Below are 282,746 nucleotides of genomic sequence, written 5' to 3' on the forward strand. Positions count from 1 at the left end.
TCTGTCGTTAACTGACAAGAACAAACAGCCGCTGAGACAGTTAGACCCAGAAACATTCAGCAAAATGGAAAATAGAGATTTGCATTCTTCCCTCCGGGCTCGACTGATCACTTAACTGAGGGGTGTGTGTTCTTTAAAAGAACCTGCCAAAAGCATTTAGCGTTTCATCCGACAGGTGAGTTTTCCAGCGCCGAGGTCTCACGCTGGCTCGCAGCTGTTGACTTTTAAAAGTGTCGATTTGCACAGTTGTCAGACGTTTCCTGCTGGCAGGACGGGCGCACACACATCCACTCTTGGCATCTACGAGCCAGTAAAAAGTCTGCTTCCTTCAGTAAAGGTCACCGTGAGCTGCGTTGACAGCTCCAGATTCGGCTCTGGACGTCCAACAACAATCACAAATTTACCTCCAACTCAGAGAAAACCGCTAAGACATTTCCACACGGCTTTGTCACATGACAGATATTCAGTCCGCTTTTAAATATTTTACTTATGAAAGCAAAACTTTTCATTATTTTTTAAAATTATTATTATTTGATGGAGATTTTATTCTGTTTCAAGGCGTCATTTCTACTGCAGGTTCTGATGGGTGCAGTTCAATTCATCACCTGAGTGGCAGTATTGAGCGTAGCAGGCTTTAATTAAACAGAAGAAGAGCGATCAAATGAAGAAAACCAAGAAATGCAGTGAAGCATTGACACAGACTGACTCATACTGAGCGCCCCCTTCAGGGGTCAAGCTCTTGCTTGAGCCAGTGTGAGATTCAATCCCTCTGGTTCTCTCTTATGATCAGGTGGTGAAGTGCGGTCTAAATGTTCTCAGAGGCCAAAGGTCAACACTTAATCCATCACAAAAAAAGAAGAAAACACACACAGCTCAGCTTTTGAGTGTTAAACTGCTCGAGTGTCATGAAGCATTTGTGAGTGACTCATGCTGCCTCTTCCTCCTCCTCCCAGGCTCAATCCCTCGATGAGAGTTCTGTTGCTTTTGACTCGATCCCTCTGGCAGAGAGCCGCCCGTAGCTCTGGCTCCTGCCCCGGCTTGCTCGCAGGAATGCACTATTGAGCAAGCGTTGCACCGCAAACCCTCCCAGCCATCCTAACCCCCTAATCAGATCCAGCTTGTCATCCCCCATCCCAGCTCTCGTTCCTCTCTTTCATTTCTCTCTCTGTTCAAATGCTTTCAGAATGCAAACATACAGACAGCCACTCGCAGAATCGCAGACACCAATTTGTAGACACGTTAGCTTGTTCAAACACACGTCCTGCTCTCGCACACGATCCAAGAAGACGACCTATAGATGCTTCAGGACAGATTCTAATGTGAAAAAAAATGACGTTTTCCCATTGAAACTTGCTGCGAATTTAAGTTCTATCAAGCCGCAGTGGTGACACAAGTTGCGTCATAAGTGGTGTTATTCAGTTTCTCTGTATAAAGACATGGTCGTAAACTAAAGTTGTTTTTGTCCAATGGTGTGTATGTTTTTTACCCGACTATTTGTTGTGTTCCACCAACAACTCTAGAGCTGCTCTACTCATCTGTCCCTGAGCCGACACATAGGAGCTGTACATCTTAGAAACAGCAGGTTTCTATGCCACGTATTTCTGCTGAAAATCAGAGAAACCTGTATGAATGTCATTTCTTTCATCTTGGCTTTTTATCTCTCCATCGCCAGACCTCTGCCTCGGCTTCCTTTCTTTTCGCCACACTCACGCTGGACGTGGAATATTTCCTCCTCCGTCAGGAAACTCTGACTGCAAGGTGGCTTTGCAGTACTTCAATAAACTCTTAGATGGCGGCGCTTCTTTGAAAAACCGCAGCTTCGATAGCAGAAGACGAAGCGGCGCACAACACTGGGCAGGGAGGAAGGTGTTTTCAATAATTACTTATTATGTGTGTTTCGCGAATCAAAGACATCTGCAGCGAATTTGACTGCGTGAGCCCCAAAAACATTCCTAAAATAGGAGTGACGCACGCAGACTCCGAGACTGTCTCACACGCCGGAGCGCCACACTGCACCATTGTCAGTCGGCCTCCATTTCAGGCTGTTTTTGTAGCTGGCCACGGCTGCGGAAATGAATATCAAATGTGCTTCTACCCCATAAATCAAAACCTTTTGCCGTGTTCTGATTCTTTTCCCTGTTTCAAGTCAATTCCACCAGGGCGGTGTGCATTTCACTTCCACCGCACGGCTCCACGATCCCCTCTGAAGCCGTCACAGAGCGTTGAAGAGGTTAAGAAGACACAGGGAAGTTTGTTTTCAATGTCCAGATTCTCTGATGTGGATCGTGTTTGACGGTGTTGAAGGCGAAATGTTCAGCTATGACACTTCATCGGTGACGGTTGTCAATGACTTTTCCTAGACTTCTCCTCTGCTCACGTCGTAACAACCTCAAACAATCCAATGTTTGATTTACGACTGAGTTCAAGCTGGTGTTATTTTCAATTATTACTTAATTATTTCAGTTTTTATTTGATCATTTTCTTCTTTTTCATAGCTTTTTGTATAACTATAACTAGTTCCTAACTGCAGCAACTGGTCCAACTCATTGTCACTCCCATTACGTCCTGACCGAGGTCACTATAGTTCACAAAAACAAATGAAAAAATGAAAACTGTAAATCATTTTCATGAGCTGAAATAAAATAAAAACGAAAGGACCGATAACTATCTGAAACATTGTCTGTTTACAAAACGAATAAAAAAGGAACTAAAATTATAGCGAAATTGAACTCTGTCTTCGTCTTTGTTTATTTCGTGAAGAAACATTTTGAGATGATTTAGAATCTATTTATCTTGGCTCGGCTGGTTTTACGTCAGCTGTCGGCAGATGTGGCATGTCGAGTCCGTGACATCACTTGTGTTGACAATCTGGTGACGCTGACTAGAGAAATGGTGGTTGTTGGGCAAAAGCCTCATCTTCCCAAACTTCATGCATTTTTTTATGTGGTGTCTTTGGTTGAGTTTTTATTACTGAATATTAGTGACCTATTTCAAACTTCAATCTTAATCCAATACCCCATAATGAAGGAAAAAACAAATACAAAGACTAAACTAACATTAAAACTAAGAAAAACTAAACTGAAACTGAGCAGGTCTCAAAAACTGAAAATAATTAAAACAATTGAAGAATTGACTAGTGTCCAGTGACAATGTGGCGATGACTGAAGAGATACAGTTCAACACCAGCAAGAGATTATTTGTCCGACTGAAGCTGTAGAGACGCTGCGTATGCACCACTGTGCGCCCGGTGGAAACGCTCTCATTGACTAGTGAACGCTGCGCTTGTACGCCTTCCAACGCCTCATATCAACCTCAACATCAACCCCACTCCTGACGCCTAGCATAACGGTTGTATAATTACCGTAATTTCCAGACTATAAGATGCTACTTTTTCTTGCAGTCGGAGCCTCATGGCTTATACAACGACACGGCTAATATATGGATATTTACAGGCTGAAATCATATTAAATCTGAGGCGATGAAATCAGAGGTCTTTTATTTACCTTTAAAGCACTCAACATGTGCTGTCTTCGCCCATGTGTCCGCAGCTCCGTCAACAGAGTCGATCTCCTGGAGGTCTGGAATGGAGAAGCAGAGACCGGAACTTTGGGCATGCGGGTGAAAACAGCACATTTTGAAGGCTTTAATGTGAATAAATGATGTGAGACTCTGTCCCAAGACAAAGCGCGTTCGCCTCAAAAGTCCGACGTGAACACAAGCGAGTCGGGTTTTGGACGCAGACTTGATCCTGGCTGGAGAGCTACACCTTGTCTATTATGAGAGCAGCGTATTACGCAGCTTGTTTCCACTATTTCCTCACTCTCGATGCTGGATCCCATTTTCAAAACTAGTTTTGAAAAGCGTTCTTAAGCCAGGGCACCACTGACCTGTCCACAGCGCTGACAGCATCACTTCACCTGCGGCTTATGTATGAACAAGATCTATTTTCCTTCTCAAATTTAGTGGGTGTGGCTAATATTACGATGCACTCTGTAGTCCGGAAATTACGGTATCTATCAGCTGGCCATTGTTCAAAAGTTCAATTACTAAATTTTGTGAGAAGGAAACTTCCTGCCACAGAATATTCCAATATTCCAGTCTTTTCTGAAGGGAACACATTTGGCAGGAAGTAGAAGGTGCCGCGCGTGAGAGTCCAATGTGTCCACAAATAACAGGACTCAATGCTCTTGTGTGTGAGTCTGCAGGTGAAGGAGGGCGACCAGTGGAAGCGCCGGAGGTCTTGGATGAGGCTTCACCCCTGCTTTTTGGGATTAAGGGGGATCCACCGCTGTCCAAACCTTAGCCTAACCTGGCGGCCGGGCCAAACCAACACACACACTCCAGATCAGACCGCGGGACAAAAGACCTGGCCGTCTGTTGACTTTAGAGGTCTGGCTGCTTGCTAAAGGGGGATTGGGAGAGCCTGCTCCAGCGTCCAAACCAAAGGGAGGGACAGGGAGGGAGTGAAGCATCACCAAAAGGGGAATGTGAGTGTGATTGTACTTGTGTGGCTGTTGAAGCTAGGCTGGGTGAAGGGCGGTCACATAAGGCCGTGCGCATGAGTGTGCCAGGCAGTGGAATGCAAGGGGACAAAACTGATGTGGACCAAAATGGAGTGGGAGATGGACAGATCTTTTGGTCCATACTGGTCTGGTAGTGAAAAGAGAGCTAAGCCAAAAGACACTCTCAACCGATTTTGAAGAACCCAGATGGTGTCTTGACAGAAAGAGAAGCTCAGTCATCCAGGAGAGACTCGCAGTAGAGCCAAGAGAAAACAGCTGAAGCGCATCTTGGGCCGTCCCGAAGACTAGGCCCTGCTCAGACCCTTTAGAGTCTCTCAGCTGACCTGGGAACATCACCACATTCCACCGCAAGAACTGGTGGTTTCTGCCGAGAGGAAAGTCTTAAATAATGGTCTTATGTGAGAACATAAAGGTAGCGGGAAACATTTCATCATTTGGACCTGTTGAATCAGGTGGTGACGCCGCTGAATGGAATCTTTGTCAGTTGTCTCTCCTGTTCAGACTCAGCTGTTAGCAGAGCCCGTAAAGTCCTGGCGGGAGGCCCGTTTGTTCTCGCTGTTGATGTAGTCTGAGTGCGCTGGGGCTGCATGTGGCGGTTCCGTCTGACATACCATGAGGGAAAAATGTGGCCAAGTCAGCCGCACACAGACCCAGGGGAGCGGATGAATGACCCAGTTACGGGAGGCCATCGTCTTTGTCACATGGAAGTTCATTACTCAACTCTCTCATTTCATTAACAAGTCAGATCACCTGCGGCCGAGGGAAGGGTCGGGAGGTTTCTGCTCTCATGTGTAGTTTCCCCAGAAACCTTTTTAATGCAAGGTGATGTCGGAGGAACAAATAAAGTCCAGATTGCACCTTTAAACTGCGTCCAGTGGAAACGCAGTGAGCTTTTCAGGCTTCAGAAGTTTCCCCTCTGAGCGTGTGCAGTCTGATGTGTTCAGTCCTGGAGTCTGGGCAACATGTGCGCGTCAGCGCGCCCCCACACACACACACACGTTAGCTTCACTGAGAGGGATAATGCAGTGAGTTCATTACATCATTTGTGTATCACTGATCAACAGTGTTGTCAATATTAGAAAGATGACTTGCCAATGAACGTGTGTTTTTGCACAGTGGTTGGTGTGGATGTTGGAATGCATGTGTTTTTAATGTGGAATCAGTCACCACATACTTGCGTGTTTGTTTGCGTGCTGATCTTTCAAATGATTTCTTATGACTTTTATTGTCTTTTTTGATCTCTAAATGAATAATAGTGTATGTGTGTGTTTATAGTTGGACCAATAAGAAGGAAGTATTTCCAGGATTTGGAGTTGTGTTCAGGCCAGATGAGATTCAAACGTCTTGTTTCGATGGAGACTTCCATACTTGTGTGTACCAAGTCTTGACAAGCCACCTTCTTGTGAGGACATTTTGCTTTTGCCAAGGTTCAGAGGGTTAAAACCTCAGTAAAGTAGTTTATTATAATGGGGTGCAAGTTTGGTTTAGGTCCTGGTTCAGTTTAGCCGTATGTTTTGGATGGTTAGGTTTAAGGTGAGAGGCTGGGGAAAGGGATATGGCAATGAGAAACCTCACCATGTCCCACACAAATAAAAACAAATCCTGTGTGTGCATATATGTGCGTATAACAAAGTGTGAATAGAAGTTCATCTTTGTTTGTGTGTTCGTGTCTGAGCGAGTGTGTGCGGGATGTGAAGTTCCACTAGAGTGTTTGTTGTGGGTCCAGCGCAGGCCCAGAGTCCTGGAAGGAATGATGTCACACTCTCCTGTCAAGCGCACCAAAATAACCGGCGCCCCCTGGATCGCTCACATCAGAGGCCTGAGAAACCCAGCGGTCTACGCTCACGAACCCGCACACTTTCCTCGCAGGGCGGCTCAATGCTGGCATTCATGGCCGTCCCCTGCCAAACATGAAACACTGCAGTATTAATAAAGCAAAAGGCTCCGCTGAGTGACACCTGGAGCGCCGCTGCCAACGTACACGTCTGTCCGCGCGGCCGCCGGTGTTATCGTAGCCGGCCTTCTGGAGGGAGCCGTGAAAACATCGGGTTGAAAACGTTGAGAAAATATAAGGAGAAACCCGGCTGCAGCGACGCACACAGGACTGTATGTGCAGCCAGATGTGAGCCGCGGGTCATAAACACCTCCAGATATTTAGGGCAGAGGAGAAGGCTGCCACATCATGAGCCAGTGGAATAATAACTGGATGTTATTTCTCTGCTGAGTCGTCGAGCGGGTGGAAAGTGAAGCGCTGCCATGTCAGTGATGTGGGCCAGAGTGGGGGGTGCAGGGGCGGGGGTCGGAGGTGTGACGCGCTTTTCATCTTCTGGAGTCAGATGTGGCACAGCCACCACCAGCACCACGACTGCCGCTGCTCTCATGTTAGGCTTTTCTAGACTTGTCGCACCATCTTTGTGAGGACCTCTCACTCTTTAAAAGGACCAGGACCAACTCAGGCTCTATTGGATCGATTTTTTTATTTGTATTTTTGTTTTTTTTACCAATGAACGTAGAGGTGGAGGATATTTTACAACTGTAACTTTTTACTATTTTTTAAAAATATTTAATCTTTTTTACAAAACATTTCAGCAAAACTTTGAAAATTAAATCACCAATCACAAAATGAAAGAGCGAAAAAATAAATAAATATTGTCAAATTATGTTTTGGTTCATTTATTCCACTTTTTTTTACTGTTTTGGTACATAAATAAAAACGTGTTTTAAAAGTACACGAATAACATATTTGGTTCTGTTCTGTTCTAAAATAAATAAATCAATAGAACATACACAAAAACAACATCGGAAGCAAATGCATTTTTTGGAGGATAAAACGATTTTATAAATTTTATTTCTTTAAGTCACAAGAAGACATAAACTATGAAACAGGGATGGGCAGTTGAATTTCCTCAGGGGCCACTTTGCATACTGATACTAATGTGAGGATGTTTTTTTTAAGATTTTTTTTTTTTGGCTATAACTCTTTGTTTATTTTTCAGGGACAAAATAGTCAGTATCGCCTACCAGAATACTCCAATTTAAATAGGGGGAAATGAGTAGACATCTGAATAGTAATAACCTGATTATAAATTTACTGTATATTTTGCAGTTTTGTTCATGAGGGCCACATAAATAAAGGCAAAGGGCCGTATGTGGCCCCCCGGGCTGTACTTTGCTCCAAGTTAAATTTTTACTGCGTCATTTGAAATAAATACTGGGCGTCTCCTTGTTTCACTGATGAGCAAGTAGAGGATAATAATAAAGTAGGGCCCCTTCATAGTAAGCTTAAGAGTGTGGAGAGGTCAACAAAGGTCAGTCTTCACCAGCACAACCAGCACTGGAGTGTGCGGCTGTTTTCATTTGCTCCACTGCGACAAACATCCATCACCAGCGGAGCTGTAACTCCGGATAACAGCTCACGTTTCCTGTGCATGTTTCAAATTAAAAGCCTCCCAGGAACAGCCAGGATTCTCATGCCAGCATTTCTTTACCTGAGAAGTCAGAGAGGAAAGTGGAAACAACTGGAAGCCATTAGGAGGGGTCCTTGGTTTGGCAGCAGGTGAGCAGGGAGGAAGTGGCGGCTGCTGACAGATGACACGATGAGTAAAGCCTCGCCTTGTTGAAGCGTAGGAGCGGAGAATAGAAGTTTACAGCTGTCAGCTCTCATTTCAAGCAAAGATCATTCCAAGCTGCATTAAATGTTGGGAAACTCTCAGAGATCAGGTGAGGCTCGGGGGCCACCAGGGGACATCTGAATGCAACTTCTGCGTCATTTTCATCTCTAAGTGGATTCAGGAAAGAGAGAATGTGAACAGCCTGACTCAGGCCTGAAATGTTGGCTCCACAGAACAGCCCAGCCCCAGAAGTTTTCCTCTCAGCAGCCCTTCAGAGGACATTTCCTCTTCTTCGACTTCACCCCTGCTGAGCAAACAAGCCGGCGTCCATGAGAGCAGGACTCCACCGTCTGCTCCATCCATCAGCGCTGGGCTCTCATTAAAACACGGGATATTGTGAGATCACAGATCCTGGCATATCGCAGAGGCCGAGCAGCACCTGTAAGTCCACTTGCCCGCCCGCCCGGCCTGAAACCGCAGGCGAGCTCGGGGGAGCTGTTGAGTTTTCCCAGGCTCCGGCTTCGGCAAACATAAAGAGCCGTTTGTTCGCTTGCTGCCTGCATCTCCTGCTGCATCTCTTTGAACCGGGCAGACATGTCAGCAGCTCTCTGCCCGCCCCCCCTCACCGAACCCTGACCACCAGGCCGCCCTTCATGTGCCCACGGGGGAGTGATAGGCCGGGCGCCGACAGATGCACACAACATCCAGGACTGTTGAGCCGCATGCACGCCACCTCAGCTGAAGCCAGTGTCCTTGTACCTGAGCGATCAGCAGTCGCACTGGACCACTGCGTCTAAACAGGTTTCACATCCAAATATTCCCAGGAATCATAGTGTCATCTGCTGTGAGTGAACACTGACCTTGATATTTTCATTAAAAAGTACATAAAATATTGGAAAGGACAAAGGATTTACCTCCCTCAGCTCGGCTTTTCACACTGCGGATTCTGTCCTGGGTGGCCTGAGTCCAATTCACCGCCACGCGATGTCCTTGTTTTACTCCTCAGCTGGGGGCGTTCTGCGCAAAGGAGCTGGATTGTGATCCACGATGCACCACGTCTCAATGAAGTCATCACTCGTCCACTCAAACACTACTTTTGCCTAAAGTTTTAAGTGTAGGTACCTTGTAAGCAGCACACTAGACAGTCAGTATATGGCATGAAAAACACACTCACGATTGCGATGGTGCAACTCGCACTAAACAGTGTAATGTACCTCTAAAAATACCCTGTTGTCATGTTTCGGTTTTTATGTGCTTTTATTTTGTTATTTCCTGTTTTCCTGTCTGTTGTTTCCGTTTCCCTTGTTCCCTCCAACTTCACAGCAGCGCAGCTGGAACTCATCCGCTGATCCAGCTCGCTGATTTCTATACCTTGGTTCCAGTCTGCGCTGCCAGATGGTTCTGTCACACTGGCTCAGGCGAACAGACCCAAGTGCTAAATTGCAGCTGGCTCACAGAAGACTCGAACACAAACAAGGTTAAGGTTTAACAAAATTTAATAAGCAACAAACAAGAAAATAACAGGGCACAGACAGGAAGCGAGGAACTAAAGACGTCGCCACCAAATCGCAGACCGAAGGAAACACCATCACTCGGGAGGGGGAACACCTGATCCAGTTGAAAGACCAACATGGCTGAAAATGATGATCGTAAATATATACGCCGTAGGCGAGAGATGGCGTTGACAGTGGTGGACTAACCAGAAAAACACTAGAAACCAAACTGTCACTGGAAAACAAGAATTTAATGTGCAATTCTGTGACTCATTGGTTGAATGCGCAGGACACACTAGTGAAATTCAAATAAATAATATACTTGATTCTCTCACTGGATCTTTGGTTCTTTGTTCCAGGCCAAAGCAGCCGGCTGCAGCTGTGCTGATAACAAGGAAGGACGGCTGACCGCAGACTCCGCCTACAACTATCTGACATCCAATTTTCAAGAATTTGTTTATGTAAACCTGAGCTTTCAGTCAGCCGTATTAGATGTGAGTATCTCTGGATCAGGTCAAATATTACCTCAACTTTAACTTGTCAAATGAGTCCAGCTCTGGACGTGAACCAGCTAAGAATCCCGCTTGGCTCCGCCAGGACCCTTTTTTTTTGAGGGATTCTGGCCAAACCAGTCGATCACATGCTCTTCTTCCAGCTAGCACATAAATCAGCGGACTCCCGAGGCTCGCCTCATCACTGGAGACATCTATCTGGAAGTGCTGGCCGGCTGAGGAGGATGTGGTCCTCAGCCTCTTGGATCCTGGGACAGCGATAAAATCTTTGGCTCTGATCACGACCGTCTCTGTTTTTGTTCCTCTCCAAATAAAAGCTGTGGAAAGTGAACTGGCCCTGGAACATGCAGGTAGTGGGAGTGATAATAATGAAACTATGGCGCTGTGCTGTTTCCTGGTTGGTTTTGAATTCACAATGTGTTAGTGCTTACGGTGGTGGTGGTGAGGCGAGAACTGCCAAGGACACTTGTCCGCTCTTAGTTCTCTTTAGGAGTTAGCGACAGTGTTACTAGTAATGCGAGACTATGAGAGTGAAACAGCTTTCTTCTCACACTCAACCTGCAGTCTGGACCAACCAGTTGTATCCGAGAAGAAGAATCTGTGGTGCATTTGTATGGAAGAACAGCACAAGCACAGAAGGAGCACAAGGGAAATTACACAGAGCCATTGGTGTGAAGCGACAATGAAGTCGGCCTGTTGTTACATCACACTTGACTGAAATGTTAATGAAAATTAGGACGATGTTTCATCAACCCTGCAACACTGTTTCAGGTTACATCATCTACACCAGGGGTTCTTAACCTTTTTGATCTCGGAGCCTGCTTTTCCCAGAACAAATGGACCCGGGGCCTGTTCAGTATGACTCTTGATTTCATTTGTGATCAACAACCATAGACTACTTACATGTAAACAAACCAAAACCTTGTGAAATGACATGAAACCATGTGATCATTGCAAAGATATTTATAAGTCCAACCAGTAGCAAAAACCAGATGCAAGTCACACTTATACTTACTAGAGATTTACGAGTGAAAAAAACAAACTAAAGCAAACTGCTGGAAAAACTGAATAACATTCTGAATAAAAGAAATATAATCAAACCATGTCTAAATATCATAAAATAAAAATAATATATTTTATTTCAACTCCAAAGAAAAAGTAAAGCGTAAATGAAAGTATTGCCATAAAATGTTTTTCAAAACTGCTTCAACAGACGCTTTCATGAACAGTGTTTACTGTTGGAGGGGTGGCATCACTTTCTTTAGCATGTTTTCTTCTCAAGAACTTCTCCATAGTTGATAACTACAGTATCAGAGATCTGCAGCTGTCAGTGACACACTACTGCCACCATATGTGGCTCATGCATTTAAACTGAGCGTCACACAGCCCTCACAGCCCACAGGTGTAAAACAAAAAACTTGAAGCGGCCCTCAAGGAGGCTATGGGCCCCGGCCCTATGGTTAAGAATCACTGATCCACACATCACTAACTTAGACTTCACCTGTGTTAAGAATGTTTCTTGGATCACACAGAGCTCAGTTGAGGTCAGCTTGACTGTTGTGACCATTGTGGTCAATGCACTTTTCTAAGTTGTTTACATACGATAAATGACCCGGAATGTCAACGGTAAAAATATTCAAAGAAAGAAAAGACATAAATCGTCCTTCACATGAAAAGATAATCAGATGCCGAAGAAACGTGATATTTGCGCCGAGTCTTTTCGCATTCTTTTGTCTGTAACCGAACGTGTGAACGCAGGAAAGCCTTCGGGCGCCAAGCACGTTCATAGATGATGCTACAAACTTTAATCGACACACTCTCGTCTCCGAGCCAAGGCCTGACACTCACGCTACCATGAAGCGCTGTAGCTAACGCCTTTCACCCTGCATCTGGGAGTGGGTTTCTGAGCAGCTCAGCATTATCTCATGTCCTCTGTAGGACTCCATCATGTTCTGGCAGTGGGTCACCGCTTTGACACGGTTCGGGGTGCAGCCGGGGGCGGTGACATCACTTCCTGTTGGCAGATTGACAGGCAGCTCATCAGAGAAGTTTCTTCAGGGCTCTGGAGGCCAGTGAATGAGAAAAGTGAAACAATAATGATAATAATTATTCCTTCACACGTAATGAGCTGCGCCCGCGGGCCACAATACAGAACAGCTGGTCCTGCGAGCTGTCAGAGCGCTGGATCCTCAGCGAACACTTGGGAGCTAACCAGAGGCAGATGTGAGTCAGAGCGCGCAGCACAGAGCCGTGCGGTGGAAACACGACGGGGGCCACTTTTTAATGGACTGTAGCAGCAGGAACCGATCAGAGAGACGTGTCAAATACTCGGGTCTGTTTGGTGTTTTGATGTTTTCAAATCACAAATTTCCTAAAAGCATTTTTTAAAAACCAAACACCGGGCAACACAAAGAGAATGGAAAGCCCCACAACATCTGACACACACGCCTCACACTGCAAGTCCTGCAAGTCTTCCCTTTGTTTTCACTTCAAATATATATATATTATGACATATACAAATATATATTAACATACATTAAAATGGTCTCAATTCTTCTTCCAGATAATTCAATCTACTTTGCTCCTGTTCGTCTGCTTTGGTCCGATTCTCCAAGGTCTTCTCTCCTTACATTACCCAAGCTGGTTTCTCAATGAGAAGCTACTTTGAGTCTCTCCTGGATGACAGAGCTCCTTCCTCTCTGACCAGACACCAGAATTATTGCTACTTACTGCACAACTCTGAGCGTGACTTTCTCAGCCAGATCTCCCATACAAAGTCCATCATTTTCCCGCCGGTATCTATATGTGCTCCAGTTATAAGGTCACACCACGGAGGTCTGGCTCTGGCCCTCCAGACTTCATATGTTAAACACAATAACACATCTCCTGAGGCACGTTGTTGTACAGATTTAGGGGAAGGGACATCGTATGGCAGCGCAGGGAGCAAAGACAACACAGGCAGACGGAGAAGACAAATGTTTGGACGAAGAAGAAATCACATTATGTGTTTATTACGTTAACAAGGACGCAGCAGTGGCTTGTGAGTTTAACCTCGTCCATGTTTACAGACAGTGTTCTCCAGACGTGCACACGCTCCAGTGCTCGACACACGCACACTCACCGTCATTTCACCATCCGCCTCATTAAACTCAGGATGAGCAAGTCAAAATGTCAGGTTCATGTGCTGTCCGACATGAAATAACAAGAAAAACTTTGCAGAATATATTTTGCATCTGCGTCATTCAAGTCCTGAGTGAATCACACACAGAACCAGTGTTTGTGCTGCCTGATACTTGGAATATGACGCATGATGGATCTTGCCAATGGCACTTGTAGAAAGACGTCTCAAGATTCGTCTGATTCAGCATCTGTGGAGAAATGTTTCATGGCCTGCAGCTACTTCTATTCAACACATGATGAGTTTGGGGCCGACGGCTGCAAGAGTGTCGCAGATGTGAGAGAACTCTGTCAACATCTTGTTCCTGCCATCATGATGGAAGTCAATGAACAAGGAATCGTAGGTGTGGTGGTGCGGAGTGAGGTTCAGATTCTCTTGACTGTAACTTCTGGACATGAAACTGACATGTTAGTAGTCCACCATTTTTAAAAATGAGCAGCCAGCTTCGCTCTATGCAGACACAACTTGAGATCGGGTTTGGAAGTAAGATTGTTCAAAATTCAGATCACATGACCAGTTTCACTCACATTGTGTCGCATTATAATTTCAACTTTTGCTGCGAGGCCCTCTGGTATTCAGAGATCCCCAGAATGAGCGTCTAATTTCCGGTGTTCTCATTTGTAATGAACCTCATCCAAGACAAAGTCATGTGCAGGTATAGTCCACAACAGGCTTCGAGGAGGTGCCTGGGTGCTGCTGAACATTTACTTCAGCGTTCACAAGTGGATGTGAAACTGGAGCAACGGTTTTCATTCAAACTGCCGAAACAGCCAATCCAGCTTCAGTGCTGACGTCACGGTGAGCTCAAGTGACGGACAAGAGTGACGCCTACAGGCAGAACAGCGAATTGCAGCGTCAGTAGAGTTCAGAAAAGAACATGTTGAGAAGATGAATTGAGTTTGAAGACGCTGGTGTAGCTTATGTTATGAGAAAGTCATGATATATCACTTTATATACGGCACACATGACTCCTCAGCAACCTCTGCACCAGCTTCTCATGACTTCCACATGCAGATACTTCCCCTCTCAGAACTCGTGACATACTTTCTGGAAATTACTAACAGTTTAGCGCCGCTGACAAATAAATGTATGGATAAACCCTGACCCCTACTGGCAGAATTATTTAACTACTACGAAGATCTATCGCGCAAACGTGAAATAAAATGTCCTGTCAATTTGAAATATATTTTAAAACAGGGGTAAATTCTTTGTCATAAATATATTTATTTTCTAAAGACAGCAAATGCATGAGATGAAACTCCGGTCAATACTCGGTTTCTTCTTTAATGCATTAATGAATTAAAATAAAGTCATAAAATATTACATACTGGTTTTCTGCGTGAATTATGGGTCGTCTGCTCATCTCGGAAAAAGCGCGACCTGATTACAAACATGGTCGTTTTATTGCATGTCATTGTCGCACATTTGATGAAGAACTGAAGGGGGAAATGGACGGAAAAGAAGAACGTACATGAACTACTTCAAAATACTGCTCCAGGTGAGGCTCGAACTCACAACCTCGGCATTGCTCTACAGTGTACTGACATATAAGTACCGCGCGCTAACCGATTGCGCCACTGGAGCTCACTGTGGAGCGGCTGCAGCTGGGTCTATAACCCTGAACACCGAGAGCGACCCTGACTTCAGCAGGATTTCAAGTCAAATTCATGTGGTGAAATATCGCCAACGATCACTCGTGTTACGACACAACGGAATATTACGACCACTATTCTCCGGCACTCAATGCACCGAGTTGTCGACTGTTGTAAAGTCTTCGAACTGAGGCCGCCATCTAAAGTGCTTTTGCTGTCGCTTTATCGCGCTGAAAGACACAGGTCGTGTTTAAGGGCGAAGCCAACACGATTTCGAAGCATCGTACTTTTGTTTATTTAGCCCAAGCTAACGGGCGCTGTGGCTTCACAGTAGGTGCAGTTGTTGTTGCTGTAGTTATAAACCAAGTGCGACAACTAAAATAATTCATCGATAGTTAACGTTTGACTAATGTTTCACAGTCCTAAATTGTAATTTAATAGTCTTTTATAGTTCTACGGTGACTGTCACTTTAAGCAAGGCGCATACTTATGACGACATCACTCAGTCGGGTATTTCACATGGAGTTTGTAGTTCGTTTTCATGTCAGACAATTCGGGCGCCATCGCTCATATTTGGAAAAAAAAAATAATGTCTACGCTGCGGCGAAAACAGTTTCAGCCACTTTACACGTAAAGTAAAGGATGAAATAATTTAATTTTATCATTTGGATTTGTGTGTCTATACTACAATAATAATTCTACTCTCTACTTAACTATGTCAGATCTTTTGTATATTCTTATTGACCGATGAAAATAACGAGTGAAATGCAACATGAACTTGTGTCTGTCATGTGTATCACTGCGCATTTAAATTGCATCTTCATTTCTGTCTTTCATTGTTTGTGGTACGTGTTCATTAACCTTTCTTAATTCATTCACATTAATATGAATCAATGTATGTGCATCTGCTCTAATAATAATAATAAATAATAATAATAATAATAAACCGTTTTCTGAAAAAATATTGTTTGTCTTTTCTGTTCTGTTCACAATTAAAAGAATTATTGGGAAAACAGAGTAGTATTTTCACAAACAAATAATTATGTGTATGTCCTGTATGGTGTGTGTGAACTTTGGGGTAGTGAAAGTGCGCTGTTAATTTTAAACCCCTCTCCCGGGCAGTGTATTTGCTTGAAACACTGGACTCTGATCTGGAGGTCCACCATTCATCTGACGGCTTTATTGGAGTACACACCAAACAAACAGAGCGCCGATCCTCCAACTGGCATCTGCTCAAAGACAATCACAACAATAATGTCAATGAAGCTGGGGAAGTATTCCTGAAATGGTGACCAATGAAAAGTTCGCCGGACCTCATTTCAGAGCTGGCCTCTCACATTAGTGTGAGTTATTTTTTATTAATTGATAATCAGCTTCCTGGAAGACAAGCACACGGACACACTGTTAACCAACGTCAATACCTGCTTGAAAGGGACTATTCACACACACACCTGTGGAATCAATATTGTTATCGTCCCCACACACTCAAACATAATATCAGGAGGGTCCATGAACCTCAATCTGTGACAGAGACATCGCAGTCGGAGCCTGGAGCAGCTTAATGTTTAGCTTGAGACACACACGCGGGTGTGTTGGGAAGCAGAGGGATTAGAAAGACACAGTGATCCACATGCTGCTTCAGGATGGACGCGGGGACAATCCCAACCCGGCGGAGACAGGATGACCATGACAAAGGTAAACTGACAACTCCTCATGAAGCCGGGGTTATATCATGGGATATTCCAAGAGCGATCAGTGCTGACAGGGCTGTGAGTCTGATGCCCACTTGTTTAAATTATCTCTTATTTTACGCTGTAGAATGAGCGATAGTTAGTCTGCGGAGGCTTTTTCCAAGTCTTTAATTGGCAAAGGAGATTAGCCGAGTAATCCAGAGAGGAAGGAGTGTAGCGCTAGGAAGAAGAGAGAGCAGCCAGTCGTATGAATATATCAAATATGAATTTAAATAAAGCTATTCGCCTCATAAAAATACGATTATTTTCCATGTCCCGTTGCAAGACATAAAAAAAACTACTATTTATAAAACTAACTATTCCTGACCACATCAACTGAACTAGTAGGAACTTTGACCGCATCAACGATCCCCGAAATATTAAAAAATATACATTATCTTTTTCCCTCATAATATTCAACTTGATAAGGATCGTGAATGAAAATAATTCTGTCTCATATAAGGCCTATAGCTTTGACTAGGAAGTTTTCAAACTGAGCGTTTTGGCACACAAAATCCAATATTTGAGAAGACACTACTTTAAGAGACCATTGCTGAAAGATTGCTGAAAGTGGAGGTTTAGACATCGGGATCAAGTCATTCAGATGAGTCAAGACTGTGATTCTAAAAAGAGTGGGCGGATTTTTGAACGTGTAAAAGCTGATGTCTCTTCAGAGAGTCACTGATAAACTGTTGATAAAAGGCTATGCCCAACATTATCTAAAATCTCTTGCAAAAAGTGGGTGAGAAAGGATTGTGGTTGGCGTCATATGGAAAGGTCATGACCTTTCATGTGCATTATAGATGTAGAATCGTCTGTTCTGCCTTCAGGTGAAACGTTCATTCTTGTCTATTTTATTCTCTCTTCTGACTCCAACTTACTCATAACTTCTAAGGTTTACTCAGAAATTATACTCTCCACTCTTACACTCTAGTTTCTATACTGTTTCTGAGTTCTACTTTGAATGAGGGTGAAGGTCTGAATGTGTCTTGGATGGTGTGTGTGTGTGTCTCTGCTAGGACCCAGTGAGGTGACTGTGGACAGGTGCAGCAGCAGCAGTCTGCCGGTCCTGGCCCGACTGTATGTCTACGCTCTCCACGGGTGTCTCTGTGAGCTGGTCTTCACGGCAGCGTGGGACTGGTGCAGCACCCGAGACCGGAGGATGGTGGGTCACAGCAGCCTGTGGGCGCTGCCAATGTACGCTGGTGCCATCTACATCATGGAGAGACTCCGGTGCTGGCTGCTGCTTCGCCGCCAGCTACTTCCTGTACGACTGCTGGCCTACACGGTCTTCATCTACTTTTGGGAGTTCAGCTGGGGGACGGGGCTCCGGCAGCTGGAGGCCTGTCCGTGGGACTACTCGGAATTTAAGTACAACCTGGGTGGACTGGTGACTCTGGAGTACGCGCTGCCGTGGACGGTGGCAGCATTTTTGGCGGAGCATCACGTGATCAGGAACACGCTGAGGATCAGACTGGACGGCTGAGCTGCAGGACTTTTCAGAGACAACAACGGGCAGTTTCACTTTTTATTGAGGACAATTTAAGTCTTGTTTAAAAAACATTTTGAGGTTACATGTAATACATGTCAGGAACAAAAATAAATAAATAGAAGTGATGAAAAACGCATCTGATGTTTGAACTAATCATTCCAGCTGTTCAAGTACAGAAGCTAAATTTGTTAAAAGCCTAGCATGAAGATGGAATTGCAGTTTAAATGGACGGTATCCTGGAGACAATTGACAATAACTATCTGATTTAGAAGGCTTCACTAAAAAAGAGCTTAGAATTATAAAGGAACATTTAGAAGGAAAAGTCTCATTTTTTATAATTGACTTTTATTTGTTTCATTTCCAGCCATGGTGCAGTCAGGGTCTTTTCCTCTCTGGGTCTTGAACCACGAACAGCGCAGCAGCTTCCTCGTCTCTTTGCCACTGATATCTAGAGGCGGGGAAGTGAGGTGTTGAAATTGTGACCAGTGTGACTCACATTTGTCAGACAACTCACTCCCTGTGCTCTGGTATTAGCAGACTGTCTCCAGCAGAGAGAGTGAAGTTCTGGCCATTCATGCTGACAGTCGATGATCCATCCTGGGAAGAGGAGATATGTTTGAGAAGGTGGTTCAGACCACGGTGCAGACCAGTGAGATCAAACCATTTGCCAGATCCACACGTCACTCTGGTGCACTGTTGGTTCTGTCTCGCCGGGTCCGAACAGTTTCACCTGTTGGAGATGGAAGAAGAGGAGGTCGGCCAATGAAGTTCATGATGAATGTGGACATGGAGGTGTGACAAGAGGAAGATAAAGACAGGTGAAGGTTGTTTTTTTGGGGTTTTTTTCTCTTGTGTGTTTCTTACTCATTTGCTGTGACACTATTTTCATTATTTTATTTTATCGTATTGTTATTCCTTCGTATAATAAGTTAATAAGTACATTTCGAAATATGCTTTTTCTGTCACCTTTGTAAAAGAAAGTCTTTTTGTCTGTTTTTTTTTTTTGGTACATGCTTGCTAACAGTTGGTATCACAGGACTGTAACAGGACAAACAACTTAACTTTGACCTTGAAAACATTTTTTACGACATTAACCAACGTGCCGTAACACTGATCTCCAGCAAACGTTCGTACCTCCGTCTCAAACTGAGCTCCAAACATGTCGATGGCTTTTCCTTTGGAGAGACACGGCCGCTGTTTCTCTAGCCAGTCTTTGAAGTTAAACGGTGACATCACGTTCATGGTGTTCAGTTGGAACGGCGGCTCTCGGAACGGCTCATCTGCTCCACAGGTGAATCCTCAAAAAGCTTGAATCGAGCCTTCAGATGAGTGAGGAACACACAAACTTACTCGGATCTGGCTTCCCGGTTCTGTGCTGCTGTGACGCCATGAACCTGAATCACAAGAGGAGCTTGTCTGTGTGAGGGGAACGTCAGTGAGGCCAACGTCACCTACTCTTTGATGATGGGCACCAGCTGCGTCCCCAGGTTCCCGCAGTAGAACCACCTCTCGAAAAGGATGTTGGTTGTGTTGTCCACATAGTACCTGGAGGAGAATGTCATGTTTTTAATAGTGGTGGGACTTTAACAAGTTAATAACGATTAATTAATCCCAACAAAAATATTTAATTTAATTTAATGTAACAGTTTGCTCTCCAGACAGCAGGGAACCTTTGTCAGTGCAGGAGTTCCAGATTTTGAGTGTGGAGTTTCTGTTTTCTGCCCCTCCCTTTCCTTGTATTTGATGGCAGTGAGGTAACCACTGTGGCCCCTGAGGTGAGGTCTTCTGCTAGATACTCATCTATCAATCAATCCATCCATCTGTCTTCTATGTCTTATCTGAGGAAGCATCTGAAGTTAAGATGAAGTTAAAGGCCCTAGAAACTTCCCCCAGTGGGGGAATACAGTGGTGTTTGCTGGTCAAAAGAAAGACGTCATCTCTCCAGAGTGTCCTCTCCAGGCGCTAACTCCCCCCCACCCGTGCCCTCCACCTTTGACTCAACATGTCCCTTTCAAGCAACAGACTTCCGAGTGCTTCAGTGTGTTAAGAACAGCTCGGCTGCTGCAATGTTTCATGAGGAAAGAGAAGTGTTCCACCTGAGGCAGTCGGTTTCAGTCAGCAGCCGCCTCCTCTCCACCACCAGTCCCACGGTGTCAGCCTGTCTCTGGGGCGAGTGGGGGATCCTGGCTGGAAGCAGGAACATCTAAACATAAACATTGCATGAAGAGTGAGGCATCTGAAATGTATCGACCACATATCAAAGTTTGTATCCCCTCACACAAAGTGTCTCTTGCAAAGTACAGTAGATCCCAAGTTACAGTGGTAAGGTCCTCTGTACTTGGAGGTTTTACAGGCCTTCAGCACTTTGTATTTTCAAAGGGACTTGTGCGGCCAGTTACCTCTCCTTCTTTGATGTGCACATCCTTGTGTCGACCATTTTCGATCACCTTCAGACACATGTCACCCTTGATCTGGTAGAAGAGCTGCAGGAGGGAGACACAGGTTCACGTCTAAATCCAAGAGCGGTAAATGTTGAAGCGACTGTCCGTCGAGATGCTTCAGACCGACAGAGGGCAGGCGTCATTAACTCTGTGACTGAACATTGCTACACAGGGCTGGAGTTTGACCCGACCTAGTTAGTGTGAAGAAGAGTGAGCTCATGTAACAAAGCAGCGGTTCTAGTCCACAGCGTGAAATTACCTCCTCTCCTTCCTCAATGTGATAATCCTTCCTCACGTTTGGACCCCCGACAAACATGATGTTGAGCTGCAGAAAGTGCCTGCAAAAGACAACTCAACAACTCAGTTGAAAGACACGGTGTCCTAGGCTTCAGTAAAAGACGGACTCACATGAGCTTGTTGCAGACTGGAGGCAGGAATGCATTCTTGTTTTTGGCAATCCAACTGTCCACGTTCACCTGGAGAGGATCGTCTGCCATTTCCGCAGTTTACAGCTCTGCTGCCCACTGAGCTGTGATAAGACTGGCGACAGAAAGTTTTGAGTGGATGTGAGGTGACGGAGGAGGAGTCTCTCCGAGGGGAAAGGTTGCTTGAACAGTGACTTCATGTTTGCTAAGTGACTTTGCAGAATCTATTTGCCTCACATAACCCCCCCAAAAATGTGTCTAACTGTTAAAATACTCCCTATATCATAAGAGACTTATCATTTAAGAACTTATTTAAATAAATAATTGTACTGGACCGCACCTTCGATGTCGATTGATAAGAATGAATTTGCTTTATGTACTGAAGACTATCGGCCTATGAGATCCCTAGTGACCCTTTTCCCGGCGTGAGAAAACCCCCGGGAGCTTTATATTGATTCTTCGTTCTTAAATTCTTGTGGGGGAGAAGATACTCTGTCATCAACTCTGCCCAAATGTATATTGATATCTGACGGGGCATTTATCTTATTTATTCCCACAAGCCCCTCCCACTCCTCCTATTGCCGCACAGAGTGGCGCCACATTGCACTCGTAAACACGGTCCCCAAACACACTAGACTGTCTTGTTGTTTAGTTGGATATTTCGGACTGGGTCACAGTAAAATGCACGAACCTGACGACCCACGCCGGGGTCACATGTAAGCGCTCTTGAGTTTGTACAGCACATATTTGTCAAAATAGACGCGTTAAAGTTGATTATTTCAGTGATGAAACGACTCAGAAACATCTAAAACTACATTATATCTGTAGTACAAGCAGACAATTCCTGAGTGATCTTGATCTCCGGGTGGATTGTCGGTGATGTTTCCAACCCAGTGTGCACGAGTTTAAAAGCGCGGAGTTGCACCTCTGTTGCCATATCGTTAGTCAACACTAGAGGGCGGTGTCCATCGATCAATACGCTCTCCCGTGTATAACTGGTGGTCAAGAGCGCAACATCACAGTTCAGGGCTCGTATCTAAGAAGTGTTCTCATCGAGACCATTTAACCTGGGTTTGTGTCAGGACAAATCAAAACCCGTTTTCCATGAGCGCATCTCCAATCGACCCCGAAAGTTTCAATGACATCCGTGTTAGAGTCGCTCTGTTTACAAATAGATGATGATCATGATACATAACCTCCATGATCAGCCGAGGTGTTGAGAGGTTAGAGCTGCCTTGACAAGAACAGTGGGAGCTGTCTCTCCTCATCTGACGGAAATAAGATTCATGAATAGGCACAAAGGTAGAATCCAGGTGTTTTATTTGCTCAGGAATTGAACTTGACAGCAGTCAATTCTGAGACAAAACCAAGACCACCAGGTGCTCAGAAATGTATATGTAGATTTATTTACATTAGATGTCCTTTATTTGTCTCAATTAATAAAAAAAAGGACAATTATATATTAAGAGGCTGTGAGAAATACGGAACATACCGTACAGTACAATTACTATTTTGTTTAAGGTGTGATCAGTTACAATTCGCAATGTGAGTTATTTTGGAATGATTTGAATCATCGTGTGTTCAGATAACTGGGCATATGTATCCAGTTCTGTGTGAAGGAGAGCCTGTACTCCTCATCATGCACTGACTGACCAGTTGACCTCAAGGTGGTGGTGGTTTTTGTAACAGCTGAAAAATAAAAGTTTTGTACGTTTCATTTTGGTTTAATATTAAATCAAATTAAGCCACAAACCCAAACGATCAGTCATTTGTAAGCAATTAATTCTGATAAATCATTGTGCATCTGCTTAAACGTCAGCATGACAAAACAAATGGCAAATAACCTTGCGCAGTGGAATAATATAAAAATAAATACGGCAATATAAATGGAAATGTGTTTAAATTGAAATAAATATGAGGTTATTTATTTCTCCTGTCGCAATTGAGACCAAAAGGCTTCACCATACATTTAAAAAAAATAAATAAATATATATAATATACACTTTGTACATATATATATACACAAAAATATACACTTTGATTTCTATATGTAAAATAAAAGATGAAAGCGGGCAATCTTTGTTCTGCGACTAAAGATGACATAAAGGGCAAAGTTTAATTTTAAATTGACATTTTAAAAGACTTAAACAGGGAAAGTTTGTCTTATATCTGCGCTTGAGTCCAAACGGGAGGGCTCCGCCATGACAGTAATGAATGAGCGCCGGGTAAAGGTTCTGTGTGCAGTCGGAAGGGTCCCAACGTCCCTCGGGTCGCGTGGTTTCAGGTAAAAGAGCGCCACGGAGCTGCGGCGGCGCCAGGCCTGCGGATCACGTGATCAACTGCCGGTGACGAGAGCACCGTGTTGCACCCACGAACGCGTGTCGACTTTTCTTTAAAATGCTCCCGACTAGACGCGCCTTCGGCTGATCTCATCGCCAGTACTCGATCCGGACCAGATCGTCGCATGCGCCTGTACCGTCTCCCAGGACTTTGAACGGAAATGTGAAGTGATTCCGGTTCAGTGGGGAGGTTTGAAGCGCTCCCGTGGAGAGTGACCATTGTTGTAACCAGGTCGAGGCTGCTGGGCTTCCACTGGCGGACCTTCACCGTTTTTTACGACTTTATAGCAAGGCAGACCACGCACATTTTCCAAGTGTCATGAAAGAAATGTCCAGGTAAGTGGTGCGTGAGGCGCTGCTTTTGCTTTAAAAGACGCTCCCGCGCGCTGGAGAGTGTCTTGGAGAATAGGCTAAAGGCTAACGTTAGCAATCTGTCACAACAACCGACCGAGGCCTGCTCCAGCTCCGACTCCTTTCTTTGTTATTTCAAACGTATAATACAAGTTATTGGTAACGGAACACCGAGTTTCCGTCACATCTCAGACTATGGATGTGGATAGTGGAGTTGGGAGTTTTGTGATTGCACTATCTAGGTCAAACGTCCACGTCCCAAATTAGCCAGTTTGTTAGCCACCAACCTGTTTGTAGCCTCTCGGCTAAACTCGAACCCCGCCAGCGGAAGTCTACTATCCGTTTATTGAACGCACTGGTGCACGGTTCGTTTGTTTCGCTGACGTTTGGAAAGTTACAAAACAACGCTTTAAGTGGATGTTTGGACACTCGTTGACGCTTTTGCGAAACTTGTGTGGGAGCTTTCTTGCGGCTCTGCGAATGGAGGCTCCCAACAATAACACTGGCGGTGTAGGAGTTACCTGCTGTAGCCACGCTCGCTCGCTTGGTTTTGGCTGGCGCTGAAGTCGTCAACCAAGCGACCTGGGGACTTCGCGTCCATCGCCAGGTCCGCAAATACCTGTGTTGTCAGAGGTCTGTTATACTATTAAAGGCATTGTCCAAAGTGTTTCCAGGCCTGATCGGCAAAGTAACTCCTTGTAACATGTCAGTTGTGCAGCAAAAGAAGTGACTGGCGACTTGAAACACGCGGAAATATAAAATTATATGTAGCCTATACATTTCTCTTAATAATTTGAAGACAAATGATTCATGTCATATTCACGTTTTCAGCATTGTTGCTGATGTTACTCTGTGGAAATGAAATTACAAACGTTGGCTTTCTGATGTGGATGGTATGATCAATTATTATTAATACTTTTTAAATTGCACTATGATTCAATTGGCTTTTGCAGTGTGATCAGTTGTTGTAATCAGCATTGCACATGCTACTTTCAAGTGACTCGAATAGTTGAGATCTAATTGGATACACATGTCCAGCTCCCTGTCAAACTTTCTTTTTTAGCAAGGAACCTTGGACGTAGATCCTGAATCTTGAATTCAACCCCTACTCTCACAGTGGCACCAGTGTGGCCTGGTGTGCCATAGCTCACCAGGCTTCACGGTCCCAGTGGCCATATCAGAGAGATGGCACTTGGAAAGAAAGTTGGTGTTGTGCCATCTGCAATGTGTCCTTAAAATTGCTTTAAAAGTGTTTTTGAAGTTTGACCGATAATAACGTGTGTTGCGCTGACCTGGTTATAGCCCAGACCTTTATCCTTGGCAGTGATGCTGACCTGCCTCCGCTCGGCTATGGGTCCATGATCATGTAACTTTTTAACTTTGTGTGTCTATCACTAAATGAGCATTTCCTCCAAACCTTACTGCTGTGTATGTATTAATCTACCACTGAACCGTCGATACTCGCAAGAGTTGGCTGAACACTGCAATGCAATGACTATAGAATGTGAATGTTTACGTCTACAATACATACAACAAGGTATTTCCAAAATGCATCATCCATTTATGATGACATTTCTTATCCACACCGTTTGATACATAAATTACTACTTTACCCTATTGGATAGTTCATTGGCACAATGTGAACATCAACTCAAACAGCAATGGTGAGGATTCAATATAAATTCATTGGTCTTGCTTTCAAAAAAGTAGTAGTCAGTCTTCAGAATGTCGTCCAATGGATTTCTGTTGTGTTTGTGTTTACAAACGTAAACCGATGTCATACATTGTCGTCAAATAAAATCAATGAAATAAAAAGCATCATCACTGTACCCATATTACATGTGAGAAGGGAATTCCGTGGTTAGCTCTTGTTCGTGGCTGTCTTGAAACAACAGTGCCAGGTCTCATTTGGTCCTCGAGCGATACAAAAGTTCGCTTCGTGTCCTGCCATGTTGGTGGTGATGCTGATTGGTCAAAAACTACACTTTCTAGTCCTTTTAAACAAGGGACCAAAGCTAAGTGGTGCAAAAATGTTGACGGCACAATGAATGGGTTGTGTCGAACAGAATAACGCGGTGAAACATGCTTTTGTTTTCTATGATGTTTTGGAAAAGAGCTCTTCATGGTCATTGTGGGTCTCCCTGCATTGTACAAGAAACAGTTTGAACTGCATTCTGTTATATTTGTTGATGATTGTGTTTCAGTAAAGACAGTCTTCTATGTGATGAATGACTGTTTTAATTCTCATTAATGCTTGTAGTCATCTAACAAATCTGTGGTCCAAAACAGATGAACTGAAGAGCTGCAGTGGGTGCTGGTTTTTAGTCCAACCAATGAAGAGCACACAATTTTACCACTGAGGAGTCTCAAGAGTGAATCAGTTTATAATCGGTATGGTGCTATTTGTTTGGTCGGAATAATAACCTGAACACACAGTGGCCCTCAAGTGATCATTCTGAGAAGCCTGATCTAAATAAGTGAGGTGTTCACGTTACAAACTCTGTCTCGGGACCAAAAAGCGGTGTGAACAAACAAAAAGTCTGCCTGTACGATTGCATTTTCTCCAGGACTGGTCAATGGGCAGGTGGGAATTTTGGCTCGAGATGGAGGAAGTGATATAACTGGCAGAGACAGTCAATTGGAGGGGAGAAACTTGACAAAGCCCCCGCGTACGGTGCAACAGCATTTGATGGAAAATAGTTTTCACTTGTCCTAAAACACTGCCTTGTTTTCTGTGAAATTCGTTGCTTGATACTTAACTGTGTTTATCTTATTTGCAGCACCATGCCTAGCGGGCCACAGCCTCCAAAACACTATGGTATCACCTCTGCTATTAGCCTTGCACCTCCTCGAGATATAGACCACCAATACACCAAGAAGCTCTGTGATGCTATGAAACCATTTGGGGTGTTTGAGGATGAAGAAGAACTAAACCACAGGTGAGCCACCCTACTGTGGTGATAATCTGAGAAAGAGTTCATGTCAGATTTGGTGTTGGCTCATTGGAAACCTGCTTTCCTTTCAGACTTGCTGTTCTTGGGAAGTTGAACAATTTTGTAAAAGAATGGATCGCAGAAATAAGTGAAGTGAAGGTCTGTTGTGTGAATTGTTACGGTTTTTCAATACAGGCCGACATCTGTAGTGGTAACATTCCTTTTTCATTCCAGAATCTCCCACCATCTGCAATTAGCTGTGTCGGGGGCAAGATATTTACATTTGGCTCCTATCGTCTTGGAGTGCACACGAAAGGCAAGTCTGGTTGACTTTTTTTTTAAAGCTTATCAAAGCAAAATGAAACGGCTTCAACTGTTTGTTTACAGTCTCGCAATCCATTGCACAGTTGGGGTTACAAAATATTTCAGATGCTGACACGTGTGCCAGTAACACCATTCTGTCCCCTCACCATTAATTCAACTGTCAACCTCTGTTTATATCAATGCACACTGTCCCTTCTAGCATAAGCTTTTGAGGTGAAATTAGATTTGTTGATATTGCAACGTTAATATCTTGAACATTTGCTTCTGTTCGCATCTCGATAGAGATACTTCTGATAATCCTTCAGAAATGTGACCAAACCTGGACACTTTTGTTTCAGTAACTATGACCCACTGAGCAGAACAGTTGAGCCATGATCTGTTTTACATGTTCTGAACCCAGTTTCCCCTGCTGTTGCTGCATTTTTATTGATGAATGAGTTTTCAGGTGGAGTCGTTCACAACCAGCAAAAATATTTAAATGCATGCAAAGGCATGTTCTGGCAAGCTGGAAACCATTTTTGGAAAAGAGATTCCGCTTCATTCAACTTTAATCTCTCCTTCACTTCAGCGTGTTTGGAAGTGTAAACGCACAGAGTCACAGCTGAGGCAAAGCATACAAGCAAAACACCGTAACTCATCCAAGTCTCCTTATTACAGGAGCCGATATTGACGCCTTGTGTGTGGCTCCACGCCACATTGAGAGAAGCGACTTTTTCCAGTCTTTTTTTGAGAAACTGAAGCAGCTTGAAGAAATCAAAGACCTGAGAGTGAGTCTGGCTTTCATTACATTGCTTCATGTGAAAGTGTTTGTTGATGGCGCCACATCATTTATCTCCCTTTGCTGTGTTGTATTTTAATCCAGCCTGTTGGCATTCCACTCATTTATCTCCCATCAGACTCAAACGTATCTTCAGCATGTCACGGCGACACTTTGAAGGACAATATGTTGTTCTAGACTGTGATGTGTTTAGTGCAAAGATCTTTTTTTTATTTGTGGAACAAAACTATGAGGGTTTGTACAGCCATGAAAACGAATCTACTGAACAGGAATCTACTGTCTTGATATAATGCTCATCAGAGAATCTTGATCCACTAGTCCCAAACTCCAGGCCATATCTTACAGGAGACCATGACGCTACTGTTTTCAGTGTGACTTGTCAACTGAAGCGTTGTTATAATGTGCTGTTAATTACTCTACTTTTTCTTCCCAAGGCTGTTGAGGATGCTTTTGTACCTGTGATCAAATTCAAATTTGATGGCATAGAGGTTTGTTGTCTACTCTTCTTAACATCATTCCGTCTTATCATTAGAGATTAGTGCTGACTCAAACAGTCCCTCATCGACGGTGTCCTTTCAGATCGATCTGCTTTTTGCCAGACTGGCCTTACAGTCCATTCCAGACAACCTGGACCTAAGAGGAGACTCCATCCTGAGGAACTTGGACATCCGCTGCATTCGGAGTCTCAATGGTAACATTTTGATTTTCTATCACCTCCTGAATATTACATGTATATGATCCAAATGGGCATTTGGGTTCTTTCTTTCCAGGCTGTCGAGTAACTGATGAAATTTTATACCTGGTGCCAAACAAGGAGAATTTCAGATTAACACTTAGAGCTATCAAACTTTGGGCAAAACGTAAGTGCTCCTGCTCATTACCTTGGTAATCATAGGTTGTGCATTTGCTTCAGTAACGCCCTACAAGTATTGATTGTTCATTTCTCTAATATACAACAGGTCGTGGGATCTACTCCAACATGTTGGGTTTTCTGGGTGGTGTTTCATGGGCCATGCTGGTGGCCCGGACCTGTCAGCTGTACCCCAACGCTGTAGCTGCCACGCTGGTCCATAAATTCTTTTTGGTTTTCTCCAAATGGTGAGATTTGCTCTTTTTTTTTTAGTATCATGTCCTAATAATATTTTATGTATGTTTAAAATTGTATTTCTTTGTTGTCTTTATGCGTTATATTTGGAATCAGCCATTTTTGCTCTTTTGTTGAGCATATTTAGTTTATTTTTTTGTATTGTGCTTTTTCATTTAATTGTATTGAAGAGGGCTTCTTTTTTGTTTGAGGTTAACTATGTATTGCAGATGTAAAATTATTTATTTTTATTCATTTTTCAAAATATCCTGTTAAATATCCTTTTTTTAACTACTCTGGATTTTTTTAATGGCAAATATTTTGCCTATTTGATGCTTTTCGTTTATCTAAATGGTCTGAATTTTGAATGTTGATGGGAACTTGCTTGTCCAGGGAGTGGCCGAATCCGGTGCTATTGAAACAGCCGGAGGACAGTAACCTAAACTTGCCTGTATGGGACCCCAGAGTGAGTAAAGTCTGGCAATGGGAAAGTTCTCTCCATGTCGTGATCCAGGTGGTAAAATGCGTGTGCGTCTCCTGTTAGGTGAACATGGCCGACAGATTCCACCTGATGCCGATCATCACTCCCGCCTACCCCCAGCAGAACTCCACCTACAACGTCTCCACTTCAACACGCACCATCATGAGCGAGGAGTTCAAATATGGTACCATACAGCTGTTGTATTTTAGTAGGATCTGCAAGTGTTGTTGATGTTGAAATGTTTTTCTTGAAGTCTGAGGTCAAACTTTGGACTTAGATTTAGCTCAACATCTACTTTAGTCAACTGATGGGATCTATTCTTTGTCGTGATCAGGTCTCAGTGTCACTGATGAGATCCTGCAGGGGAAAGCAGAATGGCCCAAACTGTTTGAACCTCCACACTTTTTCCAAAAATACAAGTAAGTGGGAAATTTCCAGTCGACTGACAATAAAAAAAAACTGTTTTGTGATACAAAACCTGGGACTCTTCAGTAATATTGCAACAGAATCTTGTAAGTTTTCTATGTAAATAAGGCAGAAAGAGTGGTGGAATATCATACAAGAATATCAGGAAATTAATATGCTTTTATTTTCAGTATGTGGACAGTTAAGTTTATCAAAAGGAACTTGTCACAATTTGACTCCTGATTTTTGCGCTCTCGAGCCACATGTTCAACGAATTAGACAGCATCCGTTGTTATTTTGCCAGGATATTGCTGATGTTGCCAGGTTGTTGCTGAATTTTGGAAATAAAGATAATAGATGACGCTGATTTGCGGGAGTAAATCAATAAAAGCCAGCTTAATCCCTTGCATTCATTAACTATGACCGATTCGTTGCTTGGAGCTTTTGGGGAGGTCTGTTACCTAGCATGCTGAAGAACTGTTCAGAACTGAGACATTGTTTTTTTTTAACTCTCACGGAGAAAGTGCACCAGATGCGGCATAGTGTTGTGTAAAGCACGATATTTTGGTCTGAAATGACAATGTTATTTTAAGGAGAGAGTGGGTAAGGGTCAGCGTGAGAGAGTGGTTGGTTTATAACAAAGTTAATTCTATAAGTGCATGACTTCAGCTGTAAACCGTTAAAGAATGGGTCTCCAATAAGAGGAATTCATTTATCTCTCCATATCATGCATTGTATTCAATTGCGTTGACTGAGTCAGAAATGAGAAGTTTGGTTGTGATAATTCAGCCTGCAATAAACAGCAGCTCCTTCCTAGAACATGCTTCTTTGGGTGTCTTGGCTCAGTGTGTGACTGGTGACTTGCTTTTTGTATTGCAGACATTACATCGTTCTGACGGCCAGTGCTTCGACAGAAGAAAACCATCTGGAGTGGTGAGTGATGGGGAGATAAAATGGTCCTTTATTGCATGTTTAGGAAAGAATGGTAGTTTGCAAGTGCACTTTTGTCACGTGAACACTTCACATACTGTATGGTGGATAATACAGTATTAAGGATTCTCTTAATCTTGAATCACCTTCTCTGCTTGACCAGTCACAATGAAGATTAGACCTGGATTAACCTGCATGACTCCGCATAAAGATGAGGCGGCGCAAAACTGCGACTTTGCAGCTGCAGTAGCTCTTATTTGCCACTAGATGGCATTAAAAGTTTTCTTTATGAGACTAGAAATGGCCCACATTAAATACACAGGTTCATGGAGGCAGAAACCATAGCTCAGTGTCAAATGTTGCGTTCCTTCAATCAGCTTTTGCAAACAGGGTCCAGGGTGGGAACCATCAGCAATGATGGTAACTTTTCCTCTGATTCCTCAGGATTGGTCTGGTGGAGTCAAAGATCCGTGTGTTGGTGGGAAACCTGGAGAGAAATGAGTACATTACATTGGCTCACGTCAACCCCCAGTCCTTCCCAGGGTCCAAAGAGAACCGCAATGAGTGAGTCTTGTTTTTTTTCCTTCAGTGTCACTCCATGAATGGTGACAAACCCTTTTTGTTATTGTGTCTGGAAACATTGGGTCAATCCCTTTCTTCTCTGGCTCCAGGAACGACTTTGTGTCCATGTGGTTCATCGGAATCATCTTCAAGAAAGTGGAGAACGCAGAGAGCGTGAACATTGACCTGACATACGACATCCAGTCCTTCACTGACACAGGTGAGTCTTGGTTTCTTGGTTAACGTGTTTTCAACTAGGTTGCTGTGTCTCTACTTATTTCTAAAAAGCTGATCGAAATGTGTTTGTTGAACATGTGCTCTGGTCTCTGCAGTGTACAGACAAGCCAACAACATCAACATGCTGAAGGACGGGATGAAGATCGAAGCCACGCACGTCAAGAAGAAGCAGCTCCATCAGTATCTTCCTGCTGAGCTGGTGCAGAAGAAGAAGCGGGTCAGTACTCCCAACATATCACACGTGGCCCGTCTGTCTTTCATGCTTCTGAGTCTCTGCCGTACTCCTCTGCAGAGCATCGCAGAGTTGAACCGCAGCTCCAACGGAGGCAGCTCCAAGAGGCTCTCCCTGGACAGCAGTCACCTGGACAGCTCCCGGGACACAGACTCGGGGACCCCCTTCAGTTCCCCAGCCTGCAAGCCGATCAAACCCGCGTCCGACACCGACGATGGGTACGAGCTCTTCATCTTTGACTCATTCTCTGACTCCAAACAGAACTCTAACACTTCCTCGTCCTGCAGCGTCAGTCCACCCAAGCAGCTGTTTGTGGAAAGCTCACCTGTGTCCAGCACTACTCCCCCACCAGCTGCTGACCAGGGCATGTCCATTCCTGTCATCGGTTCAAGTGAGTTTGTCCGCCATCATCTCTTGAACTTGTCAGACTCATGTTAAACTCTCGTGCTGTTCCTTTTCCCGCCACAGAACCAGCAGTCAAACCAAAGCCTGCCTCTCCTCCAGCCAGCAGCGCGGCCAGCATGGCGCTAGGTGCCGGCGCAAAGCCCAACGCGGCCAGCAGCCCGAAAGACGAGGCCAACGGCCTGGAGGAGTCCTCCAGCGAAACTCCAGTCAAGAGGCAACCCTCGCTGACAGAAGAGGACGCCGTGGCCAGCAGGCCGAGCGACACAGAGGTGGGACGAGTGTCCTCGTTCATGGCTCAGATCAAAGCCTTTGAGCTACTTTTAACATGTTCGTCCACTGGACGGCCGGAACCTTTACGGTTCATTCGAGTCTGCTAAGTTACTGTGACTGCACCGTCTGTCACCTGACCACAAGCACATGATTGTAAGCTGTGTAACCGCTAGATGGTGCTATGGAGCTGAGAAGTCTTGGACTCCGTTCTATTTATTTCATCACCGTTTTTATGATTAAAGATGATTTAAAGTGTCTGTTTCTTCTTTATAGAATGTCTGACTTTCCTGTGAAGCACTTTTCCTGTACACTTTGTTGCACTTTTTTTTTCCTGGCCGATTTAATTTAATTAAAATCTTGAAACCCGCTGACGTTTGACTTATTTTGGAGCTCAAGAGAATGTGTTGCTGTGTTTCTGTGCCAGTCAAGACGCGAGTGGCAGGCTGCTCTTGAGTGTAGCTGCCGGGATGTTTTTAAATAAACACTGTGCTTCTGCTGCAGATGGTGTCCAGCGACGAGGCCACGTTTAAGGAGCCGTTCCCACCGTGCTCGGACTCTCACCCGTACTCAGACGGTTCTGTACGTGTGGGTTCTTGATGCTCTGACTAATCTGATGTGTTTCAACAAAGTCACAACGTCTGTCTTCTCTGATTTCACCGTTAGACTCTCACCTCGGAATCAAAGGCCAAGCCCATTCCAACCATTGATACCTCAAGATCTCAGGTAGATTTCACTCTCTGGTCTGTGTGTGTGTGACTAAAGTTCCGGTGAACTCAGCCCTGCCTTGTCACCGCAGAGACTTCCCAGCATGGAGCTGCCAGACGCACCTTCGCCACTTCCCGCCAACAGCAGCTGCAGGGTGGTGAAGAATTCCATCAAACTCGCCCTCAACCGCCACAAGTGAGTGGAGAAGCTTGTCGTCCGTGCTGTTGAACTGAGGTTTGATTGAGTGCTTGCTTTACAGCGTCACACCTCCAAAGCCCCCAGTGTTTGAGGGCACCCTGACCACCGACGCTCCTCCTGCCAGTGAAGAGAAGGGCATGTCCATTCCGGTCATCGGCTCCAGTGAGTGCATTGACAAACTCTGGGCTTCTCCTTTGGTGCAGCAGAGATGTTAGCGCGTCTTCACCTTTGATCCGCAGAACACATAACATCCAAACACATGGCGCCCCCTGTCGGTAGCTCCATCCCGACCCTGGTGAGCCGAGGAGCCGACCCTTTGAACGGCGCAGCCACGAAGAGATCTCTGTCGCCCCCTGTGGAGGAGCAGGCCAAGCGGCTAAAGGAGACGGAAAAGGCCAGAATTCACATAGCTTGAGCCCCCGGCCCAGGACTGGACCCCGAAACATACTGAGGCGACGCCCCGGCGTCCTGAGAGAAGTTGTAATCCTGGTGTTGAGGTGGGTCAATGTGACGCAGCGGGCTGGACACCTCCAGCAGGTTTGTTAGAAAACGAGCCGTTTCAGTCGAGTCGCCCGCGCAGGCCCCGGTCGTCCGGGCAGCGCCAACACGAGCGTCACGGAGACCCCGGAACTAAGCAGCAGCAGCAGCAGCCGTTTGTTTTCTACTTCTTTCTCAGTGTTGCGAAACACACAAGACAGACTGAACGTCGTTCTCTTTCATTTAGAGTTTTAAAAAGAGCCCAGATTCTTTATTGTCCTGCTACACTCACTCGCCAGTTTTCTTTCTTCCTCGACACAGACCTGTACAGTAAATGTGGATGTACATAGTTTTGTTTCGTCTTTAAAAAAAAAGATCACTGTTAATTCTTTTGATCCTTCTATTGTAGTTTTATCTAAAAAGTATTAAAAAAAAAGCTTAAAAATGTAATTCTTTTTTCGCCATTGATTCGCTCCTTTGATGTTACAGCCCAGAACATGCTGTTCAAGCGGGTTGAAACTTCAAGGGGCGACCAACATTCGCGATGTTACGATTTGTCAGCCCAGTTTGAAACATCTGTATCAGTTTGTGGATTTAAAATGGTTTTATGGTCAGTTTTCTGTGGCAAGGCTCGACTCCCAACACTGCCTCTGGTGTCAGAGGGAGCCGTCACAAACTGTGAAGCAGGAACAGATCTGTGTGTGTGAGACGGTGGCGACGACCGAAGCAGAACCCTCACGCTCGTCTCGGTGCCTCCTGTGGAGGTTCCCCCGACGTCTGCGGGCGGAGAAACCGCTTCACCTCAGCGGCCGAGCATGCCTTCCAACATCAAAGACACGGCCACATCTTGGAAAACTAGAAAACAAAAAATCATCATACATCCTTTGGGGTTTTCTTATCACTTTATTTATATGCTTATTTGTACCATATGACCTTTTTTAAATTTCTAGCAGAAGTAGGTCTTTTTGCAAATCGGCACGGACTCAGTTTTTCTTTGCTGTTCACAAACATTTACCAGAAGATCGTCTAGATGTTTGTTTCTAAAATGTATCGAAAAGGGTATTTTTGTATGTGTTATCACTTCATTTAAACAGATCGGTTCATCCATTAAACCCCTCAAACTGACCTGGCGTCTGCTGTTTTTCATTCAACCGGATTCTTTCACATTCAAGTTTCAAAAACTTGATCTGGCTGTTTTTCTTGTTTACCTCATCTGAGGTTCGGGGCTTCTACTTAAGGTCTTATATCTTCCCTAAGTGTTTGATACTTTCACTTTCCATCTTCCTTGATGCTCTACAGATGGGCTGCTCATCCAAAAAGTCAGCCTCGGTGATCATGCGTTCAGGCGCCGAGATCATCGTGGGAAATGTGAGCGCTGACTTGTGCAGCTCAACAAGGCTTTTCTGAAGGGCTACAGGTGACTTCCAGGCCAACTCTGTGTTCACAACACAGCTGAGAGGAGAACTCCACCAGACTTTGTCTTCTGGCTCAGCTCTTTCTTCGCTGCAACACTGTCCTGCACAGGTCTGCCTGTAACCTCCACCCTTTCCTCTCCTGAGGAGAACACCTTGAGATGCTCCTCCTGTTACTAGCACATACAGAAGTGAACCTCGAGCAGACCAAACCTCTTTGGATTGGAAGATCAACAGGCTGAGACACGAGATGATTTTGCTCACCAACAGCCCTGATATATAAACTTGCTGTCTTGGACGTGACCGTTTCTCTGAGCTCAGATCTGCAGCACCTGTACTGGGTGAACACACAACTGTCTCGCTCCTTTTAAGAGCTGCAGACTCCTGGTTGAAACCTGCATCTCAGCTAGATTCTGTTGAGTGGTTGGATGGATAACTGAATGATGACGATGCAGGACGGAGGGAGAGTGAAAGCGCTGCTTCCAACAAGGCCATGTGGTTTGAAAGGATGACGAGAAAAGCAGACGGACAGGACACGCCAACTCTTCCGCACGCTGATGACGCGATCGTGCAGCCGGACGCACATGTCCAGTCACACCGCGCGCCCCGTGGTGGTCAGCTGCTCTCATCCGAGGCTCCGCCGCTCCTCGGCGCTACACGCTGAACTGAGCAGCACCGACGCCTCGCGGCACTTCCCTTTATGCGCGCGCGCGCCGCCGCGACTCTCGCGTCTGATTGGTCGGCCGCGTGGGGGAATTCCGCAGCGCCTCCTGTGGCTCTACTTCAGTGTCTCGCGCTGCCGCCCGTCAGTCACTCACTCGGAGAAGCTGCGACCGGCCGTGTGCGTGTGTGTGTGTGAGTGCGCGTGCATCATGAATGGTGAGTAGCTACAGCCTTTTGTCACCCTGGAACCAAGCGGAGTTACTGTAAAGAGCGCAGATTTGGAGCAGCTGTTGAACAACTTCCTCACTTGACTCGAGCCTTTAAACCAGACCCACCGGAGCTGCTTCTGACCGCTTGTCATCTTCTCCCCAGTTTTCATGGACCCCATGAGCGAGGACGACGGTCATCTCAGTAAGTCTGCCGTTGAATTCCACTTCCTTATTCTCGCGTTCCGTCCAGCGCGCGTCGGTCGGCACCGCCGTGCAGGTGTCGTGCGCCGCCCGCCACCGCCGCTATCGTGTTCACAGCCCGCGGAGTCGGATGGAAGTGGCGACAGCAGGGTTTTCAATCATGTCAGAAATGCGACGAGACTTGTTTCTCTGCGACACACACGTCGAAAGCGAGGACTCGAGCTCCTCGGTCCAGTTCCTCTTCGCGCAGCTTGTGAACTGGTCGGCGTGTTTACTCCTTCATGGTGTCCGAATCAGTGCTGCGACCTTGTTCATCGGTCCACTACAACTGACATCTAACGCACCCTTTATACCTGTTTCTTAAGTCTGAAACTTACCTGAAACACCGGTTTATCCTTCCACAAATCGTAACAGTTTATCACATTCGATGACTTAAAGTGCGACTGCATGAGTGAAATATGAAGAATATCAAGCACCTTTTGTGTCTATGACTCAAAACGAAAGGGACTAGTTGATGTAATAATTTAAAATATGACCAACTTAGTTTTGCACTGTTATTCCCCCAAAACTGATGAAATATAAACGAAACTTTCCAAACTTTTGCCTTTGACCCCAAGTCAACATTGTGTTTTGACTCGTGAAAGTTTCAGACCTTCAGGAGTTGTATATTAAACAGGTCTGTGACTGCACGTTATTCTTGTTAGTTTTCATTTCCACTTTTGTGTTTATTTATAAGGATGTTGGGCAAGACTTCAGTTTGGGGAACACATTTGTTCGGACAATAAACTGTTAATCCATAATTGTGCTGTTGTTTAGAGTAATGTAATGATGAATTACTTGGTAATATGCTGCTAATACACGCATGAATAAGTCGTTTATCTCGGGTAATAGATGTTCCTTTATTTAAAAGCCAGTCTGTGGATGCGTGTCCTCATCACTTGCTCTCCTCCAGTGGCCAAGCCGACCATCCGGATCTTCGAGCAGCCCAAGCAGAGAGGGATGCGCTTCAGGTACAGAGTGGAGGGTCGCTCTGCCGGCAGCATCCCGGGGGAGAGGAGCACCGACAACAACAGGACCTACCCCAGCATTGAGGTCAGTGTCAGAGTCTTGTCGCTGCTGGTGTCCCGTCGTGGTTGACATGTTGATGTTACATAATATTGTACAGTTATGATGCAAGGTCTTGGTTTGTACGGTGTCTATTTATGTTCATTGTAGTTATACTCATGCACCTCAGTAGTACTGTTATAAGACAGACGTAACACAGCGTTATATATTGGTGATATGGATGCAACTTGGTCTGTATACTAGTGATGGGTGGATGAGGTTTCGTGAAACAGTGTCCTGATTTTCAGTGGCCACCAGGTGCCGCTGTCTGCTGGAAAATGTTTGGACACATCATTCTAAACCAAGAGCGCCATCTAGCGGCCTCTGAAAATGAGGACACTGTTTCATCAACCGTGCAATACCGTTCCATAACATCTCATCTACCCATCACTACTGTATACTGTAGAAGATTGTGTAGCCTTGTGTGTGCCTTGGTAGTATTGGTTCATTTCAAAATTCATGGTATATCATGATGATATGTAAACTGTGGTCCCGCGGAGATGCCTTCAAATGTACCACAGGACACTCTGTGGAGTGCAGCATTGTAACAGTGAGGAAACTGTGTGAGTAACTTTCATCTACCTTTTTATGTTGTAATATAGAAGAGAATGTACCATGGATATCAGTGTTTACCATGTTATATTGGCTCGCCTCAGTGTGTACTGTTGGTTCAAATGGCATGATAAGTTGACACTCACAAGCATGAACCGCGATGAGGCGCATGTAGCTTTGTGTGTACCAGTGTGTCGCAGTAGCCTTGAGACATGGACGTGTCATGCTAACAGTGATGCTCGTGCACCCCCCATGTACCAGCCAAATAACTGATCCTGGGTCTCGCTCCGCAGATCCAGAACTACTATGGCAGGGGAAAGGTGCGAGTTCACCTGGTGACCAAGAACGAGCCCTTCCGTCCGCACCCTCACGACCTGGTGGGCAGGGACTGCAAGGACGGATACTACGAGGCTGACTTCGGCCCCGATCGCAAAGTGATCACGTGAGTTCTGGAGCCGGCAGCTGTGGCATCCATTATCAACAGACGTCACAAGCGCGCACACACATCATGTCCATGCTCGCTCACGTTCACTGCAGCTGTATATCAGTCCAGATATGTGTGACATCACACACGAACACACACACACACACACACACGCATCAGCTCAGTTGAAGGCTTCATGACAACTTCAATATTGACCCTTTAGATAGGCAGGTCCCCACATTGTACTGTGAGTAAATGTTGATGTGTTTCAATGCAGCGCACACACACGCGCACTCAGTTCTTCTCCAACACATATTTGTCGAGCTGTGTGTGTGATGAGGGTGGTGATATGGGAATTCCCCCAGTGACATCAGCCATATCTGCCAAGCTAAAGTGTGTGTTGGTGTACTCAAGTGTGTGTGAAAGAGTGTTGCGGCATGTCGTGATCTCTCTGCTCCAGCTGCAGTGCCGTAGTAAACTTGTGGCTTCCGAGTCAAAACATGATCCGACGGTCGTCACCTGACTCGCGGATGACCTGAAATATACCAAAACAGAGTCATGTCTAATGATGCCGTGTTACTTACAGTTTTCAGAATCTGGGGATTCAGTGCGTGAAGAAGAGAGAAGTGAAAGACGCCATTTTAAAAAGGATTCATTCTGGAATCAACCCCTTTAACGGTGAGTCAGAGTGTTGCCTGCAAGATTGAAGATGTGGTCTGTCTATTTTGCTTGTGTTTCTCCAACTCACACGAGTGTGATGAGTGACAGTGTTTGAAGCTTGAATCATGTGACTAAAGAGTCACTTCAGCACAGACTTACTGTATCTCTTCACCTTCCTCTGTTAAAATGACCTTTCATTCAGAGATGCTTCACTTACAAAAACGTCAACAGTAAAAAAATAAATAAGTTAATGTCTCCAAATTTCATGGTCGTCATAATGTGCCACAACTTTCCAGTCACATTACATGAAACAAGGACTGGAGTGAGCGTCATCGATGCGCCTCCACTCAGCCATGTGCAGTAGAGCAGGTGAAACTTGGGTGGGTTTCATGTTGTTGCTGTTGGAACTCTGAACATTTTTAGATGATTTGACTGTGATAACTGTTTACTCAAGTGCTTGGTGAGTCCTCCAGAGGATCAGTGGTTACCACGGCAATGACAACAGTTGTGTTATCTTGAGTTTTGCGACTCGACTCGGGAGCACCTGGCCCCGCCCCCTGCCATTCATCATCTCGCAGACCGACACCCGGTCATTACGAGCTGCAGCAGATGTTCAGTTACGTCCTTGAACGACTCCGTGGAACCTTTCTGAGGGTGGAGATGTTGAGGCGAGAAGCTGAGTTAAGAACCGCTGGGTGGAGTAGCTAACTCCAACAAGGTCCAGCAGGGTGGAGCCCGGGGTGGACTGGTCATGACTTCAGTTATCTCGAGCTTTGCCTTCTGGCTCAGCTCTTTCCTCCAAGATTCAGAGAACCTTGGTCTCAGACTTATATATTTTCATCTCAGCTGCTTCACTCTGCTGTTCTGAGAGGAGATTGCCACCAAACCGTCCTCTGTGTCCATAGAGATCACGATGGTTCCCCTGCCAGTGTGGAGGACTAGACCCCGCCCACAAGCTTGAACGTCCCGTCCCTTCGCAGCTGTTGCCCTACAATGCAAAAATCCCTCGTTCAGTATGAAGTTGGAGTCGGTCACAGTAAAGATTCACCTGTAATGTCGTATTTCTACGTGACATTCTGACGGACCTTTGTCGCAGATAGATGTTAGCTCCTTACAAACCACTGGTGTTGTACGGTCCAAATGGCGTTGAGATCCACCCGTGTCAGCTGAAATACTGAGCGAAGACATTGACAGGATCTTGGTGAGGCAAGACGTCTGCGGTCGATGGCTGCAGTTTGAAAGTCTCAAACTGAGCTGAGCCAGTCCGTCAGCTGGAGTGTAAAATCGATGAGGCGCTTGATTCACTTCTACTTCCTGTTTAATGGGCTGGGATGTGAAAGCGAGAAGGTCAGGAGTGGTGAGGAGCCCTCCTGACCGCCGCCTGTCTGAACGTCACTTTGAAGCACAAGTTTGTGAAGAGCATCATCTCTGGCAGTTATGTAACTCCACTCTTCCTGAAGACTGATTGACCCAGTTCTCAGAAGAGTCTCGCACCTAACCTGCCAGCTACGATCGACACGACACCATTACCCTCTGCTCTCAGTCGCTTCACTTCTCAAACAGGCGTTAGAACGACTTCCCCATTCTTGGTCACGGTTGCTCAATTGGGTCCGGCGCGCCGAGCCACGTGAGAGCTGGGAACTTAGGATTGATTAAAGAAGGGGGAGGCTTGACTGGAGGGGGCGGTGGGGGGGTTCCCCGACGCACCCGGCCTCTTTATGAGCTCCTCACCGGTCAGCTTTTCCTTTGTTTGTGATATCAGTTGCTTCAGTTTTCATCCAACAGAGCGTTTTAGCTGGAACTATTTCTGTCTCACACTGAGCCACATTCCTTGTACGAGCAGGAACATGTTCCTCCGTGTTTTATAGTTTATATTTTTTTAAATGAGACTGCTGTTACCCTCAAGCTAGTTTTCCATTCATTTTTTAGGCAGTACGCACCACCCTCTTTATTCCCTTTAGTGAGGCGAACTGTCAGGGACAGGGGACACCCTGGACGGGTCACCTGTCCATCCACAGTGGTGGACAGAGATGAGATTAGAATGCCTTGATAGAGATGAGGTGAACAAGAGAGTGCAGGCAGGGTGGAGAGGACTGCAATACAGTACTACAGGACTCTATACTATAGGACAGGAGAGGTCTTTTTCCATCATCTATGGCAGGGGTTGATGGTTGCCATTTGAAAGTGAGGGGTGATTTCATTTGTGGTCAATAACCATATTTAATCTACTTACACGTAAACAAGCCAAAACCTTGTGAAATGACATGAATCCATGTGATTATCGCAAAGATATTTATTTGTTATCGAAAAGTCCATCCAGCAGCAGAAGCAGGTGCAAGTCAAGTCAAGAAAAAAAGAAAACAAAATACACTTGATGTAAACTGTTGAAATTGGAAAAACTGAATAAAATTCTGAATAAAATAAATATAATAAAACAATGTCGAGATATTATTAAATATATATATATATATATATATATATATTTATGTAACTAAATGAAAGTATTGCCTCAAAATTGCTTCAACATTTATCATTTTTTCTTTTCAATAACTTTGAATTTGCAGATCTGCAGCTGTCAAGTCAATTCAGTGACTCACTACTGCCACCATACATGACTTACGTATTGAACTGAGCGGCTCACGGCCCAGAGATGTAAAACAAAAAAACTTTTAGCGGCCCTCTAGAAGGCGCTGGCGGCCCAACCGCGCTCCGGCCCTATGGTTAAGAACCACTGATCTAGGGGTTAGAGACTCAGGATGAGTTGGAAGAGTCAGAGACAAAAGTACCAGGGTTGGTGTTAGGGGCAACTTAGAGAGCTGACCTCCAGCCTGGACGCACAGCTTTCAGCTTGGTCGTGCAAACAGCTTGTCAGTCCATGAAAAGGTTTGAGCGCAAAAGCATCTTAAGTCTGAGGGAGCAGTTTTGTCCTCTGCAGGCATCGACTCACCCGCTACCCAAACTTACTTAACTTGACCTCCATTGTTCCTGTTTTGTGCCTGTCACAGAACTAACAGAGATGTCGATGTTGCGCCACAGGAAGCAGCTGAAGCAAGCGTGGTGGTGATGGCGCTCACCCATCATCGTGGTCAGACCACGTTCGCGTTCACACCTGAACTGGTCATGAGAGCTTTAGAAGGGCTGCACCTGTGCTGAGCCTCGCTGTGTCCACCTGTGACCAGACCGCCAGAGTGTTAGCTCTACGATCGCTAGAACCGCTCACCGCAACATCACCTGATCCTCTTTAACGCTCTGGCCTTCGCTTTCTGAGGCCGATCTGCAGCAGGTTCCTGTCTTTGTGGTGTCGGCCAACTTTGTTTACGCCAGACAGCTGCTGAGTGTTTGTGTGGTGTTTAAGGGTTTAAGTGGGCACTCTGACTTCATGTTTTCGAGCTTTTAGACATCGACTCCTCAAGTCAACATTTGTTTATCAGTAAGAACTCTGGTAGAAAGTGGTGCTACAATTCAAGTGATCATTCTGTGGCGTCCATTGGGCCTGACTTGCCTCACCCTGCAGGTGAACATGAGGACAGCGTGCAAGAGAACCTACATCTGTTGGAGTAAATCTTAGAAGTCAGATTTGCTTGAAGCCTTAATTCATCACAAGCTCTTTCTTCATCCTAGTGAGGCATTTACAAGCAGCACGAGCACAAGCGCCCACAAGAGCCGCCTGCTCTTTAACTGCTGCAACAGATCACTGCGACACACACACACACATTCATGGATCCAGCTCTCAGTCAGAGGAATGATTTTGATTTCATAGTCCCACTGCTTTCATACACGTCAGGAGCAGCTGTGGTTGAAGGTGTAGCGAGCCCGCCGTCACACACACTCATGAACATACATACTTGCAAACACACTTCTTTCCACCCCGAGGTGACGTCGACAAACGTCAGCGTGTGGGTGGGACGGCGGCGATGTGAGAGTGAAAGAGAGAAACCTGAGGTGAAGTAGGCAGATGTGAGAGCCTGATATGTGGGTCTGCTGCCGAAGCTGTCACTCTACCATGTGTGACGTTGTGGTGTGTGTAGTATGCAAATCAGCGTACAACCGCAGCTCAAGTGTTAGTGTGCATTTTGTCGTGGAATCACCCTTGTTCCTCTGGTCCCACTGTCCTCCTGAGGGGGCCCAAAGTGAAAAGTCATAGATGAAGTGTCAGTCATCCTGAGATGAGACCTCAGCCTGTCACAATGGCATCACATGACACACACACACACACACACACTTATCTGTGATGAAATGATGCTGAAATCAAATCATCAAATAGTGAAAATAGGACAAGTTGACTCCCCAAATTTGACAAGCGTCACGATAGGTGTCCCACAGGGATCGATCCTCGGCCCACGTCTCCACACAGCTAACTGGGACCATGCTTTTGCATGTGTTTGGCTTGTTGTTGAATGATGCATCCTGATAAAAGCTGACAGTGCCAATAAACTTTATACAAGAAAAGTATCTGTGATCCTAAAAAATTTTTTTTTTTTTTTTTTAAGTTAAGTTATTGAGGCTCACAATGTAGTTGAAACTTTATAAAAAGACTGTTAAAAGCAAACTACAATCGACCAATCGACCAATCGTGAATGAAGCAGACATGAATCTGAGCCTTGGAATTCAGGAAAAGCAGCTTGTGCTCCAAGTTGCGTGAGGCTGAGTCACTGGGCGTTCATTTATCCATTGATTCACGTATTTGTGTGTCCCAGTGCCCCAGGAGCAGCTGCTGCAGATCGAGGAGTACGACCTGAATGTGGTCCGTCTGTGCATCCAAGTGTTCCTGCAGGATGAGAGCGGACTCCTCTCCCGGACCATCAACCCCATCGTCAGCAACCCCATCTACGACAACAGTGAGTTGTTGCTGAAGTCTCTCTCTCACACACACACACACACACACACGCACAACTGCTGCTGCTGTGTCATGCTCAAGATTCTTTTGCAACATGTGAGAGAGTTCCCGCAAGTGTTTCTGACAACCGAGTCCGGTCAAACTTTGAGAAAGAAGAAGTTCTCAACGCAGACTGACCCTGTTGCCAGGAAACACTTCCTCTTCTGACTCCGGTCATGTGACGTGTGGTTCAACCTGCCGAGCGAATGGCTGCTGCGCCACTCAGAGCTGTTTGTGGTGACACATTTGGAGGACGTGAAAGTGCGCAGGTCACACCCCAACACCAGGGCTGTTGGAGTCCCAGCTGAAGGTTCTCCAGGCAAACCGACGCATGAATGCAACTGGAAGAAGCTGAATTCAGTTGTAGACATTGTTGGGCGAGTTACTTCACGGAACGGAATGCAGTATTTATTGCATACTTCAGAGTAATTGCTGACACCACAGTATTACTGGGTTAAATGACACTGCTTCTGCATGACTTCCACCAAAATGAGAGTCAGGATTAGGTGCTCCGTTTGCTTTTACGGCAGCACATTACATATTCATAACAATGGCTCATGGCACAGTACATTTTGTGACTGTAACTTTAGGCATGTAGCCTGTGAAATCAATGAGTTAGAGACTATACATATTTCAGTTTTTTATTTTCCATTTGTTAAAGAGGTCCTTTGGTTTCACACACAAAGTGCTCAGAGTGTTGATGTTCTTTGCATCCACTTCACTGAAAAGCATCAGAGTTTAGATTACTGTATGAAAAAAAACGTAACTTACGAGTTTATAAGTGTAAAACTCTTAAATTCTGACGGTGGTTCTGTGCCGCAGGAGCTCCGAACACAGCAGAGTTGAGGATCTGCCGCGTCAACAGGAACAGCGGCTGCGTGAAGGGAGACGACGAGATCTTCCTGCTGTGTGACAAAGTGCAGAAAGGTAACATTCCAACATCCACATGGCTGCTCCCTCTTGTCATGTCGCCTTAACGGAGTGATCCTGCTTCGCGCCGCTCGAGTCAAGGAGAGGGAAAGTGACATTTGTGAAGAAGGTAGATGAGAAAGCTCAATGTTAGAAGCACTTCCTGGTGGCTGTGCGTCATGTGACTGAATGTAGCTACCCTCCAGGTAGATGTGTCTCCTAAAGCCAGGTGAAATGAGCTGGAGTTTGTCTGAGCTCTTCAGTGCGAAGGAGAAAAGTTGATGATGCAGCACGCAGTACGATATTTTAGGAGTCGATATAAGGAAGTAAAAAAAACAGCCTGATTTAAATGCAAGAATATTGACATAAAAAAACATGTGCAGGGAAAATACCTCTATACTAACATGAAAGAAAGAAATTATACTTTCCAATGCTTCCAGATTAATAAGTATGAATACAAGAAAAATTTGCTTTTACAAAAACAGCTGAGTCGGCAAACTTAAGAAAAAGATTCCAATGTTCATTTCATGTGTGACACATTTGAGTCAATTTCTGCTGTGGAAGTGCCTTGGACTTTTGTTTTGTTGTCAAGCATCAGGTCCAACTACTGTTCTTGTATGAAGGTGAAGGCTTTGGGAAGTGATCGTGTTCATACGAGCTTCGTTTGAAGCTTTTGAGGTACATTTTTTGAGGTAGCGTCAACCTCCATCTTCCCCTCAGACGACATCGAGGTCCGATTCTTCTCCCCCGATGGATGGGAGGCCAAAGGCTCCTTCTCCCAAGCGGATGTGCACCGGCAGGTGGCCATCGTCTTCAAGACGCCGTCCTACTACGACACGTCGATCACCGAACCAGTCATGGTGCAGATGCAGCTGCGTCGGCTCTCCGACCAGGAAGTCAGCGAACCCCTGGACTTCCGATACCTGCCTGATGACAAGGGTGAGTTGGGCCGTCTCGACTCTTAACTGTTCGGATGTGTTCTGGATCGCCTCCCCTCATGAGGTTCTCTCGCTTCCTTCCAGACCCGTATGGATACAAAAGGAAAAGGCTCCAGAGAGACAGTGTGATGAATGGCTCAGGTAATGCAGCCTGCCCATCAACACGGTAACTGAAAATGCTAACTGTTCTTTTGCGTCCTCAGTGGGCCACCTGCGCGGCGCGCCCATGAACAGGCAGAAGCTGATGCCTCACAGGGTGATACAGAAAGGTAAGTGTCTGGCAAAAGCCTCCTGACCCCAACCAGAGCGTGACCTCATGGTGTTGCAGACCCCACCGCCACCTTCATGAGGCCGAGCCACACCCCCATCCAACAAGCCGCCGTGTTCAACCCCTCATACCAGCCTCCCAGTGTGTCGGGCAGCCAGGCGTGGCTCAACCCAAACTCCGCCCTGGACACGGTCACCGTCAGCCACGCCCCCCGGAAGCCCTTATCCCACAGCCCGGCGTACGCTGGCGGAGGCATGCTGCCCCAGCTCTCCGAGAGGGACCTGCAGTTCCTGGACATCGTCGCTCCGATGAGCCAGCCCGAGTCTCAGCAGATGTACCCGGTGCCGCAGCAGGTGGGCGACCTCAGCACTGATGTCCGGAGCCATTTAGCCAACCAGAACATGTGGCCTGGCTTCAGCACCCTCAGTGCTCAACAGAGCCCCTTTAACGGATCGGTCCCTGGCGGCGGAGGAGCTCAGGGCTCTCTGCTGCAGATGGATGGGATGGACAGCTCTGACTACCTGAAGGGGCTTGCAGGAGGAGGCGCTCACACCGGCTTCCAACTCAAACAAGAGCTCCCCACAGTCCTGGAGAGCAAAGCTTCTCCCATGCACTTCCAAAGAGAAAACCCCGGAAGCACGTACACCGTCTTGCACCCGTGCGCTGGAACCAACGGCACCAACCCGGACAGGAGCGGCAGCCAGCCTCACAAGAATCCTCAGAATCCGTACTTAAGCGACAGAAGTGAACCACACTTTGCGAACTTGGACGACTGGATGAAAGGCTACAAGGAATGACACTCCCGGGAGGATTGTCGCTCAATCTTTTCTGACCAGCGGGTGTGAGCCCGCGAGCGTGCATCAGATGCCTTCACCCTCAGCAGGTGGGCCACAGGCGGCAGCTTTCTGTCGGGATCCTTTCAAGAGTCACCTCTGGTCTGGTGTGAACTTAGAAGATCCTGTTGACCAATGGGCAGTGGGTTAACTCCTCCACACAGCGGACGTTAGAGAACTTCCTCTAGACGGCGGAATCATCTTTTGGACAGCGAGTGACGCTGGATGGGTTTGATTTTTTTTAAGTTCTTCTGTAAAAATTCTGTAAAAGGTGAATGATTGTCTGTTCTTAAAGTGTGCCTACGATTCTCTTCCGGTGTTTGATGCAAAGAGCGTGCACTTATTAGCCGTGGTTTGGAGCACATGCTTCCTGAACTGGCAGAGTACGGAAATTTCGATTAAGGAGTGAGAGGAAGCACACTGAGTGATGGCTTCCCATGTAATGACTATGTCATACAGTGAGAGTTCTCACAGCACTGCGACCAGAGGTTTCACAGCCATGTTGTTCATAGCCCCTCCCCCTCTGTATATCCTGTCTTCAGGTGCTGTCACCATGTCAATTTCCTGTTGATGTAAAATGATTTTTTTTATTAAAATTTTCTACGAAGTGTATCTATAGGTCTTTTTTATGTTGTGTTTTCCATGCACTAACCAGCAAACAAAGTGCACCAGCTATTCATGTACACAGTCTCAGCAGGCGAAGACACAGCTTGCCATCTCAACTGCAGCAGGGTCACTTGCTCCATGTGTCAGGAGCCAGGATCCAACCAGCAACCTCTTGGTCACGGGCATTTTGTCCGGTAAAAACAACTCAAAATCGCCTCCACTACTAGCTCTTTCTTTGTTTTTCCAACGCTGGTATTGTGCAACCCATGGCATCACTGATCCCTCTGCCACCCCTGAGACCTCTGACACCGGTACCATGCCTTGCCAGGTTCCAGTTCCGGAACATCATTTTGAACAAGAAACAGGGAAAAAAATGGTTTGGAACCTGAAAAGTTGGTTCTCAGCTGGACCCAACAAAAGCTGGTTTGAGCTTGTGAACCGTGCCATATTCAACAGTCACATCTGAAATATACGTCAGCAGACACTTGCTACATACCAGACGCCTTTAATGCAATCGTTCTCTTTGTCTCCTCTTCATCAAAAGGTGTCGCATGCTTGAATGCTGGATGAAACAAATTCATTGGGAAAAAAAAAAAAAAAAAAAAAAAAAAATATATATATATATATATATATATATATATATATATATATATATATATATATATATATATATATATATATATGTATTAGTGGTGGGACTTTAACAAGTTTATTATGATTAATTAATTACAACATTATTATGATTAATTAATTACAACAAAAATGAATTTAATTGAATTGAACAGTTTGCTCTCCAGACTACAGGGAACCTTTGTCAGTGCAGGAGTTCCTGGTCCACTGATCCCACTGATGCACAAGACACGTGGCAGCTAGGATGAGAACAACAACAACAAACATGGAGGAATCCCTGAACAAAAGCAAACAAAAGCATCTGTTTGCTTTTGTTCAGGGAGGTTTTTCACGACACAATGAATGTATTTCAATTTCTTATAAAATTTAAATTCTCGTGCAAATATTTTCACGACAAAAGATCCGCGTCCTAAAGCGAATGAACGGAAGAGTGGCGGCTGTGAACGTGGACACGCAGACAGAAGGTGCGCGTGGCTGAGTCGGGAGGACGATGCGGACAGGTGGAGGACTTGCTGACTTGGCACCTGACCAGTATTCTGGATGATATAATGCGCCATTCCTCACGCACCTCGCCCGCATGCACTCGTGCCTGTTATCTAAACTGTGATCTGGAAGAGGCGAGCCGGACCAGTTCGGCCGCCCAGTTCCCGGCAGCGTGCGCCTCGGCCCCCGCCCCTCCCCTCTCTCTCTCTCTCCCTCAGCCACTCCGCGACTCTCACCGCAACACAAACACAACACCTTCCCTCGTGAATGAGGGCGCGCGGCTGCTGCAGGTGCGTCACTCGCCCAGTTGCCCGGCAGAGGCGTGTGCCAGCTCTGCCCGTAAACTCCTTCCGTCCCATTAACCATTTGGGCTCTGATATTGCCAGCTCTTCCTCAGTCATGGAGTCATGAAGGAACCTGCGCTGAAAAACTGATATCATCGACAAACAAAGCAGCCTTGTAAGTTTAACTTCAAAACACCCAACAAGACCCACTTTCACTTGCAGCCTTTCCTACCGTTGTCAAGATATGTGTTTATTCAGCAGGAAAACACTTAGGATTATGAACAAGCGACATTTTCTTCACTTGGATTCTGAATTATTGTGACCCTGCGAAGTACATCCTTGTAGTTTACGAGGTAGTTATTGACTATTTCTGAATCATCATACCATTTTTCAATAGTTTTATTCTAAGTTTTACAGACACACTGTCAAGTCTGGATGTAGTGCATTAATAATAATATTCTTCTCATTTTTGTTTGCTGTAATATCTGTCTGACACACTCACACACATCACCTTTGTGGGGACCTCTCTTAGACACGACCCTTTCCCCAGCCTCTCACACTAAACCTCACTATCCAAAACACGTGGTTCACCAGGACTTTGAACCAAATTGAAACCCAGTTCTAATGACCCTGTTATTCTTCATCCTCACATTGAAGATTATTTAACTGGGGACACCAAACTTTGTCGCCAATCTACTGCATGTATTCCGGAAAATGTCCCAATGAAATTCGAGAAGTAAACGTGATTCCCTGCCCTTGAAAGCAGCGAACATGAAACCTGTTTAAGGTTTTAAACAGAAGCAAAGACAGACACCAAACAGGAAGGTCCCAGTGAGCAGTGGCTCCTGAGCCACCAGCTAGAGAGTTGAGCAACATACCATTGGGAATATAACAGAGTGGGAAGTGTGTAAACCACAGAGGCTTCGAAAGGTGGCAGGAACAATGGAGAAGCGCAAGAAAAGGAAAGTGAGGGAGAAGGAGGCGACTGAAACCGGAGCAACTTAGCAACATTCATGCTAACCATAATAAGTAAAGAGAGGCTGAACATGTCTGTCTTTTTTTTTTGTTGTTTTTGGGGTTTTTTTCAACTCATTTTTTGTATTTGACGCCAGAATAACAAAATTTCGGTTGAATCTCCACCTAAGTGTGAACATCAGAGTGGAAGGGCTCCAGTGATGTGCAAACTCTTTGTGTTTTCTGCCTCCATCCTGACTTTTTCAAACAGATTTTCCCATCTCTTGTCGCCTCCTTCGCCATGAAAGTTTGGGTTGAGACGTCACCCTGTAGCTGCACCTATGTTGGTGCACGGAAACAACACTTCACAAGTGACTTGTCGGTTATTTGGATCGCTTGTTTGGATTTAATAATGGCCTTTTACCACCTGACAACAGCTCATCTAACACGAGAAACTCACTCAGGACAACAGCGACCACTTTCAATCCTGAACAACCTTCCTAATCCTGCAATTTGCCGACTTCCTGCTGCTCAGGTAAATGACAGGTACTTCACCTGATGCAAGACTAGACTCATGTTTCTGGGTCGGGAAAATCCCTCCTCGAGAGCCTGACAGGGAAACTCTCTGCTGAGTTGAATAAACCTAAAGATGTTGGCTATTTTTTATGTTGTTGTTTGGTTATACACAAGCAGAGATCCTCTGCTCGGTCTATAGCACCTTCCTTGTTGCTACAGCGTCAACGTTACAACTGCGTTTGTGCCGTGTTTGCATCAGTGAGAGATGAGTCATTGTGTGCAGATTCACTTGTGAGGAAGAACTGCTTACACAGCACACACACACACACACACACACATATATAAAGGAGATTAGGGAACTCCCGTGTGTAAAGCAACAAACACTGAGGCCAAGCCCACGTGAAGTCCAGCAAAACTCTCCGCAACAATTCAGGAACGTTGGAATTTCAGACTAGAACTGAGGTGACGTGAATCGAAGATGAGAGAATGTTTGGTAGAGTTGAGGCTGTTTAGAGTACGATTGTTTTCTCAATGCTTTGCATATAAAACCATTGGCTCCTGAGGATCAGCTGCTCCAAGTCTGACACCGTGGTGATCAATTTACAGTCCAGGTTGGAGATGAGAGCCTTTTCCCGGGAGGAGGAGTGAAAGCTTTTGGAGCCTTGAAAGAGCTGAGCCAAAAGACAAAACTTTCTTTTTAGTGACCAAGGAGCAAGAGCTCTCCAGAGTGTCCCGACCCACTCTGTGTGTACGTTTGTGTTTGTGCAACTGTTACCTCTGAGGAAACCCAGGGCGCCATGATCCCACCCTCCTGGACCCGAGCTGCATCAGCGCACCGGACTCCTCCACCATGCCGCAGATACCTGGTGACTTCATTAACCTTCATGATCATTAACCAGAGTGTAAAGGTCACGGGTGTTCACCAGGACCATCATTAGCATCATCACTTCCTCCCACACTGTGACATCACAGACCAACAATCTGCATTCCCACCTTTAGCCCGGGATCACGCCAGCGTCGCACTCGCTCGACAGCTTCACTCACACGCACGCCCACGCCGCAGCGCTGCATACGCTGCTCTCCGATGCGCCACTTCTGTGAACACACACACACACGCCTCCGCCTTACACTCGCAGCTTGACATCACTTGACCTGCCTGTGAAACCACAACACCTCTTCTGTCAGAGCTGCTTCACGCTCACCGCCTCCTCGCAGCCCTCACCGGGGTCATGGTGGTTTAGATAGGTGGCCTCCTCGTCGGAGGGTCACGCTGAGGGCCGGACTGAGGAGGAGCGCGTCAGGATGGGCATCGCGCTGATCTTTGAAGGTTCATCTGGGGACACAGTCATGTAAATGTCTGGACCATGACTGGAAGGACGTGTGATGTAAAAGGCTCTCGCTCTGTTTAACTGACTTAACGTTGAATAAACGGTTGTTATGTTAAATAAACTTGCTTGGCAGCGTTACATTATTATTCTGGGCGTTGTTTAGTTGGTCTATTTATTTATTTATAAACGAACAGAAGCGTCAACAAATTGTGTAATTTTAAGGCCTCGAATGAATCCATTTCTGAAATCAGTGACTTCACAGTTGGAAGGTTTTCAAGCAGCGTGTTTCGTCAACGTGGGACTTCCCCTTCAAACGCGAGGGAACACACAGATGTGTTGCGTGCGCCCCCTCCTGGATCCTGAACAGCTCTCAAGGACTCAGAAGAATCAGCTTTATTGCCAGGGTCGGTGAGGATCCCACCAGTGCTTTGGAACAGCGTGCAACAAGACTGCAGTAACCAACAAAACGAAATAATAATAAATAAATAATAATACATAAATACAAATAGACAATAATAATAATAATAGAAGTAACTACTAAATAAATAAACCACACACAACAAGGACTGTTCATGAATTTGTCAGTCTGGCGGAGGGGACATCACGGGATTCTGTTTAACTAGTTTAACTCTTTAACTTCGAAATATTGTGAATATTCAATGAAGTGAGACAGTGATGCGTTCACGGCTCAAACGTCAGAAATGGTGAGTTTAATGCCCGATGGAAAAGTGTGTGGTCTTGTTTTTGTCTAAATAATTACATTATATTATTATTATTATTACTTTATTAGTATTTTGGTTATGAAAATAAGCTATTTATTGTTCTTTTTATATTTTGGAACGCGTCGTTAGTTGACAGTTCTGACGGTGACGACGGTCCGTGAACGCAGCGGAAGCAGCAGCAGCGGCTCCAGGCGGCTCCACCAACTTCAGTATTCCCGACGTCTCCAACTCAGAGCGGCTATGGACCATGGAGCTCCTCCGAAGCCGTGGGAGAGACGCATACCAGGAACAATGACGGCGCCCATGAACTACAGGTGCACGGGGCCGTCACGCCATTCTCGCTTGGGGTTAGCGTTAGCATGAAGCTAACGCACTCGTCTGCTCAAATTGTTATTTATGTCATTGTGTAATGAATTAAGCGACGAAACCGTTGTTAGAAAAAACAACCAGCAACCACAGGGTGTGTTTGTCGTTGTCTCCAGGTTGTTGGGTTGACTTTGGTTGCGATAACATGTAGAAAGTAGCTTCGCTAAACTAGGCCCTGCATGCCTGCCTGCTGTTGACGTCACACCAAGAAGAATAACACCGAGGGGATGTTGTTGTTATACCAACAGTTGTTGACAGGGAACCTACTGAACACGAATATGTGTTTTTAATCGGCCTCAGAGATGATGAGAACTACGTGGTTCCATCGCGCAGTAACCTGCTCGGTGTAACAGCTGTCAGCTCGAGAAAACCTCGAGAGCGAGACGGTGACGTTGGACGCGCATGTGGCGTCAGCTGGTTTTTGGGAACGAAACACGACCAGAGGAAAGTTGGCGCTGTGGACAGGGGAGGTGCAGGGATCCCCGCTGCCCAGCGGATAAAACCATCTCCTCAGTTATAACGCTGGAAACGTTGTAGATCAAACTGCAGCCTGGAAGTTCATCATGTCAGTGACCTTCACTCTGAGATAAGAGGTGTGTTTACTTCAGGTTGCAACACAAGTAAAAGCATGTGATTATTTCTTTCTCTGGTGTTTTAAAGAGGATACGACCCTCCAGACATTCTTTAATGCCACACACCTGATACAGTACACAGTACAGTACACCCATGTCTACTGTGTACTAATGGCTGCACTACGAAGTATTGCACTATAAACCACTGTTAATTGTTTCTTAAAAATAAAAACTAGCAACCTAATTAAAACTGAATTTGAAAAAAGATATGTTGTCAAAACAAAATAAAAGGAAAAAATCTATTATAAAAACTATTAAAATCTTGTTTGATACATGCTACTTTCAAGGAATTGTTGGTTGAAGGGTAGTGAGTTCAGGTGTTGAACATCAAACTAAATGTTGCAGTTAAATCTTACTTTCTTTTGGCAGCTTTTTGCATGAAACCATGTCATTTTAAGCCATTGTATTTTCAACCCCACACAGTTATGTCACATTCAGTACGGTTTATTATGATAATTCATGCAGCCACTCAGCATCTGCTTGTTTTGTATTTGTCGGTTTATTTATCATTTCAATTATTGTGTTTCTCCTGTTTTGACTTTGCGCTGTGCTTTTTCCTATCTAAGTAAATCTGTGCAACTATAATAGAGTTTTGGATCATACTGAGGGTTGAGCAAGTCACATGTATGTAGGGCTGCAACTAACGATTATTTTCTATTCATTATTTTTTTCAATTAGCTGACTAATGGCGATGACCTTTTTTCATTTAAAATATCTGATCAACATCCACATCTGAAGGTCTTATTTGAATAATAATCTGAAACAATGTGTTCAGTGTAGCTGCCTAGTTCAGTGTGGCGTCACAGACTCTTTCATCATTCTACCATGGTGTGGAAGGGGTTTGCTCATCCTTAAGACGCGTCATCTTCACAAACAAAACGAAGCCACACTTTTGAACACTGTGACCCGTCTCCGCTCGAACTCCTCCGTGACTGTGACTGAGGCGGTCAGTCGCAGGTGGTGAGGCAGAGCCTCGGCGGCCAGTTGGAGTTGGATCTCAGTCAGGAACCAAGTAAAGGAACAGAAATGAACATATCATATCACGGCTTCTCAATAACAAGTTCTTGATGCCCATCCTGTGTGTGTTTACACCAACAGCAACATGACGCACATATTTTGATGTCGACAAACTGTTGTTGTCGACGTTATCGCTGACGTCAACTAATGGTTGCAGCCCTACATGTATGTGACCGTAACAACATGATTGCTTTTATTGAGCTTCTGCTTCTTCACTGTCCTACAGGTCAGCTGATCTCAGTCATGCCCCTGGACCTGCTGTGTCCACTATTCCTCCAGTCCTCACCAGAGTCGCTCCTCCTGTCCCGCCTCGTCCCGTCCAACAGTCCTACCGTCCGTCTTACAGCTCCTTCAACTCCTCCTACAGCCCTTTTGGAGGGTCTATATATGGGGGCTACAGCCCCTACAGCTACGGCGGCGGCTATGGTGGTGCCTACGGCCTGGGAGGATACAACCGTTTCCCCCACTCGGAGGACGTAGCTCCCAGCAGGTTCGTGCAGCAGGCGGAGGAGAGCAGCCGAGGAGCTTTCCAGTCCATCGAAAGCATCGTGCAGGCATTCACCTCGGTCAGCATGATGCTGGACGCCACCTTCTCTGCAGTGTACAACAGCTTCCGCGCCGTCTTGGACGTGGCCAACCATCTCACACGGCTGCGTGCGCACCTCACCAGGGTGTTGTCGGCGTTCGCTCTGGTTCGCACCTTGAGGTATCTGTACCGACGGCTGCAGAGGCTGCTGGGACGGAGGCCCGAGGCCGAGGTGGAAGACTTGTGGGCCGACAGCGCCAGCGACGCCCTGGCGACAGGTGCGCGGAGGGGCCTTGGGGAAGGCTTGGACAATCACACGGTCAAGTCATGGCCCATCATCCTGTTCTTCGCCGTGGTGCTGGGGGGCCCGTACCTGATTTGGAAGCTGCTCAGCTCCACCTCTGGGTCTGAGGAGAGCGGTGAGCACTTGACTGTCACAAACCTTGAAATGCTACTGTTGAGCTGCTGCGCTCCTCCTCATTCTGTCGGCACAGTCTGGCCAAACATGGTCTTTCACACACACTGACATCGCAACAGTGACATCATTCATGGCACATCATTTGAGCCAAAAAAATCTTCATGTTGGAGAAATCATAAATGATGTAAGGGTAAATAAGAAGGGAGCGTCATGAATACAAAATAAAGCCGTGTAAAAACAACAAAAACATCCACTTTTAAGAGACTTGATAGTTCTATTTAGCACTGACTGAGTATTTAGTAACTGAGACAAACTGACGACAAGTTAAAGTGATAAAGTGGGTGATCTTTGATCTTGTCTTCACTGCGAGACAAGTCTAAGTTCTGGCCATTGAAGGAGCAAAGTGTCATTAAGATTGAATTATTGAGCTGCAAACAAAACGACAAACCTAAAGGAACAGCGCGTCACAAAAGTGAATTGTTTAAATTCATTTTCACAACCGTGTTTGTGTGTGCAGCCAGCAACTGGGCCAGTGGGGAGGACGATCATGTGGTGGCTCGAGCAGAATATGACTTCACTGCCTCATCTGAGGAGGAGATTTCTCTGCGGGCTGGAGACATGATGAACCTGGCTCTGAAAGGTGAGGCCTTTTTGAGTTAGTTCCTCAACGTAAAGGTCAAAACCGGGTGAAAAAAACATTCCCCATTGTGGGGGATCGAATCTGAACAATTTGCAGTTGCTAAAAAGCAGAATCTGTTCTGTGTAGAGATGCAAATGAAGCTGAGCTTCCATCATAACTTCAAATGGTCTGCTTGGTTCAGAGCATCAGCCCAGGGTTCGAGGCTGGCTGCTGGCCAGCGTGGACGGACAGACCACTGGACTTGTTCCGGCCAACTACGTCAAAGTCCTGGGGAAGAGGAGGGGGAGAAAGCACGCTGAGGTGGAGAGACTCGCTCAGGAACAAGCCGCTTCACAGAGTGCTCCGTTATCAAGAGGAAACCTGCCGAGTCCTGCCGCCACGTGCGCAGAAGAGGCTCTAGAATCTGTCTACAGAGAGGCTCCTGGTGTGGAACCTTCCAGCGCACACACAGTGGTGGCCATGCCGGAGAAGACTGACCTGTGATTCTGGACCTTGTGTGTGTGTGTGGAGGGGGTGGGGTTAGTCTTGGGTCATGGTAGACTTTCGGAAGCTGCAACAAGAGGGTGTTAGGTCAGTCATAACACGTGTGTGTGTGTGTGTGTTGATAGACAGGTATTAAATACTGATAACAATGAAAAAGGCCACGTCTTTCTCTGCCCTGTGTTTGTCTCTCAATCAAACTGGGCTAATCTTGCACACTGTTGTCGAGTCATTCGACACGCTGCAATTTTGTAGATATTTATTATAATTATTTTCAAAAATAAATTATAGAAGAAACAATGTTGCAATGGCTGCTCGTTTTTTCTGATCATTTTAATGTATGAGCCATAGAAAATGTTCATACAAAACATTATTTAGCAAATTAACATAACTGTCTTTAACAAATTGAAGGTTTTATTAAATCAAGCTCAGTCTTTCAACATTTCTTTTCCACATTTTCTGGGTTAAACAGTTGAGTCGTGACGTCAGCGTCCGTCGTCGCCTGGCAACGAGATGCCGCTTCACCGACTGGACGTCGGCAAGCAGAAGTTACGTACCGAATCTTGAGCTCTGCCTTCATTTTTTGTTTTTATTTTTTTGCAAATGTATGACAAGACGGACTGAAAACATCTATGGTGAGAACAGGTGTTGGTTTGTTGCGTGGCGCGTTCACGAGCCAGCGAACAACTTGATACGATTTTCACACAATTATATCAGACCAATTCTGAACCGTTATGTCGTCAGATGTACCGTCATTCCCTTTGTATGCGTTGTTTAGCTAGTTTGTCACGCACGCCTTTTTCATACACTGCTCAAAACACCGTGTCGATACTGGATCGGGGGACAGTGGTTTCAATTCCAGACCGTCCCTGAATGCGTCGCAGCCTGTCCCGCAAAGTGAGCTAACGCTAGCTGCAGCACTTTAGCCGGGAGGGAACCGCACTAACATGACACAAACGTCCGCTGTGAGCGGCTGTGAAGACAAGAGGGCGTCGCCGCTGAGCTAGACAAGCATGTGAGTTCGTCACGTTTCTCTTTATTCGCCAGCTGGCGTCGGTGCCGGTGCATGAATGAGGCGGAGGAGGAGGAGGAGGAGGCGGAGGCTCGGCCTCCGCTAGCATCGCTCCTCGGACCGGTGACTGTTCGGAGAAGGTCCATCATGACGGCGAATATCCACCGCAGCCGTTTAGATACATGTATCGTCTGTTAAAACACGGAACCACTGACCGTGACGTCTGACGCGGTGACGAATTGGCACGCGTCAACTTTCATCGTTTGGCTGGTGAACACTGTCACAACATAGCTGCACACACTCTCCACACTTATGTAACTGCACTCACTGTCACGCGCCTTTTCTGCTGCGAAAGCACACACGCTCAGATAGTGATGCTCACACACCTGAGCCAGTTCAAAAGCACACCACACCTGGTCACGTGCACACTCACATGTGCACAGGCAAGGTATGTGGTCCTTTATCCTGCGCCAGAACACATCAACACGACACAAACCTCAAACACAACCAGCTGAAGATGATATGGTTTTGCACTGGCATCTCGCTGGCCCGCGATCTACATATACCCGTCTCGCAAGCCCACGGGGGAAAAAACATGCGCGTCTATTTGTGCCGTTACGGTAGCGACGCCGTAAGCTCCAGTAAAGTGCGTTACTGAGATGACACATAGACGTTATGTGTTGTAAGAATGTGTCTTCAACGTTTTTTCTTAAAACAATAATACAGCTTATATACTGTAATAATATGGATATTATTTTAAAAAAAATAGTGAAATCCTTCACTGGATTCCTGTTCAGGGTGCTCTACTCTACTATCCCTGTGAGTTTGCAGTGTTTTTTCTGTAGCATCATGAAATAAATTGACTTTATGTACTGTGACAACATGGATATTATAAAAAAAATTGTATAAAAAACCATAAGAGGTTAGTGAAATCTTTCACTGGATTCCTGTTCAGGGTGCTCTACTCTACTATTCCTGTGAGTTTGGAGTGTTTTTACTGTAGTATTATGAAATAAATTGACTTTATGTACTGTAAGAACATGGATAATATTTAAAAAATTATATGCGTGTCAAACCTCTGTGTGTCTTCTATCCAGAGCCGAGATGAGTCGCTTCTGCTCGGACAACAACAACTTCCCCTACGACAACAATGTTCTGGTGCTGGACATGGTGCTGGGCTCCCTGTGGGGGGTTCCTCAGCCCATCAACTGGGACAACGTGGCCAAACTGGTGCCGGGCTTCACCGGGAAGGAGGTAACACAAGCAGCTCCATCACGCTTCAACACGTGTGGTGCCAACGACTCTGCCCTGTTCTAGTGTTCCCGACGCTTTGAGGAGCTGAAGTCTAGTGGCTCTTTCCCTCGTGTGGACAACCAGTGTAACGCGCTGCCCGGAGCTGCTGGCTCACCAGCTGATGGCACCACGCTGGACGCGGGTCAGCTCACGGAGACGGGGCGCGAGGAAGTGACAGGTAGGACGGGTGTCTCAACTCCTGAGCATGTTAGATGCAAACCTCTACTCAAAAGAGGTGATGGTCACTAGTTCTGCTCATGCGCATGATGAGCTCTAACCACAGGGATTTCATGTGCGTCTCTTGTAGTCACCAAGACGAAACCGTCGGGGAGTGTTGGTGCTGCAGAGAGTAAAGACAAAAAACTGTCCCCGAAAGAAAGTGAAAAACAGCAGAAACCAAAAGAGTGAGTCTTTCTTGTGATACATAAACATATTGCCATATGTGCCAACGTGTCAACAATATGTGCCAACATATTGTTGACACATATTGAGTCAAAGCTTGGACCGTTTCTCAGACTCAGCAGCGGGAATAGCTCCCTCGTCAACCATGTGTAGTTCACAGGATGACAGAAAACGGATGAGGCTGTGTCCTCCCTGACGTTGGTGTGATGGTCTCTCTGATCCCCGCTGCAGCCCCAACATGGTGATCCATGTGTGCGACGAGACCAAGAACCTAAAGCAGGACTTCACCTGTCCCCGAGATCTTTTAGTCAAAGAGATGCGCTACTTTGCTGAGTATCTGTCGGTGGAGCCTCAGAGGTGGGAGGAGGTGGACATCTCCGTCCACTGCGACGTCCAGATCTTTGACTGGCTCATGAACTACGTCAGACGGAACTCGGCCGGAGAGGGGGGTCGGGACAAACCTCGGCTCGGTAACACACACACTCCGACGGCAACGAGTCACCGGGCGTGATGTGGGTGAGCTTGCTGTCGTCCCTCACCTGCTGTTTGTCGCTTCCAGAGCCCAGCAACGTCATCTCAATCCTGATCTCCTCCGAGTTCTTGAAGATGGACACATTAGTGAGTGTTGTCGCAGAGCCTGGTTTGACTCAGTCATCCCAAAAGCATCTGACATTAGGCATTAGAAGTGACTCTGTGCAGACAGACGGAGCTGTCATCTCCTGTCTCAGGTGGACGAGTGTGTGCAGTACTGCCACAAACACATGAGCGCCGTGGTGGCCACGCCCTGCAACATGAACTGCATCAACAGCAACCTGGCCAGCAGGATCGCTGAGCTCTTCAGCCACAACGAGGCCGACGACATCAGAGACAAGAAGGACAAGTTCAAGAGGTGAGGAGGAGGAGACGTGGAAGTTGGCCCAGCCATCAATCTGGTGCTCTTCTTCTAGCAAACTCTTCCAGAAGAAGATTGAACGTCTCTTCGATCCCAACTTCAAGAGCCGCGATTCCCCCAGAAACGCTTCCACCCTCTACAGGTGAGTCTGCTGCTCTCACACTATTCACCAGCCTTTAGGGGCGCTGTTGCACTTTTTTTTCTTCGGCAGTCAACTCTCATGTGCTAATAGAAAAGCTTAGCATCAAAGTAAACATTTTCATGTTTGTATCTATCAGAAGTCAGAATCAGAAAAGGCTTTATTGCCACTGTCAGTGAGGAACCCACCAACTAGGAAAGTGCTTCGGTACATCCTGCATTAATGAACAAAATAACTATATATTAAATAAATAAGAATAGTTATGATAAAAATAAATCAAAATAAACACAAATAATCTTAGATAAATAAATAAACAACACGGCTGTTCTTGAATTGTCATCAGTCTGAGAGCAGAGGGGAAGAAGCTGAACTACTGTGACGGGAGCTTCTGGTCTGGATTGACAGAAGCCTCCTGCCAGAGGGACAAACAGTCCACGACCAGGGTGAGAAGGTTAAGGATTGCAAAATGGCCTCCCTGTCCAAAAACCTGTTTTATATTGAAGGAGCAGCAATGTGCACTGCACTGCATTCCAGTTTGAAGTGATCAAAAATCTCCGGCTGTAACGTTCAGCGCAGCTTACACAGCCTGTCTGTTCGTGAGGTGGGCACCAAACCGTGTGACGTCACTCTCCAGAGTGAGACACAGATTTGAAGACTGCTGTGTTTCTGCACGGATGTTCTCCTCCCTCTGTTTGTTCTTTGTCCTCATTCTTGTGGTGGACACTATAAAGGTCACTGATCCTGGGGGGGTTTATTTGTGTTGATTCACATCAGCCACAGCAGTGAAGAGAGTCACCGACTCTGACGGACATTAAATTCCAAGTCTTTGACTGGTTCCCCAATACGGGTCGCGGGTCATGCGTGTCATCTGAGTGGGTTACATAACCGTGCTTTCTTGAAAACCTGCAGTCGACCAAGGTAAATGTAGCGTATTTTTAAAACTTCTTCCTTCAGGTGCGGTCTGTGCTTGAAGTTGCTGACCAGAGACACAGAGAGGAAGATCGCTTGTGTCCCTGGGAAGATCAACATCGACGACCGGGGCGAGATCGTCTATACACACTCCAGGTTTCCCACGTCACACTCTAGTGTCCGCCGGTGCACAGCGGGCTTCACACCACACGTGTTCGCAGGCAGAAGGACTGGGACCCGCACGAGTTCCTCAGCAGTCTTCACGAGGAGCTCAAGTCCTGGGTGCTGGTCTACTGGAGGATCTGGGGGACCATCAACTACCTCACCTGCTCGCGATGTCAGCAGGTGGGAATGTGTCACGGGTGCGAGCTAGCGCCCGCCGATGCTGCCGTTCACACGTGTGTGTGTGTGTGTGTGTGTGTGTGCAGGAGTTTGTGTGTGCAGAGCTGACCCACTGCAAGTACCACCCCGACAGCGTTCTGTATCCCGGCATGGGGAGTGAAAAGGGCTGGCAGGGTGCTGGGATCTACCCGTGTTGCAACCAGAGGGTTCTCCGCTTTGACCCCACTGGCGTGCCCCAGGTAGGAGCTGGCTCTGACCCAGTCCACCTGGAGGGGAACTGGTCAAAACAGCAAAACTCCTCCTGCTGCGGTCAGTTCAGATGCCTGTGTTTCCAGGGCTGTAAGACGCGAGACCACATTGTGAACTTACCCGACGATGAGGACTGCGACGAGGCGACGGCCGCTCAGATACGAGTCCTCAACGACCTGCTGCTGCACCGAGATGCTGTGTGTGTGTCGAGTGCTGAGGCTGCAGAGAGGTGTGTGTGTGTCTGTCTTTGCTCTCCAGGGCTTGGTTTGATTGTTTACTTCCCTCCAGCGTCGAAGAAGCTCCCACCGACGCCGAGAAGGTCCAGGACCCGACCCTCCTCGGAGCCTTGAGAGCAGACAGCGGCACTGTGAGTCTCTCCCCAGTCTTTCTCTCCTCCTTCCTTCTTCTGACTCCCTTCACTTTGTCCCTCCGCCCAGTTTTCCCTCTTGAAAAACTGGAGTCTGCAGCTGGTAGGACTTCAGCCTTCATCTGCACGCGGTCCTCAGTAGAGCTCTCTCTCCGTCAGCCTTTATCACGTCCTGTCTTTTCAGAAGCAACAGTCGGAGGATGAGGAGTACACCACAGGGTCAGAGGTCACCGAGGACGAGGTGGGAGATGAAGAGGAGCAGTCGAAGAAGCAAGGTAGAGTCTCTCAGTCCTGTGGCACAGAAACATCCAAATATTAAATCAAAATGCAGAGGAAAATTGGCTCCTTTCTCTGACACTTGACCTCGATACTGAAACAGAGTCGCCCGTCTCTCTTCATCGGAATTGTTTTTTCGATATAACTGACCCATCTGCAGCTCAGAAAGACTCATTCAGTCGCATCTGCTGCTGCTGCTGCTGCTGGACTGCAGTGGATACACACGACCCCCGTGATCATGTTTAACTGCAGTGAGACTCTGCTACAGTTGCAAACAGCTTAGATTCAAGACAACGTCCTAGGTGTGCGGTCCTCTAACACCATGAAGATTGTATTACTTTGGGGAATTGTCATGTTGCATTACCAACCAGACAGAAGAGGTCTGTGCTCCTCTCGTACATCAGCAGTTATAGTATTTAATGCTGGTAAATTCACTGAACTCACTTATGCTGGATGTTTTGTGTGGTCACAGCAGCCAAAAAGGCCAAGAAAAGCCACCGACCTCTGAAAAAACAGGTTTCTTCCCCAAACCTCCAGCGCAGGGAGAAAACAGAGAAGGTGAGTTGCATCCTAGTTTGCCCGTCTGCTGCTCTCAGCAGGGCTGTGACCCTCAGTCTCCTCCCACAGCCGCGCTGCAGAGACAACACGCCCTTCACGTGAGTCGCCCGTCGCCCGTGTGTTGTGGCGCTCTGTGACCGGAGCTGTGTGTCGACCTCCAGGGTGAGTGTTCAGAAGAGCAAGTGGGACAGCGCTCGCTCCATGCGCTACAACCAGGACGCCCAGAGAGAAGAAGGTGAGTCCTCGCTCGGGCGCGTGATCCAGACCTTCATGCATGTGTTCCCTTAGACCAGCGCCGCATGGCGGAGCTCATCGGTCACCTGACCAAGATGAGGTTTGGAGACCAGGAGCAGAACAAGTCCAAGGAGACCGCAGAGGTGGGTGTTGTGCTGGCTGTCGTGACTCAAATATAACAGTGTGATGTTGCAGCCACCAGGAGGCATCTACTCCAGGCTGGAGACCCAGTTCAGGAGCTCCACTCAGAGCAAGGCCACGTCTGAGAAGACGGCGCGGTACACACCACTACACACAGACACGCTGGCTCTCTCATACCAACATGGACTTCCTCTCTGGCCACAGGTCCAAGGCGCGTTACGCTCAGATCCGCTCCAGTGACAGAAGTGAGAAGCAGCTCAACTGTTGAGCCTGTGGACTGGAACCTCCTGGGTCAGCGTGGCTGAGGCGGAGAGAAGATCCCCAACCAACACCACCAGCAGGAGGAGTTGCTGCCTTCTGGACCCGTGCTTCCCTGCCGTCATCACCAGTCACACTTCAATGCATGTGTAAGACGTGTGGGAGGAAACCAGAGTGCCAAGAACACGTCCACAGAGAGGAGCGGAGCTGGTTCACTCTGCAGTACTAACCAGTTCTCCATCGCATTCATCACGTTTTGCTCAACGGCACCTCAACAGTGACGCGACCGAGGATTCACCAATAAATATTTATCGCAATAAGTCAGGTGTGGAAGTCACATGACTAATGTGGAGCAAGAAAACAATCCACAGACCTGAGTCATACATGAAGGTGAAGGAAACACTTGAGGGTCATTGTTTATCACTGCAGATACAATGCAGGCCCCGGGGCCAAACACAAGCCGCTCTGTTGCTTCCTGTCACCCACAGAAGCTTTGAGGAAATGTAATAATTCAAATGGGAAAATGGAAAAAAAGACATGGTTATAGAGAAGGCAGATAAAGAAGGATGACCTCTGTACTTGGACAATAACCACTGAGATACAGTGCCTCCAGTTTTCAAAGCTTCTCACTTTTTCATGTCCCTCCCAATTCTACCCATGTAACCACAACAATACAAAGTCCAACGTTTCTTTCAAGGTTTCTGCTGACATATTAGAAACAATCCCCCAAATATGGGGAAGACGACAGAACCTGTCAGCTGCTTTGTGGAGCAAATGAACTCTTTTTGTCCTAATAACACACGCGCTGTGACGCATCAATGTATCCCGCAATAGTCAAAGACGCGACGGACGAGGCAGCTGTGTAAACAATGCTCTTGCGTTCATCAACTCGGTTAGAGGAAGAACCTCCTGCATTGTTGTTTGTCCACCAGGGGGCGCAAACTACCGCCGCCATTACAACACATAATTGTTTTATGTAATTGAGCATAAAATTAGTTTTTAATATTAGATCGAGGAAAACCTGATGTAGCGTCCAATAATAATAATGATAAATAATCCAGGAAAAAAAACAATTAAAATGCACATATTATAATTATATTTATTTTTTATTTTATTATTATTTATTATTATTTATTTTTTTGTCAGCACTTTATTCCAAAACACTTTCCTAGTTGGTGGGCTCCCCACTGACCATGGCAATAAATTTGATTCTGATTCTGAGATATATATATATATATATATATATATATATATATATATATATATATATATAAAACTGGGTCATTACAACTGAAGGTGACCCATGTGTTTGGGATGGTTGGGTTGAGGGTGCGAGGCTGAGGGAAGTCAATGAAATGTCCCCACAGAGTCGGCGGTACAAGCGTGTGCGCGTGCGTCCCAGCTGTCCCCTCTACTCCTCGACAGCAGGTGCCTTGAATGGCCGAGGAGCTGCGGATCTGGGTCAAAGTGCTGCTCGAGTTTCTTTGCGTAATAACTTGACGAAATTGAAAATTGTGGCGACGAATAACGACGAAAGGTTGGACGGTCATGTGACCGAGCTCAGCCCCCGAGCGTGACGTCACAGCCGCGTTCTTCGGTGACAGCTCAACATGCCGGACGGTGAACGTGGGGTTGAAAAAGCGTCATCACAAACCTTTAGTGAGAGTCCAGCGTGTTCGCAGGGATTAGCGGTCAGATCTGGTGTCACGGGGCGCGAGGTCACAGATGCCGCAGAGGAACTGACCTCGTCGCCTCAGCGACGGTCCTCCGGTCTGCTCGTCACGTTCCTCGGAGGCGCACGGTGACGTCACACGGCAGACCCTCGGCTGTGTCCCTGGGTAAACAAACCGTCACCTAGAATGTTGGCCTTCGTCATTGTTAGACATATTCCATGTCGATAACATTACGCTCCATGCAAGAAAAGAAGGTTTAAAAGTTCCCAACACTTTCTGTTACTCACTCACTCACTCGCAACAGTTCGTTGCCTTTGAACTTAGCGCCATTATTAGAAGACAAAAATACCGACTCATTTTAAGCGCCAGAGCCTGAACACAACAAGAACACCAAGATAGAACGCACGTCTCGGGAAAATAAGGAGACAATAAGTTACGCTCGTGCTCTCACCTGCACTGACGCGACGGAACAGCAGTCGGTGGAGAATCCCGGTGAATCTGTCAGCGACTCCAGGGCAATAAAGTGCAGCTCGAGAGCTCATAACTGAAGCTTACAATCAGAACTTGAGGGATTATTAAGACAAAAAAAGCAGTTCCAAACAGAGGCAGGGTTATAAAATTCTCACCTTTAATAAGTTCAAAAAGTTCACAACAACTGTAACACCTTGAGAAGGGAGGTTTGTCTTGAACCCCTCAGGCCCACAGACCAGGGTCGGGTCCAGCAGAGCGACCCGTCAGAACTACCTGGATACTTACCATCCTGGTGCATCTGAAGTCTGAACAGTTTGTGGAGCTTTCGGCCTTCACCAAACACATGATCAGTCCGCAAGACTTTTGAAGCGCAGCGCAGTGGTATATCGCATCACGATCAAAAAGACGATTCAGACGATCCACCCCAACGTAGTGGTCCAGATCACCTGCTCTAATCTGACTGATGTTTGTCTGGTTCCATCACCAACCCGTCACACAAACGCGCCGACATCCCAACAAGCCTGTGTCAGCAGAAATCCCCGCTCAGCACTGTGGGCTTAAGAGGTTTTCTGGATGATTTGGATTTTATACATTCTTTTCTAATTCAACTCATTTGATTTGCACGAAAAGCCTTTTGTTGTTTTGGACACAACTCAAGCAGATAAAAGAAAAGTTAAATGTAAACCGGTTTATTCTGGTTTTGCTCTAGGGTAGTGTCAGGAAGCACTGCTGCGGCGGCGAACCATCCATGAGTACAATCCAGAAACGTCTTGAGTTCAAACAGTATCAAAGATGCCACTGACCGAGAACCCATAAATACTTCTGCCTCTTCCTAAACCATCCCAGTAATGGAGGCTCACACGTGAGCAACAATCCTCTTAGAGGAAAACAAAACGCTGATGTCGACTCGGCGACAGCATACACGCGCGCACACACCCACAACAAAAACAAACAAAAGAAAGAAAAAATGTTCCCATGTTATTAAAGATGCTATACATTTGGGATGATATGCACATATTGGGTTTTGCCTTCCCTAAAAAACAAAAGTTCGCCTGGCACCAGCCCCACTGAAGCAGCTGTGGCGTCTCTCCAGCCTTCATAACTTCGGTCAGATTCACATTCTCCCACAATGCAGTGGGGCAGCAGCCTCACCGACAGCCCGCTCAGTCCGGCCGCGCTCTCTATTTATATATAAACAAGTGTGGGAATAGTCGAGAAAGCAAGTCGTCCTCAGAGACACAGCCACTTCATGCGAGTCTCGGATGGAACCAAACCAACGCAACACAAACTGGGATCAAAGTGTGGAAAGTTATTACACAAAAAAGTCTCCATAGAAAACTTGATTATTCAAAAGGGGCCACAGGGCGACGCAGTACTCATGTACACTGGCGTGGTGATGCAGTGAGCGAGGGGCCACGGGCTTCTGGACTGTACAATTGGGGCAGACGGCACCTCAGTCACACATCTCTTCTGGGATCTCGTGAGGGTTGAGGATTCCAGGGACGGACATCTGGATCTTGTGTTTCTCCTCCTGGGCCTGGCGCAGCGACGCCTCTCTCTCCTCCAGAAACAAGTCCGACGTGTCCTCACCAGCAAATTCCTGCAGGACAGACACAAGCTGGTGTTAGGAGGGAGAAGTCCGGAGCACAAGTGCAGACGCTGCCAGGCCAGAGGTCCACACAGATCCCACAGATCCAATGGCTCCCACCAAGCCAGTGGGTCACCTGATCTTCAACAGCAAGTCCAACTAGTGATCTGTAGAATGAACTGTCAGTGAGAGGAACTGACCTTGATCTGAACCAGGAAGTCCCTGAGGTGCTCCTTGAAGGCAGGAATGTCCTGGTTTAAGCTGAAGAGGCCCGTTACAAACACCTTCACCTGAGCACTGAAGTAGAGAGACACACTCAGTCTCAGGTGTGTGTGTGTGTGTGTGTGTGTGCTACTCACTCCTGCAGGTGTGGGAAGGCCGTCTTGAGCAGGTTGGCTACGTACTCCTGGATGAAGACCTGGTTGTTGGCTGGCGTGGAGGGGTTGAGCGTGGTGGTGATCTTGCCCTCCTCCACCAGGTTGAACATGTAGGCCAGGATGGAGGCGTGCATGGTCAGACCTGCATGTCGCGCGCACACACGCACACTCGTGAGCTGGAGACTCTCCTCCCAACCGACAGCCATGCGTGCGGCCACTCACCGGCTGTGTGAGACGTGTCGGTGACCACGGAGAAGATGTGCTGCAGGATGTCACAGAAGTAGGTCTGGTAGAAACTCTGGGCCGCTGCTTCCTCCTGAGCCACGTTCTGCAGCATGGTGTAGAGGATCTGGAGGCCTGAGGGACAGAGACACTCATCAGTGGTGGAGGGGCTGCAACGTTGTGATGAGATCTGAGGCCATCAGTGTAAGTAGAGTAAAAATAACCAGCATTCTAGTGTGAGGGAGGGACAATGAAGCGGTTCGGGTCCAGAATGGGCCTGAACGTACCAGTGTCAGCCACGTTCCTCATGGTGTGTTTGAAGGCCCAGATGATGGAGTCCAGTACCAGCTTGAACTGGGCTGGTGGGATGGCCAGGAATGCTGGGAAGCAGTGGGAGTTGACGGCTTGCAGAAGGTAGAAGAAGTGGGTGCGGTGCTCCGGGTACTCCTCAAAGTTCTAAGAGGAAAAAACACACCATCATGGTGGGTGACAGTAATGGTCCATCAGCACAGCGGAAACCCTCATTTTAAGAATAATTCATAACTCAGAATTCAACATGAAGAAATCAAACAGAAAGCACTGCACACAGGTTCGTGAATTCCTCAAATCGTAGGGTCACCACAGCTGCACCTGATTATCTGAATGACTGAGCAAAGCCTTGAAAGTCTGAAACCAAGTCGCACCTTGTTGATCATGTTTAGCGTGCATTCGAAGACGGCGTCGAATATCTGTGGGATCTCGCTGGTGATGTGGCCGCCCAGCTTGTTGACAATGGTGGCCATGGTGCTCAGGACTTCGGGCTCGCGGGCGGCGGGGACGTTGCGCTGGTAGTCAATAAGGACGGCGTCCAAGAGCGGCGGCACAAAGTTCTCTCCGACCTGCAAGGAGTCGTCCGGCGATGTTATTCAACAGATCTTCTTTTTTCCTTTGGTTCTCTCAACCCCGTTCATCATCCCACGCTGCCTCACCATCTGCGGGTCGTTGGATCGGCTGACCCAGCCGGAGATCAGCTTCAGAGTCTCGCGTTTCACCGTCCTCATGCTCCGGATCAGCGGCTGCTTCGTCACCATCTCTCCTGCAACACACCAGACGTCCGGTTTGAGTGGAGGCTTTTGTCCTCAAGCTTGCTGTGCTTGAGCACAAAATTCTGCAGCTAATCACTTGACGGTTCGATCACATATTAAACACACGACTGATGTACTCAACCCAAGTAATTCCCACACACACCTCCCATACCATTTGTCTGAATGGCAGCAGAAATATTCTCGCTCAGGCACTTGTAGACGTTGAGCATGTCCAGGTAAATCCGTCCCAGCTGGATTACAAACGGGTGTCCCACTGCTTTACACGCGCGCACGTTGGTCTTCAGGATGCTGCCCAGCTGCTTCACAGTCTCCGGGTCTTTCAAAATGTCCACGTTCTGACAGAAGAGCGAGGAAATGCATGTTTGAATGCCAAGACTTCCTCATGAGAAACTGGAAGTTCCTGCACGAGCGTGAGCTGAATCCTGAGCCTCACCTTGGTGGCCTGCTGGATGATGCTGTCCCACACCTGGTTTGGCAGCAGCATGTACTTCTCGATCAAGTGCTCTTGAACAGCCTGGTCCGTCTGCGCTCCGATCATATAACCAACCGCCTCGTAGAAGGTGTGCACCTGGACAGCACAGAGGTCGTGCGGTCAGTGGGTCACCAGGACACAAGTGTTGGGTAGAGCCTGACCTGCTGCGGTTGTAAGTCGCAGATGATGGTGTTGATGTTGTTGAGGATCTCATCGATGAAGGGCATCACCTCTCCCACCTGCACCTGGATGAAGTGGCGCCGGCACTTCTGGGCGATCTTGATGAAAGTGTCACACGCCATGTCCTGAACCCCATCGTGTGTTTCTGAGCCACAAGGACACAAACCTCAACATAAGCTTGTCAGGTATTGAGAACCAAATTTTAAGGAGGAGGTGGCCGGGTGACCACACTCACCGTGCATGAACTCAAAGAGCTTGTTGACCACAGTCTTGAGGAACTTCCAGTGGGCTCTGAGGAAGCGCGGGTACTGGCCGACGATGTACATGATGTTGGAAGCAATGATGGCCTTGTTGTCCTTCCCTCTCTTCTGCTCGCACAGACCCAGCAGATCCTGCAACAGCACATATGCTGCAGAGAACAGCACCGCAGACTGAACCAGTAGTGGCAGGACTGTTACAGTACCTTGATGACAGTGACCAGGAACCTCTTCTCATCCTCCTCGTGCATGGCTCCGCTGATGGACCCGATGGCCCAGCACAAGGTGTTAAGGTTCTTCCAGGACCACTCAGTGCCGTTTACTTGATTGTGGAGCTTCTCCGTCATGATACGCTCTGTGTCGGCGTAGTCCAAGTGGGTCAGGTACACTGCATGGAACATGGGGAAGGAAGAATTACTCTTATGCAGTGTGCTCTCATGTCAGGGTCAGATGCAGCTCTGCACAAACACAAACTACAGGAAATGTAAGGTTCTCTCTTTTAGATAAAAGCTCTCCAAAAACAGAGTTCAGGGAAAAGAGCAAATCTCCCTTCCAACTCGGTGAATATCCAATCGTTCCCTGGTTTTGTCTGTTCAAGCTGCCATTATATTATAATTATGTATAAGAACTGGAGGAGCCAACTACACTGACAGTGTATCAAGTGCAAGCAGCTACAGAGTCAACCTGAACAACCCAAGCGATGAGTTCACCCGTGGTGTGTGGACCTTTCTGAAAGGAGCATGACTAAATATGGAAGTGCTTTCCTTCACGATGTCATAAGTGCAAACTGCATACAAAAATGCACCCTTTAAGATTTTAGATAAACTTGATCAGCTGTGGGTTACAGGTAGAAAAGAAATGAGAGCTGATACTTTCTGGCTGCAATCCACCAAGTGCTGCAGCATCAAGCGCAACATCCCACGTCCTGAAGCTGATCAGCCAGATCAGATACACTTCAACTCTGACTTCTAAAACACACATTCTTACCCAGCGTTTCCCTCATGTTCTTGTAGAGGTTGATGGAATCGGTGTCCTTCATGAACTCCCTGACCACCTCCCCCTGGTCGTTCTCCACCACCAGCACTTCCTCCGGCTTGGCCATACGACTGACCATGAGCAGACGCACCTGTCGGAGGGGATAAACACCCGTCATCACCCGAAAGCATCAAATAAACCGCTGGCACATCAGCCACTCCCAGGGACGACACAATGGGGCACTTGTATACCTGCTATTTTTACACCTCAGGTCCTGACATATTCCACAGGTTTGCCAAGCAGATAAACATTTCTGGTTGCTTTTCAGGGGAATGGGTTATTTTGGCAACAGGTTGGCCACCACCTGTTGCTGCTCTGCTGCCAGCTCGATCTAAGATGTCGCAAGCGAGTGTATAATCGCTCCCAAGAGGAGGACAGGCCAGAGCTGGTGATGAAGGCAGCCGGTATTTTAATGCAGAGCGGAAGACCCCAGCGCCCCCCATGAAAATATGATACTGAGAATAAACATCACCTACAAATTAGAGCTGGTCAACTAGAAAGTCTGAAGTACACTCGTTGAAACCAGGAAGTCCAGAATAGAAAGTAAGCGGTAAAATAGGCAGTGTGAATTACACCCAGAACTAGGAGACTGAAATAAACTTGATAAACTCTGAGGTTACTTCTCCTTAGTCCAGAGAGGATTTGTCACTTAACCAACCGCTATGTTGTTCCATTCACACACTGTGTGCAACCGTGATTGCTCGGAGAGGAGGGGCTGTGATGATCAGTAAGCTCAAGTCACTACTTCCTGACCCCTCGATGTTCAATTAAGTTGAAAAAGTTCAATAGCAGTAAACTCTTGTATCAATGAATAATTAAACTGGTAGGAAAATGATCATTTGCATGTCAGTCACATATCACAGATTAACAAAAAACAACGTGACGACTTTTCTGTGAGTCAATGTGTTACCTTGGAGAGCACAGGCAGGTAGAGCTGTCTGCGTGGGGGCACGTCAAAGTGCTGGTTGCCAGACAACAGTGGGGATGTGGATGTGGAGAAGGGACTTTCTCTGTAGAGCTCAGCAGCTAAGTGGTTCCAGTATTCCAAACAGATTTTGAAGATCTCTGTCTCTTCCACTTCAGACACTAGTAGCATGTAGTGGAGCGCCTGAGGGGCAAAAAGTGGGTCAGGGAGGAGTTTCCCCAGCACAGCAGCAGCAGCTGTGAGGACATCAGCTCACCTCCATTAGCGTCTCCCTAATGTTGAGTCTTTTCTCAATGAGCTGCCCGTGCTCCTTCAAGAAGGTGCAGAGGAACAAGCTGAGGTTCTGAATGAAGTTCTGCTCGTCATCTTTCCCATTGGCGTAGGCCAGACGGATGTTCGTATTCAGAGGAAGCATCTGAGCAGACGGTGACAAGAATCAATCCTAGCCCTCTGGGTGACAGTGAGATGTAAGAATGTCCACCCACCTGTTTAAGCTGACACATGGTCAGTGTGAAGAGCGAGACAAATTGTTCCTCGTACTGGCTCACACTTACACCGGCAATCTCTGTCAAGCACTTGAGGGTCACGTTGCGGAACATGGGCACGTTTAAGAACTGAAACAGATTTGTCAACAGTGGATGAATGCGACAATCAAAACAATCTGAAGCTGGCGTTGGGTCTATTGAAGACTGCATCAATGACACATGGTGTGCTCTGTTGTAGTGAGTGCTGGACCGTCTGACGGTATTTCTATTTATACTGACGGGAGAGTAAATCAGCTCTTTCCATGACTACAATTGGAGATAAGGCATTTTCCTTTTCACATTGCAGCTGATTATAGCAGTGTTTAGTTCTTACACTGTCTGGAAAGTATTATCAAAAAAGCATTTTACCCAACTAAGACATGTTGGTTACTCATTGATTCCAAGCTGAAAACTAATTTTCAGTCACAAGATTCTTGTAAATTGATATTATGGGTTTGTATTAATGAGACAGATCAAGTCTTTTCCATCTTCATCTCATGCTAATGTTTCATGCTAACAGCTTAGCACAGAGATAAGAGTCTTGACATGTGGAACATTTAAACTTGTTTCAATAAAAAATTGTTTCAACTTGTTTTCATAAAAATAAAGACCTTGGAAAAAAAGAGTGCTGTACCAGTCTGCCCTGGGACAAAGCTAAACTGTCTTTAACTGAGGGCTTCTTTGTATCCCTTTGTCTCATATGATAGTCCCTCCTATCACCAGTCCTGGTACTGGACTTTTGAGGTCCATGAAAATTCCATTCACTTAAATAAGGGTGGCTACAGCTTTTTGGTGATTTGTGATGAGACCTCATCAAAGACAGATTCAGCAAATTACAGTAAATAGCAAAATCCACAAAAATATTATTGTCTGTGGGAAGATCGACGTTTATCATTTCTGCAACGTATCACCCTCTCTGTCCCAACAATGGACAGATCATGATTATTTTTGTGCGTTCATTTATTAACAAGTGCCACTGACCAATAGGAGCCAGTTATGTTTTTTACAGAACTGACAAAAGCCAAGATAAATGGCATTTGTCTCAGTTATGATACCCTTTAGTAATGGCCAGACACAACTGTTGGATCATAGATAACATCAAAATGAATGTGTATTTTAAATGGCTTAACAAGAGTGTTTTATCAGGACATCAAATAATGAGTCCATGTGGTGTCACACTATTAGGTGTATACTCATAACAGCCGACTGACCTTATACACAAGAGTGCTGATCAGTTTGGTTTCGAAGATGTAGCCCAGAGGAATCCAGTTGAGGAACCGTAAAAGCGTCTCCAGTGTTGCGTGGACGAGAGGGGCATTCTGGGAGTTTTCCTAGATGTAAAGAAATTATTCATAGACAGTGAAGGGGCTGAGGAGATACAGTTTAATAGACTGGGAATGATCACGTACCATCACAAACTGGCAGAGTTGGAATATCTGGGAGAATTCGTTGCACATGCTGCAAGAAACAAAGTAAGACATCAGACCATGTATTGTGCTGGAGACAGCACCAGTATCACCTTGACAAAAAGCCCTAAACTGCGGCAGGAAAGATGTATGAAACATCAGGACATTTAATGCAAAATACTAAATTACACTTAAAAGACAAAACACAATACAGGTGATGCCTTTTCTCTGTGTCAACTAACAACAACTCAGACAAGGCTGAGAGAGATGTCATTAAATGTCAGGTATCATTGATAACATCCGACAGCTGTCCTGAGACTTGGTGCTGATGAAGCACCAAAAGTGTTGAAAAATGGGTCACCGATACATCATGCATCACAATAACAACACCCAAGAGAGAGAGATTACAAATGTGGAGCAAAACATCCCCAAGAATGCATGCGTATAATTCAGCAAGCACCTGATTGCGCTTTGTTAGGATGATAAAACAGGGTTACCCACTGGCCATAGTCATTATGCCTGGATAAATTAGAGACGCTGAAGGAAACACACTGTACCAAACATACCCGGGATGACTCATACCTAATCCACAAAAACATTGTTTCCTCTTTTTGTTTCTCCTCTACAAATGAACTCAGGATTCTTCTGAACTTAAAGTGTTCCACTTTCAATGTTTATTTTATTCATCAAAACACAGCGATGAGCAATGGTTGACAAATGCACTAAAGATAACCCTAAAGATATATTGTATCCATACAAAACTTAAAGACTGGTGCGACAACTAAAAGGGAATGTCTAAATGAAATACAGTTTGAGGGTCTCTGCATATAAGCACGAGATGGCAGCAGTCAAAACCTCAGTCAGATGCGTCTTTCATCCTAATGTTTTATGTCAGATTCTCTACACATAAAGAGTGAGGTCAAGAGTGCTGACCTGTCTTTTAGATGCTTGGCTTTGACCTGGGTCATCTGACCGCTTGAGAAGTCAAAAACCTCCTCACTGAGCAGCTTCAGAATCACCATGTTGTTCTGGCAGAGGCTCTCACTTGTCCGACTGGCTCCCACGATGTCGCTGATGAAGGTGGGCCAGTGTTTGGGCCATTCCTGCTTCAAGATCTGCACAAGCACATATCAGTCTGAGATGATTCACCAGAGACATGTCTCTGCATAAATATTATTGTGGCAGCCGTGCTAAAAATAGACATTCCTTCTCACAATTCGAAGTCGGTCACTTTGCAAAAAAGAAGCAGTGTGTGAGTGTGTTTTGGAAGGAGGCCGACTCAGGTAGAGACGTGACAAACGTGAACAGACATTAAAAACGCAGCCTCTTGAGAACAAGCGTATAATCTGTAGCACTACAGCCTGAAGGCCACAGCAGTGTGAGCAGGGCTGACGTCAGCAGTGACTCATCCTCACTGGCATTAATGCAGAGTCATTGGTGGAGCTGCTGAGAGGTCCGCTCACTGAACCATCAATACACATGTAGCTAAAAGTGTGCACTCTTCAGTCTAGGATTTGATATGACTAGATCTGCAGAATTTATATTCACTGGCGGCATGACATTACACACATAAAAATGTGATTCTTCGCAGCCATTAAAGTGCAGCAGCATGTCTTCTCATTTGTTCATAAAAACCCTTTGAGCAATAATAGTGGATGCCAGGAACCCTCCTGTTCTAGTAACGACCAGTATCAAATTGTTCCACATTTTAATGTCAGCAGTGCAAAACCCCAGATACCTCAGCATGTTGACAAATGTACTTGTTCTCAAACACGTGTTTATGCTGGAAAACATTGGAACCCCCTCTTTGGTATGGTTACCCACTCTGACCCAAAACAGGCGATGTGTAATCTCCCATCACTTATGCAGTCCACTTAGGTTCCAGCACTAGGTTTACGCTTAGGCGCGAATTGTTGCAGCATATCATTGTTCTTCATTGCAACTGCATCTTAGCTACTTTTAAAAATGCATGAGGAATTAAAAGACAACAATGTGTGGGGTTGTATCTTCAGCGACAAACAAACATTAAAAAAGCCATGAGAAGATAACAAAACACGAGGTGTCAAGCATAAGCAATTTTATTTGTCATTCCTCCCTTCATTTTTTTTTCTCGAAAAATTCTTAACCCTAAGTTTGTTTTAAAATTGTTTTCTTTTATTTTATATCACAGTATAAACTGCATACAGTGCAAATGTATAAGCAGTTGACAAAAGTTCCATTTGGTTCTTACCTGAACAAGAATCATGTTCAGCTTTCCAATGTACACCTTCTCTTTCTGGAAAGGAGAACATAACAGTTAAAACAAAGCAGATATTGCTTATAGATATTATTTTACAAATGTAGCCAGAATTCTTGGTCAGCACAGACTGACAATGTTTAATGAGCTCAGGTTAGGACTTTTAATGATGCACCTGCAGCGAAGTTAGAAAACTGCTCTCTCAGCAGGATGTTGACAATAATCCTAAACTGATGTGAGGCTGTATATGAAAGAGCCAGCGAACACAGTAGGGAAAGTACTATGACTGAACATGAGTTTGGATAGTTCTGGAAAAAAAAACTGTGCTTATTTGTCCAGAACCTCCGGACAGAAACTAAACTACACATAGGTGGCAAAAAAATGGTGAGACATGCAGGCAATTTATTTTATATATATATATTTTTTTTTTAATTGGGTAAATTTATCTTCTACTTTTTAAGGACAGGATAACTAGACATGAAAATTAGATGTTGGAATAGATGTTGGAGATTTAATATTTAATATTTGTTATGCTAAAATATTTCAAGTGCATTCCACTCACCTCCACATTGGAAGCATCTGAAGATGTCTTGATAATCAGACCAACAACATACTTTTTAATACCTGAAGGAGACAAAAAACACGTCAACATGAAACTAAACGCACCCAAACATATTTGATCAAACCTAATGAATCAAGGTGATAAAGACACAATGGAACAAAACAGAACAGAGAACATGTCACGAAGGAAACATCAAAGGACGATATCTTTCACAACACAATTTGAACCAATTAAAATTCAAATATCAAGTTTCAAAACATAATTTTAAAGGGTTTACAACAATTAACATAGTTTTTTTTAATTACCCTAACCCGTACATGTTGGTACGTTCATGACCCGTACACATCAAATACCAATTAATCGATAGTCGATGACTAGTCAACTACCAAAACAGTCTTTAGTTGCAGCCGTAGTTGTTGTATAGTTCCATCATTCATTAAGAGTGGAGGTCTCTTGGTTGGGCATGGCCTAGCTAAAACAGTCAATATTCCCTGATGTATCGCAAACGCCAATAAAAGACAGAAGATCAAATGAAAGAGATGCTGAACAATCCACAACATGAAAATTGTCGAGAAGTCGATGAACATCACAGTAAACTGTCACGTGTTGAAAGCCATTTTAGCAGCAACAAACGGCACTTTTGGGCCTTAAAATAAAAACGGGCCTCAGTCGTTTACGCTCCAAAAACAATTGCTCCAGTCCAAGTTCTAACCATTTTGCAGCTGCCAGAACGAGCCAGTCGTGCAGAAAACAAACCAGCATGCTTAGTGGGGGAATACTGCTCGACTTGGCAACCGCACGTCACAACATTTCGCAACACTGACAAGAGGGACAGATTGCACGATGAAAGAAAATGATGCTACTTTACCTTCACACTGATTCCGGGGTAGAATCTTCCATCTTGTTTTAATAACTGTTTCCAGAATCTGAAGGGCATAGTACTGTAATGTGCAAGGAGACAGACGCATTAGAACAGCTGCTCCACACAAGCTCTGAGCAATAACAGCACAAATAATAAGAATGAGTGGACCGGCCTGATACAACTCATCGAATCAGCTCTTTGTTCATCATGCAGAATTGTTGGGATTTGTTTGTTAAATGTGTATGAGCGTCAAGCTGGAACACTGCAGTGGTCCTGCTGTTTCTCCCAGCATCACACCAGACCAGACAGCACAAAGAGAAAACAAGCCATTAACCAGCTTTGGCTCCAATTGCTCTGAGGGGAGGTGAATGCTCCCTGTGATATAACAAGCACTTCATCTTTACCTAAATCACAGAAACCATGGAGGGTTGGGCATCAACAGCTGCATCTGATATCACAGACTGGTACTTTAGTGTGAATTCTTGCTCAATTCTCTGATGGACTTACGACAGTGTCTGTGCTGAAGCATAAAGGAAGGCCTCATGAACATGAACAGGACTGTGGTCATGTAGTGAAGCAGCAAAACAAACTCAGATTCACACTCATCTAATAAGAAAGTTGATGACGCATCTGTTTAGGACAGAAGAATCCTATTGTGTTGGCTGCGCAGTGCAGGTCACTGGTGCAGGACTTGTACAGATAATATACAAACATGTACAGTATATAGAGCACACTTTAATATCTTGCATCGGCTCTCCAGCTCTTTAAGAATTATTTTATTGGTTTTAGATAGATATTCATGTTTATGCACCACTCCAACATGATAAGTAGAGGGAACTGGTGGTGATGTGAATTCTCATGTTCAGTTCTCATGTCGTTTAACTGATAAATATAATGTCCAATGAGCTGACATTAAGGATTTTTGAACTAGCCGCATAAAAATAAATTATTAAAGATACCCAACCCAGGACCATGTCACTCATTTAAAGTTAATAAATGGAATTGATAAAGGGTCTGTGTGCTTTGGGAAAAATCTATTTTGGTCTTGAACTGAAATACTTGAGAAATGAAACTTGCAAGGTCTCGCTAACGGGTTTACATGGCTGGTTATCTGTTTCGAGATAATTCATTTTCAAAGTAGATATAGCAGACAGCACTAGCAGGAGTTTTCTGCAGCACGACATCAGAACAAACAATGAGGGGAAAAAAACTTCCACCAGAAAAAAATACCTTCAGTACAGTGAGGACGCAAATTCGCCTTTCACTGACCCCATAACGCACAGACCCTCAGCAATCCATTTTACTGGTGTGCCATTAGGAACAGCAAGACCAGCCACAGGTTTGGTCGTTTTTCAGGGTGAGCTACGTGGACGCACGAAACCAAAAATCATTTGTGTCTAAATTAGACCTGTTCACCTGCAGGGATCATGGACAGACAAGTATTTTGGATATAAGTGAGTCCTTATCTGCATATCATCCATTCCCAGGCCACTGAGGTGAAAATTATTCTAGCATCCTGAGAACTTAATGGTCCACACAGGAGTCTCATTCTGGTCAGGGATGAGCCGTGCTCTCCGATTAAGATGTGGATGAGAAACATCCATACAGGGCCACATGCAAATGAGATGTGGAAAAGTATTAGCTCTACCTGCTAGTTTCTAGATCTGACAGAAAGTCCATTCACCTGGAATCTCTTAAGTTCCCGCTCACCATGCAGAATCCAGCACCATAGTTAATGACAAGAACTAGTCCTTTTCCCCGCCTCAAACAATGAGTTAACCGCATTTAATTACTAATTTAGACTCCTAATGAGATGAGATTGAATCAAAACACAGTCTCCCTGCAAGATCAACATCTTCAATAAACAATAAAAAAAAAAACATATTTGCTCATAGCTTTAGGGACCTGCAACGGTCTCTAAAAAGCCAGTGAATCACAGAGAATGGAAAACACTAATTCCTTCAAACCTGAAATAATCCCTAATCTAATCTGATGAAGTGTTAGAAAGAAGTAATTGAGATAGTGGCATGGTCCCTACAGGTGAAAACAAGTCACCGCCTCTGTATAATCAACCTGGTTCTGTCGCTGGCTCACTAATGAAACAGAAGCATTCAAACCAATGAACAGAATTGAGTCAAAGGGAATTTAAAAAAGGGTAGACCTTGTGGAGGCCTGCCGCCAAAGCCTAGCTGTGTCATGGTGCACACGATGACACACCCCTTTTGGTCCTAACACAAGCCATAAACATAATGGAACATCGTGGTTAATATCAAATAGTCACATCTTGAATTACATTTCTTTTCAATATGATGACTGGAATTATCACTGAAATTAAAGCCCAATCGTTTAAGTGCGTCTAGAAAGAAATGATGCACTTTTACAACAGATCAAAAGAAGCAGAAGTCAAGAGGTTTTTACCTTTCGTCTCCTCTTTTCCTCTACTGAGCCTAACTTGGCAGATAATGCATTTAAACTACAAAAAATGAAACGGGTTGATACATCAACTCAGACATTAGTAATAGATGTCAGTGTTAAAGGTCAATCTTACAGCCAAGCACAGATGAAACAGACAACTGTTACTTTCAGGAAGTTGATGATGTATCACTTCATGTATGTTGAAGTTCAATAATGCTTCATAAATTTACAATACATGGCTCAAGTTTATCACAAAGCTTCGCAGCGGGGTCTCTGGTCCAAAACGGTCACGTCCAAACGTGCACAGGTATTCATCAAATGTGACCTTTGTCCAAAGGATTAGCATTTTTTGCCACATCTAAACGAAAGTGGGTTGTAGGGCCGTTGAAGTTAATGCAGTCTTGTTTTATTCGGACAGCATTTTAGCATCACCCTGTTGCCTTTACTTCAGGACAATGCAGTTACCTCATGGCATCATTAAGCCTACACAGTTTATCCTAAACAAATTACCTCTGTCCACAATTTACGCATAGTGAATTAAGCATAGCAGTTAGTAGAGTTTCGAGGAATCACTTCATATTGGTCTTGCAAAGGTGCATTCCTAAATATTGGGCTAATCAGATTCTGAGTCCGCATCCTAGACGACAATATCATACAATAACATATTGCGTGAGTACAGCCTTTTTAACAGATTCTCCAACACGTATACTTTATTGATGGACATGAACCCATATAAATAGTGTTTCAATTGTTTTAGTCTCTGTGAATCAGTGAGAGCCAAGTGTGTTGGTGCACGACCCTTCAGGTTCTTTGGCAGACATAGTCGCTAAAGTAGTGTGCGTTACATTACAAGCCTGTGTGTGAGTACTAGTTCCACCAGAATAGCACAGACATGAGTGAGTGAACATGAGAGAATTGTATTCAGGATCGTGCATGTGAAATATTTGTAAGTCAAATGGAATGCGTTTCCAAATTTGGAACGCAGTTGACGTGTGTCTTTTCTTTACTCCTTTTTGCTTTTGATTTTATGCCCACATGACAATAATTTCAGGAAAATTACAAGGCCAATATCATTATGATGGCTACAGGTTGTATTGCACATGTTGGTACTCCAAGAACTCCTTCCTAAAAGCAACAGCAGATTTACTTTCCACCACCAGTGTTTCTGAGTCCATCTTACTTTGGTGTTCATGTTCTGGGAGAACTCCAGGATGGTGTCCACTCTTGTCCATGCATCAGGATGCTCCTTTAAATGAGTCAGCACTTCCTGTGCCATTCTCTGCTGTAATAGGAAACAAGGACACGTTAACTCCCAGGTAGCATTGCAGCCAAAAAATGGAGTAAAAATATGTAATGCTTTTGTTAGCGTTCATAAATGTGGAATAGTTAACAAAATCACCATCTCTCCACAGAGAGTGGAGGTCAAATAGTGCCAAACTATGCAAATGTCAATCCTAACCTGGAGTCAAAAAGGATTAGTGTAGTGAGTACCAGTGTGACTCACAGGGTTGTACAGGGTAACCCTTCAGCACTGTCTCCATCTCAGGTCCACCTCATCTCATTTATACTAAAGCAGCTTATGATCTGCATTTTCCATGTTTGGATCTATTTGAAGAACCTTCCATACTTGGTTCATTGAGACAACGCATCAGGAGGGCTCATGAGCCCCTGTTCTTACCGACCACTCATGATGACAGTTACAACTATAGACAAGCGTTGCAAATTCAGCCTGCGACTTTGGCATTTTAAAAGATAATGCTGCATCAACCATGGCATGACAAACAAAGATATTGCAATCTCAGAATGTGATGTCAAGATTGTGAAAATGAAATCGGTGGACCCTTCTAGATCCTGAATTTTTGTTCAGCCACTTCCCCTTCCATCGATGATTACATACTCCTTTCACCAGCACTTAATCACGTTGCATAATCATGGACTTCTGTCCACATGACTTCCTTAGATCGTGCCCTCCTGCAACCCAAACTCCATAAACTTCTTTTGTGTATCTACGAGTCAGACATGCAATTCATAATCCTTCTGATCGGACACAACGACAAGGATGCGTCTTCACTTGGGGTCACATTCTATTACTTCCTATATTGTGATTAATAAAAAGGTCCCAGGTTATGAATGGCAAAATGACAGGTCACGCAACCTCGCAAAAAGATAATTCACCTACATCTCTTTTCTCCAATTTTTTCTATTTCCTCAAGGATTTGAAACTATAATCAATCACCAGTCTAAATCTTCTTTTGTAGTGTTGGGAAGTAAACATTTACATTGTTTACACCTCATTAGGAGTACAAGTTGGAAACTAGACCAAGTTACAGTACAATCCCATTATGTGAAACATGTCATTTTACAGTTCACTATCTCTGATATTCTACATCAAGTATCAATGTTGCAAGCAAATAAACCTTAATAAAATCAGTTTTGAACTAGCAGCACACTTTGAGAGTGTAAAATGAGATAGACTCAGTACACTGTTCCTTGTATCTGCACATAATATATTAAGAATAGTCAGTGAAATCTGTTTTAATTGTACCAGTCATAAGGACAATCGTGGTGACTGTTTTTTGACAATATAGGCCATAGGTTATGTGCTATTTACGAATGCATTCTCTACCAATTTCACACATATTTTGCTGAGAACACAAGTGCGCGGTGTTATCTGTTGGATGACTTACCTGTGGTCCCACCCCATGATATAGACAGTTCACCACATTATCCAGCAGGTTGATATCCAGTTTCTGGTTGAAGTCCAGCAGCTGCTGTGCTGCATGGTCTGCTAACATTGTCATAATTGCTGGCATAGAGCTCTGAAACAAGGACAGCAGTGAGGGTGGAGGGGGTCATGAGCACATATTCAACAGGCAAAGTCATGAGCATCATGTTTTGAAACAATTCCAAACAGCTGACCATGTCACAAACATCTCTATTGCATCCCGCAGCGGTGGGCGAGTGGATGTTGCAACAAATTACAGAACATGGCAGTGACGAACAAGCACGTGACCAGGGCCCTGGCTAACAGTAAATACTGATCTCAATCTTAGGGCTGTGACATGTATAATAACATGATCATAAAGGCAACACCAGCCATAGTGAACTGAACAGCCAGCTCAATGTTATCACTGAGCCCAGCCTCGGATTGAACCTGATCAAGTCACGGTCAGGTGCGCAGACAAGAGTCTTTAAATACATTTAAGGTGATCCGAACCACGTGTGGGAGATACAGGTCTACGTCACAATGTTTACATCTGCAGGTGAGGCAGCTCACTCGCCACCTCGGTCCGACAAGACAGAGAATGAATAATGAATCAGGAAGTGTTGACCAACGACTTGAATGACTTGTAGCACGCATTATTGATGTGGCTGTATTTATAGCTGACATGCGGATCACCCGCGCAGACTACAACAACCACTCCCACTCGTGCCTGACTTCAGTAAGGGTCTGAATGGACTCACTAGAGCCAAAGGTGTGACGATTTTCAGTTTCGTTTCTCGGACATACATGGGTGAAGTTGGCGAGTGAGGAGCACCTAGCAACATCAACTTGACACCCGCTCATCACACACGCGCGCGCGCGCGCGCGCGAGGATGCTGTGGTGGGTGAGGCATCCATTCAATCATTCACTCCGTCAGTCGAACCTTCCACCGGTACGCGACCCGAACCTCAGCGTTATTACAACACTTTCTCGGCCGGACAGCTAATCCTCGCTAAGAGCTACACGCTAGTAGGCAGCAAAGCGAGCCTTTCCAAATAAACAATTCTGAATTAGAGCGCCATTACGCTAACATCGACACACAACTTATAGCTACTTAGATGCATTTAGCCGAATTGCTAACGTAGCACGGCAGCACTTCAGCGCAGTTACCTACCAAAAGTCCGAGGCTCTGACAGAAAAAAAGTGGCGTCTGCCCGGAAACCCTTCAAGAGTCAGTGTTTTCAAGCTCGAGGATGATTTAAAAGAAGATTTCTGCAGCGGTGACACAGCTCCGGGGATGACGGGCTGCTGCGGACCAATGACGGCGGAACGACTATCACGGCACGAATATGTCGCTCCGGTACATGTTTCCGAATCAAAGTAAACCTTAATTCACTTAATAATACGTTTTCCTGGTGATTTTCCAGCGGGGCGGCGTGGAGGTTGTGTGCCTGCGCCTCTTCTCCTCTCTCAAGCCACTAACTCGTAACCGGTTGAAACCGGTTCAGACTGGGAGATTCCATCTCGGTTTAGTTTTCAGCCGATGGCGCCGCGTAAAGTTTGGACTGAGATCACGCCCATGGAGCATGTTGATTGGATAAAAGCGGGACAGAGACTTCCCTAGTGCTTTGCCATTGGCTCGCCACCCCGTCAGTCTATTTCAATTCACTCCAGCGCCCACGCTGCCTCTCCGCCCGGAGAGAAAAGAGGGCAGACTCCCAACGAGCAGAGCGGACTCGTTCAGACGCCGTTACAACCCACGTTTCGACTTTATCGCCGTCGCAGAGCGTGATTGCTTTCCTCCAACTTAAACTTGTGTACTACTCCCAAAGCGAATGGACAGCTCTTAATTCCCTCCAAGACACTTGATCACGAAACACTCAAATCACTTATTTCGCACCGCTGTATTTGACCTTCGCCTCTGCTTTTGTCACTTTATGCCGTCATATCGTAAAGAGAGTGAATGAAACTGGACTCAAAACGGGTTTATATTCAACGTTTTGTCACCACAGTTCTGGTTTCACTTTAAAGCAGCACACTGATTTTATTCGTGTGTTGGAGTATAAATGACCCTGTTAAACGCAACTGGATCAAATACAGATAAATGGGATTCGGAGTTACACTTTAATGCGCCACAAACACGTTCGCACACAGATCCACGCAGGTAGATGGTCTGTGGAATGGGCTATTCACTTGCCTGTTGCTTGTAAGCTGGTAATTTTCCACCAGCCACGAGTGGGCGTGGTTACACGATCATGAACGCATGGGGTTAGAAGAGCGACCTAACGCGGCATCGGGTTCCTGACATGGGCACCGCTGCGATCCCTGGTCACTGTATGATTAAATGGTGGAGGAGAGGGGCAGCCGGGACTCGCACGGTGCTGTCAGAGGGGCACGGTGCGGCGGCCGGACCGCTTCAGTGTGCGAGCATGACAGCAGCGTCTCTGCCTGCGCGCTCACGTGGTGGAGCGCGCCGCTTGATGGAAAAATACTGGATATTGGTGGAGTGGAGACTGAACAACCCACGGAAGTCACTGCGAGGATTTTTTTTTTTTTGTCGAAGGGCGTTTAGAGTCTTTACCCAGCAACACCGTGCACCTCTCTGGCACACACGTGGTTTGCTGTGAAACATTATAAACATGCAGTTTTGTCTGCATTAGTTCACGTGAACCATTCAGAACATCGCCCAGTACTTTCTGTTCATGATCTTGTTTAATAAAATTGTTGAATGACTGGTTTTAAGTGCCCCCAGGCAATCTGACATCGGCTGGAGTTACTTCACAATCCATACATGCAGGATATGGTTATTCATTTTGAGCCACACAACAGCCACTTCAGGGACCTACACTTCACCTGCTTCGGCCATTTCACTCATAGGTTCTGTCAAGATGCACGCAACCATCATGACTTTCAAGTGGCAGCTTTAGTCTGAGTCTCAGCTGGATGACTGCTGCAAACCGTTCACGCTCTTAAAAACACTCTTTAAATCTGTGATCTTTTCTTTTGACTTTTGATTCGTTTCATGATGTGGTTCACCGTACAGCAATGCAAAAGTGGTAACCAGCGTCGGCTACACCAGCAGGCAGAAATCAAAGCTGTTCTTCTGTCATTTTCCATGTGTCTCCAAACTTGTGTCCCTCTGATACACTCACTTCTGATCTTGTCCTTTCTAGCCACGCCTACTCACATTAAGTGTGTCGTCATCCCTGACTATGACTGTGAGTCTCTAAACCAGACCTGGGCAAAGTGTGCGGCCCGATATTGCGGCCTGTATTTTCGTGGCCCATTCAGACATCAGACTAAAACTCTAACTAATATCTCCTCATTTTTCTACCTTTTTTGTTCTTCCTCTTTTAGTCACCACCAACACTTCAGCAGTAAATATAGCATGTTCTTGTTTTAAGACTAAAAATTTCTTCTTTTCATCGGCCATTTTAGTGCTTTTCTTGTTCCTCAAAATATAGTGAATACTGAAAGTATATTTTGAAATATATTGCCTTTTGATCTTGAACGTCTAGTCCATGGTTGATTTATGTTCAAATTAAGTGCATATAAATGAAATATTTCACTAAGTTTCCTGGCATATTTGCACTTCTGAATATCTTTAATTACATGTAATCATTTTTTCCTTGTTACTTAGGTGTGTATTTTGGATATTTTTCTATCATGTTTTGTAGTCATCGCTGTCTTTCTTTTGATGATGGCCCCTCACAACTGTTACAGTTTCTAATATGGCCCTTTAGGAAATAAAATTGCCCACCTTTGCTCTAAACCATACATCATGGCTTCATCTCCTCTGCTTCTCCTCCATCTCCTCTCGACAAATCACCTCATCAGAAGTTGTTAAATGTAAATATATGTACATTTTAATTTTTTTTATCAAGATACATTAACAATAAATGATATATTATGTAAGCACCTTGACTGGAGTGGCAGATCTGGAGATGGTCAACAACTTCAAATTGTGAATGTACATATTTTGTCCGATGTTGATTTTGGTCCCATTTTCAAATACCAAAGATTTTGTGCAACATGTAGAAAACTGGAATGTTCTTAATGTACACAATGCCCTGTCAATAACCGAATCATTAGTAATGTCCATTTGTTGCTATTCATGACCTTTCCAAATAATAGTGATCCAAAGTTAAGATCTATGGCAGCTCTGTGCTTCTCTCAGACCCAGAAAAAGGACCGACATTAGTAGAATTATTAGTTAGCACTGAACATGTGGTGCAGTTGGGGGTTGCCAGAGGAAGTGGGGTGGAGAATGACTTTGATCATACATGTCGATGTTTACCTTCCTAACTGCAGGTATTCCACATGACAACAGAGTAAATATTAGAGTAGGAGTGGCTTCCTTTCACAAGTTTGATTGACACCATTCTGGAAAGTGTTGTTGCCGCTTAAATCCACAATCACTCCAACGAAGAGCGTCTCAGGTTTTGTTTCTGCTGCTGAATATTTCACATGATCACACGGTGAAATCGATTTCTACTGAAGACGTCTGTCCTGGACCGGAGCTGTTCTTGGGTCAGACGCTTGGCCTACAGCTCTTGTTATTAACAAACAAGATGCTTAAGCCTATTATGTGTTGGTCCACACACTCTGTCCTTCAGACTGTCAAGCTGAGAGTCCTTGATGTGCATTCAAATGTTTATTGAAGGGTTACTAGATGTAGCCAATGTTATTTTATGTGACAAATTCTGAACCTGGTGGCGGGATGAACGTGGTACGCGGGGGTGGTTCAGTTCTTCTGCTGATAATGTGGTAGCTTGGCTGGTCTTCGGATGTGTAGGACAGTTGTAGATTGAACCATGCGTTGTTGAGTTTTTTCACGGTTGGTTAGGGGAACATGTGCTGGTTTATAGGTATGAAGTCAGAGTTGTTGACCAACAGGGAGGTTGGTTGGCCAATGTGTTGGCTGTTGTTTCTTCCACTTGGTGGGCCAGTTGGTCCGTCATCATCTCTGTGGAAGGTTGAATGGCACAAAGGTAGGAAGATATTAGAGTATGTTGGTCGATTGTTTCACATTTACTGGGTAAGGTAAGAGGTTAAAATAGGTAGTAGGTATGTCATGCGGTCTCCCATTTCGTTGGTTGTTTAGTCAGCAAAAAGTCAGAGAGAGCACATCTGGGTGGGAAGGGAGAAGATGAAGACAGGTCAGTTGGTTGTCGGTGGGTGGACGCGTCAGAAGAGTGGTTTGGTTGGGTGGGTCCATGAGTCCAGCCATCTTGATGAGAGGCGAGGGTCAGGGCTGTCAGGATCATAGAGAATCAGCGCTAGCCTGGAAAATACAACGTATAAGACATGCGCTAACCAAACAGGTAAGCTTACATTTTTACAGAAAGAATTTCCCCTGTCAACACTGATTCTCAGTTTGTGTAGAATGTAAGGAGGACTTTCATTATTGATTCATGAAGTTCTTTTGAAAAAAAAACCTGCACCACAGACCATAACATTATGACCATCTCAAAAGAGAGGTTGACTTACTGATCTTGTCCAACGTCTGCACAAAATCTAACCTAATCTTCAGTCCCTGACCTAGACTCCGTGAGAGAGGAGGTTATAATCGTTGCTTTTTGAAAATACAAATGAACTGACTCACCTAAAAATCATCTGTGGGGCTAACCACGCTCTTGTGGCGTGACATCTTAAAGCTGCCATGGTTTATCATTTACATGACAGCATGTGATTCAAGAGCTGTAGGCCTGAGAGCAAAGAGGAGCAGAGAGTGAAGAGGTTGCTTTGCTCGTAACCAAATGAACTGAAGTGAAATATTCTCTGGGTCAGTGAGATCAGAAGAAGTCGGCCGAGCTCCGCTCTCTGAGTCAAGTGCTGGAATTTATTGTTGCATACTCGTGAAGTTTGGAGGCCAGCACCCTGGCTCGGCCCGCAGCTGGTTAAATCTTGTTCTGTCTGGTTGGGACGTGGTAGTCCATTTACATATTTCATCACTGCACCACACCAGGGGCTGAGTTGCAGGCGGTGGTCAGGAGGGATTAGTCAAGGCCTGACCCCTGGCTCAGCCTGTCAGGAGACGTCAGAAGGTTCTCATACCGATACTACGTCTGTGCGACTCAGGTTCTTCATGATTTATGTATTTACATTTACAAACTTTTTTTCCTGCACATATTTCTGGAACAGTCACTTCTGCCCAAGAGAAACAGGAGTTCTGTCATCTGCCCTCGACTTGGACTATAGAGACTTTTTGACTTGTATCTGGGACAGGGCTTAATAAAACCGTGTCAGTAGATGGCGCTCTCTGGTCATCTTCACGCTGACCAAGATTATTGCCCAAAGAGCGCCGTTTGAAGCGTCATAAATCATGGTAGCTGATATTGTTTTGATGCATATTGAGGGTGACACGGCATGTTTCGCGCACACACTGCCGCATGCTTGTGGACTTTGAAGGTTTCAGTAGCACAGATTACGGCATCCACATAACGCCATACAATTGATTTAGGACCTTTTAATCAATTATTTATTTAAAAAAAAAAAAAATCACTGGTTCATGCTTTCTCGTAGAACATTTTATGCACAGAAAACAGCGACATCTACTGTGATGAGGTTCGTCTTTGTGATCCTGTAGCGACACCTGCTGGAAGGACTGGAAAACTTGCCACATGTAACGTAACTGCAACTCAAAACTCTCTGTTTTTAAAACTCTGCCAGCAAAGATTTTAGGCTGTAACGAAGAATCCGGTTGTGACTTTGGTAACTTGTTCGTAAAGACTGCACACATTAGGGAAACCCACTGACACTCTCACACTTTGTTCGACCTCTGACCCCTTGTATTGTCATTTCCTGATTAGTGACTTCGCCGTCATCTTGTGACAATAATCGAAGCTCAATTAAAAATGACGTCCAACTGTAAGTGTGGCGGTCCTTTAAGGCCGGTAGGGGGCGCATGTCCCGGAATCGCCTGTCACCCAAAACCAGGTCAAAGTTTACGGTGGAAAAGGGCTTAACAATTTGTGACATCTATTATCTATCTATTATTATAGTGTTTTAATGATCCTACCTATGATGGCCAGCTTCTCCTTCACGCCCATGGGGAGGTCATTCGAACTCAGCACAGGAAGGACGCAAGTTCCATCCAAAAACTCGCACGTCTGTTCACAATGTGGACGCCTAGGTGTTCAAGACTGACTGACTTGGTCTCACGGTTGTCATGGAAACACGACTGTATTCCCGCAGAAGAGCTTGGCCAGGTTTCTGCCGAGAGGAAAGCGTAGGGCTCTTAGTTCAGATCGCTGCCCCCACGACCTAAGCGCAACACTTCAATTAGTTCCTTTTGTAACCAACGATAAAAAAAAAGTGACGTTAGTGAGGGTAGACGATGCAACATTGAGATAAATGAGACGTGCAGATGCAAACAGACGGCAGTCCACATCGATGACATGCCTCATAATCTGCCATAACCTGCCATCTGCTCGCTGTTCTTCAATAATACTGGCTTGCAGCTGCATAGGGGGAAGGGGGGCGGGGCCAGAGGAAGAGAAGCCCTGAGGGGGCACGGGGTAACGGCAGGGCACGCGCGCGACGAGGGCGGAAGGAAGGAGGGGGCGGTGAAAGCGGAGCTGCGACCAGACAGCGAATCACATGAGCGCAGATCTGTTTACAAACTGAAGCAGGAGCAGCACACATCTGCAGGATGTGGACTCGCCCGCCGCACGAGGACTGAGGCGGCCAGCCTGGGTCTGCTGCCGTCCACATCCACATCGCCTTCACCTGCCATCGCGTGCTGCTTTCTTTCTCCACTTGGGCAGAGAGAACGGCGAGCTTCCTGGTCCAGGTCCGAGACGACAACAGAGCTCAGTCAGGGTTTGGATTCGAAGCAGCGAGTGTTTTTGTCTCGACCTCCAAAAGACTGGTTTGCTCAACGGATCACTGGACTTGACTGTTGCCATCACAGACTTGAAGGGGATCTGTGAATCGGCTCACTCTCAGACGAGGAGGACAAGGCTGGGCTTCACCTCTTGACTTCATCACCAGACGGTGAAGCGTTTTTCTGGATACTGCAGAGGTCACACCCGAACTTCCAGACCTGTGGTCTCAACTTCTACTCGCTTGATGTGTCATGTCCAGCGGTGCCTCAGTGAGTAGCAACTGATGATGGCTTCCCAAAATGTCTCCTGCGTTTTTTATGGATCCAGATGCAACTCGTTCACGTGTGACTCAGAGCTCCACTGGCACACAAATGTTCTCATCCCCTGCTGTTGTCTCTGTGTGGGATACCTGTGACTAATTTGAAATCCCAGCGAGACAATACAAAAAGAACAAGCACAGACTTATACTCTTGTAAGTCAGGATGGCGCATTACACGAGGATTTGAGTTTGTTTTTTTTGTTTCCAACCTTCTTAACTGCCTGTCAAGTTTGGGCCTGATTTCGCTCACACACCAGTAATCCATTCTTCTAGTTGCCACCGACAACATCCTGGTTGCTGGGTTAGTGAAGCCATCTGAACTGTGGTCGGGTCCGTTTGGTGGCTCAAGGACTTGAGGTGTCTTTAGTTGGAATGTGAAGTGTCACTCTCTTGGACTGTTTTGAGACTTTTTTTAAATTATAAATGGACAAGACTTGAATATTAACTTAAAGAACGTGTCAAGTTCAAGGCGTGTGGGGGCCAAATTGGGGCCCACTAGGTCATTTAATGTGGCCTACAAACGCAGTGGTCTCTGCTGTGATGTATTGTTTTGAGAATGAAGCTGAAGACACAGAGGTGACAGCTCAAGTGCAGGATTTGGGAGACAAAGTAATGTGTCGGACCAAAGAAGAAGGTAGCCAATGAGGTTGGTAGAAGGTGAAGGACATGAAGGTGTGACTCGAGGATCTGGGGAGGAAAAGGTGGAGGACATGAAGCTGTGACTAGGGCGAGGGGAAGGTGGAGGACATGTTGTGATCAGTGATACTGAATGTAATAAGAATATAAATAGCGCCAGACTTGGTTTTTAATTCCAGTTATTACACCAAAAAGTGTGTCAATTTAAACCTTGGGCCATTATTTGCGATCTGATTTCTGGTTCCTCTGTCAGCTGACTCAACAGTAGCTCCACTCATCTACTTGTTGTATCCAACATCTTTCACCTGCTGTCATGTAGAGTGCCGGCTGCCTTTTCGTGTTTCACTATCAATGATTTACAAACTCGCTGCTAAGATTACGCCGGGCTTCTCTTTTACCAAAACCACATTTGAAACCTTTTCTAAATCCGCCCACGGCACATGAGGAGGGCGCTTTCCTGATCTCACCCTTGACCTCGGGAGCGACATCTGAACCGCCAGATCATAAATTTGACCCCGACTCCCGGGGTGTGATTTGTGAGGAATGTAAAGTGTTCATGCTCCTCAGGTAAAATGTTGTTGTCCTTCACTCATGAGCCATGAGCAGGTCTTCTGACTGAGGTGAACACATTCCAGGGTGACGTCAGCGTCCGTGTAAAAGTCCACATGAAAAGTCGCAGCTCGCTTTCTTGTCCCGCCGTGAAATTAGTTAGTACGTGTGAGATGTTTTAAGGTGCTGTGCGTCAAAGTACTTTCCAGGTTTGAGCTTTAGAATGTAGTTCAGACATGAGATATGACAGATGGGCTGCCAATACAAGCGCAGATTTAAAGCCATATTGCATTTCAACGAAACAAGAGGCAGCCCAGTCGTAGTACGCAGCATCTGTGGGCCAGACCTTATAGGTTACACGGATACAGCACACACACCGGCTCCTAAAACCCAATCCCATATCCTCGAATCAGATGGCGGTGCAGGAATGTATCAGACCTCCCTAATGCTCTCATGAATTCTCTCTTTATGATACAGCTATTATGCTGCTCTGAGGCTTGAGGCAGATATGTGTCCACAAACCAAAGAGCTCTCTCATTCTTGAAGACCGTTTTTACCATGTTTTTTTTGTACGTTTTTTTGCACAATGACGGCTTATTTCACTTTAATAGTAGGAATAGTAGTAATACTAAATTAGATTCAAATAAATATTATACATGTCGACTTAGATTAAAACTCAAAATAAGATGGATGGTTTGGAATGGGAAATGACTGAGAATGAAGGAGGTCCTTTCTATAACTATTCATAACTTCATACATCATCGCCGAAGTAAACTCTCAAGTGTTCCGTCAGTTGTCAGGCATGTCTGAGTCAAATTCACATTGTCGTCTTTCTGCCTTTATCTCAGGGTGACCCCACTGAGGACACCCCGGTCGCCTGCTTCGACATGGCAAGTGAGGAGCTCTTCCATCTGCCGCTCAACGTCTACATCATCATCCTCGGCATCGGCCTCTTCATCCTCATGCTCAGCCTCATCTTCTGCTGCTACCTCTTCAGGTAAGAGCTCGACTGAGGAACGATGTTTTCATCACAAGACACTTGAGTTTACCTGCAGGCTTAAGTCTGATTTTATTTAAATGTCAAGCTCTTAAATTCGCTTTTGCTCATCTTTCATGAGTTGTTCCGCGTCAACACTGAAGTAAAGCAGAAGCCTTAAAATCGAATTTAAAAGCAGAAATATGGTTGAATTAAAATGAAATAATTTCTGCACATGTTCAGCAGTTGTTTGCCTTGTGCTGTCGGGTCACGGGATTCCAGGCGCAACCTGCTGAACGACTTCTGCGAGTTGTTTTTCATGATCAGAAAGAGATAATGGAAAGATGGTGATGGAAGGAAGACGTGCTGTTCACGCACCAGTTAAGATTCTTTTTTTTTTAAATGTCACGGATGAGCTTTAAAGCAGGTGACTTGCATGTTTCTGTTGCAATAGGAGGGACACGTGTGATCCAAACTTGTTCATTTGGGTCATGAAATTCGCTCCCCTCTTTGCTTTTTCTTTTTTCTTTACCGTTGAATTTGTCGTAGCGAGAGCCTGGGTGAGAAACCAAAGACGGTTGACTATTTTTATATCTGTCATCGAGAGAGGCAGCGGGAACAAGGTCACGAGGAACAGAAGTGGCTGTGAGCCGTGGATGAAACAATGCGGAGAAGCTCTGAAAAACGCACAAAAAGTCTCTTGAAAATCTGATATGACGATATTTTGGGTCATATCTCCAGCTGTGCAGCTGTTTTGTAACCAGATATGTCAGAGGTGTGCAGCTTGCAATCCGACTGCTTCCATTCAGCCTGGAGTCATCAACTTTTCACTGTGGTTTTTCCTGTTTTCAAGGTTTGAAGTTGAAGTTCATCTTTAACAATATTAGGGAAACAAACTATATTAATCCGTGACAGCAGCTCAGGGGAGTGTAGCTTGAGTGAATTGGTTTCTCTAAAGAACTGTAATAGCGTTGAGCTGGCGAATTGTAACTAAATAAATAAACCATTCTCCACATACCATTTATGGTTTTGATGCTGTTGCTTTGTCCATTTGTCTGTTGGTGTTTTAAAAAGTTATTGGTGGATTTTGATGACATTATTGGGGAATATGTGAATCTGGATCCAGGATTTAAAAAGAATTCTTTAACTGCAGCTCCAGTTGGGGCTGACTGGAGCTGCTTGGTCTGCGCTCTCTGAGTGCTTTTCCAAGAGTTATCCAGAGTATCTCAAAATCAATGGGGTGAAAAGTGGGTCATTTGAACTGCTGTTTCAAAATGTTTCGGTTATTTGTGTTGTTAACTAAAAGAAGGAATGAGTTTTGAGGAGGTTTTTGAGCAAGGTCACATGATACTTCGACAATGCTAACTGCTAGCTTCTCAAGCTAACAAATGTCTTAACTGTCAGACTCATGAATCTGAGTTAACAACGCAGAGTCCTAAATGTGTCATGCAGCTTGTGTCAATGTGCTAACTAGTCAGGGCAAAGCCTAGAAATCCTTATAATGCCTTCAACGTCCCTTAAAATGTCATACTGTTTAAATAAACTCTGACAGTTCCAACTCTTCTCTTCAGATAGTATGATCGGGCGGACTGGAATTTGACAGTTGTTTTAGACAACTTTGTTTTGTTTGATGAGTGCAAGAGTTGAACACACCTGTTGCACGTGAAACTCAAGTTTGGGATCCCTTTTAAGGCGTCTGTCATGAATGTTCTTTCATTCTTTCAATTCATGTTTGTGAAGCCGCTGGTGAGAGATCCACTACATTCTCGTGCAGTCCATTTGACAGTTTTGAAAATCTTGATCTTGATTCTAGACTCTTTTAATTGAGTAAAATTTGATGATAACCTGAACGATATGTTTAGAATCGTGACTTAATGTGGTGGTAGAAAGAAGCAGGGAACATTCAGGGAGGATTTAAAAATACATTGCGAGTACACAAAAAGATGTGGATGTACATCTGTGGACTTGAACGCGTCCTGCTGTCCCAGTTTTTATGAATCAATTCATGACTAAAGATATACATGGTGAAGATGCGCAGGCTCTTACTTGTGTACGGCATGTTTGGAAATTCCACAGCTGCGTTGAAGCTATGTTGTCCAAGCTGAGACATGTTCGGATTAAAGCAGATATATAGAATATATAGGGCAATAAAATGACTGCTTTTGTTGCAGACTCCGGCGTCAAGGTGCGAGAAATCAATACGGCTACAATGAGGTAACCGAAGAGTGGTGTTTTTCTCTGCTCCTGTGTTTTCATGTGGTCTTAATCTTTCTTTCATTTCCAGGTCGTTTTGAAAGGAGCGGGGAAGAAGCTGAGTCTTCTCGGGGTAAGTTTTGACTGTCATGACATCTGACCTACTTTAATTTTAAAGTATCTTGTGGTTAAACTCACAAATCCCGAATCTACTTTTTTGACAGCAAACATGTGCAGTGTGTTTAGAGGAATTCCGGAGCCGGGACGAGCTCGGCGTGTGTCCCTGTTCGCACGCCTTTCACAAGAAGTGAGTTCTGATCCCTGCGCTCCTGGATTGCATGGTTGTTTCAGTGCATCAGACCTTTGTCACCTTGAGTCATGACGTAGCACACGATTCAAGAGCGACAGAACTCGAGGAACGGGTCGATGGCGACCACAGAATCTCTCTCTAGATGTGAGTGAGGCCTGATGAAACCGCGGGAGGATTCCTGACAAATCTGCTCGGCGTGTTTCAGCATGATTTGTTTCATCTGTTTTGCCCTGCGGCGCAGGCGTGACTTTGATGGCTGCGCTCGTGAATCGACTCGTTGAATCGGCTCTTGTCCGGTAGCGCCGGTTCCTATGTACATATCCTCCATGACAGATCTGGTCTAGCCAGCTCGACTGACGTGTCGACACTTGAACCGCCCTGTGGTGCTGAGGATGAGCGGCGCACTCAGTCTCTACCAGTGAATCACTGAAGAGACTCGAGTAGATGAGCCACTCGAATGAATATGATTTCACAGTGAGTTAGTGCTCAGTTCAAAAGCATCGGAGCAAGATGGCCCTTTGTTGGAGTCCAGCTTGAAGCAAATAATTATTGAATAATTGAATATGTCTGTAGTGTGAGACTGTCAATGATGAGATGATGCTCTTTGTCTGTAGCCCTCATGATGATGGAACCCAGATACTGATTCATAACTGGAGCCACAGTTTCCTGTGACCCGCAGTAGAGAAAGCAGTGTATTATTGCCATGTCACACTCGGTTTTGTGCGACATTTCAGTGCTGTAATGTGCATCTACATGGCATGTGTTAACTGTCAAAAGACCCACTGATTCCTAGACCTGGAATCACCAGAGAAGTTGGATGGGTGGGTGTGAATGCAACGTGTTTGTGTGTCTGTGTGTGAGAGTGAAAGTCAGAACTTTTGTGTTTACATGCATGTACCTTGGCTGTGACCTTTAGCACTGGCTGGTCATCATAGGTCATCATAGAGACACATCACATCCCCTTTCTCCTGCATCTGACCACTTGTTTTTTTGATGAGTCACAATTTGAAAATCTCCCTCGGTTATACCTCTCAAACAACTGAGGATGTTTCAAAAACTACTGCTGAATTTAGCAGATTGTGTGAATGTTGAGGCTTTGCAGTCTCTACAGTAAATAGTTTGCAATTGGCAGCGAGTTGAAAATGAGCCACATCTCTTTTTTTTTCTGAAAACAAGCCCCAGCATTAATATTGGAGTCAACGGGCCAGGAGTGGAATTGGCCACACATCTGTGAGGCTCATGCAAAAGTCTCACAGCATTTCAGAGCACATCACAAGAAAGAGGAAGAGTCTGTCTGGAAAAGTGGCAAAAAAATAATTTGTCTAGAGTGCATCGTTTCCTCATGGTGAGCGGCGAGAGACAAAAGTTTGAGCTCATTTTTCAGGCTTCTCTCACAGTGACTGATGGTGTTGGTGCACACTCATGACTGAGCAGAAAATACCCATTTTTTTTTTACTATATCTGATGAGATTTGAATACAGTTTCAAGAAAAACAAGCTGAGAGATATTTTGGAAGATTAGAGATGTCACTACATTTGAAGCTTTGTATTGAATCTTTAGGTGTAAATATGCAAGCTAATGAAATTATTTAATTAATAATATTTTTTTTTTCTCCTCCTCCTCTATTTCATTTGCTGCGCAATAATAAAATAATACATTTTAGAAATGGCGCGCCAATTGTTCTCCAGCATAGAGGACATGCATCGTCTCAAACTTTGTGGCGATTCTAAAATCACCACAAAGTTTGAGACGATTTTAGACTCGATTTTAGTGCTGCTGGCAGTTAGCTTAGCCACTACCAGGTGTGGCTTTGTCATGACAAAGTGAAGAGCTGTATCTGTGGTTGCTCCCCCTCAGGTGTCTTCTGAAATGGCTTGAGATCCGAAGTGTGTGTCCGATGTGCAACAAGCCCATTTGTCGCATCCAGCCCGACAACACGCAGTCACCAGAACAACCCCAGGGCCTGCTGGAGGTGTGAAGAATGTCCAGGTCTGGCTCGACAGATGTCGCCTCCACGGCTGGCTTCAGAAGGTGGAAGGAAGGAAAACAAGCCGAGTGTGGAACTCTTGAAAGCAGGAGACGCCTCACCTGTGGTTTTCTTCCATGACAACGCCCACAGGTCATGTGACGCTGATCTGTCATTTCTTGTAAATGGAACTGGAACAGTTGAATTAAACTTTAACCACCTGAGTGAGGGTGGACAGCCATGAGCCACAAACACTGATAAGGCGCGGATTACTGAAGCGAAAATTAAAGGTATGGCTCGACAAAGTGATAAGACCTTGTTTAACCTTGATCAAAAGTGCCTTAAGTCATGGTGAACACATTTTATGTATCAGTGAAACGTGGTGAGATATATATATATATATATATATATATATATATATATATATATATATATATATATATATATATATATATATAGTCCGCATCCACTTGTATTTCAGAAAGTCACTTTAACAGTATGTAATGTGTAGTTTTTGTTGCGTGTGGGGCAGTAGTTTCTTCAGAAGGGAAGCTCCAGAGCTGGTCCTCTCATTGGGTGATTTGACTGTCTGTCACACTCTCCACAGTGTAGGCATATTTGTGCCACAACAGATTTTGATGGTAGACATGATGTGAAGATGTTAAGAACAGAAATGTGAGGAATTAATGTCACTAATCCCACTGTCGCCACGGCCTCTGCTATCATTATCAGAATTGAAATGATCCCTCTGGGGATGAGTTGATGTTAACCAGCTGAGACTGGGATTGTTATCTTGATAACTACAGCTCCCACTTCCACAGCCCATACAAATGGCACTCAATGCTGTGTCCATGTTCCAACTGTTAAAAGTTGTCCAACTTGAATAAAGTTTTTATGGTTGTGAAACATCACAGTACTGGACTTCAAAGCTTGGATGAACTGAGTCAACCTGAGGATGAAATCTGGTGCACTCAAGTCATTTTATTTGGCTCATACGGGCTTTAAATATGTATACACAAAAGTAAATTCTTTACCGACCTAAACGTCCTCCAAATATAGATCATCATCTCATTCAAGCTTTGCCCTTCAACAGGCTTTCTCTGGAAAGAAGAGACCACAAGTGTAGATTAGATCAGAGTCAGCTTTATCACATGTACACAAGTAAGGGATCCTGCATTTAATCGTGAGTACATGTCTTCAGCAGTCTGCTGGTCCTGGTTCCTAGGCTGAAGCAACGATCAGAAGGGAAGTGTGCAAACAGTCTAGTGCAGGGTTGGGCAAACCGGTCCTCAAAGGGCCGGGCTGGTGCGGGTTTTTCTTCCGACCCATCAAGCACACACAGTTTAGCTAATGAAGCTTCAGCTGAAACAGTCAACACCAGACTGATATGCAACTGATCCGAAGACACCTGGAATAGCTGGAGACAGGCAGCATCTACGCAGGCTCCTCATGATGTGGCAGGTCTTCATGAGCAAGCTGGCGGCCTCAGGAGACAGGGGTGGTCCTGGACGTATGGATGGGGCCATCCACGCTTCCTCTGTCTATCATCATGTCATTTATCCTCAAAAAAATAAAAACAAATCTAGGTGCCCATGATGAAAATCAATGTATGAATAAAAGATCACGTTTTGAAGACTGTCTTTCATCACTAGCTCTTTTTATTGTTCAAGAATTTCACCTTATAGTTGATCTTGATGGCTACTCGTTTCTCATTGCATTTTCAATCGCTGCTGCTTTGCTCAAGTACTTCAATTTTCTTTTCACTTGCTTGTTCACTGATATTGCAGACCATCTAGTTGAGTCAGCACAATGTCATTTGTCCCCTAAATCCGTGTTTTTCAGCTGCCACAGCGACTTTTCATTGAGAAAAACCAAACCACCAACCACCAACGGCTCGAGAGCAACTATGTATTGTTGATATTGTAGAATATCCCTTTTATTGTGTGGGAAAGTGAAGACACAGACACTCCACTGTGATGGCGTATTTGCTGAAAATATGAATTATTGTTTGCTGAAAAGCTCTTGTGTGTTACGGAACTTACAAAATCTTTCTGGCTGACTCAACACCAGAGGAACAGACCTCCACTCTCTGGATTCTTCCCTGCACATTTACATGTGTCACCCTGACCTCAGTGCGAGAAAACTAAATTTTTGGCTCTCAGCTCCAACTTTTTTTTAAAAACCATTTAGCCACATTCAGGGAGACTAGACACCATTGCAGTGATATGACGACATTGGCCCCGTTTCAGTGGCTACAAGACAATAAATGACCAAACTGAAAACCAGAAATTCAAATTTTCAAAAGGAACCCAGTCAATGTGTGAGTAGAATAGTAGTAATGGTAGTAATTCATAGTAACAACCACATGATCATATTCACTGGTTGGCATGCAGCAAGTCCAGTTCTGGGCAACGGGCTCCCTCTGCTGGTCACATTATTAATCTGACAGGAAAAAGACGTGGCATTGATTTCAAAATAAGACTTTTTGTCCGCAGACATACCGGACAAACGCGAGCGATTCTCATACAAAACTGTAGTTGGCATTTTTTTTCTTTCTCTTTTATTTTCTTTTTCAATGATAATGTAAGCTGTCCCTGGTCTAGCGCCATAGTTAATCAAGTTAAAGTAAATGTTTTTGGGGAAACTTCACACTGAGTGTCCGTGTGTGGTGATTCCAAACCAAACAAAGGAAATACGACTAAAAAAGAGATTCATTCCATCTTGTATATTACGATGAATATCAAAGCGACGTCCTGACTATTGTTTTGAAAATATCACTTGCGGAAGTCGTATTGTTGGGGGTGGCAGCTGGCGGGACGCGGCAGCTCCGTTGAACCCTGGCTACAAACACGGGGAAACGACAACGATCCGAAGTTCCGAAGTTTCTTTCTTTCTTATTTTGCGTTGGTTCGCGACGTTGCTCAGTTGAAGCAAGAAACGCACGCGTCGATTGTAGGTCGGACATCCGCGGTGGGTCGATGAACGCACGTGCGTGGTGTGTGTGGCGCGTCTGAGGCAGGCGCGTGTCGGGCTGGCCAACGTTAGCCGACCCGCCAGGTCTAGGGGGTTAAAGTGACTTTGGTTTAGCCTCGTCCGAACTCTCTACACTCGCGGGTTTAAGTGCGTGTCCTTGGCGTCCACGAGGAATGTCATCGTCGCCTGACAGTCATCATGAAGCCTCAACAGGTAGCGACTCCGAGGAGGTGAGTACTACTTCCGGTTTGAAAGCTCCAGGAGTTGAAGTGAGCCTCGCCGTGTTGCGTTCATTGCTACTATTCTACTTTTGATTTAAGCTACGTACGGGTGGGTTGAGAGTCAGAGGTCACAGGTGCAGTTGTCCTGTCCATCACCGGGCAGAAACACCGACCTCCTCACGCTTAACGATCTAAATTCATCAATTGCTTTTGCGCAGTGTCTGTCTCCTAGTCATCTGTGCGCATGTGTGCTATCACCCCGCAACCTCTTGGGTGTGCTGGAAACGACAGTGTTCTCTTGTGTCCAGCCGCAGGTCAGACTCCCTCTCAACCAGTTCTATCCCTACATCAAATGTGCCCTGTGCTGTGGCTTCCTCATCGACGCCACCACCATCACCGAATGCCTTCATACATGTGAGTTCCATCACAACCGCCTTCACTTTAATCCACAATAACAAATATCATCCATCGACTATAACAGGTCTGGGAAAAAACATGTTGTTCAAAACACCTTTGAATGTGATTATTTAAACGTGTCCCTTCTGTCTCCCCTTAGTTTGCAAGTGTTGCATTGTGAAGCACTTTTTCTACAGCAACAGGTGTCCAACATGCAACATCATCGTCCATCAGACACAACCCCTGTACAACATCAGGTACCAGCATTCACCCGTCCACTCTTACGCGTTTGTGTGTTGGGAAACTGCTACAGATCTGTTTACAGCATCACTAAGATGTACATGATAAATGATGTTATATTGAACTTGTTGATGACTTGCTCACAAAATTGCGACCAGCTGCATTTAAACAGGCCAACCTGTAAATATGATGCCTGATGTAGTTACGACTTTATACAAGCAGATGGCAACACCTGTGACTTCAATCTGAACAGCAGGAGACCATGTTTTTATGAAAGTTTTAGACAGAAAATGATGCCAGTATTTGGCAGCACTGCTTCTGTGTGTATCATCATCATCATCATCATCATCATCATCTTTGTTGTTGCTTGAGAGATGAGGAAGAATGCCACTGGTGATCAGATAAACATCTGGATAAGTTATGTATTTGACAATGACCGACACCTGGTGACATCATACATGTTACAGAAGTAAATTTACTCCCCAACTTTGGGTCGCACTGAAGCATCCTCTCTTTTACAGTACACCATCATCTCTAACAGTTTCCAAGCTGCAGCCTTTTGAAATCGTGATGAAGATTCAAAGTTGAATATTTCTCTGGCGCCCAGAGGATTAACCTCCATCTAGTGGTCGTAGTGTGAAATTGATTTTGGCGTGTTCGGTAGTGATGGGCTCATGAGGCTTCATGAAACTGGGAGGGGCCACTAGATGGCAGTCTTTGCTTTAAACGCACACTTTGAACAACCCTTTCAATGAATCCTCCAACCATTTCAAAGCCAAATGCGCCACATACTGAACTCTAAAAAACATGACGCTGATTCATGAAGTGCATTACTAGTGTTCAGGTGTAAAGAAAAAAAAAATGTTTATGAGCCACAACAGTGAGTGCTGCTCACTGTTAATCTGGGGTCTGATCAAAAGGGATGTGTGAGAGGAAATAATATAGTTATTATAGAAGATTCTCTCCACCTGCAGGCCTGACCGACAACTGCAGGATATAGTTTACAAGATGGTTCCCTCCCTGGAGGACTGTGAGTAGAAGGCTTGTGTTTGCTACCACCTTCGAGCTTTAGAATACAAACCTTTTTTTTTTTTTTTTTTTACAGTGGAAAGGGAACGGATGGTGAAGTTCTACAAAGAGCGAGGTCTGGAAGTGCCAAAAACACCAGGTGAGACTCTTGATTCACGGAGTAAATCAAGAACAAACTTCTCCTACTCAGATTGATCTTGAATGACAAGCGACTACAGTTATATATCTACAGTGGTACCTCGGTTCTCGACCACAATGCGTTCCAGATGGATGTTTGAGAAGTGATTTGTTGGAAATCTGAATCAATTTTTCCCATTACAATGAATGGAAAAAGAAACAATGCGTTCCAAGCCTTAAAATAGGCTTTTGTCGGAGTGAATGTAGAGTGTCTGCTGCAGGTGCGCTGTTCCTCTATGTGTGTGGCCGCTGCATGTGGGAGGGGTTGCCGAGTGAGTGACGTCTCTCCAGAAGTGAAGAGGTGCCCGGTGCGTGTCCAGCTCTGAATGTGCGCTTCTGTGCAGTTTGGCTGTGACAAAGTCATAAACCAAGTCACGCTCTGTCCCAGACTCGCCTCATCCCTGTCCCAGCTCCAGCCCACAACAGGACACCAAACCCTGGAGTGAGCGCTCCAGCACCTCCCCTGTGACACTCTACCACGCTCCAGTGTGGAGACAGGAAAGGTTTTACACCTCAATATGAAGAATAAACAGTCAGTAAATGGAGCTAACGGGACACGTCTGCATACAGAGGCTGCGTCATACACAATAACAAAGCGTGTCGTGGGTCAGGTGATCGGTCCACGCACGTTATGTTTTTTCCGGCTTTTTTCGGGCGCGTTTGAGTTCTGGATTTTTGTTTGAAATCCGAAGCAAAAAAATCTCGAAATTTTTGTTCGAAAGCCGAGGTACCACTGTACTTAATGGTTCCACTGACTCATCGCTCTGAACTAACCCTGCATGATCTACCTTCATATACGTGACTGTGTGTCTGCCCTCTGACCCACAACAGCACTGTCCCCTCCCACTCCTGTCCCTGCCAAGAGGCAGAAGAAGGACGCTCCTCGCCACCAGGTCTTCAGCATACCTCCAGAACTGGACGTGTCCCTGCTGCTGGAGTTCGTCGGGTAAGGCCCCTCAAAACCAAAAAAGTTTTTGCTGAAGTTGCACGTACTGGCCGCTAGAGAGCACTGTTGTTTAATAATAGGTCACATTTTGTCCTCCTCCAGGGCTGAGAAGGGGATCGACGACTACAAGGTGAGCGGCCTGAGACTGTTTAGCTACTGCTGGTTTTATTCATGTGTGGCATGTCGGCTGAAGACGAGCTCTGCTCTCAGCCCCTGGAGAGGCGCTACGTGCGCGTGTCAGGCGAAGCCACCATCCGCCATGTGGAGCTTTTCATCAGGAGGAAGATGGGCCTGAGCTCTTCCTGCCAGGTGAGTCTGCCAGACCTAATCGCTCCATGCTCTTGATGCCAAGTCGCAGACCTGGAAGCTTGACAGGGGAGGATGTTTTCTCTGTGTTGAGTGTCTGAAACATCTTCTAGATCAGGGGCTCTTAACTTTTTTGATCAAGTTCTCTAGAACAAATGGAGGGAACAGAACTAATTCATTGCAGTGATGACTGATTTTGGATTTCAGAATTACCGATTTCATTTGTGTTCAATATCCACAAATGTAAACAAACCAAAACCTGGTGAAATGACGTGAAGCCAAGTGATCAGCACCAAGATATTTGTCATTGAAAATATTCTCTTGATGCAAACTGTTGAGATTCATGAATAAAATTCTGAATTAAACAAATATAATAAAACGTCTAAATATCAAAGTATTTACTTTTCATAAATAAACTCTAAAGAATATAAGTAAAGTGTAAATGAAAGTATCCCTATAACATTTTCTAATTTTCATTTTCAAAACTGCTCCAACAGGTACTTTCATTAACTGTTTTTACTATTGGGGGTGCCATCACTTTATCATTTATCAGTTAACTATCACAAATTTGCAGCTGTCAAGTCAATTCAGTGACACACTACTGCCACCATACGTGGCAAGTGATGTACCACAGGTGTAAAACAAAAAAACTTATGGCGGCGCTCGGCCCCGTGGTTAAGAATCACTGTCCCAGATCATTGATATGAAAGTGAATTGCTCTGTCTTGCGTGCTGACAGAGGTTGGGTTGGTGGGTCATGTGCTGAGGTCAAAGCTCAGTCAGGACTACACACGCTGACTGCTGGATGTTGACCAGTTTATGACTCAGATCTGAAGCAGGGGGCGCTGGAGGGCACTCCATCTTCCGGAGGAGGCTCGATGACCACTCATCAAACCCTCCTCATGTGTCTTGAGCAAATTATCGGGAGACGATTTGACACACAAGCGCCCCCTTGCTTTTTATTTAGCAGCATGTGGATTAGGATTAGAAGCTTACCCTGACTTCCTGGCTTCACTGGCCTTGTCTGGACAGACTTTATAGGTGTCGATTACTCAAGGGAACACTGTTGTGTAACATGGTTCCACACCTGTGCGGCCTTGACCGTCACATCACCCACTCGCAGCCAGCTGTCTGGAAAGCTACTGACCACTGGGAAAAGTGACCGGCCTATGCTTGGGTTCCTTATGTGTGTCCTGCAGGTGGATGTGGTTTGTGGAGATCAACTACTGGAGCACTGTCAGTCTCTCAATGATGTTCAGAAGGTGGTCGGCGCAGACGGCGTGCAGGTGAACCAGACGTCCAGTGTGAGCGTGAGCTGGTGGCTAACTTCCTTCTCTCTGCAGGACGGTCTGCTGGTGCTGCACTTCGGCCTGGTGCTGCCGTCCTAGACTCTCCAACCACACGCAGCCTCTGTAAGCTCACCACTGATCAGGTGATTGTCTGGTTCCACGTCTGTGTGGAACTTCCTTCGGTGCAATAGTCATCTGATTTCTGGTTCAGTCACATGACCAAACAAACTCATCATGCTTATTTAACAAACTCAAGGGATTTTTTGTGTCAATGTCATTAGGTAACTGGAAATGATCTTCCATAGTGTAGCGTGGTGCGACTAGTCAAGCTTCATTTAAAGCTGCCGGACTTTTGTATTTTACTGATGAACAACGCTTCCCGCTTTAGGTTTTGTTACAGAGACGGCATTTTAAGCTTTTGTACGTTGATTACTTTTAATAAATATTTGTTTCATGTGAAGCACTGGATTTGAAAATGTCGCCGCTTCTCTTTATCCACGTCATGGTGGACACTTGAATGGTGGTAACTAGTGATGCCAGACGAGGCTTCATGAAACCTGGTGGCGCCGTCTGCTGTATAATGCAATTGAACAACTAAGTCAATGAAACCTCACATCATTTCAAAGGCAAGAGCGCCATCTTATGGCCTCTGAACATTGGGACACTGTTTCATGAAGCCTCATCTACCCATCACTAGTGGTAAATTCCTGCTGCTCTGAGCCAATACTATTAAAGATCGGTGTCTCAAAACTACGTTGGGAGAAGAACTTGGTCTGTGGGGCCAAATATGAAATTGAAGTACCAGGTTTAATAAAGAGTATTCACACACTCGGACCCTTCTTTTGGGCCCCTCTGTGGTTGTAGTGGGAGCCACAAGTCTGTTCTCTGTACGCTCTCATTGACGACTGTTATCCGTCGCTGTCTCAGTGGAGGGAACCTTCCTCAGGACTCACCTGCAGTCTGCTGATGTCTTGGATCATTTTGGTTTGTTGTCTTGAAAATGAAAGCAAGAAAGTCAACTGTCTTTTGATACTTGTCTTTATTTCACAGAACGATCATGGGTAGAGTTTGTTTCTCACCATTGCTAAGTCAATGTCACCCTCTGGTTACACTTTATATGAAGTGTAAATAAATATAAATCTGTTGTTACTGGTTATACAGCTCGCATGTCACAGTAGAACCAAACTAGGTGCAATACCAACAGCATGACCACAAAAGCAACCTCTTACCTACGTTACATTTTCCTGATGATATGGTTATGGATAGACTTCTAGGCTTGTTTTCATCAGCCAAGTCTGACTTCTGTCTATCGGCTGGTCACATCTCTATATGACCAGTTCCAGAGTCTGGTCCACGTTGCTGACAACAGGTCTGACTCATTCTGTTGAAGGCTGAACCCAAGCTTCACTTGGTCACTGGCTCTGCAGTCAGGACCTCCAGCGGTCACTAGCATCGGCCCTGGCGTGACTTCATGGTTCAGCGCAGGGAAAGGTGGATGTCCTGTGTCTCAGGTCGAACTGGACTCTTTCCCAAGTAAGCGGATATTGGAAAGCCATAAAACACGAAGGTCTCTAGTGATACACACTTGTGTCTGGTCAGCTGCTGTTGTGAAGCTGAACCATCAAGATGGGCTCTGCGGACTTGAAAAAGAGGGCGAAAGGCTTCCTAGATGGTGAGAGGCTCAGAATGGAGCTCTGCAGCCAGACACTTCAATCCAGCTGAGGCGGGTAAGGAATGGTTTCAGTGTGACCTCTGGGTGGAGAGGTGCTCACTTGTTGCTGAGGTGAAACCTTCTCAGGCACCGGCCTCGCTTATCATTAGGATTTATGAATGGACTGATGTCTTGAGCAGAAGTTGTCTGCGCTTTCAGGTAGATTTTTAAATGTCCCTTTACCCAGGAACAAAAGGGAAGCGAGATCTCTCACCACCCAGCTGCTGTGTTCACAAGTGCACGCTCGTGCGACTGAACTAGAGCTTCACACGATGAATGGTCTACTCATTGAATGACTCTTGGAAAAGCGATTAAGATGGTGATGGTCAGACTCCACTGATACGCGACTATCAACTGACTCTAAACCCACCGGCGGTCTCAGTTCTCCGACTCTCTGCTCTCAGTTATTGGAATTGATGTCCGCCTCGTCCTTCTCCTCCTCCTTGAGGCTCTCCTTCTTGGCTCCCTCTCTGTCTCTGGAGGCGCCTCCTCTGGATGGTCCTCCCCCAGCTCGGGACTGGTAGCTGAAGCTGCTTCCACTGAAGGACATCCCTGAGTTGAAGTGAGTCTCCTCTCCCTCCAGCAGCTTCCTTGGAGGACAAAAGGAAGCTAGGGTCAGGAAAGTACACGTTATGGGGTGACGGTGCCAGCACCTGTAGGCTGCGATCTCGATGTCCAGTGCCATCTTGACGTTCAGCAGGTCCTGGTATTCTCTCAGGTGCTGCGCCATCTCCCCCTTCAGGTTCCTCAGCTCAGTGTCCAAGTGGCTGATGGTGTCCTGAGGGAGTTTCATGGAGTCGTGAGACCAACAGAACATGGAACATGTTGACAGCGTTCCGTTCCCGCACCTGCAGGGCGGTGACCTCGGCGTTATGGGAGTCTTCCATCTCAGTAATCTGTCTCTCGAGTGACTCATTGGCGCCCCTCAGAGTTTCGATCTCGATGGTCTTGGACTGCAGCTGCCTCCTGAACTCGTTGAGCTCCTCCCTGCTGGCCCTCATGGCCTCGGTGCTGCGAGTGGCCTGCTCGCTGAGGCTGGCAAACTTGCTCTTGTACCACTCCTCTGCCGACTGCAGGTTTTTGGAGGCGATGCACTCGTACTGGTTACGGATCTCCTTCAGGGCAGAGGTCAGGTCCGGCTTGGTCAGTTCCATCTCCACTGAGAGCTGCTGGGACTCCATCATGCTGCTCATCTCCTGGATTTCCTCCTCATGGACTTTCTTCAGGAAGGAAATCTCATCCAAGAGAGATTCCACCCGACGCTCCAGGTCCAGGCGGACGGCCGCCGCATCGTCCACGTCCTTCCTGAAAGACCTCAGCGTGTGCTCGGCCTCCTCTCGACGCCTCACCTCTTCTTCATATTTCCCCACCACTTTCTGAGGTGGACAGGAGGAACATGTAACCGTTTGAAATCAGTTTTAAGTTGGGATGTCAATCGATCCAAATTTCCAATCTCAATCTTATCACACATTTTGTGTCTAAAACATTGCTTTAAGTTACATTTAGAAAAGATGGATTTTTTTTTTACCCATTGACAGCCCTAGTTTCTGGTGCTGATAAATGTGGGTCATTGAAGAGCCTGGTCCGAGGGGCCCAGTGGTGTGACTCAAGTTTACCTGCAGCTCGTCCTCCAGGTTGTTCCTCTCGATCAGGATGCGACTGTTGTCTCGATTCAGCTCCTCCACCTGCGAGCGCAAGTCCCTCATCTCCTGTTCGTACAAGTGCGCCACTCTGGAGGGCTCGCCGTGTCTCTGCCGCAGGGTCACCAGCTCCGTCTCCAGCACCTTGTTCTGCTGCTCCAGGTGCCGGACTTTGTCGATGAACATGGCGAAGCGATCGTTCAGACCCTGAGGAAAGAGACTTGAGTCACATGGTGCGAAGAATGTTTGACCTGATAATGTTAAATATTTGGGGTAGACAGCTGTTGAAGAGATAAGAGGCGGAAAACAGGAATATGAAAGAAGAATGAGCAGCAAAAACAAATTTCTAATAAAAAACACCTCAAGGCTGGAAAACAAATATTTGGAGGATGAGCATCAGGGAATGGGAGAAAAAAAGACTGAAAACAAAAGTCCAGTGGTGGGAAAAGTTATCCTCAAATGTCAAAATTGGTGAGAAGTATCATTTTTTGTTTCAGAAGGTGCGGCTGCATTTTACAGACACAAAGAAAGACAAATTACGAAATTATATTTTTGCTTATTTTCCCAAGAAAGACTATCAAAACAATATTCTTGACAGTATGTCACTTCAACATTGTCAATAACATTAATAAATAGAGCATATATAATCTATATACAATGTAATATAATGTTCTGTCAACAGGACACTGTGTTTTCTGACCGTGGCAAAAAATGTGGTAGCGTTCAAAAACACAGCCATTGAAAATGTTAAATCACACTTAAAAGCAATGAGGGGCCTTTGATGGTCAGGAAGCTGGGCAGAGACAAGTCGACCATTGATGCAGGACTCGACTCTCGCACTCGTCATTGAAACATTATTGACCAGAAAGTAGAGTCGATCATCGTCTGCCACGTTATTGACTTGCGAACTCGATCATCTGAGTCGGAGTTTATCAACCCTCCTTGTCACAGTTTGACTTCAGACATGTTAAATCACTCGTCTGTGCTCGACCCCGGGCTTCCGGTGTGACTCAGCATGACAGTCCTTCTGACCTTCCGTCTCCTTAAACCGGCTCCTCTTTTATCCTCTTTAGTTAAATCTTCCTGCCGCTCTCTTTAATTCAGTTATGTCTGCTCTCTTGCTCACTGAGGACACAGCCAGTGTTCGTGTGTGCAGGTTCCAAACGTGGTCAAGTTTCGTCACACACGGTCTCCCCTGAAGCACATGAGGACCTGTGCCTGAACCACCTGGTCCTCTCAGCATCAGTGAGTCCAACTATGTTTCCTCCTCTCCAACGTTCTCTAGTAATATTGGGGGTTTCTTCTTATGAAGTGCTGCATCACAGCCTTAAAAGAAAGGTGGCACTCCGTCGCTCCTCAGAAGATCAAAAGTTCAAGTCCCAGTCTGGTAAGTAGATCAAGAGATTGAGGCTTCTATAAAGGTGCCTAAATCAGTGGTGTGAGTGGAGAACGCTGCCAGGAGGTTCGAGGCCACAACCCGACATGATGATGCTATCACAGTGTGGCGCAGAAGAGGAAGGTGTGTCGCCCTTGGTCCTTCACAATCATGATGAAGAGATGATGGAGATGATGATGGTTCCGGACTAAACCATATTATACTCCGTGGGCGACGTGTTGTGGTGCGCGCCGCACTCTCTCCCAGTCAAAACAGTAATGAGTCAAGTGTTCCTTTTAAAAATGAAGTGACCAGCCGCCTCTGCTCATACTGCAGCGCAAACTTACATAATAATAATGATAATGCACTGCATAATTTACAAGACAATTAAAAAACAGACAAAACACAATGAATTAATTACCTAGTTGTTACAGTATTTTTTAAATTATATTTAAAACAGTCTACTTCAGTACTTATTTAATATCTCTGGTACACACTTGTAACGCTGAAGCCTGTCTCAGTACCAGCAGTATATCGTTTTGGACAGTATTTTATACTGGCACCTCCGTGTACTATTGCAGTACGGTGTGGTACTGACGTGGTGAAGAAGGTTCTGTCATGTAAATGTATTATATCCACCCAGAGGACCCACCTGGAGCTGCTCCTTCTCGTTGGTCCTGATCACCTTCAGCTCATTGTTGGACACGGAAGTCTGGGTCAAGTCCACTGAGTCGGTCACCATCAGGGCGTAGGAGGCCGAGGGCCGGCCCGTCCGCCGGTATTGACCCAGAGTGGAGGCGCCGCTGCGGGACACAGGCACGGAGCGGAACGTGGGCGAGCTCCGGGGAGGGAAGCTGCTCATGCGGGAGGAGGTCATGGTCAACCTGGGGGAGTCGCCGAAGATCTTCCTGTAGGAGGAGGAGGTGTAGTGGTCGCTGTAGCTCATGGCTGCGCTCAGACAGAAGTGAGGAGCTTAGAGAGATCAGGGGCGGCTTAGAGAGGACCAGAGGAGAGAGGACCTGCCCACTCAGGACGCCTTCAGATCCCTTCATCTTGAAAAGAGGTCAGAGATGTGATCACTGGGCTGTTGTGAGTACTTTCACACAAGAATGGGTAAAATGATAGTGTTGTTGTAGTTGAGAAAAAGTCACCGAAACAAACCATTTTAATTTCATGAGAATGGTTTGGTCAATTTTTCAAATAAATTAAACAAAAAACTAGATGACACTAGATGATATTTAAAGAGATAAGTGTCAAAAGATCAAGTTCTCCAACGTGGCAATGGTTGGTCTTGTGTGAACTGCTGCCGGAGGCCTGTTTACATCGTACTTGTGACTGTTTAACCTGCCTGTCGTGATTGGAAACGTTCATTTAATGTGAATTTCAGAAGGCATCTTACTGGCCAATATTGTAGTTTGTAACTTAATCTATGAAAAAGTGATCCAAGAGATAATCTAGATTAGATTATATTAGGTTAGATACAACACAAAAATAGAGTTTCAGTGGAGAAATAATTATGGAGAGTTCTAATATCACTCAAGGGTTCGTGGAGTTGAAAGAGGTCGGAGGTTAATACACCCGATTATGAAACAGCGGCCACTAGTGGAGAGGAAGAGATACATAAATCCGAATGTTACATGTTGAATTCCCGCAAGGAGAAATGAAATTGTACTCTACTTAACATGTCGCCTCAGTTTCTCCGACGCTCATAGTAACGAGGACGTATTTTTGAATGCCCTTTAATAAATGTAGTTACAACAAACGGCCAGCAGAGTTCGCTACAGAACTACATTCAACGTAATCGTAATGTTCGACCTCGGCGTTCAGTATTGATCATGAAAATTCTCCTAGTTGGGTTGTGGGCCTCTTCTTACTGAGTCCATCCTCATTTATATGTTTCAGATTCCTGCTCCGTTATGTGATGATTTTGTGATGCTGATTTGAATGTCACTCGTGTTGCTGTGTGTCACAGAAGTCGGGCTCCATGGTTCTCAGCAGGAGACACAGAGGAAGTGCTCGAGCTCCGAGTGTTTTTAGGTTCGTGACACTGTACGCAGCTAAAATGTATGAAACAAAACAAAACAAAGTCATTTAACTCAAGACACTCAAGACAAATCCAAAGTTGCCAGTGGAGTTTATGTTTGCTCGCTCAAAAGAGAGAAACAAGCGAGTAAATGGCGTTAACACTTCCGGTAGCCTTAAAAGGTCAGCGACTTCCGCAGCGGCTCAAACCACTCGCGGCGCGCGCGCGTTCGCCTGTGCGCGCTCCCGCCGATTGGCTGCCACCACGTGGGCGGGACGTGCACTCTGACGCAGCTGTGACTCACCACGTGACCCGTCTGTCACCGGAGGTGCCGTTGATGCGTTCAAAGACGGTGGGATGACAAGGATGACCTGCTTTCAATCCCTACAATAAAACCAGAATTACGTTTTTTTTTTTGCTTTCACACAGAAACACACTCGCCACACGCATTACGAAATGTTTACCGAGTCAAACTGAGAGCGAAATACGTCAAAAACAACAAGTGAAAAAGTGAAATGAATGAAAGTGAAATGGAAAAAAAAACAGACAGCGTGTTTTTTATGTTATTTTATATTATTTAGATTTATTACTTTCACAGGCTGCTGAATGATTGAGTGACCGTTTCAGTTTCGTTTTTACTTGACGTGTGGAATTTTACAGCTTTATTCAACCTGGCACGCAAGTGTCTTTATTGGGTTTTTTTTTTGTATTGCGGTGTTGCATAAGAAGCCACTGGATGTTGTTTGCAAGTGATGGGCCAGTCCCTCAGTATCACTCAAGATCAAGCCAAGAGTCGTGCCTGGTTTCCTCATAGTGATATTGTAATGAATTCTGCATGACACTGTTATATAAAGTCCTCTATATATGTACTAAACTAAAATAAATACATTTAATAAATACATTGTACATAGGTCTTCATTTTAACACCTGCTTCTTATTGCTTTCACAGAGTATATCACTCTACCATGAAGTTAAATTAAGAAGTTACGTGCATAATGGCTTAACCAGTGGAGACTCCACGACTGCTGTGGGACTCAAACCAACGTCCTGTTCAGGTGAAATCTGCAGTGACTTCACTGGAAGTGACGTTTCTTTCGCCTCACTGGCTCCGCCATGACTGCGCTGGGCGTTACTGTTACTGCAGACGGTGAGTGTCTCCAAACTCTGCAAGTTTGTCTTTGAATGGCTTTCTTTCATTCTGTACTTGAGGAAACAGACGGACAGGATCACCTCGCTTTTTAAGGTGCTGATTCAGAATCAGAATCAAAAGTGCTGTCATAAAATAAAATAAAATAAAATCACACAGCCTGACTGGTTTTTGCAGTTGTAAAATGAACTGAACTTGGACAGGCACATATATAAATATGAGTATTTGGGAGCCCCTAAACAAAAATCTGTGGTTCAATTTCAAACAAATATTAGCTTGGATTTGCACCACAACAAACCCACTGAAGTGGAGGTTGTGTTGGGTGATGTGAGGAGAACTTCTCAGGAGTGTGTGTTGGGCTGCTATTGAGTTTGAGGAGGAGTCATTGGAGGTGACCTTCATATCTGAGCTAAGAAGCCACAGACGTGAACAGCATGCAGTCGGAGTGTCTGTAACTCGAGGTACTACTGATTTGTAATGAGCTAAACACTGTTGTTGTTGGAGGGTTACAGGAGGTGGCGCTTGTTCAAGGGCTGTTGGTGAGAGAAACACTGTCAAGCTGTAGTGTGTTCTGATGGTGTGTTGCTGCATTGTTTGTTGTTGACCTTCTCTCTCTAGTGTCAGCATGTTAGCGTGACCCAACATGTAGACGACAGTGACGGCGAACTTAGCTGACGCTTATTTGGACTCAGTGAGGCTTCACTCAGAACCAAAACTACTAGGTTCATATCAGCCCTCATTATTGTATTATTCCGTTATAATTCTCACAAAACATCGACCACCATCTTTGACAACGACGCTGTGGCCTTTTCTCGAAACCCATTAGGAGCAGGTTCCACCATCTTGGACGGCTCACTCGCGATGCAGCTGAAGGTCCGATCTGCTGCAGCAGCCGCATCCTCACAGTTATGACTGTCCACGCATCGGATCCATAAACATGCCTCTCATCATCCAGAGGCTCGGTGAGATTCAGCCTCTGAAACAAATATGCAGATTCTGCCGCTCAGATTTCCTCCCAATCAAACGTGCGGCGAGCGCTGTGTGAACTATAAATAGACGGAGGGAGACTGCGATGATAGCATCAGCCCACAATAATCCCTCAGCAGCGACTTCACTCCACTACAGTCTCTCCAGGACCGGTATCACCACCTGCTCCTTCTCAGCCCCTGCTGGGCCCACGGGTCGAGTGTCGATCAGTCCAAACAGTCGGAGATCAAAGGGCTTAAGATTGAGGAGAGAGCAGCCAGACATCCAGAGTTTTCTTTTCAGAAAACGGCTCTCAGATTTTCTTCTGAACGACGTGGTTTGACATCTCAACTCCTGTAACTAACACAGTTCTGGAGTGAGCTGTGTTCCTGTTGTCTCCAGTCCAACACGGACTCGCCGTCACCTGTCGGTCCATGTGAGCGTGGAGCAGCATTGTTGTCTTAGCCAGTGTTTACCATCGACCGCCGCTTCAGGCACTGACCTGCTTTTCATTATTCACTCTCTTTTCTTGTGTCTGACTTCCCGCCGCTTCCTGGACTGGCTCACGGCTGTGAATGACAGTTAGCGCTTTTGTTAATCGTTGAATTTAGTTATTTTGTCACTTTATTACACTGTGACTGTCTGAAACGTAATACTTTAAAACAAAAAAAAACATTGTTTGGCTAAACACCCAGTAGAAAACCTCCTCAACCAGGTTCACTTTCACTTTCCTCTAATGCTTTCCGGCTCACAGCCAGCTGCTTTGAGTGTTCTGTGTGTATTTGAAGAGTTTGTGTCACGCAAGTGGAGGCTGAGAGGAGAGTTTGAATTTTTCACCACTGAGAGAGTGAGTAATATCAGCTCTTGTGTGTGTGGAGAATCTGCGCAGGTTGTTTATCAACCTCCGCCTTGTGATTGGCTGCAGTCTGCGGCGACGTCACCCAGTCCTCCCCGTGCGCTCGCCTCCACGGTGACGAATTGGAAAGAGAAGCGGCTACATTGTTGAGCGGCGATGGCAGACGTTGAATGGCGGTGTCATCACGCCAGCGCTAATATTGGGATATTTGGCCGCCGTCCGCCGGAGGGTTGTATATATGCTGTGTCAGCTTGGCGGCGCTTCAAGTGGCTGATATCTGTGTCAGTGCGCAGACTAGAATTTGGGCAGATTACTGTTTGGGGGCCCCGGCTGAATGATGATAATTTGAGTTTGATGTGAACCTAAGTGGAGAGTGAGCGGAAGAGTGAGCTCAGGCGGTCTCTTTATGAGACTTGGTCAGACTGATGACGGACCCGCATGACACTTGTTTCACAGCTAGTTCAAGTGAAGTTCAAGTGAAGAGGCAGAAGTTCAAGTGAAGAGGTCCATGCATCCTTGTGGTTCTTGAGATCGGTGTCTCAAGACCACTTTATGAGGGTCTTGGTCTCGTCTTGGTCTCAAATGCATTTTCACTCTTTTACTCAAGTCCGATAGAGCTGGGGTTCTCTTGATCTCTGGACCCACCTTCCTCAGAACAAACAGATCCAGGACCCATTCAATAGAACAGAGTCATTCCTCTTGATTTCAATAACCATATTTAATCTACTTATACATAAACAAACCAAAGCCTTGTGAAATGAAATGAAACCATGTGATCATCGCAAAGATATTTATTTGTCATTGAAAAGTCCAACCAGCAGCAGAACCAGGTGCAAGTCATTTTCATCAAATTGACTAAAGAAAAAAAAAGAATAAAACTGTTGAGATTGGAAAAACGGACTAAATTTCTGAATAAAATAAATATAATAAAAACATGTCTAAATATCCTAAAATAAAAAGAATGTATTTTATTTAAACTCCAAAAAACATATAAGTGACGTGTAAATGAAGGTCTCGCGACAAATTGTTCTAACACATTTTCAAAACTGCTTCAGCAGGTGCTTTCATAAACAGTGTTTAGTGTTGTGGGGCGACATCACTTTCTTTATCATTTTTTCTTTTCAAGAACTTCTCCATAGTTGGTAACTGTCACAGATCTGCAGCTGTCAAGTCAGTTCAGTGACTCACTACTGCCACCATACGTGGCTCATGTATTCAAACTGAGCGTCTCACGGCCCAAAGGTGTGAAACAAAAAAACTTTTAGCGGCCCTCTAGGAGGCGCTCACAGCCCAACCATGGGCCCCGGCCCTGTGGTTAAGAATCACTGCGGTGGAGAAAACTGTCGTAATTGGTGAAGGAAGGATTCTGGCTTTTTGTGAAGCTGTTTGTGAGGATGTTTATCAGGGGTCTCAAACTGACCCAACAGAGGGCCACAGTGGGTGCAGGTTTTTGGTCGTACCAGTACCGTAACCAGTACCCAAACACCAATAAGGTGTCTGAAGACTGGTAGTTGTCAGAAGGGTGCGGCTTGTTTCAGCTGACACCTGATTGGTTGACCATTGTGTCCCTGCACTGACTCCTTACAAGCGCTGTCTTGGTCTTGTCTCGGTCTCAATACTCTCCAGTATTTATAATGACTTGGTCTCAGTTGCTGTGGTCTTGACTACAATACTTCCTGTCATGGGGCAGAGGTTCTACTCTGGGTGTCCCATGGATGACGGAGCTTCCCACTGTCAGAGAGAAGACTCTTGTATCTCTGACCTTGTTGTTGAGAGGAGAATTCCATCGGCCTTGTCTTTTGGCTCAGCTCTTTCTTCACTACACCACTCATCCTGTCTGAGAACGACACACCCATCCTTCTCGAGCCCAAGAGCTCCTGGGGAAGAATCTCATCAAGTGACATGCTTATTTTTTTCCGTCTATCTAACGCTCGCCCCTTTCCAGGAGCTCCAACCCGTTTCCAGAAAACAGCCAAGTGTTTTTCGCTCCCTCCGTTTGTTCTGGCTGTGACAAACTTGTGTCGTTCCGGGTTTGGCTCACGCCGCTGCTGCTGGAGGAGAGTTTGCTTTTTTCTCCCTCTGCTCAGCTGCTTTCTTTCTCCTCCCTCCAACCTTTGTTGAATCTAACGCATCAAGAAAACAGGAGGAACTCCTGAAAGATAATGTGTGAGAGAAACACTGGAAGTCGTCGTGTTTGCAGCCAACAGTGACCCACGTCTGTCATTGAGAGTCGCTCATGTCGCTGAGGTACGACTGCACTGTTAGCATTGTCATGTTAACACTTACAAATCTCTGGTTATCAAGGCTTTTTTCCAGAACCAGAAACAAAGAGACCTGGCTGAAGTCTACGCTGACTGATTCGCCTCAGTAGATCAACAATTTTTCACTGCTCTGTAGCAAAGCGAAACTTCATTTTCCTCTTCTATATAAGAGGCGACGAGTGAGGGAATTAAAAAAGCTGATGTGTGCAGTTTTCGTGCGAGTCCACCAGACGTCTGTCGCTTTGTGCACCCGTCTTTATTTCCACCAACACATCTGTTTTCCCCCGAATATGTTTTTGTGTGCGGACAAAGGACTGGGTGTCTGGACAGGGTGCAGCGCGGGGCAGGAGGGGGACCGGAGGAAGGAATGATGGGTGGGTGGGAGTGTGTGTTCATCTGCATATCCGTCTGTCTAAGAGCATGCATGTACTGATGTGCCCGCCGGTGTGTGCGTGCAGCTCGCGCGTGCGTGTGTGTGTGTGTTCCTTTGTTTTGCTCTGGGTTGCTGGGTGATGGGACCAGCTGGGAGGGCTGAAGCCATTCACTTCCCTTCTGCTCCCCTGAAGGCAGCCAGCAGGGAGGGAGGGGGAGGGGAGCCAGAAAGGGGGTCAAAAATACCTCAAAATCATAAGCAGATAAGGCTGAGTTTGTTTTTAGATGCGACGTCTGCGCCGAGGAAGTTTCCGAGGCAGTCAATGGAGAGCCTCTCGGAGGAGAGAGGAGTCGTGATAGAGCAGCGGCGCTGACTCAGCCGGTCTGTGGGAGGGAGGCAGCGGGAGCCGCCAGTCGTCGATTACCAGACGTTCGGCTGGATTACAGCTATCAGATCAGCCACAGACACCGTAGATTAACCCGTCACTTATTCAGGGGGGAGCTGAGATGATGACGTCAGGTTTGATCCAGCTCAGCACTTATTGATCCCGATGGAGCTGATCATGTTGGAGCTTCTTCCACTGGGCCGCGTGGCGCTGAAGTTGACTCAGGCTGCGGTCCTCGTGTGGAGAGACGACAAATTGATCATCTCAAAATCTTAATTCACCAACTCCAGATCTGCTGACTCACTCTTCCGTGACTCAGATCTCAGTTCCTCCATCTTCAGTTTTCCACCCTCAGTTGCATCGCCTGCATCACCTCTGCTCATCTCCGGAGTCCCACAGCTGGGCGCCTCAACTTGTGTGGAGAAGGTTTTGAGCTTCATCTGCAACTGCTAGAAGATGATGTCCTACACCGAGCACTTGTTTTTGTCTTCCGACATCAGCATCTCTGTTTTCCTTCTTCTTTTTTTTTTGTCGCATCTCGGAGTTTGTGCACAATACGCTGTCGCCTCATCCTAATGTATTCCACCAACACTTTTGTGAGTGGGTGAATCATCATGGAGGAGAAGCTTGTTGTTGTGAAGAATTCAGCGCATGCGCACGATCGCGTTGTTTCCAGCGGCGAAGCATCTTCGCTGAGAGTTCCTGCTCTGGACTCTCTTTTCAAAAGCAGCCACAACGCTGTTGCCGTGTAAACAAACACTGCATGCGACACTTAACAGCACTGCATTCTTTCGTTTTTGTCTCTGTGTAAACAGAAAGTAAATGACTCCCTGTGACTTAAGGACTGCACTAACAAATACGATGAAGTGAATCGCACTCATTGAATCCATGAGTCCCACAGACCTAAGTGAGTCACAGCTCATTTGCTTTTGAACTGCCTTGTAGATCCTACTCACTCTCCCATTGGTCATGTTGCTGAGGCTCTCCACAGGGTTTGACGTTTCCAGCTAGCTGCTCTCCTTTAAAGCAGTGATTCCATAGGGCCGTGAGCGCCTCCTAGAGGGCTGCTAAAACTTTTTTTGTTTTACGCCTTTGGGCTGTGAAGCCAGCGAGACGCTCAGTTTTAATCCATGAGCCACGTATGGTGGCAGTAGTGACTGAATTGACTTGACAGCTGCAGATCTGTGATAGTTACCAACTATGGCGAAGTTCCTAAAAAAATGATAAAGAAAGTGATGACTCCACCTCCAACAGTAAAAACTGTTCATGAAAGCACCTGTTGAAGCAGTTTTGAAATGTCAATACTTATTTGAATATAGTTAAGAGTTAAGAGAATAAATTATTTTTATTTTATGATATTTCAACATGGTTTTATTATATTTATTTTATTCCGAATTTTATTCATCAAGTGAATTTTTTTCTTTTTTCTTTAGTCAATTTGATGAACATGACTTGCACCTGCTTCTGCCGCTGGTTGGACTTTTCCATGACAAATATCTTTGCAATGATCACATGGTTTCATCTCATTTCACAAGGTTGTGGTTTGTTTACGTGTGAGTAGATTAAATATGGTTATTGACCACAAAAGAAATCAAGAGTCATGAATCAGTTCCATTACTTAAATGGGCCCTGGGTCCATTTGTTCTGGGGAATCTGGCCAAAAGATCAAAAAGGTTCAGAAGCCCTGCTTTAAAGAAGACGAGCACGTGCTGCTAGAAGCAAAATGACGGATCATCTTCCTTTAACATGGACGCTTTTTCTGAAACAGCCACTGATGAAACAGGGCAGAGTGGGAGCCATAGAAATACGCCTCACACTTGGTGATCTTCCTCTCCAAATGAAGAGAAAACAAGCCTAACACTTATAGTCCCTTCGTCAGCCATAGCTCCTCGGTGGCTTGTGAGAATGCCAGTTTGCTGGAAATGATAAAACCAGGTTTTGATAGGAAAGTTTGCATTCAAACGCGACGTGAGAGACACTGAATACGTTTAATGTTAAATGAGGGGAGTGGGTCCATCCTGACTGTGGATGATGATGATGATGATGATGATGCAATGATGTCCTTAACTTAAGTTTATTTGAGCATTTACAATGGTAGCCATCCGTTCAATTACCGCCACTGAGCCAAATCTGCGTCGCGGGGGCAGCAGACTTTCTGGACAAAACAACCCATAATTTTTGGACAGAGAGGAGCTGAGCTCAATGACACATTTTTTGGCTGTAATGTGATCAAATATTTTTTTCCCCGATGTCATCATCAATAGTGAGTCAGTTAAGCAACACTCTTAATGCTACGGAGCTTCTTACCGCCACTCGAGCCTCCGAGCTTTTAAAACAACCATCCCTACTGCTCTGTTCTCACTAAGTCAGCGCACAGAACTGCCTGAGACTCTTCGGCTAATGTTAACGCTGGTTTTGGTCGAGAGGTTATCGTAAAATGAAGCTGCTGCAGGTGAAAAGAAAGATGGATAACCAGCTCGACTGAAGCTGCCTCCTCGTGCCGCCTTGACGTGTGAATCGCGGCGCCTTCCCCGGAAGATTAATGACCGCGCCGTATCTCCCGCTGCAGAGTTCTCACTGACGCCTGCTTTGACATGGAACGTTGTTTTAGGCCTCGCTGGTTTTGTTCCGTAGTGTGAGTAACCTTTTCAGCAGACGTGCCTCGGTTGGACGCTGAAGACATGACGTCAGGTTCCCTGGCGCACTCACATGGTGCGTCACATGATATCCATCCCTCAACGCCACAACACTGCGGGAGCAGCTTGCTACGATCACATGATCGGAGGAACGTCCTCTGTTTTCCTTTGACTCTGAATGCAATTTTCCCAATTCTCAGAGCGCAATTCGATAAAACTTGAATGAAAAACTCTTGCAATTGCCTTCAAGTGCACTTTAGTTTAGAGAGATCGCCCACCCTTGAGTCTGAAGGGACCTGAGTACATCAGTTGGACATGTGGAGACCAAGTTAGAGAGGCTAGATGGCTTGGACAAGAGGAGAGGAGTTGGACCAAGAATGCTGGAGATGGAGAAATGGAAGACAACCAATGTGGTTCAAGATGAATGGGGACATGAAGGGGTGGCTCATCCAGATGGGACATGACTGAAGCTGGAGAAGATTGTTACCATGACTATTCATAACTCAGCCTCCTTCATTTATCGTCACAAAAGTAAACTCTCAAGTGTTTGGTCTGCTTGTCTGGATGATAGCAACGTTGTCATGTGCCCTGATGGGAAATGAAATGAAGTTCACACAGTTGTCCCGTTTAAATTCTTGAAATAGTTCTCTTAGCAACAAAGTGTTGCTGTTAAATATATGACTAAAACTTGTGGCCTACAGCCCAGATGTTGAGGACTTCTGTTGAACGTCACAGATTTTTTATGTCTTCACTTTTCCGTCACATTGACCCAGATTTGAAATTTGTGTGTATATGTGTGTGTGTCCACCTAAACCCAAGTCTCAATTTGAGGATGAAAACTTCAAAATAATTGGGTTTCAGTTTGGTTAAGATTCCTGGTTAAGTTTAGCCATTTGTTTTGGATGGTTAGGTTTAGGGTGAAATGCTTGCAAAGCATGATGGCAATGAAATGTCCCCACAAAGATAGCAACATAAGAGTGCATGTGTGGGTGTGTGCATGAGCCCTGTCTGGTCTCCGACTTGATGAGTCGTCCGGCTGGAATGTGTCACGCTCACCAGTTTGCCTTGGCTGATAAAACGCACGTACAAACTGGAGAACTTCTGTCTTCAGCCCCGCGAGTAACAAAGCTACAGTGCGGGATTCTTTCACGTCATCACTTTTTCATGGCTAACTCGAATCCAGTCACAGTAAAGCCCGACTTTCAGAGGGTCACACAACAGCAGAAATCCTGCCATAGCAGCCAGAGAAGAAAATGACTTGTCAGCAGATTTGCGAGAAGACGGAGGGAGCCCTTCCTGTAAGTCACCTGACTCTGGAGGCGTGTGGACTGAACACTCCTGTTTCACTTCTACATGCTTCGCACTGTTTTTACAGCAGCAGAAGGAAACGTTCAGGTCATAGAGAAAGAGTTGAAATACACAGAAATATACCACTTGTGAGTGGTGTGTTTGGGTGGAGACTGTGAACTTCCCCAGCTGAGAAGGTCAGGAAAATGTTTTGCAAATGGAGGTCTCATCCTTTAGCAGGGGAACCATCACTAGAAACCTCGTGGCAGCTGGTCCAGATGAAGATCTGACTCCCGTAGTTGCCATTCAAACTGTGTATGTCCAGCTTGCAGAGGAGTTCAAGTGTCTTGGGGGAAGGAGGGAAGAGCAGAATCTTCAGTCAGAAGAAAGAGCTGAGCCAAAGGGCAATGCTCTGTGTGCGCTGTATTTATGCTCTCGCCTGTGGTCACGCTCTTGCCAGGATCTCCTGGACATGTCAGGTGTTGAACTGGGGGGACGCCCCTGGACCGACCCGGGGGAGTCTCTGGACTGACTGGAACATCTCAGTATGAAGAGCTGGGGAGTTTTCTGGACAGAGGGAAGTCAGGTCACGTTACTTCAACTTTCATTATGTCAGCAGTTGCAGCTGATCATCAGACTGTTCATCACATCAAGTCAGGAGGTGCTGAAGTCCTGTCGCTGCTCCGATGATGACAGGCTCCTGAACACCTTGAATAGTCACTTCCTGTGACTCATCTGGAGATCAGCGTGTTGAACATCCGCACTCATTGTGACTCAGAGAGAAACTTCGCTGTGATGAAACCCTCTTTGTCCTCACTCTGGTGGCGCTTGGGTCCAGCTCCGAATCGGCTCCAGCACAACAGAACCGAGGCTCTCAGACTGTGGCCCGGCAGGAGGTCCGCTTTGTTTTGCTCACAAGTGATTCCCCTTTTGAAGGGGAATCTGAGGCGTGTGTCGCCAGAGAAGAGTTGGACGTGAAGACGTGCACTAGACGTGCCTTCGACTGGAGCGTGTGAGAGACGGAGAGAGTGGAGTCAGTGGAGGGGTTGATGAAGACAAAGAGGGCGGACGAGGAGGGTGAGACAAAGAAAAGGAGAGAGGATGGGAAAGAAAGCAGATGGGTGATTTTTTGGGGAGACCCCCCGCACCCTCCTCCTACTCCTCACCCTCTCCTCTCTATGTGGGGCTGATGTGCCACACCCCTGTCGGCTGATATCATGATCCTTTTCTCCACTGGTCACATGACAGGTGTGAATAATGAATTTATGTTGGCTTTATTTTAGTTTCAGAAACTCAAGCTTCAAGTCATTTTTTTGGTGAATGTGAGGGACCAGCAAGGAGTAGATCTGCTGTGTGTGATGTGTGGGTCACAGTTAGGAGGGGGCAGATGGTTTTGGACACGTGGAGAGCAGAGGCTGGTTTGGACTGAGTGATAAAGAAGGAAGGAGAGTCAAATGTAGAGGGTGGATGTGGCGAGAGGATGATGAAGACAGGTGAAGTTGGAGGAGCAGGACAAAACAAGATGAGAAATTGTTGATCCACTGGTGGAGAAGTGCAGTTGGATCCGCAGTAAGTCCAGGTAACAGTTGACAATGAAACACTTTCATCCATGGAAATGTTCTCCAGATGTTTATCATTGTTGACAGGTAGCACCGTCAGAAGTCCTGGCCCGGGTGATGAGCTTCTCACTGTAGGTCCATGATGTTCTTCTGACATGAGAGCTAGTTCTGCCTTCAGAAGAAGCTGGTTGAATATCTACAGAAGTCCACTGTTTACGTTGAAGGACGTCAGAATCATGAGCAGGAGCTGGAGCTGATGTCATGTGAGACATCTGTCAAGGTGCAGGAGTTCATAACTTCAATCTCCAGCCACTTGGATTCTCAACAGGGTCCTGCACAAGCGGTGGTTAGCAATAGTCAAATGTGAGGTTGCTGTTGTGTAAGCCAGTTAACAGTGAGGGCTGGATGTCTGGACACTGAGTCGGATCACTGTGTAATAATGGGACTGTAACAGGATGAGGTCAAAATGTCCAACAGAGAGTGAAGAGAGGAGAAGGTTGAAATGCAAAGACCAAACCAAGGAGCAGGCAGATTTCCTCACAAGCAGGGAATAAATAAAGAGAGGAGAGGGGGAGGGATGTCGTGGTGCTGCTCTCCAGTTGGTGTTGCTATGGCCCTGCCCTCCCTGCTCACTGAGCCATTTCCTGTTTTTGACCTGAAATCTTTATTTAGAGCCATTCCTCCTCGCCGCTCTGCATCATGACTCAACTCAGAGTCCAGGGAGATGAACACACAGCTAGAAATCATTCACACAGGCGCGAGCGGACGCAGCCGACCTGCAGCTAACCCGACCAGCACCAGAACTGTCCCTTCTGTCTGGCAGAGTCAGCACTTCGCTGTGGCTCTGTGAGCCGCTCCATCAGAGATCTGAAAGGTGATCTGCTTCTTCTACGTCTGGAGCCACAGATTTTGGGTCTGTCCCAGCTGGACGTGTTTGGCACACCTCGGTAGGAGGCTTCCAGGGGACGTGACCTCGACTGCTTGCTTGTGGAGGAGCAGTAGTTTTACTCTGACTGAGCATCCATCTTGGCGAAAGACGGTCACACTAAAGAAGTCAGCTTGGAGCAAAAAAAAAGACTAAAACAAATAAACAAAAATCATCACAAACACACAAAAGAACCTCAGAGAATAATATATTTTCAGTGTTCAAGCCAAGACATCCTCCAGAGAGGATGTTTGGTTCTGAGTAGCAGTCCACTGGTCAGTGCACAGCTTTGTCTTTTGGCTCAGCTCTTCCTTCACCACAGAGCCAAAGTCCTCTAAACCATTTTTTTTCAGCCTTTTTCTTGCCACGGCAGCCTTGGTTCATTGAAAAAATCCCGGTACTCACCACCAAAGGAACCTGGGCCAAAGCGCACTTGTGCTAAAGGTCCTATAGAAAATCCCTAGTCAATTGTGAAACACTGTAGCGACTGACACTCACTTGTTATTTTGCCAGGATATTTGCTGAAACAAATTGCAGAAAATGTATTTGTTTCAAATGTGTCCAGAAAGGGGTGGGAAATATGGCAAAATATATCATGATTTATTTATTTATTTACTTACTTTAAATAACTGTTTGGGTTTTATCACTTCTCTTTTGCATTATTTCATTGTATTTTTGAGTTTCCAGACAAATACTTAGCTTCTTTGCCTGAACTTGCTTCATAAAAACAATGACAATTTGTTGTGCATTTAGTTTTTCGCCAACTTTTAAACCACAAAGCATAAGCATAAGTATCAATAAAGTTTTTGGTGCCACGGCTCTGACAAGGATCCCTCCATCCCTCCCCCCATGGTTCTGTGGTGAAAGTGTGTGGTGCAAAAACAGCTGGAAGTTGCGCATGTGAGCGGCTTCTTGGCTGTGAGTGTGTGGGAAGAGGAGCGCCGTGCACCACAGCAGCGCTGCTTTGACTGACGGACAGATCAGCACATCAACACACTGGAGCTCTACAGTAGAGTGGAGAGAAAGAATGGCAGCCAGTCCATGTGATCTCCTCACCTTGGTTGCTCCTCAACAGCTTCTCATTGTCATGATTTAATGGCATCATATCGCCCACCTCTATCTCCGGACACATGAGGTGAAACTGGACCATTTCCCCACGCCACACCTGACTCTCTCTCACAGCACTCCAGTGTGCTGCAGCACCCCGGTTGAAAAACGCTGCTCTAGACTGAAGCTCCTGCACCAATCCCTGCATCCATATTTCCCTCACTCATGAACTAGATCTTAAGATACCATCTCATCTCCAGCTCTACCGAGGCATTCCCCCGCAGACTTAGAGGAGCTGGTCCTCATCTTCTCACTCGGCTGTGAAAAACAGAAGCCTCTCTGAAATCCTCTGTAGGAAAACTCCTCAGTGATGAAGGAGCAACTCTCACTGGGCCCGACCTCTTCCTGGCTATGTGGCCCACACACTCCGGCACCGCTACTGCTGACACTCAAGCTTCCAGAACAACCCCCCACGGAACCCCACCAGCAACACTGCTTCCTCCAAGAGTCCACAATTCAGCAGCCTCCAGCGTCTCCAGCGGCTTGATTTCAAACGTGGTACTATCAGCGCTCGCTTTGACTCAGAAAATCTCCCTTCTAATTAAGAAGTGGTCAAATTGCTGCCACGAGTCAAGAGAACAAACTAGGTGCTGTGAATTTTCTGATCAGTAACAGCTGACTGGACACAAGCTGCTGCTCTGTAAATGTAGTCAACCCGCTTCAAACGGGCGACCGTGAGCGTCTGGTCTCCCCAAACAAAGAGCTGTACTAAGTGAGTTTATGTGGAGTTAACCGTCGTGTTGTGCTCGTCTGAGCAGGGTGAGAGTGTAGGGGGGAGTCGCTGAGCTGCCGAGCCCACCTTCTTGTTTTGTGCCCACGGACGCCGTGCCGCTGGGTTTTTGTTCAAACTTACTGGTCAGACTTCCCCATCTGCTGCTGTGCAGCACCGACATTCCAACTGTCATTGGCTTGCATGTAACCTTCGCTCTATGAGAAACTCTACTTTGATGCAAATAGTTAGCAACCAACTTCCTTGGCGTTCGACAAACACAGAATTGTGCATTTGTTCTTTGTCTGCCTGTTGCATTGCTAGTGATGCTAACAGTCAACAGTCCACTTTGCTGAGATTTATCTTGTTTTATTTATAAGTGGTAAGCGTCACTGGTGACAAAGGGAACTATTGTTGCTTTTTGCTGCACGGACTGTCAACGTTGAGCCGGAGTGGGCGGACAAATCAGAAATAAAAAAGTCAGAAATCCTTCTTCATATGGAGGCAGACGCAGCGGATGTTGTTGCAGAGAGAAGAAAGACGTGGAAACTAAAGGCTAACAGCATCACTGGCAACATAAGAGGAAAAACAGACATGATTATCCTAAACGCGTCGCACAAAAGAACTGGGAAACTTGAATAAAAATATTTCCAGTCATGAATGAGGGAGCATGAGATGGACTAAACTTCAGTTGTGAACACTCTGTATCGGTCTGTCGGGGTGAAGAAAGAGCTGAGCCAAAAGACAAGACAAAGACTCTCCTTTAACCGGTGGATTTCTCCTCTCACCTGTGGTCATCACCTTTGAAGGGACCGAAGAACGAGAGCACAAACTCAAACACACCTCTTGGAGAGAGAAGCTCAGTCATCCAGGAGAGTCTCGGAATAGAGCCACTGCTCCTCCCAGAGAAGAACACTTGGGATGTCTCCTGTACTAGTGAGGTGTTCAATTGTTGGGAGGTCCTGGGGCAGAGAGAAGGAAGTAAACAAAGTTTCTTGACAGTGGATCCCTGCAGTACAACTGCTGCCCCCACGATGCAACATCAGGTATCAAGAATAGACTGCTTTCCAAAAAAGTTAACCTGAGAAAAAGCAAACTGCTTACATAATATAATTCTCAGCCAGTCGAAATACAGCTGACCGCAGAACCAAACTCGCAGATCTTCATTAAGTTCACTGAGAAATTGGATCATAGAAAGTCGCGCAACAGTTTCTTGACTGTCCCTGTCGAGGTGGTGGGTTATTGTTTGAATGTTGTCGGGGCTTTTAACTCTTTCAATGATTCGCTCATTAAGTACTTCAATTTCGCGTGTAGCCATGGAAATATGCGTGTAGGTGTTTGCGCGCGTCTGTGCGTGTGTGTCAGAGAGAATGTGGGGGAGAGGAAAGTTGATGACGTCACATCTCCGGGCAGCTGCTTGGTTTCAACTTCTAGTGCTGCGTTCACGTCCCTCCCGTTCACCTCAGAGAGCCCATTGACAAACTCCGCTGTCGTCGTTCAGCGCAACAATGTAAACCTCAGACGCTATGTTTTTATTCCGTTGGAGTTAGACATGAGATGAAGTTAGGTAAGAATTTAGATTTACTATTGTTATTACTCTGTGTCGCTTGTACTTAATATATTAAGTATGTGAGAACTAAAATGTCGGTTAGGATTCGTTGTTGGTTATTTTAGATAACCTTACATGAACCTTTTGCTTTTTAAACAAACTGGTTGAAAAAAAAAAAAGAACATGCCGCTGAATGAATTCATTTGACATCTTATATTAGGGTCGATGGCGGGCAGCAAGTTAGGAATCCTAGACTTTCGTCTCCCCATAAACATCCTCCAGGTCGTCTGGGTGGAAGCTGAAGTGTTACAGATCAACTGATGGATATCACCTCTCTAGCAAGTCCTGGGTCTGACCTGGGGACCCCTCCCAGTTGAAAACTTTTCTAGGGAGCCACAGCCACATCATCATGCCGAGTAGCATTTGTTCTACTCTGACTCTCTTCTGGATGATTGAGCTTCTCGCTGAGAAGAATGAGAAACTAGTTTCTTCTTATTATAAGTATTTTTGAATTCCTGTTATTACTGTATTGCTATTTCCCACCCATCCAACGTGAAACATAAGTGCACTTATGCCACTTTTCAGATTCATTTTAGTCTCATTTAATCCACATCTTTTTTTAAGTATAACAAGAAGCAGTAGTCTGCAAAAAATATTATACACAAATAAAACAAAATAAATGTTAAAGAATAGGCAATTGACATATAATAAAGGAATCCCCCCAGTCATTGCCACGAACGTCATTCTAGTCTAATTTAAATGGAATGTGAGGACCGGGCCGAGGGAGGGTGGTGAGCGGGGGGGGGGCTGACTGAGGATTTCTCCGACAGCCCGTGAAGGCAGCAAAGCTCCAGCGAGCGGAGCGCCTCGCTCCTGTCAGCGCCATTGTGTGTCCGAGCCTCCGGCAGACAGGACGTCTTGTTTCTCCGTAGCCGACCGGACTCTTTAAATACCCCCATGTTTCTCCTCCAAACTCCTGTGGACCTACATGTGGTAAGAAAGCGCCTCTCCTCCCACTTTCCTCTCGCCAACGCTGCGACTCGAGCCCGTCTCCGTGTGACATGTTCCCGGTGAAGAACCGAGTCGCCTGCTGCTGCTGCGCTGCTCGTCGGGAAGAAACTTTTCCAGTTCAACACCTCCGCCGCGGAACGACCTTTAACTCCCGCCGAAGAGCATCGTCTGCGAAAGCGTCCGCTCTTCGCTAGACGCCGGGGCTCTCACTTTGCTGGCGGTGAAAAAGTCTGCGTGGACTTCTTCAGAACACTTTTCCTCACTGAAAGAGTGCTAATTGAGCATTAGCATCTACATTAGCACTGATGTTTACTCATCTCTCACCCTCGGTTTTTCGAGCTCCTTTTAATGCCCAAAATACCTACATACCTCGCATTTTTCTCTTTTTTAAATCCCAAAGCCCGTTTGCAGTGTTTAATGCAACCGACTCGGTAACTTAAAATTGATCGTTATATGTAGTTATTTTTGCGTCATTACGTATTCACTACTGTGCTGTTATGGTGACCTTTATTACTTTCAAATTCACAAAGTCCAGACCAACTGATGTTGAGTGCTGGGAATAACTGTCTTTTAACAGCAATGTGGTGATCAGTGTGTAATATTTGTGTGTGGTATTTCAACAGAGGAGCTACTTCACGTTAAGGAAGCGAAGGGAATTCTTTTTCTTCGCTTTGATGTTGGACCCTGTCAGTTTCGAGACATTCAAAATGGCACAGCAAATGTGTCAGATTTGGAGTAAATATTTAGATTAGATCTCTTTTAGACACACAAAAAGCGTCTCCTGATGGCTTTCTGTTCTCAGCTGCTCAGAACAGAAGCAGAAACTCATGTCAGTATTATCCTGCCTTTGGTGTTTGGTCCGATGTTGTGAACCTGTGAAGTGGTGACATGTGTGCTGCAAGGCGGTTTGGTGGTTGGTGTCCTGGGATGGTGACATGGTGGGGGTAGGCTGCGTTGCACAACATGCGGATCCACACAGCCGCGGGGGTGACGGCAGCACTTCTTCAGTTTTGATTTGCACAATGTGGGTCAAGTCAGAGGTTTGTCAGGAAGGGAGGTCCCGGCGTACGGCTTCGCACCTCCGTGTTTGTGGACAGATGTGCAGCTGAGTTCCACAGCTGTCAGATAGTAAATGTTGGCGCCCAGGGAACCCTTTAACTGTCTTGCAGCGGCAAATGAATCTCTCAGAAAGCGTCGCAGAACACAGCTAAATACCTGGAGAATATTTAACACCTCAAACCAGTACCTCAGAACCAACTTTATAGCATGGCAGTCAGTTTGCACACACGTCTTCAGGTTGCGCACACTTTGTCACACGCCCCCGTCAAAGATCTCTCATCCATGTACTTCAACGTTTATTAGTCAGCCTTGCTGGGTCTGGGTCACCGTTATTCCTAAGGGCTTCCATGTAAAGGACATATTGTGTTGTTTGTTAGACGTATCTTTTACAGTCAAAGACTTTAAATTCTTTATTGGTGAAAACAAAATTGGTGGGATGTGACAACTTTGCAGCTGTTAACACCATCTTCACTTATTGAAAACTGATGGTTGAATCTGAAAATGGCGAATTTAACCTGGATTATACTCCGTCATCTTGGAGTTTGGTCAGTCACTGAAGATTCATCTGATCAGGAGGATCACAAGCTGTTTAGCTTTGGGAGAAAATGTTTTTGGCAAAGTTTGGTGGGCACAACCCACATACGTGCTTTGCTCTTCGTCCCACACATGCAGGCACCTTCAAGTGGAGTCAACATTATTCTAGCTCTGCCTCTTTGAATTGCTTCAGCTCAGTTGTTTCAGAATTAAAACAGTATTTTCGACTAATGTGACATGCATTCCCTTCCTGTCTGAACTTGACAGTGTTGTACTTGTGAAGTCTGAGCATCTCTAGGTTTTCAGTGTAATGCCACTGAAGATGGTGTTTAAGAGTGTTGAAGTGATCAGAGGGATCGCTACCATTTCCAGCCTCTTGGCGTCGTCTGTACTGGGTTAACCAATATCTGTATTTAATTTGGCACATGTACCATGGACGACCTTCATTATGCAACCGTTCCCGCTGACACGACTTGGACTGGGTTTATTTGGACCGAATGTCTGCCTTCATCACTTGAGATATTTTTGCACTCATCAGACAAACTAGAGGAACTCATGTTTTTAGAACTGGACCAATTGGAAGCGAGTTTGTTCCCTGGCTTGTTGTTCAGGTGTTCCAATCCCATCATCTGTCTCCAGTTGCAACGTAAAATCACCGCTACGTAGCTTAAAGTAGGATTTTCCTGTCGCAAATTAGCTGTGTGTTTTCTTTTTGGAACCTTACTTGACCCTCAGGGGTTAATTTTGTGTGATTTAGTTCTGATAATGTCACCCTGCCTCACTTGTCAACCTGTTGTGTTGCCATGGCGTCGTGTTTACAAAGCTGGAAGTTCCACATCTGTGAGAAATGCTTGTTAATAATGAATCAGTACATTTCCGTCTCGGCCCACGGGGTCTGATCGTTTTTGTTTAATCTCACTCTTTTAATCTGTTTGTTTATAGTACGTGTTGTTATATTACTCACCTTAAGTGTGGCGATAGAAGTCACATAATCCTTATTCTTCACATCTAGGTTTTTTTCAGGTGAGTAAACTCAGCATAACAAGTTTGACTGCATCCACGACAGCAACTTTAACGTGACAGCAATTGAGGTCACGACGGGAAAAAAAATGTGTCGGGTCATTTCAGGAAAAGACAATTCCCAAATGTTCGATTCAGGAACTTCTCCACCAGAACCAGTTTGGCTGGACTTGATGTTTATTCTCCATCTCTCATGAGAGCAGGAGAAGGACGGCTGGTGCCAAAATAAAAATGTGGATCTAGACTATTTAAATGAGAAACATAAAATAGTTGAGTTGATTAGATGCTCCTAGTCAGTCATTTTTAACACAAGTTTGCAACAAAATGGTTTATTTTCTTAGCTGAAAGCTAAGAAGTTGAAGTGAGTTTTTGGCAGTTCTTTACATTTTTCTTTGCTTTTTTGTCAAGTCAGCCGTCTGCTTCCAATCTGAATGCAGCCATTGTGGCAAATGTACCCCACTCGCTGTACGTATTCCGCACATACCAGGATCAAGTTGAACCGAGTGGTCATAGTGTGACGGAGATACAGTTGATAAGAGCACAAGTGTTGGCTCAGCAGATATTCTGGCTGCAAGACCCAGGAAACTGTGAATGAAACTGATAAGATAGGACGACCATCTTTTTAACGCTTCTGTTGCGTGTGTATTACAATATGCATTATCTGTCTGGAGTTCTGTGTGATGTTTTTGTTTTGTTTAACGTGTTTATTTTTCACCTATTGGAGGATTAAACACAATTTCCACACTGGCTCTTAAAGATAGAGCGACATCAGCTTAAAAGTCTGACTTGTTCTGCACTACTCTCAGACTTCACACTCAGGCTAACTAAATGTTGCATTTGTGTCTTTTTCTTTCTGATATTTCAACATCCGCACTGATGTGGTGGTGGTGGTGGAGGAGGATGGTACTGAGCACATGAAGATCAACGGCGGCAGTGGGAGAGAAGACACTGTGACAGCAGCACACTCTCGCTGTCAATCTATGGCTTGGATTTATGCTAATGGCGAGTTGTCTTGGCTACGTGCAGCAGCCTGCCGTATATGCTGTGTGCACCGGCGGGAAGGTGCAGCAGGCACACTTGGCGAGGTTCGCGTGGATGTTGCTCGCAAGGAAAAGAAGGAAAAGTGATGACAGGGGCAGGAGCGACGGCGCTGCAGTAATAAGGCAGATATACTGCAGTAATAAGGTGGTCACTTGTGCACACTCAGTCACCAGACGTATCGACGCTGTAGATTTCTGAGCGGCTCGGTCGCTGGCTGTGTTTTCCCTCCCTGAAGAGGCTCTGTGGAAGAGAGCAGCACTCAGCAGCATGTAGACACGTCTGGTGACCTAAATCTGCTCTCTTCTTCTGCCTTTTATTTATAGACTTAACTGTGCGTCGCTCACACAGGAGCTGCGTGGATGTGCTGCTGCTGACCACATATCTGTGCTGGACACAGCACGAGTCCCTTCTTCGTCATCGGCTGGCTTTCAGTCAACTTTTTAAAGTGACATTTCCCCTTCTGTGAAGTACAGTGTTCCTGCTGGCTAAATGAACAGGGTTTGGCCCGAGCTTTTAGTTTCACTTTGCTGCAACTGGTCTGATAGTAATAAACAACTGTCATTGTGACGTCACAGGCTTTTTGCCACTGTAAATATATTTAAATATTTTGATTGTTTTCTGGTAGATTTCTCAAGACAACGCTGCAGCAGGTGTTGGAATATTTAATTCCTGCAATAGCGCCACAGTGGTTAATGGTGGTACTGCATGTCTTGACAAGCCATGATGACGTTTGGAGTCGCTTCATGGAGCCAAAATGAACTTGTGTGTCAATGTCCAAATGAAATTGTTGGAAAGCGTTAAAAAAACAGTAGCACTATATAAATTATTTTGTGATCTCATGTCGCTTCCATGCAGGCTGTTAAAGAGGCGGAGTCTGAAAAGAATAGTTTTAGGTTTTTATGTAAAATCTTTTTCAGGATCATGATCCTAATATATAATATATATCATATGCTGCTTTCAACAACAGTAGCAGCAAAACCCCTTTTTAAGCCGGTTAATGTTTCTTACTACCACAAATGTGGACCACTGAAGCATTCAACTGGAATCAAGCTTGTTTAGAGTGAAATGTTTATTATAAAGAGGGCACAGCAGAGTAGCAGCAAGCCAAGGGTTAAGAGAAGCCAGCGGCCGAGACGACTTAATGCATTCACAATAACGCTGAAAAAAAACATTCCTACTGAAACGTAATTCCACACAACTGTTGCATGATTGAAACAAAAAGAACCAGTCCAGCGACGGATGGTGAGAATTTGTAAACAGACTTCATTAGGTTTTGTCACAACCATCGACACAATTGCACAGCAGAAGCGAAGCGGCTGCGGTGTTTTGTAACCAGGTCTGCCATTATGTAAGAGACGGTGGTGAACTCCCCATCTGATACCCAGCTGACCTCTGTCATGTGAGCGTTTATGATCACAAACAGAGAAACACAGTTGTATTTCCCAGCAGCACCACTGGCTTGTTTGTTTCGTGCTCTATGGCCATCTGTCTTATCTGCGTGTCCCGCTGCTCCTTAACTAAAGAACTCTTGGTAGATACTCGGAGTATTTCCCAGCAGTGACGAGGAAATGAAAAGTGATTCTCTTTGAATGTTAAACCGTGACTTAAGAACTTAGGTTGGAGTAGTTGGGTGTGGTAACTCACGGTCTGGGCTGAATAACAACATACGTTTCTAACAAGACGGCAATGTCACTGTCAGTTTTAACAGTTCACGTCAGCAATTCGATCATTTTTCTCTCTGTTTTATCAGTGTGCTTTAGCAATTCAGTCATTTTATTGTGAGAGGTAGTCAAGAATACAGATGCTGGTTGATTGTATCAGCATCAATGAGCCAGGTGTGGTTTTCTTAGTACAGTTCATCATCCATCGAGGGAGTCAGGTCTTTCCCCAGTGACCTTCTGCACAAGGTGTTCAACAGATTTGTTGTTATTCATTTGGATTTCATTTTTTCCAGTTGGGGACTGACCTCAGAATCATCTGCCCGAGCTGTTGTCAAAACTTTCACCGTACTTTTGCATTGGTCACAGCATAAGCGTCGTAGTGGTGTGGACAGCAGCACTTGAATTTGAGGAAGCCAGCAGTGGGAGTGAGAGCAGCAGCACAGTGGCAATATTTGCAGTGAAAAGGAGCTGGGACTGGTCAGACCAGGACGACAACACACTCTTCCTCTGGTTCTGGCTGGAATGTGTTTACTAGTGCTTCATTGTGTGTGGTTTCATCACACACACACACACACACACACACACGAGCGAGCAGGCGGGGGGGCGGGCGGGGTGTCGTCCTCATGTGCAGAGCCAGATACATGAGCGCACGGAGGAAGAGCGGCAGCGCAGTCATGACTGAGCCGTGTGTGCACGCAGTAATGTGTCATAGTCAACGCTCAACACTGGCTGCATTCATCTACCTGCACCATTATACGTGTGTGTGTGTGTGTGTGTGTGTGTTGGTCCACACTTTTGTGCATCCATGGAACCTGAAATAGCCCTGCTGGAGGGGGAGGGGTGGATTTGCAGCTCAGGCATGGAAACCAGGGTATCCGGTTACAGGATCATAATATCACTGCAGAGTCCATCCACTAGTGCTGCACCACTGCACTACACACTCCTCACCCACCCCGCTCGGCCGTCCACACACCTCCCGCGTTGGAAAGCAGAGATGACACACATTTGTGTGCCGCTTACCGTCAGACAGTTACACACCTCCGCCCAGAGCCGCCAACCTTGTTTTTTAATTGTTGAAATTGAGTGATACTCTGTGGTAGACTGCGAAACACTTCCATATTAGTGTGCACCTCAAAGTTCTGGCCACATCACCAGAAAAATTCAACACTTAGATGCCTGGTTTTGTTGAACAGTTGCTCATGGATCAGTTGGTTGTAGCAATGGCAACATGTGTGCGACGTTCACTTCATTTGAGTATCCAAGATTCATAGATATTATTAAATGGGAACTGTTGTTGATTGTTTGTTCAGGTTAAAATATATCTCCAAATTCACTGACAATTCACTGTGATGGCTGCAACAGTTGAGAACATGAAGGTGTGCGTTTTATAACCAAAATTCACAACCACTAACCTAAACTGCTTGGACATTTGGCTCCTACACCGTTGCTTACTCACAGTCACTTGTAAATTAAAGCAAAGAAGTAATCCCCAAGTACAATTTTGAATGTCATCATTAGCACAACAATGACATTGTCAGACACGTGTTTAACTGAAGGTGAAGCAGCTTGACCACAGGCTGATCAGAGAACCGAAGTTTTGACTGTTGTTGTGGATGTCTTTTGCTGTTTATGAGTTTGATTGAATTTCTCTTCCACTGTGAGAAGTGAGTCAGTGTGAGAGTGGTGGCGCTACAGCATGATCAGGGTGAGGGTGGACAGATTCTTCCACGCGGTTGGTTCTTCAGGAGTGGAGGCTTCATCTGAACTCTTCTGTGTCAGACCCAGTGATGACAGTCCTCGGTTCTCCCCAAAGATCGCGTTCTGTCACGTCTCTTCTTCTATTCTAGAAAGACGGTGAATCAGAGAAAAAGTGGGTGTGTGATTAAGAGTGGAAGCAGCTGCGCATGTGTGACTCACCGTCTCATGACGTTTGGTCCTCAAACACTGGTACGCTCACAGCACAGGGCTGACATACCAGAGGAGCCCCACCCTCGCATTCCGCTTCATTATGCTCCTCTCTACTTTCCTACAACTCTTTTCCTCCGTCTGTGTCTGTCACTGCTCCGGCTGCTGCCGTCGCGTCGGTGTCGTGCTCACAATTTCCCTCTTTGCATGACACAGGAAATCCCACGCACCTCCTCATACAGAAATAGATTACTGGTCTCAGAGATGAAATGAATCAATTGAGAATTCATTCCGAGGTCTTTTATCTCCATATCCAGAGGGTTTGTAGGAGACCATGGACCTTCAGGTTATCTCCTGCCAACACTTCCACCTTGCTAATGTTGCAGACATTTTAATAATCTGAAGGGAGGTTTGTCACCAGAAAGTTAGTTACTAAACACACCTATTTCCTCTCACATATCTGAGGTCAGGTTGGTGGGGCAGCAGCTGAATTAAAGAAGCCCAGACTTCTTTCTCCTGAAACCTTCTGCTCAAGTCTCTCCAGCATCTCCTTGGTCTGCCATAGGGCTTCCTCCTGATCGATCACCTCACTCGTCCTGGGTGCATCTCAGCTGACTTCTCTTGGAGTCTCTCTGAGTCTCTGCTGGATGACTGCGCTTCTCAGTCTGTAGCTGATGGAACAATGAAACCATATAAAAAGTTGAACCGTCAAAAGTATCAGATTGAATGAGAATAAAATTCAGTGACACAAAGCTGAGCCCAGAAGACAGTGGAAGTGATTGTCCGCCGATGAATGCTCCTCTGTCAGGCTTGAAAAGCTCCTCAGATCAGAAGTATCTCTGCAGTTTGATTCTGCAGCCTCCAACACTGCTGGATTTGCTGCTATTTTTACTCCTGTCACCTGACGCAGCGATGGAGACGCAGCTGAAGCCTTCAGGTGAAGCAGGAAGTTACAGGCCGACGTATGATTTATTAATCAGATGTGGACCGTTGGTGTCGCTCGTGGGGAAAGTGGCGCGTCAGCACATGAAGCTTCAGTGACGGCACTGTTCTCCTCCACAGTGATTCAAGAGACAGTTAAAGAGTTGCTGCGGAACATTGCACCCCCCACCTCCGAGCACGACCAGTCGCTCACCTACTCCTCCTCCTCCCCCCCCTCCTCCTCCTCGCCTTCCTTCCTGCCCCCACCCAGCACCACCCACCCTGCCCCCCCTCCTCCTCCCGTCCCAGGCTTTGTCATCTCTCTGGTTGAATTCCCAGCTGACTCTGTTTGTCATGGCAACCAACCCGTCGTGGTGACTGAGCCTGCAGCTCACACTTCCTGTGTGTCGGCTTCTGTGTGTGTGTGTGTGTGCAGGCGCATGCGCCGTGAGGCGTGTGCGTAGACGGCGGCTGGCTGCATGAGCCTGTCAGCCTGGATTAGACTCAAGCTCGCTGCAGCGACGCTCGCTTATTTCTCTGCCGCCTGGTTCCCTTTCGCAGCCTCAGTCTGGAGTCCGTTTGCAATTTCCTAGCAGACTATTTTGAAATAGTGTTCGGTCTTTCTCAAATGAACTTAACTCACCAGTTCCCTGTTTAATGTAGCCGGAGGAGAGTGAAGGGTTTGGCTTTAGATGTGGCCTATGATCGTGTCGTACAGCCAGGAACACTGCTATTACATAATGTGTGTGTGTGTGTGTGTGTGTGTGTACACGCATGTGCGCTCAGGGCAGGAATACGCAGTGGTCGGCCCCCACTTCTACTGCCTTTCCATTTCGGCTCATGCTTTAATCCCCTGTTGCAGCGAGCGCCTCTCACACATGACTCAGGAGTCTTGTCTGGTTGTTTGTTTGACTTCTGTGACAAAATGCCCTTGAGCAAACTCCCTGAAGGATCTGCAGAAGTACAAGTCTGAGACAGTGAAGCGGCTTTCTTGAAAGAAGTGTCGTACCACGACGGCCACTGATATTGATAGTTTTTTCTTTAAAAAGAATTCTTCAGGTTAAAATGTTCTATTTAAATATTTCCTAATGACCAAAAATAGATTTCATAGGTGATTAAATATGTTTTTTCTTAGATTGTAGCCATTAGCGATACCTATCCTGATACAAGAGTGGTGATTCGGTACATTGCGATATATTGCAATACTGTAAGTTGAGCAATGTATTGTAATAAGAAACATAATTTTAGGGGGAGGAGGGGATCAGATAGTGCAGTACAATATTATGTGCATGAAAACAAATTAATTGTCAGTTCAGTGAGACAAAATAACAGTGGGCAAAAAGAAAAAAAATCTTATCAAACATGTCACAAATGCAGCAGCATATCCAAGCACCTATGTATTAAATAGTGATATAAACAACTTATAATATCAAGACAATATCACAAAAAAGTATTGCGATATTTCAGTAACAGTATCGATACAATATCGCAGAATCAAGTATCGCAGTATTTGAGACACTCTTGTTGTTCACGTTCACACAAGTGTGGAGAGGAACTTGTCCTGAAAAACTGACCTCGCTCTCTGGTTTGGTCTTGCAGATATATGTTCGGTAAAGGTGCGAAGCGGAAGCTGGATGAGGATGAAGAGGGGCTGGAAGGCAAAACGCTGGAGGAGTCTGCGGCGGGCGCAGGCCTGGGCTTGTCCCCGGACGGCCTGTCCAAGGTGTCCTACACCCTGCAGCGACAGACCATCTTCAACATCTCCCTGATGAAGCTGTACAGCCAGCGGCCGCTCGGGGAGCCCAGCCTGGAGCGCCGCGTGCTCATCAACAACATGCTGCGCCGCATCCAGGATGAGCTGAAGCAGGAGGGCTCGCTGAGGCCGCTGCTGCTGCCGCCCTCGCCGCCGCCCGACGACCCCATGGACGAGAGCTACCGCGAGGCCTCGCCCGCCTTCGGAGTCCAGGTGTCACAGCCCTCCGCTCTGCTGATGCCGGTGATCATCCCGCCGCCTTCGCCTCACCCCTCGGTGCCTCCCTCCTACCTGGCCCCCCACCTCTGCCTGGACCGTGTGGAGGTCCCGGCTGTGGAGGCCTGCCTAACTCCAGCCTCCTTGCTGGAGGAGGACGGCGGCGATTTCTGTGCCCCGTCGCCCCCCACCCCGCCTCTGTCACCTCCCCCCGCGCCTCCTCCGTCACTGGGACTCCTTAGTCCGGTGGCCACCCGGGTCTCCCTGCCCAGCGCGCCCACAGACACTTTCGTCTCCCCTCTGAGTGACATGGAGTTGGGTCCTCCCACAGCCATAACAAGGTCAGCAGCAGCAGCTAATCTCGCAACCGTGACTACCTCCCCAACTCCCCCACCGCTCTCCCCCCACTCGGGACCCTCCCCAGCCAGGGACTGCAGAACCTTGTGTGTTAAAGCAGAGGCAGCTGGCGTCCATCAGGTCGAAGGTCGGGGAGCCGAGCTGAGACCCGCCGATGCTTTACCCGTGCTGCCCCCTGGTGGTCTCGCAGATGCCTCCGCCTCGGCACCGCCGTCCTCCCCTTCTGGTTTCCTCTCGGACTTGGCCCTGGACGACGTCCTGTTCGCTGATATCGACACGTCCATGTATGACTTTGACCCCTGCACGACGGCGGGGGCCGTGGGCGTGGCCTCCGGGCCTGGACTCGCCAAACTCTCGCCGGTGGTCACGACGGACGACCTCCTCAAGTCGCTGGGGTCTCCCTACAGTGGCCCTGCACCCCAAGTGTCCGCCAATCAGCCTTTTAAAATAGACCTAACAGAACTGGACCACATCATGGAGGTGCTGGTGGGCTCATGACTAGACCCCGCCCCCCTTTAAAGGAACGAGGAGCAGAGACTGACGACTTTTGGGATGTTTTCGTTTCTTATCCAGAATTTTGCTTTCGAGGTCGATAATTGTAAACATCCGCGTGATGTCCATCAGTACTACTACGACAACTACTACTACACACTGTGCATGCACTGTGCCCGCCTTCCACTCACACACGCACACACACACATCTTCTACACTTCATCACTTCATTCCTTCATGTGACCCCACGGACCCCGAGCCTTAAACCCTTTGAGCGAAACTGTAAATAGACAAACTTTGTCCGGTCCTCACTGAGACACACGTGGATCCACTTCTATCAGCCGAGTGCCTTCATGACCACTGACTCACAGTATTCTTTAATTTATTCTGTTGGTAGAGATCAAATGAATATTTAATCTTGTTTCTCAAGTGCAGTTTTATTTAAACGTCTCTCTAGCCTCCTTGCTCCAGCTGGAACTCGACTGTGGCTGTCGTCCTCGGCTTCACCTGGATTCAAACAAGCTGGTGTTTACATCTGCGGCAGTAGCAAAACGTGTTGGCGCCCCCTGCATGTGAGTCTGTTCAGCTCAACCTGTTTTTGCCCTCGGTGTTTCTTCACACTTGCCCTGCCGTCCCAAACTGCCTCAGAGAACAGATAGTTTTGAAGAGAACTGAATTTGAAAAATCGGCAGCAGAGTTTTACTGATCTCCTCTCAAGTTCTCCATCGGATGAAGGTTTTAAGCTTCAGATACATGGACTCAGACAACAAGTATTGTTTTTAAAGTCTCATAGTATTCCGAATAATTTCATCAACCTGCAGTATGATTTTCTTACTCCGTGTTTATACTTCCCCAAGAACGGTGAGCTCATGATCCGAACGTTTAAATGTCTTGCATCAAGAATGACCTGATAGTTACCAAAAGCTCTGTGACTCCCATGTCAGTTTAATGTGTTTTAGACAATAGAAAACACTTATGGTTTCATGGTTATGAATTTTAAAAAATGAAACGGTCCTGCTAAAGTTGATTGAAATTTTAAAACTCCACTTGTCATATTGAGGACATTTAAAGGTTATAAATTTTTAGAATTTTTTTCTGATTTTACATTTTTACCTTTCTATTTCCTATTTCATATTCGGTCATTTTCAGGATTTAAAAATTTGTATGGGTTTTAAGGAATTCTTATCAAAATAATAGGTCATATTCTGTGAATAAATGAGTTTTTCAATGGAATTAAATTGAATGAATAACCAAAGTAGTCAGTTTAGGTTTGTATACAAAATGAATGTCCACAAAAACAAGTGTTCAGGCCGATCTTGGAGCTGCTTTTTCACTATCGTCCACATCCGGTGTCCTACGTTGCCCTGTCTGAACAAAAGTGTTTTGAGTTAAGAAGATGTGGACTCTCTACTTTCCTCCCTCACCTGGCCGCAGCTGTGAGTGTATGTGGTCGTCCATCTCCCGGAGACCTTTCCAGGGTGTCCCCTGCCCACCACTCACCGCAGGCCGCTGGGATTGGAAAGAATGCTAACATTGCTAAATTTTGTAGAAAAAGGGGGCAAAGGAAGTCGACAAGAAAAATTGAAAATATCTAAGATTCAACTGACTTTAAAATGAAAAAGAATGTACAGAAATACTGTATCTTTCGCATCAGACCTGCAGCAAAACCCGAAGTGAACTGTTTAAAGGGGCTCACTGTGAAAAAGAAACGTTTAAGGAAGAAGAATTACAGCTGTGGTGAAACGTGAAGAAACAAATGACCCAAAAATGGCAGTGGGAGAACCAGCTATTGACCTTCACTCATTGTAAATGATTCTTCAGGCCTTTGTCCCTGCGCCTGGTGAATCATGGAGCCGACTGGGCAACTGAAAGACTGTGGGATGTAGTTTGGTGTTCTACTTGTTCACCATCACAGTAGTGGTTCTTGGAGGTGTTTGATGCCGTTTGTTGAGGTTTGAGCTGAGCAGACGACAAGTTTCTCTGTTTGCAGACGATGTCATGTTTTTCCTCGTTTGAATCTTTGGAGTGTTTTGTTTCCTTTCTTTTGTCGTTATTTATTCATGTTTTTCCTTCCTTCCTGTAAATATATTTATTTTTGAAGTGTTGGCGTGTGTACAGAATGTAACTGCTCCAGATCCGAATGTATCGGAGCGGGGCGTCGCGTCGGAAGCCATTTTGATCAGACGTTTCTTCGTGGCGCTGATGGAGACTTGTGTTCTTTTCTACTCCCGTCGACGCGCAGCAATACGACCGTCTTCAGATGTCAAACGTCTCCAAAGCTTCAAAGCCAAAAGTCGTGTACATATTTGAACAAACGTTGAAGCTTGTGTCCGATCAGTGTTTCGTAGAGAGTTACCCAGAGAGGCTGCCCGGCCGAGCTCCTCTGTAAACGGCTGTGTTTTCCGCAGACCTCAGAGCTGTGCCTTTTCTATGCAACACACACACACGCACACACACTCACACGCACACACATACACACGCAGCTGTAGGGGACGTGTGACTCCAGATGATGAACATATATGAGATGAAGTGACTGCTGTCTATGAAACGGTCTTACTTTTGTAGTTTTATAAATATATAAATATAAATCAACATATAAACAATAAAGTGTATTAAGAGAACACTGTTGTTGAGTGATGATCATCGTGTGATTATTTTCTCGACGTCACCCGAATGTTCTCTCACAATGTCATCATCAGACGGTCCTCGCTGACCTGCCCCTCCCCTCTCTGTTCTAGATGAGTCACTTTCGTTTGTTGTCAAGACCTCCATCTTCACTTCCTTCTGCACCTTCTGCAGCTCCTTCTTCATGCCCTCCCACTCCATGATGCCCTCATCCCCCCCCACATATCTTCCTTTGCCCCTTCTCCTCTTCTTTTCTCAACCTCCATCTTCACTCCTTCTTTACCTCATTCTCCACCTTCTCATATTCTTCTCCTTCCACTTCCTTCAGCTTCACTAGCATTTCCTCCTTCACCCATCACCTCCTTCTTTCAATAAGACTTGTGCAATATAAAGCCACCAAAGGTGTTTGTGTGTTGTGAAGACTGATCTTCCTAAATATTAGCTGCAGCGTCAGCAGAAATGGCTGAGGACGCCGCTGCCGCAGCTCCGGAGACTCCCTGACCCCTGGCAGCAGACGTCAGCTGCTATTTGCGCCTCACAGCTGTGTGTATCGTGGGGGTGCGGGGGTCCTGACTGAGGCCCAGAAGGAGGAGGATGATCAGCTTGTGGAGGCTCAGCGGAGCAGATGGTCTGGTGCTGCAGCTGCTTCGCTGTCTGTCCACACATGTTGAGTCTACCTGTCCCGGGCCACGTTCAATTGTTCACGCTGGTGCTCAACTAGTGTCCACGACCAACACAACCAGCACTGCTGCCACTGCTGTAGTCGAACTGCCCCACTGAATCTATCACTATATTTTACAAGGAAGAACAAGCGTGGCTTGTTTTCCAAGGTTCCGGAGTGACACATCTGCCAGACCTGGATCCTGCTCATGGAACGATAGGAGTCGCGTACCTTTTGAACCTTTTGAAACTTGACATGTGTCAGTGGTGTTCACACACCGACTGCATGAACTTCTACCCGCTGAACTACCGTGATAGTCACTGCTCCTCACACTACTATCAGCTGCTACTTACTTAAAGGTGACTTCTCGACTACACAGTTTGCAGCCTTCCTCAGAGATGAACTGAACTCTGGCGCCATCTTGTGGTCAGATGTTAGAATTACAACCTCATTTGTGGCCGCCACTCCCTCTGCGCGCCGGAATCTTTAACCGCTTCTGTCTCCTTCGTTCTCTTCAGTACCTTCCCTGCCCTCTATTTTCTCGCGCGCATGCCTCCTTTATCTTCTTCCTAAGTTGCGTCTCACTTCATTCCCCGTCACGGCCTTCACCTCCTTTGTAATCTCGGACGCCCCCCTCCACCCCGCGCCTCCCCTTCAGTCTGACTCAGACGGAAGTTGGAATCCTTGAAGGACGATCTCGAGTCTTCGCCTTCACAGCGAGCCCATGGACGGAGGCTGTCGCGCCGCCCACTGCACTGACCTTGGTGCTGACGCGCCTCAGCACGAGGCAAAAGCCATTATTCCTGTGTAATACAGCATATTCTGTCATGATTCTGCTTTTATTTTGCTCCCTTGAGTCCTGTTTTGCTTTCTCCCTCCTTTCTTCCTGTTCCTGTGGCACACGGCTGGAGCCATTTAACCCCTGCTCACCTGTGTATAAGAGCACCTGGACTCCAGCAGCGTGTGCCAGATCGTCTCCTCTTGTTCCTCTGGTAAATTGGCTCTCCTTGTTCATTCTCTCTTTCTGTGCGCCAGCTAGCTTATTTGGATCACTCTGTCTGAAACCCTGGTGCCTGAGTTAGTGTTTTGTTTCTTCCTCTGTTTACGTGTGTTTCCTGGTTTGTTTTGTGACTATATCTGTTCATTGTGCTTTTGTCTCTCTATTTCCAGATTTAAGTTTGTTTGACTCTCCCGGTTCGGTGACGCTTTCTGTTGGACTCTTATTCTCGTTCATGGACTTCTGCCGGTTTGGTGACTCTTTGATTTTGGACATTCTGACTTTGCTTTGTTTCTCCCGGTTCGGTGACACTTTCTGTTGTGGATTTATTGTTGTGAATTAACAATTGTACTTGACTCGCTCCTGCCTCCTGAGACTTTCATCCCTGCACTTGGGTCCCACTCCGCGTCTTGACATGCAACATATTTCGGCTGAATTAGAAAGAAAGACAGAATATAAACTGGACCATCAATTAGCATCGGTTTGAAAGAAACGGCAGAAACGAATAAAATGTGCATTTGTTTGGTTAAAAAAAAAAAACGACATAAAAAAAAAATTAATAGAAGCATGAGGACATTAAAATGCTTTTTGTTGGCTCCAGACGTGTTGGACAAATTGTATACACGGGGTTATTTATTCTAGAGCAGCTTCAGAGTCACAGATTTAAACGCAAGCCGCCGAAGATGACGTAACGTTACACCAAGATCCAGTCGAACCCCAGACTCAAACTCGACTGGTTGGCTTGATGCAGGCGTTTGTCGTGGACGGTTATCGTGTCTGACGAGCTGCGCGTTTTAAAAGCGCCCGGACAGTGGACATGGCTGTGTCGGCGGGTGATTTATAAGAGTCGGGACGCGACACGCCGCCAGTATTTGGCAATCCTCCCGGCTCTTGCATCATGTGCGTTGATATCAAGCGCCGGGCATCAGGCGCCTGCGCACTGGCCTCCTCGCGCTCCGCCGACCCCCCTGATTGGCTGTCCCGTCAGTGTGCTCTGCCTCCTGCCGGCACCATCCTTCACATCCACGGAGCGTCCAGCCCACGCGGAGGAGATGGAGAAGAGCGAGATCAACGGACACGCCGTGTCGGGCTCCGTGTCCGCGGAGCAGATGGTGGAGAAGCCCTCCGAGAGGAGCCCGCGCGCGCGGCTGATGGAGTTCCTGCGGAGGAACCTGCTGGTCATCCTCACCGTCTCCGGCGTCCTGGTGGGCGTCGGGCTCGGCATGGTGGTCCGCGGCATGGAGCTGACCAAAGCCCAGATGAGCTACTTCGCCTTCCCGGGGGAGATGCTGCTGCGCATGCTGAAGATGATCATCCTGCCGCTGGTGGTCTGCAGCCTGGTGTCCGGGGCCGCCAGCCTGGACACGCGCTCCCTGGGCAAGCTGGGGGGCATCGCGGTCGCCTACTTCCTGGTGACCACGCTCATCGCCTCCGGGATCGGGGTGGCCCTGGCCTTCATCATCAAGCCCGGGGAGGGCGCCGGGGCGCTCAACACCAACCACCTGAGCCTGGAGTCGGTCAGCAGCAACAAGGAGACCGCGGACTCCTTCCTGGACCTGGCCAGGTACGGCTTCTGTGGCACAACGCGGACCTCACAGAGGCGGTGACGGGAGAAGAAGGGTGACACACGAGGGATGATCTAACGTCTAGATCTGTCACGAGGATTAGAATTTATGCATTTTTTAAAATTATTTATTTCCATGTTTTCATTGACATTGTTAATGCACACATATCGGTTTCATGCTGTCAACTGTAACTTTTATGCTACACATACACAGACATCAAACAAACAAAAATTAAAATAGTAAATATAATAATCATAAATAAAGCGAGGAGAGTTATAAATGTAGCACTTGTTAACTGTGTTTTCCGTCTAGAAAGCTGACACTTATCCCTAAGGAATATGTCTTTCCAATTTTTTTCCATCTCAGTTTGAACAAGTTGGATTTGATAGTGTTTACAATGCTGTGCTTTCTGCATGTTTTTTGGCCTTTTCAGCACCTCTAAATTGAGTTCTTGACAGTTATGTTGTGTTGTTGGAGTAAACAAATGTTTGTATAAGGAACAGTTGCTCTGGCGTTGATAACATATTCCTCTAAGTTACGTTTAGAACAGGTACAGATTAATCACAACTTAGACCCGGGGTGTTCAGAGGTTCAGATTTTCCATTCTGATTTAAGAGTCCTGCGGCTCTTCCTCCTTCCTTCTGCTCCTCGGGGACAATGAAAGTGAGTTGTGAACTGACAGCACAGTTACTTGTGATCAATTTATTCTAGTTTAAAACTGATGCAAAAAAGAGAAATAAAAAGAAAAAAAACGACTTTATTGTGAAAGAGAGGCAGAAAATGAACCAGACTGTCAGTTAGCAGTCGGTTTAGAAGAAAAAGCAGAAATTGTCACGTGAATAAAGTGTGCAATAGTGGAATTGTGGGGGTCAAAAAAACCTGTTTGAAAATTGTATAGATATATCATTATTTTCTGAAAAATGTAGACCAAAAAGACACTTAAAAGTCAAAAACAAAAGTTAATGATGAAGCCAGACTTGGCTTTAGAAGAGATAGTTGGAGCTCAGTTTTCGCCAAGTAACTAAAAGCTTGTTGCAAATTGGTTAAAGAGAAACTTTTACATGCTTTAGTGAAGGAAAAACCGAATTAAATATTTACCACACTTTAGATTAGGTTTGTGGTGAAGCATTAACCAGAGACTTTGAGCGAGGAGACGCTGCTGGCTGGAGGTCGAAGAAGCTTGTTTTGCACAGATAAGTTGTTGGCATTCTTGTGTAAGGTCTTGTGAAACAAACAGTCCCGGGTGAGACGGTGAGCTTTATCGTGGCAAATGGTGTGGAAAACAGGCAACAGGAGGCTGCGCAGGTCTGAACTCCCACAGCGTGAGGGAACGAGACAGCTGCGGTGAGACAGGTGGTATTCAGAGGACGCAGGGAGACGCGTTCGCACCGGCGGCTGCCGTCAGCGCCGCTCTTATCATAGCAGCGGTGAAGGTCCCAGTCGGACCAACCGCAGCTTTTCACTGTCAAGTCCAGCTGAGGTGAGGCGCCCGATACCAACGTGATACTTTGAGATGGAAAGTGTGAGGTTGTGGGTCGCAGTGAAGAGGCCTCATTGCTCCTCTGGGGAATACTGCGGTATTCCAGGTTACCTGAGATATGAGCCAACACGAACAGTCAGAAGTAGAAGATGAGGTCTGAAAATACGTCTTCTGAGCTTGTTGATCTTCCTGCAGGAACTTGTTCCCAGCCAACCTGGTGGCGGCGGCCTTCCGCTCGGTGAGTGCCTCCGGCTGGTGTCTTCATCTTCTCCCCCTCTGTGTGTTTTCCATCCCCACCTGTGGGCTGAGGTCATGACTCAGCACGAGTGAGCCCCACCGACTCCATTAGAACGACTGTAAATCTTCATTTGAACTCTTTGTGGACTTGTTGAAAATAGCGAGTGCCGTGGTCCCCGCTCTTGCCCGGTCGCCCCGCTTCCCTTGTCCCTCACCAGCCGTTGCCATGGTGAAGCCATTCCATTCCTGCCGTCCTAGCAACCGGGCTCCTGAGGCTCTTCCTAGAATTCTGATTGTGTCTACCCAAGCTAAAATAAGAAAAGGAAAGTTCAATATTTGGTTACGGGGTGAAACGGAACAGATGCGCCGTACACACACACACTTCTATCTCAGGCCTTATGAGGACCTCTCTTTGACATAATCCTTTCCCCACATGGCAAAACACATGGCTCACCTTAACCAGGACTCGGAACCAAACTGAAACCCAATAATAATGAGTCAGTTATTTTGACGTTTTCACCCTGAAAACCCTATGTGCACCGGCCAAGATGTCTGCTCAAAGCAAAATGTCCTCATAAGACCCGTGTCTTGTCAAAGATTGACAAGAATATTAATACACGTAAACACACACACGCAGACCCAAACTAGAGCTGGTGCTCACTGGAAGACAGCAGGGAGGTTCCCCTGGGGTCACAAAGTCCACCCGCGACCCTCCTCTGCGCCCCCGGTGGACGGGCTCCAGTGGGGGATTAAACGAAAAAAGCAGCCGGGCATTAGAGCTGCTGAAAATGACAGCTGATGTTGAACTTATTTTAGTCTCAGTGAAGTCTCTGCGGCTTTATGTTGCGGTACAGTGGAGCCATACACTTAACTGAGCACATCAACAGTGTCAACACAACCTGATGCCTTTGGTGGGGGAACAGGTCACATGCGGTTGTTACACTGTCAAAACAGGAACATGGATACGAGAGAGCAGGCGTTTAGCGGGAGAGCGACGCCCGAAACTGAAAAACATGAGACACTGGACAGTGTTTTTCTGTCCTAAATTTCCGAACATTATCGTCTGCATCGTGCGCTAATCGTAGTGCCATCATACTGTTCTCCATGGAATAGGTGCCGCCACGTTAGCAACTGTTAGCATAGATGTAATTCAAGACTCTTGCACACGCTGATGATCTTAAGCAGGACTCTGTGCTTTGGATCAACGTGTTTCAACCAGGGTACCGCCATGAGCTAACAGAGCTAACGGCTAACGTGACGTCTCCCTTCCAAACTTTATTGATACTCATGGACTGTCAAAGTTTGCTTTGTGGTTTAAAAGTTGGCAAAAAACGAAATCCACAACAAAATAAATGTGCTCCAAAATATTGTTTTTATGAAGCAAGTTCAGGCAAAGAATGCTAATGATTTGTCTGGAAGCTCAAAACTACAGTAAACTACAAAATAAAACAAACTACAAAAAGTGATAAAATTGAAACAGTTATTTAAAGTAAATAAATACATAAATAAATCATAATATATTTTACCACATTGCCCGCCCCTTTCTGGACGCCTGCTGTGTACTGTGTTTAGTGAAACTGACTGAAACAGCTCCTCGCTACCCGTCAGCTTTGGGTGTTCTTCCGCTGCTGTCAGTGGAACTGGACGGACTGAGGTGCTCACAGGGCCACCACTTGTCCCAGAAGTGACATTAACGTAGTTGGACTCTCAGGATCATCTAAACTGGAAAAACATGGCACAATCAGAGTCAATGTAAAAGCCCATTTATTCTCCCTTTAAGTACGAAACTGTACCCGTCCGTTTCAAACATAGTTACCGTACAGACCACATGATTCCCTACGTTCTTTGGGTTGATATTGCTGTTCACCAATATACCCACCAGGGGGAGCAGCCTAGAGTCAAAAGATTATGACAACGGCAAGCTCCAAAACCAACATGGCGACTGAGGAAGAAGTATTGATAAATTACCTCTGTACAAAACTAAGGCATCGTTGTAGGAGGCGGTGAGGCTGTTAAATATATCACAGAATTTCCACCATTGTTATGCCTTTACTGTGATGCATTTGAGATTCATTTATGATGTTGGAAGATGATGCTGTAAAAGGTCGATTGGTTACATTAACAGACATTTAATATAATTTAAAAAAGATTCTGCAAACAGTGTTGTGAATATTTTAATTTATAATCTGGGTTTTATAGTAGATTTGTTCGCCGAATCATTGTGTGTGATGATTTTTGCACTTTTTTTTTTTAAATAAGCATGAATTTGGATGTTTTTGTTGTGTCGGCTGTCATGAACAACTTTTTTGATTGGAAAGAAAACAAAAATGTCTCATGTTTCTTATCTTCCTCTTCAGTATGCCACCGACTACAAGATGGTGCCTGCAGGCAACAGCAGCAACGGAACGCTGCTCTACCAGAAGGTACATTTTTATTACTTCATTGATTTGGCTGCCTGCTACACTTGTCAGAGTTTTGTTTTTGTTTTAATGCATCAGTCATATTTTTTATACATATCAGTTTTGCAAATCACATGCAAATTATGTATTACTGTTTTTACCTCAGGGTTATTCTTTCCTTTGATGCTTTAGCGTGTGATTTTGAAACTTTTTTAAAGTGTGATTTGGATCGGTGATTCTCGGTGAACCACAGGGCCGGGGCCCATGGTTGGGCTGCGAGCGCCTCCTAGAGGGCCGCTAAAAGATTTTTGTTTTACACCTCTGGGCCGTGAGACGCTCAGTTTGAATCCATGAGCCACCTATGGTGGCAGTAGTGAGTCACTGAACTGACTTGACAGCTGCAGATCTGTGACAGTTACCAACTATGGAGAAGTTCTTGAAAAGAAAAAATGATAAAGAAAGTGATGTCGCCCCCAACACTGTTCATGAAAGCACCTGTTGAAACAGTTTTGAAAACGAATTATAACATTTTATGGCGATACTTTTATTTACACTTTACTTATATCTTCTTTGGAGTTGAATTAAAATATATAATTTTCATTTAACAATAGTTTATATTTTACTCAGGACTTTATTTTACTCAGAATTTTATTCAGTTTTTCCAATTTGTTTTTTTTGATAAATTTGATCAATATGTCTTGCATCTGTTTCTGTTGCTGGTTGGACTTTTCGATGACAAATATCTTTGCGATGATCACATTTCACAAGGTTTTGGTTTGTTTATGTGTAAGTAGATTAAATACGGTTGTTGATCACAAGTGAAATCAAGAGGAATGAATCAGTTCTATTGACTGGGCCCGGGTCCCTTGGTTCTGGGAAAGGTGGGCCCCGAGACCAGAAAGGTTCAGAACCCCTGCTTTAGACTGTGGGACTGTGCCTGACAGAATCTGAGCTCTGCTGTGGAGCAGACTTGTTTGTCTTCACTCAGTGGCACTAATGTATCAGCGCCTGCTTGTGTAGGACCCGGTTGTGTCGTCCTCGGTGTCGGAGCTCCGGACAAACAAAAGGCCGAGACTCAATCCCGTCCTTCTTTGTTATCCATCATCCGGTTCAGTGAATCTTTTCCGACTGACTGTGCTCCGCTCGCAAGACAAACAAGAATCCCTGGACTATTGTTTGCGACCTGAATCTCCGCGTTCCCATTTGAACACGAGAGGTTCGTCTGTTGACCCAACTGGAGTTCTGGTGACTCAATGTTTTGGTGTTTTCCCAGGTTCCTGTTGGTTCAGAGACCGACGGCATGAACATCCTGGGTCTGGTTCTGTTCGCCATGGTTTTCGGCGTCGCTCTCAGGAAGCTTGGAGAGGAGGGGGAGGAGCTTATTCGCTTCTTCAACGCCTTCAATGAGGCCACCATGGTGCTGGTGTCCTGGATCATGTGGTGAGTGGTGAAGGAAGGCCAGAACTGGTGATGTGTGGGAGAGAATTTTCGATGGTATCAACCGGCGAGTAGCCTGGAAAGACCTGTCAGCAACTCGCAGTCTACTGGGGTTTGTTGTTGAGTTCCAGTTGCTGTTCTGGCTAGGTGGCAACACAATGCTCAAAATATCAGTGCTACTGAAACGCTTGAGCTGCGCGAAACACTCTGCAGACCAAACCTCTGGTGGTCTGCAGGTACATCCCCTTCGGCATCATGTTCCTGGTGGGCAGCAAAATCGTGGAGATGGAGGACGTAGTTCTGCTGGTCACCAGCCTGGGCAAATACATCTTCGCCTCCATCCTGGGCCACGTCATCCACGGCGGCATCGTGCTGCCGCTCATCTACTTCGCGCTCACGCGCAAGAACCCCTACAGCTTCCTGTCCGGCCTCATCACGCCGTTCACCACAGCCTTCGCCACCTGCTCCAGGTACAGCGCTGCATCCTCAGCGTCCGAGCGTCCGTCATCTAACGCCTCTCCTCCTGCAGCTCGGCCACTCTTCCCTCAATGATCAAGTGTGTGGAGGAGAACAACGGCGTGGACAAACGCATCAGCCGCTTCATCCTTCCCATCGGTGCCACCGTCAACATGGATGGCGCTGCCATTTTCCAGTGTATCGCTGCGGTCTTCATCGCGCAGCTGAACAACTCGGAGCTCAATGCTGGACAGATCTTCACCATCCTGTAAGTCAGCGTTTTTCAACCGGGGTTCCGTGAGAGAGTGTCAGGTGTGCTGTGGGAAAAATGTTCCAGTTTCACCTCATGAGTCCGGAGATAGAGGTGGGCGATGTGATGCCATGAAATCATGACAATGAGACGGTGTTGAGGAGCAACCAAGGTGAGCAGATCACATGGATTGGCTGCCATTCTTCCTCTCCACTCTACTGTAGAGCTCCAGTGTGTTGATGCGCTGATCTGTCCGTCAGTCAAAGCAGCGCTGCTGTGGTGTGCGGCGCTCCTCTTCCCACACACTCACAGCCAAGAAGCCGCTCACATGCGCAACTTCCAGCTGTTTTTGCACCATACACTTTCACCACAGAACCATGGAGGGAGGGAGGGAGGGATCCTTGTCGGAGCCGCCGCCATGCCAAAGACTGTCTGCACTGCAGAGCTAACAGAGCTAATGGCTAACCTGACCTGTCTCACTTCAAAACTTTATTGATACTCGTGGACTGTCAAAGTTTGCTCTGTGGTTTAATAGTTGGCGAAAAACTAAACGCACAACAAAATAAATGTGCTCCGAAATGTGTAGAAAAATCATTGTTTTTATGAAGTAAGTTCAGGAAAAGAATGTTAAGGATTTTTCTGGAAACTCAAAACTACAATAAAATCATGCAAAAAAGAATCGATAAAATCCAAACAGCTATTTAAAGTAAGTAAATACATAAATAAATCATGATATATTTTGCCATATTGCCCGCCCCTTTCTGGACACATTTGAAACAAATCAATTTTCGGCATTTGTTTCTGCAAATATCCTGGCAAAATAACAAGCGAGTGTCAGTCGCTACAGTTTTTCACAAATGAATAAGGATTTTCTATAGGACTTTAAAGTGAGGCTTGGCTGAGGTTCCTTTGGTGGTGAGCCTCAGGATTTTTTCAATGAACCAAGAAAAGAAAAAGGTTGAAAAACACTGAGGACACAGTTGACTTTGGTGCAGAATCAATGACAGGAACAGAAGTAAATAAAGGACCCACATGTGTGTGCAGCGTGACGGCGACGGCCTCCAGCGTAGGAGCTGCTGGAATCCCTGCAGGCGGCATCATCACCATCGCCATCATCCTGGAGGCCATCGGGCTTCCAACCAATGACCTGTCCCTCATGCTGGCTGTCGACTGGATCGTGTAAGTGCAGACTCACAAGTTCTCACAGAGGCTGGACTGGCGACTGTAGCCGTGCTCAGGGGTGAAGATGAAGAATCCAGGGTAGAAGTGGATCAGGTGGAAGCTTGAGCTTGAGCAGGAGAGGAAAGGAGACGTAATGGAGACAGGCAGTCAGTCCAGGATAAATACAGAGCAGGTGGGTTTCATGGGGAAGAAGACAGGGACGACTTGGGTGAATGGCTGAAGGTGACAGGCTGATGACAGAGAGTGAAACTATGTAAACAGCCAGAGATGTGTCACTTTGCTGCATTATAACAGGCAGTTATGGGTCTGCGTGTGTTGGCAGCGACCGCACCACCACGGTGGTGAACGTGGAGGGTGACGCTCTGGGCGCTGGGATCCTCCACCACTTCAACCAGCAGGAGATGAAGAGGCAGCAGGAGCTGCACCACCAGCGCGACGAGGAGCTGGCGGAGGTCCGGGTGGAAGCGGTGGCCAACGTCCAGGCCGAGGAGGAGACGTCGCCGCTGGTCACGCACCAAACCAAAGCCGTGGAGGGGATGCCCGAGGCCATCGAGTCGGTGCTGTGAGCCTCACCAGACTTCTGGGTGACACAGTCAACCTGAAGACAAGCAACGTACCACAGCTGAGAGTTCACCGTGCACATGACGTCCCCCCTCCCCCTCAATCTCCCCGCATCAGCTCCATCAAATTGTTTCATCAAAGTTGTCAGACGAGAAACACTCAAACAAGTAACCACAGACGATTTTCAGTCTGACTTGATGTTTAAAAGCTATTGATGAATTGGACAATTCTCTTACTAATATTCTTCATATTTATTCAGGTATCTGTTCAACATTTTTGATACCAACTTTTTTAACTTCAAAGTTCTCAATCGTCTCATAATATCACAACATTTCCCATACAAATGAAGAGATATTGACATTACCTGTGCTTTGAAACACGACCTTTGACATTCCTACAAGGAAGGCTAGCATGTATCTCACATGGTACGCTCAAGCTCACATTAGCATGTTAGCTTTTCCTCAACAAAAGCTGCTCCTGGTGTGTTTAAAAGGTACAAAGCTGCTAATTTGGCACCAGTTAATTCAAGCAACCAGGATTTTATGACTGAACTGTGATGAGCAAGCTATTTAGCAAGGCGCTAGCTATGAATTAGCCCGGCCGTTTTGTCAACCGTTTACCTGGCTAATGTGCCAATGACCGTTAATTCATGTTGAAACGTATTCTTTTGTACATTTTTCTATCTGATACTGTTGTGTTGTCTTTAATTGTTTACTTGTAGATGGCTTTTCAATAACACTATCTTAACTAAATACTAATGACTGACTTGTTTAACAGCTCTCCTCCAGAAGTCGGGCTGAATTTTCTCAGTCGTCCACGTGTCATTGTTGACGGACCAAACTGCCTGATGTGTTGACAAAATGTTCTCTTCATCCTCTCCGTCTCGAGGCTAATATCACCCAGTGTTAATTCATGTGACGACCAGCTTTCGCTGTGACACTTCTAGCGACACGCTTGAGATTGAAATCAACATTTCGCAGGGTTTTCACACCAAAGTGGTGAAAGGGAAGTGGCTGATATATTTAATATTTATTTGGGCGACTGCGAGGAGGACAAGCGTTTGGATCACTTTTCATTTCGATGTGGCTTTGCTTTAACAGCTGTCTCATCATGCGGCGTCGCGTCTGTCTGAGACAGAGCTTTGCGTCGAGTTGGAAAATCTCTCGCTAAATCACTTTCTTGAGAAGTTTAACTCCTCACACACACTGGCATTAATTTATTACAATTGTCTTAGTTTTTGTACTTTCTACTTCTAACTTGAGCTCAGTGTTTTTATGAGTACACTTTTGGAATGAGTCAGATTTATTGCTTTAGCGCGTTTGAAATGGTAGCTGCTGTCGTGCCTGTTTGTGTCTGACACTGTACGGTCCTGTTTGCCACCGCTGAAGGAAATAAAGCACCTTTTGGTGACAGATCTCTGCCTCTGTCTTCATTGTGTTGACAAGAATTGCCTGCAGCTTCTGGAGACGCAAATCTCCAGGCGCGAGCTGCGGAGATCAGAGACGGACTGACTGGAATAAACTGCAACGCAAAAGTCTGCGGAGATGTTTGTGGACTACCAGAGCTCCACCACCCCGAATGGCTCGATTGTTGTGTCGCTCACTTGAGATCTGGATCCTTAACCTGAGGTGAGTGAATGGCAGCTCTTCCACTTCCCTCTGCAGTTGCAGCAGGATCAGTTCTATACATGAATCATCATCATCTCATCTATCAGCATTTGTCTGCTGCTCATAAATTCTATGGTGCAACCGACATCTGCTTCTCATCCCACAAGTTCCTCTACGGTCAAATGGAACCGGTTTTTGAGGTTGCATCCACCTGCAGACGTACACAGACATGCTCAGTTGAAATGAAGCTGTTTCTGCATGGATTCACTGAGAAGGACCAAAAACGAAAAAAAAAAGACCCCATACATATAGAACACTTGTGTGCAGATGTGTGATTTATTTTTCAACAAATATTGGATTCTGATGAAAAAGGCGTATCTGATACAGAACTTCAGTGGACACGACCGACAATGTCTCAAAATCCAAATGACAATTTCATTATAACAATAAAATACAAACTCGACCGCCTCAAACATTAGATATGGTCTAAATACCCTCATAAATACTGATGAATAAAAATGAAAATTATGAATAAAAAAAACAACAACTGTTCGTAAATTTGTATCATTATTATTATTATTATTATTATTATGTTTTAACTAGTGCTGTAATTTTAACGCGTTAATTAGATTAATTACTTACACTGCAATTTAACGCGTTAAAAATTTCTACGCAATTAATTATGCATAGTTCTTCATTTTGCTTCATTTAGAGCCGTGTTATACTTATATTACATCCTTATTTTATTTCAGAAAATTATTTATTTAACTGTATTGCTGTATTTGTTTCACATTTTTTAAGACAGTTTTATTTTATTTATTTAACTGTATTGCTGTATTTGTTTCACATTTTTTAAGACAGTTTTATTTTATTTATTTAACTGTATTGCTGTATTTGTTTCACATTTTTGAATAATGCACCTGGCCTAAGTGGTTTGCGGATGTGTTTGACTTTTGGATTAGATTTTTGAAGCGCAGTTCACCAATAAAAAAATGGATTTCAAATCTTCTCTTCTTACTGTATTCAATTGATTAGTCATGCACTACAATCTTTTAATATCCTAGAACTCAAATTCTTTATCAGAAGACCTTTAGCAGATATGACATAAAAATGCGATTAATTTATTCCAAAATCCTGTAAATATTTCGATTTTTTTTTTAAATCGACTGACAGCACTAGTTTTAACATGAAGTCAGTAATAGCGACTGTTGTTTTGAACGGAAGCAGATGCTACGTGTCCAAATTCCGACGGTCTGTGAAGGCAGCAGGGGTGATGCTGATGCTAGCACAGTAGCAGGTGCTGGAGGAGCTGCGCTCCGATTTGCGGGATGTTCCTCGGTTCTTAGCTCCAACCATCGTGTGATATCGGCGCGACAGACGCGGGGCCAGAGCCCTGAACCCGAGCAGAGATGACCACCCGCTCGGAGAGAGAAAAAGCCCAGAAACTGAACGAGCAGCACCAGGCCATCCTGTCCAAACTGCTGAAAGAGGACGACAACAAATACTGCGCCGACTGTGAAGCTAAAGGTGAGAACACTCGCGAACACCGCATCTTCATGATAAAGTTGGAAAGTGGCATCACGTAAAGCAGCTAGCAACAGAGTCGGCTGTCATTTAGCTTCGCTTCCGTGACGTTTAGCAACTGGCAGTGCGGGTCTTAGCATGTCAACTCAACGTTTGCCCAAACCAACGGTTGGATTACATTTATATTCTGTTAGAAATGACGCTAAAATTAAAATATTGACGTATAGTCACTAGCCTACAGAACCTTCTTTTTTCCGTTAAGTAGTTTCAAAATAAAACAGTCAAACTATACGCAATAAATACCAATTAAACTGCTATATGAAAGGTTGTTAAAAAAAATTGATACTACAGTATTGTCTTATATTAGTTATTGTCGTGCACTTTCGCACGCGATATTAAGAGTCTAGTGCTTTATGATGAAGTGGCATCTTACGCGTTTCCGGTGTGGGTGTAATGGACTCGGGCGTGATGTGTCCGACGGTGTCGGTGTCATGTCCTTGACTGGATTATTAATGAGCGGAAAACGCACTGTCCCAGGATGCACATTTGAATTCGGACCTTTTTGTCTCGCACAGAGAGGCTTTTGAAAATAAACTCCTGGTTTCTGGCGGCAGTCGTGATGCTAAACACACCCACCGAACCCCGGTCATTTGCTGGTTCGTGTGCACGACCGAGCTTTTTATCTGCTCTGCCAATATTCCAATTCAATGTTAAATGATACACGAACAATGTTTTTACTCAGTACAGACAAAACTATGGCTGCGGTGGCACTCGACATCCAAACCTCACAACACAGCTGATCGTCTGACGTCACTTCCGAACTAAAATATATTCAGTTAAAACGCTCAATATTGCCACTTAGTGGGATTATTTTTGGACATTTTCTCCCGAAGTTATCACGTGTGAACGTCAGTGTTCTTACTGATCTTGTGTCAATATTGAAATTGATGTTTGGACAGCAGAGGTCGCTCTTTCTCCTTTTTTGGTGTTTAAAAACTCATGATGGCTGAAAGAGTCGTAGCTATTAGTGTATATGTTATTGTTACAGTTGATTTTGAATTAGCAGACAGAAATCACTGAACATAATTTTTCATTTGAAACATTGACTGTAAAGGGTTTTTCTTTTCTTTCTTTCCACTAGGTGAACTTGTGACTGTTTATCTGTGTTTATTCCAATGTCATAGTACATCGCCACCTGACAATAATTCTCATCATTTAATGCTTTTGTAACCAATCACACATTTTTTTCATCATGTCAGTCTCTGTCAGCTGCTGCACTCACATGTCTTAAGTCTGCATTTCAATAAATTTGTACTGTACTGTAATCTGCATTTTCCTCATTTCCTCACTTGCCAAACTGTCATTTCTGACTTACTCATATGCTTCAATTGTTGACCTCCTGCTCTCAGGGACTTCCTCATCGTGATGATACTCTGGTCTGAAGCTGTTGCTTTGTTCAGTTCTCCCATGTCAGAAGTGTCGGTGAGTGAGAGGCTATGAGATGTGACACATTGGGCTTCACTCTTCCTGCAGCACAGCTCTAAAGCTGCCCACCTCCTTATTAGATGGAGCTGTGCTGAGGAGACGTGTCTGCGTTGTGTCAGATCTTTCTTTAAAAACAATACATACAAACTTCAGCTTATCGATGAAATACTATTGAATCCCACGAAGATAACAAACATGAACATATGTGTAAAAAAGAAAGTATATTTCAAAGGATTACTGTACTTGGAAGTCCTGGTCTGAACCCCTAGTGATCTTTGGGGGGTAAAAGCCCAGATTGTCATTCGTGTGCCCTATGACTGGGAGGTTACCCCCATCTCAATGTGTCCTGGCGCCTGATACTTCACCTCTCGAGCCTCTCCTGAGTGGCTGTCAGAAGGCAAACTGCATTTCTTCACAATAAAGTGGAGCTCATCTCTGCAGGAGCTATGAACCTTCAAAAATGTGGTGTCCGACGGGTAAATACTTGACAAAACTTGAGTACGCAAAGTTGTTAAACAGTAATTAAAATGTTGCCTTAATGTTGTGAATGAAAGTGATGAAGGAGTGATTGATGAGACCATAAAAAAGTGTGTGGCTTTTATTTTGCTTTAGGAAATGAGCAATGGCTGCCATATATCAAAGTGTAGTGTTGAGCAATGCTGTCATGTGCTCATCGAGTTTTGACTAGTTTGTGTGAATTTACTTTGCTTTAACACCTCTTCTTGGTCCCGTTTTCATAAGTCAGGAACAGAGATGCTTTCGATTGTTGTGTAAAACAAGCGTCCACCTGACGGCTGAGTTACCGTTCAGAGAGTTGGACTCAGTCGGTGAGTTGGCACCAGAGATGGAATGAGCCTTGTGTTGTGTACTTCAGCCCAGCAGGTGTAGGCACTTCAGTCTCTCGCTGGCACACACACCTACTCTGCAGTGTGTGTGTGTCATTAGTGGTTGTGTTCCTCTGGCGCTTTGTGACTCCCTCCACTGCTCGCACTGTATTTTCTTGCTGCCGACATGCTTGACTGGGGATGGAGTCCACCGTTGTTATTAGCGGGTTTTTACTCTACTGCTGACTCAGTTGATCTCCAGTGTGTAAAATGACACGTCCTTGATGAATAAAGGCGGCACCACACAGCAGGTGAAGACAAGTCCTTCATGGACAATGAGTTTACAATGTCGTCATATTTTGAAGCTGTGGTTGATGCGAGTGTGACATATTGTCTCATGGGCTTTGACAAGAGAGTGACTTGATACATTTCAGTTTGAGAATAAATGTAGGAGCAGAGACAAGTGCGGTGAAAGATGCTGGTCGTGGGGATAAACTTGAGAGCTACTGCGCTGATGCGTGTGGTGTCAGAAGTGGGATTGTGATTTTGAAGAAAGAACTGAGCTTAAAGATAAAGCTGTCCATAGTCGAGTGCTGTTCTGGACGTCTGGATTCGGGCGGTTTCACACTGCGGACTCTGTCTCGAGACAAGGTGCGTTTGGCTCAAAAGTACAATATGTAAACACAAGCGAGTTGGGTTTTGGCCACGGACTTGATCCTGGCTGGAGGGCTGCACTTTGTCTCTGGAAGCTCTCCATGAGGGAGTGAGCTTCTCGCCGCAGGCGTTAGATGCTGGAAACTACGAGAGATCGAGACTCGGAGGAGAATCACTGCTTGTCCAAGAGAACATGTGCAAGGAGAATTTTGGTTCAGCCAGTAGGTGGCCAGAGAATAGAGCCAGGATACTCTTGAAATGAGGATGGTTTCTTGATGTATGTTGCCTCCAGTCAGGACTTTAGAATCTTGATGAAATGTGAGTTTAGTGAGTGTGTCTAAGGGCCCCACTGGTCTTGTGCAGTATGTAAGTTAAAAATGACTTGTGTTTATGCTGCGCACCATGGGAGAAAGCAGCTGGAGCAAACTTTCCCGACATGACAGATGATGGCGTACGAGAATTGATGACACTGTTTTGAGAGTCGACTAATGGTGGCATGAATCAAACTGATTGAAGAGCCAAACATGGTCGCGAGCTTCAGCTGCTGCTCGGCAGTTAATGAGCAGGAAAGCAGAACAACACAAAAAGTGGCTGCGCAATCTCTTCATTTCAGAGAACTGAAGGTTCTAAATCACCTTCGCCCAGCACAGGAGGTTGATGCTGATGTGTTCAGGACAAGTCTGGCACAAAGACAAGCTGAAATGTGCGGTTTGGTAACTCAGCTTAGCCATGTGTGAGCGTGTCTTGTCTTGTTCATACAGGTGACATTATGAAGTGAAATCATTTCTGATTTACATTTGAGAGTGAGTTGTAACATCTGCAACTGGAACCAGTCTTAGAGAGTATCAATCTGTTACAGCAGGTAGTGATGGGGAGATGAGGCTTCATGAAACAGTGTCCTAATTTTCAGAGGCCACTAGGTAGTTAAGAAATGATGTGAGGTTTCATTGGATTAGTCGGTCAGTCCTAACGGTTTACAGCAAACAGGGCCATCTGGTAGCCTCTGAAAATCTGGACGCTGTTTCACGAAGCCTCATCTACCCACACCTAGCACGAGGGAACACGAAGATGAAGTTGTTGTGTGTTTTGGTGCCGAGGCCAAAAGTGACCGCTATTGTTGCTGTGGTGCAGGTTTAGCCTAAATTTGGTGTTAGCTTGTTCGGGTGGACAAATAAAGTCAGTACAGAAGATCATCTACTCTGGTTTTTGAGGCTTCTTTCAAAGGCAAATGTCTGATAATTCTTTTATTTCCCCCGAGTTCAATACTGATAACCTGGGAAGGCTTGTTCGTTTCAATCACATTTTGTGCTGTAAATGAATAAATGTATCTTCCTTGGTGCGTAACTGTCTATTAAGAAGTCGGTTCTGGTTTTTATGCGATGGTAAATGAAAAGCACAATACCGTTCATGTCTGCCAATCACCATATTTTCGTCATCTTGACTTATATTGCCCATATAAATGTTTCACTTGTGGAAGGAAGAGCCACCGAATCCTTCATTTGAACTTCCATTTAAATTTGTTTTTCAAAATGGCAGCAGTTGCACGATTCCCCCTGACATTTCACATTTGTTGTCGTTGTTGCTCATTCCAGTGTTTCAAGTGAAACTTCAAGTGGCCATTTTGGAAACTTGAACTAGGTGAAACATTGAACTAACAAACATTTAAAATGTTATTTTAGAGATTAGAGATTTGGTTACAGAGGACAAAAAGGAAAGTACAGCCTCTTTAATTCAGTAATGTGAGTATCCGTTTGATTCACCTCAACTCAATGTCCTTCACTCTAGTTTCCATGAGGATGGAGCTACTGAATTACTATTTATGGAACGGTATAATTCCTCTGGACTCTGAGGTGGATGATAAGTGGCGGGTTGTGAGCGTCTTCCTCAGGAAATCGGTGATAATCTGCTGCGCTCAGGGTCTCAGTGTCCTGGCCCACCACTGTGATGTGGCCAGCAACTGTGGCGGTTTCACTCCGACCTCCCCATGACTATTGATAACACAAGGTGAACTCTAACAGCTGGGACATGACTCATCAAGCTTAAACTGCTCTCTCAGTACTGACGTTCACTAATGCTCCATCTCTGTCTTCTTATCTCCCCCGCAAATGTGATTCGTTGCCGTCTGCTGCAGATCTTTGTTTGCTCTCTTGCACGGTTTATGATCAAATCTGGTTTTAGTCGAGAGCAATGATGGAGGCAAGGCTGCTGCTGATTCCAATCCTGACCAGCAGGGGGCAGCGCCGCGCTGCTGTTCTACTCTTGTGTCCTTTGACTCACGCTGAAGACTCCAACTGACCACTGTAGACTATGAAGCTTCTCCTTGGCATAAAGTGGGCCTTTTCTCCATTAGCCTTGTGGTTGTAAAGTTTCAGTCGGTGTGAAGACCATATGGTGGTGTTTTTTGTGGGTCAATATTTAGTGCAGAGAAAAGTTCAGTGTTTAAGTCCTGATGCAGATGGAGTGCCTGGTCCACTTAAGTCTACAAAGTTTGCTTGATACTTTTGACTCTTGCCTCCCTGAAGAGACATGGCCACCTTCACCCTTGCCTCCCTCATACATATTGAACGCATTGGCTGAGAGGAATCTCATGATTTTTTCTTGAGTGAGAAGCCTCTGAGCAAACATTATGTTTGCATCTATTCAGCACTGTTTTAAATTCAGGCCACAGATATGTTGTCATTCATCCCACAGTGAGTCCAACGAACAACACCCCTGAGGACAACACCTTGCCACGTACACTGGTGCCCACCTCTTACTGCTGACCCTGCAGCCATTTCTGACCCTTCAGTGATACACATGCAGGGATACCTGCTCACACCGCTCCGTGCTGGTTGTCACACTCCTCAGGTTGACAGTTGGGGCTTTAATTTCACGGCTGGCTGCTCGGCGAAGCCCCGCGGTTGTTGGACTGTCAGTCATGGAGGCTGCAGGAAGTGTGTCGCTCAGTTGTGATGACTTTGTTTGTCATTGACGCTTGTCACACTTGTTGTGAGTGAGACACTCCACCTCAGGCTGGGTTTCTGTTGGATGTGCTGCCTAATACTGTTTTTATTATGGTTCATTAAATTAAGTGTTAAAAAGCGAAAGATCACAAGATACAAGGCGAGAATTATGAAGAGCAAGTCTAGATTATGGCACAAAACAATCACAATTCTGCGATAAATCAAAGATGTTTCTGTGTGAGAGAGAATAGCTTTATTGCAAAAACTCAAGACGGTATATCTGAGAAGACTATTCTCCACTGTATGATTCTTTAATATTGTATGCCTCGTGTTTGACTTTTTGACCACCTACATACATTTTTTGTTTTCGTAAAAAACAATTTTAAGTCATGGTCACACATTTTGATGAATTGTATATTTATTTTATCAAGACGTAGTTCAAAATTGCCACTATTTGTTTTCCATTACATTTCTTTAGTTCCAGTAGAAGTGGTTTAGTTTCCAGTAGAAACGACATTTCAACATCTGAGCCCCGCAAGTTGAGAATCTAATTCCTTCACTCTGGTCTGAGATTCAGTGACTCACTACTGCCACCATATGTGGCTCATGTATTAAAACTGAGCGCCTCACAGCCCAAAGGTGAAAAACAATAAAACTTTTAGCGGCCCTCAAGGAGGCGCTCGCGGCCCAATCATGGGCCCTATGGTTAAAGAACCCCTGGTTTGTTATAGTAAATGCTACAGTGGAGAGCCGTGACCAGCAATTTATGACCGTGTATATTGAAAATATATAATTGTGTCAACATGGAATGCACTGCAATGTTCTTGAAATTGAATTTGTCATTAGAAAATTCTACATGACAATATATATATATATAGTCACTTTGAGCCCGAGCACAAAGACATGCTGAGCTCTGTCATATCTGGTCGGTGGTAGTTGCATAACAATAGTGCAACATCGCGTGCCAGCTTGACTGAACCTGATGCCACCGCATGTCGGTCCGCTGATGAGTGTCGAAGACCCGCAGACGTCTTCTTCACACAGCATCTGGTTTAGGCACAACCTTCACATCAGCCCTGATGAACCGCTGATTGATTTTCCCACGTTGGAACTCTGCCGGCAAATGAGATTGCATTATGAGAAGCTGCAAATCCTGCTGAAATTGGAATATTGATTTCCTCTCTGGTTTATGACACGCTGCTGTGTGACAGTCAGTGTCATGCGTGGCGCTGGTCGGGTCAGCGGGAGTCAAGAAGACTTTGAGACGCTCCAAGATGCGTTGGTTGGTGGCGCCAGATCAACGTGACTCCGTGCGGATGATAGGAGTCCAGCTTACAGCTGAGCTGGTTGATTTAGGCTGAACACGCTCATCCAGGACTTAATGCTTCTTTAGGCCATCTAGCGCATTAGTGCCACCGCATTAAAGCATTAACATCCTCTTACCAAATATTGGCAAGACCTCTGTGCCATGGCTGCCTCTCAGCGACCCTCTGCAGCAACCTGGATCCATCCATGTTGATCCGTTTGCATTTCCGCCTCAAAGTGGCTTTGAGATGTCAGATAATCTGGCCCAGATTAGAAGCAGGACGCACTTCGGCCAACTCAACATTAAAATGATTTATTTTGGGTCGATCCTTGTTGAGATTTGGCAGAGCAGGAGCTCGACTCATTCGCTCCTCACGAGGCTGGTTGGTCTGACAGAAGAAACAGAGGTTGTTGAAGCGTGCTCATGACACTCGTCTGTTTGACAGTTCCTCAACAATTAGTTGATCTGAACTACACAGTGTCTGATCCCATTTAACAATATATATCGGTATGTAGCTAGACACTGGTTGTATGTATCACACCTTTTTTCCGATGAGTTGACTCTAGTTAAACTTCCAGGTTTCAGGCTTTAGCATACCTAAAGCATTGTGATCTTTAAGATGTTTAGCCAAGTTTTTAAAAATCAGTATGGATGAATAAAGTGAACTAATGTATCTTTCTGACGTCCCCATATTGCGCCAGTGTGCGTCAGTGTTTTCCACCCTCCACCCCTCTACTCAGCCTGACCCTCATGTACGAGTCATTTTGGAATTCGTATCATCCCTGATCTGAACCCTGATCCCTGATCTGAACATCAATATGGAAGACCTCACTCGGGCTCATCTGCCCTGTCCCGCGATTGTCACTCAGGACACCCGTCATTAAAGTGGATTTGAGTCAAAAGGAAAAGGCAGATGCCTCCAGACTCGACGAGCGTCTGCAAGTCCTGGAGATTAGGCAGCGCTTTCTAACCTACAAGTTCATTTTTACAGATGCCTCAAAATGATATGGCCATGTTCTCTGCCACATCATATGGACAATATTAATGTGGAATTCACTCTCCTAGATACCATTCATTATTTACATGTGAGATTTGTACACTACTCCTCACATTAGACCAGTGATTCTAAAAATTCCTAAAGGGCCGCTAGAATTTTTTTGTTTTACACCTCTGGGCTGTGAAGGTTGCGAGACACTCAGCTTTAATCCATTTACCACATATGGTGGCAGTAATGTGTCACTGAATTGACTAGACAGCTGCAAATCTGTGATAGTTACCAACTATGGAGAAGAAGTTGAAAAGAAAAAATGATGAAGAAAGTGATGTCGATTGGAGCATTTTATGGCGATACTTTCATTTACACTTATCTTCCTTTGAGTTTATTTTTTAAAAAAGAAAACCTTTTATAATATTTGGACATTTGATTATATTGATCTTGATTTATGAACTGTGAGATCTAGAAGGTAAAGATCTTAACATATTCTGTTGGTCGTGAAAAAGCAGGTTGGGGAGCATGAATTAACCTTAACCTTGTCAGACTCTCCCTTCAGACCAGAAGCTCACAAGCACAATATGCTCCTAACAAGTGGCAGGCTGGATGGCATGAACAAATAGCATGACTTAAAAGTGATAATATGTAAAGGTTTCCTCACTAAACTGAAAAATAAGACACAGTTCTTTATGCAAGCTGCTTCTTCTTGTAGCACTCAAATGTACCAATGTGACCGACCACGTAGCTATCATTGCTAGCTTGTGTTGGCTCCAAATGCGACTGGATGCTGCTGTCACAGGCCTGAGCTCATGGTTGAAGGCAGGCTTGGTGGTGCGTAGATCGATTCTGCGTTTGAAGGAAACATGCTGCCCAGAGCAACACTAAACTTTGATGTAGAGGACCAGTCATGCCAATAAAATGATGCCATTATTGTGGGCCTTCCTGGTCACATGTCAAGACGCAGATTTGATATTATGGGATTTTTGGATGTTTAACCTCAAATAAAACATTTCATGTCTTGTAACAAGCTAATGTAACGTAACAAAGCTGAAGACGTATCTGATGACGAAGAGCAAAAGTAAAGCAGGAGTTGTTCTCTTTTCTTTAATTCAACACACAATTGAAAAATCCAACTATGTTTGCCGTGATGTGCCGAGCCAATGTTTAGTTGGGATTAGGCTTTAGAAACAGTGATCTGAGAACGGCAGACTCCTCTGGAATGTGGAGCATGAATGCAGCTCATGAGGTGGAGGAATCTTCTGGACCAGCTCTTGCTCCTGGACACATTAGATCTGTGCGCTCCTCCCAGACTCTGCACGCTCCAGTGTCAGGCAGAATCAAAGTTTGGCATGTCGGCCGGCAGGACGCTTCTCCCTCGCTGCTGCACACCAACAGCCTCCTCTCACCCTCGCAGAGAATCTGCTGATATGACTTTTTTTAAGTGATGTTAAATCGTGACCTCTGAGTTAATCGAATGTGTTGTTTTTTTCAACCATCTTCCATCAAATCGTTACTATGGGAGCAGATGACTCTGACGTTTAATTGAAACTATTGAATCAATGGAAGGAATAACAGGTTTTTAAAATGAAGGGACAGACTTCTTCACCTTCAGGAGTGCACCAGGTCTGATCTGCATTTCAGCAAAGAATCAATTTCATTATCGCTCTAAGAGATAAGAAGCCATTGAACGGCAAACATTCACCCGAGTGTCTGGAACAAAAAGGCTGATTCAAGCGCAAAGTCGATCTTTTATCGTCAGTCGAGATGTTTCTCAGGGACCCTTCCAGCCGTGAAGCACAGCTCTTGGTTTCTCACCTCTCGTCCTCTGTCAGGTCCTCGCTGGGCATCATGGAACCTCGGTGTGTTCATGTGCATCCGCTGTGCCGGAATCCACCGCAACCTGGGAGTCCACATTTCCAGAGTCAAGTCTGTCAACCTAGACCAGTGGACCCCAGAGCAGATCCAGGTGAGCACACCCAAATGAAGACGCACAGACATGCACTAACCTTGAGTGCAGCCTACACAAATATACATATTAAACCGGCAAAGACCCACAAATAAAGCACTGTGCCTACACACACACACACACACACAGAGCTATCCGTGTGGGGACATTGTGAGGTTTCTTATTGCCATAACCCTTTCCTCAGCCTTTCACCCTTAACCTAACCAACACCAAAGCATGGCTCACCTTAACCAGGACTCTGAACCAAACTGAACCCCAAGTATAATGACCCAGTTATTTTGAAGTCTTCATCCTCAAACTGAGGTTTGGTCCTGTGGGGACCGGCAAAAGGTCCCCACAAAGACATAAGGCCCCCATGAGGACAGTGTTTTGTCAAGAATTGCTCCCCACAAGGAAGCATAAACAAAACACACACACGCACTTGTTTGTATTGCTATCCCTGTGGGGACATTGTGAGGTTTCTCATTGCCATCACCCTTTCCCCAACCTCCCACCCTAACCCTTACCCTAACCCTAACCCTAACCATCTAAAACACATGGCTCACCGTAACCAAGACTCTGAACAAAACTTAAACCTAATTATAATGACCCAGTTATTTTGAAATCTTTATCCTCAAATTGAGGTTTGGACCTGTGGGAACCGGCAAAAGGTCCCCACGAGGATATTGTTTTGTCAAGAATTGGTCTCCACAAAGACATAAGGTCCCCACTTGGATAGTGTTTTGTCAAGAATTGGTCCCCACGAAGACATAAGGTCCCCACTAGGATCGTGTTCTGTCAAGAATTGGTCCCCACAAAGACATAAGGTCCCCACTAGGATCGTGTTTTGTCAAGAATTGGTCCCGTGAAGACATAAGGTCCCCACGAGGATAGTGTTTTGTCAGGAATTGGTCCCCACGAAGCAGTATGTACGAGCCCACACGACTTTGCTTGGAAAGTCCCTCACAGGAATGTATGGCAGCACACACACTCACACATGCTTGGCACAAAGATGCACTTGAGAGAGAGCTGCTGGTGTCATCGCTCTGCACCAGCAGCTCTCATACATGTCATTAGTTTGTGTATCTGTACGGTCTGGCTAACGAGCATGTCACGGTGATTAAATTACACCCCGAGCGTGTGTGTGAAAGTCACCTGAGTGTGGCCAGTGATTTATTTCCTCACAGACTCACTTGTATCTCGGATTGTTCAAGCGCAGCGTCTCACTTGGAATGTTAATCACAGTTTGCTGAGTCTAATTAATTCTGGACATTGATCGTTCCTCACTTGTCCTGTCGCTACACCGTCTCTCACCCACCTCTTCATTTACCCTCCACTCTCACACACACACACACACACACACACACACACACACACACACACACACACACACACACACACACACACACACAGCTGCTTGAGTGTGTCTAACGTCCGGTCTCCTCCTGCAGAGCATGGTGGACATGGGAAATGGCCGAGCCAGGCGGCTTTATGAAGCCCACCTGCCTGAGAACTTCATGAGACCACAGAGTGACCAGTATCCTTCATCTGTCTCCTGCATGCACCTTCATTTGCACCGCACTGTCACTGAGAGCTGACAGCGAAGCTCCATCTATCAGGTGCAGGGAAACACTTATTACTCTTGACACCTTAGAAACACAACATCACAAAGCTGAGCTTGCACCTGAGGCGTCACCGTTTACCACAGTCCATACATTTCTTTGTTTGCTTCAAAATGACCCATATAACCATCTAACCATTTGAGTCCTTTAAATTTGCTTTCATGAGTTTCGTTTTCTTCTTGATATCTCCGCTTTAGAATGGAGCCCTGTAACTCATCGCTGGCTTGAGTTTCAGCATGCAGGAATGTCAGTCATTTGTTTTGTACCATACTTCTGATATTAATATTTTTCATACATGTTTTTATTCAGTATTTAAGTAGTAGTTCAGTCTAACAGCCAGCTGGACTTTTTTATCGGCTACTTTACTTACTACATTTATACTTTATATGATGACCTTATCTGTTCGTACTGAATGGATGGAGAATGAAGATCACCAAGTATTTAACCATTATTTACTAACTTTGATAATGAAAAATGGATACAATTACAAAAAGAATAACAATTATTGGTAAATATTCCGTAAAAAACGGCTATATCAGTGATTACGTTTTAGAATATTGGATCACAAAAAAATATTTATTAGAACATAAAAATCTGCAAGTCATAAAAATAATACCTCAAACAACAACATAAATTATTTAAAATAACCATTAATTGTGAAATAAGAAAAAAAAAACTAGAACAAAGTTATTTTTCTGATGATTGAAAAGCAAAAACATTTAATTGTAAGCTTTTCAATGTTCATCCAGAATAAAAATCATGGTGGTGAAAAGTTTTAACCCTTTGTGCGCTAGAGTTGTTTTCAATGAAACATTCCACTTTGACTTCACTATTTCAAATGCTGTAGTTTGAAAATGGTTAGATATACGGTGAATGAGGAATGACAGAGTTTGGGATGGGAGTGAAATCGCACAATTTCATTACTTTTGCAGATGTTTATCTGTTCCACTGGATATACTCATCCTCATCGCTTAGTATTGATGATGATGATGATGATGATGATGATGATGATGATCATCTACTCTCCTGGTTTGTTATACTCCTACTGCAAAACTATAACCACAGTTTTCAATCTTAATTCACTCCAAAACATTCAAAGAAACATGTTTGCAAAAGCTCAGATTGAAGTTGACCACCATTTGCTTCAGTTACAGCTACAGTTACTTCACTAGGCTCCATATTTACCGCACGGCTTGTCAAACTGTTGCAATGCTGCTTGTCATAAGCTTGTGACACCGGCGGCTATACGTTTAACATTGGAAATGTAGATGTACTTTTTCTTCCATTTAAAATTTCACGATTTAAGAAAGAAGTCTGTGGTCGTCAATATCATTGATCAGCTGTTTGGCTGAGGTATAGCGCACAGTTTTGCAATTTCCACTAGGTATTGTGAATCGTAAATCGTCAGCTGATATCCAGTCTGTCTGCCATAATTCGTATCTCAGCACATCTCAGCTTCCCGGAGTTTGTTTGCAGCGTTGGGTGTGTGGTTAACACAGCAGCATATGCTCATGTTTCCAGCAGCTGCCTGAAATAAATAATCTCTCGCTCTTAAAACGCTGCTCTAATACGTTATCTTGTATCTGGCAGGCCTATTTGTGCGGGTGGTCATCATTCTTCACTCTTTTGAAGTCCATTAGTCGTCCTGACAGCAGCGCCGCCGGCTGACAACAGCAGATAACACGAGCTGCGTTCAGGGAGGATGTGGGCGTCTCCTGCGTGTGCTTCACCAACAACGCGCATCCTCTTCTTTGGATTTATAAATCTCTGAGTACCAGTTGCCCTTTTTGATAAATCATAGTTCTCGTGAGCTTCTGAGCTTTTGCGTGTAACTGGACTCTCACTGAGTCTCGATTCATGTTGAACACAGAGCAGCAACGCTCTCTAACAACTCTGCCTTTGAAGGCGTAAATGATCCAAAAAGACTTGGAGGAAGCTTTAGAGATGCCCAGTTTGTTTAGTGTGAGCGCCTCACAGTTTTGTTTTTTTTCACCAAACATTTTACTGTCCAATTTCTTCTTTGGAAATGACTCATGAGGTGTTGCCACAGCAAGTGAGCCCCTCCACCTTCACCTATCTTCAGCTTCCTTTGGTACCACCTTCATGTCCTCACTTGTCATGAAACCCAATGTGTTGTCCACCTCTTCTTCGTCTCCAACATTCTTGATCCAACAGTCTCTCATCTTCTCATGTCCAAACATCTTGTCCTTTCAAGTCGTTCACAATGACAACCTAAGTATCTTCATGTCACCATAGTCATCTCCTCCTGCCATAAACATTTGATACCAGTTGTCTTCCAACTTTTAAATGAATCACTCACATACTGTATATGCAATTGAAAATGCCTTCACAGTTGGTCATGGAGGAAAAAAAACATGCATTTTATTGGTATCTGAGTTTATTTGTTTTTGACTCCTGAAGTTTGACTCCTTCACTCAAGCGTGCAGAGCAGTGGAAGTTCTGATCCGGGACAAGTACGAGAGGAAGAAGTACTATGACAAAGAGGCTGCGGCTGCCATCGCACAGGTGAGCGTCAACAATGTGGGTTTGGTTTTAGGGGTCTAAAGTATTGGTGCGCTGTATTGCTAGCTCCAAGTTGATTGATTCATTCTGTCGGTCCTCCTTTGAGGGACAAAGAAATTAATAATATTAAAATAATATGAAATTGATAAAATGATATTTCTGCTTTTGTTTATTTCTGCATTTATGTCTGCACTTGGTCACAGCAAATGTAAATCTATTTGTAACTGTGGAAATAAAAAAATGGAGAAAATCAATAATATGTATTGTACATACAGTAAGTAAATGGATAAATGAATGAATAATGTCATGTGGAAATGCCATAATGTGAAAATGAACTAAATATAATATAAATAAATATCAAAATTACAAAATATATGCAGAAATGTGGAAATAAATGTATGAATAATATGATAAATATAATTTATTTATTCATTTATGTTTTGGTTTCTTCATGCATTTATTCATTCATTTATTTATCTTATAATTCATTCTAATATTGTCATTTTTGTGACATACTCCTCACTGCACTGCCCCAAAATGCACAACTGCCCACTCCAGCCATGTGCACACACACTTGAACACCTCTCTAAAACTCTTTTAAACCCATTAACACGCGTGTGAAATAGCACAAGCACACCTCTGAAATCTCACTCTCTTATCCGTACTAACACAAGGAATACTAAACCATGATTCCTTCCCTTATTGTGTTGGCATCTCTTTCTCTCAAACACCGGAACGCAGCTCCAAAACTGACTTTTGCTGGCAGCTCTTGGTCAGCATCCAGCTTCCTCACTTTCATCTCCTCGCCCTGAAAAGCTTCTATATTTGTAATAGCTGACCTTCCCCGAGCGCTGACACTGCTGCTGGTTATTGTGAGAAGCAGCTAAAAACAGACTCCTGATTGAAACCCGCGCTGGAACAGAATGTAGCTGTTAGAGACCCTTGAGAGTGAAGTGATGTCTGAAGATGTGCATGAAGGGACCATATCAGCGATGAAGTAGAATGTACCACCGCCGGCCTCCAGACAGATTATTCTCGTTAGACTGCATCTGAGAATCACACAGAAGCCGTTTCAACGCTACGTGAGAAATCAGCCCCACTGTGAGTGTCTCAGGTGAGCGCAGGATGGAGACATGTCGGGTGAAATTCAAAGGAGAAACGGTTAAATCAGGGCCAACGATGAAAGGATTCAAATAAAGCCATGATTGGATGTTTCAGATATAAAAGTGAGTCGGGCTGAGGAGTGAATGCAAGTGAGTGTTGTGGTGTGAGGATGATGGAGGCGAGAGCATGTGTTAGACGGAAGAAAGTTATTGAACCTTTCATCAAATCCTCTCAGCTGCACATTGTGCAACCATGAAAAAACTCAGCGAAACCTGTGGTGCCGACTCCGACATGGCAGCACCTTTCATCGTGTGCATACGCAATAGGGACAGCATCTTAGGCAAAAAAGCAAAAATGCCTTGTGCTTCAAAGTGAAGACGCTATTTTAACGCTGCAGAAATGTCTTGGTCATCATGGGGAAAACCTCTCGTGCTCAAAATGGAAAACCTCTTGTATACAAACTTTGAAACATCTCATGTGCAATAGGGAAGCGGCTGGTGGAAGTCCTGTTTGGAAGCCACTGTTGAGTCCATGGTGGCTGACACGTCTACCCTCTGAATGGCCTGAAACTCTTAAACAGTCTTTGTGCCGGAATGTTGGTTGTGTCACTGGACTCAATGTTGGGATCATGACGGAGGCCTTGCCAAAGTGCAGAGACAGTCGACTTGCTTTCATCAGTAGTGAGTTCATTCTTGAGCTGAGCGTCTACCTATGGGCTTCATGGTTATGATACTGTTCTGTTGTGCGAGTGTGTCCAGTGATCAGGTGATGACAACTGCGACAGAAACTATCCAGAATGACTTCAGAACTCAAAATGTCAGACTTGATAAAGACTCTTTCTCTGCATCTTTTATTCCTCTCTCATTGTGTCTCCCTCGTCTTATATTTTCCTGCTCTGTTTCCTCGCCTCCCTCTCTTCTTCTGAAGCGGTGCCAGCAGCCAGACTGTGATCTGGGATCCATGTCTGCTACCCACACACACGGCTGCCGCTTTTATATGCAAATCAATTATTAAAAACAACTCATTATCACTTTAAGCAGTTTTCCTGCAGATGGAGAGGAAGGCTACAGTCACCCGTGGCGATTAAAGCGTCATCTTGTTGTTCTTGCGCTGCTACTTCAGGGAGTCACATGACCATGAAGTCAAGTTTCTTCTTGTGTTGTGAGACGAGAGAAAACTCATGTTGTTTCAATTCTGCTGATTGATGTTTTCCAGCGTGTCTCTGATCATTCTCCGAAAGACTGCTTCATCAAAGCTGACTCACCTCTGAGTAAACAGAAATGATAGAAAAGTTTTCGAGAGTAGCTGACTGGTTGCACGGAGACACTCCTTAAGGCTGGAACTCCATGCACCGAATCTCAATACTGTTGTCCAGGGCTGTGAAGGTGGCTTTCCTACTTCCTGCTCTCTGCCCCAGTGACGTTTTGTGTCAGCATATTTCTGTTGTCAATAAAACAAACACAAAGTGAGCCATTTTTTGGGGATTACGTCACTATGTTCCTTGTCGGTGGCAGAGGTGGACCAAGCCGGCACCGCTGGCAGCAGTGGCACACAAACGCTATTGTGCCGACAGGACTTCCTCTCTGACTAACACAAGCAAATAAGCCAACCATCCTCCTGCAGGCTACTTGCGCTGCTCTCTTGTGACATTTTTAGGCCAATCACTGGCTCTGTCTGGTTGATTCTGCGTTGCTGAGATCCAAAACGAAGCCGACACACACACATGCACACAACATTTGTACTCCACTCATGGCAGAACAATGAGCTCCTGCTGCCGCAGTAATGGAAGTGAAGCGGTTGCACTCGTGTGCTTCACTAAGGATGAAGAACAGACGTCTCCCGTACGCTTCCCCTCTCTCTCTGTCCTATATCTTTTCAGTCAGGAGAACATTTGCTGTCAGCACTTACAGACTCCATCAAGACAGTGTTTTGAGATGGAAGGTACATTCACTTCCTGTTTTTTTTTTTCTGTAACACTCCATGGCAGAGGTGGGCAGTTACATTTCCTAGGGGGCCAGGTTATATGTTATGACCGTTGACGGGGCTGTCAAACCCAAAGAAAGGGAGGCAAGAGAAAATTGAATATAAAAATCAAGTGCTGACATCATGTGTGATTAGGAAATTACGCTTTAAAAATGCACATAAAATGTTGGCTTGTTGTGTTTTATTTAACTTAAACCACATCCGGTTTAAAGATTCTCAATGGTTCTCATACTTTTCAAAATCTACTTTCAACTCTGATGTATTTTAAGGGACAAGAAATACTCCTTAAATAGCCAATGGAAAAGACAAACAGTTAAGAAAAATAATCGAGAAAGTTATGTTTAAGTTGCATCGTAATGAACAAAAAACGCACAAGACACAAGACAAAACAACGTCAGTTTTATAGTTTTTACTCTGACTCCAAGAGGGGCACATAAATACAGTCAAGGGGCCGCGTTTGGCCCCCGGGCCGCACTTGGCCCAGGTCTGCTCTATGGTCAACTACCATCAGAGGTTGCCACTGCAAGTCTTCTTCGCTTCTCTTTATCATACTCTAGTCATTCTCATGCGTCCAAACCATCTGACCTTCCTGACTTTGTCACCCAACCCCTCCACTTTTCCTTCTGATGTACTCGTTTGTGAGCTTGTCCTTTCTAGTCACTCCCAATAACAAGCTCAGTATCTTCATCTCTGACTCTTCTGACTCTGCTTCCTGAGTCTGTAAACCAGGGAGGTGTCCACACCTGTCCCCAAAGGGCCTCAGGGGGGCAGGTTTTTCTTCCATTCGATCAAGCACACACCGTTTAGTCAATGAGGTGTCAGCTGAAAGCTGCGTGTGCTAGTTTGGTTGGAACAAAAACCAGCTTGTCCCTTTGAGGACCGGTGTGCAGCCCCTTGTTCTAATCCAGTACTTCTCAATCATTTTCTGTTGCGCCCCCTTTCGTGACCCCCCAACGTTCCGCCACCTCTGTAAATACTATAATTTGTCTATAAACTTATTATTAATACACCTCTGCATAACATAGTATCCTTGTTAACATTATAGAAAAAAATATATAGATCAACTTTCAATAAAGAATAACTTTATTAACATTGTTTTTGTCTGTAACAGAAAAGACTTAAAGTGCGTCAATTCGCCTGAAATTGAAAAAATAAATCATGAGTGGATGCGCAATTACACTTTATTCTAGTATGGCAAAAAGGTATGTTTCGTGTTCCCCCAGGTCACATGCGCCGCCCTGGCATCGCTCCATGCCCCCCCAGGGGTGCGCGCCCTACTATTGGAGAAGGACTGCTCTAATCCATGCATGATGGTAGTGACCTCTACGGACCTAAAGCTTCCCTTTCTCACTGTGATGTCAGAGTTGGCTCCACAGTTGCGTTCTTTTTTATACCTCTGCTATGTCTCTTTTTAAATTCCGCTTAAACTATTACAAACTCTCATTTTGTGCTTCGGTGCGATACTATGGCACATCTGCAAACCCCGCGAGCTATGGACAGAGTTGCCACCTCCAGTTTACTCTTGAGTATACATTCATTCTTCTACATTTGCAGTCCCACCTTCCTGTTCCGTTGTCTTTAGTACATGTCACGCCACGTTGTTTTCTGCCTGAATCTTCTTGCTTCTGCTCCTTCATCTCGGGCAGGTTGATGGTTCTGTTTCATTCTTGGGTACAGATTAAAGCAACGGCAACCGCTCTATCAGCATGTGCATGCGTGGACACTCCTTTCCACCGGGTGACGATGAGCCACGATCCACTGGTGCCGTCATTAGTTCTCCATAATCACCCCGAGTGACTTGAAACTGTTTTGAGACACACTCGTGATTTGAGCTGGCTGTCGTTAACCTTCCCTGTTCCCAGGCGGACCGCTGGCATTTCCGCTCCTTACATCACACTCAAGGTCACCCACTGACGGTGACTCAAGCAGCGAGACGGCAGCAGAGTTATGGCGCACCCCTGACGTCTAATCCCTCTGTCCCGCTATGCTCCTTCTGCTTTTACTAGTCTCTGTGTAACTATTGCACTCTGCTCCAATGAGTGTCCTCTGTGTGACTGCAGATGAAGCTGTTTCAAGCTGAGCAGTTTGAGTCGGGACATAAAGCATCTTTCTCGCCCCGATATCAGCGCCAACGATGCCACAGAGGGAGACACCTCTATCTCCCTGCTCTAATATCTCCTCGCCGGGCTCGCGCCCCTCCTCTTATGTTATCTGGCCTGTGTTCCTCTTTATCCTCATCATCTCTTTAGTGCTGCGCAGACATCTCAGCCAGCATCAAAGTCCGTAGAGAAGGACATTTTCGAGGGAGGAAGGGAATCAAAAGGCATCGGCAGAGCAAGTGGAGGGTGAGCAAACAGGCTGGATCTGTTCTTTGCAGCACCAGCGGCGCCAGAAGTCTTTGAAGGCTAAACAGTGGAGGAGGAGGAGGGAGATAGACGTGAGAGATGAAGAAATATTTTCTCCTTCTTTCCTCACCCTGCCAGATAAACGCTTTTGTGGTTATTTTCATCCTTTCTAGGTTCCACTGTGTTGTTCAGAAGCAGACACCTGAGCACACGTTCATATGCAAAACCAGATGCAGAGTCTGTTTACATGCTGGAGTGCTATACATTTATTTATAAATCTTCTAAAGCTCCTCGTTTACACTCTGATACTGAGCTGCACTTGTGTGGTTGTTGTGGCCGTCGCAAGTGAAAAAAAGCTCTCGCACTTCAGTCCTCTTGCTGCCATCCACTAATCATAACTCTTCCACCATTTATGCCACTGATGATCTCAGCAGATGCTTCAGCTCAGTTGTCGGGCAGAAAGTGAACCTTCTTCAATATAAACCCAGAGTTTCTTCATCATTATTTCCCAAGGCTTGAAAACTGTTAGAGATGAAAGTGTAATGTGCGTAGTGTGACCCAGTGTTTGGGAATTAAATTGACTGATCAGATGTCTTCTATGACATCACCAAGCAGCGGCCATATTGAATTACTTCACTTTTACAGATGTTTACGTGATTCACTAGAGATACTCTTGCTCATGTCTGAAGCAACAATTGTGATGTCTGGCCATTGTTGCCGCTACCGCTGTTTCATTTAATTTTAATTCAAATTTTAATTTTTTTTTAACTGTGCCTCCACCACGCTTTCCAGTCACATCAAAACACCAATGTGTCCTGCTTGACTTGGCGACTGAAAGTCTAAACATTACTCTTCAGAGTCTGAGTCAGTCAAATCCGCTCTCCAGATCTGTGTTTTGCACAGAACGGCAAAACTGCAGCGCCCATCTTCGTCTGGGGAGGGCAGTTTTCAATCTGTATTTACTCCAGACTTTGAGAGAAACATTCCAACGAATGCTGCTCCTATTGAAGATACACGTATCTGCCATTTGTTTGTGTCAAATAGAAGCTACATCAGGCTTCAAATTTGCAGCTTAGCTTGTTTAAATGCTGCACTGTTGCCTGTCACAATTTTGTGATGGTGGTGTTGAGTTTTGAAACTCCAACACTGCACAGTTATGTTGGGACTAGGGGTTGCGAAATGTAAGGGGATGGGTTCGGGGTCCAAGGTCATGGGTTGGCTGTCAACCTCTACAAGCAACCACAGTGGATGGTAGGATTGGTGTTACTTTGGTTGTAGGCTTTGGAGTACGGGGGTTAGTGGGACTGGTTGGGGTTAGGATTAATGTAAATATAGTAAATTGTTTGTACATTCTGATGGGTTGCTCTTTAGGGATAAACTCATTTGCGAGCTGGAGTCTAGGGTTAGTGGGGTTAAAGTTGATAAAGCTACTGCTAGCTAATAAGTGGGGTTAGTATGGCTGGGGTTAGTTGAGTCAGGGTTAGCATGATTAGCGTTATGGGGCCTATGTCATGTCATGGATTTATTAATGCCCAAGCATTAATAAATCTTCTCATCTTAATCGTTCGAGAGGCAGTTGTGGGTGTAGCCGACATGTATCGTCAAACGTGCAAGCTGGTGTTGTCCGACTGGCACGATCTGTTTTGCTCGACTAACTCTGACCCTAATTCCAGAATTGTCTTATGAGTAAAGTGCCATGTTAAAGCTGATATTATTTTGTCGCAGTTACACAGTATACCACAAGAGAAAGAAACGCCAAGGACGGTTCCTGATGTAGGTGGACGTGTGAGCTCACTTCCAAGTCAGTAGCTGTCGCTCATGTTGAGGACAGGTTAATGGAAGTCGCTTGAGCACTCAATAATGACGTGTGTGTTTGTGCTTTCCTGGCATTTACCCCACGGTGTTGTTTGAACTGTGTTTCAGCAAAAGTCAGCGGACGCTGCCGCCCCCTCCACCTCTCCCTGCGACCAGGCGGATAGGAGCAAGCAGGAGGTTTGTGCTGTTGTGTTCTTGTTTTTCATTCTGATTACACTTGCTGCTTGGTGTTGATGCATAAAGTGATCTGAACAATAGGGTCAAGCTCCCTGTTCTCACACCAGGACCTGATTATCAGCAGCTTTAAATGTACTTGAATGTACTTTTGCTGCGCACAAATCCATGCTGTGATTTTTTGTTTGTTTGTTTTGACTTTTCTTGTGAATCTGATTTTTGTTTTTTTCCTCAGAGTGGTGTATTTTCAGTCATTTATTTACTACAGTCAGTCATTTATTCACTATATCAGGCTATGGGAGTGAGGATGTGATGTTGAAGTTCATGACATGCTTGAACAACTGAAATTGTTGCACAGTGGACCTTTAATAGTGGCACTGACACAACAAAAACACATGATAGTGGGAGACCCTCGGAGACAGACTCTATTGAGCCCTACAGTGAGACACTCTCAGACATGTGGAGGGACGTGCAGTGATGGAACCATCGTAGACAGTAAGAGACACACAGTCAAACATGTATGACGGACTGAGAAGGAAACATACAAGGACTAACACAGACAGAATAAACTGGTACCGAAGGACACATATTCTGACACTAGGAGAAAGGAACAGAGACAAAAGAGAATAGATGGAGACAGACTCTGTGACAGTCTTGTACACAAAGGAGCAGAAGAGCTTCATAGACAGACAAACAGAAGATGTTTTGTTGAGCAGCAGAATGATTGGCACTTGTGTTTTTGGTCAGCAGAATTTTAAAGTCTGCGCTGCAGCCCGTGGAATGCATCAAATATTGAGAGTAAAAGGATGGATACTCAGTCCATGTTGAGTAAATGTGTGATGAAATGGAATCGCTGGTGGAGGAGTTTTGTTTCAGACTCATCGATTCCCTCACAAGTCTTGTTTCTCTGCGAGCTCGCCTACAGGCCCATTTTCTCATCTGCTATCTAGCTGTTTTTAAGCCAGCCTCCTTTATTACCTTAGATGTCTACTTCTGTTTGTTTCATCCCAGGGAAGGTCATGTGATGTTGAGATGGTCGTCTGACAGTCACATGGTGAAGTTACTGGTCAGTAATAATGACACAAGCTTGACCACCGCTGCTCCTCATCTGATGAGATCTGAGTCTTCAAAATTCGCTGTATAACCATTACATTATGACCGTCTCTGCTTAGTATCTTTTTCCTGTTGGGATTGCAACGGAAGCCTACACTGTATGACTGTATGAGTTATCTGGGTATTAAAAGCCAGAGGCAGTCAGGCAGTCGGTGTAAACAAATCTGAACAACATGTAAGCCTGTTACACAAGAAGTTTTGAGCTTCAAGTGGACCAAACTAATCAAAGCTAAATGACTGGAAAAATGGAAAAGACGGAAAAAAACCAAAAATGTCCTACTCTGGGGGAAACACTTAAATCCATCAGAAGAATAAAAACTTGCTTGATGTTACAAAAAACTGTCAAAACATTTTGAGCCTTACAGAAGTGTTTCCATAAAAATATTTGACATTGACAATAAAGCAACTGCATGACTGGATATTTAGTGTCTCTAAGTGCCAGTAAACTAGAATCTAGAATGAAAATGAAATGCTTTCCAAGGTCATAATGCGGGGTGCTTTTTTTTGTTTGTTTCATTTTTTTGCCGTCAGCATTTCGATTGCCTTGGCATCGTCCTCTGTCAGATTCTCCCCATGAGACATTTCACATCGTCATGCTGCTGCACGAGTTGGAGTTCATTCCAAACACGATTGTCCTCATCACTCATTTGCCAACCAGCCATTTGTGGATTTAGCAGATAAGCCTTTGCTGTTTACAAATCACGTAGAATTTAATGATGGCGGGGTCGTCCTTGCCCTTCACAGCCAACGTCGTAGTGGCAGAGCTATTGTTTTCCTAATGGCTGGACTGTCGACTCTGTCTGCAGAGCTGAAGCTCATCTCTCCCTGGTGCTCTGACAGTGATGAGCTGAAGACCGTCGCTCACTGAGATTCGACAAAGCGCGACAGAAGCATTAACCTGAAAATATCAACTGTGTGCGCTAATAATGTCTGCAGATTAGGACTGCGCGGCGAGTGCATTAGCTCACATTAAGGAACCACATCTAATTGTTCACAAGCTGCTATGAGCGACAGCAAATCGTTGCCTCCTGCCTGGCACCAGTCTGGATACGTAACCGCCGTTAAATGAGGACGACTTTGCTCTCTGCTGAGGATCTCAGGCTCGAGTCTTGGGGTATTAAATTGACACTCTGTATACCGTTTCATCTGAGAAGACATCTGCTGTAACCCTTCAGATGAACCGCCTGCCGCGCGTCTCGCTGGGGCTTGACAGGTGGTGACTGCAAGAAAATTGGCAACTTAGCGAGTGTTGACTCACACTAAAGTTCTAATCTAAAATAGACTCTCCTGCAGCTCAAATGAATGCCAGCGTTTACTTGGAATCAGACTTTAATGTCACCCGTAATGGACTTCACTCAGAGCGCTGCAACATTTCAAGCCTGATCGGCTTCTCTGGCTGACCAGGTGGGCTGATTGGAGATGTTTAGCAACATAAACCAAGTGGAGAGAGAGAGACAGAGATGTGGAAAACTGGAAGCAAAGGTCACGATGGAGAGCAAAATCAAGGTGGGCTCATGAGATGGAAAAGCTTGAGTCATGTCAATGCTTGTCCATGCTCTTCTGATTGTAACTGGGTTACCAGAGGGGACACCCTGGACAGCACTTCACTGGGCAGGCATAGACACCCACTGCCAGTTTAGTTACCAGCTCACCCACGTATGTTTGTAAACTGTGGGAGGAAACCATTGCAAGCCAGGGAAGAACATGCAGACAGAAGTGACCCTCTGTTGTGAGGCTGCAACATGAACCACTGGTCCAACGCGCTCAGGGTGACTCGTGTGGATGGAAAACACGAGTCACATGAGAAAATTAATTGTGAATGATTGATATTCTGGAATCATCACCACTTTTGGCAGTGGCTGACATCATCCTGCCAACATGAATGAGTTCTGATGAACAGCATTGTGCGAACAACAGTCTGTGGCTGCAAAGCTGGAGTACAAGTCAGCACAAAAAGAAATCGCAAAAAGAAGAATGACAGTTGGCAGAAAAAACATGTCTTTGAAAAGCACTTCATAAGCTGACAGGTGTCAAGATTTAATAGTGTCAACACCACACACAAGTAGCATGACTTATGCCTATTGTAATTCATGATCATCTAGTTAATCTAGTTGATAACCAAGGAAGAAAAAGTTGATATGAGGGGTCTGTGACATAAAGTCAACTGAGACGCCATTAAATGTATTTTCCATAAAGATCCGCAAAGATGCCGCTGGTTTCAACTTTGCTCTTGTTCACTGAATTCACTTGACTCATTTTATTTATTTATTTTTTATCAATGTCCACTACATCTTTTGGGAAGAAGAACAGGCTTAAACTTTCACCGGCATCATCCGTACATCTAAATTCCATTCCATCAACCTTTTGGCTTTTCTTTCTGATATTGAAGCTTGTTTATATTCAGGACATTCATCTTGTGATGTCACTGAGGCTCATCTCAGGATCTCTGTCCTGAATTTGTATTCACTTAAAATTAATTTTACACTTATTTCGTGTTTGAATTCATCAGAACCACCATTGTAGATGATTCAAAGTCATTTCATCCTGCATATCTATGCATAGTTCCAGGACCGTGTCACTGACCCTTTTTAACATTTGTGCTAGTGTTGGCTGTGTGGCGTCACTTGGATTTGTGGTTGGAGCTTGAATAAATTTTGTTCACGACCGCCAAAGACAGAGGTTTCAACCTTCAACTGCGTCATCCGCAGCTTCACAAGACATTTGACCGCGAGTTAACTTAACGCTACTTTTGTTGAATGATTCATCAGACACTGGGACAGACAGCGCTCAGCAGCCTGAGCCCCTTTGAAAGATTGGCTCTGGTTTGGTCTGAAATATTGAAGCGATTGACACGTCTGCCTCTCTTTCTTCTTGGCACAGAAGGAACGTGATAAGAAGAAAGAAGACAAGAAGTCAGACAGACATTCCACCACCAAGGTAACTAAAGTGGGTGAGGGGGAGAGTGTGCGATAGCGCCCCCCTCGCTCACAGCCCCGGGCCCTGATTCAGACAGCAGCAGCCCTGGTGGCGCGCCAGCAAAGGATGACGGTGGAGGTGATGATGTGCTGCTTGTTTAATGACCTCATCTGATCCCCAAACCCGTCTCCTGCTGTTGCCTCCGACAAACTTGGGGCTGATGTTGTTTGTTCAGCCTTCCAAACGTAATTCGGGAGTGCTACACTTCAATTTAGTGGAACGAGCAGGCGGCAGGGCCGGTGGGGGATGCGTCACTGAAGACTACTTTTTGTCGCTGCTGACTCCTAAAACAACCTGACCAGAACTCATCGCTGCAGTTTGGGTGTTATGAGCCTAAATGATCTCCTTTAGAAGCCTCCTCCTCTGGTCCTCCCTCAAATTATTATTCCCTTCAGTGCTTCTAAATTTAGAGTCCAGCAATTAAAGCTCACTGCGCCAGAAAACAGGTATCGAGGAGTGAAAGTGGAGTTCTTCTCCCATAAACACTGGAGGTCGAATGTGATTAACAGGAGAATTTTTGCTTCTGACCTTTGAGAGTCCCGTCTGCTCCCACACGCCCAAATCCTGCGGGTTAATTGGGGACGGCGCGGCGCGGTGAAGTTAGTCAGCGCCGAAGGTTGTTTGTGTGTGAGTGATGACCCGTCCTACAACCTGCCGCCTTCTGCTTTAGCTGTGAAGAATTTTAATGAAGTCATTTTTAGCACAATCTTCAGTGAGTCAGTGAGCTGAGACCGTCTATTGTCTCCGCGACACTGGATGTAGTTAGAACCTTTTGTTGCCATATGTCTTCTACTCAGACTTCTACCTTCTCTTTTATCTTTAATACCTGCACAATTCTGGACACTCTATTGTGTTTATCCATGTTTTGTGGAATTGGACAAGGCACTGAACTGGTTTCCTGTGTGGTCATGTGAGAGTTCTTGTAAGGACCGTTGTTGCTGGGTTGGTGGTTCATCGCTGAAGTAATCAAACTCCAAACGTTACAAAAGGTAACCAAACCTGTGAGTTCACGGTGGCATAGTGGTTTCAGCACATCCCCATGGAACGTGAGGCTTGTGTCAGACCTACAGTAAGTCTTTTAAATTGAATGCAATAACCATAAGTCAGTTTTAAATATTAAACTAAATAGCAAGGCAATTCATTCAACAATCTAAAAAGATTCTAATAAAACCTATCAATACTCTGGATGAAGTAGATTGCTTGAACACTGTGTTTACCAAACTGTTGATGCACTGTGCGGCATGAGGTGCGGGAGGGGCCACAGTACTGGTCAAGAAATGATTCTCACGTGAACCCATGTGTTCCATCAGATATCAAAATACATATTTAAGAATGTAGGAGAAAAAGGCTCCAGAGTGGACACATATCTCTTGCAGGAAAAAAGCCTGGAGCTTGACCACCACTCGGGTCCATCTGCGCACACTCTTTGAGTACGGTGCCGAGTTTGGACTTCACCAGGAGTCCCAGGTGTCACTGGTTCTGTTCCTAATTTTTGTAATTTATTTTATGGAGTGTGCATGAGGTTCAGCTCCTAGAAGTCTGAGAACCTGAGAATGCAATGGAATATCTAGGTTGCAAATGAGACCCTGCTGAGCTGAGCCAAAAGACAAAGCTCTCCATGGCCCTTGAGAAGTCCTCTCTGCTGGGTTTTTGCGCTCGGTCGTCCAGGAGAGACTCAGAGTAGCACACCTGCATCCTCCAGGCAATACAGTAGATTTTTGACTGGGAATGGGAGGAGGCCTCTGGGAAGACCCAGGGGCAAATCTGGGCCTCCCAAATTTGAGTGTTGCTGTCCCATCATGACCTTAGATACAAAACCGGATGGATAAAGGTGATCCCACACTCCAGGGTTTGCACCCTCGGCTCATCATTCAGACGTTGATCAAAGAGAGCAGAAAATTCCAATATCAGTGAACTGGGCATCAGTGTGTTATTGTTGATTAACAGATTTGAAGCAGCTTGAAGACGGTGTGCATGGAAGCTTCGCAGCTGTTCCTGCAGACGCAGATTTCTATCGCATTCTTCTGCTGTTGCGGTCAGATCTAATGAGGACGCGCCAGTGTTCTCTTTGAAGAGCGGAAATGAGTTGAGCAGTTGAGGAAATATTAATATTCATGCCGATGAAAGCGCCGACTGTGAGCGCAAGGCTCGCATTAGCAACACATGTGGAGCCTCAGTATCTGCTGGTGGGAGTGAACCAAGTTGTTTTACAACAGAGGGAAAGTGAGAGGTACAATAGATTATGTCGGTGGTGCGATTGGGATTTTGAAGTATATTCATCTGTGAGCTTCATTTTTATGAGAATAGGAAACATCAACGGCAACATTTACTGAGATCGAATATGAGAGCAGATTCTGCAGTCTACTCTCTGTGGGTTGTTGCCCACATTGCTGCTCCCTGTGGAGCATCTCGATGCTCGCATGCACGCACACACACTGATGAGAGCTAAATTATTCTTTCATCGCTTCCTTCAACCAGAAAAACACACAAAATCGACTAACCATGACCCAGAAACACACACCGACTTCTCAGTGCTCTCCTGTTACAGTAGCGCTCGCAGACGTTCCTCGCCACAATCCCAGCTTAAATACATGTTCTTCTGTTCCATTTTTGTCAAAATACTTTGAATCTACTGCTGTTTTGTTATTCTCTTTGGTGTTGCCGCATCACTGTTTTCCCTTTTCTACCTGTCACTTGCTCTCAGCTACATGTCTTCTCTCTCACTTCAAGTCATTATTTCAGTTATATTTCAGTTAGTTGTCTCGCTCAGAACATCAACTCTTAACGTAAACACGAGTGAATGATTGAAACATGGGTTGCAAATATACGTTATTTCTGTAGGGTAAAATACACAATCCAGCCTTTGTGGTCCCTTAAAATAAGAGAAAGCAAAAAGAATTAACATCCGTCTGAAGATATTTATCACTTGAACTTAATTTAAAAAAGCTGTATTGTCAAAAATGGAATTGATTGATTTTACATGTTGAGAAAGAACATATGAAAAATATTAAACTGTAGTGCACACTGGAGGTCTAAACAAAAACAATAATAAAAACTAATATACTTCAAATAAAGGCAAAATAAGGTGGCCATCAAATTCCCAAAGAGTCAACTCTCTGGGGAAAAAAAATGACACAATTTTGGAAGAAAGAGACAAACAAACATAACAAAAATAAATAAAAAATAAAATCATAAAACATAGTAAAGCGTAAAAATAAGCACATTACGGCTAGCGCCTCGTTGTGGTGGAACGGAAATTGAAGGGCACCAGTGATCCCAAACACAAGAGCCTGGGCAGCTACATAGGACTAGAGCTGGAGTCTGGATCATCAAAACAAACAAGCGGCCAGAGTGGGATTTTCCATGCTCCGCCTCTGCAGAGTGACAGACAGACAAATGAGAAGATTGTAACAGAACCTGTGATTGACAACAGATCTGCTGTGTGATGTGTTTTACAAAGCTCGGGGCTGTGTAAATGCCAGCCGGCTCAGAAGAATCATCTCGCTGTGTTTCAGGAGGTAAAGCCGGGATATAACCGACTCTCGGGCGCACACGCTCTGCTTGCTTCTCAGCGGGGGGTGTGTGCTGGTGTGTGCGAGATAGTGGCTCATTGGTGTTATTTATAGGCGGCGTGTGTTTTTAAGACGCCGTTTGTCATGTATGTGTTCGTGTTGTTTCTTGGGGATCGAGCTCCAGCAGCACAAATCCAGACTATTGATTTGCATCATTGTGGCTATGCTATCGATTGTTGGACTGCTGCATCTCAGCGTGCTGCTTGTGTGCGTGATCTGGTGTGTTAGTCACACTGCTCCTTTGGCTGCCCTTCACACTGTCCAGGCAAAACCAATCAACCACAGATCCACCTAAGCTTGCATCCAGCGTGTGTACGTGCCTCAGCTCCTGGGAGAGTCCATCGGAGTCCAGATGTAGCAGCCTGTTCACGATAACTCTCTCTCTACCCACCATTATTTCTGAGAGGACAAAGCCTGTTCTGCACGCAGGCCTTTCTTCTACAAAGCTGTTTCCCGTACAGCCGAACAGCCTCTCTGATTATTCATTCATGGGCTGAAAGGGAAGACAACATGCGGCGTCGGTCTAATGGGACGGCAGTGATTTAGTGTTTCTGGGAGAGAAGGCATGTGAGATGAAGTCATGCAGTTGAGGACGGGAGATTGTTGTAGCCATCTTATGAACCTCTGTATAAAAGTTTGTTGTTCACTTTCAACAAAGTTTTTTTGCCCTTGATACTTGTACCTGTGTGCACCAGTAGCATCTATGTGATACATAAACACATGAGATGTCAGTTAGAACATGTGAAATTATATATTTTAATATATATATATAAGTCACAGGAGCAGTGAAACTGTGAAAAATGAGCGACTCGTCCAAAAAATACGGAACTCATTTGAGTTCTTCCATCTTACTACACGACTGTGCCAAAGGCTCTATTATAAGCAATATTATGAGCTATGTCAGCAGGACATAAAATATGGACCAACCTTATGATTGAACAGAAATATCCATCCATCTTCCACTCGTGGAGTAAAGAGGCCCAGACCTCCTTCTCCCCAGAAAACCTGTTGCAGGGAAGCTAACCTAGGAGGCACCTGCTGGGCATCCTGATAAGATGCTGCTTCAACATCTCTCCCTCCTGGATGAGATGAGAGTCCAGTCACTTGCAGAGAAAATTCTGGTACATGTGACCTTGTTCTTAAGTCACTACAAAGAGGGTGACCGCAGTTGACACCAGAAATCCACCAGTCAATGGAGAGTGTTGTCTTTTGGCTCAGCCGTTTCTTCATGACGTCAAGACTGAAGACGCCCGGGTCCATCTGACCATCCTTCTCTCATAAACAATACTCGAGCTCCTCCCCCTGGACGTCTTCTCTGTTCAAATTCAATCCTTTTCCACATACGAATAAACTGAAATCGTGTTAAACATGTTTTGACAAATGAGCTGATGGTTGTGTTTTTCATGTGTTGTGTGGAAGTCATGGTGTCTTGTCAACTGTTTTTAGGTCTTCACAGTTAATCCATTTAAAGACCCCCTGACCGCTCGTGTGCTGACATGCAGAAACAAATACCTACTGACGCGTCGCTTGTTCTAGCATTTTCTCAGTAAACATAGGCACAAGATGAAGCCAACATTCCTCCTGAATTTGTGGGACAAGGGAAGCAGAGCAGACGGAATCATGGATTGAGACTGAGAGGACTGGAGCAGGGTTTGATATCCAGGGGAGGCAGGAGGACAACAGGGAGCACAGATGGAGCTGAGGCGCAGAGAAACATGTTATCAGCAGAAGTCCAAGACCCGACTGAATGCCGTGGAGGATCCTGGGAGCTTTGGTGTTATCTGGGAAATGCAGTTGGTCAGAATTGAAAGTGAAAGCAGGGCAGTGAGGAAGGCTGTGCTGGACTCATGTGGAAGAGGAGAAACTGGATGAACATTCTCTTGCGTTGGGAAAAGGTTCTTGGTTAGAGTGGAGCATTACTCAGGTGGCTGTGTTTCCATCGCTAGTGAAGTTGTCGGGTTTTGGCCGAGTGTGAACAAATGGAGCATGTAGGGAACGGCTGTTGCAGCCAATAGGAAATGACACCACACAGTTTGTAACAGAAGAGTCGGTCCTGCGAAGGAACACAAAAAGTTGACTGCCCCCCTTTGCTGTCTGGCTCTTCAGTAGAATTTGACTATACAGTTTTGGTGTGGTAGTGAATTTCAACCCCGACTGGTCAATGTTGTGAATTTTGAAGGAAAGCAACCACATTGGGAGGTGGCTACAAGTGTCTCCCTCATCTTATGAGTGCAGGACAAAGAGTGCCATCTATCAACTCTTTAGATTAGATTAGATTAGATGAGATGGAACTTAACACGATCGCTCTGGGAAATTACACTTCCAGCAGCATGGCATAAAGTAGCAGCATGCAGGGTTCTGGGAACAATAAAGGCAACACATTTTTAAAAATTGCAAAATGAATAAACATATGAAAGATACATGCCTGCTTTAAATGAAGGCACAGAGTGGAGTGGATTTGTTTCACTCTAGCTGCTCTGAGTTGTGTACTCAGAGCAGTGTTTGCGTATTCATCCCCTGGTTATTCTCTGCTCAAATGCAGTTTCTCATTAGTAATGCGATGTCAAGTGAGGTGTAGTGTGTGTTTGTGCGTGTCTGTGCGTTTGAATGTGACACACAATACTCTGAAGTGGCTCTTCTATTGGCCTAACAAGATCCTCTGTTTTCTGAAAGCTTTTCTGTTTCGTGGAGAATAACTTCTGAAAACAGTCTGTTTAAATAGGTTTGTGTGTGTCTGTTTGTGTGTGTGTGTGTGTCTGTGTGTGAGAGAGACTGTTGCTGTGTCGTGAATTGATTATATATTCCCTCCCAGAGTGGAGACGCTACGCATCAGCCATCATACCGCACCGTGACCTTCCTCAAACACTGGAGTGTGTCCTGTTTGGATTCCATCTAAATTCATACATTTCAAGTTTGTGTGTGTGCACCTGGTTTAGCGATACTTGTGAGGATGTTTCTTTAAAGGGATATTTAAAGGGACATTTTTTGCTGGTAGGGTTAAGACTTAATTTGAGGATTAAAACTTCAAAATAACTGGGTCCAGAGTCCTGGATGAGGTTAGCCATTTGTTTTGGATGGTTGGGTGAGAGGCTGGGAATCAAGTCAATTAAATGTCCCCACAGAGATAGCGGTCCAAGAGTGTGAGTGAGTGGTGAAATCAATGTGCTCTCCAAGTTGTGTTGCAGTAGGCGGCAGGCCTGTTGTTTGGACCGCCGTAGTCGCCTCTTCTGTGATCAGCCTGCGCTTGTTCTGGTGATGCTCTGGCAGGTGAGACTCGAAGTTTGGACTTGTTTTCATTCGCTTCAGGGTGCAGGTTGTGGATCAGCACTTTTTGGAGTGGCAATGCATCATCTCAGTGGAGGGCCTCCTAAAGATATGCATGCGTGTGCGTCAGGGGCCACCAGCTGAGTGACGGCTCATATCGACTTGTGCAGAAGTACGAGCGCCTGATCTCTGACTCGCACGGCTACACACACGCACTGTTAGTCTGGGCGTGTTGCTGAGCTCTGACATTTCCTTTCTCTCTGTTGCTGTTCTCTTCATGATCACGCACACATCTGTCTTCTCCTCCTTTACCGTCCCTTTCATCATGCTCGCCCTAATGCCTTCTCTCCTCCATCCCTGCCCTCTTCATCATCCTCTCCTGTCGGCCATCTTCCCTTCTTCCTGCCCTCTCCATTGTTGCTGCACGTCCTATCCACCATCATTGCTCTCTTTCAACACTATCTCTCCTCCTTATTACCTCCCCTTCATAGCCTGCTACGCTTCCTCTCCCCCGCTGACCTGGCGCGTCCTCTCTCTTCCTCCTCGTCGAACTCTCAGCTCCTCACTGCTTTCTCTCGACGACTGCAGCTGTCTGTCTTCAGTATTGTCGGCTCAGCGTCCTCTGGCAGATTTATTATTCTCTTTTATGGTGTTAATAAGGCAGCTGCCAGCCACCGCTGCATCGCTGCTCTTGTACTGCTGCTCCTCATGACAACCGCATCCCAAGAGCAATGATTGATCCCATGGAAGTGTTGTTGAGTCCAACAGAGTTCTCCACTGTCTTGCTATCGCCATCTGTCTTCAGTGTTGAGGTTCCGAAACTTGAAACTTGAAATACTGTCCTCATGACTGAAGGCGCTGCACTGTTCAGTTGGTCAAGCTCCATCTGTTCCTCACTCGTGAACAAGACCTGTAGTTACTTGCATGTCTCCACCAGACTGAGGAAGTGATTCTGTACCACCATTTCCAAAACCTGTTCTGGCTGTAGGAATCATACATATGCTGTGGTGACCTTGTACTGGACTCATCATCATCACAACCCACATTTTCTGGTGAAACCGCTTCTGCATGGATGCAGAGCTGTGAAGTAGTGGGGTAAAATATTCATTTGATAAGAACAAAGGTTTAAGTGGATGATTGATGGAACTGCAGCACTCTGTTATTTCCCCAGAGATCAAGTCTGTTCAACTGCACCGACATGTCAAGTTTCCCTCAGTTCCATTTCTCTTTAGTGGAGCATAAATACTCCAAATGGAGCTCTGAAATCAAATCTGTGACTCCTGGTTTTATTTTGAGGGAGAAATGGAGAGCGGGTGTTTTCTATATCACACAGCTCTCCAGTATGATGTTCATCCGATCACAGCAAGTCCTCCACCTATCTTCATATCCTCAAGTCACACCGTTATGGCCTGACTTCCCTCGAGCCTCGCTGGTTCTCTTCTTCACCTTCCTCATTTTGTTTCCAAACTTCTCCACGTTTCCCTCTCATGTACTGATCTTATCCTTTCTACTTACAAATGACAACCCCAGTCTCTTCATCGCTGACCTTTCTAGATTTTTTTATTTTTTAACAAATTCCGTTCTTTTCCATTTTATTTTTGGAGAATTCCCTTTTCTCCTTTTCGACTGGTGAAAATCTTGTTTTTTATACTCATCTCTTATTTCACTGCCAATGTTTTTCTTGTTCTTAATATAAAAAACAAACATTTCTACAAATTAAATATAAAGCACCTCAATTTTTTTAATGATATTGGACCCCGTTTGATCACATCAGTATGTTTCTGTTTGCACAAGACTCAATAATAGAAATATTTACCTTCGAAAATGGGCATAAGCCTGTGGAACCTACGGAAAATGCTTTGTTTGCTTTCGCAGTAGCTAAGATCTCATTCTCCCAAGCCACGCCCACTCTGCTGTGATTGGTCAGCCGCCTCTGTTGACCGCTGCTGTCAGGAACGTCAAACACAACAAAACAAATTTGAATTGATCAAGGGCCACTAGTGTGGAGGGCGGATTTAACATCTGAATTTGATTTGAAGCAATGAAATAAAACGTGCATCTAGTGAAGACAGAAAATACAGAATTGGCCGGAGCTCATTCCATTTGAAAAATGCGGCTCACTTCTCCTTCACTCTTCCAAAATTGCTCTGTCGTGTCTGCGAATCTCAGCTCAGGATCATGCATCGTATTATGGGGGTAGAAGAAAGCAAATCTTTAAGTATTAGAAATGTGCGTAAACTGTCTATTAAGTCTCACTGGCATGTCTGAAAACTGATTCTGCATTTTAAAGGATGTTTTTTTTTAATCCACAATGCAGATGACTTGAATCTTAACAGACTGCTGGAGCTGTTGGATACAGAGTGTCCTCCACCGACTTCTCTTCCATCAGCCGCTCCATGTCTCTGCCGAGCTTCTCTCTCGCGAGGACGCTCCAGACTCCCACGCAAGGAAACTTTTTTCATCCACTTGTGTTCTTAATTTCCTTCTTTCTGCGGTGGCCTGGAGTTTCTGTCTATAGGTGAAGCAGGGAACAAAACGGAGAGAGGAATGTAGAGCTCTGCCACCTGGGCCACTCAAATTCACCAGAGCGTTGCACCACTGTCACTCAGCCACTCTCAGAAACTCACCAGTTAAAGGAGGGAAGATTTTTATGGAATATATAAATGACTTGTCCCTGTCAAAATGTTCCTCGCTGTCACATTGTCTGAGCCAGTCAGAGTTGATTGGCTGTGTTCTAGTTTTGCTTGGGGTTCAATGTTGTTGTTCTGATGTTGTGTTTTCATGGTTGGAGCCAACAGTATTGTCATGTCTCTCAAGTGCTAGCACGTGACACGATGACCACATTTTAAGATCATCGTGTTGGTTACAAGTTAGTTACAAGGAGGATGGAACAGGTGGGGAGCTCAGCATCTCCAGGGAGAGCTGTCTAATACAGATAGAAGTTCCATCGTCGAGGAATGGAACCACTGCTCCTCCAAGAAAAGCTTGTTGAGGACGCCCTAGAGCAACCATTATGACCAAGGTCTCCATTGACCTCTAACACCGCCGGAGCTTTGTATTTCTTCTCATCTTGTTGAATTAATCTGAACCTGAAGCCCATGAATCATCTGCTCCAAAGACTGATTGAATTCTTCACGAGTCCGCCTTGCTTTATATTTGCGTTGATGTCATGGCTGGGGTTGTTTGGGTTCAAGCGAGGTCGAATGACTCTCAAACAAAATCACCGCCAATGAAAAGGTGAGGAGGAGATCATGGAATTGAATCACGTGGCCGTCACTTTTGTGTGTGTTCTGCTCTGTGGTTCCGAATGAAGATCTTTGAAGGTGTCATCCCACATCTCTGCAGCGAGAGAGAAAATGAAATTGAAAGCTTGAGCTCCCTGCTGTCGCTTGTGATGGGTTTTGACAGTCACGCTGCTAAAATCCATCAGGCGACTCAAGAGTGACGCGTCAGGCTTTCTTGCCCCCAAACTGGTTATTAAGGAGCGGACGTCCTGTGTAATTAGTTATCCAGGGCGACAGTGAGTGATGCGACGAACAGACAGTCTGTGTCGGCGGGTGACTGGCTGTCAGGGTCACTTGTGTTAGCGGCTGAGAGGAAGAGGACGTGGAGGGAGGCGGCCGATCGATGGCCTCACTCCAGAGCAGGTGAAGAGAGCGTCGCACTTTCAAGTGAGCACACGTCAGTCACACACTCGGGAGGAGAAATCCAGGAGTGTGACAAAAACCTGATTTTCAACGCAGCTTTTCAGTTCTCTGCTGGTTTCCCCCCAAATAGATTTAATAATTCATGTGACAGCCAACTCAGAAACAAACACGAGGGAGCCGAATAATCAGGATGTTGAAGCGAGCTGCCAGAGATGGTAATACTGTATATAAATATTCACGACTGATGTGAAACCGGACCTCGGATCCCGCGGGTTCCTCCGCCATCCTAATTATATCAAAGCATGTGATGATGCGGTTTTAAAAAAGAGCTTGATGAGACCACGAACAGCAGATTGTGGCGCTCGTGTGTGAGCATGAGGCGAGGATTAGCACGGCGCTGATGGCTTCTTCAAACACCACATGAGTCTCTGACCTTTCACTCTGGATCCTGTCTGATGCACGTGGTCTAGTGGTCTATGGTATGACGTGAGATTGGTGACTATCAGGCCGCACTTTTGTGCATAGATGTGTCTGCAAATAAGGAAAGAAGGAAAGGACTGTATGGATGGATTGATGGTGATGGTGTTGCTGATGGTGAGAAGAATTTTGTCTGAGGTTCCTGACATGAGGAAGTCTGGACCTCTTTAGTTCAGCTGCTGCCCCAGCGACCTGGCCTCACATTTTTGAGGCAGGAGGGAAGATGGCATCGATCTGGTTTGAGTTGTGTATCAAAACCAGAGCACTGCCACTGCAGCAGCAGCAAAGTTTGACTTCTGGACTGCCGTGTCTTGTCAAAGTTTTTACTAGTGAAACGTTCAAAGGATCAAATCAGGAGAAGATGAGATGAACTTCCTGCAGATCAAAGGAGCTTGTGAGGGCATGGCGTATGTGGTAACATTCGATCAAGCCTTGTGGCTCTGGAGAGCTCTGCACTTCAACCGCAGTCCCCAGTGAAAACCTCAAGTCGGCTCGACAGCTGCTGAAAACCACGCCGTGTTCAAGGAGCGTCTGCAATTGACTGGCTCTAATGACTGAGTGAGAGATGGCAGCGCGCCACATTCCACTGTCCGTCGTTACACGGCGATGAGACAGACATTCTTTCCTCGAAGGAGAGGTGACGGAGCTGGCAAACGGCAAACGAGAGAAAACAAACAGCGGCTGAAAATCGAGGAGCGAGGGAAGAAACAAAGTGAGAACGCGACGGAGAGAAAATGGCTGTGAGACTGATTGAGGGAGATGTGAGACAGACAGATGCAGACAGTGCAGCTGACAACCCAGCGAGTGGCTCAGCGCTGCAGAAGATCCTGGCGGCGAGATTTCACACCATACCTGCGGCTGAACTTGACTTGTTCAAACATGCAGATGTTGAAAAGCCCCAGGGCCGGCAGTGGGACATCAAGACATGTCACCATTATGGTTCTCATGTCAACCTTTGATTAGGATTCTGGAGATGATATCTTTGGCCTGACTGCAGAACTAGACTCAGTCAAACCTACTGTGACAGTGTTCCAGAACATCTGTCCGGCTCTGCAGCAGCCCTCCACCCAGCTGAAAGCTGACATCCTGATCAGATGCCTGGGACACCGTTGGAGGAGGTTCTCGTTTGAATCTCTGCTGGAGACGCGGCACGGGGAGCTTTCCGGGGAAAGGGAAACCTGCCCCTTCACTTCCTCTCCGCCCCCCCACGATGCAAGTGGCTTGAAAATGGATGGATGGCAGTGAGGACTCTGAAAAAGGAATCAGCCACTGTCAGGTTTAGATCAGTTAACACTCAAGTGTGCTGAGGCTGAGAGTGAAAAATACATATTTTAAGACTATGAATGTTAGCTTTTCAGCTTAAAACAACCAACCGTATTTCTTCTCATGAGCCCCACTGACGCAGCTAATGAACCTTTGTTAAAGCAACCCGTGCGTTCAGACCTGCTCTGCACAACAGAGACGGTGGCATCACTGCTGCTGCATCAACTCTCCGCCTGCGTTGTTGATCAGGCGTGCATGCAGTATTTGTTTTCATTGCCCGAGATTGGAACGACACTGAATCTAATGTGCTCCATCGATCTTTCGTTAGGAAGGGAGAAAGAGGGGGAGGGTCTGGGTTTGTGACCAGCGTTGCAGATCTCTGGCGGCTCAACCTTTCCTCCTCCTGCTCCCTCGCCACATTTGCTTCAATCTCGGCCTGCAGTTTATCAGTCGGCCCATCTATCCTCCTTCATCCATCCCTGCAGCTCCTTCTCTGACGTCTAATCTCTGGGTGCACTCTCTCCATCCGTCTTGATTCGCTCCTCGTTCTCCCTCCTCACTACATCTGTGTTCATTATGCTGTTTTGTGTTCCCCCTGATTCATTTAGACTTTTCTCTGCCGCGTCAAAGCAAGATTTAGACGTGCTATTTTCAACAGTCGATTTCTATGTCTTTTTAATGAAGTAAGAGACGTCATTAAAATGAGCTGTCACAAACGTGGTGCTAAAAGTGTTACAATTTGGAAATTGAGGAAGGAAGACTGAGGAGAGCTGTGTTTTTATTACCTCCTCCAAGGAGGTTTCTGTTTTCAGCAGCTTTGGCTTCTTTGTTTGTTTGTGTTCAAAATAACTTGGATGGATTTGGATGATTTTTTTTTTTAGGAAACAGTGGGACAAGAAACAACTGGTTGAATTTTATTTTGGGAGACTGAATCCAGCAAGTCTTTGACATTAGGAGACAGGGCCATTTTTGGCGGATGTTTTTGCGGTTTCAGTGGTTTAGTGGTTTTGTCTTTGTCGGCCTGCAAAATAGCGAGAAAAGTTACCAACCGATATTTTGGATACTTTCAGGATGTGTTGACAATGGGACAAGATGGCTGGCATCTGGATCCAACTTTTGAAGTATTCATCACAGACTAGTTGCTTCTTACGCACCATACATTCAGGACAATTTCCAAAAAACATGATTGGAGTACAGCATTAAAATCAACTCGACAACTTCCGTGTGCCAAAAAGTGTTGCTTTTCATCCCCATTATGTCAGAGTTGTCATTTGAGATCAACAGCCTGACAAGAATGAGATTTATTTGTTGGTCGATGACACAGAAGATCGTTAAAAAGTAGAGGTCTGCACTCTCTGAGTGTTTTTAAAATAAATAAATAAATAAAATGACTCTGTAACCTCAGCGTTCAAGGCTTGATCATGAATTTTTGCAGTCTTGCCCACGGTGATCATGTTGGAAGGAACGTTGGATGTATGTGGCACCAAGTGCTGGGATATTTATTTGCACTGGTCACATGTTAACCAATGTGGACATTTTCCTGCTAATGATATGTTGTAACCAACAGAAATACATCTTCTGTCTTTTTTTCTTGTCATATTTAGGCTTGTGTCGCAACGAAAAAAAACCCTGCTAGATTTCACCTTGACTGTAATGTGATATATCAGGCACAGAGGTCTTTTATGATTCATGTACTTGGTTTGTGTGGAAAGATTCCACCATGTGAACGCTAAATAACATTCGCAGGAACGCACTGTAATTTCACAAAAACCAACTGTCTTGTTCTTGTCTGTGTTTTTGTCGACAGTTAGAGAGCAGGGCGAGTCCTAAGAAAGAGGCATCGGTGGATCTGCTCGGTCTAGGTAAGACCACACCACATCACGCACCAACACACCATGGCCACTGCTGCCGGTCAAACATCTTCACGTCACCGCGCTAGATCAATGCATTCGGTGGCCCCCATTTTTAGCTTAGGTTTTGGCTATTTTGTCAAAAGCGTGTTTGCTTTCAGCAGCTGTCCCATATGAAACATAATAAACACAACTCCTCAAGTAGCTCTAGTCTGAGCTTCTGGACGATGACAGGGTGTGTCAGCTAATTCCAAGGAGATACATACCCTGTACTCGCATCACAAAGCCGGAAGGGTTGGACCCCCCAGATTCCAAAAGAAAATGAGTGTTAGTTACCACCAGTGCATCCAACACACAAACCAGGAAGAGCATCGTGCGGCAGGAAATGACCTTCAACAAAGGTTCCCGGCTGGAATCAAACTAGTGACATTTTCAGTGCACGACTGCCCGGAATCTGTCCTGCAGTCGTTGACCTTAATCCTGGAAAGTAAACAGAAGAATGAATCACAGTCGTCTGTGGCAGCACAACACTGTTGTTCCGGATGACGACAAAAAGCTGGGTGCATGATCAGACACACGGCAGATGTGTAGCCGGTGCCACACACCTTTAGTGGTGTGGAGGGACGAGCTTTCACTCACGTGCTACTCGACATGGTGATGTGACCCTGGCTGTCACCCTCACAGCTTATACAGAGCAATATGCGCACTGACTGTTAATTTGGACCAACAAGCGACACATTCACAGGAGGATTCCATCACAGACGCCATGTGAAACTCAATCCATCAGACTGTGGATTCACACAAAGGCACGGTGAGGCGGTGGATAATCCATATAGAGCAACATGCTCGCGTTCATGCACAGGAGAGTTGAACTTACAAAACATAACACAGCACTTTCGCTTCGGTGCATGCTTTATACAAACACCTACACTGTGTGAGACACACACACACACACACATCTGCGGGCAGTTGATTTCGTGCAGTATGGGGCTGTAATGGAGCGCAGGAGTCGTCGCTGACAATTTGGGGCCATTAGCTCGTCGTTTGGTGGCAATTTCCCGCCCTCACATGTGCATGCGGCCCGTCTGCCAGCCACTAATGACTGCACTCAGACCGGCTTCTGCTCCTCATCCTGGACCTCACTCCTCTCTTGATGTCCCTGTCCTGACTTTAGGGAGGATTTGGACTCGATTAGCATGGCGTTAGAGATTAGCCTTTTAAATGAAGGGAGCGGCTGTTGACCAGCTTTTATTGTGGCTGTTCCAGGGGTTTCATCTGTGGCCGAGCGGGTCTTTACTTTGATCATATTTATATCTTTCAGATGTTTTGTCTCGTCATATTTATGTATTCTATCATCCCCGTAAACAAACGAGCGTATACTTTTTAAACTATTTTTTATTTATTTATTACATCAAAATAAGTGTGGATTTTCTGGCAGGACACCAGGAAGCCACTCATCCCGCTCTGGTGTCTGTCACCATGGTGATGATGAGAGCGCTCTGCTACTCTGCTGCTCTCTTCAGGGTGCCGTGCGCCGCAGGATGTTGTTGATAATGATGAAGGTGATGATGGTGATGATGGCGATGGCCTCCCCTTCACTCTCGCTCATTTCCATATTTTGAATGAGTTTTAGTTTGCGGGGTCGGAGAGGTCGCCGGGTAATTGATGCTCGTGTAGTGTGGGCTTCAGCATGACTCACATCTGTCGTGGCAGAAATGACAAGTATTTGGAGCAGGTAAAGCCGTGTTTCTGAGGGGAGGGTTTTCTTGTCAGTTCAGCCACTGAAGGCAGGGATCTCCCCGGGATTATTTCCCAGCATAGGGGGTGTCTCAGAAGCAGGTGGGGGCGGCGATGTGTTAGAGCTTGTCGAAGGGGAAAAACAAAAGCCGAGTGAATTACGTCCTTCACAGTCCTCCTTTTAAGGTCTGCCTTCCTGCTCCAGTGCTGTTGAGGGAGTTGCATTTCACATCACGTTGACAAAATCAGATGAAAACTCTGCTGGGATTTTCTCAGTGTAACTCCCACAGAAGGGGGCCCTACTCTGCTAAAGTGCTGGGGAGAACCCTGGAAGGCTTAAAATGCCACTTTGTCGTTCATGTCTTCTCCACACAAACGTCAGAACTTCAAGTCTTGCAGTGAGTGGGAAACCACCTCCGTGTTTCAAGTCTCAACTCTGTGTGACACGGCGCTCACACGATTCTCCGCAGTCACACTCCGAGTGGAAGATAAATGAAATCATTTACAGCAAAAAAACTTCAGAAGAAATACAGTTGCTGGCGGATATTTCTGTTAATGAGCATGGTAATTGGGAATTAAACCGCTGTGGCTCGTCTGAGCGCTTTTTGGGATTCTTCATTTGCATAAACAAGTGGAAGGTCACCTTGAGTGGTTCCTGCCACTTCCTTGTGTTAAATTCTGCTGGGGGGGGGGAAACCTCAGGCTTGTGGGCCACATGGCTCGTCCAGGACTGAGCACTATGTTGATCAGGCACATATGTTGGTCGTACAGCTGGAACCAAAGCAAATAAACCCCAATAAACCCCCACAATTCCCAGAAATCTAGAACAGGCCTGGCCAACCCACGGCTCCCGAGCAGCATGCGCCTCTTTCCCCAGTTTCATGCAGCTGTGATTCTGCTATTGAGATGATCGTTTATACAGGAAATAAGACGAAAAAGTAAGAGCTATTCTGTGGAAATGTCAAAATATTGTTCTAAGACTGACTCGGGTTTCACTTTGAAACATAAACAATAAACCACGCTGTACATGCTCCAAATTTGTTTGGTGAGAAACTTCATTTTTCATGATACAGGACTCTCTTTTATGAACGCTGCTTATTAGACTCATTGCTCCTTTTTGTCATCGAATCGTCAACATTCTGTTCTATGGAGAAGTGGAAAAAAATGTTGCTCATAAACACACGTTTCACAGTGCCTCCATCTTGTGACCTTCACATAGCAGTGTTGAAGGTCACAAGTGAATAATTGACAATAGCTGTTGAAAACAACAATTACAGCAGGGAAAATGAGTGATCTCACACAGTGAACCATATAAGAACCGGAACAGAGGAAAATAGTGCACATGATGAAAAATGTGCACGCATAGACAAAAATTAAAGCTCACTTGGAAAACTTCCTTTGCAGAAAACAACTCTCAACTTGCCGTGAAAAAGACTTACATTTGCATTAAGACAAAAACAACCATTATGACAAAAACAGTGGAAGTAAAAAATGTTTATTAAAGTGTCACATGCATCAAGTCAACCAAAACATAATTAGAAAAAATACTGTGAAATCATTTTGGTGTCCAAAAGAAAAAACAACAAAGTGTTGCTTACTATCATGAATTATTTAGTGATCCAGAGAGTGCAATGCTCGGTCATCATTACTGGGTCATACACCTCCGCCATCTTGTCACGTAACTGGAGGTACCAACAGGCACAGCTGGGCGCACGGAAGCAGAGGAAGTCACTAGCAATATCAGCGAAGATTTGTCAGTTTTGTGTTTTTTTGAGGAAGAGAAGCAGGTTTATGTAAACCAAAGACTTGTTGTCATTCAACCCAACCCCCGACTGGAGAGCTGCACCTTGTCTGGGGGAACTCTGCACGAGCGGTGAGCTTCTCGCTTCAGGCAACTCAGCGCCAGATGCCGGAAACTACGTGTGCACGCGACTCCACACAAATATAATCCGCTATTTCCTCACTCTTGATGCTGGACCCCGTATTCAAAACTAGTTTTGAAAAGCATTTTTAAGTCGGTGCACCACTGACCTGTCTACGGCGCAGACTGCACCACTGAACCTGCGGCTTATGTATGAACAAGATCTATTTTCCTTCTTAAATTCAGTGGGTGCGGCTAATATTCTGGGGCGCTCCGTAGTCCAGAAATTACGGTACTCAACATTCCAGATTATAAGCATTATTTGTTTAATTCATTTGGAGGTTGTAAGTTCAGCCACCGAAGGAAACGGTATACTACTGTTCACATGCCTCCTTCCTGATTTCCTCCCATAGTCCAGGAACATCCAGTTGTGTGAGTGTTGCTGAGGTGGTGTCTTTGAGTCCTGTGATGGAATGGTGACCCGGCCAGGGTGATGCAGCAGGTCACACTGACACAGTTTCTGTTTCTCCTGTGGTAGAATCTCCAGAGCCTCCGAACGGGCAAAGCTCCAGCGCTGCTGGCCAGGAAGTGGACGTCTTTGGACCCTTGGTGTCCAACCCCCTCCCCACACAGGCTCAGGTAGACCACACACACACACACACACACACACACACGCCTCATCATCTGCTTATCACACTGCAAGCAGGTGGCCAATAGAAAGTCTGCAGAGACCTATGATGCCCACACACACACACATGTATGCATCCACACAATGAATGAATAACTACACGGCTTATCGACAACTGGCCCAAACACATGGACTCGCATATCTTTGCAGCCAAAGACTCTCCTGGATTAAATTTTCTAAATGTTGACGCCTGCTGTTGTTTTGTGGTTCCCACACGTGTGTTTAGGTCATAAGCTTTTTGAAACGTCAGTGGGACTTTGGCTCGCGTTTAACTCCTGTCGACTTTAATAAAACAAAAAAAAGGTTTTTGTGCTCAAAACAAGCTTGCTCACATTACATTTAAATACATTTGTTCTAATCCACAGTAGGTTGTTGTCAGTGTGCCAACAGTGCCTGTGAAGCAGAGAGCTTGTTCCTTGCAAAGCCTGGATAGTTTTTACTTACCGTGACCTCAGCTTCTTCAAACCGGGTCCAGAGGGGATGGATTTGAAAACTATGGTGCTCCTCCTCCTCATTATTCCCGACAACAGTCAACCACAGAGTTATGCACATTCAACAGCAGTTGAATTACTAACTGATATTATTGAAAATAGAAGCATCTTTAGCTCCATAGGTAGCTTCAGATTTCGTGGCTCTTCTGTGGTTGTCTTCAGAGCACACACCTTTATACACCTGAGGCACACAGTTTTGTCCATGTGTTACGGGAGCACTACACCACCACATACTGACACAGCATGTGTACTACAACTTCAGTGACGCTTTTTGCTGAAGCATTTACTTAGCTCATTTTTGAAGCCTCAGATCATAGAAACAAAAAAGGTTTACGTGGAGTCCAGTACCAGGACAGAGGTCTAAATCTGCTTCGGTATATCATTTATTGTGGCCGGTAAGAGCCTGAGATGGTTGGCTTGTTCTGCATCACCGCGTGTTGATATTGTGACATATGAAGGTCAGGGTTTGTTTGTTTTGTTGTTGATGTTAGCAGTAATGTGCATGCGTTTGTGCCTTTGAGTAGAAACCAAGGAAGAGGCTTCAACCATTTAGCCTCTCAAATGTAAATGGCCAGCTGGCTCATCCAGTTCTCTGGACCTCTCTTATCAGAGCATGTCCTCTGATGGTGCTGCCCCTACTTTTGACAACTGTAGAGGAGGAAGACTGGTTATCCAGAGAAGATGATTCAGCGAAATACTCTCATCCTCGAGCCTTATTTTATTTAAAGATTATTTGACAAGAGGATATTCCACCTGAATTCAAGCCGCCTGGTGTGCGGGAGATTAAGGAGAAATTAAAAAACCTGGCGACTCGACCACTTTGGAGCAGAGAGGCTTAAAGTTCAGTATGGCGGATGGAATACTAGAAAGTGAGAAGTGAATGATAAATAAAAACATTGCACCAGATGCCCAGTTTAGAGACGACGGTGCAAGTTGATTTGATTGCATTTGTCTGTGATGCGCTGAATGTGTTGAAGACAGAAGAGAGAGCGGCTTCACGGAGGCAGGAGGAAGAAACCTGGCTGTCACTCAAACAAGTCTGAGCCTCAGGGATTTACATGTTCACCCTTTTTTGGTTAATTACCGTGTTCCCTGCTCGCAGGTTCCTCTGTCATCTTTCAGCCGCTCCGTTAGAATGTTGAATTTGGGATTCAGCCGCTATCTGCCGGTGATTAGCTTGGCAAGGAGACGCCGGCAGCCCGCTGATCTGCGCGGCTATTAGCCGGCATCAGACGGCCGCTTCCCTATCAGCAAATATGTCAATTATAAAAATGTGATTACAGCCTCGGAGCAGCGCCAGGATTTGTGTTATCCTCACTGTTTTTTTCCCCTCCTTCTTTTGCTGGCTCACACGTTCCCCGGCATCTTGTGCTCGCTGCAGCTTTTAGGAAAACGCCGCTTCGGCCTGGAGAAGTAGGAGAGAGACGTGGGGGGAGGAGGGAGAAGAGGAGGGGGAGGAAGGTGAGGTGATGGCCAGGCAGGTTAGAGGAGGGAGGAAGCCGCTGTTACGGCGAGCTGACAGATGTGCGAGTGACGTCTGACGTCACAGATGAAGCCAAACAAAAGCTGTTGAGACAATTGTCCTCAAATTATCGGAAAAACAAGGACAGAAAAGAAGGCTGATCCTCGGAAACGTTCTCATTGAAATTCTGTTTCCTCCTTGGTCTTCAGCAGAATTGCACCAACACCAGTGACAACACAGATGGTTTCACACAGAGGAGTGTGAGAGAGGTGGAGCCTGTGTGTGTGTGTGTGTGTGAGTGGCTGTAGAGCTCTATGAATAGCGACGGTGAGGAAGAGGCTGTCAGAGCTGGTAATTCGGGACTGCGGAGAAGAATGGAGCCTTGTTGAAGAGGCTTTGTGGAACTCAGTGTGCTGCGAGGAGCCGTGCAGCTCATCGGGCTCCCTGCGTGTCTTCCAGGGTGTGTGTGAGCGAGTCAGACGTGAACAAATAGCTTCACATGTTCCTGCTGGAAGAAAGTGGCTGCTCCTCTGCTCGTTCTTGGAAAGCGGCGTTTTTGATTCCTGCCTGTTACGAGAGTGAGAGTCGCAGAACGGTGACAAGGTGTGATGAGCCCGACCTCCAGCAAACGTTGGAAACTAGAGAGTGACACCGGACAGCGGCAGCAACTGCAATAAATGTCTCTCTATTCAGCGCAGAAAACAGTGTTCGCACTGGTCGAGTAACTCAATGAACACCGATCAAACGTCGAGTAAACTAATATCAACGTCACTCAAACCTTGAAACCCAAAATGAAACTCAAGAAAGCACCACAGAGCAGTGGATCTCGGAACCTCTCTGTGAGTAGCACAGCGCCAGAGAGGATCTCTCAGCATCGCAGTGGCAAAACACAAAAACAAAACAACCACTTAACACAACACTGAGCGTGGCCCAGTCAACGCAAATGACTCTGCTCCAGGCTGAGTCACGGAACGTAGAGTTGCAGCACACTTTTATTACGTGATGACATCCTTCTGAAAGCTGAAGTGTCAAGCCTTGCTCGCTCCCTGACTCTCACAGCTGGAGACTCTGAGGCCTTCACATCGGAGTCTGATTTCTTTCCCTTGTCGGAAGCTAAACGGGCCGAGGCCGGGTGAAGGGGCTCAGGCCTGCTCAGCACTTTTGTTGTGGATGCTGATTTGCTGCAGCTATTAATAAGACCCTCCATCCTGCCTCGCCGAACACCTGACTCTCCTAAAGTGGCTTCACTCCTGAGAAAAGTGCGTCTGCTGCTCATCCACTCATCCATCTTCCCCTCCTCGCCTCTCTTTAGTCCCTCTGTTTATTTGCTGCTCCGCCTGTTGGCCCATCTATCACTCTCTCCACCCACTGCTCCCCTCGCCTTCTTCTCACTTTTTCTTTTTCGTTCCCCCAGTCTTCCCTCGCTCCCCCACTCCCTCAGTTCCCCATCGTTCTCAGACTTTTACCTCTTTCTCGCCCCTCCTTCTTCTCACGAGTCAGCAGAGACACAGACGTGCAGCTCTGCCTGCTAAGTAGCTCGGCACAAGACCTTCACTGTGTTTGCGGCTCCCCAGTACAGAGAATATGCTTTGCTACTTGATTATGGAGGAGGAACGGTGGTGACATTCACTTCAGGATTGTGTGGCCAGTGAGTGTGTAGGTTTCTGATTTCATCACGGTCGCAGGTTATCGCTTGTTATCGTATTCATGAAGCCCGACTGCGGATTCTTCCCGCTCCCGTCGCTGTGCACAGCACAACAAATCACTGAACAATTTACCTAACACAAGGCTACGCTGACTCAACTGTGGGCGCACAACACAACCATGAACTGCAACACACCGTCTCACCCCTGTTTAATTTGCTTGCCACATGAATATATATATATACGTGCTGGAAATATACTGAGGTGCAGTGGGTTACGTGTCAAACAACTATGTTTTTATGGCTCTTTCTGGGCTCGCAGGTCTGACTTCTAAGTTGTATTTCCTTTATTTTATTTTATTTTATTTTATTTTATTATTATGTTTTTGACTGCACGTTTGCCAAAGCACTTTTCTAGTAAATCTGATTCTGGACCATAGATGGCTATTGTTTGAGTCCTTCTGAGATCTGACCCCTAAGTTGTATTTCCTCCTGGTATTTACAGTTTGGTCTCTGGGTGTCTTGTCATTTCTGCCACATTGATGAGTGATCATACGAAGGCAGATTTTTTTTCTCCACATTTCTTGCCCTCCACCTTGTCTGTCAACCCAAAACGTCATATTCCTCGCTGAATCTTAAGTCAGTAAGTGTGTTACAACCAGTCGCTGCCCCTGAGACACAAGCCAAGGTGCAGTACCACGAACGTTTCCTCTATCTGGAGGAGGGTCCTGTAAGGAGTGAAGTGTGGACCTCTTAACGTTACCGGCTGCCAACGTGATCTCAGCCACCAGGAAGGAAGTGCACTCACTGAAGTCGTGAAACTACGGTGATGACAGCAAGTCTTCACCTGGTGTCACCTTCTGCCGACAGTCTGGCTCCAGCACAGCACCTCAGCAGGCGGATCCCTCCACCTCCTCCTCTCCCTCCTCCTCCACCTCCACCGCCACCAACACAAGGGCAGAGGAGAAGAAGCTGCTCTCCAAAGACTCCATCCTGTCTCTGTACGCCAGCAGCTCTGTGGGCAGTCCATCTCAGAGCCAGCAGCAGCAGCCTGCCCCGGGCCAAGGTGACACACACACACACACACACACACGCACGCACACACACCTCCTGCAAGTCACTGGACTAAATTTCACGCCATATTACAGCTCGGCTTTATTGGGGTTGTCTGCTAATGGAGTGCAGCTATCACAGTCTCTCGACTCTGGTGCACTCAAACCTCCTGGACCCTCTGAAGAGACCCCATCCTGATCGTCTCCTTCCACCACTGTGACCCCTCCTAATTCCTTCAGAATCTCCTGTCGTACTCTCACAAAGCTAATCTGAGCAAGCCCAACCGGAGCAGAAGCGACTCACTCCAGTGACAGGCCCGTCACTCCTCAGACACACATCACGTCTCCCCAGCTTTTAAAAATAACTTCGCCGTACTGCTCGACAACATTTGAGTAATTCAGCTTCAGGGACGAAGTGTATTGTCGCACAACAAGGTCGTGTTGAGCTGCTTTATCGCTCGCATGTGACATTTTGAAGAGAGGAGAAATGTCGGGGCGTGTGTGTTGGAAGCTCATTCGCGGCGCAGTTATTGTGCGCGCAGAGAAAGAGCTATTGAAGCAAGTGTCTACACGTTGGCGTCGGCGAATACACGCTTGTCGAAGCGCGGCGTGTGTGGATTGATAACGCTGCAGCCTGACTACACGAGTGTGTGAGGAGGATTAGGAGCTTCGTCGTCTGCTGACACCAGTCTTTCAGTGCATGTTCTTGCCATCCGCAGGAGCGTTCGCAGGCCAACCGACCATGGCGTTCAGCCAGGGCGTGAGCGGGCCAGTGCCAACTGCCGCCATGATGGGTGGAGGCGCCATCATGTCCAGCATGACGCTGCCCAACGGCGGCTACACAGGGCAGCAGCAGCAAGGACAGTGGACCGTGAACCAGGTGAGAGAGCCGGAATCCAGTTACATACTAAGAGCCTGTTGAGACCAGAGCGTAGAGGGACCAAGACCAGTGAGGGGGGAGCAGAACAAGACCGCGAAAAGTGGCGCTCTCAGTTTAGAAATGATGTGAGGCTTTGTCAAAATGGCTGTGCAGCAGAAAGTAGCATCTAATCTACACCAGTCGACTGGCTTCCATGTGAAAGGATGGCGGAAGGTAGCTTGAACACAGAGGGATGAACCTTGGTGAGGTCACATGGATGAACACACTCCTCTAGGGTTCCACAGAACATGCGGACTCTAGATTTAAGACCACATTTCCAAGGTCTTGTTCGTGTCTCGGTTGAGTTGGAGTTTAGGTACATTTTTTAAGTCACAAATATGTGAAATTCCCCAGTCAAAATGCAACCAATGAAATGCTATGTGTCCGTCAATATTCACATGCTACGTATCTGTGTGTTCATGAACCTTGTTTACGTCAGACTGGAGAGTTCTGTGAGTGTCAAGCTAATGCTACGTTAGCCATCGCTGGTGAGCTTCATTTCCCCAGTGCGTGTGTGTGTTCACGTGTTTATCTGAGACTGGAGTCATGCTGCCTCACCGTGCAGGAGTTATTGTGACAAAATGAAAGAGATTCTGTTATCACCAGTCAGAAATCCATTTCCACGATGACTGACTTGTGCTTATGGCTCTGACTCAGTTTGGTCTGGAGCCATGCTCTGCTCTTGGCTGAGTGGTAACCCGCACGAGGATGAGTGAGCGCCATGGATTGAGCAGTTAACCGTCCTCTTTGGATGCAGCTCTGTTGACATTTTAATACCCTCTGACCTACAAACCTCATTATTTAGCTGTGAAACCTGAATCAGGACTTGGTGTTTAATTCCTCACAGTACTGACGTGACCCCTCAGTAAAGGTCACGTGGCGCCTTTAGAATTCTGCTCATGTCTCCGTGCCTCAGCCAGGAAGTGGTTAGCGCCAACGCTCGGCCACCGTGATGGGTCGTGAAAGGTCGTCGTCCTGAAGTAGCCGCTCACTCGCTCCGCTGACGTCTGCGACACGCACCGAGTTGCTGATCCAACACTTGACTGGGGCTGGTCTCGCCGGACCAAATCCAATCTGCTGCGGTTATTGTGGCGAGTGGAGAGCGACACTCGAGATTGGAGTCGGCGCCAACGAAAACACACGGAGCAAAAACAAATAGTTGTTTCAGTGTTTGGAGAGTGTGACTCCACGTGTTGGAGCGAGATCAGACGCCTGTTTTCCTGGACGGTCACTCGCCACAACAGCTGGAGCCTCAAACTAACAACACACTGTCAAAAAAAGAAAGAAAAAAAAAAAGTTTTTATAATGAAAGGGACAAAACCTGGTGGTGGTTAAACTCCTGTTAAAACTCCTGGGATGGGGCTCATCAATCTGGATGTCTATATTGAGATATGAACATTAAAGATGTCAATATCACAAAACGATCTGTTTCCACACACCAGTCCTGCATGGAAAGCTGCTGCAGTGTCAAACCTCACCTCTGCTTGTGTGAGGTTTTCATTGTAGAGGAGGTTTGGATGCGGTTTTCAGAACTGCTTGTTGCGTTCACTTGTGTTATCTTTCACTAGCATTGAAATGTGTTTGATGATCCGAAGCATTTACGTGTGACTCATGTAAACATGAGGAACCAGAAGGATGTCCATCATATGCCTCTTATGACAGACACAAGTCCGGTAGCTTGACTCCTGGAGCAACTATCTGAGACTTGTTGGAAGAACAGAAGCGTTACTCTCATCACATGAAGCAGCCAATAGGAGACGCTCTGACCTGAGTCTGTACTCTGTCAGACTGAGACTCAAAGGAAGACTGCTGTCTGTCTGAGGGTGGCATCATGAGAGGATGTGTTTTTGTGCTAGTTTTGTGAGGACCTCTCATTGCCGTAACCCTTTCCCCAGCCTCTCATCCTAAACTGAACCACCCAAAACACACGGCTCACCTGAACCAGGACCTAAACCGAACTGAAACCCAGTTATTTTGAAGTTTTCATCCTCAAATATGAGGCTTAATCTTGTGTGGACTTGAAAAAGGACTCCATTTGGAGGTGTGTTTCACCCACACACACTGAAGTGCAGCGTGGCTGCAGCACACGTTCATAATCGTGTGAGAGGATGGCGGGGGGAGGTGGGTGGGTTGGATGTCGACGGAAGCCTCCTAACGCCACCTTCTCTCCTGCAGCTGACTCAGCAGATGTCCGCCGCCACCGTGAGCAGCAGTGGCGGCTCGGCACCGGCACCTGGATGGACCGCAGCGCCACCGTCCTCCGGGCAGACTCTCAGCACTCAGCTGTGGAAGTGACCTCCAGAACCTCGGGAGGGTCCTCACAGAAGAATGACTGGCAGCTGTCGTGTTTTTCTTTTCTCGTCGTCTGAAGACAAATACAGCACAATAGAGGAGGAGACGCTCCCGGAAGCTAGTCCGCTAGATATAGTGTATCAATATGAGAGTAGATGGTTTAGTCGCGTGCTGTGTGTGTGTCGTCCTCCCGCTGCAGGCGCACAACCTGTGTGTGTGTGTGTGTGTGTGTGTGTGTGTGTGTGTGTGTGTGTGTGTGTGTGTGTGTGTGTGTGTGTGTGTGTGTGTGTGTGTGTGTGTGTGTGTGTGTGTGTGTGTGTGTGTGTGTGTGTGTGTGTGTGTGCGCGCGTGTGTGTGCGCGCGTGTGTGTGCGCGTGCGCGTGTGTGTGTGTGTGTGCGCGTGCGTGTGTGTGTGTGTGTGTGTGCGCGTGCGTGTGTGTGTGTGACTGTGATGTAACCCAGAGCCATAGAAGACGTCGACGGTGCTGACAACCACGTGACCCCCACGTGGACACTCACTCATTCTTCATTGCCATCAGCTGAAACATTATGACCCCTGACAAGAGACCTGGGCATCAGGGCTGAGCCGGACCGTGGCTCTCAGTCCAGGTAGGAGATGAGATCCTTCCCTGGCTGGAGTCCTTCAAGCATCTTGGGGTCTTGTTTTCGGGTGAGGACAGAAGAGCTGGGGCCAAAGACGAGGCCTTTAACTCTCACTTGTGGTCTCCAAATCAAAGAAGGTCACAGATACCAGAGTTTTCTCTGCAGGTCTCAGTCAAGTCTGGCTCTCTTTACTGTGGCTGCTGCCCCCACAACCGGACAGATTTTTAGCGGCCGGACCTTTGATCAGTGGTCATAATGTTATGGCTGGTAGGTGAAAATCATTTGCTGGTTCAGGTTTAGAGTTTAAACTCCGCTCTATTCACCACTGCACTGATGGAAGTTTCCATCTCCAGATGAGTCAGCGGTTTCCATCATCAGACCCTCATGGATCCGACTCACTGCAGCACTCCGCTTTCCTCCCTCTCTCATCTCCGCTCCTCTGTTCCGTCCTCCCTCTTTTTGTTTCCTGGTGACGTTCCTCTTCTGCTCACAGGCAAAACTTGAATGACGTCTTTGATTCTGTGTTCCAGAATGTTCTCCCGAGTCTTTGTGGCGTCACTTCAGGGACTTCGCAGGTTTTGAAAACTTGTGGCGTGTTTCTTGTATCGTCGTGTTCAAAGACTCCATCATCGTGTGGTGATTCAAAAGAGAGAATGTTCCCCTGTGTGCGTGAGATGAAACACCTATCTATATATATATATATATATATCGTCATGTAGTGATGGAGACGTGTACGTCGTCCGACTGAGGACACGAGTTAGATTATAATGTGGAAATTAAAAGTCTTATGGAAAATCTGTTTGTGGTGATGTGTAACAAATGTCTGGTCAAAGTTCAATCCATGGGCTCAACAGTCACTATGATGTAAATCCCAAAACATTGAAGAGAAAAGTACTGGAATAAAGAGAAAGAAGTCAAAAGTCTGTTGCAACAAAAAGACCTGGAAGCTTCTCACTCTGCTTGTGCTGGACAGAGACTGGAGCCTGCGATGGACAGATGGATCTTCAGCCCTGAAGACTGACTCTCACCTGCGCTCACCAGCTTTGAACAAGGTCTCAGACACAGGGTTTCTCTGCAGGGGGTGGGGCCTCAGACGGACAACAAACCGCCATCGTCACTGAGACGTTCCTGAGTCTTAGCTCCACACTCGTGGCCTGCAAGAGTCTCCTCAGCTGCTCGACAGTCACGGCTCTGGTCGCTCTCCTGAGATTTGATCTGCTCCATCAGAAACTCTGGTCCCCGCTGCACCAGTCGACGCTCTCAAGCTCAGATCTCAGGACAAAGGTGTTGTCAGATCCCGGGCGTCTGCTCGCTCTTTGATCTGCCGCTTCCATCCACTCACCTTTTTGTTTCTCTGCTTTCCGGAGCTGCTGTTTTCCCCCGCGAGCTGACTTTCTCTTTGTTGTGCATCTGCATTATTGACGCTGCCCTGTCAGCTGAGATCTGACTTCTTACTCCCGCAGCTTTTTTTAAACCTGGCAGTGAACGTGGTCTCCAGCAGGTTTAAATACACCAAGCCCAGAATCAAATTCTTATATAGTAATAGTCACCGACAAATGGAAAAAAAAATCATAAATAAATCAAATTCAATGAAGTTCGTATTATATAATAAGAGTCTAAACTAGGAAATAACCAGGGTGTTGTTCAGTTGAAATGAGACTCATTTCTGAGAAATATGAGTCGTGATTCTGGGAATGAAAGTTAAAATCTGAGGACATAAAAAAACGAGGGAAATTCTCCTGTGTTGCACGGGGCTCCCTCAACTAGCCAACCATTAGATTGGTGGCTGGTTCATAAGTCGACTGGTTATGACATCATCGCTCTCTCTGCAGGACCTGCAAAACAAAGAAAGTATGGGACCATTTGACAAAGGGCACTGCGCTATTTAAGGGCCAAAACTTTTATCTTTTATAAATGTTCTTTTTTATAAATTACTATTTACATCACTACAACCATACATGTTCCTATTGGAGCCCTTTTTCCCCTCATTTCTGACCAGCACTGAGGCCCCTCCCACTCCTCATGAACCAGTGCCATCAGTTTGGTAAACGCTGTGTTTGATCGTAGGATCTTTGTTGACTGGTTAAAAACACTTGAAATGCCCTTGTTATTTACTGTAGTTATGGCTCACAGTAAAATACATAGCATTTAAAAGCTCTTGAAAACATTAAAAACTGACCTCTGTGCCACATCAAAGTCAGATGTGAAGGGCATTTTAAGTTTGAAATTTGATGATAAACTGAGCCAGCAACAAGCGCAAAAATCATTTTGGTGACGGCTTGAGCACCAGCTTCCCAAAACGTCTGTGCACGTGTACGTCATTTCCAGGCGCGACAAGGCTGTTGAACGTCTGTGAAACACTTTTAAATCGCATCTGTTTTTTTAATTTTGTGTTTGTTAAATAATAGTTTGCAATACACTGATCTCTCGCTCTTTCCAATTTGAAAACCGCTTCGCCCCCAGACGGTCCTTCTATTTCCAGGTCACAATTTGACAACATCACAAAGAAACAAAGCAGCGACACCTGTATATTATTCAATAAAATAACCGTCAGATGATGTTTAATTATTAGATGAAATGAGAGAAATAATTCAGTAAAAACATGGCGCACAAGCCGGAGTGGTTTTGTTTTTTTCCCCTGAAGTTCAGAGCCCCAGGTGGGCACGTCCCCGCGAGGCTGCCCGTGCGATCGCACTCACATCCTATTTTTTATGAAGCCATATGAGGACACGACCCAAGTCAGTGACTGGTCATCCGAAACCTTCCTGGAATTTAATCTAAACGATAAATAGAACACGTTTTCTGAAAACATGTTTGTTGGATGCGGGCGATGGTTCCTGCCTACATGACAAACACTAGGTGTGTGTTGCTCCCACCGTGACCGTTTTGCCATCCACTCTCAATTTTATTCGGTGGTTTTACCACCTTCAAACAGTGAGTGAAAGATGCGCACGCGTGGTTTTTACAGGTTTATTTTGGATCCCAGTTACAGTGGCACCTTTTGAACACATGAATGCAGACGTGTGACGGATGACGGATGCTCAACCTCAGGACCAACAAACCCTCTGATGCCTCCTCCCTGTTTGAGTTTCACACGTGGTGAAGTTAGCATGTTCACAACGTGTCAAGGGAGAACAGCAGCAGCTCCTCCCGACCCCTTTTCCCATCAGCTTGGCAAAAAGACAAAACGATCAGTCGGACATTTGCCTTGAAAAAGTCCAGGTATTGGACTGAAATGATGAGGCTGTAAATCCAAGGTGTACGAAAAAGTCCCAGGTTAAAAGTCAACAGTCAGAAATTATCAGTCAGAATTTCAACGGATGAAAAATTACGACAAAACACCGACGTAATAAAAGTCGACTTTCGCTCAGAGAGAAAGAAAAAGTCTCCAAAAAGGAAAAGCAAGGTTTGTGTAGCTCGTCCGAACCGGAGCCCACTTCAACCACAGCGCAGTCTTTCCATCGTGCAGGGACACGTTCTTCCCAACCTCCACTGGTGGTGGGGATTCAAACCAGCACCCTCCTGGCTCTCAACTTGTCGGGGTCAGGGTTTGGTCGAGAGCCCATGACGGTTCAGGTTCATCCGGGTCGTTCAGAACAACCGTCAACGTTGGGCGTTCATCCCCATGACTCACTGAAATCCTCATGTGACCTGCGGCCGGGCAACTTGAGCTCGGCCTCCGTGCGAGACTGAAAATGACATCTCAATGTTTTTCAGAACATTAACCTGTTTTTTTTTTCACAACTCGGCAAATCAGAAGACTCAACTGTCCGGATCAAGTTTGCGCAGAAGTCCATTGTCTGTTCTCCAGAAGCACCAGCGGCGGTCGCTCTCGCGCTGGTCTCGGGAAGACGTCACACCTCCACGACCACCGAGTCCGTCCGATGTTTGGGCTCGTAGGCCATGGAGGGCTTCTCTGTGCGGGTGTGCCACACCAGAACCTGCGAGGGAGCAGAGGCTCGGTCACGTGATCGGACTCTCAGATGAGGCTTCGTGAAACAGTAGATGGATCTTTGGAGTAGAACCACTCCAGTGAAGTGAAGAAGTGAAACCACCATTCTTTACAGCAAGAGCTCCAACACAGCAACGGAGCTCCTGTGAGGACCTGTTTCATGAAGCCTGACCAGTCAGTCAAGTGAGTTCAACAGGAGCTGAGTTCAGGTGAGGTCACAACAGAGCAAACAAGTCGGCACCTGTGTTGTGTGTGTTTGGTCCGTGACATCAAGCAGCTTCAACTGAAGCGTCACATGGTTTCATGGTACTAACGTTCGTGTTAAAACACAACAACAAACATCTCACCAAGACACTCAGTTGAGCTTTGTTTAAGGCGATTGAGTTGAAACCACAAGGGCGTCATGAGCAAATGTTTTTATGCTTTTAATGCATGGGCCCCAGGTCCCATTTGTTCTGGCCCCGAGATCAGAAAGGTTCAGAAGCCCTTCCCTCTACAGGAAGGAGAAACCCGACGCTGAGCTAGTCATTTCAGTGGCCCCTTTTAAAACTCAACGTCCATCTTCTGAGTTCCGTCTCTTTAAATCCAGCTTCTATAACAAACATGACAGGTTTGCTAATGGAGCTCTTGTTACCTTCACTCACAAGCTGCTGATTGGTGGAAAGGAAAGACGGAGGGTAAAAACGGAACGGGGTGAAGGTAGGTTCAGAGCCTCCTGTGGGAGTCCAGACGTGAGCGTGTTCCCCCAAGAGAGCAGAGTGAGCTCCATCAGCTTCAGCAGGACTGTGCCGCCAACACGTCTCAGTGGACCAGCAGCCGTCACCCAAACAACGTGGAGATGGTTCCTCAACATCTGCTGTCTTCAGGGACCTCGTGTTCTCAAGGTCCCTGACCCTGGAGCTGGGTTTGTTGAGGGCCACCTGATGACCTGAGGGGTTGTCAGACCACAGACTGGGCCCAGGTGCAGAGCTCAGCAGAGCCAGGCGCAGCAGGATGCTGGAGGAGACTCACGGCCTCAGTTTCAGTCCGGTTCCATGGCGTCCCTTCTGCTCATCTCTCTCTCTCTCTCTCACACACACACACACACTCAGACCTGATGTGATTTACTGCTGGCTCTCAACACTGCTGTTGCTTCTTCAGGTGGAACGTGTCACTTCCTGCTGATGCTCCTGCTAATTGGCCCACTTTGCATGCCAAACCAGCCCGATGCTGGAGCCGACTCTCACACCCACGGTGCCTTGGACCACGTCCCACCGGGCGGCGCCAGCGTCTGGCGAGGAGGTTGGGACGAACGCACGATCGGTTTCACTTGTGTGGAGCGTTGGAGAGAGGAACCCAGCCTTCACTGACCTGTGGGACCTGTGAGAGCCGCCTGAACTGGACTCTACCAGCAGGACATCAGCTCACATCCCTCACCACCATCACACCAACCTCCCCCTGCTCTGTCATCTGGCTCCATCAGACCCAGCAAACTCCTCCCACCTGCCCCTCATGGCAGAGCCGACCATCTAAACCCTCCATGTCAAGGTGACCCTTTTTTTCAGCAGCCCACACCCCAGTTTGGAGAAGAGCCGACCTCAAACCTAATGGAAGTTCTAAATCAGTGGTGCATTGTCTTCTCCATGAGGTTATTGTAATAATAACTATTAATAAGTAGAACTTTACTATTCAATAAATTCACAAAAAAATCAATAATAATTTTACTTTATTATTGAATATTTAGGACACGAGGTTAAATTTCATATATATCTCATATCTCATCTCATGTCTGATCCTTTTCAAATACCATGTTTTATAAAAAATTGTATAAAATTGTATTTATTGTTATGTGTACACACACATATACATACATATATATATACATATATATATACATACATATATATACATATACATATATATACATATACATATACATATATACATATATATACATATACATATACATATATATACATATACATATACATATATACATATATATACATATACATATACATATATATACATATATATATATCTGAGTCTAGATGCACTGAATGAGTCCTTGACTCATGACTCGTCCTTTGAGACCGTGGCAGCTCTGCATTCCACGCAGAGGTGGGAGTGTCTGGTGTCTCAACTCTGGCAGGGGAACACCTGCATGGAGGTTTTGCTGCTGTCAGCAGATCCGTCTGATGACGCCACTCCCTCCAGCTGCAGGATGGATGACGAAGACACTTCCTGCTGAAGGGTGGCATCAATTTCAGGAGGCGAGCGGCGCATCAGGCTCATGGAGCTGATAATGATGATGAGAGGTTCAAGAAACGGCAGCTTCTCTTTGCCCCAGAGACCGTCAGACTGGCTGCACCAGCTGACTCAGCAACAACAGATCACTTCCGAATCATCTCGGGAATTGAACCCACAAACGCCTCCAGATCACGAGAGACACACCGTGAGCGTCACTTTGCACCAAAACTGAACAGCAACGATAGGTCGAAGAAAGCACGACAGGTGAAAGGAGGAGGACCGGAGAGGAAGAGCGGGTCATGAGGAGGACAGAACGTCGGAGGCAGAAAGATGGAGCAAGCAGGGGACTGACCCGGGTGCAGTTGTTGGCCCTGGGCTCCAGCTCCGTCACCTTGGTGATCTGCTTCAGGAAGTCGGACTCCTGCATCCCGGGCTGCGAGCCTCGCCGCTTGAACAGGGCCCGTGGGTTGGAGAGGATCACCTGGAGGTTCACCGCGAAGCCTGAGGGAGACAAAGCAAAACCAGGGAGTCAGTTATCACCCAAAAGTGACTCGACCTCCACACGTCAGACTCAACTGAAACCCGAGAAGATGGATGTGCTAAGGTGCTGATGAAACAGCACCTCTAAACCCTCCGGAGCTCCTGGAAGAAGAGCTGCTCCCCTCAGACCAGGAGGAATTATGGGATGCTCACACCATCGGAGAGGCCTCGCAGCAGCAGCTTCTGCTGAGAGTCTCCTCTTCTTCTGCAGACGGGTCATGTGACCTCAGCAGTTCTTCATCCGTGCCTTCAAAAACAAACCACTTGATCTAGTCTGAGAGTGGCAGAGGGAGCTTTGAAAGAGACGAGCCGTTCGTGGGGGACTGTCTTGCTCAAGGACACTGCAGCGGTTCCAAATCCAGCTGCAAGTGCTTCCAGGTCTCAAGACAAACTTGTCGTCTATTCAATGTAGCAGAGATTTAAACCGCAGTCGCCATGGCAACAGAAACAAAAGACAAATGAAACCACCATCAAACTGAACTGACAAACATGCTAATGCTAGCGCCTCACTAGCTGAGCTGCAGTCCGAAGACCGAGTCCATCCACCCGGTTCAAGTCGCGGTCAGCCCAGCCTCAAGACCAGACCGTGACTCGCCAACTCGGTTACAAGTCCGTTTCACCAAATCATGTCAGATCATCAAACGACGCCTTCATTCGACATAAAATATTTCACAAAAAAAGGGTCCAAAAGTAGAAACAAGTTCAAAGTTCTGTGTTGTTTTTTTTTTAAATTTTAAACCAACAGTGATAAAAAAGGACGACACAAAAGCAAAATCTGTAAATAAGACGGAAAAAACCCATCACAATAAAAAAGAAAAGTGAATCAGAAACGCCGCAGTCAGCAAAACATCCATATTTTTTAAATCTGTTGGAGAAAAGAAAAAAGGCAATCTATCACAAGGAACACTCCAGTAGTAGTGAGAAAAAGGCCAGTGATGTTCATGAGCCAGGACCAGTTTCGCCACCGCGTCTTCTCTCCTGCTCTGATCTTCAGCTTCAGCAAAACTGGCTGCGGGTAGAAAAGTGCCGACTGCGGCAGATCTGAGCTCCAATGAAGTGGGTGAGTGATGGGTGGATTGGCCCGGCGTCAGCGCTAATACAGGTGTAACCCGGGCGGTCGGACGGATTTACACGTGGATCAATGTTCCCACGCTCATCCATGCAGATGAGGCAGCGGTGGATAATCCCGCCGCACACGGAGGGAGGTCACACGATCTGAGCGGGAGTCCGGCGGCGCGGCCTTCGGGAAGAACGAGGAGATCCTCTGAAACCTCTGGTGACCAGCCCACGTCAGACCTGATCTGCCATAACATTATGACCAGCAACCTCACATGTAACAGTATTTATATGAGCAAATTTCATCTTCATGACAAAACAGCATCAGACTGAGACCTGTGAATCTTTGGCGGGTGACCCGCACTCTGCCGGCAAAGGGGTGTATTCCACCGAAAGCAGAGGCAGCGCGGAGGTCGGGTGACCCGAACTGCACCACATGGCGGCTGCAAATGTGTCGAATGAGCTGTGGCTGAGTGGAAGTCAATATGAATCCTTGCTCACCAAGCAAACCCAGTAGTACTACTGTTGCTACCCATCATTAGCCACGTTCACAAATTCACAGGCTACACGCTCCATACTAGTGGTAAAAAAGGGAGGAAGATTAAACCTGTATTTGTATGTGTTTGTTAATATTTATAGGTTGGCAGAAGTTTATTTCATTCCCACCACAAAAATACAACAAAAACTCTTTCATCTCACCTTGATCTGAGGAAGTGAAAGGAGAAGCGAGAAGAACTAGACCTATTATTCTTTCACATTATCAAGAAGAGAAGGGAAGAAAAATAGGCTGGGAAAACGGGTGGCGGGTCCACATCAATCTAGTATCAGAGGTTTTTAGTTGAAGAATGAGAGAAAGGGTTGCCACTTGGAAATAACCAGTGTTTTTGATGCTCTGAGGTTTCGAGGAGGACGCAGTATCTGTGAGCTGCGGTGAGATTCACTGGAGCTTTGTTTGATACGCGCTGTAAAAGCAGGCGGCGACAACATAGCAGAGGTGAGAAGGCTCAGATGACCGGTGTGTTACTGGTGAGAGCATCTCATGCTGCGTTCCAGCTCGCTCAGAAGCGAGCGAAGAAGGGAAGTTGGACCTGGGACCGACGTCACAGCCGAGCAATGGAAGTCAGAGAGGAAGAAAGCGACGTGCATCTGATCTAGTCTCACGTCAGCCTGTTTCAGATACGAGCAACTTCTTAGTCCGCCACCAACTAGTCAGAATCCAAACATCTACTTCCAGTGTACGTTCGATGAAAGCCATCTTGGCTTGTGTCCTTAAGGGTGGTGACGAGCACGGCCGGGACGCACCGTCAGAGAGGGAGGAAAATAGTTCCTCAAGAAGTTCAACAGAGGAGAGCAGAGAGAGAACGTGCGAGGGAAACCACGTGGAGGGGCGTGGCACCTGCCGTCACTGCGCCGCTCCAGTGAGAGATTAAGATAGATTTGGCCGACAACAGCGCGCTCATGAGGAACTGCTGCGGAGCCGCTTCCCACCAATCGTCTATAAACACCAGAGGAAGTTCCATCTAAAGAAGTTTGCTCTAAACCCTGGAAATGAATGGTTTTTCAGTCGGTTTGTTCTGCCGTTGGGAATAATGTTGCAGTGCACTTGCTTGTGTGAAAGTATTGAGAGAGACGTCGTCGCAGATGCAACGCGGTTGTTTGTGAAGCTTGCCAGGTCACATGGTACGGATGAAGTAGAGAAATAGATAAATATAAGTGAAAATTTGGGCGAGCCAAACCGCCATCTTAGTTATGGTTCTGACTGAAAGTCCCCCGGATTCTCAGGTGGAAATCTGATGTCTAGCTTTAAAGAAACCTTTATGAAGGAATAGTGGCATAACTGGAATAGAAAATAAAAAACAACATTATTCGTTCTCATTTATTCGTATTTACAGGTTCACTCTGCATTGCAAGCTCTTCATTTTTTAAATAAAGAAATGAAAATGTTTTCAAAGGGGCCATGATTGTGCAGCCCTAGTTGTCATGTGACTCCCCATATATCTTGGTTGACATTAGAACTTTGGCGACCTTGTGTCGTGGAAGTGTGGGAGAGTCTTCACGACCTCAGTGATAAGGCTTAGTGGAACCAACTTGTGGATTGAAAAACAATACAACATCAACAAGACCTTTTCTAAAATTCCCGTGTGATAACAACAGCATGAAAACCGATGCAGACGTGACACTTCACGTCACTACACTACGTGTCAAGCTCCACAAACACAACCGTCTTACCTGCCATGTCGGTGGCGAAAGGCCGGTCCGGTCTCCAGCCCGTGTACCAGCCCACAACTTTTCCAGCTTTCACCAGGGGGCGCTCATAGCTCCGTCCACCCACGAAGCCCACGGGCCACACGGACACACCCTTGGTGCTGCGCATCTGCAGGAAGAGGAGGCGGATTAAGACGGACGCACTCATTGGCGCTGCAGCTAACAGTTACTTTCGTTGTCAACTAATCTATTCACTGTTTTTGCGATGAGTCGACTCATCGCGATGACTTTGTTTGGACCTTTTATGAATTTCTGTTTAACCTGAAGTTGCTTAAACCATCTCACCGTGATACTCCGACACCTTACATTATTAAACAAGTATATTCAAATAATGACACATCACCCAGGAACATGTATCAACCCTGTGAAGCGTGAAGCATGAAACAGTTGACAGACAGCTCCAGTTCTTTAAAACTTGAGAAGAATTTACAATCATCTCTATACACATATGGATCCCATATAAAATGTCTTATCAACATCCACATCAAAAGATCTTATTTGAATGAGAATCTAAAGCGATATGTTCAGTGTGGCTCCCTAGTTCAGTTCTGGTTATTATTAGGAGAGAGACACTGAGGACACTTGACTACATCATTCTACTGTGGTGTGGAAGGGGTTTGCTCATCCTTCAGACGCGTCATCTGCACAAACAAAACGAAGCCACACTTTTGAACACCGTGACCCGTCGCCGCTCGAACTCCTCCGTGACTGTGACTGAGGCGGTCAGTCGGAGGCGGTGAGGCGGGGCCTGGGGCGCGCAGCGACGGCGGCCAGTTGGAGTCGGACCTCAGTCAGGAACCAAGTAAAGGAACAGAAATGAACATATCTGAATGATTCCAGAGAAGGTGATAGTTTCTCACGGCTTCTCCTGTGTGTGTTTACACCAACAGCAACACGACGCATCGACGCCCAGATTTTGACGTCGACAAATCTTTGATGTTGACGTCAAAATCCACAGACTGTGGTGCTGCGTCCGCGCTCATCATCTGGGCTTTCATTTCAATGCGGACGTCTGTGACGCCTGATGTTGCCCATCCATCATCTTTTGTGTGCTGAAATAAGCGCAGCACCTGGGTGAGACGTCATAATTCTTCGACTTTATTGTTAGCTTTAATTGCCAACTGCTTTCAGAGGCTCTTCAGCAGATACAAAAGAAAGCCTGCAGGAGTTGGACTGTTTATGAAGATAATAACCAACAGGAGTTTCTGGCTGCCGTCACAATGATAAAGTATCGACTCTCTGCTCTTCCCCCCTCCACCTCTCGTGCTCCATAAACTGCAGCACCTGGGTCCCGCAGTGGCCCCCGAGCCAAGCCTGGCAGCTTTGAAGCTCTGGCCAGTTAATGCAGCGGCCCCTGGGCTTCCACCGTGACGGCAAATCTCACCCCGCCTGCGGTGCTGCCGCTGCCCGACTCCCTCTCTCGGGTCATTTTTCAAAGCCTCTGTAATGACCTCGGATGAACACCGGAGGCTCAGGAGGAAGAACTCCAGCTCCTGCTCTCAGTCAGACCGACGATGATCTCCCGTGATGAAGCTGCACATGGACACAGCTGATGGAGTCGGCCTGTTGACATGTGAGCCAGACTATTGTTTTCCTTTGAGTGCCTGTACAGTATGTTCGCTGGAGTGAGCACCGGCTGATGTCGGAGTCAGACTCCCAGAGCGACCGCAAATGATCAAAAAAGGAAACAAAGTGAAGAAAATCGCTCTGAAAAAAAAACCTCTCTCTCAGCTGGAGGCAGAGAAAAACAGTTCCGGCTTTTTATGCAATATTAAAACTGAACTCTGACTCCTGACGCATTTTTTAAAACAACATGCGTAGATTTACTTCTTCTTCCTGATAAAATAGTCCACAACCTGGTTATAGGGCAGGTGTTCCTGTCAGGAGTCTCAGGAAGTGTTTCAGTAGCAACTGAAAGTCTCAGCAGTTGTTGGCATTAAGTTGAGAGTCATAGTCACTTTTTTATGTATTTTTCCAAGACCTGACAACAGCCTGGTACTCTGGCATCTGCAGCATCACATCGGCCAGTTCCAGTTCCGTCCTGCAGTATGATGTGAGAGCAAACGGAGCAGCGAGGAAGGTCGTGTGAGATTGCCTCATCAACCTCTTAGTTAGAGGTTGGAGTGAACAATCGGAGTGAAAAGGCCAGCGCCGTCGCAGTCTGAACGGTCGGTGGTCGGACTGTAACTCTTCATTCCGATCTGTCGGAACGTCTGCGGCTCTTTCCCCAGTTTCATGCGGCTCTTCACCAAATGAGTCGCCAAACTGGCTGCGGTTTTGGTAAAGTTGCTGTTGAGATGATGGTTCATACAGGAAATAAGACAAAAATGTCAAAATATTGTTCAAAGACTTTGTCTTGCATTTCACTTTTATAAACAATAAACCTCACTGCACGTGCTCCACATCGGGGGGGAGGGGCTTGGAGCATCGTTCAATGCTGATGTGAGTAGTGGTCCTAAGACTTGGAGCGTCATCAGATCCACGATCAACACGACTGACATGACTTGGTTCCACGTTTCACTCTGTCCTTCCCGAAACTGAAGGTCTGGCATGTGTTTCACCTATGATTCATTGTTGATGGTGGTGAAGTCTGTTGAATTCAGTAGAGAGAAGATGAGACGCTCCAGTGTGCAGCGTGGCTCACACACACAGACCGGGGCCACGTTATTGGTGGCATGAGCCACGTCCAAAAATATAGACGTCAGATAAATGGCGCACACATTTCTATCTACGCCACTTGATATTTCCAGGAGGATCACGGTAAAATGGATGAATTTTAAAAATACATGCACAAGAGACAAACACCAGAGGTGAACCAGCAACCTTGTCTCACACACAGGGATGAGCTTTAACCGCTATACTGCGCTAAGTCACGTGCCCAGCTGTTCAGGTGAAGCCTCACAGCCTGACATGTTTGTAGCATGTGGCTCTTCTCAGCAACACAGTCAAACAATGTGGCTCTGAGCCTCGGACTGGTTGGCCTCCCCTGGTCTAGAGGAACATTTTGAAGTTGCTTGCAGAGGTAAACATGATGGAAACCCCGTGAACCTCCAGTCGGCTTCAACAGCAGAGCCTCGGTGAGAAGTTAGCAGTGAAGACTCACTGCAGATGAAACTCCTCGTCTCACTGCAGCCTCCTCACTAGTGTGTCAGTGTCGCCGTGTCAGCCTGAGAGGTCGGCGGCGCCAACAGATGGAGCATTATTCTGCTCGCTGGCGCACCCTTCCTTCCATCTGTGAGGCCGGAGCAGACACACTCTGCAGCAGCGACTCCTCATTAGATCTTTATTTACAACGGGAGGGCGACGGTTCACAGCCGCCACACTTTCAGAGCGGCAGCGAGATGGAACCAGAGTGACAGTGAGATAATGAAGGACTGTTAAAGGTTATTGTTGTTAAGTGGACTTCAGAGAATCCTGACTTCCTGACAGTGAGTTGAAATCGTGACTTTAAACATCCACAGCATCATTTCTGAAGCTCAGCGATCTCACGGCTGAATTTCCTCATCAGGGTCAGGAACTTGACTCTGTAAGGGGCAGGTCATGTGGCAGGACCTCCAGGATATTGGACGGAGCTCCACTCCAGTATTGGCGGCGGCGTCCTCTTCCGCGTCCCCATTAGGCTTCACTGATCGCGGACACACTCTCACAGGCAGCGCTAATGCTACGAGCCGCCATCAGTTAGGGACCATCAACAAATTCTAAAGCCTCAAAGTATGAGTGACATCTTCAATAAGACCATGGAAAACAAGCATTTTAGGAGAGACACTTGTGAAAAGGTTTTTCATCACACAAGACAAAGGACTGACAGTTTGGATCATGATTTGGAGAATAGAATATGACTAAATGATCATTTCTTCACCTGATTTCTAATGTTTCTTCAGTAGCACCTAGGAAATGTGTCCAGACTGCTCCACAGTTCAAGTCAACTGTTCAGAGACATGAGATACAGCAGACAGACGGCTCCATTTAACCCCTAAATAAAGCTGGCAGAGCAGCCTGTCAGACACCAGCGGCTTCTACCAGAGACCTGGAACATTGAGTTTCTCATCTCTGCACTGAGTTCACTGTTCTATTGAAACATCAACACATCATGATGTTGGAGACAAACTCCACTAATAAGTTCCATCATAAAACAGTTTCAAGAGAGACTGTAGTCCATATAGCCCGTCCCTAGCGTGCACCATAGTCCCAGACCTCCAGAGTCCACCCGTCACTCAGGCAGCATATGAAGAGTCTGCCCATGGCAACACGCCAGCAACACGCCGGCGGCTGCCCCCGAGGGCCGTTTGAAGGTTTCCTCATGTTTGAACATCCACTGTCGGCTCATGCGGCACAGAGGTGCTGAGGCAGCAGAAGTTCCCCAGCATGTTTCGGGTCAACGCTCAGCAGGAGCGGAGCCGAAACCCCTGCAGAAGCCTTGAGATGTTTGAGTGCACCAAAGGGGAGCTCTGAACGTCACATGGAGCTGCAGTCCTGCTGAGACGCTCCCAGGTTCTCAGCCTCCCTCAGTCTCACCACAGCGGGCGCGGACCTCCTGTCAAGAGACTTGTTCGGTCTACACACCCGTTTACTCAGTTCCGCTGAGCTTCGCTGACATTGTGTGAGTAAGACTATCTTGACGCATTTTTGCTCGACCCACCACCAGGTCAGTCCACTCCCATCTTCATCACATTACTACTTTCTCATGACTTCAGAAAGCGCCCCTGCGGCGGCTGCACAATGTTCTAGGCTTTATTGAGTCCCTCATGAACACACCATAAGGCGAGCCTACAGGTCAGTCAGGTCATGGGACCGCAGACTAACAAAGGTAAATAACTGCCGCTGAAGCTTCTGGGGCCGCGTGCGTGCGTGCGTGAGGTCGGTGCTGCTGGCTGGCATCATCACCTCAGGCTCCCTCTCTGTACAAACAAATAATGAAGGAGGGACGGCGTGTGCACACACCGCCCGACTCCTGATAATGAAGTATACAAAATCCATTATGGATGTTCCAGCCTGCTGCTCGGGAGAAAGAGCCGTCATTGTGTCGTCGGCGCACCAGGAGCGTGTGTTTTTATCTGCCAGTTATTAATATGCAGCGGCAATTGGTGAAAGAGACGGAAAGAAATGAGCTGGGAGAGAATGAATGAATCTAATTACAGGGACGCGGCGAGATGCAGCGGTGCAGAAGGCTGCGGCGAGCGGGTTTGTACGGAGGGAGGTGAGGAGAGGAATGTGTGAGCCTGCTGCAGATGATGTCCAGCAGTCACCAGTGCTTTCACACGCACCAGCGTGAGCGAGCGAGCGAGAGAGATGTTGGCCAGTGAGCTGCTCCATGAGAAGCCACGGTGGCAGCCCACGCTGGAAAGGTGTTGGACACACTTTATTGATTCAAATGCGGTCCAATTTATTAAGTGCACAACAAAGTAAAAAAAAAAAAAATTAAAAGCAGCAAACTCATTAGTGAAAAATAGTGTTGGTTGAGCTGAGGACATTTTGTTTTTTAAATACAGCACATAAACCATTGTCTATTATTATTATTATTTATTATTATTAACAAAGTCAAATTTTAACTAAAAAATAATATATAACACAGCAAAACTACTCAACTTATGGGCTGCTATCTTCAGATCTCACATGACAAGTGGAGTCATATTCAGAAGGTGTCTCCTGTAGTCGTCTTGGACTTCAGTTCTGAGAACTCCTGTAGTGACTTGGTCTCCTCTAAAACAGCGTTTTTCAACCTTTTTCTAGCCACGGCAGCCTTGGTTCATTGAGAAAATCCTAGGCTCACCACCAGAGGAACCTCAGCCAAAGCGCACTTGTGGTAAAAGTCCTATAGAAAATCCCTATTCATTTGTAAGAAACTGTAGCTACTGACACTCACTTGTTATTTTGCCAGGATATTTGCAGAAATACATTGCAGAAAATGTATTTGGTTCAAATGCGTCCAGAAAGAGGCGGAAATATGGCAACATATATCATGATTTATTTACTGACTTTAAATAACTGTTTGAATTTGATCACTTCTCTTTTGCATGTTATTGTAGTTTTTATCATTCTTTGCCTGAACTTGCTTCATAAAAACAATGAATCTTTCTCTCTTCACATTTATTTTGTTGTGTATTTTGTTTTTCGCCAACTTTTAAACCACAGATCAAACTTTGACAGTCCATGAGTCTCAATGAAGCTTTGAAGTGAGACGTCAGGTTAGCTCTGCTAGCTCTGCGGTGCAGACAGTCTTTGGCCTGGCGGCGGCTCTGACAAGGATCCCTCCCTCCCTCCCTCCCTGGTTCTGTGGTGAAAGTGTGTGGTCAAGTTAGAGGTGCATCAGCTTTAAAAATAGCAGGAAGTTTCGCATGTGAGCGGCTTCTTGGCTGTGAGTGTGTGGGAAGAGGAGCGCCGCACACCACAGAAGACAATCTACAGTGGAGTGGAGAGAAAGAATGTCAGCCAATCCATGTGATCTGCTCACCTTGGTTGCTCCTCAACACCTTCTAACTGTCATGATTTCATGGCATCACATCGCCCACCACTTTCCCACGACATCCCTGGTTGGAAAACGCTGCTCTAAGGCAGTGAATGGATTCACAACACCAACGTTGTTTGTGGTATTCACCAAACAAGTTAAGCATAACTTCCCAGATAAAAAAAAGACTTGCTAACCCATAATCATATCAGAGAACCAGCAGAAACAGTGCTTCCTGGCTCAATCCACACAGCTGAGTTGAATACTCACTAGTGGGGCAATGAAAGACCCCTCCTGGATCAGGTGAGACGCCACCAAGTGTAGCTTTAAGGTACTACACATGCAACTGAGAACATCTTCAGAAAAATGGCTCTTCCAACTCCATCAGCATAAAAGCTACCCACGCAAGTCTTCTGTGATCCTAAATGTGCGAGAGTTGGGGGAAGGCATGGGCACAGTTTGCCCTCTAGGGGTGCTCAAGAAGCAGCCCCATTTCCCTGCATGAAAAAAGGGCACCCCCGTTTTTTGGAGCCACTTTTTAAGTTACTCTCTCATCAAGTCATCGCCGTGTTTGGTATCAGACGGAGAATTTACATGAGAATCGTTACCACATATTTGTGGGGAAGTGACCAACATGTAATGTTCTGAAATGTAAAACTTATCGCTGGTCGAAAAGCGGCTCGCAAGTCGCTCACCATGAGTCTGATGTTCAGGAATGTTGAAGGAAGCAGTCTCAGTCGCGTCAAAGCAGGTTTCATTTCAAACCCTTCACCACCAACAGACGTTTCTAAGATCCTAGTGTTGCCATCAGTTTTGCTGCTTCCAACAGGAAGGGCCTTCACAGCAATGGCAGAGGAAGAATAAATCATTCATTTCCAACCATGAGGAACGAAACGGTATAAACCAGAAATAAAACCAGAGTATACATTTTTCATCTCAGTAAAAGCCCGGCTGCGCTCTCGGCTGCACTCAGGTCTTCAGCAAGGTCGTACCAGAGAGAAAAAGATGCTTCATCTTTGTCCACTTCGCTCCGAAACGTCAGCCTTAAAAGCAGTGACATTTCTCTTCAGCTGCACTTGTGCGGAGCTTTATTTCTGTCACATTCCTGCGCCTGAGGAAGAAAAAAAAAATGTGTGCGCACGCTGACTTCCAGCTGACTCTCTCTCTGCCGTCGATAAAGCTTTCAGCAGGTTGATCGTGTCACGGCGCTAGCAACTCAGAAGAACACCAGATGCCACATCGCATCATGTGTTTCAACACATCATTTTGCCCAAATAAACAATGTACAGAAAAGACAATACATTTGAGCATTTGCTTCTTAACCACGTGATGGGGCACAACACATTGAACATTGGCCAAACTATAAAGTCTCTCAGCTGTTGAGTTTGTTTTGTCTTTTCATTTGTGCTGACAACATCTAACCACGACATCACATAAGCTACTGGAACTGACGTTAGCACAGCCAAGCTAACTCAAGCTGCAGATCAGCAGTGTGAACCACCGCAGCTCATTTGCACCAAGCGTTATGTGGTAAAGGTTGTGTATATATATCACAACTATTGCTCGACTGATAGCATCAACATATGGTGTGTTAATGTAAGAGCCGCAGCCGGGCAGGTGGGGGGGTGTCCGAACACGAGCACTTTGTCTGACGGATGCCGCGGATTACACCCACGACAACGTCGCATATTTTGAATGTCTGACAATCTACATACATTTTCGTCTCATCTCATCAACGAAATATGTTCGTCATTGCTGACTGTTCCGCACCAGGCAACATGGCCGTCCACCTGACACCACTCTCTGTTAGCACCTTCCACGGCACATCAACTCCCCAGGCATAGCAGCATGCTTTCAACCAGTTTCCTAGTACCACGTCACTTTTCACCAGCCGCCACATCAAGCGGCACCTTCCACCACGACGCTGGCCTGTTTTCACCACATCACTTGTCACTTTCCGCTACACTTCTTGCCCCTTTGAGCAAACCACCTCCACCTTCAGCCATGTTGCCTTCCTGCTCATGCACAACAGACACTATGTTACACACTACATTACGCTGCACATGATGGGGTTGATGGAGAATTAGCGGCCTCTAAGTGAATTGAATTGGGTATGAAAATAATGAAATGTTTGTGAAGATTGCTGACTCATGGCACGCAGCACTGCATCTGTCCCTCATCATGCTTCATTGTTTTTGACAAAGGGATATTTTCATTTTTGCATTTATTTATTTCGCGCTTGGGTTTATCTTGTATTGTATATTGAAACAGTATTTTTGTGTCGTCTGTGCGGAAATGTATATTTGGACAATGTAGTTAATTCGCTAACACCAGGTCGGCAGAGATTGCCGACTCATGGCTTGCAGCACTCCATCTGTCCCTCGCCATGCTTTGTTGTTTTTAAATAAAGAAAATGTACAAAGACCATCCACTGTGGTGATTCCTACACAACGCACGTGAGAGAACACCTGGTTTTTGGACCAGATCGCCCTGCCACCGATCAGATTTAGCTCTTTCAACCATGCTAACTGAACCTTGCCAACAAGATACTTGTCACCTTCACTCGAGTTGAGGAGCGCAGAGGAGCTGAGGCCATGTTCATCATCATGTGGGCACGAAAAACACACTCGCAGATTTAACATGTACCTTCAACACTCACTGCCAGAGCGATTCCTGGAAAAAACTCCATCTGAGCTAAACACATACTGAACCTGTCACAGAGTGGAGCGACGGGTTTTCACACTTTCACTCCAGGAAAAAAGGCTGGAGGGAAACGGCGAGCGCTGCTTTACATTTAACCTCTCCTCCTCTCTTCCCCTCACAGGCCGCCTCCTCCACGCCTCCCCCACTCTCATTTGTCCAACCCCACAAAGTCATTATGGTAATTGCTCACAGGAGTTGGAGAAAATTGGATCCGATTTTTCACGTGTAGCGTTTCTCGCAGTGAAGCAAAACCAGCTGCATCATCTGTTTCGACAACGCTGTGAGTCGCTAAACAGCAACATGGAGTCTGATATTACACTCTGACCGTGTCGCATCCCTACAGCTGAGAGATTAAAGGAACAAAAATGAAGACCTTTTTCGGTGGAGGAGAGCCATTTGGGATGAAAGGATTTTAATAAAGGTGAGTGGTGTTTAAGATCTGAACCACTATCAGGTGGCTCGAACACAAATCTACTCAGGGAAACAACATGGCAGTGGACTGGCAAACAATACAGCCATTTTGCTTATCTCTTCATGACTAAATTTAACATTCCAAAACTCCTTCACCGCTCTGAATCACAACAGCAACACTGGCGTTTCTCCCCTCACAGACACACTTCCATACCTCACTCTGCATCGTTCTTCTGTTTCCGTTATTTCTGGACAATCCTTGTTTCAAGCTCTCACTGAGGAGCGCTGCACCAATCATTCCACCTCATTCTAACCTCTATCACTGTGGCAAAAAGAGACCCAGTCTCCGCAGCAAGCAGCACCGTCACCACGACTGACACTTGCCACGGCTCAAGTTTGAACTCAGCCACACATTCCACATCACGTAGTCGGCTTGTCACCATACGGGGGCGCTCACTCTACGGACAAAGCTCTTTTGGCTGAAAAAATCCAAAGAGTGAACACAAGCGAACCGAGCTTTGGCCAAGTCCACGTGAAAATCTATCCACACGTCAAGTCAGCTCCAGAGCCCGCTCAGTTTGAGTATTGGGACACACTACACTTACACGTGAACGTGCAAAACCCAGTGTTGGGGTCAAAATCGAGTGTTAAAGTGAGAAATGGGACACAGCCAAACATTCTCTTCAGCAACCCCACACAAAACCTGGATAACTGTTGGGATTTCTTCTACTGTAACTCCGAAGTCTCAGTCAAAATTGTACTTTGTCTCGTGCTACAGTAGGTTATCTGTGGATCACTGTCCCATCATCGATTCAAAAGTGCCCCTAATGTGGAGTGCAACACTTGCACCTCATCACTGTCTGGTCCTCTGCTGCAACTGCAGTATCTTGCAGTATTTTATTCATGTAGGATTTTTGCACATTAAGTTGTAGAGAAAAATGAAGTTCACACGACTCAACCTGCGTGTCCAACAAGTCAAGATTGAACAGAGTCTGGCTCCCAAACTGAGAACCCTGCTCCCCAAAATAGTCCCTCTGACTGCTGTGAAGCAGCGGAGCCGGCGGGAGAGGTTCAATTATTCAGAAAAGAGGTCTGCGGAAGAGAGGAGCCACTACAGCTGAATCAAACATTTGTGCGGTGCTGCCGTCAGCTGGATGAAAAAGCCTCCGTCTCAGCAGTCAGCTCTCACTTCATCCTCCTGATTGCTCCTTACCGGCTGAGGCGGGTTGTTTCCTCCTGCTCGGGCCAAAGCCGGCGTCAGAATAAAGACGCGTTCACTTCTAATTACCGCCGTGAACATACTTCAGCTCTCAGTGGACTGTCATACCTTTGTCCCGGTCCTTTTGCGGAACATTTTTTTCCATCATCAAGCCAAGGTCATTCTCACCCAGGGCAGATCCAGGAGGCCAAGTCTCACTCACACCGTGGGCCCCACAATGGCTCAGCACAGAAGCTACTCTGTAAAATGAGCTATTGTGAAACGTCTTTACGAATAACTCGAGCCGTATTTCTCAGACAGAGTTTAAAAGTATTAAGTTTGAAGAAGAGCAGACTCACTGCCACATGGATTAAAGAATGCCAATCTGGATCTTTTGTGAGATCATGATCACTGTTCTGGGAGTGAGGAATCCAAAACTGTAAACTGTACTGCAGACTATTGTCTTCACTGTTAAACTGAAAGTCTGGAGGAGCTCGGACTGCATCACGTGGAGGAAATAAACTCTACTAAAAGAAGAAAAACCAAGTCTTTGAAGTCAACGATGCTCCACAGAACGATGGCGGTGACCCAGAAGCTCTTGTGGGACACATCATCGCTAACGCCAAAAATGATGGGTTCAAATTGGAGGGCAGGGAAATGCATGACTGCGGAACCTTCCGATGCCGATTCCAATAAAGTGTTGGAACAAAAAAGCGGATCAATTAGAAGCAAGTAAAACGCCACCGTCGAAAGTTTCTGTGAATCCTGAGCGTTCCATTGACTTTGCGTGAAGTGCCTCTTAAGAGCCAGTTTAATGAAGTTCAAACTTCTAGAATTACGGCTGAGTGACTCCAAAGTGTCCGAGGGCTAAAATACCACGAGAGAGCCACGGGAAGGTTCCGGACACGGAAGGAAATGAAGCTGTAATTGCGTGAAGAAGCATTAAAGGAGCAGCCTTGCAGACTGTGGCACCGTATTGAATTCCCAGAGGTGGCTGAGCCGTAACGTGTCGCCTGCATAACAAACCAGCGCTGGGAATCAGCCAAAACAACCCATTTACTCTCATCTCACTGCAAAATGTCTTTCCGGCCGACTTCACGTCAGCCGAGAGTCGCAGGAGCGCGGCGCGGTTTGTTAAACATTTGCAGCGTTCCCTTCACGAGTGGGACGCGAATGACGGTTTGTTGTGTTCACTCATTACAGCCGGGGAGCAGCTGCTGCTAGCAGCTAATCCTGAGCTACGAGGGAGGCTGGGGAACCCGGCCGATAATCGGGCAACTGCTGGCCAAACACCCATTTTAGTCCAACATTTTACAGCCATTTATTGGGTTACTATCATGTTACAGTGACGCCAACCAGACACTTTCTCCGTGGACCCTCACCTGACTAGCTGTTTGACGGGGAGCGAACACAGCGTGGGGAGATGTGTTGGACACGCGTCCCAGCTGCTGCTCCACATCTGACAGGAATCCATCTGTTGCGTGAGGACAGCAGAGCTGCAAACATCTGCTAGCTCCTCACTGAGCTGCTAACATGCAACACCTCTTCTCTTCAGAAGAGCAGGTGTGTCCCCCGACTCCACCCCGCCTCACACATCTGAAGCCCTGATGGACTAAGACGATAGTTTAACTGGACACGCCGACCACTCTGCTGCGGGTTTGAACAGGAGGGCAGTTAAGGCAGAAACTTTCCACCACCTTCCCAGACCGCCGCTCTGCCACCTACTGAATCTAAACACACAGTGTGAGTTTTAAAAGTAGTTCCACAGCAGGATAGCAGATGGAAAGTGAAAGAGAACCTTGTTGTTGTTGAGCGTAGCATCAATATGGTTTGTCATCAGTAAGGTCAGGCGATGTGTGTCTACAAGACACAGAAGACTTCACCGACACCAAACGTGACAGAAATGAGGCGGCGAGACTCTTCAGTGTCAGTCCAAGTTCCCTCCTCCAGCCCTTTGAGTGATGACCCAGACGGATGAGAACCCCTTGCACTTCACAGACGCATGAGCAACATCAAATATTTAAGACATCATTAATGCCTCACTTGTCTCTGCTGGCGAAGAGGAAGAGTTTGGGCTGATATCAGCAGAGATTTCCACAACATGAACACTAGAACCGCTACAGTCTCTTCAGATGACGTGAGAAAAGAACAGGACTGCCAGCGCTCCTCCAAACCCAGGGTAACAGTGGCTCTACTCTGAGTCTCTCCTGGATGACTGACCGAGACAAAGACGATATCAAGACTGGTATCGAGACAAAACCAGGGCATTTGGTCTTCGGTCAAGACTGGTCTTAAATAGAAATCCCAAGTCTACGTAGTCCGAGACTGAGCCCCTAAAAAAGCGGTCTCGAGACCAAGACCAATCTTGAGTACTACAACACTTTGAGTTTCTCTCTCTAAGAGAGGGTCTCAACACCCAGCAGAGACTTGTTCCTGTGATCTTGTTCCTCGGCTGATGACCACAGGTGACACTTTTAGCTCAGCACTTTCTTCCCCACGACTGAAAACACTGCATCTATCCGTCTGTACATCCACTCGTGAACAGGACCCCCACATAACCTGATGTAAAGCATGTCATGTGACAGCAGGTCTGCCATCACCAAGTCCAACCTCCGACCCACCGAGTCCACATCAGGCACAGAAAGGAGCCCAGCCTCAGAGAGACAAGCGGAAGAGAGGACAGCATCGCTCTTAAACTGGCACATCAAAAGTGCTGCTTCAAAGCTGCAGGAACGTCTCTTAAACCAACATGTCACATGAGAGGCTTCAAACGCCCATGTTTGATTCCAGCCATGGATCTGTGCCGAGGAAAGATCAACATCTGCTTTGCTCATGGTGCTTGAAGACCCCTCACACGGATCCTCTCCCGCTCCCAAGTGGGGCGCTTCTGTGAGCTGCGGCTTCCTCCAAAGGTTTGGGATGTGCAGGCTGCCTCTGCAGCACATCAGTCTGAAGGCTGCGTGCACTTCCTGCAGGTGATTACCGCCACACGACAGCTTTTTATCTCTCCATGACAGGCCATTACCACGGTAATGAAACAGGCAGGAGGACAGAGAGGAGTCGCTGCGCCATCAACAAATCAAACAGATGCTCTTTCCTGTGAGCGAGGGTGAGAGACTGTGAAGGTGGAGTCTTGAAGGGGCTCCCTCTCGCTCTTTGGAAACCGGGCCTTTCTTCTTCATCAAACCACTGAGGAGCAGGTTGACTGAGAGATGAGCAGGAATGGATTCAGTTATTAAACCAGCGCTCGAGTCGCTGACCTGTTCTACTGTAAGGGTGGGTCTGAGTCTGATGCGCCCCGTGCTGTGCAGACTCGCACCTCTGCGCCGCAGGTGATGTCCTTTTTTTCTCCACAGCTGGCGGCGCTCTACGCAAAATAGCTGCTTTATGACCCACGATGAAGCGCGTCTCAATGAAGTTGTCAGCCGCACGACAACCACCACAAGCTTAACCTCCTTATTTCTCTGTCAGTTCTTAGCACTACAAGTCGTCGTCACCTCAGATGTGAACTGATGACGGCGCTGAGCCACGGCTGTAACAGAATGTGGCATTTCACAGCCAAAACTAAACATGAAAGAGTGTTGTCATGTTTGTTTTACAAGGAAAACCGGAAACTAGCTGCGTAATACGGAGCGCCGTGATTTCCACGCCACGTTGAACACAGTGAGAGAGATAACGGAAGTTCAGATCCCGACGTAAGAGGTCAGTTCCTGCACCTCCCAGCTGCTCACCTCAGTGTTCTGGGAGTTTGAGAAGTTGTTTTTGAACCATGTTGTGTGCACAGACAGCCCGACCTTTATCATGTTTGTGTGGAGTCGCGCTGTACGTGTAGTTTCCGGCATCTAGCGCCGAGTCGCTTGAAGCGAGAAGCTCACCACCCGCTGAGCAACCCGCTAAGAGCTTCCCAAAACGAGGATCGGGTGCGTGGCCAAAAGCAGACTGGCTTGTGTTCACGTCTCGGACTTCTGAGCTGAAAGAGCTTTGTCCCGAGACAGAACCTGTAGTGTGAAAGCGCCCCAAGTGAAGAAAGGCACCCTTCCACCAGCCTGAGCAGACTGAAGAACTGACCAGCAGCAACTCCGACCTCGGCTGCAGCCCGGAGTCAAATCCATAAATAGACTGAAGGCAAATTGCATATTGTGTGGAGCAGCATGTAAATGCAATCATTTAAACCAGTGCACGTCAAATAAAATCCAACTCGACCTTTAGCTTCTGCTGCAAAAGCACCATCAATTTACCTCCACTTGACTTCCACGCCGCACACACTTCAATAGCTGCAATCACCTTCAGCAATCAGCTCCTTTTAAAAGCTCACCGCGGCGGCGAGCGGCGCACCAGCGGCTCCAGATCCTCCCCAGCATGAATAAACATGATGAGGCGCCGTATCGCTTTTCTCATTTCCTGCTAGCTAATGAGTCGATTCCAGACTGGTCAATAACTCGGCGAATTTCAGCAGACTTGTGTCGTCCGCAGCTGCTCGGCTGCCGGAGAGATATCTGCTGATGCGGGACTCCTCATTCCAGGAGTTGAAATGGAAGGTTGCTGCACTGCTCACTTCAGGCTTTCAGCCCTAAACTGCAAAACATGAACAACTGGACGCCCTGTTTCCTCAGCAGGACGCCCTAAATGTCCAACTCGTAGTGTCATCGCACTGGTTTACATTAAATTGTGTTTCCGCCTGGCTATTTCACCGAAATTTGCAGATTCTTGAACCTTCACCAACCGTATTTTGGGCATCACAGTCGCCCTATATTTGTTTACCACCGTAATCTCGCGAGTCGCAACACTCGCAGCATGGAAGCGCGCTGCTACTGATGGGATGGGTTAGGGGCGGTGTTACGTGTTGGGGGCGGGGTTTTGGACGCCCTGTTTCAGAATCCTTGCTAAAGGCCTGACTCACTTCACCAGACTGTTCCAGTCCATCCGAAGGCCTTGGACGAGACTCACTGGGGTCCAATGTCCAACTACTGACTTTCACAGAGAAACAAAGGTTCCAAAACACCTTGCTCAAGTGCAGTGGGCAACATGTTTGTGGTCACTGACATCATCAAACAGGGACAGATCGCTGATGTGGACCAGTCAGCTGAAACATCACGGATCAGATCACTCTGAAGGTACAACTGTCCATTATAACACGAGCGAGGTTGAGTCTTGTAAGTGAAGTCGTCATGAAAAGTCAGTCAAGAGTTAGGTTATGCTTCAGTAGCAACAGACCTCAGCTGTCTCTCCAATCCTTCATACCCAGGTGAGAATGAAGCCTGAGCCAGCAGGACCAAGGCTCAGATCAGGACCAGCAAAAACCATCTCTCTCAGTGCACCAACGCTTCAGTTTCCCTCATATCGACCGTCCTGGTTCTGGCGGCCCACTTCTCACGACAACACTAGAGAATCCCAACACCTTGCAAATGTTTGAACAAGCGTCAGTTCTGCAGTTTTACGGCTGGTGAGCGAAAGAAAAGCACCAACATGAGATGGATGATGTCGTGCCGAGCATTTAGAGGATCTGTTGCAGGAGATGTAATAACTTTTTGGCACATGAGGAACGTCTGATGGACAGTCTCAGCTGCCAGTTCGTGTCTTCATCAAACTGAAGCTATTCAGCTCATTTTGCCTCACGAATGATCCGAGAGCAAACCAAGTCTCAGAGGGTTTTTCAAGATCTGAGGGGCCCATCTGTTCTGGAACGACTTTGAGCTTCTTCAGAAGCAGGAAAAATGAATCTGAATCCTGCACGACAGGATTGAAATTTACGCCATCTGAATTAAAAAATGAGAAAAATGAACTAGAAAGTTGGAAATGAATGACAGAAAATTCAAGTGCTGATTTAAAAAAAAAAATGAAAATTGCGACCAATAATATTAAGTTGTTTTAGTGATACTAACCGTTGATTGAGCAAAAATGAATTTGCGTTAAACATATGAAAACGCAGTGGGAACCGGATGAGCCAAGACAGTGTCGTCAGTGACCGACTGAAGTATTTTTTCTTGTCTAAACTAAACATCGCACGAGAAACGATGTTGTTCATCAATGAGGTTTGTACTGAAATGAGATGATGACGTCATACAGCCCAAAGTTTGGCGGCATCGGTACCTCCTCGAACAGCTCCAGGCTGTACGTGTTGTCGTCGTCCGCGAAGAAAACCACGCCGCGGTCGCGCCGGTTCCGGTGCTGGCGCAGCCACGTCAGACCCACGTTCCTCTGCTCCGTGGCCCGGGGCATCCCCACGCGCTTGAACCTGCGCGGCGTGAACACGTTCAGGTGCGTGTACGGGATCCCGCAGCGCGCCAGGAAGCGGGAGACCATCTCCGTGCGCACCGTCGAGTCCTCCACCACGATCCAGTGGAAGCGGGGCACCTGGCGGAAGACGTTGGCCACCCGGGTCAGCTCCGCCTTCTGCACCGGTCGGGTGTAGGTCGGGGTGATGGCGTAGATGACCGGCAGCGCGGACTGGTTGAGCGCCCTCGGAGCCGCGCTGCGGGCTCCCTCCTGCGCCGGGCTCCGGACCGTCCGTTTGGTGTCGATGTCGATCACGATGATGACGATGAGGACCCAGGGCAGGAGGATGAAGAAGCGGCTGAAAAAGACGGATTTCATGGTGAAGTTCTCCGCTCCTCACTCCGGAGTCAAGCGCATCCTCTCCAGGACCGGTGCCGAGTTCGGTTCTCCGCCCCGCGAGTCCAGTCTGGTTTGTCCGTCTGCGAAGTCCTTTTCAACTCGAGAAGACGAGTAAAGAAGATCCAGGTCCCGGCAGGACCGTTACTCCGCGGCTCCTCTGCGTCCTTGTCCTGACGGAAGACGGAGCAGGACGCTCGGAAGACCTGGGTGGTCGCTGCCTGTCCGGACCTCGGTGGAGACGCACCGACGTGAGCCGCCGAGCAGCATCACTTGGCGAGGATGGGAGGATGAAGGAGGGGAGGAGCAGGTGCAGAGGAAGGAGGAGAGGACCTGGGGAGGCGGAGTGGGAGGGGTGAGCGAGGCAGCGGGGAGAGAGAGAGAGACAGAACGGCCTTGTTATGTTCAGCATCACTGTTCGCTGAGAGACAAACGATGTCAGGAAGAAACAGTGTCGGCAGAGCCGGCCCTCCCATCAGGCGAACTCCCTCCGAGCCTGACATGACTGATGCTGTCCACAGAGCTGTGACCTTTTCCTGCCGCTAAATTGAACTGGAACTCACGTCTGAAACTTCTCATGGGAGTTTTAGTGGAGTGGGAGCAGACTGCGAAGGCAGACGCCAAATCATTTCTCCAGCTTACATCATTATTATTTCCGCGACATGTAAACATGTAAAAAAATCATTATATAAATGACCTCCTTGTTACAGATGAGTTACACGATCAAACGTGTTAAACCGCAGTGGAAACATCGAAACAAAAGGATGAGTCATGATGCATCATGGAAATGGACCTGCTTGGTCCAGGTCCAGGTTTTTGGCGGGGATTTAACAGAAAAGAAACCCAATAACTAAACGAGAAGAACATATATGTTGCCATATGAAGAAATGGACCTGGGAAGTGTGTTTATCGTCACCAATTCGATCAATGACAAAATTCTCGATTGGCTGCTTTCTGTTTTTGTTTTTTTCTGACAGGGTCTTGGCCATGGTTCTGAAAAATCCTGGCGAATACCAGAAGGCACTCTGTCCTGCCGTTGTGCCATCTGGTGGACACCAAAGTAAACACGATCTTTGGTTAGTTTCTGAAAACCTTCCTTCATCCTTCAGATGAATCCAGATCATTACATGGAACTTCAGTCTAAAATTCAAAACCAGAGCACCGGTCCGGCTGAGTGGTGACACCCCACGGACCAAAGAAAATACCAAGAACTGTGAGTGAAAACTGATAAGTAGCCAGCGAGGGGCTTCAACCTCCTCCTGTGATGATGGCCAAATGTATCCGTGACCCGAGTCACACACTTATTTTGTGGTGTACATGTGAAAACAGGGAACAGAGAGAAGGTCGATTGGTTCTGAAGATCCACAGCAGGAAGGTCAACAACACAACATATATATATTTATATATATATATACACACACACACTCACACAAATATAGAAAAGCAGCGGGTGAAACGTGATTATTTCTTCATGTTTTTCATGTGACGTGTGAAGGTTTTACGTGGTTTATATATTAAAAATAAACGACTCCACCCATCTGCTCTCTCACTCAACTGTCCTCGGCTGAATGGCAGCAAGCGTCCGATGTGTTTCACCAGCGCTTCACAGTGTCCGCTCGTGCTCCGACGCCACAGAGGCAGCAGCACTGAACCACTTCACACACCAGCTGAAGAACAAGGCCCGGGTCGGTGAAACCTCTGCAGGAGGCGGAGCGCTGACGTGAGCGATCGGCGTGGCAGTTGCAGATGAGATTTGAGGAGAGTGATGTGATCCAGCAGGATATTTAATTCACCCTCATCGGCTCTAATGGCAAGTCTTCGATCAGATTACACACATGATGAGCACTTTAGCTTCAGCGCCTCTCCATGATGTCAAATGAGATCTTTTTGATTGACGCCGCCGACGAATGGCATTTTAATTTCACGAGTTCAGACGATGTTATGAACGTGTCAGCGGCATTTCAGGGAGATGAACGACAGTCGTCTCCGAGTTATTGGTGGAAGAAGATCTACACAAATCTGAGCTGGAGACAAAACTTGTTTGGTAAAATCGATTCCACAAAAACAGTTTATGAGAACAGTTCGCGTCAACCTTCGCTGACAAAGGAGCTATTTTCCTCTCCAGTCTGACAAACTGAGACTCACTTGGAGCGGCTGACTTCTCAGTAGCACTTTGGGTCAGAGATTGTTTTCTCTCCTCGAAGAGAGCGCGCAGGTGAGCACAGCAGAAGCAAGCAATGTTCATGGAGAACTGAGCTTCCCAGCTGGAAGCTGCCGTGTTACCAAAGATGCCTCACGCCCTGGTCCTCACGTCCTCCACACCTCTTATGGACAGGTCACGCAGGGTCTCTCGGTGATGCTGGATTTGAGTCTGGAGGATTTGACCTGGCTGCTTCAGCTATTAAGTGACATCATGTCAAATGTCAGCGTGATGGAGAGCAGCTGACGATGGTGTCACCTGGAGTCAGAGTCCTGCTGCAGCACCAGAGACCGGGGTCAGGGGAGCCACAGGGCATCACGCCACACTGGTGCCAGCCTGCACTTTCCCTGACAGCTGCAGTTACACGTTCAGAACGTTCACCCACGTCTCTCAGACCTGCTGCTCCACTGACTTGACTCAAAGCACTTGGTGTTCTACAGCAGTGCTTTTCAACTGAGGCTCACCACCAAAGGAACCTGGGCCAAAGCTCACTTGTGCTTAAAATCCTATAGAAAATCCCTATTCATTTGTGAAAAACTATAGCTACTGACACTCACTTGTTATTTTACCAGGCTATTTGTAGAAACAAGTTGCAGAAAATGTATTTGTTTCAAATGTGTCCAGAAAGGACCCAACACAACCACATCACCTACCCATGAGGAGGCTGAAGGAAAAACCCTCTCTCTGTGGGACGATATTTTAGCTCGTGGTTTGTTCCCAAGCCCACGCAGTCCTACAGCATCTTCGAGTTGGTTCAAACACGCTAAACACGTCCCACATTGACTCGAAATGTAGGAGTCAACAAAAGCTATTTTAACTTTAGCGCCAATACTTGAGCTCACAGAGGCTCCCAGACAAGGTGGAAGTGTTTGGTCGCTTGTATGATGGATGGGATGGGTGATGTTGTCATTTGTCATTTCAGTGATAATGATAATAATGATAAATCCATGTTCATTCTCTTCCATGTGTTGGACACTACAGTCTCTCTAGAAACTGCAATGAGTTCACTGTTCTATTGAAACAACAACACATCATGATGTTGGAGACAAACTCCACTAATAAGTTCCATCATGAAACAGAGATGAGAAACTCAATGTTTCAGGTCTCTGGTAGAAGCCGCTGGTGTCTGACAGGCTGCTCTGCCAGCTTTATTTAGGGGTTAAATGGAGCCGTCTGTCTGCTGTATCTCATGTCTCTGAACAGTTGACTTGAACTATGGAACAGTCTGGACACATTTCCTAGATGCTACTGAAGAAACATTAGAAATCATGCGAAGAAATTTTGTCATATTCTATTCTCGAAATCATTATACAAACTGTCAGTCCTTTGTCTTGTGTGATGAAAAACCTTTTCTCAATTCTCCCTCCTAAAATGCTTGTTTTCCATGGCCTTATTGAAGATGTCACTCACACTTTGAGGCTTTAGAATTTGTTGATGGTCCCTAACTGATGGCGGCTCGTAGCATTAGCGCTGCCTGTGAGAGTGTGTCCGCGATCAGTGAAGCCTAATGGGGACGCGGAAGAGGACGCCGCCGCCAATATCCAACTATGTTCACCTTGGCAGCGGGAGACCTGCATGTGTTGATGTGAACCAAGGCAGACGAGCGCGTCAGAGAACCTATGAGGACCACTCCATCTCATCAAATAAACAGGGATCCAGAGACTCGGAGTCGACCAGCGTCATGATCAAAGGTTCCCTGGATTCAAAATCACTTTCAAACTCTCCACAACTGTCACACACCGGTGTCGGCTGTCACACGCCGCGGAGCTGGAGAGCGCGGCGCCGTCACTCTCTCGTCATGTTCTCGTGTGCAGGTCCAATGCAGCGAGTGAGTCGCGTGTTTATGGAATTTATCGTGAGCTGCTGAATTGTCATTGTGGAGATTGTTTTGGCGGTGTATCATGTACGATAAGTTATCGAACATCCCTAGTACATACATACATCTACTACGCATTATCATCCAGAGGAGGGTAGCGGAGGGAGCTGAGCCAATCTCAGCATCAAACAGGTGATAGGCGGGAACACCCTGGACAAGACGCCAGTTCAGAGGGCAAACACCTATGGTTGATACAACAACAAATTGATAGAAATTGATTGAAGTCTGGTCCAAGTGTATCTATGCGACACACGCCTCTCGTCCTGGTCCGGGTTATTGACTGGGATCACAGCTGCAGTCAGGTGCTCTAAATAGCCGTCGTCCAGGGTGCGCACTGTTTCCATGCTATCAAAAGAGCGGCCCCGCTGCCGCACCCCCGAGGCCCCTCACTGTCATCCCTGGAATACAGCTGGGACGGATGATGGAAGACGGCGAGTGCCGGGGAGCAAGTGAAAGTCGAGCCTGTCGGTGAAGTGAAGGAGGACAACAAATGAGGGAATAAAAAGTGTGAGGCGGGGGGGGGGGGACGGATGTTTATGGCGTGTTGGGAGTCAAACCGGCGGCTGAAGAAGAGGCCGAGCACATAAATCATGGCGGAGAGCGCAATTATATGATAATTCTGGGTACGATTCAATCCAGGGAGGCCGACCACTCAAATATGGAGGGCTCATCACGAGTCAACACCATTAGCATAGAAATAAGTTTCCCTGCGTGAGGAAGACTCGACAGCTGCTCGCTTCCGCCGCTGCCAGACGACTCGGTTGGTCTCGTTGACAAATGCAGTGTCAGGTCGTACAGTGAGGGCAGCTCTGCCGCACGTCACTGTGGCACCAGCTCAGGAGAGATCCGAGGCTCGCTCTTCAGAACTGCGCCACTTACAGGCGCCCTCTAGTGGGCACTACCGCCATAGCATTTATAACACTTGATAAACAGTACAAGGTAAGTTTGGTGCCAGGCTCATTCATGAGTGAGTTTTGATGTGAGCCAAGGAAACTATGTAAGATTTATCAGTTTAAAAAGCCCTGGCCGTCGAATCTTAAATGATTTCCAAAGCGTTTCCCACCTTGTTTGTCGACTGTCCTGCTTGCTTTTTCTGAGATGTTCCTATGGTTTCGTCACATTATTATTTCAAAGCTAAAGCTAAAACCAGGGAGACTAGTCTGCCGAGGTCCATTCAGTGGAAGCACCTGAAGCACCTGGACATTTTCCAGGACGATTCTCGAGAGCTGAGATGGAGTCAGCCTCTGATGAAACCTCTTATGTAGGAAGGACATGAACAATTCACCAAGAGGGGAAATTGGCTCCAGTGAGAGAGGAGCCGTTTCTTTTATTTCTGCTCTGAAATGAAATTGCAGAGAGGGAAGGGAGATTCCATTCCACTGTTTTCGGGTGTTAATCAAGTTCCCTGCGTCTTTATCCAGTCTCCACCTCCTGTGACCCCTTCTCTCCGCCTCCCTTCCTGGGAGCCTCTGTGCTGATACGTCTCTGAATATCTACCACAGAGGCTGGTGAGGAAAGGGGCGTCCTGCTAGTCGGTGGCGTCCTGTCGAACGTCCACCCCTGCCTGGCCCGCTGCCGGTCCTGCTCTCACTCGGGCCTGGACCGGAGAACAAATGCAACTGTGACACTGATGGCTGAGGCTCTGCCAGCGTGTCGCGGAGCCAGCGCAGGAAGGTCGGCGGAGCGTGCCCGGCAACCAAATCAACTGTTTGACTAACCTTGAATCGCTGGCAACAGCGGGACTCGTTAGCATAACAGAGGAGACGCGGCGGGAACAGTGTGAACTCTGTGTTGGCACTGCGACAAGGAAACGTGTCCAAATAAAGAAGGAAACCTCCTCACTCAGCTTTAGCGTGGCTTCATCGCAAAGATCGCAGCAGATGTCTTACTGAGCACGGGTCCATGAAGAGAGTAGCCCGACTAAGTCAATAGCTGGACCTAGGATGTGTCCCATTTCTGACCCTAACACTGGGTTTTGACCCAAACACTGGGTTTTCCGCCTCACGTGTCAGTGTAGTGTGTCCCAATCCTCCTCACTGGCCGTTCACCACTTGAAATGATCCCTTCAAACCCAGGGAGCTCCGGAGCTGACTTGAAACCAGGTGGGAATATGAAGTGTGGAGAGATGTTCAGGAGACCAAAGGACTTTATCTCAAAACAATGTTGGACAGGACAACAGGGACATGTAGTAGCCAGGACGACTCTTCCCTGTGTTGACTTTCTCTGGTATCACACGTCAGCGAGCCAAATGCTCCACCGTGTCCCACAACATGAACAATACAACATGGATGTTCAACAGTAGGTTTGGATTTCTTCTGAACAACCAACAGTCAGCTACTGTAATGTCCACTCCGAGACAAGGGATGGCATTATGAGCATTTCAGTCCTTACAGACTCACTCAGACTCTTACTAGAGTTACAGAGTTTGTTTTGAACATTGTACGCAGCAATCATGCTGACTCATCAACTAGTCTGACTTCAGAGACGGTTCAACGGCATCACAGAGCTGTTGTCATGGCCAACACGCTTCCTCTCGCTGGTTTCTGGACTAAACTCGCAAGTTTTATTGTAGCATTTAAAGCAAAGATTTGCATGTTCGATCACCAGCGTGGGCTGAGAGACAGTTGCTAACCTGAAAACCAACAAATCTCACCTTCTTGTGAGAACTAACAGTTAAAAATGACCTGGGCGAAGGAAGTTAGGTAAATAAAGAAGACAAATCTACACACCTCCAGATCAGCGTTGTCACGAGTGATGGCAACACACCTGATATTAGGTTTGTCATCTGTTCTTCGCAGGCATTGGCTAAGACAGAGGACGTTACACACACAGTTATACTTCTCGATTGTATGTGAATGAACGTTATTCTTAATGGCAGTATGTTAACTTCTGCTACATAGCTCAAGCTAGCACAGCCGCACACAGGCTATTAGCTAGGAGGGCGTCTGGGCATCTGCAAAACATGAAAAAAAAGAGGCGCCTTCAGTGATATTTCAATGTAAAATAACCACAGCAAACAAAGTAAACATCATGCTTAGAGCTCAGTTATCAGGCTACTAAAGGTCAGCAAGGCAACTGGACCACGTGGTCGTGGAAGAAAACCGTCTAGTTGAAGATCAGCGTCTGTCCAGAAGGCTTCGTCAGCTCTGCTCAATTAGGCTTGAGAACAATTAACAGTCCTGATCAACAACAGAGACGCTGTCCTCTCCAGGACGCGCTGGCTGATGGATCCAGCCAGCAGCAGTCCGCTGCCTTCTAATCTCTCCGCCTGACAGCGACGCTCGCGTCTAACGACCGCGTGTCAGTGTAACGGATGAGCCGTGCGTCCGCGCTGACCTGTTTACAGATGCTTGAAGCTCCAGGTACAGATCTCTCACATGATAGATCAGTTTGGGGACGCGGGCGGAGGGGATCGATGAATTTGGTCTGAGAGTTATCCGTGACAGGAGACGACACGCGGTTGTAAATACAGCGTTATTACGATTAAAGCACTCTCTGCTGGTATTTATGTTTCCAAAGTTACACACTCACCATTTTAAATTAGAGCGTTGACAGTAAAATCACTCTGGACCAACCCATAATATGATGAATATGGTTCACTGTGGTCCTTCTGCACAGACATTTGGACCAGTGAGGAAGTGTCAGGTTAACTCCATTTAAGATCATTTTAAACTGATAAATTATAGACCAACAACCTTAATGTCATTGTTTTTTCACGCTATTCAGCATCACTACATTGACACTTTCCCAGCAGTCTAATCTAATCTAATCTCATAAATGCACTATTATCAGGCTTTTAGCTAAGAGGGCGTCTGCAAAACATGAAAAAATGGACACCCGATTCTCGACCGTAGCTTGGCGGCCAGACGCCCTCCTAGCTAAAAGCCTGACTATGAGGAGCAAGTCAACCTAGTCGACCTGAAGGATGCAAGGAAGCTGAGGAGCTGCGGGTCGCCAACCCCGGGTCGAGACGAACCCATTGACTAGTGACAGGTAGATGAGGCTTCATGAAACAGTGCCCTAATTTTCAGAGGCCACTAGATGGCGCCCTTGGTTTAGAAATGATGTGAGCTTTCATTGAATGAGTTGTTCGAGTCCAGACATTTTACAGCAGTTTTCTGCACTGTTCACTCTCTGATCAGAAAAGACTGAATATGAAAATGTAACCTGCCACTATAGGAAAAAGACTCATTATAGTATACACAGCACTAAATCTACCCTTCTGAACTGTTTTCAGAGACTTCAACATTTTCATGTTTTCAGTCTGAAACCCACCTTCACTCCGTCTGAAAATGCTTTTTCTGCACTGTTCACTCACTGATCAGAAAAGCCTCAGAACATGAAAATTTCACCTGTCACTACAGGAAAAAACACTCTTTCTTGTATATTCAGTACTAAATAGAGTTTTCAACATTTTTATGTTTTCTGCCTGAAACCCACCTTCTGTCGGTCTGAAAAGTCAGTTTAGTTTTCTTAGTAATAAACAACAAAAAATGTATTCTAAATTGATATTCTGATCAGATGAAACCACAACAGATTACCACCTCAGCTCGTCCATTTTTGTAGTTCTTTGTAGTCCGTGTCGGTCAACGTTTCGAGTGAGGTGGCCATTTCGCAAACTTTAACTTGTAACAGCTTTGGAATTACAGAGATTCTAAATGTTGCTTGGATGCAAAGCCACTCTAACTGAACGTGAAATTTCAATACTGAAGAAAACAAATTGGACCATTAGTCCATCTCAAATTCTGCTTATATTCACATCAACTTTGGATCTTGTCTTCTCAAGTGTCTTCCTGCCTGAAGAGGCTCGGTCCTTGAAGTAAGAACATAAGGGAGAACCATACCAGTCGCTGGAGGATGAGAGGAATGTAGTCGCTGCTGCTGTGTCAGCAGATTTGTGTTGAGTGATTCTCAATGGAGCAACATCAGAGTTCTGAAGTTAAGTCGACTCAACTTCATGACTGACTGTTGCCTTGCCACAGCGAGTAGGTGCACAGAGCTATAGTCGGACTGATGACATCAGCCGTAACCTCCTTGGCACTTAGCCTCATCCAACACATTAAACATCTTCTCATTTAGTTTAGATGCACTTAACACAGACGCCGGGGAATCTGCCTTCCTTCAACCGCCCCCCCATCCCTCTCTCTCTCTGTCTCATCCACTCTCCTGGCTGGGTCTCAGGTAGCCGCCACGCCACTAATGGCTGCGACACGCCTCAGAGTGGATCCCCGGAGGAGCCGAGCGGCTTTTAACAGTGGCAGCAGCATGGAGCCATCCGTCCTCACTAAGAGGCTTTCAGGCAGCAGCAGCAGCAGCAGCAGCAGCAGCAGCAGCAGCACAGTCACGTCTTGGCCAACATCCTCATCTGTTGCCAGGAAACGCCTCTTGATCCTGACCCAGCGTGACGTCGTCAAACCTCCCGCAGCTCCAACTGGGCTGCACTCTTCCATTCGCCCTCTGACCCTCAAACATCCCCAGGGAGATTTGCCCAAACACCAGCACACTTTGACTCAAACATTCCAACTTCAGCCACTCGATACAGCCACACCAGATCACCTTGGAAGCCAGGAGCTGGAGTTAACCTCTAGACTTGGGTTTCAGTCTCCAAACGACTTGTGACTCGAGAGGACGTGAGACTAAGTGACGCAATGTCAACTAAACTCCCAAAAAATGTTTTCCGACACTGACGTGTTGTGGTTAAACGCGGGACAACGCTGCCCTCTGCTGGCTAAACATAGTATCACAACATCAAAACGTCTCGGACACTTGGTATGGACAGTAGAAAACTCTTCAGCGCTACATCAGACTACTTCGTTACGTTTCTGTTACTTGTTTTCTTAACGGAGCGACAGCTCAGTCTATACATTAAGAACCACAACCAGCCAAAACGCTGACATCAGCAGCGCAGCATCACTCTGGAGGTGTGAGAGCAGACGTTGGACTCACCTTCTTTTCCTTCCGTCACTTCCACAGTGGCCTCGTGTTGCTCCTGCAGCGACGCCTCCTCCTTTCTAAAGGTTTTTTTTTATTCGCGCGTGTTAAACAACCTGACTAACCTAACTGGCAGGAATAATCACAACACCTGGTGAAGCGCTGCCCGCGAGCGCCCTCTGCTGCCCGCCGCCACCTACTGCGTCACATATTTCCCTTGGCTTGAAGAAGTAGCTTATTTATGAGTATTTGACTTGATCTTTTCTTATATAATAGTTCCGACCTTTCTGGGTGACGTTTGCGTGTTCTCCTTGCGCATGCGTGGGCGCCGCATCCATTTTCGCTTGATCAACTCAAACAGGTAGCTGCACCTAGCTTGGCCGACGGTGGCCTGAAGTGGACAAAAAGTTAGTCTCACGACTGTCAGAATCAGAATCAGAATCCAATTTATTGCCATGGTCAGTGGGGATCCTACGGAGCCCTGGAGGTGACATGCATGTGTTTGTATAACAGTTATCTCGAGATAACTGTTATCTCGGGCTAAAAAAAATAAAGTCATGCACGCCACAGCCAAAAAATAAAAAAATAAACACGTGCATGTCACTTCCAGGGCTCCGTAGGATCCCACCAATTAGGAAAGTGTTTTGGAATAAAGTGGTAACATCAAATAAAATAAAATAAAATAAAACAACAAAGGCTGTTCACGAATTCAACAGTGTGAGGGCATGGGATTCATGAGAACGGATGAAAATAAAACAGAATTCTTTCACTTACAAAATATAATGAGCTCATGTCGCAGATGCTGTTAAAGTAAAATAAAATAATCATCGTACCACACCACTTCAATAGTAGAATTTGTCCCTCCACTGCACAAAACAAACTGACTCCCGTGTACATAGCGTTCTACGTTCGGAGGACTCGACCTCATGGTTTAATCAATTTGTTCTTGATATGGATATCGGCAGGTGAAAGCCATTGTGTGTCAGTTAAAGTCTTCTCGTCCTCATTGTCCTACTTCTCACGATAGAGGCGGAACTCACCGTCACGTGACTCCTCTCTGGTCCTGATGCTGCTGTTACCAGGATTGTTTATGGAGGAATATTAGTGCCACAAGCGCTGCATTAAGACATTGACTGTGAAATCACAAGTGAGCTGGAGTAAGTGAAGAGATGGAAGTAGAAGCCTATATGTCATGAAGCAGAAAGAAGAAACACAGTACACGTGGAGCCCTGGAAGTGACATGCATGACTTTATTTTTATTTTTTTGCCCGAGATAACAGTTATCTAGAGATCATTTTTATCTCTAGATACAATCGTAAATGTTAGCGCATGTGTAACTGCCTCTCTGGCAAAGCATTTTGTATACATCCTCCTGGAACCACTATGTCTCCCGTGGCTTCGTAACTGTTCGTCAACATTGTCAGTCAGTAATGTCAGTCAAGTAATGCACGCTACATGTGGTATTACTTTGAGAAGAAGACACTTGATCAGAGTGTTAAAAGCGCACAGACTTTGCAGCAATATTCTGACTTGCAGACAGCGAATGACAACGTTGACGAACAGTTACAAAGCCATGGGAGACACAGTGGTTACAGGAAGTCATCGTTTCTTGAGATAAAAATGATCTCAAGATAACTGTTATCACTTCCAGGGCTCCGTAAAAAAACAGACAGCATCCATAACAAAAATCTTAATCCGCAACGGAGTGGAGAAACCAATAAAAAGAAACTCAGCATTGCAAACAATGATGAAGAAAATGGCCCTGGATGAAAGTAGAAGGGAAAACACGGGGTGTCTGAAACATACACCCCACCAAGTCCCAGCCAATGAGGATTGAGCTCTGCATCTGCCTCGCCCTGTCAATGCGACGCCTGTGGCACTGATCGTGTGGCACTGATCTCCCCTCATACAGAGGACTCGCTGATGTGGAAGTTCCCGTGCTGCCATTTGAAGCGTCAATCCCTCCGAGAGCGGAGACGTCGGAAGAAGCATGTAGCGACGCGCGGAGGCGAGCGGGAGCTGGTGCTGAACTGATGGGAAATCTGCTGGGCAGCTGGCGCTTGAAGGAGCCGAGCACCGTGGAGGAATGCGACTCGACGTGGGGATCGGACTCGGAGGGCGAGGAGCAGGACGATGACAGCCCGGCGGAGAGCGAGCGGGCCGCGGGGGAGCCCGGCGAGCACAGCCCGGAGGTACGGCGGAGGCTCGCAGGGGCCCACCGAGCACGAGTGCTGTCCGTCCGGCACATTCGCGAACCACTGCGTTCTGCTGACGTCGCGTTTTCTCGCACCTATTCATTCAGTTATCCTTGAATGATAAAGCTTCTGTAATTCATGTAACACATGAACGTGAGTGTTGTATAGTTTATATATTATTATTATTATTATTAATAATAATAATAAAAATAATAATAATAAGAATAATAATAATAAGAATAGTAATAATAATAATAATAATAATAATATGACAACAAAGCCTGACTCCAGACTTCATCGCGAATATGGAAGAATTCAGTGTGATCACATGTCTAACATCATCAGCTGTATAATTTATTTAGAAATAGATTCGCAGCTGAGCTGGACAGGAACCGAAAAATGGCCCTTTTTTGGTGCGATTCAATTTAAATGAAGCTCCATTGTAGCCTTGGTGGCGGAGAGGAGCGCCAGAGCTGCAGCAGTTCCTGTAGTCGCTCATGGTAAATGGTGGTCACCTGGAGTTCAGTTCATGTTTCTATGAACAACAACATTGAACATATTAATATGTCTTAAATAACCCAAGTTTGTGCATTAATTTCCTCAGACAGTGTCTTTGTAATGAATTCCATGTTTTCATGCTCGATTCTTTTTGCTAGTCCAGAAAACCCTCACAACAGAGGTTAAGTTTATCGTTCGTATGAGTGTGTTTCACTCACTACCTGGATTCCAGTGAACTCAAATACCATAGTTCTTCACTGACAGATGATAGATAACATGAGGCGACTGAAACGGCCTCCTCAGTCTGTCCTTCCTCCTCGTGTCATGGGTCGCTGCTGCCTCGGAACAGTTGCGGATCAAATGGATCAGATATTCTCTGGCACTTGTTTGCCTCTGTGAAGAGTCTCATCCTTCTCTTTGCACGAAACTTCTTTGCTTTGCCTTTGGCTTTATTTTGCAAAGTAAAAGGAGATTTGCTGCCACCACACACCACATCTCACCTGCAACTGCAACTGATCCAGCCTCCTGTCAGTTTGAGAATGACCCAATGGGAAGGGTGGATTTTATACCCTAAAGGTTTAGCTAAGCTGAAAGTGCAGGATGTTCAGGAGAAAAACAAACAAACAAACACAAGATGGTCGACGTTTCTGACTAAACAGTGAGCTGCTGTCGAGATCTAATCCAGATTTGTCTTCACACAAGGCCAGCATGAGGTCACATGATCCGTGTTGTGGCACCTTTTGGACAGTCAATCTCCTCTCAAACAATATCTCGTACAGACAGAGAGATTAAAGTGAACCCAGAGTACGTTTCTGCAGCTCTGATCAGATTATCAGTCTCTCATCTCCCCGTTTTCATCCCCCAACAGTCAAAGAAGTGAGACACAGCAGGAGCTACGAGCTCCTCTGTGAGTCTTATGACTGTTCTAGAGGCTTGCTGAGCCTTGACCCAGTCTCAGAGGTGACGTCAGTTTCATGTCGAGGTGATCGCTCCGGTCTTGGACCAGTGGACCGAGTGTTCCCTGCACACACGGAGGAGTAACACCCTGCAGACAAAATGAAATTTGGTCCAAAATGCTATGAAGAATCAAAGATCAGGCTTTTAGAGCAGCGCTGTGAGAGAGTGTCAGGTGTGCCGTGGGAAGATGATCCAGTTTCACCTCATGTGTCCGGAGATAGAGGTGGGCGATATGATGACATTAAATCATGACAATGAGAAGGTGTTGAGGAGCAACCAAGGTGAGGAGATCACATGGATTGGCTGCCATTCTTTCTCTCCACTCTACTGTAGAGCTCCAGTGTGTTGATGCGCTGATCTGTCCCTCAGTCAAAGCAGCGCTGCTGTGGTGCGCGGCGCTCCTCTTCCCACACACTCACAGCCAAGAAGCCGCTCACATGCGCAACTTCCAGCTGTTTTTAAAGCTGATGCGCCTCTAACTGGACCACACACTTTCACCACAGAACCATGGAGGGAGGGAGGGAGGGATCCTTGTTGGAGCCGCAGCCATGCCAAAGACTGTCTGCACCGCAGAGCTAACAGAGCTAACCTGACGTCTCACTTCAAAACTTGTCAAAGTTTGCTCTGTGGTTTAAAAGTTGGTGAATAACTAAATGCACAACAAAATAAATGTGCTCCAAAATGAGAGAAAGAATCATTGTTTTTATGAAGCAAGTTCAGGCAAAGAAGCTAAGGATTTGTCTGGAAACTCAAAACTACAATAAAATCATGCAAAAGAGAAGTGAAAAAAAACGAAACTGTTATTTAAAGTAAGTAAATAAATAAATAAATCATGATATATGTTGCAATATTGCCGCCCCTTTCTGGACACAGTTTTTCACAAATGAACAGGGATTTTCTATAGGAATTTAAGCACCAGTGCGCTTTGGCCCAGGTTCCGTTGGTGGTGAGCCTCAGGATTTTGTCAATGAAACAAGGCTGCCGTGGCTAGAACAAGGTTGAAAAACATAGTTTTAGTGAGTGAGTCCAACACACCATCGATGAGCTGTTGTGTCTGGCCCGCAGCTGACTGACTCTCCTGAGTTGGTCCCCAAGCTGAAGAGAAGCTTCTACGCCGCCCGGGACCTCTACAAATACCGTCACAGCTACCCGGTATGTTCCCTCACGAACCTGTTACAAGCCAGTGCAACAACTGACCACTGAGTCGTGTCTTCTGTCTGTGTTTGCTTGCTGTTTGTGTAGAACTTCAAGAAGTCACGGCAACCGAATGAGTACAGGAACCTGCGCTTCTACCTGAACAAGATTCCTCTGGTGCCGGACGGTGAGCTGCGCTTGGACGCGCACACACACACACACACACACACACACACACCATGGGAAGGCTGAGCCTGCAGAGAGTCCTGTGTGCACTGCAGGATTAGAGAGTTTAGTTTGGCTAAAGGTTGTGTTTGATTTGGTAAGACCTGGATTACTGCAGTGATCCCATGTGAAACACACACACACACACACACACACACACACACACACACACACACACATTCCATCAGCTCATTGTCCGATATATCTCCACAGGAATCTACATCGAGGAGATTCTGACAAAATGGCGAGGAGACTATGACAAACTGGAGCACAATCACACCTACATCCAGTGGTGAGACTGACACACTCACAAAGACGCACAAGAGTTGGAGGAGCCTCAATACAGGGAATCATTACTGCGATAATCATTTATTTATTACCAGCTATTTATGGTGTTATATTTCAAAAAGGAGCTATTTACAGGTGGGCAATTCATGTTTACAATTTTACATTTCGATTTTTTTCTGTATGTTCACATGTTTGTAAACTCTGGTTGATATTGGGGCTGTGGTTTGGAGCATCGGTTTTCTGAGATGTAGATCAGATTCAGACCTTTCCCAGTCATTTTCATGTTGGATAGTTGGTTACTTTTGAAGTAAACAACAACAGGGACTGAGCAGATTACGCAGTGTTTCTCGATACGAGTAACAGAGACGAGGGTGGAGCGTGTCAAGCTCATGGCTCCTTCTATTAGGAACCTACAACAGTCCTGTTTATTTATTTATTGTTGTGTTTCTTTCTGCTCCACATGAAGGCTGTTCCCACTGAGAGAACAAGGGCTCAACTTCTACGCACACGAACTGACTCAGGACGAGATCAAAGTAGGAGCACATTGTCATCTCATTGCCATGACCCTTTCCCCAGCCTCTCACCCTAAACCTAACCCTCCAAAACACATGACTCACCTGAACCACGACTCTGAACCAAACTGAACCCCAGTTATTTTGAGGTTTTAACCCTCAAATTGAGGCTCAACCCCATGGAGACTGGCAAAAGTCTGAGTCATGCTTTGAAAACCTGCAGGAATTCCAGAACACTCGGGAAGCCAAGCGCAGATTCCTGGCTGCCTACTCCATCATGTTGGACTTCTACGGCGTCAAGCTGCTGGATAAGAACGGGAACGTCGCTCGGGCTTCCAACTGGAAACAGCGATTCCAGCACCTCAACGAGTGAGCGCACAAACACACACACAGATGCCGCAGACTCATCCTCTCCAAAGTCCCACATGAATTCATTACCACCAACGGAACATGGAACCTCAAACAGATGCTGACAGCCGTCTCTCCATGAGTGTCGTGGTGCAGTCAAGCACGTGTCTTCACTTCCTGCGGTTCAAACGAACTGCGTTGGACTCGAGCTGCGTGAAGCAACACGACCTTGCTTCCAGCTGCTGCTCTTCCTAATGTTCCTTCACACTCAAGCAGGAGCAACATTAACCTTGCTATGTGCTGTGTTGACAGTGTGGGAAGAAGTTCAAAAGTATTATACTGGAGTCAAACTGGTGCTCTGTTCTAGGTGGCTTCGGGAAGGTCAGTGAGTCACTGAGGGAGACTCATGAGAGGAGATGTGCCTCTCACTGAAATAGCCGGACAAACTTTAAGAGTCACTCTCTTCCTGCCGTGAGAACAGATGGAGTTCAACCAACAGTCTGGTCATCGTTTCCGAGGCCTCCTCCCAGTTAGAGAGGCTCCTACTGCCTCACATGGTTGGCTTCTTGGAGGCGCTCTGACATGATGCCAGAGCCACCTCAACAGTCCTCTGTTGGTGGAACAGTGGCTCCACTCTGAGTCTCTCCTGGATGACCGAGCTCTGGACAACCTGCTGAGAAGAAATAAAGTAGTACTCCTCCTCCAGGAAAAGATATTTGAGCCAGGATGTCTCCTAGTCCAGCATATTACAACCACTGTGTGGAGATAGAGTGTCAGGTGAGCCGTGGAAAAAGACTGTCTGCACCGCAGAGCTAACAGCGCTAATGGCTAATGTGACGTCTCCCTTCAGAACTTTAATGACACTCACTGGACTGTCAAAGTTTGCTTTGAGGTTTAAAACTGGGCTAAAAACTAAATGTAGAACCAAATAAACTTGCTCCAAAATTTGAAGATAGGAATAAAAATTGCTGTTATGAAGCTGAGGAAAAGAATGTTGGTCTGGAAATTAATCAAAACAATCGAAACAGTAATTTAAAATAAATAAATCATGATGTATTTTGCCATATTCCCCTCCCCTTTCTGGAAACATTTTTGATAAATTTCTTCTATTTGTTCCTGGAAATATTCTATTGTGTCATATTGTGCCTTCTATGTGTGACAAAAGGGTGTCGGCAAGGACGAAAGGGAAAGTGTCCAAAAGGGTGGTGAGGCCAGCAATGTTGTATGGTTTGGAAACAGTGGCACTGAGGAAAAGACAGGAGGCAGAGCTGGAGGTAGCAGAGATGAAGATGCTGAGCTTCTCTCTGGGAGTGAGAGCAGGATGGATAGGATCAGAGGGACAGCACATGTGCTCAGGTGTTTAGGAGACCAAGTCAGAGAGGCTAGATGGAGATGGTTTGGACATGTACAGAGGAGAGAGAGAGAGCCAGTACATTGGTAGATGAAGATGTTGAGATATTGGAACTGCCAGGCAGAAGGTGGAGAGGAAGGCCAAAGAGGAGATTGATGGAGGTGGTGAAGGAGGACATGAGGTTTGTAGGTTTGAGAGAAGAGGAAGCAGAGGACAGGGTCAGATGGAGGAAGATGATCCACTGTGGCCACCTCTGAAGGGAGAAGCCGAAAGAGAAAGAAGAAGAAGAAGAAGAGAAGGAGTCTGGAACTGGCAGGCAGAAGGTGGAGAGGAAGGCCAAAGAGGAGATTGATGGAGGTGGTGAAGGAGGACATGAGGTTTGTAGGTTTGAGAGAAGAGGAAGCAGAGGACAGGGGGAGATGGAGGAAGATGATCCACTGTGGCCACCTCTGAAGGGAGAAGCTGAAAGGAGAAGAGGAAGAAGAAAAGGGATTTTCTACAGGAATTGCGCTTTGGCCAAGGTTTCTCTGGTGGTGAGCCTCTGGATTTTTCCAATGAACGTAATGTGCTGGGGCTTGAAAAACACTCGTTCACAACCTCAGAGAGTGAACTATGCAAGTGTCGCAGGTGAGCTTTGATCCCGCGGAGCACCTGACTGACATCTGTCTTGTCTTGGCAGGTCTCAGCACAACTATCTCAGGATCACCCGGATCCTAAAGTCTCTGGGCGAGCTTGGGTATGAGGCCTTCAAGGCTCCGCTGGTCCGCTTCTTCCTGGAGGAGTCTCTGTGCCACAGCACCATCCCCAACATGCAGCACAGCATCCTGGAGTACTACGTCTACACCATCCGGCTGCCGGCCGCACGTCGGCGCTTGCTCCGCTTCGCCCGCCAGCACTACAGACCCGCCCACGCCTTCCTCTGGGGACCGCCGTCCAAGAGGTCCAAAGGAGGGAGCGTCGGCGCCGGGAGCAGCGGGATACGCGCTCCTGCACCGACGCCGGAGGAGCAGAGGAAGCTGGAGGAGAGAGCCACGTCGCCTTCTGCCTACGTCTTCACGTCTTCCCATGACAGTCTGACCTGCCAGGGTGTGAGTCGGGGGCAGCTGAGGGGCTGCACGCCGCTGGACACCATACTGGTGGGCGGGGCGCGAGGAGACTGCAGTGAGGCGGTCCCTCTGTAGACCACAGCATACAAGCAATCTTTCAGTCTTGAGTGAATCTCAGGTTGGTGAGGACATGAATCGTCTCAGCTAGGGATGCTCCGATCGATCGGGATCGACCGATTTCAGTGTGAATGCCGATCACAAGAACTGATCACATGTGACAGACGGCGCTCTGATGAAGCCTTGCTGGTTGTGATGCGTCCACACCTCCCTACTCGCTGCTCACTCAGCAGCAGGATAGAAACAACTATATAACCAAGTAATAACTATCAATACCTAGCTAGATGAGCATGTAAATATTTCAGGAACATAGCAAGATTCACCAAACTGCAACGTCTCACATCGAATTTAGTGTTTTTCTGTTGTCCTTTTGACAGAATAGTTGTTGCATTCTGCAAGGTTTTTCTATTATTTGCCTCCTTGAAGAGGTATATAAAAATGCGTCTGAAGTGAAGTGATTTTATGGTTCATTTTTTCACATCGCATACACAGCAGGGCTCAGTATTTTGGTTAGTAATTCATTGTCAATCCATGTGATGTGTATCGGTGATCGGCAGGACGAATCCTGATCGGAGCATCCCTAGTCTCAACACGTTGGATTCAAGTCAAGGGCTTCTCAGTTTTTGTAATTATTTATAGCCAGAGAATGTGAAACAGGATCCTGAGCCGATGAGTCTCTGAGCCACTGAGGTGGCCGTCACTCCTTCATCAGGGCGGTGAACACATGAATCCGCGAGTGATAAGGTTCTTAGCAGCAATATTTCCGTCGTCCGTGTACGACTTTGTAGTTCAACAGCAGGCACTGCTTTATCAACAACAATCAGCCATAAGATTATGACCTGCTGGAGTTTAGGCCTGCATGTACTGCAGTGGTCAGTAGCTATCGAAGTTGGATCAGTGAGAGAATGGTCGCTTCAGCTCCAGTCGATTCAAGTGCGGGAGTACTTTAGCGGTTAGCTGGGAGGCTGAACAGTGATTCTGAACGTTGATCTTGGATGCTAGTGGTTTTGTGTGGTGGGTCTAGGACACAATATTGCTGGCAGTTTGAATCACGATGAACCCGTGGCTGCTTTGTTCGAGCCTTTAGTAGCTGCCGACGGTGTCACCGACTTCATTGCTCAGTCCAGGTCCTGCAGAGTGCCACACTTGGCTGTGCCACTCTGCTGTTCACCCCTCTCTCTCACACTCTTTTAAGCCCATGAAGGTGGGGCGGGCCTTCACTTGCGAGAGTCTCCATTTCAGCAAATGCACCACCCTTTGCAAGTCGTAGACCTGCAAAATGATATTCGCCTTTTATGCCACGCCGGGTCGGAGTTCAGGAGAACTGCGTGTCAAAATACTGAGCTCCTACTAGAGATGATTTTTCCGCCTTGAACATCGCGTTTCCACCCCACTGACCCCCGTCTTTGGCGTGTGATTTGTGCTTCCACCACCTGCAGGATTCATGCACCGCCACCACAGCATCAATGGGGATTATGACTCTAGAGTCCAAAAAGTCCCACCTTGAATTCCCTTTGCATTTTGCCCCACTGGTCCTCTTCTGCTGGAGACTATGACTCTCAGGAGACATGAAGCAGGGTGTGGTACAGCGTGGTGCCACTGTGGACACTGACCGTTTCGATGGTTCTGCCTGCTCCCTCGGCGGCTCAGGAACTGGGGGGCGTCGGCCTGATGCTGCCAGAGCTTGGCTGACCAGGTTCTACTGTATCTGCTGTATCTTCTCCCGCAGATATTCACCCTGTTCTCCCTCCATTGGTCAGTCCCGAACAGGTCTACTGGAGGTCACATCAGCTTCGCCCTCAGTGGAGCTCGTGCCCATTCCTGACATCCTCATCTTCATCTTCTTCAATAGGGAGGGATGACTCAAGCCAGTATTGACTGATGGTTGGTTTCTCTGGTGAGCACCATGATGACTAGGTGGGATTTTGCAGAGGGGCTGAAGAAGCTCCTGAAGAAGCTGATATTCTTCTCATGGGGTTGGTTGGGAAGGGACAGGGGTGGGAGGACCTTGGGCGAGTCACCTAACTAAAGAGAAGCTTGGTATGGAGTAAGAGTTGAGTTGTTAAGTTTGAAAGTGATGGAGCTGAAGAGCTCCATTGTCCAGGCCACAGTTGTGGGTCCACCATCAGCACTGTAAGCACACGGAATATTCTTTTCACTTGGAGGAGCTCTCACTTTGATACTAAGGGAAATGCATGCCATTGTCTTTGTCACACCCCCACAACTGAGGTCTGGCTCACCCGTAACCCCGACCATAACAGGAACCAGATGCTTCCTATCATCTGACACAGTGAGCGCATTAGTTCGCATCATAACACAAACTGACAAACATTTTACAAGTCAGATCCGAGCAGGTTCAAAGCAATATGGACATGTTAGAATCCATATGAAGAATATCTTCTTTTTGAGTTTTTTTGGCCCAGAATTATGACCACCTGCCGTCCTTCACTGGCCGCTGGTCGACAGTGGTCTGCAGCGATCGGTCGGGGCCCACAGACGCAGCTTGGTGAAGAAGGGTTCAGGTGCCTGATGCCTGCCGTCAGACCTATGAGCAATGAACAGCTGCAGGGGTCAGTAGGTTCTGGTGGTGGATCAATGTAAAATAATCGGAGTAAAAAAAACGTGTTTTGTGATTCTAATATCAGGACAGAATTTCAGGTTTGAAATTCTTTGTGTATTTTTGGAATTGATAGTAGAAGTGAGTCTCTTCAGTTGCATTGGGCTTTCAAGAACTTTTACTGGAAACGTCTCGATGTATGCGTCTTTAATGTCTCCTGGACTGCTGAGGAGGTCCTGGCCTCCGATGGCAGGATGAATTCATGTGGAGTATTTACACTAAATAAATGTGAAGCCATCAGATATAGTCCTATAACCACCTGGCTGACAATTTAAACTGTATTATTAAACCAGAATTAGATTTTAGAACTGAAAACTATACAAGCTTCTCTTATGTTTGTCGAACATCATCGTCGCGACGTCACTGAGCTGCATCCAAACTGGGATCTTCCTGCTCCAGATCATCAGATATGAGTGACTTTCTAAAGTGCCTCTTTTGTATTTCCTGGCTTCTGTTCGTGGGCAGCGGTTTTGTACCAACATGCTCCTCAGTTTGCTGTAGAACTAGCAGGGATGTGTGAGTCGGATATATCTAATACTTGAATACACCTGTGTTATTAAATATCATGTGACTGAGCCACCACTGAGCCACGAGTCTGCCTTTTATTTTACTGAACCCTGAACCAAGATTTGACTCCGGGCGGGACGGTCCTCAGCGTGTTCAGCCCTGGTGTGTGTGGTTCTTGCGTGTATTTCAAACACCAGTCCAAGACACTGCACAGACTTTTGTTGCGCAGCAACTTCCTAAAAAATATTTTTCTCTGTTTTTTTTTCATAAATCTTCAATTCCACTTTTTTCCCCCGACAATCTGCACTTGTTCAAACGAGCTGAAAACACTATGAATATGAATGTGTGACTTAAAGGGTTAAAGTCAACCAAGTCATAATCAGAAGAACAACCGTTAAAATTTTGTGTTTAACAAATACATTTCAGTACAATTTCGTCTTCTTATACGACCATAAATAACATGCAGACTAGTGCGAGACTCGACCGTCAAAAATTGAAACGGCGTCATCTTGTGACGTAACCGGAGGAACCGACTCTGTAAAGACACGCAGAGCACGTTCAGCCAAGATTTGAGCGATTTGTCAACTTTCTTGAGGAAAAAGAGCAGATTCCTGTACACACTTTTTTTTTTATTCAAACCATGTCGTTTTGGAAGCGATGAGTCCTGTCAGAGGATGAAGGATGTGATTCTGTTGAGCGAGTGATGGGCTTTGAAGGAGTCGATCCTTCACTGTGAATGGTTAAATAAAAATAAAGAACAAGATCATAAACGATCTTTTTTTGCTTCTTTCCGTTGATCTGATGATTCTATTAATCATTTAATATGACTATAAAATATTGATAACAAAATAAACATATGGACAGTTCATGGCAAGATATATTCTCTGCAAAAAATAAACATTGCTAAAATAACAGAAGGAAATATAAATGTTGAAATTGACATTTTTGCATTTCAAAAACAAAAATCCTGAAAAGATGAAGATTTCTTACTGAAATAGCACAATAATGATTACGAGAACATTATGATAGGAAATAATGCTACATTGCAATATAACATATGTTTTAAAAATCATGTAAGAAGAACGTAAGACCTCTTCAGGACCTGTGTGTCTCCAGGACCCAGAGACGTGCAGGTGGGATCAGAGCCTTCGACCCTTCTCACCCTGGACATGGACTGTTTGTTCCTCTTCCCTCTGGCAGGAGGCTACGGTCCATCCAGACCAGAACCTCCCGTCACAGCAGCAGCTTCTTCCCCTCGGCCGTCAGACTGTTGAATTTGTGATCAACGTTTGTTATTTTATTTTATTTTATTTTATTTTCTGTCAGCACTTTATTCCAAAACACTTTCCTAGTTGGTGGGCTCCCCACTGACCATGGCAATAAATTTGATTCTGATTCTGATTCTGTAAAAAAAAAAAAATATATATATATATGGAAATGCGCAGTTAAAAATGAAGAATGGTATGGAAACATGAATATCGACTGACGGGGGAGACGTATTGAACAACAGAGCTGAGTAAAATAGGGTTCAACAATTTTGGCATTACACATCTTCTTGAGAAAAAAAAAAGAACGATTCAACAAGTTTCTACCGAAACCTGAGTGAGTTTCGGGGACGTTCCGTCTGTGTGTCAACAGAAGCAGCTTCCGCTTTCAGAGTCAGTAAAAGGGAAGTGTATCCGAGCACGAGCTGTTCTTAGCGTCGGGGAAAGCAGTTTGGTGTCAGAGTTTCCTGCCTCAAACTGTGACAACAAAACATGCCAAACAGCTGCCATGTCAGACAGTGGTCACAATGTTTCGGTCAGAGCCACACATACCTTCATCCGCTTCACCGAGCTCAGCTAAACGGCACGAGTCTAATTTGCGCTTGTTTTTGCCAACGTTCATTTGTTTCAGATTTGGTCCATTTGCGACTGTCACTTTGTTTGTCATTCAGTTGTGTGTTTTTGTTTAGTGTGTTCGAACGCGTCTGGATGCTTGAGGTTTGGCGGCCCTGTGTGTTTTTGTGTCATGTGAGCTGAGCCATAATGGTACTTAGGAAGCATTTGATGCTTAGCGCTCTAAAATCCGTCTGACAGTAAAAGTCATACCAGGTGAGAGTTAAAAACTGTCACCATATTTTTGGACAAAGTGGAGGTGAAACATACAAAGTGGAGGGGAAAAACACACCGCACATGTTGACGCTTACAAGCGTGGCGAGGACGACCTCTAGTGTTCGAGAGTGAGAAGTGCATGTGAAATCTGCTCGGTGACTATTGGCTGCTTAAGTTGCGCTGTTCATGATCTACGTGAGGAGTGAAATCTGTGCCACTTGAAACTTTTATTTTAAGTCAAGACTGCAAGAGCCCCGCCTTCAATGAGAAACGTTTCCCAGAGCAGCAGCGTCCGCTCCCTCGGGTTCAGCCCGAGCAGCAACAACAAACAAGAGCTCCCAGTTCAGTCGGGTAAACAACCAGAAAATAAAGAGAATCCCTCCCAGTGACTCTGAAGAACAACACATGCGTTGTTTTTATGAAACATAAGTGCGATGTGAATCATTTAAATGCCATGTTGACAACGTCGGAGAGGTTTCCTTCCATATGTTGGTGTGTTGCAGGCCCCGCTGGGACGGTCCTGACCGAGGTCGCGGGGTCAGGCACACAACCAATCAGAAGAGAACCGCTCCCGTTTCCTGTCCCACACGGCAGCATTCCCCTGCAGAGGATGTGAGCGGGAACCTTCAGTTGGTTCTTAAACAGCCAGAATCATCTGAAGAGTTCTCCTTACAGATGTTGGACGAGGATCACCTCGGCACAAACTGCAGCGTGAAGATCATTCGTGACACTGACTCCATCACCACTCCATGTACAAGTGTGCTTCTAAATGTGTGTGATTCGTTCATTCCGAAAATTGATAAAATAAATAATGGCTCATTTTTATACTATTCGTTTTGTGAACAAATTCCACAAAACAAAAAAGTCATTTTTCGGGCAGGGGATTTTGAGCTGAAAACAGAATAACAAAGTCGAAAATACTATCAGGACGGGTCATTTGAATTGAATAGTTGGTTTTTAACACGGTTGTTTGAAGTGACCTCCGTGCACCTCATAGTGCCCCCCTCATTGTTTGCTTGGCGGTGTCAAAGTTGCCTCAGTTGCCAGGAAATATTGCCTCTATTGTCATCAGTGATGTACACGCTACGTGTGTCACCCTGATCAATGTAAAAAAAAAAATAACCGGCGGAAGTTAACTTGAGAAAAATAGCTTTTATACGTGTGTTTATTCGATTATTAATACCTGGAAAATAGTCGCGATTCTCTCTGTGGTCATGTCTTCACATCATTCACATCTGCTTTCTTGGAACAACACGAACTGCTCCATCTTCAGCGTTGGCACTTTCTGCTCTTTGTGCGGTTCCCTTCCGGTTCAAGGGACCGTGTTAAAAACCAACTATTCTATTCAAATGACCCACTGAAATAGTATTTTTGTTACTCTGTTTTCAGCACAAAATCCACTGCACGAAAAAAACAACCTGTTTTTTGTTTCATGGAATTTGATTATAACACGAATAATAAAAAACTAGCCATTATTTTGTTTTATTTGTATCATTGAATCATCAATGAACGAACCATACACGGCCCACTCACATCCACACATTGAATAAGGGGCAGAACACATTAAGTACACACTACTTTTTATTCAGACGTTGAAAAGGTCCGGTCACACGTGAACAGAGCACAAAGCTGAACTGAGGAGTCGCTGAGCCAGACAGTGCAAACGATCCCACCCCCGGCCACCAGAGGGCGACGCCGAGAGTGTAGGATGTTTACACTTCCTGGGAACTCAGAGGTCAGTGGATCACTTTAGAAAGCAAGGGACCCTCACATGACATGTTGAGGAATGTTGGGGCGTCTCCGTCTTTCAGAATCAGCATTCAATCCTCCACGGTTTCCTGAAACAATGCTGACACTCCACCCTGGACCGGTGACCCACACTTCAAAGACGGGTCGGCGACGGTACTAGCAGTTGGCTGCTGCAAACATCCGACTGAAAGCCCCCGGACCAAACACCAGCTTCCAGTCAAGGATGTTTACAGTAGCCCAGACTGCCAACTGGTCCGAGAACCGTGACGGCGATGTGACTTTTGGGGCCAACAGCATCTGCAGAGCCAAGCACAAGAAAGAGCCTATGAGTCAGTTGGAAGAGCAGCAAGAGTCAGAGTGGGCACCTGCCTCCCCATCTAGGAGGAGGTCCTCATGTAGCGCTTGGAGGAGAGTGAACTACACCATCTCACGTCTCCAGTTACACGTCGCCACAATATCATGAGGTGAAATGCAGCCCCCTCTCTTGAGGTGTTGCCCACAGTGACCTGAGGTCCAGGTAATGGAGGCGAACCAACCTTGCTGAGAGGCCTCTACAGCCAGGACTCCAGCCAATCTCTAAGACTCCAAGTTGACCAATGACATTCTGATGTTGAACCTGATACAGGTTCCTGTAAGGCATCGGGCAATATTCACAGCTTTCTCCCAGGTTGAGTCACATTCTTCTTGGATTCCTTCACACCAGGAAGTGTTCTAAATCTGGAGGGAACAGTGGATAAAAGCGCCAGTGCCTCCTGCCTGTCACCCCCAGTGCGTCTATTCTGGTCACATTTGAGATAACAGTCCCGCTCCGGACGGCCACAACTCATCTGAGGCCCACCACAGACGCGGACTAGTCCCGGAACACTTCCTCTGTTCTCTCTGCCTCTTGTTCCGGAACACATTTCATATCCCGTCAAAGGCTCCCGGCTGTTCGGAGCCGCTCAGAAACTATTAACCCCTGTCATGTACAAGGTGTATCCAATTTGGGAGCTTTGGGAGCCGGCTGCCAGAGAGAGCTAATCGCATCTACTCAGCCGGAAAACTACAAACATCGTTCGATTGGAAACAGACAATAGGCCGTTTGGTTCATGTGAAAACAGCACCAGAACTTTCCCAGCGTTTGACTCAGAGCACGGCACTTTGTTCAAGTGTGTTCGCTTCCTAAATGAGCTGTGTTAGCCTCAGCAATCCGTCCGTCCCTTCCTTCAGCACCGAAGCTTCAGCTGTGGACTCAGAGAGCCGAAACCCAACAGCAACAACAGAACACAGGTTGTGAACTAGCCAAGTGCAGTTGGAAATAGCAATGTTAAATTGGACCTCGACTCTGACCACACACGAAATATTTTGAAATAAAAACATTTCCCACGCAACATGGCCCCGACGACGACCACACAAGCACGGCACTCTTCACCGTGGGTCAGTGAAGTGCGACAGACCAGGGCTCTCTTTCTGCCCAGCGTCTGGACTCTCTCAGTCAAGCAGGAGAGACTCAGTGTAGAGCCACTGCTCCCCCTCCTCCTCACTTGGCTGACGCCCCCTCACGTCACGGTCAGGCTTCTAGCCAGCAGGGCATCTGCTCCGTGAACTGCAAAGGACGGAAAATGGACGCCCAGTTTCTCTCAACAGGACGCACTAAATGTCGAGGAGTATTTTGGCGTTTCTTGTGGCACAAAGCTCGCCTCCCCCTGGGGTTATGGGCTGGGGGCGGGGCTTTGGATGTTCCAAAATCCTAGCTAAAAGCCTCACCTCAGGTGAAAGCAGTAAAGACTGGATGGATGGATGGAAGTCAATGTGATGCAAGTAATGAAATGGCTAAATCCAAAATGACGGCCTTGTTAGCTCGTGGTGAGAGCCCAGTGACCCGCTGGTCTGCTGCTGGTGGTCTGACTGGTCGGGTGACCTCCACTTCGTCGAGCCGAGCGGTGACCTGCGCACTTAATTGCTTCCACCGTGTTTTCTTCCCTGCTTTGTTGTCTAGTAAGCACTCCATCAGCATGTGACATTCCACAACCTTAACTCCCAGCACACACACACGTAAACAGAACTCAGCCGTTTTGTTTAGCAATCATACACACTCCCGCAGCACGCACACAAATTAAATGACTTCCTCACACGCAAATGAACGATGACTCCCCTGCTGTCCTTTGTGACCCTGCACCCCCCCCCCAACCACTCCTGATAACCCACTTCCTGTCCCGCTATATACACTTTTTGCTCAATTAAAAGTGCAGCATCCTCAGCTTTTAGACTTGAGGGACGTTTAAGCTCTGGGGGCCTCGCCAACGCTCGGCGGATGGCAGGGGTCCCTCACTGGTGCGTCGACAACTGTGTGTGAGGGACGGCGCGTATGGAAGACTTTCCAGGTCCTGAATGTTCCATTGTCTGTGTGGGCTTGTTTATACTTCCTTGTGGGGACCAACTCCTGACAAAACACTATCTTCGTGGGGACATTTTTGCCAGTACCCACAGGTCCGACCCTCAATTTTAGGAGGAAGACTTCAAAGTCACAGGGTCATTATAATTAGGTGTCGGTTTGGTTCAGAGTCCTGGTTCAGGTGAACCGTGTGTTGGATGGTTAGGTTTGGGGGAGAGGCTGGGGAAAGGGTAATGGCAATGAGAAACCTCACAATGTCCCCACAGGGATAGCAATACAAACGTGTGTGTGTGTTGTTTATACTGCCTTGTGGGAACCAATTCCTGTCAACACAATATCCTCGTGGGGACCTATTGCCGCTCCCCACAGATCCAAACCTCTATTTGAGGATGAAAACTTCAAAATAACTGGGTTCCAGTTTGGTTTAGAGTCCTGGTTCAGGTGAGCTATGAGCTTTGGATGTTTAGGCTTAGGGTGAGAGGCTGGGGAAAGGGTTATGGCAATGAGTGTTCCCCACAAAGACTGTGTGACAAATCTGTGTGTGTGTGTGTATATCTATCCTTGTGGGGACTTACATGTGAAAACACAGCTGTCCAAGCTTCTATTTGACTACGAAGACGTCAAAAGAACTGGGTCTTTATAATGGGCTTTCAGTTGGTTCTGAACCAGAGTCCTGGTTCAGGTGAGCCATGTGTTTTGGGTGGTTAGGTTTAGGGTCAGAGGCTGGGGAAAGGGTTATGGCCATGAGAAACCTCCCAATGTACCCACAGGGATAGCAATACAAGCGTGTGTGAGTGTGTGTGTGTGTGTGTGTGTGAGCCAGTGCTGGAGAGTCCACGAGCACGAGCGCATGTAATCACATGTGTGTCCTGCGCCGAGATAAAGCCAGGAATGTCAATTTCTCTCTCCCCGGGTTCCCTCCCACCACTTGCTCAACAAAGACGGTGTCCAGCTACAAAGAGAGAACATCCACTAAACCCTCAGCAATCGACGGCGGCCTGAAAGCAAAAGGGCTTGGACCTTTGCCGCGACACATTAGTGCGTCTAACAGAGTCAACTGCATAGAAAGTGGAAGGAAAGCCATTGCTGAAGGCGTCACATGAACAATGCTCCTCAAATGAAGAATCACCTCCGTGGCAGACAATAACAATTGTGTGAGGCGAACATAAAACACGTCATTTATGAACGGGGTTACCGCGTGGGCAGGGACTAGCGATAGCAAATGAGGCGCGATGTCTCTCTTGTCGATCCCAGGAGATGATGCTAACAGCAACCAGACGTCCGACTCGGCCAGTGGTTGACTTCCATACCCACTTGACTCTCCTCCAGTGAGGCAGTCCCAAGACATCTCAAGTTATTCTTCTTCTCCTGGTTAAAGCACGAGTCCTACCTGTTAGTCAAACATGGGAACCATGTTACACTGGTGAGGGACAAAACGTTTCCTAGTAACAGTGGCTCTACGCAGAGTCTCAGATGACTTAGGTCCTTCACAAACCACTTACAGACCCCATCAGAGTTTGTAGACCATAATGGCGTACAGTCGGGTGCATGAGCATTTTGGAAACAATATGGCGGAGTGCAGTTGCTTGTCAAGCTAAGTGAGAGGGTTATCGACAAAAGATAGTCAATCTTATCAGCAAATACTCACACTGACGGATGGAAAATGGATCCCACGCAACATTGAATTAACATTCACTATGAAGACTATATGTCCTTTGGGTGGAACATGACCGAGGGGAAAGGAGAATGTCCCTACCTTTCCTCAGCTCATGTTGCTGACCCACTCCAATATTTCTGGAGAGTTTCAATGTCCTCACAGCAGATGTAAACCACCCATCCATCTCTGAGAGGAAGTCCCTGCACAGGCTGCAGAACATCAACAGCCTCGCCAAGCAAGTCGCCAACAGCTCGACAGAGAAGTCTTCAGGAAGAGTCTTGCATTCGGATGTTGGACAAGAGGATGACGTGTGGGAGGGCGTTTCTGGAGTTCACCTGTGATGGAGATCAATGGTGTCGCCACCAGCATTATCACAAGGTCGAGTCACAGCGTTGATGCAGGAGGGGGCCTTTTGCAGCAGTGATTCTCAACCACAGGGCCGGGGGGCCACGGTTGGGCCGCGAGCGCCTCCGAGAGAGCCCCTAAAGGGTTTTTGTTTCACACCTCTGGGTCGCTCAGCTTTAATACAGTTGCCACATACTTTCATTTATATTTAATATCTTCTTCAGAGTTTATTTAAAAAAGAAAACGTTATTTTATCATATTTTGACATTGTTTTATTATATTAATTTTATTCAGAATTTTACTCATGAAGTACGTTTTTATCAATTTTCTCAAACTTTTTTTTCTTCTTTTCTCTAGTAAATTTGATGAACTTGCGTCTGGTTCTGCTGCTGCTTGGACTTTTCGATGACAAATATCTTTGCGATGATCACATGATTTCATGCCATTTCACAAGATTATGGTTTGTTTACGTGTAAGTAAATTAAATATGGTTATTGAACACAAATGAAATAAAGAGGAATGAATCAGTTCTATTCCTTGAATGGGCCCCGGGTCCATCTGTTCTGGAAAAGGCGGGCCCCGAGATCCTGAAGGTTAAGAGCCCCTGTTTTACAGGATGCCTAGGCCTAGAACGGCCCAGACTCTCCTTTTATAGCATGTAAGAGGACGTCTGGCTTTTCCACTAATCGTTTTTTTATGGGCTTTTATATTGTGTTCATCTCCCGATATGAACGGTGTGAGTGCGCATGACTGCACTGAACGGAATCACGCATTCCTTAAGGTGGTCAAGTTCCATCAGTTCTCGTCAAAAAGAGTCAATGTGAGATAGTAAATGTGACTCGGCGAATACCTTCAGAGAATGTCGACGACTGGACTGACAACTAGAATGAATGAATGAATGAGAGCAACGATGGTCTCAACTACAGGGGAGGTACAGTGCAGCAGGAGGGAGGAAGGTGCCTGCATCGCAGCGCACCACTCGTACTCAAGTCTCTCTCTTGCTCTTGCGCAGGTCACTTGGGGAACAAAGCAAACTTTATCAGAACAGAGCATTCCTGCATTCTCCAGATTCTTGGCAACTGGCTACTGCACAGGACAAGAGTGAAACTGGAGGGGCGGGGGGTACCAAGCAGACGAAAAGAGGGCAATGAAAGCAGGTGTTGGCACCAACACTCTCACTCTCCAACTGACTCCAAATAATCTCATGAAAATATCTGAAAAATATCATGGCTTGTCTTGTGACACCGAGAGTGAAGCACACATGCAAACGTATTCAAATGTGTGGCGGTTGTCACTTGGTTATCAGCTGTATGCCAAGAATGTCACAGCACACGATATCGAGGAAACGGGTGAGTCCAACGAAGCGTGGCTTATCTGCCGTCAGCGCAGAAGAAAAGAACAATTTCAGGCCTGGCTTTATGCAACTCTTGACGCCACAGTGGAGAAACACCGACACATACCAAGGGAGAACATTCTTTGAGCCAGGCACATGACTCGAGTCCGGCCGGATGACCGAGACAGTTGAAGATTTCACTTGAACAAGTGGGCTTCTCAGGAGCCTGGTGGCTTCTCAAAAGTCCACTAAGTGTGTACTCATGGTGCAGAACAGGGATGATGAGGATATTGAGAATTGACTTCAGAAGAGAGACAAGCTTAGAATTTTGGGCCTCAGACATTTTTTTTCCTCTGAAGACTGAGAATAACTTTCCAGAAATCTCTATAACCTGTGGCCTAATTTCCGCAGTCAAAACATCACCTGGTTTTTCCTACAGACGATGCAATCTTTTTGGCAAAGCACATCAAGTCTTCTGTAGTCGACAGTCAGTTTACCGTTACAAAGTTACGTTTTTCAGCCCTTTCTTTGCATAACACTCGTGATGAGTAAAAAAAAAAAAGTCAAGTTGGAAGCTAAAGCTTAGGATCTTGCACAAACAGAGAAGCAGAATACTTTTTGACTTTCAAACAAATATTGTAGTGGATAACAGGCAATTTCTGAGAGAAAAGTAGTGTGGAATGAAGAATGTTGGAGATACCTTTAATAGACTGTTTCATTCTAAAGAGGATCAATACATTACGCGTATACATGGCCCTGATGCTCCGCTGCTAGACTTGTTTTAACAAAACAAAAATCCTTCAATAAGATTTGCACCACACACCTCTGAGTGGAAACTTTGCCTCCCTAAAAGTTGCCCTTTATCAGTGTAATCCGTCACCCAGTACCTTGACGGAGTCCCACAGTTTGCAGTTAAGCTTCCACCCAGCTGGTTACTGCTCAGCTTTGTGGGCTTTACATTTACAGATCTGCCGGCTGATGCCGAGTGACTTTCCACCTCAGAGAGAAACATTCCACACTGCTCACATGGGAGCGGAACCGCCACCAAACCGACCAGAGAAGACTTCAATATCACCCGCAGACCGACAGGCTGTCTTTATTCCCTGGGTCAAGTACTACCACCCCTTTTTTCCATCCTTTATCATCTGATGAAAGTCCTGCCCTTTCTCCAACACCTCCCTCTTGCGCTGCTCTTCTCTCTCTGACCTCGACTGTCAGCAGTTTAAGGGACTGCTGAATATTCCAATCACACTCCGACCAGAGCACAGAACCAGTGGCCCGTATAACCAAACTGATTATTAACACCGTTGACGCTTAAAGGACAAATGGCGAGTTAATGTTCCTCGACACTCTCGCTCGCAGAGCTGCGAAGGTCACGACCTCACTGACGGCTGGTTCCACCACCTCCAGCGCCCATGTACATTTGGATACTTGGTTGCCTTGAAACTTGTGCGTGGTGTTGGCAGAGGTCAGTTCCAAGTCAATATATTGTAACACACAAGTGATAAAGATTAAAATGTTCTTTGATTTTTACTTTCCAGCAGAGGGCGCTGCAATCCAAGGCTTTCAATTACTTTTTCAACGATGAGCTGAACACCGATAATTCGCCCTTGACTGGCCGACATGCAGCTGCGACTCTAATAACTTAAGCTAACGTTGATGTTTACAACGACAAGTGCACACACCAGAGTAACCAGCTCCGCTCTGTAGCTCCCCATATCTCACATAAAACTATTACATATTTACAATAACTTAAGTTGATACTTCCATTACTGGAGTGATTCATCAGGATTAGTGGACAGAGGGCTCCATCTATTGGACTCTGGAAATGAAGACATTCCTCCGTCTCAACATGAAACCATGAAATATAGATTACCAGTCTGTGGAAAGTGCATCAAGACGACAACAGTCTGAATAGTGAGTCCACACATCCAGTCCCTGAGGGCGAACAAAACAGTGTCCCAGACGCTCATCATCCGCTAAACTTGCTCACATCAGTGAGGGGCTGCACACAGACTCCACATCCTGTTGACTGTCTTCACGTACAGTATGTTTAATACTATGCCACGCTACTGAATTATAAGACGTCATTAAGTGGAGGAATTTGCCTCCCACCCATTTATCCACGCTTGACTCCGGCTCCCTGCGCTACAATGTAATGCAGGACGGGCTGAGAATGCAGGAAGTGGCTCCTGCTCGTCTCCATAGCAACCCTGAGGTCAGCCTTGCGAGGCCGGAGACCCCTCCTCAAACACAAGGGGCCCGGAGGCCTGGATCAACACAAACAGCAAGAACACACACACAAACAACTACTTTTAACACACACACAATGCAGTCGAGCGCTCAGGCATGTAAACTACTCTCAAGTAACTGAAGAGCTTCCTGTGTCGTCGGTGAGCATTTAGACTTGATCGAAATGGTGTGGACGCTGACTCATTTTTAAACCTTAACTTAAGTTTAAAGTCACAGAGCCTTCCTGTCGTCGAACGCTCAATCACAGAATCGTGGGAAAATTCAACAAAATCAGTGTGTGACTTTTCTCATGTCAACACTTACCAGTTCAAACTCCATTCTCATGCTGCTGCGACTCTACTTTTACCCCTGCACTGTGCTCCTCTGTCTTTGAGGGGCTTATTCTGCCTGGGAACCGAAGCGACTGTCATCCCAGGGGAGGAAAGAGACGGATGAATAGTCAGAGCAGCGAGGGTCACTTTCATATTCAACCCACCGCAGATTACTGATTAGCCACTTTAACTGTACTTTTAGAAACCTGACATGACGCCAGTCACGGTTAAAAGGCGTCATGACTTTGACTCCACAGAACCAGTTTGATTAAAAGTATTTTCAGAAAAAAAAAAGAAAAGCAAAATCAGATGTTAACCAATGTCACAGTAGATAATAAATACCTAATAAAAGAGGAAAATCATTCTTTTGGTTACTTTCCATTTTGCATTAGTTTAATAAAAAACAATCCCTTGAGTCAAGGAAGGAAGTAAAAAAAATACAATAATAAACCACAAAATAACTACTTTCATTTCTGCTCGTCTTGTCAAGTGTCACTACATACACGGTTCAAAAGTTGAGGTTTTACAGCATTTTTTGATGAAGACATCAGGAGGAAATGAGTGCAAATGTGCAGGCAATGATCTCAATGAAGACATCAACAAGCCTCCACGAATGTCTCCTCAAAGATAAACGATGCAGAGACGTTAGGTTTCGGTGGTTTAGGTCGAACTGCAGATGATGTTGTCACTAAAACAACACTTTTCTCTACGGAGTTCGGAGGAGCCGGTCCGACAGAAACTCAGCAGACAGCGGCCTCACACGTCTGCGATGTTTCGGTGAAGTTTACATGTGTTATTTAGTTGCAATAATGCTGTTCGACTTACACTTGTCAGCCTGGGCCCAGGACGAGTCTCCGGCGGCGGCGGTGCGCTGTCGGTCACTTGCCCTTCACCAGTCGACCGGAACAAGAATGACCGTCGAAGTGCCGGCGACAAAGTGAAAAACAACCAGAAAAGTCGAACTTTCGTCGCCGTCTCCCCGCGACGTTCATCTCGCTTTAAGCGTAAAGTCTGTCCTTGTGAACTCTGAAGGTTTTTGAAGGAAGAAAACTGGTCGAGTCCGCCCCCCTTCCTGTGACCGGTGTGTTGTTAGCCTCGGGCGTGCTTCGGTTTCCGGAAACGGAAACCCCTTTCACTTTAAGACACCATTAACATTAGACAACTGGAAACATTCAACACGTTAAGCGACACAATTATTTTTTCAACGTTTTACAGCATTGTCCAAGTATAACATGTCATTTAAATATAAATCATGTTATTTTTATTGGCTTAAAAAGAGGACATCCCGGGCCGAATGCTTTTACTTTGATAATTACGCCGACACAGTTTTAGTCGAGTATTTGAGCTTGACGTTTTCAACGCTGGCCAGTAGACTGAAGGACGACGGAGCCATCTCACCTTGCGGACACACACACACGTGTATGTTTGTATTCCTTCCTTTGTGGGGACCTCTCATTGCCATCACCTTCTCACCAGCCTCTCCCCCCAAACCTAACCATCCAAAACACCTGGCTAACCTTAACCAGGTCTCTGAAACCTTAACCCAATTATAATGACCCAGTTATTTTAAGAGAGTTTTAGTGTTTAGTCAAGAATCATTCCCCACAATGTAGGATAAACAAGCCCACGCTCACACACATGCATTTTCACAATTGTCATACATTAAAATAATAGGAAATGGAATCTGCAGGCATCATAAAGTCCTTCTGACTAGAGGCCAACTTCACTCCCGTGTCCTTCTGCACTAGCGCAGTGATGCTCTTCTATTTGTGATGAGCTCTAGGGAGGAAAAGCATCATGTCGAAGGTGTCAGAGAGGTCACATAGGTGCGTGACACCTCACAGAACACTTTTACACGACCATATTTTTTATCTGAAATTAAGTAGAAATGTGTTTCACTGTCTCAGTAGCACAAACAAAGGCTGTCAAGTTTCATTTTCCTCAGCTGAGCCAGCTATATTTTCAACGGCGACTTTATGGATTCTACATTCTCTTGTCCTTTGATCTTTACTTATTCTTCCTTTGTATTTTTTTATTACCTTTTATTTCATGGCCAATTTTCCAGGCTAAGGTCAAGTTGTCTTTAAATGATAGGAATTGATTTTCATGTTGTCTTACTGTGTTTATATTCTGTTAACACGTTTTTGTTTTGGACATATTTTGTTATTAAGCTAAAGCATTTGCGGTTTGAAACCTTGACATTTTTACAATCCTCAGTTGAAAACACAATTGAGGATTGGATTGGACTTGCGCCACAGTTTTGCAGCATAACTCATTTGTACTATTCTTGCTGCAACTTGATTTTTTTGTGGTTGGTTTTTGCGTCTCTGAGCTGCTGTTAAGTTAAACTCGATGACATTGTGAAACAGTTGAGTCCTTTGTTAGCTTCAAACTTGTGATGGTTGAGTTAGATTGATCCTCTGGTCGACTGTTTTGTTGCAGTCTTTTGTTCTAATGGCAACTTTGCCCTGCTCATCCTCCCCACAGCAACATGTAGGGTGGTGTCTCTTCACTCTCGATGTCACAGATCTTTGACTTCCACTAACCAGTTCAGTGATGTCCAGTGTGCTCCTTTCTTCCTTCCTCCCACCTTCCTCTTGTGTCCTTGTATTATATAGACAGGACTCTTTCTGCCTTTGAATCTACAGATCATTAACTGACTTTTGGCCCCAAATGATGTAAAGAACAACCAGAATGTGATGTGGAGTCACTCGACGTGAACCTGCGAGACCTTCCAGGCTGCAGAGGTCACACACCTCCACTGAAGAGCGTCAGTTTATCCTCACATCTGAAGGTTGCTTGCAGTACAAACACGACTTCCTCCACCACAATGTTTGTTTTATCAGCATTCAGGTTCTGCCACCAGCACCTGTGAGCTCCAGTTTGTCCCCTAAACACAGCCACAATGAGGGCCGTGGAAAAAGCCGACAGCAAACAAAACGCACAGCGGGTGTGTTCTTCTCGGGAGGTGCAGCGGTCAGCAGGTTACGACTGGCTGTCGACTGACCTCAACAAGACTTTAAAGCATCATTTGTCGTGGAAAATCATATAATAACATTTAGTTAGTACAATTCCCCGCCCTTACATCGGTAATTACGCTTTTCTCCAGCACCCCCTGTTGGCCAAGCGCAAAAAGAATGAATCATAAAATTATTATTTTTAACAATATAAAAGACTATTTCAATGAACTATAACAAACTGCTCAACCACCAACCCTGTCTCATTGGTTAAAAGGTGTTTTGTCATACCTAAACATGGAAACGATCCGTCTGTCAGTATTGTCATTGTTTTAGTCTTTGAGATTGAATATCTCATGATATTTCTTCTCATGCTCTTGTTTTTATTGTCTGTTATTATTGTTATTTGACCAGTATTTCCACACAATATTTCTGTGACAAAGCCTGCGCTCCAGCTCGACTTGATAACATCTTACAAAAGCTCCATATAGTGGTGATTAATTTGAATAATTTATTTTATTTTATTTGTTTGTTTTTTTGTATTTCTTTTTTGTTGTTGTTTTGTTGTTGTTGTTGTTTTTTTTTCAATTACCTCAACTTGTAATGTACACTCAATATTGCTTTTTCTGACCTTTTGTATGAGAAAACCAATAAAAACAAAAAAAACTTGTTTTTCAAAACTCTACAAAACTGACACATTAAATCAATCAATGATCAGCTAAAATGTCATGAGAAGACCATGCAAAAAAAAAAAAAGATGAAATGAATATACTAATAAAAGTCTTTTTGATGGCCAATTAAAAGGCAAAGACTGAGGTGATGTATAAAACATCAGGAAAAGTTGCTGTGAAAAATGTAAAAAATATATATTAAAACCTGTTTTCAGTGGGATTTAAGATGCAACATTTGCATAAATGGTGTTCAGGAGGCCTCAAGCTTTTAACTGAAGAAGTAACTCTGCACATTTGCCTAAAAAAAAGAACAAAAATGTACTGAACATACACAAATGTACTGACAACCACTCAAACAGTGTTGACAAACATGTCCAGACAACACACCTGATGAAACCAACTGTTGATTTATGCTTCAGAATCAATGCAACAGGTGATTTTGTTCATACAACAACAGCAACATCCAAGTAAAAACGATGATGAGGCTATTCTGATAACATCAAGTTCCTGAGTTCTCCTGTGGCGATTGACCACCTGACTAACTACTGAGGTTCGTGGACGCTCTGGGTGAAGTGCTCGCCAGCGTACAGTCCGTAGTGCAGAGTGTCGCTCTGAGCCGCCGCCCACACCATCTGCTGGCTGGAGAATCGAGCCGTCCAGTTGCCCTGTGGATCCAGAGTCACCACCCCGCCCAGCCCCGACACTCTGGACTTCATGTGGGCCAGGGCCGAGTCACTGGCCGCTGTCACTGTCTGGCCTGAGAGCCAATAGGAAAGGGTAATGAGAAAGAAGCAGGCGGGACGATGAGTTTGTGTTACCTTGTTCCATGTAGAAGAGGACCAGTCTGGCCAGGGTGACCTTCATGATGGCCTCGCCGTGTCCCGTGGTGGAAACAGCTCCCAGGCTGTTGTCGGCATAGCCTCCGCTCCCTGAAGCAGACGACAGAGCGGCTGAGAAACAGAAGCCACAGCTCAACATTCAGGTGTGTCATGCGTTGATCAACTGACCAATGCACGGCGTGTCGCCCACTCGACCTTCCATCTTGTTGAGGATTCCGCCTGTCGACGTCGCACACGCCACGTTCCCGTGACTGTCCAGAGCGACTGCTCCCACCGTGCCCATCTTCCCCCTGAAGAGCATAGACACCTGAGTCACCAGTGTTGGGACTAAAGCGTTATAGGAACTACGTTATCTTTTGTAATAACAAGTGCTATGACGCCTTCCTTTGCCAAAATTACCAACGCGTTCATCATTACTGTGATTTACTTCATATTCACAACTATTTAAAAAGTTTAACAAGCACTGTCCATAATACGCGTGTAAAACTGAAGCCTGCATTAGTCACATGACGCAGTGCCGCACATGTGATAGAAACAATGGCTGCGATCAATGAGGGTTCAGGTGTGGAATTCCCATTGTGGATATATTCTCAATATATAATATATTATATGTCCATTTCAGTTTTTTTTCCAATATTGTAGTGGCGGCAAGCTACGTGGAGGCTCTACAACATGTCCAAAACCAGCAATTCCAATCTGGTGAAACATCTTCGGACCAAGCTGGTGGCAGAAGAGCCTGAAGCAGACGCTGCTAAGGTTCGCTGGTCTGACGCCACAGGAGAAGCCACTGCAGCCAAACAGCAGAAGCTTGACTTCGGATCGCCTGTTGCACAGCCTTTGTCTCAGAACCAGTTGAACACACTAGTAGCAGTGAGAAAGTGTTGTGAAAGTCATGCTGCCTATCGCAGCTGTGGAGTTGTCACTGCAGTTCATGTTTCCAGTTGGTACAGTTGTGTTGCTGCTGATGATCGTCAGCATCGGTTTGGCACTTGTGTTTGTTCCTGCTACTACTGAGTGTTCTGAAAAAGTGTTGATCATTTTGCACTGCTAAAAGTATAGTTTCTAATCTAAATGATCACAATAAATATGCCCATCAAAAGTTTCAATATTGTCATTCGTTCACCTGCCGTTGCACCTTTAGTGGCCACTTTGTAATCTCATTACACTTGAAGTGGGTCAGAGCTTATAGCTCAATAGATGACCTTTGTTACGGGACTATCTAGTTTAGCAGGCCACACAAATAATGATAATTCTGTCCCAGTGTTGCTGGTTCCTGACCCAGCCCGATGACTGTGACTGTTCCAAGATGATTATGATGAGTTACAGTTTTTAAAAAAGTTACTTCTGCTAGGAACTAGTTACTTTGAAAGTAATGAGTAACTTGAAGTAACAAAGTTACTTTTGAATGAGGTAACTAGTAACTAAGTTACTAGTTTAAAGTAACTTTCCCAACACTGTGACTCACTGAGAAGTCACTTTCTCTGAGGAACATACTCCAGTCTATTCCAACGGAGTGTTAGATTCACCACGTGACTGTACAGAGCGACGGGCTGTTTAACAAACGAGACAATAGACACCATGGAGTGAAAGTTGTCGCAACATCTTTTCAAGCTGGCTTCCTGAGATTGTTGCAACAGCACCATCTAGTGGACGTTGGTAGACACACCACTACCGCGCTTCCTTTATATGTAATACACTAACAAATAAGTGTCATTCGGCACTTTAAATACATAGATGTATTTGAATAGATTCATAAAATTTATCAGAGGGACTTGTCGAAAAGTTCAGAGACAAAGTTAATGAGGCCAGACATGGAACGTTTGGAGCATCAGGCAAGAGGTGAAGCAGAAGACAATGGATGTGAGGACAGGAAGAGGATACATGCGAGTACAGCACCATCGAGTGGTCGTTCTCATACAATCTAAACGTGAAGTGAATTTGAATATATGGTATGTATGTATAACGCTTTAAAGTAGGGATGCAGCTATCGAATAATTTAGATATTGAGTATTCTACTGAATATTTTCTCCATTAATTGATCTCAGTTAAACTGATGAATTATATATATATATATATATATATCCTTAACTTAATATATATATTATACTTAACTGACTTTACACACTTCTACTGCGTGACCTCCGCCATCTTTCTTCAGCTGCTGCACGGGTGACGCCGGCGTGTTGAGTGAAAGCAGTGTGTGCAGATCGCCGTAATTAAAAATGACATTTATGTTTTTTTTTTTTTGTTGTAATTGTTTAAGCCCCGTCTTTAAACAATTATTGAACGTTTCCCGGGGGGTGTGAAGTTGCCACATTGTGGGCTTGGCACATGGGAATCACCGACCATGATAAATCCATACTTGAAGCACGACTCCTGCTACTATCTGTTAAAAACCTTCTTCTTCATGGAAGTCGTGGGCTCTTCTCCTGTCTCTTCACTGAGCCTTTTCCTCTTCCCAAAGACTCCAGTTTCTGACTCATTTTGCGAGCTTGTGGGCTACATGTGGGCTCTCAAGTGACTGAGGCTTAACCAAGAGAATCCAGTCATTTTCCAAAATAAAATGCTTTTTCAAAATGAAAGATCATTCAAACTCAGATAATACATAAAACGAAAATAATTACTTATTTCTTGTAACAATTGATCCATGGACCGGTATCGGCCCCCGGTCCGGGGGATGGGGACCACTGACTTAATCCATGTTTTTAAGCCTCATGAGAGCAGAAGGTGAGAAGGGACCTGACTGCAAGAGTTTGAATGATTCACCTCCACTGCAATGGGACTTCATTTGAATGTGTCTGACATCTGGAGAGCACAGTGCTCTGGCAGGCACACGTGTGAGGTGAGGGAACACCAGCTGCAGCTTCCCCTCCTTGTCTGTGTGTGTGTGTTGGGAGTGAAGAAGGAAACCTCACATTTGGCTCTCCACAGGGTTGGCACCAGGAGCCATGTTCTTCCTCCAGCGCATGCGAGAGTACTCAGTGATGAGGGACTCCTGAGAGACCTCAGGGACCCCCATGGTCCGGGCAAACTTGCTGGCTCCGTCTGCTGTCAGGCAGGCGTGGTCGGTCTGAAGGCCGATCGAAGAGTTCAACATGTCGTCATGCAAGAGTGGCGTTGCTCGTGTGCCACCTTGGTACCTTGTCCATCACGAGTCTGGCCAGCTGGATCGGGTTAGCAATGTACCGAACCGCTGAAACGGCACCGCTGGCTAACATCTTCCCGTCCATGACCAGGGCGTCCATCTCCACGTCCCCATTGACATTCAGGATCGACCCACAACCTGGGAGACACACGAGAGGTAACACTTTCCTTCGGGTTTCCACTGTAGCCTTCACGCTTTCCTCTGCTCTAAAGCGGGACGTTTTGCATGCTGCCTGGTATTTTAGGACTGTGTATCGACAGGTATGTTGGGATATGATGCGTATCCCGACACAGGAACGGTGATACAAGTTCAGCAGTATATTGTAAATAGGAGCCATCATTTTAAGAGGGTAAATCAGGTAATAAAGTACGATATGATGTTCATGAAAACACTGTTTTTCACCGTTTAGACTTTCAGTTGAATTTTGCCCTCCAACAGAGGACCGCTCCCTTAATCAACCAAATAACTTGTGTGCAAAAAGAAAATGTTTTCAAACGTATCAAACAGGTCAGATAACGACAGTATTTATTAAATATCGATATAGGCAATTTAAAATATCAAGACTCTTCCCAACCTGGTCATGGACTGTTTGTTCCTCTTTCCTCTGGCAGGAAGCTACGGTCGGTGTTGAATTTGTGATCAGCCTTTTTATTTTATTTTATTTTATTTCAAAGCACTTTCCTAGTTGGTGGGATCCCACTGACCATAGCAATAAATTGCTATGTTAATTGCTATGCTTCAGTATCAGACAATGAAGTATTGCGATATTTCGGCCAAAAATATCAATCAAATACATTATCGTGGGATCAAGTATCGCGATATTTGAGCGTATACTTTCCTACCTCCCCATTGATCTCGACCAAAGATCACCTCTTGGGAAATGTCTCAGTGACTTGGACCTCACCGGCATTGAAGGACGGGTTGTTCTCCAGATGGGTCACAGCCTCCACCACGGCGTCCATGCTGCTGCCTCCAGCCTGCAGGACCACGTACCCCGCCCGGGCGGCAGAGCACACCCCGGACATGGACGTCTCAGATCGCTCCTTGGGTACAACACCTGCCCCTCCGTGGACCACCACGACCGGCAACATTGCCTGTAAAGGGAATTATCGAATGTTTAGCAACACAAAACAAACAAGGCACAAGTCAGAGGTCAGTCAGAAGAGTTCCAGGGGGAAGGTGTCTGTACTCCACCTATTGATCAGAGACCGTGAGGTGATTTGAGATTCAAAGAACCTGTCTGGCCCAAGTGTATGAATGTAAACACTCATTTCATTGTTTCATCATGAACATTGCCCATATTATTTCATTCATTTATTTACGCAACTTACAACTGGCTACTTTTTATTTAACTTGCAGAATCATTTCTATCCCCACATATTTGTTCGCCTTGCTTATAAATAAATTCTGTATTTTAATACATAACATTGTCCTTTTTCATTCAGCATTTTAAAGATTTGCTCCGCAATAAAATAACGATTACGAACATCAAACAGCTACTGGAGAAACTACCGTAACTTCCATTCCTGAGTCGGTGAACTATCTTCATGAAATTGATTTTTTTTTCTTTTCTCTTTTTTGTACACGACTATTGAAGATATCCATTTGCACCTTCTATCAGATCAAATAAAGATGCACGCAACTGATCACGATTCGATCACTGTAACGATCAATGGGTCAATAGACAGCGCATGGAAAGTATCTAAAACCGTGTTGTTATAGCCTTGATAATAACAACGACAGTCAGTGAATGCAACATCAATGAGGAAGAACATTGCAGCGGAACTCACCACTCACGTGACAGATAACCGTCCGCCCTCCGAGAGACAGATTTACTCAAGGAATTTTATTCAACCAAAACGACTGCACTTTCAATCAGGACGACATTTAAAGTTTAATGTCACCAGTGCGTCAGTCCAAGGATCAACATTGCAACCACGTGACACCAAGGTCACGTGACGCGCCGGTGGTGTTTTCAAACTAAAAGTCCTCTTATATATATTTTGTAGATAGATGACATGACAATTGCGAAAAAAACAATTCAATAAATAAATGTGTATGTAAGATATTATGCAGCTTCGGAAATATTGCAAAATGGTACTTATTGCAGTCTAAGCGTCAAGTTGTAAGTTATTTCGAAGGCAAGGATCATTCACTTCCGGTTAAGTAGTTGAGCGGTCTTGACACTTGTTACTGGTTTCTGAGAGGGACTGATGGTAAAAGTTAATCTCAGGACGTTGTTACAGTGCAACTCTTGAAAAGTCAATCCGCGGCTTAATGTGTAATCGACTATGAGCCTCGCAGAGGTCTGGTTAAGGTACGGGGAGGTGTGGCACAGGTGTGGAGGAAACAAACAGTATGTAGTTCAACTACAATGTTCTGTAACTTGCTGTTGGCTAAACTAAATTCACGTTTTGTGCCACATCAAATAATTCAACTTCAACTTTTTGAAGGTACAAAAAATGATACAAACTATAGTATTGGTCAAGAGGATGAATTACAATTTTCTGCGACACATGCCATGAAAAATATGCTTTATATTGTGGCCATTTAAATTTTCAATTAGTACAAGAAACTTGCACATTCAACATTGCTATGAACTGTTACTCTGGACTGGGGTAATAACTGAAAGGAGACTGGTCACTATTGCGGTTCTGTTTTTTATTTAGAGTACTGCCACGGGTCTCCTGAAAGTACAGAGTCATGTCTTTGGTACGACAGCACTTACTCAACTGAAGTATTGGTACCATCTCTTGTATGGCATGAGGACACTGGACTTGCGAGAGTGTTGAGGCAGGTCTCACAAAAATACTTACAGAGATCCAACACAAGTACTGATTTAGGTCTGGTTCATGTGCTTCCTCGGGTCTGGCGTTTCTAATGACACTGAACAAATCTAGATCCTGGGTCTGTCATGATCTGCTTTTGTTTTGTTCCCTTGACTCCAGTTTTATTTTCTCCCTCCTTCCTTCCTTTCAAGAACACCTGGACTCCAGCAACGTGTGCCAGTTCGACTCCTTTTGTCATTCATACATACATACATACATTTATCCGTCGTTTTGAATTATCTTCTGTTCAGCTATTTCTATTAACCCTGGTGCTTGGTGCCTGGAGTGTTTGTATTTTCACTCCCTCTGTTCTCCCTGCTCCGCCTGGCTTCTTGGTTTTCTCTCCGTTTCCGTTCATGCGTTCGTTTTGACGACCTCGATGGTGTACTTTGTGTTTTACTTTGTGTGTGTATTCTCTTGTAATAGACTCCACTTGCATTCTTTCTCCCGGTTCGGTGACACTCTTTGTTTGAACTCATTCTGTTGTGGAATCTTCCCGTTTACTGTGATGCTTTCCATTTGTTTTCTGTTTTCTTCTCCAGGTTTGGCGACGCCTCGTGTTGTATATGTATTTTTTTGTCTATTAAATCATTGTATTTGACTGGCTCCAGCCTCCTGTGACTCTTTCATCACTGCACTTGAGTCCCTCCCCACGTATTGAACCATAACAGGGTCGAGTCCAGTGTAAACATTGATTCAGGTTTGATATTCTGAGTGAGAGATCATCTAAGCACTTAACCAGGACAACTGCATCACATGTACTGTCTCTAGACTTGAACATCTCAAAGAACAAGTACAGAATAATATCTTTTATGAGGCCCAACGCGGGTCAAATGGAGGTTCTGCGTCACATCCAGAATAACTGCTGTCTCAGGGCTTGTGTTACTGTGAGTACTGACTCTGAAAGTAAAGGTGATCCACGTGTGATTCAAGTGTTCGTGTGGGCTGTAGGAACAGAGTCATGCTTGGACTGGTTCAGACTACGCTGTAAAGACGATGACTTCATTTAGGTTTTTTTTCTGCCAATATTCGGAGTGTTTGAAGTGCAAATGTTGAATAAGAACTTACTTGAAGCCGTGCCTTGGGTCTGGTTGCTGTTCCTTCTCATTTTAATCTTGTGTGTTTGTTCATTTGGTCTTTTGTGCGGATGCTGCTGAACACGCCGGGCCGGTTTGGTTAGCTTTGTGTCCTTGCTGATTTACCCAAATGCTGTGTGGTCTGGGCATGTTTGAGCAGCAACACACACACACACACACACACACAGCATGGACCAGCAGCAGTAGTAGTGTGCCTGAGCTGACCGTGGTGCTGAAACCGACTGCTGCCGCTGGTTCATACCTGAGAGCTGCTGCTGCTGCTGCAGTCCTCCGCTCACTCATCAATTCAACTGTGAATCATCGCCCAATGAGTGTTTTGGGTCACTGTGACAAACACAGCAGCATCTCTGCATCAGCACGACGACACTTTCTTTATAAGTGTGTCTGAAGCTGGAAGCCACTGAAGGAGGAGCGAGAGAATGGAAGAATGAAGATAGAGAGAGGGAGGGTGGGTGGAAGGAGGGAAGGGAGAGGGGAGGAAAAAATAGGGGAATGCGCGTCATTCTAACACGCAATGATGGGAGGGAGAGGAGGGGGAGACTCTTAAAGTGAAGGAGTCCCTGATAAACCAAAGTAATGTACTGAGCAGATGAGCAGGTCATCTGGAGGCGTTGGGCCCCATGATTGTAATCTTGGTACGTTCACACATGAAGTTCTATGAGGTCACTAACTAGAAGTCCTAAGGAAACATTGCTCAAAAGACTGTAGCGCAGCTGACAAATAACCAAAGATAGCTGGTATTTGAAGAGTTTTCAAGCATATTTTTGTCTGAGAAAATGTCATGATCGTAAGAAACAAGATCACCTGCATAGTGATTTTAGCGTTGTTTAACAACTGGTTGACACAACAACTACTCTAGCTTGTGCATCCTTTGGTTTGTAGTCCATGAGTCCATGTGATACGAACAGGAACGCCACAGTGAAAAGTGAAAGTGAACTTGAATAAGCTTTCTGTGTCTGTAGACGCAGACAATAAAATGTTGTGTAGTTTCTGGTTGTAGGATAACAAGAACAAACAAAC

General features: G+C 45.9%; 16 protein-coding genes and 1 non-coding gene across 27 annotated transcripts; 11 read left to right on the forward strand and 6 right to left on the reverse strand.

Annotated features, from left to right (window-relative positions):
- Positions 1-14,807: 14,807 nt before the first annotated feature.
- trnai-uau (transfer RNA isoleucine (anticodon UAU)) lies at positions 14,808-14,901 on the reverse strand. The gene is made up of 2 exons: positions 14,864-14,901; positions 14,808-14,843 (listed from the first exon to the last, which is right to left on the reverse strand). It is a non-coding gene; the product is annotated as a tRNA-Ile (tRNA).
- Positions 14,902-16,500: 1,599 nt separating this feature from the next.
- Positions 16,501-18,258, forward strand: LOC128764911 (transmembrane protein 229b-like). Its single transcript, XM_053875188.1, has 2 exons — positions 16,501-16,604; positions 17,659-18,258. The coding sequence occupies exons 1-2, from the start codon at positions 16,553-16,555 to the stop codon at positions 18,123-18,125; spliced, it is 519 nt and encodes a 172-aa protein (XP_053731163.1). The 5' UTR covers positions 16,501-16,552; the 3' UTR covers positions 18,126-18,258.
- Positions 18,259-18,456: 198 nt separating this feature from the next.
- haao (3-hydroxyanthranilate 3,4-dioxygenase) lies at positions 18,457-21,118 on the reverse strand. The gene is made up of 10 exons (XM_053875187.1): positions 20,981-21,118; positions 20,832-20,910; positions 20,531-20,614; positions 20,228-20,334; positions 19,587-19,676; positions 19,482-19,525; positions 19,266-19,411; positions 18,793-18,861; positions 18,646-18,728; positions 18,457-18,579 (listed from the first exon to the last, which is right to left on the reverse strand). Exons 1-10 carry the CDS (start codon positions 21,067-21,069, stop codon positions 18,507-18,509), a joined length of 864 nt encoding a protein of 287 aa, XP_053731162.1. The 5' UTR covers positions 21,070-21,118; the 3' UTR covers positions 18,457-18,506.
- Positions 21,119-23,182: 2,064 nt separating this feature from the next.
- On the forward strand, positions 23,183-34,817 carry papolg (poly(A) polymerase gamma). 3 transcript variants are annotated; one of them, XM_053875183.1, is made up of 24 exons: positions 23,183-23,281; positions 26,468-26,626; positions 26,713-26,779; positions 26,855-26,936; positions 27,602-27,711; positions 28,157-28,210; positions 28,302-28,413; positions 28,493-28,582; positions 28,682-28,820; positions 29,200-29,272; positions 29,351-29,471; positions 29,622-29,706; positions 30,572-30,625; positions 31,067-31,186; positions 31,294-31,403; positions 31,516-31,637; positions 31,713-31,870; positions 31,940-32,043; positions 32,121-32,326; positions 32,829-32,906; positions 32,991-33,050; positions 33,124-33,227; positions 33,292-33,392; positions 33,470-34,817. In XM_053875183.1, the coding sequence occupies exons 1-24, from the start codon at positions 23,199-23,201 to the stop codon at positions 33,643-33,645; spliced, it is 2,568 nt and encodes an 855-aa protein (XP_053731158.1). In that variant the 5' UTR covers positions 23,183-23,198; the 3' UTR covers positions 33,646-34,817. The 3 variants fall into 3 exon arrangements, with proteins under 3 accessions (XP_053731158.1, XP_053731160.1, XP_053731159.1); XM_053875184.1 differs by lacking the exon at positions 23,183-23,281 and adding an exon at positions 23,289-23,672; XM_053875185.1 differs by lacking the exons at positions 29,200-29,272; positions 29,351-29,471; positions 29,622-29,706; ... (10 more) ...; positions 33,292-33,392; positions 33,470-34,817 and having other exon boundaries at positions 28,682-28,824.
- A 1,111-nt stretch (positions 34,818-35,928) lies between these two features.
- LOC128765359 (proto-oncogene c-Rel-like) lies at positions 35,929-47,381 on the forward strand. The gene is made up of 11 exons (XM_053876063.1): positions 35,929-35,998; positions 36,155-36,193; positions 37,145-37,284; positions 38,142-38,290; positions 38,859-38,950; positions 43,630-43,770; positions 44,631-44,735; positions 45,438-45,656; positions 45,740-45,796; positions 45,859-45,924; positions 45,984-47,381. Exons 1-11 carry the CDS (start codon positions 35,992-35,994, stop codon positions 46,718-46,720), a joined length of 1,752 nt encoding a protein of 583 aa, XP_053732038.1. The 5' UTR covers positions 35,929-35,991; the 3' UTR covers positions 46,721-47,381.
- Positions 47,382-52,433: 5,052 nt separating this feature from the next.
- pex13 (peroxisomal biogenesis factor 13) lies at positions 52,434-56,658 on the forward strand. Its single transcript, XM_053875519.1, has 4 exons — positions 52,434-52,593; positions 54,521-55,239; positions 55,756-55,878; positions 56,060-56,658. The coding sequence occupies exons 1-4, from the start codon at positions 52,520-52,522 to the stop codon at positions 56,359-56,361; spliced, it is 1,218 nt and encodes a 405-aa protein (XP_053731494.1). The 5' UTR covers positions 52,434-52,519; the 3' UTR covers positions 56,362-56,658.
- A 222-nt stretch (positions 56,659-56,880) lies between these two features.
- sanbr (SANT and BTB domain regulator of CSR) lies at positions 56,881-63,739 on the forward strand. 5 transcript variants are annotated; one of them, XM_053875515.1, is made up of 21 exons: positions 56,881-56,993; positions 58,468-58,624; positions 58,688-58,841; positions 58,971-59,067; positions 59,297-59,535; positions 59,625-59,683; positions 59,794-59,954; positions 60,013-60,099; positions 61,051-61,161; positions 61,227-61,350; positions 61,434-61,586; positions 61,683-61,825; positions 61,885-61,963; positions 62,034-62,066; positions 62,148-62,238; positions 62,712-62,797; positions 62,867-62,895; positions 62,959-63,032; positions 63,086-63,174; positions 63,227-63,309; positions 63,377-63,739. In XM_053875515.1, exons 2-21 carry the CDS (start codon positions 58,475-58,477, stop codon positions 63,438-63,440), a joined length of 2,106 nt encoding a protein of 701 aa, XP_053731490.1. In that variant the 5' UTR covers positions 56,881-56,993; positions 58,468-58,474; the 3' UTR covers positions 63,441-63,739. The 5 variants fall into 5 exon arrangements, with proteins under 5 accessions (XP_053731490.1, XP_053731489.1, XP_053731491.1 ...); XM_053875514.1 differs by lacking the exon at positions 56,881-56,993 and adding an exon at positions 57,223-57,373; XM_053875516.1 differs by lacking the exon at positions 56,881-56,993 and adding an exon at positions 57,223-57,373 and having other exon boundaries at positions 62,715-62,797.
- Positions 63,740-65,715: 1,976 nt separating this feature from the next.
- Positions 65,716-83,966, reverse strand: xpo1b (exportin 1 (CRM1 homolog, yeast) b). 2 transcript variants are annotated; one of them, XM_053875395.1, is made up of 25 exons: positions 83,600-83,966; positions 82,408-82,539; positions 80,901-81,002; positions 77,312-77,384; positions 76,444-76,505; positions 75,876-75,920; positions 74,579-74,760; positions 73,649-73,697; positions 73,451-73,570; positions 72,201-72,329; positions 71,972-72,130; positions 71,701-71,898; positions 70,743-70,881; positions 69,962-70,143; positions 69,734-69,890; positions 69,480-69,643; positions 69,280-69,414; positions 68,998-69,181; positions 68,730-68,836; positions 68,445-68,639; positions 68,049-68,217; positions 67,762-67,896; positions 67,522-67,681; positions 67,363-67,459; positions 65,716-67,174 (listed from the first exon to the last, which is right to left on the reverse strand). In XM_053875395.1, the coding sequence occupies exons 2-25, from the start codon at positions 82,531-82,533 to the stop codon at positions 67,028-67,030; spliced, it is 3,216 nt and encodes a 1,071-aa protein (XP_053731370.1). In that variant the 5' UTR covers positions 82,534-82,539; positions 83,600-83,966; the 3' UTR covers positions 65,716-67,027. The 2 variants fall into 2 exon arrangements, with proteins under 2 accessions (XP_053731370.1, XP_053731369.1); XM_053875394.1 differs by having other exon boundaries at positions 68,989-69,181.
- Positions 83,967-90,042: 6,076 nt separating this feature from the next.
- On the forward strand, positions 90,043-98,815 carry LOC128764818 (RING finger protein 122-like). Its single transcript, XM_053875007.1, has 6 exons — positions 90,043-90,523; positions 92,607-92,755; positions 94,906-94,948; positions 95,019-95,060; positions 95,152-95,234; positions 97,095-98,815. Exons 1-6 carry the CDS (start codon positions 90,506-90,508, stop codon positions 97,213-97,215), a joined length of 456 nt encoding a protein of 151 aa, XP_053730982.1. The 5' UTR covers positions 90,043-90,505; the 3' UTR covers positions 97,216-98,815.
- A 1,183-nt stretch (positions 98,816-99,998) lies between these two features.
- Positions 99,999-105,903, forward strand: pcgf6 (polycomb group ring finger 6). Of its 2 annotated transcripts, none has more exons than XM_053875453.1 (10): positions 99,999-100,406; positions 100,706-100,811; positions 100,954-101,050; positions 102,008-102,063; positions 102,139-102,201; positions 103,071-103,185; positions 103,288-103,315; positions 103,396-103,494; positions 104,690-104,776; positions 104,834-105,903. In XM_053875453.1, the coding sequence occupies exons 1-10, from the start codon at positions 100,350-100,352 to the stop codon at positions 104,876-104,878; spliced, it is 753 nt and encodes a 250-aa protein (XP_053731428.1). In that variant the 5' UTR covers positions 99,999-100,349; the 3' UTR covers positions 104,879-105,903. The 2 variants fall into 2 exon arrangements, with proteins under 2 accessions (XP_053731428.1, XP_053731430.1); XM_053875455.1 differs by having other exon boundaries at positions 100,712-100,811.
- On the reverse strand, positions 105,800-110,485 carry LOC128765063 (alpha-internexin-like). Its single transcript, XM_053875452.1, has 5 exons — positions 110,158-110,485; positions 108,107-108,337; positions 107,339-107,866; positions 107,144-107,268; positions 105,800-107,080 (listed from the first exon to the last, which is right to left on the reverse strand). Exons 1-5 carry the CDS (start codon positions 110,449-110,451, stop codon positions 106,891-106,893), a joined length of 1,368 nt encoding a protein of 455 aa, XP_053731427.1. The 5' UTR covers positions 110,452-110,485; the 3' UTR covers positions 105,800-106,890.
- A 17,661-nt stretch (positions 110,486-128,146) lies between these two features.
- On the forward strand, positions 128,147-142,387 carry sertad2b (SERTA domain containing 2b). The gene is made up of 2 exons (XM_053875568.1): positions 128,147-128,281; positions 138,040-142,387. The coding sequence occupies exon 2, from the start codon at positions 138,044-138,046 to the stop codon at positions 139,262-139,264; it is 1,221 nt and encodes a 406-aa protein (XP_053731543.1). The 5' UTR covers positions 128,147-128,281; positions 138,040-138,043; the 3' UTR covers positions 139,265-142,387.
- Positions 142,388-144,529: 2,142 nt separating this feature from the next.
- On the forward strand, positions 144,530-154,514 carry slc1a4 (solute carrier family 1 member 4). Its single transcript, XM_053875545.1, has 8 exons — positions 144,530-145,105; positions 146,782-146,824; positions 149,181-149,246; positions 150,496-150,662; positions 150,896-151,129; positions 151,189-151,383; positions 152,410-152,544; positions 152,870-154,514. Exons 1-8 carry the CDS (start codon positions 144,594-144,596, stop codon positions 153,111-153,113), a joined length of 1,596 nt encoding a protein of 531 aa, XP_053731520.1. The 5' UTR covers positions 144,530-144,593; the 3' UTR covers positions 153,114-154,514.
- A 1,457-nt stretch (positions 154,515-155,971) lies between these two features.
- On the forward strand, positions 155,972-209,965 carry LOC128764524 (stromal membrane-associated protein 1-like). Of its 2 annotated transcripts, XM_053874300.1 has the most exons (11): positions 155,972-156,242; positions 166,274-166,407; positions 167,838-167,923; positions 170,456-170,534; positions 177,887-177,955; positions 181,946-182,002; positions 196,072-196,126; positions 200,251-200,351; positions 204,866-205,061; positions 205,767-205,927; positions 208,142-209,965. In XM_053874300.1, the coding sequence occupies exons 1-11, from the start codon at positions 156,125-156,127 to the stop codon at positions 208,259-208,261; spliced, it is 1,176 nt and encodes a 391-aa protein (XP_053730275.1). In that variant the 5' UTR covers positions 155,972-156,124; the 3' UTR covers positions 208,262-209,965. The 2 variants fall into 2 exon arrangements, with proteins under 2 accessions (XP_053730275.1, XP_053730276.1); XM_053874301.1 differs by lacking the exon at positions 181,946-182,002.
- On the reverse strand, positions 209,085-236,555 carry b3gat2 (beta-1,3-glucuronyltransferase 2 (glucuronosyltransferase S)). Its single transcript, XM_053874302.1, has 4 exons — positions 235,751-236,555; positions 218,868-219,012; positions 215,395-215,543; positions 209,085-212,802 (listed from the first exon to the last, which is right to left on the reverse strand). Exons 1-4 carry the CDS (start codon positions 236,252-236,254, stop codon positions 212,716-212,718), a joined length of 885 nt encoding a protein of 294 aa, XP_053730277.1. The 5' UTR covers positions 236,255-236,555; the 3' UTR covers positions 209,085-212,715.
- An 11,656-nt stretch (positions 236,556-248,211) lies between these two features.
- Positions 248,212-258,774, forward strand: ogfrl1 (opioid growth factor receptor-like 1). The gene is made up of 7 exons (XM_053875912.1): positions 248,212-248,471; positions 250,995-251,081; positions 251,172-251,250; positions 251,502-251,580; positions 252,043-252,109; positions 252,312-252,457; positions 254,467-258,774. The coding sequence occupies exons 1-7, from the start codon at positions 248,313-248,315 to the stop codon at positions 254,966-254,968; spliced, it is 1,119 nt and encodes a 372-aa protein (XP_053731887.1). The 5' UTR covers positions 248,212-248,312; the 3' UTR covers positions 254,969-258,774.
- Positions 258,775-274,000: 15,226 nt separating this feature from the next.
- On the reverse strand, positions 274,001-281,771 carry asrgl1 (asparaginase and isoaspartyl peptidase 1). Of its 2 annotated transcripts, none has more exons than XM_053875461.1 (7): positions 281,698-281,771; positions 278,706-278,895; positions 277,797-277,939; positions 277,572-277,726; positions 274,825-274,946; positions 274,636-274,746; positions 274,001-274,574 (listed from the first exon to the last, which is right to left on the reverse strand). In XM_053875461.1, the coding sequence occupies exons 2-7, from the start codon at positions 278,890-278,892 to the stop codon at positions 274,360-274,362; spliced, it is 933 nt and encodes a 310-aa protein (XP_053731436.1). In that variant the 5' UTR covers positions 278,893-278,895; positions 281,698-281,771; the 3' UTR covers positions 274,001-274,359. The 2 variants fall into 2 exon arrangements, with proteins under 2 accessions (XP_053731436.1, XP_053731435.1); XM_053875460.1 differs by lacking the exon at positions 281,698-281,771 and adding an exon at positions 279,592-279,737.
- Positions 281,772-282,746: the final 975 nt, after the last annotated feature.

The sequence above is a fragment of the Synchiropus splendidus genome, chromosome 9 (assembly GCF_027744825.2).
Source record: "Synchiropus splendidus isolate RoL2022-P1 chromosome 9, RoL_Sspl_1.0, whole genome shotgun sequence".
Taxonomy (NCBI): Eukaryota; Metazoa; Chordata; class Actinopteri; order Syngnathiformes; family Callionymidae; genus Synchiropus; species Synchiropus splendidus.

Bases quoted from the DNA above. Each gene is read 5' to 3' on its own strand.
- ogfrl1 (XM_053875912.1), top strand. From the start codon at position 248,313: ATGGGAAATCTGCTGGGCAGCTGGCGCTTGAAGGAGCCGAGCACCGTG. The intron at 251,082-251,171 runs GTATGTTCCCTC...CTGTTTGTGTAG, and splicing joins AATACCGTCACAGCTACCCG to AACTTCAAGAAGTCACGGCA. The intron at 252,458-254,466 runs GTGAGCGCACAA...TTGTCTTGGCAG, and splicing joins CGATTCCAGCACCTCAACGA to GTCTCAGCACAACTATCTCA.
- LOC128764818 (XM_053875007.1), top strand. The intron at 94,949-95,018 runs GTAACCGAAGAG...TTTCATTTCCAG, and splicing joins ATCAATACGGCTACAATGAG to GTCGTTTTGAAAGGAGCGGG. The intron at 95,235-97,094 runs GTGAGTTCTGAT...GCTCCCCCTCAG, and splicing joins TCGCACGCCTTTCACAAGAA to GTGTCTTCTGAAATGGCTTG.
- pcgf6 (XM_053875453.1), top strand. From the start codon at position 100,350: ATGTCATCGTCGCCTGACAGTCATCATGAAGCCTCAACAGGTAGCGAC. The intron at 100,407-100,705 runs GTGAGTACTACT...TCTTGTGTCCAG, and splicing joins CAGGTAGCGACTCCGAGGAG to CCGCAGGTCAGACTCCCTCT. The intron at 104,777-104,833 runs GTGAACCAGACG...TTCTCTCTGCAG, and splicing joins TCGGCGCAGACGGCGTGCAG to GACGGTCTGCTGGTGCTGCA.
- LOC128765359 (XM_053876063.1), top strand. The intron at 43,771-44,630 runs GTGAGTTGTTGC...TCTGTGCCGCAG, and splicing joins CAACCCCATCTACGACAACA to GAGCTCCGAACACAGCAGAG. The intron at 45,797-45,858 runs GTAATGCAGCCT...TTGCGTCCTCAG, and splicing joins CAGTGTGATGAATGGCTCAG to TGGGCCACCTGCGCGGCGCG.
- papolg (XM_053875183.1), top strand. From the start codon at position 23,199: ATGACAGTAATGAATGAGCGCCGGGTAAAGGTTCTGTGTGCAGTCGGA. The intron at 26,627-26,712 runs GTGAGCCACCCT...CTTTCCTTTCAG, and splicing joins GAAGAAGAACTAAACCACAG to ACTTGCTGTTCTTGGGAAGT. The intron at 29,707-30,571 runs GTAAGTGGGAAA...TTTGTATTGCAG, and splicing joins CACTTTTTCCAAAAATACAA to ACATTACATCGTTCTGACGG.
- sanbr (XM_053875515.1), top strand. From the start codon at position 58,475: ATGAGTCGCTTCTGCTCGGACAACAACAACTTCCCCTACGACAACAAT. The intron at 58,625-58,687 runs GTAACACAAGCA...GCCCTGTTCTAG, and splicing joins CGGGCTTCACCGGGAAGGAG to TGTTCCCGACGCTTTGAGGA. The intron at 62,896-62,958 runs GTGAGTCGCCCG...GTCGACCTCCAG, and splicing joins AGAGACAACACGCCCTTCAC to GGTGAGTGTTCAGAAGAGCA.
- haao (XM_053875187.1), bottom strand. From the start codon at position 21,069: ATGGCAGACGATCCTCTCCAGGTGAACGTGGACAGTTGGATTGCCAAA. The intron at 20,911-20,980 runs GTGAGTCCGTCT...TGTCTTTTGCAG, and splicing joins CCAGTCTGCAACAAGCTCAT to GCACTTTCTGCAGCTCAACA. The intron at 18,862-19,265 runs GTACGAACGTTT...CATCTCCAACAG, and splicing joins GAGCTCAGTTTGAGACGGAG to GTGAAACTGTTCGGACCCGG.
- asrgl1 (XM_053875461.1), bottom strand. From the start codon at position 278,892: ATGTTGCCGGTCGTGGTGGTCCACGGAGGGGCAGGTGTTGTACCCAAG. The intron at 277,727-277,796 runs GTACCAAGGTGG...ATCGGCCTTCAG, and splicing joins CCAGACTCGTGATGGACAAG to ACCGACCACGCCTGCCTGAC. The intron at 274,947-277,571 runs GTGAGGTTTCCT...TATGCTCTTCAG, and splicing joins AACCCTGTGGAGAGCCAAAT to GGGGAAGATGGGCACGGTGG.
- pex13 (XM_053875519.1), top strand. From the start codon at position 52,520: ATGGACCATGGAGCTCCTCCGAAGCCGTGGGAGAGACGCATACCAGGA. The intron at 55,240-55,755 runs GTGAGCACTTGA...TTGTGTGTGCAG, and splicing joins CTCTGGGTCTGAGGAGAGCG to CCAGCAACTGGGCCAGTGGG. The intron at 55,879-56,059 runs GTGAGGCCTTTT...TGCTTGGTTCAG, and splicing joins GATGAACCTGGCTCTGAAAG to AGCATCAGCCCAGGGTTCGA.
- slc1a4 (XM_053875545.1), top strand. From the start codon at position 144,594: ATGGAGAAGAGCGAGATCAACGGACACGCCGTGTCGGGCTCCGTGTCC. The intron at 146,825-149,180 runs GTGAGTGCCTCC...CTTCCTCTTCAG, and splicing joins TGGCGGCGGCCTTCCGCTCG to TATGCCACCGACTACAAGAT. The intron at 149,247-150,495 runs GTACATTTTTAT...GTGTTTTCCCAG, and splicing joins GAACGCTGCTCTACCAGAAG to GTTCCTGTTGGTTCAGAGAC.
- LOC128764911 (XM_053875188.1), top strand. From the start codon at position 16,553: ATGGACGCGGGGACAATCCCAACCCGGCGGAGACAGGATGACCATGAC. The intron at 16,605-17,658 runs GTAAACTGACAA...TGTCTCTGCTAG, and splicing joins ACAGGATGACCATGACAAAG to GACCCAGTGAGGTGACTGTG.
- LOC128764524 (XM_053874300.1), top strand. From the start codon at position 156,125: ATGACCACCCGCTCGGAGAGAGAAAAAGCCCAGAAACTGAACGAGCAG. The intron at 196,127-200,250 runs GTAAGACCACAC...CTCCTGTGGTAG, and splicing joins GGTGGATCTGCTCGGTCTAG to AATCTCCAGAGCCTCCGAAC. The intron at 205,062-205,766 runs GTGACACACACA...TGCCATCCGCAG, and splicing joins GCAGCCTGCCCCGGGCCAAG to GAGCGTTCGCAGGCCAACCG.
- b3gat2 (XM_053874302.1), bottom strand. From the start codon at position 236,254: ATGAAATCCGTCTTTTTCAGCCGCTTCTTCATCCTCCTGCCCTGGGTC. The intron at 219,013-235,750 runs GTACCGATGCCG...CTCTTCCTGCAG, and splicing joins GCCTGGAGCTGTTCGAGGAG to ATGCGCAGCACCAAGGGTGT. The intron at 212,803-215,394 runs GTCAGTCCCCTG...GCTCCCTCGCAG, and splicing joins GGGCCAACAACTGCACCCGG to GTTCTGGTGTGGCACACCCG.
- LOC128765063 (XM_053875452.1), bottom strand. From the start codon at position 110,451: ATGAGCTACAGCGACCACTACACCTCCTCCTCCTACAGGAAGATCTTC. The intron at 107,867-108,106 runs GTAAACTTGAGT...TGTCCACCTCAG, and splicing joins ACCTGGAGGACGAGCTGCAG to AAAGTGGTGGGGAAATATGA. The intron at 107,269-107,338 runs GTGCGGGAACGG...AAACTCCCTCAG, and splicing joins CCGAGGTCACCGCCCTGCAG to GACACCATCAGCCACTTGGA.
- xpo1b (XM_053875394.1), bottom strand. From the start codon at position 82,533: ATGCCAGCAATTATGACAATGTTAGCAGACCATGCAGCACAGCAGCTG. The intron at 72,330-73,450 runs GTCAGTCGGCTG...AATCTGTTTCAG, and splicing joins TCAGCACTCTTGTGTATAAG to TTCTTAAACGTGCCCATGTT. The intron at 72,131-72,200 runs GTGGGTGGACAT...CCGTCTGCTCAG, and splicing joins CCATGTGTCAGCTTAAACAG to ATGCTTCCTCTGAATACGAA.
- sertad2b (XM_053875568.1), top strand. From the start codon at position 138,044: ATGTTCGGTAAAGGTGCGAAGCGGAAGCTGGATGAGGATGAAGAGGGG.